General features: G+C 44.5%; 1 protein-coding gene across 1 annotated transcript; it reads right to left on the reverse strand.

Annotated features, from left to right (window-relative positions):
* Positions 1 to 1461: 1461 nt before the first annotated feature.
* Positions 1462 to 202385, reverse strand: LOC148474690 (cytochrome P450 4B1-like). Its single transcript, XM_088458233.1, has 12 exons — positions 202157 to 202385; positions 191613 to 191757; positions 190996 to 191040; positions 190102 to 190229; positions 168888 to 169012; positions 165262 to 165413; positions 118571 to 118677; positions 46873 to 47063; positions 43019 to 43152; positions 40278 to 40342; positions 24584 to 24666; positions 1462 to 1707 (listed from the first exon to the last, which is right to left on the reverse strand). The coding sequence occupies exons 1-12, from the start codon at positions 202376 to 202378 to the stop codon at positions 1530 to 1532; spliced, it is 1575 nt and encodes a 524-aa protein (XP_088314359.1). The 5' UTR covers positions 202379 to 202385; the 3' UTR covers positions 1462 to 1529.
* Positions 202386 to 288358: the final 85973 nt, after the last annotated feature.

The raw sequence follows: 288358 nt of genomic DNA on the forward strand, positions 1-288358 counted from the left end.
TTCCTTCTAGGTCACTAAGCTATATTGCCATTGCATTTAGTGATATACAGGAATTATGATTTACAAGTGAAACTAGTACAAAAACATTACTAAGGATTCTGTGCGGTGGGATACAGGAGAAGGTCCATGGGGGGGTTATGACACCATGAGCTACCACACCAGGTGACACCTCTGAGTATGGAGACAGAATTCATCAAGTTCCGAAAATAAAACATTTACGGAGCTTGAGTGCGGGAGCATTTGCCATCTTCAAATGGCGAGAGTGCTCCCGTTTGGGGCTCTCAACCCGCTCCTTCCCTATGAGTCCCATGTTGAGAAGAGATATCCTTTCGGATCCCTCTGCCCCTGTCTGGCTCCATCCGCCGGATGTTGGGGCTCTTGTGTGCATCCATGACCTGTAGGTCATGCATACGCAATTATTTCACTGTTCCGAAAGCACATCTGTATCCTAAGAGAACATAATTCCGTTACTTTATTACGATATTGTTGTTTTCCATTTTTTTCATATATCTCTGAATAAACCGAGAACACTATCAAGGAGCTTTTTAATATAGAATAGATCAAAGAAAGTGTCGACACAACGTTTCAATTCCAAGTACTTCTCCTGAGGGGTATATACTACCAGATCTCACAGGGAACTTAGCGCCAGTCACATACACTCTCATTCTAAAGTTAATCAGGCCCTGCCAGACCAGCAGTCACATTAATTCCTGCTCTGGGCTCTATTTTGGCATATAATGGCCCAGTGCAAAGCAACATGTATGTTTGAAACCTATATACGTGTTTTTTTTCATTGCTGTTATTATGGGGTAATAGGTATTGAGGAAAGAGACAGCTGTCAGGGACATGACAGGAGGAGGAAATAGGCGGGCGCAACAGCGCTCACACATAATACCGATATTAATAATTACCATGTAGCTCATTGTGTCACAACCTCCCCTTCAGTGCAGGGCGTATCTATAATGGGTGCAGGACGTATCTATAATGGGTGCAGGGCGTGTCTATAATGGGTGCAGGGCGTGTCTATAATGGGTGCAGGGCGTGTCTATAATTGGTGCAGGGTGTATCTATAATGGGTACAGGGGTACCTGGGTCCCCTCTCTATAGTCTCACATTAACGGTAGCAACGCTGTGTAAATCGCCTGGAAAATGGGCATTTTTCTCAGTGTTTTGCACTTGTGCAGGAGGGAAATTGCCAGGAAAATGGCTGCCGTGCCATTTCCCCAATGACCTGTGCATGCACAGTAGACTATGGCGCAGACTAATGCCCAGAGTCTATTGCTGCACCCGGTGTGCAGCTGGTCACGGGGAAGCGAGGAGGGGGCCCGTGTGCAGTCTCCGTCTCTTAATACGCCCTTGCTTTAGTATGAAGAAAAGATGTAATGCGGTATAATATATACATATTACATATGGTGCCACTTTCACCTAGGAAAGACAACAAGCATCAAATAATAGGTCAAACTTATTTATTTAGTGATTTATTATGTTCTCAGGCAATATGTGTACAAATGTACAATAGTCTCCTATGCTCAGGCTTTTCTTTGTATCTTCTTCAGATTTAGGTGAACACCATTCACAGAGCGCAGGACTATCTGGGGAAGTTTCAGGGGCTCATTGTCAGGATCTGGACTCAGCGCAAATCTCAGCAATGTCAGAGCGAGGACGACTTTCATCTCATTCATAGCAAAGTTCTGTCCAATGCAGTTCCTGGGAAGTAGGATATAAAGGTTACACTCTATTCTATGTAATTACTCTATACATTATTTCCCCAGTCACATAGCACTGGTCAGTTACACAGCGTGCAGGCAGCCATTTTGTGTGCTCAGCCTATGGTCATGAGAGTGCAGCCTAGCGTTTCATTAGGAACAGATTTGCTAATGATCTCCTTCCAATCCCATATATGTGCATATCTTCCCAGTGTTCAATTTCCATTACGAGTGCACTCACATTGCTGCATGCCTGAGATCCCTCAAAGAGGAACATTCCCACTTCTATCGGAATAGTAGGGGGGTATGTTGTGTACGATGTCGGGGGATGGGGAATAACAAAATGGCTTCCACCACTTTGTGTGTAGGTGTTTAAATATTGCATTATCCAGAAGACTCCTACACTGATGCACGAAAAGACAAATATGTGAAGATTTATAGTTAAATCACTAGAAAGATGTAAGTAATCAAAATTCTACAGGGTGCAAGTTAAAAGTTAAGTGCCAGTAATAGGGCTCATGATAAAATGTAGGCAAGATTCATAGGTAATGGAATAATTGCCTGTTTAATAACACAAGTTGGAGAGTAGCTGTGTAGAAGGAGTTATACCTGGATCTGTCTGAGAAGGGATGGAAGGTGTAGGCATGTCTCACAGGTAATGGAAAAAGTGCCTATATAATAACACATGCTGTATGTTGGAGAGTAGCTGTGTAGAACTAGTTATACCTGGATCTGGCTGAGAAGGGAAGGAAGGTGTAGGTGTGTCTTACAGGTAATGGAATAACTGCCTATATAATAACACACATGTTGGAGAGTAGCTGTGTAGAAGGTGTTATACCTGGATCCGGCTGAGAAGGGAAGGAAGGTGTAGGCATGTCTCACAGGTACTGGAATAAGTGCCTATATAATAACACATATGTTGGAGAGTAGCTGTGTAGAAGGAGTTATACCTGGATCCGGCTGAGAAGGGAAGGAAGCTTTAGGCATGTCTCACAGGTAAAGGAATAAGTGCCTATATAATAACACATATGTAGGAGAGTAGCTGTGTAGAAGGAGTTATACCTGGATCCGGCTGAGAAGGGAAGGAAGCTGTAGGCATGTCTCACAGGTAATGGGATAAGTGCCTATATATTAACACACATGTTGGAGAGAAGCTGTGTAGAAGGAGTTATACCTGGATCCGGCTGAGAAGGGAAGGAAGCTGTAGGCATGTCTCACAGGTAATTGAATAAGTGCCTATATAATAACACATATGTTGGAGAGTAGCTGTGTAGAAGGAGTTATACCTGGATCTGGCTGAGAAGGGACGGAAGGTGTAGGCATGTGTCACAGGTAATGGAATAAGTGCCTATATAATAACACATATGTTGGAGAGTAGCTGTGTAGAAGGAGTTATACCTGGATCCGGCTGAGAAGGGAAGGAAGGTGTAGGTGTATCTCACAGGTAATGGAATAAGTGTCTATATAATAACATATGTAGGAGAGTAGCTGTGTAGAAGGAGTTATACCTAGATCTGGCTGAGAAGGGAAGGAAGGTGTAGGTGTATCTCACAGGTAATGGAATAAGTGCCTATATAATAACACATATGTTGGAGAGTAGCTGTGTAGAAGGAGTTATACCTGGATCCGGCTGAGAAGGGAAGGAAGGTGTAGGTGTATCTCACAGGTAATGGAATAAGTGCCTATATAATAACATATGTAGGAGAGTAGCTGTGTAGAAGGAGTTATACCTGGATCCGGCTGAGAAGGGAAGGAAGGTGTAGGTGTATCTCACAGGTAATGGAATAAGTGCCTATATAATAACACATATGTTTGAGAGTAGCTGTGTAGAAGGAGTTATACCTGGATCCGGCTGAGAAGGGAAGGAAGCTGTAGGCATGTCTCACAGGTAATAGAATAAGTGCCTATATAATAACACATATGTTGGAGAGTAGCTGTGTAGAACTAGTTATACCTGGATCTGGCTGAGAAGGGAAGAAAGGTGTAGGTGTGTCTCACAGGTAATGGAATAAGTGCCTATATAATAACACATATGTTGGAGAGTAGCTGTGTAGAAGGAGTTATACCTGGATCCGGCTGAGAAGGGAAGGAAGCTGTAGGCATGTCTCACAGGTAATGGGATAAGTGCCTATATAATAACACATATGTTGGAGAGTAGCTGTGTAGAAGGAGTTATACCTGGATCTGGCTGAGAAGGGAAGGAAGGTATAGGAGTGTCTCACAGGTAATGGAATAAGTGCCTATATAATAACACATATGTTGGAGAGTAGCTGTGTAGAAGGAGTTATACCTGGATCTGGCTGAGAAGGGACGGAAGGTGTAGGCATGTCTCACAGGTAATGGAGTAAGTGCCTATATAATAACACATATGTTGGAGAGTAGCTGTGTAGAAGGAGTTACACCTGGATCTGGCTGAGAAGGGAAGGAAGGTGTAGGAATGTCTCACAGGTAATGGAATAAGTGCCTATATAATAACACACATGTTGGAGAGTAGCTGTGTAGAAGGAGTTATACCTGGATCCGGCTGAGAAGGGAAGGAAGCTTAGGCATGTCTCACAGGTAATGGAATAAGTGCCTATATAATAACACATATGTAAGAGAGTAGCTGTGTAGAAGGAGTTATACCTGGATAAGGCTGAGAAGGGAAGGAAGGTGTAGGTGTATCTCACAGGTAATGGAATAAGTGTCTATATAATAACATATGTAGGAGAGTAGCTGTGTAGAAGGAGTTATACCTGGATCCGGCTGAGAAGGGATAGGAAGGTGTAGGTGTGTCTCATAGGTAATGGAATAAGTGCCTATATAATAACACATATGTTGGAGAGTAGCTGTGTAGAAGGAGTTACACCTGGATCTGGCTGAGAAGGGAAGAAAGGTGTAGGTGTGTCTCACAGGTAATGGAATAAGTGCCTATATAATAACACATATGTTGGAGAGTAGCTGTGTAGAAGGAGTTACACCTGGATCTGGCTGAGAAGGGAAGAAAGGTGTAGGTGTGTCTCACAGGTAATGGAATAAGTGCCTATATAATAACACATATGTTGGAGAGTAGCTGTGTAGAAGGAGTTATACCTGGATCCGGCTGAGAAGGGAAGGAAGGTGTAGGCATGTATCATAGGTAATGGAATAAGTGCCTATATAATAACAAATATGTTGGAGAGTAGCTGTGTAGAAGGAGTTATACCTGGATCCAGCGAAGAAGGGAAGGAAGCTTTAGGCATGTCTCACAGGTAATGGAATAAGTGCCTATATAATAACACATATGTAAGAGAGTAGCTGTGTAGAAGGAGTTATACCTGGATCCGGCTGAGAAGGGAAGGAAGGTGTAGGCATGTATCATAGGTAATGGAATAAGTGCCTATATAATAACACATGTAGGAGAGTAGCTGTGTAGAAGGAGTTATACCTGGATCCAGCTGAGAAGGGAAGGATGGTGTAGGTGTGTCTCACAGGTAATGGAATAAGTGCCTATATAATAACACATATGTTGGAGAGTAGCTGTGTAGAAGGAGTTATACCTGGATCCGGCTGAGAAGGGAAGGAAGGTGTAGGCATGTATCACAGGTAATAGAATAAGTGCCTATATAATAACACATATGTTGGAGAGTAGCTGTGTAGAAGGAGATATACCTGGATCCGGCTGAGAAGGGAAGGAAGGTGTAGGCATGTATCATAGGTAATGGAATAAATGCCTATATAATAACACATATGTTGGAGAGTAGCTATGTAGAAGGAGTTATACCTGGATCCGGCTGAGAAGGGAAGGAAGCTGTAGGCGTGTCTCACAGGTAATGGAATAAGTGCCTATATAATAACACATATGTTGGAGAGTAGCTGTGTAGAAGGAGTTATACCTGGATCCGGCTGAGAATCGAAGGAAGGTGTAGGCATGTATCACAGGTAATAGAATAAGTGCCTATATAATAACACATATGTTGGAGAGTAGCTGTGTAGAAGGAGTTACACCTGGATCTGGCTGAGAAGGGAAGGAAGGTGTAGGAATGTCTCACAGGTAATGGAATAAGTGCCTATATAATAACACACATGTTGGAGAGTAGCTGTGTAGAAGGAGTTATACCTGGATCCGGCTGAGAAGGGAAGGAAGCTTTAGGCATGTCTCACAGGTAATGGAATAAGTGCCTATATAATAACACATATGTAAGAGAGTAGCTGTGTTGAAGGAGTTATACCTGGATCCGGCTGAGAAGGGAAGGAAGGTGTAGGCATGTGTCACAGGTAATGGAATAAGTGCCTATATAATAACACATATGTTGGAGAGTAGCTGTGTAGAAGGAGTTATACCTGGATCCGGCTGAGAAGGGAAGGAAGGTGTAGGCATGTCTCACAGGTAATGGAATAAGTGCCTATATAATAACACACATGTTGGAGAGTAGCTGTGTAGAAGGAGTTATACCTGGATCCGGCTGAGAAGGGAAGGAAGCTGTAGGCATGTCTCACAGGTAATGGAATAAGGGCCTATATAATAACACATATGTAGGAGAGTTGCTGTGTAGAAGGAGTTATACCTGGATCCGGCTGAGAAGGGAAGGAAGGTGTAGGTGTGTCTCACAGGTAATGGAATAAGTGCCTATATAATAACATATGTTGGAGAGTAGCTGTGTAGAAGGAGTTATATCTGGATCCGGCTGAGAAGGGAAGGAAGGTGTAGGCATGTCTCACAGGTAATGGAATAAGTGCCTATATAATAACACATATGTTGGAGAGTAGCTGTGTAGAAGGAGATATACCTGGATCCGGCTGAGAAGGGAAGGAAGGTGTAGGCATGTATCATAGGTAATGGAATAAATGCCTATATAATAACACATATGTTGGAGAGTAGCTATGTAGAAGGAGTTATACCTGGATCCGGCTGAGAAGGGAAGGAAGCTGTAGGCGTGTCTCACAGGTAATGGAATAAGTGCCTATATAATAACACATATGTTGGAGAGTAGCTGTGTAGAAGGAGTTATACCTGGATCCGGCTGAGAAGGGAAGGAAGGTGTAGGCGTGTCTCACAGGTAATGGAATAAGTGCCTATATAATAACAAATATGTTGGAGAGTAGCTGTGTAGAAGGAGTTATACCTGGATCCGGCTAAGAAGGGAAGGAAGCTGTAGGCATGTCTCACAGGTAATGGAATAAGTGCCTAAATAATAACACATATGTAGGAGAGTAACTGTGTAGAAGGAGTTATATCTGGATCCGGCTGAGAAGGGAAGGAAGGTGTAGGCATGTATCAGAGGTAATAGAATAAGTGCCTATATAATAACAAATATGTTGGAGAGTAGCTGTGTAGAAGGAGATATACCTGGATCCGGCTGAGAAGGGAAGGAAGGTGTAGGCGTGTCTCACAGGTAATGGAATAAGTACCTATATAATAACACACATGTTGGAGTGTAGCTGTGTGGAAGGAGTTATACCTGGATCCGGCTGAGAAGGGAAGGAAGGTGTAGGCATGTCTCACAGGTAATGGAATAAGTGCCTATATAATAACACATATGTTGGAGAGTAGCTGTGTAGAAGGAGTTATACCTGGATCCGGCTGAGAAGGGATGGAAGCTGTAGGCATGTCTCACAGGTAATGGAATAAGTGCCTATATAATAACACATATGTTGGAGAGTAGCTGTGTAGAAGGAGTTATACCTGGATCCGGCTGAGAATCGAAGGAAGGTGTAGGCATGTATCACAGGTAATAGAATAAGTGCCTATATAATAACACATATGTTGGAGAGTAGCTGTGTAGAAGGAGTTATACCTGGATCCGGCTGAGAAGGGAAGGAAGGTGTAGGTGTATCTCACAGGTAATGGAATAAGTGTCTATATAATAACATATGTAGGAGAGTAGCTGTGTAGAAGGAGTTATACCTGGATCCGGCTGAGAAGGGATAGGAAGGTGTAGGTGTGTCTCACAGGTAATGGAATAAGTGCCTATATAATAACACATATGTTGGAGAGTAGCTGTGTAGAAGGAGTTACACCTGGATCTGGCTGAGAAGGGAAGAAAGGTGTAGGTGTGTCTCACAGGTAATGGAATAAGTGCCTATATAATAACACATATGTTGGAGAGTAGCTGTGTAGAAGGAGTTACACCTGGATCTGGCTGAGAAGGGAAGAAAGGTGTAGGTGTGTCTCACAGGTAATGGAATAAGTGCCTATATAATAACACATATGTTGGAGAGTAGCTGTGTAGAAGGAGTTATACCTGGATCCGGCTGAGAAGGGAAGGAAGGTGTAGGCATGTCTCACAGGTAATGGGATAAGTGCCTATATAATAACACATATGTTGGAGAGTAGCTGTGTAGAAGGAGTTATACCTTGATCCGGCTGAGAAGGGAAGGAAGGTGTAGGCATGTATCATAGGTAATGGAATAAGTGCCTATATAATAACAAATATGTTGGAGAGTAGCTGTGTAGAAGGAGTTATACCTGGATCCGGCGAAGAAAGGATGGAAGCTTTAGGCATGTCTCACATGTAATGGAATAAGTGCCTATATAATAACACATATGTAAGAGAGTAGCTGTGTAGAAGGAGTTATACCTGGATCCGGCTGAGAAGGGAAGGAAGGTGTAGGCATGTATCATAGGTAATGGAATAAGTGCCTATATAATAACACATGTAGGAGAGTAGCTGTGTAGAAGGAGTTATACCTGGATCCAGCTGAGAAGGGAAGGATGGTGTAGGTGTGTCTCACAGGTAATGGAATAAGTGCCTATATAATAACACATATGTTGGAGAGTAGCTGTGTAGAAGGAGTTATACCTGGATCCGGCTGAGAAGGGAAGGAAGGTGTAGGCATGTATCACAGGTAAAAGAATAAGTGCCTATATAATAACACATATGTTGGAGAGTAGCTGTGTAGAAGGAGATATACCTGGATCCGGCTGAGAAGGGAAGGAAGGTGTAGGCATGTATCATAGGTAATGGAATAAATGCCTATATAATAACACATATGTTGGAGAGTAGCTATGTAGAAGGAGTTATACCTGGATCCGGCTGAGAAGGGAAGGAAGCTGTAGGCGTGTCTCACAGGTAATGGAATAAGTGCCTATATAATAACACATATGTTGGAGAGTAGCTGTGTAGAAGGAGTTATACCTGGATCCGGCTGAGAATCGAAGGAAGGTGTAGGCATGTATCACAGGTAATAGAATAAGTGCCTATATAATAACACATATGTTGGAGAGTAGCTGTGTAGAAGGAGTTACACCTGGATCTGGCTGAGAAGGGAAGGAAGGTGTAGGAATGTCTCACAGGTAATGGAATAAGTGCCTATATAATAACACACATGTTGGAGAGTAGCTGTGTAGAAGGAGTTATACCTGGATCCGGCTGAGAAGGGAAGGAAGCTTTAGGCATGTCTCACAGGTAATGGAATAAGTGCCTATATAATAACACATATGTAAGAGAGTAGCTGTGTAGAAGGAGTTATACCTGGATCCGGCTGAGAAGGGAAGGAAGGTGTAGGCATGTGTCACAGGTAATGGAATAAGTGCCTATATAATAACACATATGTTGGAGAGTAGCTGTGTAGAAGGAGTTATACCTGGATCCGGCTGAGAAGGGAAGGAAGGTGTAGGCATGTCTCACAGGTAATGGAATAAGTGCCTATATAATAACACACATGTTGGAGAGTAGCTGTGTAGAAGGAGTTATACCTGGATCCGGCTGAGAAGGGAAGGAAGCTGTAGGCATGTCTCACAGGTAATGGAATAAGGGCCTATATAATAACACATATGTAGGAGAGTTGCTGTGTAGAAGGAGTTATACCTGGATCCGGCTGAGAAGGGAAGGAAGGTGTAGGTGTGTCTCACAGGTAATGGAATAAGTGCCTATATAATAACATATGTTGGAGAGTAGCTGTGTAGAAGGAGTTATACCTGGATCTGGCTGAGAAGGGAAGGAAGCTGTAGGCCTGTCTCACAGGTAATGGAATAAGTGCCTATATAATAACACATATGTTGGAGAGTAGCTGTGTAGAAGGAGTTATACCTGGATCCGGCTGAGAAGGGAAGGAAGGTGTAGGTGCATCTCACAGGTAATGGAATAAGTGTCTATATAATAACATATGTAGGAGAGTAGCTGTGTAGAAGGAGTTATACCTGGATCTGGCTGAGAAGGGAAGGCAGCTGTAGGCATGTCTCACAGGTAATGGAATAAGTGCATATATAATAACACATATGTTGGAGAGTAGCTGTGTTGAAGGAGTTATACCTGGATCCGGCTGAGAAGGGAAGGAAGCTGTAGGCATGTCTCACAGGTAATGGAATAAGTGCCTATATAATAACACATATGTTGGAGAGTAGCTGTGTAGAAGGAGTTATACCTGGATCCGGCTGAGAAGGGAAGGAAGGTGTAGGCATGTATCATAGGTAATGGAATAAGTGCCTATATAATAACAAATATGTTGGAGAGTAGCTGTGTAGAAGGAGTTATACCTGGATCCGGCTGAGAAGGGAAGGAAGCTGTAGGCATGTCTCACAGGTAATGGAATAAGTGCCTATATAATAACACATATGTTGGAGAGTAGCTATGTAGAAGGAGTTATATCTGGATCCGGCTGAGAAGGGAAGGAAGGTGTAGGCATGTCTCACAGGTAATGGAATAAGTGCCTATATAATAACACATATGTTGGAGAGTAGCTGTGTAGAAGGAGATATACCTGGATCCGGCTGAGAAGGGAAGGAAGGTGTAGGCATGTATCATAGGTAATGGAATAAATGCCTATATAATAACACATATGTTGGAGAGTAGCTATGTAGAAGGAGTTATACCTGGATCCGGCTGAGAAGGGAAGGAAGCTGTAGGCGTGTCTCACAGGTAATGGAATAAGTGCCTATATAATAACACACATGTTGGAGAGTAGCTGTGTAGAAGGAGTTATACCTGGATCCGGCTGAGAAGGGAAGGAAGGTGTAGGCGTGTCTCACAGGTAATGGAATAAGTGCCTATATAATAACAAATATGTTGGAGAGTAGCTGTGTAGAAGGAGTTATACCTGGATCCGGCTGAGAAGGGAAGGAAGCTGTAGGCATGTCTCACAGGTAATGGAATAAGTGCCTAAATAATAACACATATGTAGGAGAGTAACTGTGTAGAAGGAGTTATATCTGGATCCGGCTGAGAAGGGAAGGAAGGTGTAGGCATGTATCAGAGGTAATAGAATAAGTGCCTATATAATAACACATATGTTGGAGAGTAGCTGTGTAGAAGGAGATATACCTGGATCCAGCTGAGAAGGGAAGGAAGGTGTAGGCGTGTCTCACAGGTAATGGAATAAGTACCTATATAATAACACACATGTTGGAGTGTAGCTGTGTGGAAGGAGTTATACCTGGATCCGGCTGAGAAGGGAAGGAAGGTGTAGGCATGTCTCACAGGTAATGGAATAAGTGCCTATATAATAACACATATGTTGGAGAGTAGCTGTGTAGAAGGAGTTATACCTGGATCCGGCTGAGAAGGGATGGAAGCTGTAGGCATGTCTCACAGGTAATGGAATAAGTGCCTATATAATAACACATATGTTGGAGAGTAGCTGTGTAGAAGGAGTTATACCTGGATCCGGCTGAGAATCGAAGGAAGGTGTAGGCATGTATCACAGGTAATAGAATAAGTGCCTATATAATAACACATATGTTGGAGAGTAGCTGTGTAGAAGGAGTTACACCTGGATCAGGCTGATAAGGGAAGGAAGGTGTAGGAATGTCTCACAGGTAATGGAATAAGTGCCTATATAATAACACACATGTTGGAGAGTAGCTGTGTAGAAGGAGTTATACCTGGATCTGGCTGAGAAGGGAAGGAAGCTTTAGGCAAGTGTCACAGGTAATGGAATAAGTGCCTTTATAATAACACATATGTAAGAGAGTAGCTGTGTAGAAGGAGTTATACCTGGATCCGGCTGAGAAGGGAAGGAAGGTGTAGGCATGTGTCACAGGTAATGGAATAAGTGCCTATATAATAACACATATGTTGGAGAGTAGCTGTGTAGAAGGAGTTATACCTGGATCCGGCTGAGAAGGGAAGGAAGGTGTAGGCATGTCTCACAGGTAATGGAATAAGTGCCTATATAATAACACACATGTTGGAGAGTAGCTGTGTAGAAGGAGTTATACCTGGATCCGGCTGAGAAGGGAAGGAAGCTGTAGGCATGTCTCACAGGTAATGGAATAAGGGCCTATATAATAACACATATGTAGGAGAGTTGCTGTGTAGAAGGAGTTATACCTGGATCCGGCTGAGAAGGGAAGGAAGGTGTAGGTGTGTCTCACAGGTAATGGAATAAGTGCCCATATAATAACATATGTTGGAGAGTAGCTGTGTAGAAGGAGTTATACCTGGATCTGGCTGAGAAGGGAAAGAAGCTGTAGGCCTGTCTCACAGGTAATGGAATAAGTGCCTATATAATAACACATATGTTGGAGAGTAGCTGTGTAGAAGGAGTTATACCTGGATCCGGCTGAGAAGGGAAGGAAGGTGTAGGTGTATCTCACAGGTAATGGAATAAGTGTCTATATAATAACATATGTAGGAGAGTAGCTGTGTAGAAGGAGTTATACCTGGATCTGGCTGAGAAGGGAAGGCAGCTGTAGGCATGTCTCACAGGTAATGGAATAAGTGCCTATATAATAACACATATGTTGGAGAGTAGCTGTGTTGAAGGAGTTATACCTGGATCCGGCTGAGAAGGGAAGGAAGCTGTAGGCATGTCTCACAGGTAATGGAATAAGTGCCTATATAATAACACATATGTTGGAGAGTAGCTGTGTAGAAGGAGTTATACCTGGATCCGGCTAAGAAGGGAAGGAAGCTGTAGGCATGTCTCACAGGTAATGGAATAAGTGCCTATATAATAACACATATGTTGGAGAGTAGCTGTGTAGAAGGAGTTATATCTGGATCCGGCTGAGAAGGGAAGGACGGTGTAGGCATGTATCACAGGTAATAGAATAAGTGCCTATATAATAACACATATGTTGGAGAGTAGCTGTGTAGAAGGAGATATACCTGGATCCGGCTGAGAAGAGAAGGAAGGTGTAGGCATGTATCATAGGTAATGGAATAAATGCCTATATAATAACACATATGTTGGAGAGTAGCTATGTAGAAGGAGTTATACCTGGATCCGGCTGAGAAGGGAAGGAAGCTGTAGGCGTGTCTCACAGGTAATGGAATAAGTGCCTATATAATAACACATATGTTGGAGAGTAGCTGTGTAGAAGGAGTTATACCTGGATCCGGCTGAGAAGGGAAGGAAGGTGTAGGCGTGTCTCACTGGTAATGGAATAAGTGCCTATATAATAACACATATGTTGGAGAGTAGCTGTGAAGAAGGAGTTATACCTGGATCCGGCTGAGAAGGGAAGGAAGGTGTAGCCATGTATCATAGGTAATGGAATAAGTGCCTATATAATAACACATATGGAGAGTAGCTGTGTAGAAGGAGCTATACCTCGATCCGGCTGAGAACGGAAGGAAGGTGTAGGTGTGTCTCACAGGTAATGGAATAAGTGCCTATATAATAACACATATGTTGGAGAGTAGCTGTGGAGAAGGAGTTATACCTTTATCCAGCTGAGAAGTGAAGGAAGGTGTAGGCATGAATCATAGGCAGTGGAATAAGTGCCTATATATAATAACACAAATGTTGGAGAGTAGCTGTGTAGAAGGAGTTATACCTGGATCCGGCTGAGAAGGGAAGGAAGCTGTAGGCATGTCTCACAGGTAATGGAATAAGTGCCTATATAATAACACATATGTAGGAGAGTAGCTGTGTAGAAGGAGTTATACTTGGATCCGGCTGAGAAGGGAAGGAAGCTGTAGGCATGTCTCACAGGTAATGGAATAAGTGCCTATATAATAACACATATGTTGGAGAGTAGCTGTGTAGAAGGAGTTATACCTGGATCTGGCTGAGAAGGGATGGAAGCTGTAGTCATGTCTCAAAGGTAATGGAATAAGTGCCTATATAATAACACATATGTTGGAGAGTAGCTGTGTAGAAGGAGTTATATCTGGATCCGGCTGAGAAGGGAAGGAAGGTGTAGGCATGTATCATAGGTAATGGAATAAGTGCCTATATAATAACACATATGTTGGAGAGTAGCTGTGTAGAAGGAGTTATATCTGGAACCGGCTGAGAAGGGAAGGAAGGTGTAGGCATGTATCATAGGTAATAAAATAAGGGCCTATATAATAACACATATGTTGGAGAGTAGCTGTGTAGAAAGAGTTATACCTGGATCCAGCTAAGAAGGGAAGGAAGCTGTAGGCATGTCTCACAGGTAATGGAATAAGTGCCTATATAATAACACACATGTTGGAGAGTAGCAGTGTAGAAGGAGTTATACCTGGATCCGGCTGAGAAGGGAAGGAAGGTGTAGGCATGTCTCACAGGTAATGGAATAAGTGCCTGTATAATAACACATATGTTGGAGAGTAGCTGTGTAGAAGGAGCTATTCCTGGATCCGGCTGAGAAGGGAAGGAAGCTGTAGGCGTGTCTCACAGGTAATGGAATAAGTGCCTATATAATAACACATATGTTGGAGAATAGCTGTGTAGAAGGAGTTACACCTGGATCTGGCTGAGAAGGGAAGGAAGGTGTAGGCATGTATCATAGGTAATGGAATAAGTGCCTATATAATAACACATATGTTGGAGAGTAGCTGTGTAGAAGGAGTTATACCTGGATCCGGCTGAGAAGGGAAGGAAGGTGTAGGCATTTATCATAGGTAATGGAATAAGTGCCTATATAATAACACATATGTTGGAAAGTAGTTGTGTTGAAGGAGCTATACCTGGATCTGGCTGAGAAGGGAAGGAAGCTGTAGGCGTGTCTCACAGGTAATGGAATAAGTGCCTATATAATAACACATATGTTGGAGAGTAGCTGTGTAGAAGGAGTTATACCTGGATCCGGCTGAGAAGGGAAGTAAGGTGTAGGCATGTATCATAGGTAGTGGAATAAGTGCCTATATATAATAACACATATATTGGAGAGTAGCTGTGTAGAAGGAGTTATACCTGGATCCGGCTGGGAAGGGAAGAAAGGTGTAGGCGTGTCTTACAGGTAATGGAATAAGTGCCTATATAATAACACATATGTTGGAGAGTAGCTGTGTAGAAGGAGTTATACCTGGATCTGTCTGAGAAGGGAAGGAAGCTGTAGGCATGTCTCACAGGTAATGGAATAAGTGCCTATATAATAACACATATGTTGGAGAGTAGCTGTGTAGAAGGAGCTATACCTGGATCTGGCTGAGAAGAGAAAGAAGGTGTAGGCATGTCACGGGTAATGGAATAAGTGCCTATATAATAACATATATGTTGGAGAGTAGCTGTGTAGAAGGAGTTATACCTGGATCCGGCTGAGAAGGGAAGGAAGGTATAGGCTTGTCTCACAGGTAATGGAATAAGTGCCTATATATTAACATATATGTTGGAGAGTAGCTGTGTAGAAGGAGTTATACCTGGATCCGGCTGAGAAGAGAAGGAAGGTGTAGGCATGTCTCACAGGTAATGGAATAAGTGCCTATATATAATAACACATATATTGGAGAGTAGCTGTGTAGAAGGAGTTATACCTGGATCCGGCTGAGAACGGAATGAAGCTGTAGGCATGTATCATAGGTAATGGAATAAGTGCCTATATAATAACACATATGTTGGAGAGTAGCTGTGTAGAAGGAGTTATTCCTGGATCTGTCTGAGAAGGGAAGGAAGCTGTAGGCATGTCTCACAGGTAATGGAATAAGTGCCTATATAATAACACATATGTTGGAGAGTAGCTGTGTAGAAGGAGCTATACCTGGATCTGGCTGAGAAGAGAAAGAAGGTGTAGGCATGTCACGGGTAATGGAATAAGTGCCTATATAATAACATATATGTTGGAGAGTAGCTGTGTAGAAGCAGTTATACCTGGATCCGGCTGAGAAGGGAAGGAAGGTATAGGCATGTCTCGCAGGTAATGGAATAAGTGCCTCTATATTAACATATATGTTGGAGAGTAGCTGTGTAGAAGGAGTTATACCTGGATCCGGCTGAGAAGAGAAGGAAGGTGTAGGCATGTCTCACAGGTAATGGAATAAGTGCCTATATAATAACACATATGTTGGAGAGTAGCTGTGTAGAAGGAGTTATACCTGGATCCGGCTGAGAAGAGAAGGAAGGTGTAGGCGTATCTCACAGGTAATGGAATAAGTGCCTATATAATAACACATATGTTGGAGAGTAGCTGTGTAGAAGGAGTTATACCTGGATCCGGCTGAGAAGAGAAGGAAGCTGTAGGCATGTCTCACAGGTAATGGAATAAGTGCCTATATATAATAACAGATATATTGGAGAGTAGCTGTGTAGAAGGAGTTATACCTGGATCCGGCTGAGAAGGGAAGGAAGGTGTAGGCGTGTCTCACAGGTAATGGAATAAGTGCCTATATAATAACACATATGTTGGAGAGTAGCTGTGAAGAAGGAGTTATACCTGGATCCGGCTGAGAAGGGAAGGAAGGTGTAGGCATGTATCATAGGTAATGGAATAAGTGCCTATATAATAACACATATGGAGAGTAGCTGTGTAGAAGGAGCTATACCTCGATCCGGCTGAGAACGGAAGGAAGGTGTAGGTGTGTCTCACAGGTAATGGAATAAGTGCCTATATAATAACACATATGTTGGAGAGTAGCTGTGGAGAAGGAGTTATACCTTTATCCAGCTGAGAAGTGAAGGAAGGTGTAGGCATGAATCATAGGCAGTGGAATAAGTGCCTATATATAATAACACAAATGTTGGAGAGTAGCTGTGTAGAAGGAGTTATACCTGGATCCGGCTGAGAAGGGAAGGAAGCTGTAGGCATGTCTCACAGGTAATGGAATAAGTGCCTATATAATAACACATATGTAGGAGAGTAGCTGTGTAGAAGGAGTTATACTTGGATCCGGCTGAGAAGGGAAGGAAGCTGTAGGCATGTCTCACAGGTAATGGAATAAGTGCCTATATAATAACACATATGTTGGAGAGTAGCTGTGTAGAAGGAGTTATACCTGGATCTGGCTGAGAAGGGATGGAAGCTGTAGTCATGTCTCAAAGGTAATGGAATAAGTGCCTATATAATAACACATATGTTGGAGAGTAGCTGTGTAGAAGGAGTTATATCTGGATCCGGCTGAGAAGGGAAGGAAGGTGTAGGCATGTATCATAGGTAATGGAATAAGTGCCTATATAATAACACATATGTTGGAGAGTAGCTGTGTAGAAGGAGTTATATCTGGAACTGGCTGAGAAGGGAAGGAAGGTGTAGGCATGTATCATAGGTAATAAAATAAGGGCCTATATAATAACACATATGTTGGAGAGTAGCTGTGTAGAAAGAGTTATACCTGGATCCAGCTAAGAAGGGAAGGAAGCTGTAGGCATGTCTCACAGGTAATGGAATAAGTGCCTATATAATAACACACATGTTGGAGAGTAGCAGTGTAGAAGGAGTTATACCTGGATCCGGCTGAGAAGGGAAGGAAGGTGTAGGCATGTCTCACAGGTAATGGAATAAGTGCCTGTATAATAACACATATGTTGGAGAGTAGCTGTGTAGAAGGAGCTATTCCTGGATCCGGCTGAGAAGGGAAGGAAGCTGTAGGCGTGTCTCACAGGTAATGGAATAAGTGCCTATATAATAACACATATGTTGGAGAATAGCTGTGTAGAAGGAGTTACACCTGGATCTGGCTGAGAAGGGAAGGAAGGTGTAGGCATGTATCATAGGTAATGGAATAAGTGCCTATATAATAACACATATGTTGGAGAGTAGCTGTGTAGAAGGAGTTATACCTGGATCCGGCTGAGAAGGGAAGGAAGGTGTAGGCATTTATCATAGGTAATGGAATAAGTGCCTATATAATAACACATATGTTGGAAAGTAGTTGTGTTGAAGGAGCTATACCTGGATCTGGCTGAGAAGGGAAGGAAGCTGTAGGCGTGTCTCACAGGTAATGGAATAAGTGCCTATATAATAACACATATGTTGGAGAGTAGCTGTGTAGAAGGAGTTATACCTGGATCCGGCTGAGAAGGGAAGTAAGGTGTAGGCATGTATCATAGGTAGTGGAATAAGTGCCTATATATAATAACACATATATTGGAGAGTAGCTGTGTAGAAGGAGTTATACCTGGATCCGGCTGGGAAGGGAAGAAAGGTGTAGGCGTGTCTTACAGGTAATGGAATAAGTGCCTATATAATAACACATATGTTGGAGAGTAGCTGTGTAGAAGGAGTTATACCTGGATCTGTCTGAGAAGGGAAGGAAGCTGTAGGCATGTCTCACAGGTAATGGAATAAGTGCCTATATAATAACACATATGTTGGAGAGTAGCTGTGTAGAAGGAGCTATACCTGGATCTGGCTGAGAAGAGAAAGAAGGTGTAGGCATGTCACGGGTAATGGAATAAGTGCCTATATAATAACATATATGTTGGAGAGTAGCTGTGTAGAAGGAGTTATACCTGGATCCGGCTGAGAAGGGAAGGAAGGTATAGGCTTGTCTCACAGGTAATGGAATAAGTGCCTATATATTAACATATATGTTGGAGAGTAGCTGTGTAGAAGGAGTTATACCTGGATCCGGCTGAGAAGAGAAGGAAGGTGTAGGCATGTCTCACAGGTAATGGAATAAGTGCCTATATATAATAACACATATATTGGAGAGTAGCTGTGTAGAAGGAGTTATACCTGGATCCGGCTGAGAACGGAATGAAGCTGTAGGCATGTATCATAGGTAATGGAATAAGTGCCTATATAATAACACATATGTTGGAGAGTAGCCGTGTAGAAGGAGTTATTCCTGGATCTGTCTGAGAAGGGAAGGAAGCTGTAGGCATGTCTCACAGGTAATGGAATAAGTGCCTATATAATAACACATATGTTGGAGAGTAGCTGTGTAGAAGGAGCTATACCTGGATCTGGCTGAGAAGAGAAAGAAGGTGTAGGCATGTCACGGGTAATGGAATAAGTGCCTATATAATAACATATATGTTGGAGAGTAGCTGTGTAGAAGCAGTTATACCTGGATCCGGCTGAGAAGGGAAGGAAGGTATAGGCATGTCTCGCAGGTAATGGAATAAGTGCCTCTATATTAACATATATGTTGGAGAGTAGATGTGTAGAAGGAGTTATACCTGGATCCGGCTGAGAAGAGAAGGAAGGTGTAGGCATGTCTCACAGGTAATGGAATAAGTGCCTATATAATAACACATATGTTGGAGAGTAGCTGTGTAGAAGGAGTTATACCTGGATCCGGATGAGAAGAGAAGGAAGGTGTAGGCGTATCTCACAGATAATGGAATAAGTGCCTATATAATAACACATATGTTGGAGAGTAGCTGTGTAGAAGGAGTTAGACCTGGATCCGGCTGAGAAGAGAAGGAAGCTGTAGGCATGTCTCACAGGTAATGGAATAAGTGCCTATATATAATAACAGATATATTGGAGAGTAGCTGTGTAGAAGGAGACATACCTGGATCCGGCTGAGAACGGAATGAAGCTGTAGGCATGTCTCATAGGTAATGGAATAAGTGCCTATATAATAACCCATATGAAGGAGAGTAGCTGTGTAGAAGGAGCTATACCTGGATCTGGCTGAGAAGAGAAAGAAGGTGTAGGCATGTCACGGGTAATGGAATAAGTGCCTATATAATAACATATATGTTGGAGAGTAGCTGTGTAGAAGGAGTTATACCTGGATCCGGCTGAGAAGGGAAGGAAGGTATAGGCATGTCTCACAGGTAATGGAATAAGTGCCTATATAATAACATATATGTTGGAGAGTAGCTGTGTAGAAGGAGTTATACCTGGATCCGGCTGAGAAGAGAAGGAAGGTATAGGCATGTCTCACAGGTAATGGAATAAGTGCCTATATTTTAACATATATGTTGGAGAGTAGCTGTGTAGAAGGAGTTATACCTGGATCCGGCTGAGAAGAGAAGGAATGTGTAGGCATGTCTCACAGGTAATGGAATAAGTGCCTATATAATAACATATATGTTGGAGAGTAGCTGTGTAGAAGGAGTTATACCTGGATCCGGCTAAGAAGGGAAGGAAGCTGTAGGCATGTCTCACAGGTAATGGAATAAGTGCCTAAATAATAACACATATGTAGGAGAGTAACTGTGTAGAAGGAGTTATATCTGGATCCGGCTGAGAAGGGAAGGAAGGTGTAGGCATGTATCAGAGGTAATAGAATAAGTGCCTATATAATAACACATATGTTGGAGAGTAGCTGTGTAGAAGGAGATATACCTGGATCCGGCTGAGAAGGGAAGGAAGGTGTAGGCGTGTCTCACAGGTAATGGAATAAGTACCTATATAATAACACACATGTTGGAGTGTAGCTGTGTGGAAGGAGTTATACCTGGATCCGGCTGAGAAGGGAAGGAAGGTGTAGGCATGTCTCACAGGTAATGGAATAAGTGCCTATATAATAACACATATGTTGGAGAGTAGCTGTGTAGAAGGAGTTATACCTGGATCCGGTTGAGAAGGGATGGAAGCTGTAGGCATGTCTCACAGGTAATGGAATAAGTGCCTATATAATAACACATATGTTGGAGAGTAGCTGTGTAGAAGGAGTTATACCTGGATCTGGCTGAGAAGGGACGGAAGGTGTAGGCATGTGTCACAGGTAATGGAATAAGTACCTATATAATAACACACATGTTGGAGAATATCTGTGTAGAAGGAGTTATACCTGGATCCGGCTGAGAAGGGAAGGAAGCTGTAGGCATGTCTCACAGGTAATGGAATAAGTGCCTATATAATAACACATATGTTGGAGAGTAGCTGTGTAGAAGGAGTTATACCTGGATCTGGCTGAGAAGGGAAGGAAGCTGTAGGGGTGTCTCACAGGTAATGGAATAAGTGCCTATATAATAACACATATGTTGGAGAGTAGCTGTGTAGAAGGAGTTATATCTGGATCCGGCTGAGAAGGGAAGGAAGGTGTAGGCATGTCTCACAGGTAATGGAATAAGTGCCTATATAATAACATATGTAGGAGAGTAGCTGTGTAGAAGGAGTTATACCTGGATCTGGCTGAGAAGGGAAGGCAGCTGTAGGCATGTCTCACAGGTAATAGAATAAGTGCCTATATAATAACACATATGTTGGAGAGTAGCTGTGTAGAACTAGTTATACCTGGATCTGGCTGAGAAGGGAAGAAAGGTGTAGGCATGTCTCACAGGTAATGGAATAAGTGCCTATATAATAACACATATGTTGGAGAGTAGCTGTGTAGAAGGAGTTATACCTGGATCCGGCTGAGAAGGGAAGGAAGCTGTAGGCGTGTCTCACAGGTAATGGAATAAGTGCCTATATAATAACACATATGTTGGAGAGTAGCTGTGTAGAAGGTGTTATACCTGGATCCGGCTGAGAAGGGAAGGAAGGTGTAGGCATGTCTCACAGGTAATGGAATAAGTGCCTATATAATAACACACATGTTGGAGAGTAGCTGTGTAGAAGGAGTTATACCTGGATCCGGCTGAGAAGGGAAGGAAGCTGTAGGCATGTCTCACAGGTAATGGAATAAGTGCCTATATAATAACACATATGTTGGAGAGTAGCTGTGTAGAAGGAGTTATACCTGGATCTGGCTGAGAAGGGACGGAAGGTGTAGGCATGTCTCACAGGTAATGGAATAAGTGCCTATATAATAAAACATATGTTGGAGAGTAGCTGTGTAGAAGGAGATACACCTGGATCTGGCTGAGAAGGGAAGGAAGGTGTAGGAATGTCTCACAGGTAATGGAATAAGTGCCTATATAATAACACATATGTTGGAGAGTAGCTGTGTAGAAGGAGTTATAGCTGGATCTGGCTGAGAAGGGAAGGAAGCTGTAGGCGTGTCTCACAGGTAATGGAATAAGTGCCTATATAATAACACATATGTAAGAGAGTAGCTGTGTAGAAGGAGTTATACCTGGATCCGGCTGAGAAGGGAAGGAAGGTGTAGGTGTATCTCACAGGTAATGGAATAAGTGTCTATATAATAACATATGTAGGAGAGTAGCTGTGTAGAAGGAGTTATACCTGGATCTGGCTGAGAAGGGAAGGCAGCTGTAGGCATGTCTCACAGGTAATGGAATAAGTGTCTATATAATAACACATATGTTGGAGAGTAGCTGTGTAGAAGGAGTTACACCTGGATCTGGCTGAGAAGGGAAGAAAGGTGTAGGTGTGTCTCACAGGTAATGGAATAAGTGCCTATATAATAACACATATGTTGGAGAGTAGCTGTGTAGAAGGAGTTACACCTGGATCTGGCTGAGAAGGGAAGAAAGGTGTAGGTGTGTCTCACAGGTAATGGAATAAGTGCCTATATAATAACACATATGTTGGAGAGTAGCTGTGTAGAAGGAGTTATACCTGGATCAGGCTAAGAAGGGAAGAAAGCTGTAGGCATGTCTCACAGGTAATGGGATAAGTGCCTATATAATAACATATATGTTGGAGAGTAGCTGTGTAGAAGGAGTTATACCTGGATCCGGCTGAGAAGGTAAGGAAGGTGTAGGCATGTATCATAGGTAATGGAATAAGTGCCTATATAATAACAAATATGTTGGAGAGTAGCTGTGTAGAAGGAGTTATACCTGGATCCGGCGAAGAAGGGAAGGAAGCTTTAGGCATGTCTCACAGGTAATGGAATAAGTGCCTATATAATAACACATATGTAAGAGAGTAGCTGTGTAGAAGGAGTTATACCTGGATCCGGCTGAGAAGGGAAGGAAGGTGTAGGCATGTATCATAGGTAATGGAATAAGTGCCTATATAATAACAAATATGTTGGAGAGTAGCTGTGTAGAAGGAGTTATACCTGGATCCGGCGAAGAAGGGAAGGAAGCTGTAGGCATGTCTCACAGGTAATGGAATAAGTGCCTATATAATAACACATATGTTGGAGAGTAGCTGTGTAGAAGGAGTTATACCTGGATCCGGCTGAGAAGGGAAGGAAGGTGTAGGCATGTATCATAGGTAATGGAATAAGTGCCTATATAATAACACACATGTTGGAGAGTAGCTGTGTAGAAGGAGATATACATGGATCCGGCTGAGAAGGGAAGGAAGGTGTAGGCATTTATCATAGGTAATGGAATAAATGCCTATATAATAACACATATGTTGGAGAGTAGCTATGTAGAAGGAGTTATACCTGGATCCGGCTGAGAAGGGAAGGAAGCTGTAGGCGTGTCTCACAGGTAATGGAATAAGTGCCTATATAATAACACATATGTTGGAGAGTAGCTGTGTAGAAGGAGATATACCTGGATCCGGCTGAGAAGGGAAGGAAGGTGTAGGCATGTATCATAGGTAATGGAATAAATGCCTATATAATAACACATATGTTGGAGAGTAGCTATGTAGAAGGAGTTATACCTGGATCCGGCTGAGAAGGGAAGGAAGCTGTAGGCGTGTCTCACAGGTAATGGAATAAGTGCCTATATAATAACACATATGTTGGAGAGTAGCTGTGTAGAAGGAGTTATACCTGGATCCGGCTGAGAATCGAAGGAAGGTGTAGGCATGTATCACAGGTAATAGAATAAGTGCCTATATAATAACACATATGTTGGAGAGTAGCTGTGTAGAAGGAGTTACACCTGGATCAGGCTGATAAGGGAAGGAAGGTGTAGGAATGTCTCACAGGTAATGGAATAAGTGCCTATATAATAACACACATGTTGGAGAGTAGCTTTGTAGAATTAGTTATACCTGGATCCGGCTGAGAAGGGAAGGAAGCTTTAGGCAAGTGTCACAGGTAATGGAATAAGTGCCTTTATAATAACACATATGTAAGAGAGTAGCTGTGTAGAAGGAGTTATACCTGGATCCGGCTGAGAAGGGAAGGAAGGTGTAGGCATGTGTCACAGGTAATGGAATAAGTGCCTATATAATAACACATATGTTGGAGAGTAGCTGTGTAGAAGGAGTTATACTTGGATCCGGCTGAGAAGGGAAGGAAGGTGTAAGCATGTCTCACAGGTAATGGAATAAGTGCCTATATAATAACACACATGTTGGATAGTAGCTGTGTAGAAGGAGTTATACCTGGATCCGGCTGAGAAGGGAAGGAAGCTGTAGGCATGTCTCACAGGTAATGGAATAAGTGCCTATATAATAACACATATGTAGGAGAGTTGCTGTGTAGAAGGAGTTATACCTGGATCCGGCTGAGAAGGGAAGGAAGGTGTAGGTGTGTCTCACAGGTAATGGAATAAGTGCCTATATAATAACACATATGTTGGAGAGTAGCTGTGTAGATGGAGTTATACCTGGATCCGGCTGAGAAGGGATGGAAGCTGTAGGTGTGTCTCACAGTTAATGGAATAAGTGCCTATATAATAACACACATGTTGGAGAGTAGCTGTGTAGAAGGAGTTATACCTGGATCCGGCTGAGAAGGGAAGGAAGGTGTAGGCATGTCTCACAGGTAATGGAATAAGTGCCTATATAATAACACATATGTTGGAGGGTAGCTGTGTAGAAGGAGCTATACCTGGATCCGGCTGAGAAGGGAAGGAAGGTGTAGGCATGTCTAATAGGTAATGGAATAAGTGCCTATATAATAACACATATGTTGGAGAGTAGCTGTGTAGATGGAGTTATACCTGGATCCGGCTGAGAAGGGATGGAAGCTGTAGGTGTGTCTCACAGGTAATGGAATAAGTGCCTATATAATAACACATATGTTGGAGGGTAGCTGTGTAGAAGGAGCTATACCTGGATCCGGCTGAGAAGGGATGGAAGCTGTAGGTGTGTCTCACAGGTAATGGAATAAGTGCCTATATAATAACACATATGTAGGAGAGTAGCTGTGTAGATGGAGTTATACCTGGATCCGGCTGAGAACGGAATGAAGCTGTAGGCGTGTTTCTTGGTTTGGTTCTCAGGTGAAAATCTCATTGGGTCAAACACCTGGAAACATAAGAATCACATGATTTATATCAAATGGAAATCTGTAAATAGTCTCCAACCACATGATCCCTCAGGCTACGGAGCCGCTGACATTTGTGATGCTTCTTACTTGCAGTGTCACCAGCATTTCTACAGGTAATTGTATACGCAGCTTTCCAATGGCTATATACATGATAAATCAATGACATCATTTGGAAAAACACAACTGCAGGTATGGTGGCACTAGGAGAAATGTCAAATACATTTATCTGCATGCTCTATAAGATAACAACACATATAATGCACATATGTCAGATGTTATTACAAACAGAACAATGGGAAATGGAGTGGACACTGGTTCTTTGAATAGATTAGGGGCCCATATATCTCATTTTGGTTCGGGATTGGGGATTCGAGATTTTTCAACATATTGAATATTCCCGATTCCCAGACCCCGGCATCAGCAGAACAGGGAATTGCTGTAAAAGTTGCCAGATGTATGGGTCACTTCAGACTTAGAGCCTGATTCAGAGCTGCTTGCTAAATGTGGCCGCTCACTCCCAGCGTATGCAAATTCAGCGCACGCCCAACAAGGCAGGCGATCGCACAGCAAGGCATTAGCCCGCCCACTATGTTTTGGCGAGCAATCACTGTGTGTATGCAGACGCCTATCCACCGTTCATAAGATGACCACTTGCGCACGTCATCTCCAGGAAGTGCATGAAATCATTGGTGCATCGAGCACCATCGGATGTGCTCGCAGCACTTGACTATACCCGGCCGCAAGAACTGTAAGCACTTAAGTGTGAAATACACCCAGGTGACGTGTACAATGACGCTGCCTGTTAATTATGCACGCCTCTGAAACGGCGTTGGAACACACAAGCACGCCTGCGTTCGCACCTCCACTCCCCTGTTTCCAGTGGCCTGCCCCTGTTACCACCCACAAACGGCCTCTCCTGTCACTCATTCAGCTGCGCTGTCTATGCTGAGCGAGCGAGTGCTTCCTGATCAGTCGCAGTCATTCACGCACATGCAATGTGATGCGTACGCATGCGCAGAATGCAAATATCGGCCAGCAACGAGCGAGCGCATCCAAGCGAGCAGGTCTGAATCAGGTCGTTAGATCACGTGTGCACAACCCTTTAAGATCCTACGGCTGCGTTGGGAGACTTTTGCAGAAATGCCATACTTTAGCCAGGCTATGTGACGCAGTGGGTGTGGTCATGCAACTCTCTCTCCTCTGACTTAATTAGTACCTCAGTCATTTTGGTTTAACTTGCTTTGCCTAAACCTGGATATTCTTAAACCTGGACTGCTAGGGTGTCTTGGGGACTGAGTGTAAGAAGTGCTGCCCCAGATAAGACTAAGGGCCTGATTCAGAGTTGAGAATAGAGATAGAGATCATCTTGGTGACACCGTGCTGCACTGCAGGGGGGGCAGATATAAAATGTGCTGCACTGCAGGTGGGGCAGATAGAAAATGTGCAGAGAGATTTAGATTTGGGAGGGAGGTGTCCAAACTGTGAAGCGATTCGTGCTGAATGGCGTCATCGTGGCCCTGCCTCCTGCTTCACAACGCTGTTCATTTCGGCATTGTGAAGAGGGGGCAGGCCCATGATGACGCGGTCATGGCCTCGGCACTGCCCCCAATACGTCATCATTGCCCGGCCACACACCCTCTGTAAGCAGACATTCAGCTCCCACCCCGGAAGGAAGGTATGTAATAGTGTATGGGGGGTACACACACACTTGGCTCTGGTCACCCGCATAGCACTGGTTACAGCTTCTCCCCTTCTCAGTATAGCCCCTTGAACATATTCAGCCCCAGGCCCATGTGGTCCTTAATCCGGCCCTGAGTACAAAGGCCACCTGGCAGATAATTATACCCGTTTCCACGTAAATTCCTGTCCAGCACAGGATACTGAACACTGGTTTCTAGCTGTGTCACAATGGCTTGATCCTTGTTACACCACAGGCTGGACCTGGGACATTGCTGGGGCTTACTGTACCTCTGCCTGCTGTCGAAGCTGGTTTAGTGGCTGAGACAGAATCAGTGTAAAATTAGCTTGGAGCGATGCCATCTTGCGAATGGAAACCAGACTCCGTCTTAAAAATTAGAATCTGTACGACGCCATTTTAAGTTACAACTCACGAGCTAAGTACAGATGGCAATGTTTTTGGTAATCCCTTTAGAAGCTATGACAGGCGCATTCTGGGGACAACCTTGCATAGAAATATACCAAAACAAACACAGTATCAGTTAGCAACTAGAAAAACAGCTTCCTGAGAAAAGGAATTACAAAAAGACAAAACACCAGGAACTGTGGATGTTTTTGCATGTAAAGGGAGAGACCCACATGTGGACAGGTGTAGCTGTGGTAATTGTAATATGGCCCAGACACTTGAATTTGACTGAATGAACAATGGTAAGAAATCTGCTCTTTTAAACTCACTGTCAGACAGGCCGGCACCAGCATGGTTGGGGGTCTCCACCCTGTTTGAGAGTGGAGCTCACTGCCCATAACACATTTGCATTGCAGTTTAAAAATTTTTTAGTAAGAAGTGATATATGTATGTATGTATATATCATTTCTATCATAAATAGAATCACAAGCATAAACACCGCACATTACGCACAGTTGTGCTGTTAACATGACGCACATTAGCGAATGCACAATATCCTGCATGCGAATGCTGTTTATTAGCTGCATTCGTGTACATCTGCCCCAAATCAGATAAACCTCACTAGCGTCTTTTCCCAAACCCCTAATACTTACACAATGCACACTCACATAAAAGGTTCCATAGCTATAAAGTATAAGATCCATGTTTTATTCATTTATTACAAATGCTGTGAAATAAAGGCTGTTTGGTATCTAAGGTTTAATACATGATAAGAAAGCCGTGTTTGGTGTTATACTGATCTGCACTTTCTCAACAGCTTTCCGGTATCATCGGTGTGAAGATCGCAAAATGCATTCTCAACTTATGGGCCGTAGAGATATAAAGCACCAAAATGTATTTTGTGAAACCAACAGCCTAGATTTGCATGCAGGGGGAATAGAGGAGACAATAGGCTGTCGGAGGCTGTTCTGTGTCCATTTGAATCAACCTGTTAAATGTCCTGTAACAGATGCACACGCACTGGGAACCAATGGGATCAGCAACAAACTCCTCTATTGTGTTGTCTGTTTCTGTAAGGGTATAAATATGTGTGTTGTGACCCCAGTCTGGAGTCTTCTTGCTGATTGCTGAGTGACGGAGGTTTCTTGTTGATGCCGGTATCTGGTTCAGAGCGCGTGCGTATGTATAACTGTATCTTGGGTCTGTATAATTTTTTGCGCTACACTGTACTTAGATCACAGCTTGTATCTGAATGTACTTTACTTGAATAATACTTTGTGCTTTGGAAACACATGTTCAAGGTCTAAAGTCTTTATTTTACTGTATGACTGCATACGCAAATAGCGTCAATTTTAGAGGTTTATAGGCAGGTTTTAGAAGGTATAGGTAGGAGCGTATAGAGGTTCAAATTCAGTATCCTTTGTTGGGGGCTCATAGTGTGAGGTCACTTACCTACTCACATGATAAACATATGGTTATCGATCTCTCAGCAAAGGGTGGAGTGGCCACATGCAGGTTTTACCTACAATCACTTGATGCTGAGAAATCGCTACCCGTTATTGTGTGAGTCAAGGTACGCTGACTAGAATCCAGGGACAAGAAAGGAAAGAGTTTGTTTTCCTTTGTTGATAGTATTTTAAGTTTAAAAGGGTGCCGCAGTATTGTGTACATGGCTGAGTCGCATTTTTGCGCGCGCAGTAAAGAAGCACTTTTGCGTACGCAGCTAAAGGGTAAGTCATACGGTTGTGTAGTAGTCGCATTATTGTCTATGTGACTGGTCGCACAATAGCGTATACATATTTCCGGTTGTGCTGCCACTTGTTTAAACAAAGCCGTTGAGTTTACTTTATCAGTTGTAGCTGATAACTGGGTTAACGTGTATTTTTCTGCGCAGGAAAAGAGTGTGTGATCGTGAGTATTTGTTTAGGGTGTAACACGGGTCCTAAATGTTAAGGGTATGGTGTGATCCTTAAGGGCTAGGTGCAGGAGTTAGCCTAGCTGCTCGGTAGTAGCTACCATTCTATACACATCAGCAGGTGTACATGTTGTCTTTGTTGTAGGGACCGGCTCTCAGTGTGATTACAGTGTTTAGTAATTAGGTTGGGTTACTGGAGCATTGTAGTTGAGCTGCACTGGAAACTTGAGATTGTAAACTGAGAGATAATAGGTGAGTGGGATCATCTAGAAATAACTTCGATAGGTGAGCGGGAGCGTCTAGAAATTTCTTCCATAGGTGAGTGGAGGCATCTAGAAATTTCTTCCATAGGTGAGTGGAGGCATCTAGAAATTTCTTCCATAGGTGAGCGGGAGCATCTAGAAATTTCTTCCATAGGTAAGTGAGAGTATCTAGACTGCCTTTCACCAATTTAAATCTTTATTGAAAAACTTAGGGTTCTCCCAGGATGGTGGCCAAGCAAACGGTAGAGATGTTAAATGATTTGCTGCTGTTGGAAGCGCCACTTGGGTAGGCACGACATATTATGCATATTAAGTATGGTGCCAATGCAACCAGGTATTGTGATTTATGGTTTAATATGATGAGGAAGAGTGTTAGACCGTTTCCTAGAATTGGTAGTTTTGATAAGGAGATATTGAATAATGTCCGAGCTCACATCTGTTTGGTGCATTCTCGAGTGAAAAAGGTAAAATATTACGAATGTTTAAAATTGTGGCAGCGTGAGGGGGATGCGTGGCTTAAAAATGTGCAAGCGACGCAAACTAGCGTTGTGAAAGCATTACCAGAAAGTACACACGTAGCGCTAAATTGCAATTCGGGCGAGCTGCGAAATAGCGTGCACGTGCAACAAGGTAGCGTTGCGGAAGGTATTGCCAACAGTTCACGTGCACCACCACCACCTTATATGGATGGGGGTGCAGGTACAGTTATTGAAAAAACACATAAAAATGTAACAAGCAATTTGTACCCTCTCTTAAGTAACCATAAGGAAAATGTTTATGATGTGGATAATGAGCCTATTGTTATGTCTGCCATTTCCCGTGCTGTACACATGTTAGATGCTGCACTACGGCAATCACAAGGGGTGCCACCATCTCTATCAGTAAGAGCACGGGAAGTGCTAACATCCTCTGCACCCATAGAGGAAGTTGTTAATACTATACGTAGCAGCAACAGACTAAACCTCCAGCCAGGTAATAAGGTCAAAGGTAGCAGTGCAGCTGGTCTGCATCCCATTCAGACAATAACTATTCCGAATGGAAATGCAGATGCAAACAGTGTAGTGCCCACAAGGGAAGTAGTAATGCATTGTCCTTGGACAAGAGTGGAGCTAAATTCCATCATGAATGATTTCCCTGTTCCAAAAAAGGAATTAGCCAAATGCCAGAGATTTTTGAGGAATTTGGGTAGTTCTCATGAGCCAACTAATAAAGATTGGCGTGTGGTGTTAAGGGCCTGTCTGCCACGCAATACCGACGTGACAAAATTTATCACGGATTGTGTATTGGATGGTGACGTTCCCTTAACAGATGAAGTGTCCCGTATTATAACTCAATTGGGTGTATATTTTCCAGTAGTAGTTAACTGGAACAAAATTTTCACCATAAAGCAAAAGGAGAGTGAATCTGCAGAAGATTATTGCGACCGGGATCTGCAGGCTATCACCCAGTACACTGGGTTAGAAGATATTAAAGATAGCACTCACCACAGGGGAATGATTGTCACTATAGTCATGGTCGGTCTTAAAGAGAACCTAAAAACCCGGGTTCAGACCTCACAGCCTGGCTGGAGGGGAGGCACAATAGATACCCTCATAGAATCCACCATAGAACATGACAAAAACATCTCAAAGAAGAGAGAGAGCCAGAGTGAGAAACTACTGGCCATTAGAATTTAAGCTCTAGAAGTAATGCAAATAACACCGCAACGCACTTACCACACACGGTCAAAATACACACCCCACACAACATCTCCAAACTCATATCCTCATGCACAACCTCAATCTTTCCAATCTTTTCAACCTGCCAATGGATCTGTTCTAATGTAAAATGTGGATGATTTATTGTTGTATTTAGGTCATGTTTAAATGATATTAAACTGTTGTGCTTTATCTCTCACACACAGGACACAAGGTTGCTAAGGACAAACGGCAGCCATGCCAGGCTAAGGTCAAATACTCGGAATACTGTCCAACCCAGAGGCCCAAGCAATATCTAGAGCAGTAGCTATTGATAACAGGATTTAATTGCAGGAATTTGTATGCAGATACGATATCCCTAGAGTTATTAAAAGTGAAAGGGGTACTCATTTCACAGGTGACGTCTTCCAGAACATGTGTAAGGTGATGGGTATTAATATCAAGATCATCCCAGACTGTCTTTTTATCTGTCCCCCTTTGAGATACTGTTTAACAGGCAGCCTCATGTGAAAATATGCTAATGAGGTTACTGTGCAGGGTCTCACGAAGATGAGTAAGAATAACAGAAATTTAAAGTATTATTAACTAACATGTCCGAAGCAAACTGTCATGATATTAAATCTGGAGAATTTATTATGATCCAAATTTTTTTACGCTCAGGTTATCTGATAGATTGGTAGGAAGGTCTGTATCAGGTGTTGACGAGTACCACATCCTTGAAGGTGGCTGAGAGAGATACCCAGGTCCATTACACTCACTGTAGAAAGGTCAACCAACTGGTGGAGATACGGGGCGGAGTCGAGGCAGATAACGTGAAACTGTCGATTGCGAGCCTGTTCCGGGAGGGTTTAAAGGTGCAGTGAGATACCTGAGCTAAAGAAATGTGTAGATCAGTGCTTCCAGCAATGGAGTGGTCTGCTGTGGTCATCCTAGTTCTTTCTTCCAGAGTTTCTGTTGTGATGATCTGTTTGGGGATACGCAGTTTCTGTGATGGAGGACCGATAGAGGGGATGGGAGCTGATGGCAGCACTGATGGAGTGGAGTCAGGAGGAGGAGTGCTATGCCAAATGAGGGGAGTGTCTGACCAATCATAGTACCGTAATTGTTGTGTTATTTGGGAAGACTACTTCCAAATATTATGACCCTTACACATCGTAAAATGCTTGGTATTCATAAAAACACACCATCACCATATCTTCACACGCAGTATGAACACAGAGACCAAAGAAATAGGATACCTGGTGACGTGCACAAAGCCACTCAGTTAATTAGTGAGACAACTGGCTTTCAAGTTTTAGTAGCACTGGATCCCACCAGGATCGCTCGGGGTACACTAAATTTTAGATATATCCAAGATCTTGCTAAATTGATAGATAATATCACCGAGATGTATGATGACACATTCAGGTATACAGGTAGAGAATTGCAAGAATACAAGAAAGAACTGGTGCAACACAGGCTAGTGTTAAATTATTTAACAGCTGTCACTAGGGGGTACTACATAACTTTGGCCACCCAATTTGGGGTGAAGTGTTGCACCTATGTCACCAATGACACCAGTGACCCCAAGGAGGTGATAGACCGGAAGATGGATGAAATTCTGCAGCAGAAATGGGAATTTCGAAAGAACCATAATGCTTCAGTGGTTGAAGTAGAGTAGAAGGTAGAGGAATGGGTTTCATGGTTGAACCCAGTGAAATGGTTCTCAGGTCTAGGAGAGTGGGTCCAGGAAATGATTGCAAGCATAGGTAAACTCCTGATCCTTATACTGATTGTCATCATAGTAATTGGCATATGTGTCCAATGTGTTCCTACTGTGTTGAAGTGTGGAAAATGTAAAGATAAGGTAAAATGAAAGAACGAAATTCTGATGGTGGTCAGTAATGACAATATGAATACTGAGGTAAATGTAGAACTGCATTACAACCCTGAACTAGAAATACCATCATATAATATATTACATTTAGAAATGCTTAGAATGTATTATTAAAATGCTATTTTTCTCATTCAAACATCTTAGATGATGTAAGTCTCTATTCCCCTTCAAAACTTCCTTTATAGGACTGGCGCATCCCCATATCTTTCACATGATCTCCCAAGGTCTGCGGTATGAGTATAATGGTAGTTTTATGTCCCCCCCTAGAGACCCATAATAGATGGATTGAAACCACCATGTGCCATCCTGTAAAAATAACGTTAAAATAATACCCCATATGCAAGCCTAAAATTAATATTAAAATCAGAGTATGATAGCATGTTGTTTGCTATCAAAGGGTGGACTGTTGAAGCTGGTTTAGTGGCTGAGACAGAATCAGTGTAAAATTAGCTTGGAGCGACGCCATCTTGCGAATGGAAACCAGACTCCATCTTAAAATTAAGAATCTGCAAGACGCCATTTTAAATAACAACTCACGAGCTAAGTACAGATGGCAATGTTTTTGGTAATCCCTTTAGAAGCCATGACAGGCCCATTCTGGGGACAACTTTGCATAGAAATATACCAAAACAAACACAGTATCAGTTAGCAACTAGAAAAACAGCTTCCTGAGAAAAGGAATTAGAAAAAAACAATACACCAGGAACTGTGGATGTTTTTGCATGTAAAGGGAGAGACCCACATGTGGACAGGGGTAGCTGTGGCAATTGTAATATGGCCCAGAGACTGGAATTTGACTGAATAAACATTGGTAAGAAATCTGCCCTTTTAAACTCACTGTCAGACAGGCCGGCACCAGCACGGTTGGGGGTCTCCACCCTGTTTGAGAGTTGGAGCTCACTGCCCATAACACATTTGCATTGCAGTTTAAAAAAATGTTAGTAAGAAGTGATATATATATATGTATATATATATATATATATATATATAATTTCTATCATAAATAGAATCACATGCATAAACACCGCACATTACACACAGTTGCGCTGTTAATATGACGCACATTAGCGTATGCACAATGTCCTGCATGCGAACGCTGTTATTAGCTGCATGCGTGCACATCTGCCCCAAATCAGATAAATCTAACTAGCGTCTTTTCCCATATCCCTAATACTTACATAATACACACTTACACAAAAGGTTCCATAGCTTTAAAGTAAAAGATCCAAGTTTTGTTCATTTATTACAAATGCTGTGAAATAAAGGTTATTTGGTATCTAAGGTTTAATACATGATAAGTAAGCCGTGTTTGATGTTATACTGATCTGGACTTTCTCAACAGCTTCCCGGTATCATCGGTGTGAAGATCGCAACATGCATTCTCAACTTACGGGCCCGTAGAGATATAAAGCACCAAAATGTATTTTGTGAAACCAGCAGCCTAGATTTGCATGCAGGGGGAATAGAGGAGACAATCGGCTGCCGGAGGCTGACCTGTGTCCATTTGAATGAACCTGTTAAATGTCCTGTAACAAACGCACCGTGATGGGGAACCAATGGGATCAGCAACAAACCTCTCTATTGTGTTGTCTGTTTCTGTAAGGGTATAAAGGTGTGTGTTGTGACCCCAGTCTGGAGTCTTCTTGCTGATTGCTGAGTGACGGAGGTTTCTTGCTGATGCCGGTATCTGGTCCCAGAGCGCGTGCGTATGTATAACTGTACTTGGGTCTGTATAATTCTTTGCGCTAAATTGTACTTAGATCACAGCTTGTAACTGACTGTACTTTACTTGAATAATACTTTGTGCTTTGGAAACACATGTTCAAGGTCTAAAGTCTTTATTTTACTGTATGACTGAGTATGCAAATAGCATCAATTTTAGAGGTTTATAGGCAGGTTTAAGAAGGTATAGGTAGGAGCGTATAGAGGTTCAAATTCAGTATCCTTACTGCGCTGAGAGAAGACTTCAAGTGCCAGGAATGCGGCTCTCCATGTGCAGTGAACAGGACCTGAGTCACATGGGGGTTACCGGTTCACATTGCCCTGTAACTCAGGTCCTTCTCATACCATCCCAGGAAGCTAGCCGGGTTGGATTCCCGGGTCTTTGGAACCATGTTACCAATTTTACACCGAGCTGTAACTTGGGATAACCTGGCAATAACCCAGGTTTTTGTGGTGGTGTAAAAAGGTTATTAGTGTGTGCCCATCACCGAGAGTCCCGCTCCCCATTCCTGACTGTGCCGCTCCCTGATACTGAGTGTGCCGCTCCCTGTTACAGAGTGTGCCGCTCCCTGATACAGAGTGTGCCGCTCCCTGTTACAGAGTGTGCCGCTCCCTGATACAGAGTGTGCCGCTCCCTGATACAGAGTGTGCCGCTCCCTGTTACAGAGTGTGCCGCTCCCCATTACAGAGTGTGCCGCTCCCCATTACAGAGTGTGCCGCTCCCTGTTACTGAGTGTGCCGCTCCCCGTTACTGAGTGTGCCGCTCCCCGTTACAGAGTGTGCCGCTCCCTGATACAGAGTGTGCCGCTCCCTGATACAGAGTGTGCTGCTCCCTGTTACTGAGGGCCTGATTCAGAGCCGCTCGTAAGCGGCCGCTCCTTCTCTCCGAGCGATGTTCGCACAACTGCGCATGCGTACGGGTCGTAATACGCATTCGCGAACCAGTCATTGCGGTCTCAAAATCGTGTGCTCGCAAAATAGCGAATGCCTGCTAATTTGAGTGAGAGAATGAGGCGTTTGTGGGTGGTAACAGGGGAAGGTGCTTGAAAACGGGGAGTGGAGATCCGAACGCAGGCGTGCTTAAAGGTCAAAACGGGCGTTTTGAGGGTGTGCATAATTAACAAAGCAGCGTCATCGACCACATCACTTGGTTGTTTCTTAGCCTGAACTGCTCGCATGATTGCGGTAGGAAAATCCAACCACAAGCACTGCGAGCAGTTCAGACGCCTTTCAATGTACTCGATTAATCAAATAAATAGCGGAGATGACGTAGGATGCGAGCGGCCAGGGGGCGTCTTTACAAAATAGCGAGCGCATATTTTGTTCACTCGCTCAGACATACAGGCGTCAACAGAACGCAAAGAGCGAGCGCTCAATTTAAATAGCCGGCCCCTTATTCTGAACGACCGTTCGCAAATAGCGTCCGGCTCTGAATCAGGCCCTGAGTGTGCAGCTCCCTGTTACTGAGTGTGCCGCTCCCTGTTACTGAATGTGCCGCTCCCTGTTACTGAGTGTACCGCTCCCTGTTACTGAGTGTGCTGCTCCCCGTTACAGAGTGTGCCACTCCCTGTTACTGACTGTGCCGCTCCCTGTTACTGACTGTGCCGCTCCCTGTTACTGAGTGTGCCGCTCCCTGTTACTGAGTGTACTGCTCCCTGCAACTGAGTGTGCCGCTCCCTGTTACTGAGTGTGCCACTCCCTGTTACTGACTGTGCCGCTCCCCGTTACTGACTGTGCTGCTCCCCGTTACTGAGTGTGCCGCTCCCTGTTACTGAGTGTGCCACTCCCTGTTACTGACTGTGCCGCTCCCCGTTACTGAGTGTGCCGCACCCTGTTACTGAGTGTACTGCTCCCTGCTACTGAGTGTGCCACTGCCTGTTACTGAGTGTGCCGCTCCCCGTTACTGACTGTGCCGCTCCCCATTACTGACTGTGCTGCTCCCCGTTACTGACTGTGCCGCTCCCCATTACTGAGTGTGCCGCTCCCTGTTACTGAGTGTACTGCTCCCTGCTACTGAGTGTGCCACTGCCTGTTACTGAGTGTGCCGCTCCCCGTTACTGACTGTGCTGCTCCCCATTACTGACTGTGCTGCTCCTCGTTACTGAGTGTGCCGCTCCCTGTTACTGAGTGTACTGCTCCCTGCTACTGAGTGTGCCGCTGCCTGTTACTGAGTGTGCCGCTCCCCGTTACAGAGTGTGCCGCTCCCCGTTACTAAGTGTGCCGCTGCCTGTTACTGAGTGTGCCGCTCCCTGTTACTGAGTGTGCCGCTGCCTGTTACTGAGTGTGCCGCTCCCTGTTACTGAGTGTGCCGCTCCCTGTTACTGAGTGTGCCCCTCCCTGTTACAGAGTGTGCCGCTTCCCGCTACTGACTGTGCCGCTCCCCGTTACTGAGTGTGCCGCTCCCTGTTACTGAGTGTACTGCTCCCTGCTACTGAGTGTGCCACTGCCTGTTACAGAGTGTGCCGCTCCCCGTTACTGACTGTGCCGCTCCCCGTTACTGAGTGTGCCGCTCCCTGTTACTGAGTGTGCCGCTCCCTGTTACTGAGTGTGCCGCTCCCTGTTACTGAGTGTGCCGCTCCCTGTTACTGAGTGTGCCGCTGCCTGTTACTGAGTGTGCCGCTCCCTGTTACTGAGTGTGCCGCTCCCTGTTACTGAGTGTGCCGCTTCCTGTTACAGAGTGTGCCGCTCCCTGTTACTGAGTGAGCCGCTCCCTGTTACTGAGTGTGCCGCTCCCTGTTACTGAGTGTGCCGCTGCCTGTTACTGAGTGTGCCGCTCCCTGTTACTGAGTGTGCCGCTCCCTGTTACTGAGTGTGCCGCTCCCTGTTACAGAGTGTGCCGCTTCCTGTTACAGAGTGTGCCGCTCCCTGTTACTGAGTGAGCCGCTCCCTGTTACTGAGTGTGCCGCTCCCCGTTACTGAGTGTGCCGCTCCCCGTTACTGAGTGTGCCGCTCCCTGTTACAGAGTGTGCCGCTCCCTGTTACTGAATGTGCCGCTCCCCGTCACTGAATGTGCTGCTCCCACCTTAGAAGAGAGATCAGCCAGCACTTATTTTGTTAATTGGTCTTCCTGGCACCTGGGAGGCTCAGCTAATAGAGGCCGGGACAGCGACATTCACTGAATAGGTGTCACACCTGGGGATTGGTTTGGGTAGGCGCAGGTGTGGGAGGCTGACGGAGAGATCATAGAAGTGTGGATGAACTTGGGTTGCCTTAGCCAGGATCTCCTGATGTAGGGTGTGAGGATATGGAGACACGGCAGTGGGTGATGTGCCTAAAGTAGAGGACAAGAACAAGAATGTCTTTATTAATTTATAAGCTGAGTTGAGGAATAGCTATGAAAAGGCGGATCCAGATAATACGGAGATGATATATGCTACACGGGTATGGTCTGTAGGAAAATTACTGTTTTGGAGATCAAACTATTTCACATTGTTTTATAGGTCCCCTGCAAATGTTGGGGTTCCCATCAAATTTTGCAGGAGTAGGAATGTGCAGACGAGGTGCCACTGAAGAAACTGGAACCGCAGAAATCGGAATGGATGCAGTGGCAGCTCCTGAGCCTCAGAGTGGATTGGATATTATCCAGCTGGCCAGTCAGGTCTTGGAGGAACTGTACCGCCTGACTAGCCAGGTGTTCTAGGCGAGCAACAAGATGAGGTGTAAACTCATCAGCTGGTGTCTGATTCTCAGCTGGATCCATAGGGCCAGTACAACCTGTCACACCTGGGGATTGGTTTAGTAGGAGCAGGCATGGTAGGCTGATGGAGAGATCAGAAAAGTGTGGATGAATGTGGGTGGCCTTAGCCAGGACCTCCTCATATAGTGGTGTGATGATATGGAGACATGGTAGTGGGTGATGTGCCCGAAGTAGAGGATAAGAACTGGAATGTCTTTATTAATTGATAAGCTGAGTTGAGGATTAGATATGAAAACACTGAATGAATGAGCAGAATCAGATTGGAGACTGATGACGTTTATGAATGTGAATCCGTTATTGAAGAATAGTGAAGTTGGTCTGTTGGAACCGATATAAATGAATAAGGAACTTAATTGATAAGAGTCTGATGTTGAAGAATTGCTTAGCTTGATTTGATAAGAGTACGATGTTGAATAATTGATAACTTGACTTGATAAAAGTCCGATGTTGAAGAATTAATTAGCTTGATTTGATAAAAGTACGATGTTGAAAAATTTATAACTTGACTTGATAAGAGTCCGATGTTGAAGAATTGATTAGCTGGATTTGATATAGATACGATGTTGAAGAATAGATAATTTGATCAGTGGGAACCAATGTTGAAGATTTGCACTTGATTGGTAGGAGCCGATGTTGATGACTTTGATGCACTTAATCAGTAAGGACCTGATAGGTAGGAACCGATATTGATGAAAGATAATTCCTAATGGTATTTTCCAGACTGCAGCAAGATGGTATATGAGACTGGTTACCAGGTTAAGGAACAGTAGATAACGGACTGGGACCGTTCACATACAGAGTACCTGGGAGCTGAGCACTGAGCTGTAACTTCAGCAAAGGTGACATTGTACTGGCAACAGAAGCCAGTCAGGAAATGGAATTTATAGGGGAGGATCCCCAGGGATTGGATAATGCGGTCAGCAGGTCTGGAAGCACTGCTCTGAGTGGAGGAAGAGTGCCAGGTGATAGAGCCCAAGATGGCTGCACTCATATTGTTGTTTAGAGGGGGACTCTGGTGTGTGGCCTGTGTATCACCATGCTGGGAAAACTTACTGTTAATAGGAGGCCGTAGAGAACCATCCCCATGCTCAGCAACATGACACCGGCCGGAAGGAGCAGGGGCAGCGGAGACAGACCCAAACACCATCCGGAAGCACCGTGCAGCCATTGCGGACCTCTATGCCATCCTGGATAGGCACTGGAGAGGTAAGAGTCCGGAGCGTGACAATAGGGCAGGGCAGCAGTGCCATCTCATCCTTATGCCCTCTCTTGGTGTCATGGCTGTTGCAGTCACACAGTACAGTACACTGCCAGGTGTTCCTGAGCTTCCTGTGCAGTCATCATGGTTATAGAAAATTGGATAAGGGGAGCACATTGGTGAAGGGCTGTTAGCAAAAATCTTTCAGGCAGAGGGGCATGTGAATAAAGCTGGTGAGGGGTGCATTTGGGAGAAAATCTAGAGGGCAGGAGGTGCCATGTAAATGAAGAGTTGGCAGACAGATGGGCATGTGAAAAACACTGTTAGGTAGATGGGCATATGTGAGCAAAACTGATGGGAAGGGAGGATGTGGGAAAATCTGGTGGAAAGAGGGCAATGTGAGAGAAAAGCTGACAGGCAGTTGGGCATGTGAAGGAAAAACTGGTGGGCAGATGACATATGAGGGAAAATCTGGCGGGCAGAGGACATGTGAGGGAAAAGCTAGCGGGCAGAGGACATGGGAGAGAAAAGCTAGCGGGCAGAGGACAAGTGAGGGAAATTATGCTGAAGCTTTACCTAGAGCACAGAGAAAGCTTGCATCAGCCCTATAATGACCTCATATATCTGTAATGTGAAATTAAATTTTTTTAAATTGTTGTCTAAAAAAAATCAGACCAACTTTATTGTTTTTTTTATGAAGCTCCGAAATCAGAGAACCGCTGGTGGTGACTAATGCCCGGTATGGCGCAGTGTCCATCTCTTTTCATAGTTTCCCTAAACTGTACATGGGAAGCTAGATATCACCAATGTTACGGTACCATCACTATCACCGTCTCATAAAGGAAAAAATGCTTTGCTAATAACATTTTAATTTATTACATTGTTAAATACAGTTTTTAATAAAATCTACAACAGGAAGCTCAGTCCGTGTTTCTACGTAGTGTGTATGCGCCCACTGGCAATGCCGCGTCAAGCACGCACAGAGGCTCCGTGCACAGGCCTTGCATGTGGTTAGCATTATTCAGGGCTTGTAATTAATGTTATATTTCTGTGATAATACATACCGAGCAATATATTATTCTAAATCATACAAACTACAACCCATTAAGATAATGATTGAGACTTGCCCCCAAATTACCTCTGGATCGTCCCACATGCCGGGGTGCCTATTAATACTGTATATATCCAGAAAAACATTTGTACCTATAATGTAAAAAGATAAGATAGTTTCAGAACAAACACTTGAGACAACACTGTTATATCACGGTTACAGGTAATAATGTAAATGATGATAATTGTTCTGTAGAAATGTTATAAGACATCGGCCCCTATTTAACAAAGAACTATATTACCAGCGGCATATTTCATTTAGTATTGCAGTGTTAGTAATGAAGATGTCACTGGTATTTATCAATACTTACCCCTCTGGCGAGGTCCAGCGACGTTACCCTCCTTGGCGGCATCCAGTCTGTACATGTACATGACACTTTCACCCGGCGGGGACCCGGGACCCGGCAGTGCCTGGGAGGTTCTTCTGTAACTGGAAAGTCTCTTGCTGGGTCCCCTGCATCTATTGATGGGGTAAGTGATTCAGTGACAATTGATGATGGTCCCATTATGGGCTGGTTCCCTCTATCCCTGTTTGGGTGATCTAATATCAGTACTAATATAATTAATGCAGAATCAAAATCTTGCTGTATGTAATATTTAGGTGCGATTTTATCACCCCGTTTAAAAATATCTATCACATGACACCATTTTGTTGATTTTTAAAGAATATTTGTTGGAAATGATAAATCCTTCATAAATCACACAGAAAGATACAGTAGGAAGGTTGTGAGCCCTTTAGAATTTGGGGCAAAGCAGTAATGTAGCAGTAACTCTGCACCGGGGCATGTTTACGGTCCCCCCCAGAAGTGTTGATTCTTTTCATGGAGAGATTACATGATACATGCTATTTCATCAGGGATGCATAAACTGTTACATAGGATTGTATAGCTTTACATATATGATGTGACATAATGTACAGAAATCACACAGTATTAACGACAAATAGACTGAAAGGATCAAACACATTATACTTAAAAATATAGGGTGGTCTATAAGTGTGGAAACACTCTAATAAAAAGGAAAGAGAACTATTAATCCAGTGTCTACAAATATGATATGGTAGTGGGGGAAAACTTTTTAGGGTATGACACCTGTATGGCGGCCATCTTGAAGTCAGCCATCTTGAATGCAACTCTAATTTTGTAATTGGTAACGTAGTCATGTAACATATCAAACAGATGCAAAATTGTATAAGAATAACAAAGGTGTTCTTCATTTTACTATATCTTTATTCATTCTTGAGTTTTAACTAAAATTTATTTTGCAGGTAGTGACATTCATTTCAATGACACTAACACAAACAGAATGTGTTGAGATTGTCTTGATATCTGGAAAACGAAGCACACGTGCTATTCCAAATGATTTCAACCATCGTAACCCAAATAGGCCACCCATTACTCATAGTGCAGTTGCCAAACTCCTTGCCAAATTTTAAGAAACCGGATCAGTTGCAGATAAACCAAAAGGTGGATGCAAAAACTGTTACATATGAAGCAACAACAACTACAGTACAGTGATGGCATGATTTTCAAATAGCCCACAACGTAGCACTCATCGTCTGTCTCGTGAATGTGGGGTTAGTCGTACGGCCATTTTGAGCATTTTGTCTACACATAAATGGCACCTATACAAGATTAAGATGTTGCAACACCTGACTGAGGATGACCCAGATCGACGAGTGGAGTTTGCACACTAGGTAACAGCAACTTCAACTGAACCCTCATTTTTCACACTAGGTACTGTTTAGTGATGAGGCACATTTCTTGGTCAATGGTGAGGTAAACAGAACCACAGGTACTGGCCAGAGACAAACCCTCACTGGATGGATGCCTGTAGGGTTGCAGCCTCGGCAAAGCAGTTGGTATGGGGTTTGTGGGGTATCCATATTGTGGGAAAATTCCTCAGTGATGGAATAGTAACAGCAGCAGCAAGAGGGTGCTAGATGAAGAAATGTTACCCTCACTGTTAACAGAGGATGGGTCATATCCTAATTTCTTCCAGCAATATGGTGCCACAGCTCATTGTGGAATCATCGTCAGGGAATATATTGATGTGCAGTTTCCCCCAATGGTGAATTGGCCGTAGAGGTCCAGCCCAGTGGACACCTCAGACCTCCAGATCTAACTTTGTTGTATTTCTGTCGGGATACCAGAAAAAGCGTTTATGCTGTGAAGATACAAGATCGTTATCATCTGCAGCAAGAAATTGTTGATGCCCATTCTCAGATTCAGTCGGACATGTTGGTCAAGGTTCATCAGGAATGGGAAAAGAGAAATGCCTTAACACAGCAACATGGTGGTCAACACTATGAACATATCTTATAAACTTTATGTTAAAACTCGAGAATGAACACAGATACGTTAAAACAAAGAACACTATTGTTTGATATGTCACATGACTTTGTTACCAAGATGGCCGACTTCAAGATGGCTGCCATACTGGTGACATACCCTAAAAAGTGTTTCCCCACTCCCATATAATATGTGTAGACACTAGATTAATATTTCCTTACTCGTTTCCTTCTTGTAATGTGTTTCCACACTTATGGACCACCCTGTATAGTAGGAAAGAGGACCCTTTTCTGAAGAGCTTACAATCTAATGAAGCTGTCAGAGACAAACACCTATAGGCAGGTGAAAAAATGCTAAACATATGAAAGTGTTATATACAACTCATGGCGCAGGGAGAATTATTATGTGCACCAGTGTTGATGATCTAGAATGTAGCCTTATATGTATATGGGAATCTCAAGCAGAAATAGCAACTGACCTTTGGGCAAGCTCCGCCCATCGCAGAATGTGATTGGCTGGATAAGCTCACGAGACACTGCAGGTACAGGGGGATAGAGCCGCATACTCTCCTTAATACACATGGTGGTGTACGGCATCTTACTCAGATCTTCCCTGGTCACACACAAGCATGAATAATGTTACATATATACTGTATATATATATATATATATATATATATAAAATATATATATAATTATATATATATTGCTTAATATTACAATGTGAGATAGAAAAAGTGTACCCATGAGTGATTTCCTACTTATTGCGCAAGGGAGGAAGTGCACATTGGAGAAACCTGTGATTTCCATGTGCCGTATAGTGTCCAATGGCTCATTGACTTATTCTCGACTACAATTCTTTCCTTCCTGCCATTACTCTAACTTATTCCCAACCACACTTCCCTGTTTACTGCCCTTACTCTGGCATATTCCTGACTATACTTCCCTGTTCCTGCCCTTACTCTGGCCTATTCCTGACTACACTTCCCTGTTCCTGCCCTTACTCTGACCTATTCCTGACTACACTTCCCTGCTTCCTGCCCTTACTCTGGCCTATTCCTGACTACACTTCCCTGCTTCCTGCCCTTACTCTGGTCTATTCCTGACTACACTCCCTGCTTACTGCCATTACTCTGGTCCGACATGCGCTATATAAATAACCGGTAATATATAAATAAATATATAATATGCAACCTGCAAGTAAATTTTAGAGAAAATGGTAACAACACAGAATTTAATGGTAATGGGTAAGTGTTTTTATCTTGACTTTGTTTAGACCGCGATAGTCAATGCAGGGCCTGAGACTGCCATCCTCTTTTCCAACACAGAAAAACCCTACAATCACCGGAGATTTGGAGGGTCAGATGTAGCCCTTAATAATGTTTTACCTGGATGTACTCATCCATAGCTTTAGTATCTGGAATGGACAAGGCATACAGCCTACCTTTAGGCAACAGTGTACCTGGCACCAAGAATTTGTGATATTGGGGAGGTAGTCCTTCTGGAACTTGTTGTACACTTATGAGAGGTAGAGACAAACATGCGTTAGCACAATCGTATGCCACTACACAATCTCTCCAGTCTTCCAATTGATCATAAGGTTGCGTACTCTCAGCCAAGAAGGACTGAGAATAAAAGGAACCACAAGCTCAAAGTCTCAGTGTGAAGACCACCAATATAGTAGCTACATTAACTGGGGGTGTCTTCAAAGAAACCTTGCCATCCAAAAGTGGGTTACCATCAAGGCCACAGATGGCAATGGCTGGAGATAAGTCCAGAGTGGGAATACCAATAGTTTGAGCAAAACTAATATCCATAAAGTTTCCTGCAAAAAAGACATAAAGTTTCCATAAAGTTTCTAAAAAGACAGAAATCTCATCCTCCACTGGTTGTAAGAGATCTGGGCAGGAATTAATACAGAGTTTTGGAAGAGACAGAGCATATACCTAACTGAATCCCTTCCATTTCATTTAGGCCTTGTCTTTTTCCGACTTTGTAGGACAATTTTGCACACTATGACATTTGCCACTAGAATAGAGGCAGAATCCTAGAATCCATCTCCTGTTTTTCTCTCCTGCAGAAATCCGGAATGCTCCAATCTGCATAGGTTCCACAGAATCCTCCTGAGTAGTAGATACAGAGGCACAAAATGACCACTGAGGCAAATCTCTTTCCATCTTTCGTTTTCTAATTCACCTGTCAATTTTAATTGCAAACTGCATGAGACTGTCCAGGGACTCAGGAACCGGGTACTGGATTAGGAAGTCCTTAATTTGTTCCAATTGGCCAGCTGGCTGCACAAAGCTGGGTCATTCCACCCACTGTCCGTGGCCAAGTGTCCGAATTCCATGCTGTAAATCTCAGCTGAATTTCAGCCCCACCTGAGGGCCTGAAGATGTGATTCAGCAGATGCGACCTGGTCAGGGTCATCATACAAGTCACCAAGGGCTTTAGAGAATGCTCCCACTGTTACCAGAGCTGTGTGTTTCGGGGTTAATCCAAAAGCCCATGTTTGTCGATCCTCTTTTAATAAAAACAATATGATTCCAACTCTTTGTGCTTCAAAGCCAGAGGTATAACGGAATTAATTGAAAATAAAATTTGCGTTATTTCTGAAATTAAAGAATCTTTTTCGGTCACCAGAGAAGCGATCAGGCAGATTGATTTTGGGTTTGTTTATGGCGCCCTGTGTGATTGGAGCCAACCTATGATTTTCTTCCTGTGAAGTTACCCTTAAGGTTAACTCTTGTACCATCTGGGTTAAATTCTGGATTTAATTTGCCAGGATTTGCTCAGGACTTTGTGGAGTCGGCTCCATAATGCACTGTATTACTACCAGCTATTAGTTGGCTGGTGATAATGTTATGAAACACACCTGTATATGTATAAGATCCCTATAGCCTCCTACTGAGTTCTTCTGCCTATAGCAACAACCTGGTGTTCCCATAGAGTTGAATACACTCACTGGTACTTAGGTATTCGCCAGGCCCTAAGCTCAGGCAGTTGGGGTTTATACAATGCACGGGTGATCTCAGAATATTGGCTGGAATAGATACAGATACATTAAAGGGTCAGGGTAATTGCAGAACCAGAACCAGCATCAACAGGGTCAATTGCAGGACAGTTTGTCTGGATAGCCAACAGGTGAAGTATCAGACAGCAACAATTATCCACAATAGAAAGACTTGCAGGTGTAACAGCAACACAGAATCAAACACAGTATATATATTGAATGGCAGAGTTACTATAGCTCAAAAGTTCCACAAGCACATAGTAAACTGGAAACAGACACAGCCGGGCATATGCAGAGCAGGAGACCAGTACAGCGATATACAGGGAATGGACCAGGCAGCAGCACTGAGGTATAAGCTATCACCGGTGTGGAAGTTCAGCACTGCCTGGGGAATAACAAGAGCATGAACCAATCGCCAGCTGAGGAGAGGAGCAGCCCCTCTAATGATATATCAATAGCAGCTGGGCGAAGGCACATACAGCTAGGCCCTGCCTGTCAAGTTAATTCAGAGCCAGAGTGCCATGTGGCCACCCGGCGTCACAGTACATCAGCAACCAGCAGGACCAGCGACCCATGCGGCAGTGTGACGCGGCGTCGCGGTTGCCCAGCAACAGCCGATACCCACTGAAGTGATGAGCCGCACTGGCAACCCATAACATATAGAAGCCACAAAATCTACGGGTGGAGAATGTGGAGACTTATACAGAGCTTCTCACAACAAGCTGGGAACCGGTCCCGGAATAAGTTATTGTTGCAAAGTTATTGGGAGATGAAATGATTTGTTGAATTTATTAAGATCATATGTTTTTATATATATTGCTAGTAGTATTTTTCAAAAATGAAAATCACATTTTGCTGTATATTTATCTATATACTTGCCTGTGCAAAGCTGTATTTATAATATATTGACGTTAACAAGATTATAAATTAATATATTAATTTAATTAATAGACTAATTAATTAATAGACTAATTTAGATTATATTTAATAGCGTTGGCCAAATTCTATTTCTTTTAGTACATTCTCCTATTGAGGGGTTATTTAATTTCAATTTACTGACTTAGCAACTTTTTATTAACTACAGTATTAGTGCCACTTTATTCTTGGTGATTGTTTGCAGACACATTGAGCCACCAGTATGTGTCGTGGCGTAAACCCAAGTGTTATACTGTACAACCACTACGCAGTGTATTATTTATAACATAAGTCCCAGAGAGACAGTAACTATACGCATTGCCATCATGCTGGGTGCACAAATACCTAAATAATTGCTCTTGTTAAATGAAAACCCAACATGGAGATAAAACAACAAGTTCTCACCACTCCACTATACTCCGCTCTCCCAGGACCTCTCGGATCTCCTCCCGGCATCTCTCCTGGTGCTCGGGGTACTTGGACATACAGTATAATATCCAGGAGACCCCACTGGCTGTAGTATCATGTCCCTCAAACATGAATGTGTCCACCTCCGCCCGCAGGTCCTCATCAGACAGGCCCTGACCGCTCTCATCCTGGGGAGTTACAAAGAAAAAGTCGATGATTCTCTTTTTTGTGAATTGGAAATCTTTGGGACTTATTTTACAGTAAAATAGACTAAAATTGAGTAAAAGTATAATGCAAAGCTGCAAGTTGTGTTCTTCAAACAATTCAAACAGTTTTAATTTGTGAAAAATTGGTCTACAGATGCACAGCACACAGTCCAAGTCATTTTTGTACAAAATGCGTATTATTGTGAATTAAAGAAATAAACAAAGCCAAAAACGAGACTTCACACTGATAAGTTTTCATTGTAAATGGGGTGTCATCTATTTGCAGTGCAGAACATCCAAATAAGAAAAACAAAATTGTGGTGCGAGCAAAAATTAACTTTATTTACCCAAATTGCATTAGTGTTTGAAGTTCCACCTAAAACAAGCTGCAAACTGTACCTCCTCCTTGGAATAAGGGCATCAAGAAGCAAGAACTTTAGGGAACCACTGTCTTACACAGTAACCACAGGATCCCCATCTTGTGGTCGGCGATATTAGTGCAGGGATAAGGGAATGGAGCTGTCAGTAGTCAGTGTGGTGTGAGGTATTAGTGCAGGGATAAGGGAATAGAGCTGTCAGTAGTCAGTGTGATGTGCGGTATTAGTGCAGGGATAAGGGAATGGAGCTGTCAGTAGTCAGTGTGATGTGCGGTATTAGTGCAGGGATAAGGGAATAGAGCTGTCAGTAGTCAGTGTGATGTGCGGTATTAGTGCAGGGATAAGGGAATGGAGCTGTTAGTAGTCAGTGTGCTGTGCGGTATTAGTGCAGGGATAAGGGAATGGAGCTGTCAGTAGTCAGTGTGATGTGCGGTATTAGTGCAGGGATAAGGGAATGGAGCTGTTAGTAGTCAGTGTGCTGTGCGGTATTAGTGCAGGGATAAGGGAATGGAGCTGTCAGTAGTCAGTGTTCTGTGCGGTATTAGTGCAGGGATAAGGGAATGGAGCTGTCAGTAGTCAGTGTGCTGTGCGGTATTAGAGCAGGGATAAGGGAATGGAGCTGTCAATAGTCAGTGTACTGTGCAGTATTGGTGTAGGGATGAGGGAATGGAGCTGTCAGTAGTCAGTGTGCTGTGCGGTATTAGTGCAGGGATAAGGGAATGGAGCTGTCAGTAGTCAGTGTGCTGTGCGGTATTAGTGCAGGGATAAGGGAATGGAGCTGTCAGTAGTCAGTGTGCTGTGCGGTATTAGTGCAGGGATAAGGGAATGGAGCTGTCAGTAGTCAGTGTGCTGTGCGGTATTAGTGCAGGGATAAGGGAATGGAGATGTCAGTAGTCAGTGTGCTGTGCAGTATTAGTGCAGGGCTAAGGGAATGGAGCTGTCAGTAGTCAGTATGCTGTGTGGTATTAGTGCAGGGATAAGGGAATGGAGCTGTCAGTAGTCAGTGTGCTGTGCGGTATTAGTGCAGGGATAAGGGAATGGAACTGTCAGTAGTCAGTGTACTGTGCACTATTAGTGCAGGGGTAAGGGAATGGAGCTGTCAGTAGTCAGTGTGCTGTGCGGTATTAATGCAGGGATAAGGGAATGGAGCTGTCAGTAGTCAGTGTGCTGTGCGGTATTAGTGCAGGGATAAGGGAATGGAGCTGTCAGTAGTCAGTGTGCTGTGCGGTATTAGTGCAGGGATATGGGAATATAGCTGTCAGTGGTCAGTGTACATTGCAGTATTAGTGCAGGGATAAGGGAGGGGAGCTGTCAGTAGTCAGTGTTCTGTGCGGTATTAGTGCAGGGATAAGGGAATGGAGCTGTCAGTAGTCAGTGTGCTGTGCGGTATTAGAGCAGGGATAAGGGAATGGAGCTGTCAGTAGTCAGTGTGCTGTGCGGTATTGGTGTAGGGATGAGGGAATGGAGCTGTCAGTAGTCAGTGTGCTGTGCGGTATTAGTGCAGGGATAAGGGAATGGAGCTGTCAGTAGTCAGTGTGCAGTGTGGTATTAATGCAGGGATAAGGGAATGGAGTTGTCAGTAGACAGTGTGCTGTGCGGTATTAGTGCAGGGATAAGGGAATGGAGCTGTCAGTAGTCAGTGTGCTGTGCGGTATTAGTGCAGGGATAAGGGAATGGAGCTGTCAGTAGTCAGTGTGCTGTGCGGTATTAGTGCAAGGATAAGGGAATGGAGCTGTCAGTAGTCAGTGTGCTGTGCGGTATTAGTGCAGGGATAAGGGAATGGAGCTGTCAGTAGTCAGTGTGCTGTGCGGTATTAGTGCAGGGATAAGGGAATGGAGATGTCAGTAGTCAGTGTGCTGTGCAGTATTTGTGCAAGGCTAAGGGAATGGAGCTGTCAGTAGTCAGTATGCTGTGTGGTATTAGTGCAGGGATAAGGGAATGGAGCTGTCAGTGTGCTGTGCGGTATTAGTGCAGGGATAAGGGAATGGAACTGTCAGTAGTCAGTGTACTGTGCACTATTAGTGCAGGGGTAAGGGAATGGAGCTGTCAGTAGTCAGTGTGCTGTGCAGTATTAATGCAGGGATAAGGGAATGGAGCTGTCAGTAGTCAGTGTGCTGTGCGGTATTAGTGCAGGGATAAGGGAATGGAGCTGTCAGTAGTCAGTGTGCTGTGCGGTATTAGTGCAGGGATATGGGAATATAGCTGTCAGTGGTCAGTGTACTTTGCAGTATTAGTGCAGGGATAAGGGAGGGGAGCTGTCAGTAGTCAGTGTGGTGTGCGGTATTAGTGCAGGGATAAGGGAATGGAGCTGTCAGTAGTCAGTGTTCTGTGCGGTATTAGTGCAGGGATAAGGGAATGGAGCTGTCAGTAGTCAGTGTGCTGTGCGGTATTAGAGCAGGGATAAGGGAATGGAGCTGTCAGTAGTCAGTGTGCTGTGCGGTATTGGTGTAGGGATGAGGGAATGGAGCTGTCAGTAGTCAGTGTGCTGTGCGGTATTAGTGCAGGGATAAGGGAATGGAGCTGTCAGTAGTCAGTGTGCAGTGTGGTATTAATGCAGGGATAAGGGAATGGAGTTGTCAGTAGACAGTGTGCTGTGCGGTATTAGTGCAGGCATAAGGGAATGGAGCTGTCAGTAGTCAGTGTGCTGTGCGGTATTAGTGCAGGGATAAGGGAATGGAGCTGTCAGTAGTCAGTGTGCTGTGCGGTATTAGTGCAGGGATAAGGGAATGGAGCTGTCAGTAGTCAGTGTGCTGTGCGGTATTAGTGCAGGGATAAGGGAATGGAGATGTCAGTAGTCAGTGTGCTGTGCGGTATTAGTGTAGGGATAAGGGAATGGAGATGTCAGTAGTCAGTGTGGTGTGCGGTATTAGTGTAGGGATAAGGGAATGGAGCTGTCAGTAGTCAGTGTGCTGTGCGGTATTAGTGCAGGGATAAGGGAATGGAGATGTCAGTAGTCAGTGTGCTGTGCAGTATTAGTGCAGGGCTAAGGGAATGGAGCTGTCAGTAGTCAGTATGCTGTGTGGTATTAGTGCAGGGATAAGGGAATGGAGCTGTCAGTAGTCATTGTGCTGTGCGGTATTAGTGTAGGGATAAGGGAATGGAACTGTCAGTAGTCAGTGTACTGTGCACTATTAGTGCAGGGGTAAGGGAATGGAGCTGTCAGTAGTCAGTGTGCTGTGCGGTATTAGTGCAGGGATAAGGGAATGGAGCTGAAAGTAGTCAGTGTGCTGTGCGGTATTAGTGCAGGGATATGGGAATATAGCTGTCAGTGGTCAGGGTACTTTGCAGTATTAGTGCAGGGATAAGGGAGTGGAGCTGTCAGTAGTCAGAGTGCTGTGTGGTATTAGTGCAGGGATAAGGGAATGGACCTGTCAGTAGTCAGTGTGCTGTGCGGTAGTGCAGGGATAAGGGAATGGAGCTGTCAGTAGTCAGTGTGGTGTGTGGTATTAGTGCAGGGATAAGGGAATGGAGCTGTCAGTAGTCAGTGTACTGTGCGGTACTAGTGCAGGGATAAGGGAATAGAGCTGTCAGTAGTCAGTGTGCTGTGCGGTATTAGTGCAGGGATAAGGGAATGGTGCTGTCAGTAGTCAGTGTGCTGTGCGGTATTAGTGCAGGGATAAGGGAATGGAGCTGTCAGTAGTCAGTGTGGTGTGCGGCATCAGTGCATGGATAAGGGAATGGAGCTGTCAGTGGTCAGTGTGCTGTGCGGTATTAGTGCAGGGATAAGGGAATGGTGCTGTCAGTAGTCAGTGTGCTGTGCGGTATTAGTGCAGGGATAAGGGAATGGAGCTGTCAGTAGTCAGTGTGCTGTGCGGTATTAGAGCTGGGATAAGGGAATGGTGCTGTCAGTAGTCGGTGTGCTGTGCAGTATTGGTGTAGGGATGAGGGAATGGAGCTGTCAGTAGTCAGTGTGCTGTGCAGTATTGGTGTAGGGATGAGGGAATGGAGCTGTCAGTGGTCATTGTACTTTGCGGTATTAATGCAGAGATACGGGAATGGAGCTGTCAGTAGTCAGTGTGCTGTGCGGTATTAATGCAGGTATAAGGGAATGGAGCTGTCAGTAGTCAGTGTGCTGTGTGGTATTAGTGCAGGGATAAGGGAATGGAGATGTCAGTAGTCAGTGTGCTGTGCGGTATTAGTGCAGGGATAAGGGAATGGAGCTGTCAGTAGTCAGTGTGCTGTGTAGTATTAGTGCAGGGATAAGGGAATGGAGCTGTCAGTAGTCAGTGTGCTGTGCGATATTAGTGCAGGGATAATGGAATGGAGCTGTCAGTAGTCAGTGTGCTATGCGGTATTAATGCAGGGATAAGGGAATGGAGCTGTCAGTAGTCAGAGTGCTGTGCACTATTAATGCAGGGATAAGGGAATGGAGATGTCAGTAGTCAGTGTGCTGTGCGGTATTAGTGCAGGGATAAGGGAATGGAGCTGTCAGTAGTCAGTGTGTTGTGTGGTATTAGTGCAGTGATAAGGGAATGGAGCTGTCAGTAGTCAGTTTGCTGTGCGGTATTAGTGCAGGGATAAGGGAATGGAGCAGTCAGTAGTCAGTGTGCTGTGCGGTATTAGTGCAGATATAAGGGAATGGAGCTGTCAGTAGTCAGTGTGCTGTGCGGTATTAGTGCAGGGATAAGGGAATGGAGCTGTCAGTAGTCAGTGTGCTGTGCGGTATTAGAGCAGGGATTAGGGAATGGAGCTGTCAGTAGTCAGTGTGCTGTGCGGTATTGGTGTAGGGATGAGGGAATGGAGCTGTCAGTAGTCAGTGTGCTGTGCAGTATTGATGTAGGGATGAGGGAATAGAGCGGTCAGTAGTCAGTGTGCTGTGCGGTATTAGTGCAGGGATAAGGGAATAGAGCGGTCAGTAGTCAGTGTCCTGTGCGGTATTAGTGCAGGGATAAGGGAATGGAGCTGTCAGTAGTCAGTGTGCTGTGCGGTATTAGAGCAGGGATAAGGGAATGGAGCTGTCAGTAGTCAGTGTGCTGTGCAGTATTGGTGTAGGGATGAGGGAATGGAGCTGTCAGTAGTCAGTGTGCTGTGCGGTATTAGTGCAGGGATAAGGGAATGGAGCTGTCAGTAGTCAGTGTGCAGTGTGGTATTAGTGCAGGGATAAGGGAATGGAGCTGTCAGTAGTCAGTGTGCAGTGCGATATTAGTGCAGGGATAAGGGAATGGAGCTGTCAGTAGTCAGTGTGCTGTGCGATATTAGTGCAGGGATAAGGGAATGGAGCTGTCAGTAGTCATTGTAATGTGCGGTATTAGTGCAGGGATAAGGGAATGGAGCTGTCAGTAGTCAGTGTGCTGTGCGGTATTAGTGCAGGGATAAGGGAATGGAGATGTCAGTAGTCAGTGTGCTGTGTGGTATTAGTGCAGGGATAAGGGAATGGAGCTGTCAGTAGTCAGTTTGCTGTGTGGTATTAGTGCAGGGATAAGGGAATGGAGCTGTCAGTAGTCAGTGTTCTGTGCGGTGTTAGTGCAGGGATAAGGGAATTGAGAGGTCAGTAGTCAGTGTGCTGTGCGGTATTAGTGCAGGGATAAGGGAATGGAGCTGTCAGTAGTCAGTGTGTTGTGCGGTATTAGAGCAGGGATAAGGGAATGGAGCTGACAGTAGTCAGTTTGCTGTGCGGTATTAGTGCAGGGATAAGGGAATGGAGCAGTCAGTAGTCAGTGTGCTGTGCGGTATTAGTGCAGGGATAAGGGAATGGAGCTGTCAGTAGTCAGTGTGCTGTGCGGTATTAGAGCAGGGATAAGGGAATGGTGCTGTCAGTAGTCAGTGTGCTGTGCGGTATTAGTGCAGGGATAAGGGAATGGAGCTGTCAGTAGTCAGTGTGCTGTGCAGTATTGGTGTAGGGATGAGGGAATGGAGCTGTCAGTGGTCATTGTACTTTGTGGTATTAGTGCAGGGATAAGGGAATGGAGCTGTCAGTAGTCAGTGTGGTGTGCGGTATTAGTGCAGGGATAAGGGAATGGAGCTGTCAGTAGACAGTGTGCTGTGCGGTATTAATGCAGAGATATGGGAATGGAGCTGTCAGTAGTCAGTGTGCTGTGCGGTATTAATGCAGGTATAAGGGAATGGAGCTGTCAGTAGTCAGTGTGCTGTGCGGTATTAGTGCAGGGATAAGGGAATGGAGATGTCAGTAGTCAGTGTGCTGTGCGGAATTAGTGCAGGGATAAGGGAATGGAGCTGTCAGTAGTCAGTGTGCTGTGTGGTATTAGTGCAGGGATAAGGGAATGGAGCTGTCAGTAGTCAGTGTGCTGTGCGATATTAGTGCAGGGATAATGGAATGGAGCTGTCAGTAGTCAGTGTGCTCTGCGGTATTAGTGCAGGGATAAGGGAATGGAGCTGTCAGTAGTCAGTGTGCTATGCGGTATTAGTGCAGGGATAAGGGAATGGAGCTGTCAGTAGACGGTGTGCTGTGCGGTATTAATGCAGGGATAAGGGAATGGAGCTGTCAGTAGTCAGTGTGCTGTGCAGTATTAATGCAGGGATAAGGGAATGGAGATGTCAGTAGTCAGTGTGCTGTGCGGTATTAGAGCAGGGATAAGGGAATGGAGCTGTCAGTAGTCAGTGTGCTGTGCAGTATTGGTGTAGGGATGAGGGAATGGAGCTGTCAGTAGTCATTGTGCTGTGCGGTATTAGTGCAGGGATAAGGGAATGGAGCTGTCAGTAGTCAGTGTGCAGTGTGGTATTAGTGCAGGGATAAGGGAATGGAGCTGTCAGTAGTCAGTGTGCAGTGCGATATTAGTGCAGGGATAAGGGAATGGAGCTGTCAGTAGTCAGTGTGCTGTGCGATATTAGTGCAGGGATAAGGGAATGGAGCTGTCAGTAGTCATTGTACTGTGCGGTATTAGTGCAGGGATAAGGGAATGGTGCTGTCAGTAGTCAGTGTGCTGTGCGGTATTAGTGCAGGGATAAGGGAATGGAGCTGTCAGTAGTCAGTGTGCTGTGTGGTATTAGTGCAGGGATAAGGGAATGGAGCTGTCAGTAGTCAGTTTGCTGTGCGGTATTAGTGCAGGGATAAGGGAATGGAGCTGTCAGTAGTCAGTGTTCTGTGCGGTATTAGTGCAGGGATAAGGGAATAGAGAGTTCAGTAGTCAGTGTGCTGTGCGGTATTAGTGCAGGGATAAGGGAATGGAGCTGTCAGTAGTCAGTGTGCTGTGCGGTATTAGAGCAGGGATAAGGGAATGGAGCTGTCAGTAGTCAGTGTGCTGTGCAGTATTGGTGTAGGGATGAGGGAATGGAGCTGTCAGTATTCAGTGTGCTGTGCGGTATTAGTGCAGGGAAAAGGGAATGGAGCTGTTAGTAGTCAGTGTGCAGATTGGTATTAATGCAGGGATAAGGGAAAGGAGTTGTCAGTAGTCAGTGTGCTGTGCGGTATTAGTGCAGGGATAATGGAATGGAGCTGTCAGTAGTCAGTGTGCTGTGCGGTATTAGTGCAGGGATTAGGGAATGGAGCTGTCAGTAGTCAGTGTGCTGTGCGGTATTAGTGCAGGTATAAGGGAATGGAGCTGTCAGTAGTCAGTGTGCTGTGCGGTATTAGTGCAGGGATAAGGGAATGGAGCTGTCAGTAGTCAGTGTGCTGTGAGGTATTACTGCAGGGATAAGGGAATGGAGATGTCAGTAGTCAGTGTGCTGTGCGGTATTAGTGCAGGGATAAGGGAATGGAGCTGTCAGTAGTCAGTGTGCTGTGCAGTATTAGTGCAGGGATAAGGGAATGGAACTGTCAGTAGTCAGTGTACTGTGCACTATTAGTGCAGGGGTAAGGGAATGGAGCTGTCAGTAGTCAGTGTGCTGTGCGGTATTAGTGCAGGGATAAGGGAATGGAGCTGTCAGTAGTCAGTGTGCTGTGCGGTATTAGTGCAGGGATAAGGGAATGGAGCTGTCAGTAGTCCGCGTGTTGTGCGGTATTAGTGCAGGGATATGGGAATATAGCTGTCAGTGGTCAGTGTACTTTGCAGTATTAGTGCAGGGATAAGGGAGTGGAGCTGTCAGTAGTCAGTGTGCTGTGCGGTATTAGTGCAGGGATAAGGGAATGGAGCTGTCAGTAGTCAGTGTGCTGTGCGGTATTAGAGCAGGGATAAGGGAATGGAGCTGTCAGTAGTCAGTGTGCTGTGCAGTATTGGTGTAGGGATGAGGGAATGGAGCTGTCAGAAGTCAGTGTGCTGTGCGGTATTAGTGCAGGGATAAGGGAATGGAGCTGTCAGTAGTCAGTGTGCTGTGCGGTATTAGTGCAGGGATAATGGAATGGAGCTGTCAGTAGTCAGAGTGTTGTGCGGTATTAGTGCAGGGATATGGGAATATAGCTGTCAGTGGTCAGTGTACTTTGCAGTATTCGTGCAGGGATAAGGGAGTGGAGCTGTCAGTAGTCAGTGTGCTGTGCGGTATTAGTGCAGGGATAAGGGAATGGAGCTGTCAGAAGTCAGTGTGCTGTGCGGTATTAGTGCAGGGATAAGGGAATGGAGCTGTCAGTAGTTAGTGTGCTGTGCGGTATTAGAGCAGGGATAAGGGAATGGAGCTGTCAGTAGTCAGTGTGCTGTGCAGTATTGGTGTAGGGATGAGGGAATGGAGCTGTCAGAAGTCAGTGTGCTGTGCGGTATTAGTGCAGGGATAAGGAAATGGAGCTGTCAGTAGTCAGTGTGCAGTGTGGTATTAATGCAGGGATAAGGGAATGGAGTTGTCAGTAGTCAGTGTGCTGTGCGGTATTAGTGCAGGGATAAGGGAATGGAGCTGTCAGTAGACAGTGTGCTGTGCGGTATTAGTGCAGGGATAAGGGAATGGAGCTGTCAGTAGTCAGTGTGCTGTGCGGTATTAGTGCAGGTATAAGGGAATGGGGCTGTCAGTAGTCAGTGTGCTGTGCGGTATTAGTGCAGGGATAAGGGAATGGAGCTGTCAGCAGTCAGTGTGCTGTGCGGTATTACTGCAGGGATAAGGGAATGGAGATGTCAGTAGTCAGTGTGCTGTGTGGTAATAGTGCAGGGATAAGGGAATGGAACTGTCAGTAGTCAGTGTACTGTGCACTATTAGTGCAGGGATAAGGGAATGGAGCTGTCAGTAGTCAGTGTGCTGTGCAGTAATAGTGCAGGGATAAGGGAATGGAACTGTCAGTAGTCAGTGTACTGTGCACTATTAGTGCAGGGATAAGGGAATGGAGCTGTCAGTAGTCAGTGTGCTGTACGGTATTAGTGCAGGGATAAGGGAATGGAGCTGTCAGTAGTCAGTGTGCTGTGCAGTATTAGTGCAGGGATAAGGGAATGGAGATGTCAGTAGTCAGTGTGCTGTGCGGTATTAGTGCAGGGATAAGGGAATGGAGCTGTCAGCAGTCAGTGTGCTGTGCGGTATTAGTGCAGGGATAAGGGAATGGAGCTGTCAGTAGTCAGTGTGCTGTGCGGTATTAGTGTAGGGATAAGGGAATGGAGCTGTCAGTAGTCAGTGTGCTGTGTGGTATTAGTGCAGGGATAAGGGAATGGAGCTGTCAGTAGTCAGTGTGCTGTGCGGTCTTAGTGCAGGGATAAGGGAATGGAGCTGTCAGTAGTCAGTGTTCTGTGTAGTATTAGTGCAGGGATAAGGGAATGGAGCTGTCAGTAGTCAGTGTGCTGTGCGGTATTAGTGCTGGGATAACGGAATGGAGCTGTCAGTATTCAGTGTGCTGTGTGGTATTACTGCAGGGATGAGGAAATGGAGCTGTCAGTAGTCAGTGTGCTGTGCGGTATTAGTGCAGGGATAAGGGAATGGAGCTGTCAGTATTCAGTGTGCTGTGCGGTATTAGTGCAGGGATAAAGGAATGGAGCTGTCAGTAGTCAGTGTGCTGTGCGGTATTAGTGCAGGGATAAGGGAATGGAGCTGTAAGTAGTCAGTGTGCTGTGCGGTATTAGTGCAGGGATAAGGGAATGGAGCTGTCAGTAGTCAATGTGCTGTGCGGTATTAGTGCAGGGATAAGGGAATGGAGATGTCAGTAGTCAGTGTGATCTGCAGTATTAGTGCAGGGATAAGGGAAAGGAGCTGTCAGTAGTCAGTGTGCTGTGCGGTATTAGTGCAGGGATAAGGGAATGGAGCTGTCAGTAGTCAGTGTGATGTGCGGTATTAGTGCAGGGATAAGGGAATGGTGCTGTCAGTAGTCAGTGTGATGTGCGGTATTAGTGCAGGGATAAATGATTAGAGCTGTCAGTAGTCAGTGTGCTGTGCGGTAGAGCAGGGATAAGGGAATGGAGATGTCAGTAGTCAGTGTGCTGTGCGGTATTAGTGTAGGGATAAGGGAATGGAGCTGTCAGTAGTCAGTGTGCTGTGCGGTATTAGTGCAGGGATAAGGGAATGGAGATGTCAGTAGTCAGTGTGATGTGCGGTATTAGTGCAGGGATAAGGGAAAGGAGCTGTCAGTAGTCAGTGTGCTGTGCGGTATTAGTGCAGGGATAAGGGAATGGAGATGTCAGTAGTCAGTGTGCTATGCGGTATTAGTGCAGGGATAAGGGAATGGAGCTGTCAGTAGTCAGTGTGCTGTGCGGTATTAGTGCAAGGATAAGGGAATGGAGCTGTCAGTAGTCAGTGTGCTGTACGGTATTAGTGCAGGGATAAGGGAATGGAGCTGTCAGTAGTCAGTGTGCTGTGCGGTATTAGTGCAGGGATAAGGGAATGGAGCTGTCAGTAGTCAGTGTGCTGTGCGGTATTAGTGCAGGGATAAGGGAATGGAGCTGTAAGTAGTCAGTGTGCTGTGCGGTATTAGTGCAGGGATAAGGGAATGGAGCTGTCAGTAGTCAGTGTGCTGTGCGGTATTAGTGCAGGGATAAGGGAATGGAGCTGTCAGTAGTCAGTGTGCTGTGCGGTATTAGTGCAGGGATAAGGGAATAGAGCTGTCCGTAGTCAGTGTGGTGTGCGGTATTAGTGCAGGGATAAGGGAATGGTGCTGTCAGTAGTCAGTGTGCTGTGTGGTATTAATGCAGGGATAAGGGAATGGAGCTGTCAGTAGTCAGTGTGATGTGCGGTATTAGTGCAGGGATAAGGGACTGGAGCTGTCAGTAGTCAGTGTGCTGTGCGGTATTAGTGCAGGGATAAGGGAATGGAGCTGTCAGTAGTCAGTGTGCTGTGCGGTATTAGTGCAGGGATAAGGGAATGGAGCTGTCAGTAGTCAGTGTGGTGTGCGGTATTAGTGCAGGGATAAGGGAATGGAGCTGTCAGTAGTCAGTGTGCTGTGCGGTATTAGTGCAGGGATAAGGGAATGGAGCTGTCAGTAGTCAGTGTGCTGTGCGGTATTAGTGCAGGGATAAGGGAATGGAGCTGTCAGTAGTCAGTGTGCTGTGCGGTATTAGTGCAGGGATAAGGGAATGGAGCTGTCAGTACTCAGTGTGCTGTGTGGTATTAGTGCAGGGATAAGGGAATGGAGCTGTCAGTAGTCAGTTTGCTGTGCGGTATTAGTGCAGGGATAAGGGAATGGAGCTGTCAGTAGTCAGTGTTCTGTGAGGTATTAGTGCAGGGATAAGGGAATAGAGCGGTCAGCAGTCAGTGTGCTGTGCGGTATTAGTGCAGGGATAAGGGAATGGAGCTGTTAGTAGTCAGAGTGCTGTGCGGTATTAGAGCAGGGATAAGGGAATGGAGCTGTCAGTAGTCAGTGTGCTGTGCACTATTGGTGTAGGGATGAGGGAATGGAGCTGTCAGTAGTCAGTGTGCTGTGCGGTATTAGTGCAGGGATAAGGGAATGGAGCTGTCAGTAGTCAGTGTGCAGTGTGGTATTAATGCAGGGATAAGGGAATTGAGTTGTCAGTAGTCAGTGTGCTGTGCGGTATTAGTGCAGGGATAAGGGAATGGAGCTGTCAGTAGTCAGTGTGCTGTGCGGTATTAGTGCAGGGATAAGGGAATGGAGCTGTCAGTAGTTAGTGTGCTGTGCGGTATTAGTGGAGGTATAAGGGAATGGAGCTGTCAGTAGTCAGTGTGATCTGCAGTATTAGTGCAGGGATAAGGGAATGGAGCTGTCAGTAGTCAGTGTGCTGTGCGGTATTAGTGCAGGGATAAGGGAATGGAGATGTCAGTAGTCAGTGTGATCTGCAGTATTAGTGCAGTGATAAGGGAATGGAGCTGTCAGTAGTCAGTGTGATGTGCGGTATTAGTGCAGGGATAAGGGAATGGAGCTGTCAGTAGTCAGTGTGATGTGCGGTATTAGTGCAGGGATAAGGGAATGGAGCTGTCAGTAGTCAGTGTGCTGTGCGGTAGTGCAGGGATAAGGGAATGGAGCTGTCAGTAGTCAGTGTGCTGTGCGGTATTTGTGTAGGGATAAGGGAATGGAGCTGTCAGTAGTCAGTGTGCTGTGCGGTATTAGTGGAGGTATAAGGGAATGGAGCTGTCAGTAGTCAGTGTGATCTGCAGTATTAGTGCAGGGATAAGGGAATGGAGCTGTCAGTAGTCAGTGTGCTGTGCGGTATTAGTGCAGGGATAAGGGAATAGAGCTGTCCGTAGTCAGTGTGGTGTGCGGTATTAGTGCAGGGATAAGGGAATGGAGCTGTCAGTAGTCAGTGTTCTGTGAGGTATTAGTGCAGGGATAAGGGAATAGAGCGGTCAGCAGTCAGTGTGCTGTGCGGTATTAGTGCAGGGATAAGGGAATGGAGCTGTCAGTAGTCAGAGTGCTGTGCGGTATTAGAGCAGGGATAAGGGAATGGAGCTGTCAGTAGTCAGTGTGCTGTGTACTATTGGTGTAGGGATGAGGGAATGGAGCTGTCAGTAGTCAGTGTGCTGTGCGGTATTAGTGCAGGGATAAGGGAATGGAGCTGTCAGTAGTCAGTGTGCAGTGTGGTATTAATGCAGGGATAAGGGAATTGAGTTGTCAGTAGTCAGTGTGCTGTGCGGTATTAGTGCAGGGATAAGGGAATGGAGCTGTCAGTAGTCAGTGTGCTGTGCGGTATTAGTGCAGGGATAAGGGAATGGAGCTGTCAGTAGTTAGTGTGCTGTGCGGTATTAGTGCAGGTATAAGGGAATGGAGCTGTCAGTAGTCAGTGTGATCTGCAGTATTAGTGCAGGGATAAGGGAATGGAGCTGTCAGTAGTCAGTGTGCTGTGCGGTATTAGTGCAGGGATAAGGGAATGGAGATGTCAGTAGTCAGTGTGATCTGCAGTATTAGTGCAGTGATAAGGGAATGGAGCTGTCAGTAGTCAGTGTGATGTGCGTTATTAGTGCAGGGATAAGGGAATGGAGCTGTCAGTAGTCAGTGTGATGTGCGGTATTAGTGCAGGGATAAGGGAATGGAGCTGTCAGTAGTCAGTGTGCTGTGCGGTAGTGCAGGGATAAGGGAATGGAGCTGTCAGTAGTCAGTGTGCTGTGCGGTATTAGTGCAGGGATAAGGGAATGGAGCTGTCAGTAGTCAGTGTTCTGTGAGGTATTAGTGCAGGGATAAGGGAATAGAGCGGTCAGCAGTCAGTGTGCTGTGCGGTATTAGTGCAAGGATAAGGGAATGGAGCTGTTAGTAGTCAGAGTGCTGTGCGGTATTAGAGCAGGGATAAGGGAATGGAGCTGTCAGTAGTCAGTGTGCTGTGCACTATTGGTGTAGGGATGAGGGAATGGAGCTGTCAGTAGTCAGTGTGCTGTGCGGTATTAGTGCAGGGATAAGGGAATGGAGCTGTCAGTAGTCAGTGTGCAGTGTGGTATTAATGCAGGGATAAGGGAATTGAGTTGTCAGTAGTCAGTGTGCTGTGCGGTATTAGTGCAGGGATAAGGGAATGGAGCTGTCAGTAGTCAGTGTGCTGTGCGGTATTAGTGCAGGGATAAGGGAATGGAGCTGTCAGTAGTTAGTGTGCTGTGCGGTATTAGTGCAGGTATAAGGGAATGGAGCTGTCAGTAGTCAGTGTGATCTGCAGTATTAGTGCAGGGATAAGGGAATGGAGCTGTCAGTAGTCAGTGTGCTGTGCGGTATTAGTGCAGGGATAAGGGAATGGAGCTGTCAGTAGTCAGTTTGCTGTGCGGTATTAGTGCAGGGATAAGGGAATGGAGCTGTCAGTAGTCAGTGTTCTGTGAGGTATTAGTGCAGGGATAAGGGAATAGAGCGGTCAGCAGTCAGTGTGCTGTGCGGTATTAGTGCAGGGATAAGGGAATGGAGCTGTTAGTAGTCAGAGTGCTGTGCGGTATTAGAGCAGGGATAAGGGAATGGAGCTGTCAGTAGTCAGTGTGCTGTGCACTATTGGTGTAGGGATGAGGGAATGGAGCTGTCAGTAGTCAGTGTGCTGTGCGGTATTAGTGCAGGGATAAGGGAATGGAGCTGTCAGTAGTCAGTGTGCAGTGTGGTATTAATGCAGGGATAAGGGAATTGAGTTGTCAGTAGTCAGTGTGCTGTGCGGTATTAGTGCAGGGATAAGGGAATGGAGCTGTCAGTAGTCAGTGTGCTGTGCGGTATTAGTGCAGGGATAAGGGAATGGAGCTGTCAGTAGTTAGTGTGCTGTGCGGTATTAGTGCAGGTATAAGGGAATGGAGCTGTCAGTAGTCAGTGTGATCTGCAGTATTAGTGCAGGGATAAGGGAATGGAGCTGTCAGTAGTCAGTGTGCTGTGCGGTATTAGTGCAGGGATAAGGGAATGGAGATGTCAGTAGTCAGTGTGATCTGCAGTATTAGTGCAGTGATAAGGGAATGGAGCTGTCAGTAGTCAGTGTGATGTGCGGTATTAGTGCAGGGATAAGGGAATGGAGCTGTCAGTAGTCAGTGTGATGTGCGGTATTAGTGCAGGGATAAGGGAATGGAGCTGTCAGTAGTCAGTGTGCTGTGCGGTAGTGCAGGGATAAGGGAATGGAGCTGTCAGTAGTCAGTGTGCTGTGCGGTATTAGTGTAGGGATAAGGGAATGGAGCTGCAGTAGTCAGTGTGATGTGCGGTATTAGTGCAGGGATAAGGGAATGGAGCTGTCAGTAGTTAGTGTGCTGTGCGGTATTAGTGCAGGGATAAGGGAATGGAGATGTCAGTAGTCAGTGTGCTGTGTGGTATTAGTGCAGGGATAAGGGAATGGAGCTGTCAGTAGTCAGTGTGCTGTGCGGTATTAGTGCAGGGATAAGGGAATGGAGCTGTCAGTAGTCAGTGTGCTGTGCGGTATTAGTGCAGGGATAAGGGAATGGAGCTGTCAGTATTCAGTGTGCTGTGCGGTATTAGTGCAGGGATAAAGGAATGGAGCTGTCAGTAGTCAGTGTGCTGTGCGGTATTAGTGCAGGGATAAGGGAATGGAGCTGTCAGTAGTCAGTGTGCTGTGCGGTATTAGTGCAGGGATAAGGGAATGGAGCTGTCAGTAGTCAGTGTGCTGTGCGGTATTAGTGCAGGGATAAGGGAATGGAGATGTCAGTAGTCAGTGTGATCTGCAGTATTAGTGCAGGGATAAGGGAAAGGAGCTGTCAGTAGTCAGTGTGCTGTGCGGTATTAGTGCAGGGATAAGGGAATGGAGCTGTCAGTAGTCAGTGTGCTGTGCGGTATTAGTGCAGGGATAAGGGAATGGAGCTGTCAGTAGATAGTGTGCTGTGCGGTATTAGTGTAGGGATAAGGGAATGGAGCTGTCAGTAGTCAGTGTGATGTGCGGTATTAGTGCAGGGATAAGGGAATGGAGCTGTCAGTAGTCAGTGTGCTGTGCGGTAATAGAGCAGGGATAAGGGAATGGAGATGTCAGTAGTCAGAGTGCTGTGCGGTATTAGTGCAGGGATAAGGGAATGGAGCTGTCAGTAGTCAGTGTGCTGTGCGGTATTAGTGCATGGATAAGGGAATGGAGCTGTCAGTAGTCAGTGTGCTGAGCGGTATTAGTGCAGGGATAAGGGAATGGAGCTGTCAGTATTCAGTGTGCTGTGCGGTATTAGTGCAGGGATAAAGGAATGGAGCTGTCAGTAGTCAGTGTGCTGTGCGGTATTAGTGCAGGGATAAGGGAATGGAGCTGTCAGTAGTCAGTGTGCTGTGCGGTATTAGTGCAGGGATAAGGGAATGGAGCTGTCAGTAGTCAGTGTGCTGTGCGGTATTAGTGCAGGGATAAGGGAATGGAGATGTCAGTAGTCAGTGTGATCTGCAGTATTAGTGCAGGGATAAGGGAAAGGAGCTGTCAGTAGTCAGTGTGCTGTGCGATATTAGTGCAGGGATAAGGGAATGGAGCTGTCAGTAGTCAGTGTGATGTGCGGTATTAGTGCAGGGATAAGGGAATGGAGCTGTCAGTAGTCAGTGTGATGTGCGGTATTAGTGCAGGGATAAATGATTAGAGCTGTCAGTAGTCAGTGTGCTGTGCGGTAGAGCAGGGATAAGGGAATGGAGTTGTCAGTAGTCAGTGTGCTGTGCGGTATTAGTGTAGGGATAAGGGAATGGAGCTGTCAGTAGTCAGTGTGCTGTGCGGTATTAGTGCAGGGATAAGGGAATGGAGCTGTCAGTAGTCAGTGTGATGTGCGGTATTAGTGCAGTGATAAGGGAATGGAGCTGTCAGTAGTCAGTGTGCTGTGCGGTATTAGTGCAGGGATAAGGGAATGGAGATGTCAGTAGTCAGTGTGCTATGCAGTATTAGTGCAGGGATAAGGGAATGGAGCTGTCAGTAGTCAGTGTGCTGTGCGGTATTAGTGCAGGGATAAGGGAATGGAGCTGTCAGTAGTCAGTGTGCTGTGCGGTATTAGTGCAGGGATAAGGGAATGGAGCTGTCAGTAGTCAGTGTGCTGTGCGGTATTAGTGCAGGGATAAGGGAATGGAGCTGTAAGTAGTCAGTGTGCTGTGCGGTATTAGTGCAGGGATAAGGGAATGGAGCTGTCAGTAGTCAGTGTGCTGTGCGGTATTAGTGCAGGGATAAGGGAATGGAGCTGTCAGTAGTCAGTGTGCTGTGCGGTATTAGTGCAGGGATAAGGGAATAGAGCTGTCCGTAGTCAGTGTGGTGTGCGGTATTAGTGCAGGGATAAGGGAATGGAGCTGTCAGTAGTCAGTGTTCTGTGAGGTATTAGTGCAGGGATAAGGGAATAGAGCGGTCAGCAGTCAGTGTGCTGTGCGGTATTAGTGCAGGGATAAGGGAATGGAGCTGTCAGTAGTCAGAGTGCTGTGCGGTATTAGAGCAGGGATAAGGGAATGGAGCTGTCAGTAGTCAGTGTGCTGTGTACTATTGGTGTAGGGATGAGGGAATGGAGCTGTCAGTAGTCAGTGTGCTGTGCGGTATTAGTGCAGGGATAAGGGAATGGAGCTGTCAGTAGTCAGTGTGCAGTGTGGTATTAATGCAGGGATAAGGGAATTGAGTTGTCAGTAGTCAGTGTGCTGTGCGGTATTAGTGCAGGGATAAGGGAATGGAGCTGTCAGTAGTCAGTGTGCTGTGCGGTATTAGTGCAGGGATAAGGGAATGGAGCTGTCAGTAGTTAGTGTGCTGTGCGGTATTAGTGCAGATATAAGGGAATGGAGCTGTCAGTAGTCAGTGTGATCTGCAGTATTAGTGCAGGGATAAGGGAATGGAGCTGTCAGTAGTCAGTGTGCTGTGCGGTATTAGTGCAGGGATAAGGGAATGGAGATGTCAGTAGTCAGTGTGATCTGCAGTATTAGTGCAGTGATAAGGGAATGGAGCTGTCAGTAGTCAGTGTGATGTGCGGTATTAGTGCAGGTATAAGGGAATGGAGCTGTCAGTAGTCAGTGTGCTGTGCGGTAGTGCAGGGATAAGAGAATGGAGCTGTCAGTAGTCAGTGTGCTGTGCGGTATTAGTGCAGGGATAAGGGAATGGAGCTGTCAGTAGTCAGTGTGCTGTGCGGTATTAGTGCAGGGATAAGGGAATGGAGCTGTCAGTATTCAGTGTGCTGTGCGGTATTAGTGCAGGGATAAAGGAATGGAGCTGTCAGTAGTCAGTGTGCTGTGCGGTATTAGTGCAGGGATAAGGGAATGGAGCTGTCAGTAGTCAGTGTGCTGTGTGGTATTAGTGCAGGGATAAGGGAATGGAGCTGTCAGTAGTCAGTGTGCTGTGCGGTATTAGTGCAGGGATAAGGGAATGGAGATGTCAGTAGTCAGTGTGATCTGCAGTATTAGTGCAGGGATAAGGGAAAGGAGCTGTCAGTAGTCAGTGTGCTGTGCGGTATTAGTGCAGGGATAAGGGAATGGAGCTGTCAGTAGTCAGTGTGATGTGCGGTATTAGTGCAGGGATAAGGGAATGGAGCTGTCAGTAGTCAGTGTGATGTGCGGTATTAGTGCAGGGATAAATGATTAGAGCTGTCAGTAGTCAGTGTGCTGTGCGGTAGAGCAGGGATAAGGGAATGGAGATGTCAGTAGTCAGTGTGCTGTGCGGTATTAGTGTAGGGATAAGGGAATGGAGCTGTCAGTAGTCAGTGTGCTGTGCGGTATTAGTGCAGGGATAAGGGAATGGAGCTGTCAGTAGTCAGAGTGCTGTGCGGTATTAGAGCAGGGATAAGGGAATGGAGCTGTCAGTAGTCAGTGTGCTGTGTACTATTGGTGTAGGGATGAGGGAATGGAGCTGTCAGTAGTCAGTGTGCTGTGCGGTATTAGTGCAGGGATAAGGGAATGGAGCTGTCAGTAGTCAGTGTGCAGTGTGGTATTAATGCAGGGATAAGGGAATTGAGTTGTCAGTAGTCAGTGTGCTGTGCGGTATTAGTGCAGGGATAAGGGAATGGAGCTGTCAGTAGTCAGTGTGCTGTGCGGTATTAGTGCAGGGATAAGGGAATGGAGCTGTCAGTAGTTAGTGTGCTGTGCGGTATTAGTGCAGGTATAAGGGAATGGAGCTGTCAGTAGTCAGTGTGATCTGCAGTATTAGTGCAGGGATAAGGGAATGGAGCTGTCAGTAGTCAGTGTGCTGTGCGGTATTAGTGCAGGGATAAGGGAATGGAGATGTCAGTAGTCAGTGTGATCTGCAGTATTAGTGCAGTGATAAGGGAATGGAGCTGTCAGTAGTCAGTGTGATGTGCGGTATTAGTGCAGGGATAAGGGAATGGAGCTGTCAGTAGTCAGTGTGATGTGCGGTATTAGTGCAGGGATAAGGGAATGGAGCTGTCAGTAGTCAGTGTGCTGTGCGGTAGTGCAGGGATAAGGGAATGGAGCTGTCAGTAGTCAGTGTGCTGTGCGGTATTAGTGCAGGGATAAGGGAATGGAGCTGTCAGTAGTCAGTGTGCTGTGCGGTATTAGTGCAGGGATAAGGGAATGGAGCTGTCAGTATTCAGTGTGCTGTGCGGTATTAGTGCAGGGATAAAGGAATGGAGCTGTCAGTAGTCAGTGTGCTGTGCGGTATTAGTGCAGGGATAAGGGAATGGAGCTGTCAGTAGTCAGTGTGCTGTGTGGTATTAGTGCAGGGATAAGGGAATGGAGCTGTCAGTAGTCAGTGTGCTGTGCGGTATTAGTGCAGGGATAAGGGAATGGAGATGTCAGTAGTCAGTGTGATCTGCAGTATTAGTGCAGGGATAAGGGAAAGGAGCTGTCAGTAGTCAGTGTGCTGTGCGGTATTAGTGCAGGGATAAGGGAATGGAGCTGTCAGTAGTCAGTGTGATGTGCGGTATTAGTGCAGGGATAAGGGAATGGAGCTGTCAGTAGTCAGTGTGATGTGCGGTATTAGTGCAGGGATAAATGATTAGAGCTGTCAGTAGTCAGTGTGCTGTGCGGTAGAGCAGGGATAAGGGAATGGAGATGTCAGTAGTCAGTGTGCTGTGCGGTATTAGTGTAGGGATAAGGGAATGGAGCTGTCAGTAGTCAGTGTGCTGTGCGGTATTAGTGCAGGGATAAGGGAATGGAGCTGTCAGTAGTCAGTGTGATGTGCGGTATTAGTGCAGGGATAAGGGAATGGAGCTGTCAGTAGTCAGTGTGCTGTGCGGTATTACTGCAGGGATAAGGGAATGGAGATGTCAGTAGTCAGTGTGCTATGCGGTATTAGTGCAGGGATAAGGGAATGGAGCTGTTAGTAGTCAGTGTGCTGTGCGGTATTAGTGCAGGGATAAGGGAATGGAGCTGTCAGTAGTCAGTGTGCTGTGCGGTATTAGTGCAGGGATAAGGGAATGGAGATGTCAGTAGTCAGTGTGCTGTGCGGTATTAGTGCAGGGATAAGGGAATGGAGCTGTCAGTAGTCAGTGTGCTGTGCGGTATTAGTGCAGGGATAAGGGAATGGAGCTTTCAGTAGTCAGTGTGCTGTGCGGTATTAGTGCAGGGATAAGGGAATAGAGCTGTCCGTAGTCAGTGTGGTGTGCGGTATTAGTGCAGGGATAAGGGAATGGTGCTGTCAGTAGTCAGTGTGCTGTGTGGTATTAATGCAGGGATAAGGGAATGGAGCTGTCAGTAGTCAGTGTAATGTGCGGTATTAGTGCAGGGATAAGGGACTGGAGCTGTCAGTAGTCAGTGTGCTGTGCGGTATTAGTGCAGGGATAAGGGAATGGAGCTGTCAGTAGTCAGTGTGCTGTGCGGTATTAGTGCAGGGATAAGGGAATGGAGCTGTCAGTAGTTAGTGTGCTGTGCGGTATTAGTGCAGGTATAAGGGAATGGAGCTGTCAGTAGTCAGTGTGATCTGCAGTATTAGTGCAGGGATAAGGGAATGGAGCTGTCAGTAGTCAGTGTGCTGTGCGGTATTAGTGCAGGGATAAGGGAATGGAGATGTCAGTAGTCAGTGTGATCTGCAGTTTTAGTGCAGTGATAAGGGAATGGAGCTGTCAGTAGTCAGTGTGATGTGCGGTATTAGTGCAGGGATAAAGGAATGGAGCTGTCAGTAGTCAGTGTGCTGTGCGGTATTAGTGCAGGGATAAGGGAATGGAGCTGTCAGTAGTCAGTGTGCTGTGTGGTTTTAGTGCAGGGATAAGGGAATGGAGCTGTCAGTAGTCAGTGTGCTGTGCGGTATTAGTGCAGGAATAAGGGAATGGAGATGTCAGTAGTCAGTGTGATCTGCAGTATTAGTGCAGGGATAAGGGAAAGGAGCTGTCAGTAGTCAGTGTGCTGTGCGGTATTAGTGCAGGGATAAGGGAATGGAGCTGTCAGTAGTCAGTGTGATGTGCGGTATTAGTGCAGGGATAAGGGAATGGAGCTGTCAGTAGTCAGTGTGATGTGCGGTATTAGTGCAGGGATAAATGATTAGAGCTGTCAGTAGTCAGTGTGCTGTGCGGTAGAGCAGGGTTAAGGGAATGGAGATGTCAGTAGTCAGTGTGCTGTGCGGTATTAGTGTAGGGATAAGGGAATGGAGCTGTCAGTAGTCAGTGTGCTGTGCGGTATTAGTGCAGGGATAAGGGAATGGAGCTGTCAGTAGTCAGTGTGATGTGCGGTATTAGTGCAGGGATAAGGGAATGGAGCTGTCAGTAGTCAGTGTGCTGTGCGGTATTAGTGCAGGGATAAGGGAATGGAGATGTCAGTAGTCAGTGTGCTATGCGGTATTAGTGCAGGGATAAGGGAATGGAGCTGTTAGTAGTCAGTGTGCTGTGCGGTATTAGTGCAGGGATAAGGGAATGGAGCTGTCAGTAGTCAGTGTGCTGTGCGGTATTAGTGCAGGGATAAGGGAATGGAGCTGTCAGTAGTCAGTGTGCTGTGCGGTATTAGTGCAGGGATAAGGGAATGGAGCTGTCAGTAGTCAGTGTTCTGTGTGGTATTAGTGCAGGGATAAGGGAATAGAGTGGTCAGTAGTCAGTGTGCTGTGCGGTATTAGTGCAGGGATAAGGGAATGGAGCTGTCAGTAGTCAGTGTGCTGTGCGGTATTAGAGCAGGGATAAGGGAATGGAGCTGTCAGTAGTCAGTGTGCTGTGCGGTATTACTGCAGGGATAAGGGAATGGAGATGTCAGTAGTCAGTGTGCTGTGCGGTATTAGTGCAGGGATAAGGGAATGGAGCTGTCAGAAGTCAGTGTGCTGTGCAGTATTAGTGCAGGGATAAGGGAATGGAACTGTCAGTAGTCAGTGTACTGTGCACTATTAGTTCAGTGGTAAGGGAATGGAGCTGTCAGTAGTCAGTGTGCTGTGCGGTATTAGTGCAGGGATAAGGGAATGGAGCTGTCAGAAGTCAGTGTGCTGTGCGGTATTAGTGCAGGGATAAGGGAATGGAGCTGTCAGTAGTCAGTGTGTTGTGCGGTATTAGTGCAGGGATATGGGAATATAGCTGTCAGTGGTCAGTGTACTTTGCAGTATTAGTGCAGGGATAAGGGAGAGGAGCTGTCAGTAGTCAGTGTGCTGTGAGGTATTAGTGCAGGGATAAGGGAATAGAGCGGTCAGCAGTCAGTGTGCTGTGCGGTATTAGTGCAGGGATAAGGGAATGGAGCTGTCAGTAGTCAGAGTGCTGTGCGGTATTAGAGCAGGGATAAGGGAATGGAGCTGTCAGTAGTCAGTGTGCTGTGTACTATTGGTGTAGGGATGAGGGAATGGAGCTGTCAGTAGTCAGTGTGCTGTGCGGTATTAGTGCAGGGATAAGGGAATGGAGCTGTCAGTAGTCAGTGTGCAGTGTGGTATTAATGCAGGGATAAGGGAATTGAGTTGTCAGTAGTCAGTGTGCTGTGCGGTATTAGTGCAGGGATAAGGGAATGGAGCTGTCAGTAGTCAGTGTGCTGTGCGGTATTAGTGCAGGGATAAGGGAATGGAGCTGTCAGTAGTTAGTGTGCTGTGCGGTATTAGTGCAGGTATAAGGGAATGGAGCTGTCAGTAGTCAGTGTGATCTGCAGTATTAGTGCAGGGATAAGGGAATGGAGCTGTCAGTAGTCAGTGTGCTGTGCGGTATTAGTGCAGGGATAAGGGAATGGAGATGTCAGTAGTCAGTGTGATCTGCAGTATTAGTGCAGTGATAAGGGAATGGAGCTGTCAGTAGTCAGTGTGATGTGCGGTATTAGTGCAGGGATAAGGGAATGGAGCTGTCAGTAGTCAGTGTGATGTGCGGTATTAGTGCAGGGATAAGGGAATGGAGCTGTCAGTAGTCAGTGTGCTGTGCGGTAGTGCAGGGATAAGGGAATGGAGCTGTCAGTAGTCAGTGTGCTGTGCGGTATTAGTGCAGGGATAAGGGAATGGAGCTGTCAGTAGTCAGAGTGCTGTGCGGTATTAGTGCAGGGATAAGGGAATGGAGCTGTCAGTATTCAGTGTGCTGTGCGGTATTAGTGCAGGGATAAAGGAATGGAGCTGTCAGTAGTCAGTGTGCTGTGCGGTATTAGTGCAGGGATAAGGGAATGGAGCTGTCAGTAGTCAGTGTGCTGTGCGGTATTAGTGCAGGGATAAGGGAATGGAGCTTTCAGTAGTCAGTGTGCTGTGCGGTATTAGTGCAGGGATAAGGGAATAGAGCTGTCCGTAGTCAGTGTGGTGTGCGGTATTAGTGCAGGGATAAGGGAATGGTGCTGTCAGTAGTCAGTGTGCTGTGTGGTATTAATGCAGGGATAAGGGAATGGAGCTGTCAGTAGTCAGTGTAATGTGCGGTATTAGTGCAGGGATAAGGGACTGGAGCTGTCAGTAGTCAGTGTGCTGTGCGGTATTAGTGCAGGGATAAGGGAATGGAGCTGTCAGTAGTCAGTGTGCTGTGCGGTATTAGTGCAGGGATAAGGGAATGGAGCTGTCAGTAGTTAGTGTGCTGTGCGGTATTAGTGCAGGTATAAGGGAATGGAGCTGTCAGTAGTCAGTGTGATCTGCAGTATTAGTGCAGGGATAAGGGAATGGAGCTGTCAGTAGTCAGTGTGCTGTGCGGTATTAGTGCAGGGATAAGGGAATGGAGATGTCAGTAGTCAGTGTGATCTGCAGTTTTAGTGCAGTGATAAGGGAATGGAGCTGTCAGTAGTCAGTGTGATGTGCGGTATTAGTGCAGGGATAAAGGAATGGAGCTGTCAGTAGTCAGTGTGCTGTGCGGTATTAGTGCAGGGATAAGGGAATGGAGCTGTCAGTAGTCAGTGTGCTGTGTGGTTTTAGTGCAGGGATAAGGGAATGGAGCTGTCAGTAGTCAGTGTGCTGTGCGGTATTAGTGCAGGAATAAGGGAATGGAGATGTCAGTAGTCAGTGTGATCTGCAGTATTAGTGCAGGGATAAGGGAAAGGAGCTGTCAGTAGTCAGTGTGCTGTGCGGTATTAGTGCAGGGATAAGGGAATGGAGCTGTCAGTAGTCAGTGTGATGTGCGGTATTAGTGCAGGGATAAGGGAATGGAGCTGTCAGTAGTCAGTGTGATGTGCGGTATTAGTGCAGGGATAAATGATTAGAGCTGTCAGTAGTCAGTGTGCTGTGCGGTAGAGCAGGGTTAAGGGAATGGAGATGTCAGTAGTCAGTGTGCTGTGCGGTATTAGTGTAGGGATAAGGGAATGGAGCTGTCAGTAGTCAGTGTGCTGTGCGGTATTAGTGCAGGGATAAGGGAATGGAGCTGTCAGTAGTCAGTGTGATGTGCGGTATTAGTGCAGGGATAAGGGAATGGAGCTGTCAGTAGTCAGTGTGCTGTGCGGTATTAGTGCAGGGATAAGGGAATGGAGCTGTCAGTAGTCAGTGTGATGTGCGGTATTAGTGCAGGGATAAGGGAATGGAGCTGTCAGTAGTCAGTGTGATGTGCGGTATTAGTGCAGGGATAAGGGAATGGAGCTGTCAGTAGTCAGTGTGCTGTGCGGTAGTGCAGGGATAAGGGAATGGAGCTGTCAGTAGTCAGTGTGCTGTGCGGTATTAGTGCAGGGATAAGGGAATGGAGCTGTCAGTAGTCAGAGTGCTGTGCGGTATTAGTGCAGGGATAAGGGAATGGAGCTGTCAGTATTCAGTGTGCTGTGCGGTATTAGTGCAGGGATAAAGGAATGGAGCTGTCAGTAGTCAGTGTGCTGTGCGGTATTAGTGCAGGGATAAGGGAATGGAGCTGTCAGTAGTCAGTGTGCTGTGCGGTATTAGTGCAGGGATAAGGGAATGGAGCTTTCAGAAGTCAGTGTGCTGTGCGGTATTAGTGCAGGGATAAGGGAATAGAGCTGTCCGTAGTCAGTGTGGTGTGCGGTATTAGTGCAGGGATAAGGGAATGGTGCTGTCAGTAGTCAGTGTGCTGTGCGGTATTAGTGCAGGGATAAGGGAATGGAGCTGTCAGTAGTCAGTGTGATGTGCGGTATTAGTGCAGGGATAAGGGAATGGAGCTGTCAGTAGTCAGTGTGCTGTGCGGTATTAGTGCAGGGATAAGGGAATGGAGCTGTCAGTACTCAGTGTGCTGTGTGGTATTAGTGCAGGGATAAGGGAATGGAGCTGTCAGTAGTCAGTTTGCTGTGCGGTATTAGTGCAGGGATAAGGGAATGGAGCTGTCAGTAGTCAGTGTTCTGTGAGGTATTAGTGCAGGGATAAGGGAATAGAGCGGTCAGCAGTCAGTGTGCTGTGCGGTATTAGTGCAGGGATAAGGGAATGGAGCTGTCAGTAGTCAGAGTGCTGTGCGGTATTAGAGCAGGGATAAGGGAATGTAGCTGTCAGTAGTCAGTGTGCTGTGCACTATTGGTGTAGGGATGAGGGAATGGAGCTGTCAGTAGTCAGTGTGCTGTGCGGTATTAGTGCAGGGATAAGGGAATGGAGCTGTCAGTAGTCAGTGTGCAGTGTGGTATTAATGCAGGGATAAGGGAATTGAGTTGTCAGTAGTCAGTGTGCTTTGCGGTATTAGTGCAGGGATAAGGGAATGGAGCTGTCAGTAGTCAGTGTGCTGTGCGGTATTAGTGCAGGGATAAGGGAATGGAGCTGTCAGTAGTTAGTGTGCTGTGCGGTATTAGTGCAGGTATAAGGGAATGGAGCTGTCAGTAGTCAGTGTGCTGTGCGGTATTAGTGCAGGGATAAGGGAATGGAGCTGTCAGTAGTCAGTGTGCTGTGCGGTATTAGAGCAGGGATAAGGGAATGGAGCTGTCAGTAGTCAGTGTGCTGTGCAGTATTGGTGTAGGGATGAGGGAATGGAGCTGTCAGTAGTCAGTGTGCTGTGCAGTATTAGTGCAGGTATAAGGGAATGGAGCTGTCAGTAGTCAGTGTGCTGTGTGGTATTAGTGCAGGGATAAGGGAATGGAGCTGTCAGTAGTCAGTTTGCTGTGCGGTATTAGTGCAGGGATAAGGGAATGGAGCTGTCAGTAGTCAGTGTTCTGTGCGGTATTAGTGCAGGGATAAGGGAATAGAGTGGTCAGTAGTCAGTGTGCTGTGCGGTATTAGTGCAGGGATAAGGGAATGGAGCTGTCAGTAGTCAGTGTGCTGTGCGGTATTAGAGCAGGGATAAGGGAATGGAGCTGTCAGTAGTCAGTGTGCTGTGCGGTATTACTGCAGGGATAAGGGAATGGAGCTGTCAGTAGTCAGTGTGCTGTGCGGTATTAGTGCAGGGATAAGGGAATGGAGCTGTCAGAAGTCAGTGTGCTGTGCAGTATTAGTGCAGGGATAAGGGAATGGAACTGTCAGTAGTCAGTGTACTGTGCACTATTAGTTCAGTGGTAAGGGAATGGAGCTGTCAGTAGTCAGTGTGCTGTGCGGTATTAGTGCAGGGATAAGGGAATGGAGCTGTCAGAAGTCAGTGTGCTGTGCGGTATTAGTGCAGGGATAAGGGAATGGAGCTGTCAGTAGTCAGTGTGTTGTGCGGTATTAGTGCAGGGATATGGGAATATAGCTGTCAGTGGTCAGTGTACTTTGCAGTATTAGTGCAGGGATAAGGGAGTGGAGCTGTCAGTAGTCAGTATGCTGTGCGGTATTAGTGCAGGGATATGGGAATGGAGCTGTCAGTAGTCAGTGTGCTGTGCGGTATTAGTGCAGGGATAAGGGAGTGGAGCTGTAAGTAGTCAGTGTGCTGTGCGGTATTAGTGCAGGGATAAGGGAATGGAGCTGTCAGTAGTCAGTGTGCTGTGCGGTATTAGTGCAGGGATAAGGGAATGGAGCTGTCAGTAGTCAGTGTGCTGTGCGGTATTAGTGCAGGGATAAGGGAATAGAGCTGTCCGTAGTCAGTGTGGTGTGCGGTATTAGTGCAGGGATAAGGGAATGGAGCTGTCAGTAGTCAGTGTTCTGTGAGGTATTAGTGCAGGGATAAGGGAATAGAGCGGTCAGCAGTCAGTGTGCTGTGCGGTATTAGTGCAGGGATAAGGGAATGGAGCTGTCAGTAGTCAGAGTGCTGTGCGGTATTAGAGCAGGGATAAGGGAATGGAGCTGTCAGTAGTCAGTGTGCTGTGTACTATTGGTGTAGGGATGAGGGAATGGAGCTGTCAGTAGTCAGTGTGCTGTGCGGTATTAGTGCAGGGATAAGGGAATGGAGCTGTCAGTAATCAGTGTGCAGTGTGGTATTAATGCAGGGATAAGGGAATTGAGTTGTCAGTAGTCAGTGTGCTGTGCGGTATTAGTGCAGGGATAAGGGAATGGAGCTGTCAGTAGTCAGTGTGCTGTGCGGTATTAGTGCAGGGATAAGGGAATGGAGCTGTCAGTAGTTAGTGTGCTGTGCGGTATTAGTGCAGGTATAAGGGAATGGAGCTGTCAGTAGTCAGTGTGATCTGCAGTATTAGTTCAGGGATAAGGGAATGGAGCTGTCAGTAGTCAGTGTGCTGTGCGGTATTAGTGCAGGGATAAGGGAATGGAGATGTCAGTAGTCAGTGTGATCTGCAGTATTAGTGCAGTGATAAGGGAATGGAGCTGTCAGTAGTCAGTGTGATGTGCGGTATTAGTGCAGGGATAAGGGAATGGAGCTGTCAGTAGTCAGTGTGATGTGCGGTATTAGTGCAGGGATAAGGGAATGGAGCTGTCAGTAGTCAGTGTGCTGTGCGGTAGTGCAGGGATAAGGGAATGGAGCTGTCAGTAGTCAGTGTGCTGTGCGGTATTAGTGCAGTGATAAGGGAATGGAGCTGTCAGTAGTCAGAGTGCTGTTCGGTATTAGTGCAGGGATAAGGGAATGGAGCTGTCAGTATTCAGTGTGCTGTGCGATATTAGTGCAGGGATAAAGGAATGGAGCTGTCAGTAGTCAGTGTGCTGTGCGGTATTAGTGCAGGGATAAGGGAATGGAGCTGTCAGTAGTCAGTGTGCTGTGTGGTATTAGTGCAGGGATAAGGGAATGGAGCTGTCAGTAGTCAGTGTGCTGTGCGGTATTAGTGCAGGGATAAGGGAATGGAGATGTCAGTAGTCAGTGTGATCTGCAGTATTAGTGCAGGGATAAGGGAAAGGAGCTGTCAGTAGTCAGTGTGCTGTGCGGTATTAGTGCAGGGATAAGGGAATGGAGCTGTCAGTAGTCAGTGTGATGTGCGGTATTAGTGCAGGGATAAGGGAATGGAGCTGTCAGTAGTCAGTGTGATGTGCGGTATTAGTGCAGGGATAAATGATTAGAGCTGTCAGTAGTCAGTGTGCTGTGCGGTAGAGCAGGGATAAGGGAATGGAGATGTCAGTAGTCAGTGTGCTGTGCGGTATTAGTGTAGGGATAAGGGAATGGAGCTGTCAGTAGTCAGTGTGCTGTGCGGAATTAGTGCAGGGATAAGGGAATGGAGCTGTCAGTAGTCAGTGTGATGTGCGGTATTAGTGCAGGGATAAGGGAATGGAGCTGTCAGTAGTCAGTGTGCTGTGCGGTATTAGTGCAGGGATAAGGGAATGGAGATGTCAGTAGTCAGTGTGCTATGCGGTATTAGTGCAGGGATAAGGGAATGGAGCTGTTAGTAGTCAGTGTGCTGTGCGGTATTAGTGCAGGGATAAGGGAATGGAGCTGTCAGTAGTCAGTGTGCTGTGCGGTATTAGTGCAGGGATAAGGGAATGGAGCTGTCAGTAGTCAGTGTGCTGTGCGGTATTAGTGCAGGGATAAGGGAATGGAGCTGTCAGTAGTCAGTGTGCTGTGCGGTATTAGTGCAGGGTTAAGGGAATGGAGCTGTAAGTAGTCAGTGTGCTGTGCGGTATTAGTGCAGGGATAAGGGAATGGAGCTGTCAGTAGTCAGTGTGCTGTGCGGTATTAGTGCAGGGATAAGGGAATAGAGCTGTCAGTAGTCAGTGTGCTGTGCGGTATTAGTGCAGGGATAAGGGAATAGAGCTGTCCGTAGTCAGTGTGGTGTGCGGTATTAGTGCAGGGATAAGGGAATGGTGCTGTCAGTAGTCAGTGTGCTGTGTGGTATTAATGCAGGGATAAGGGAATGGAGCTGTCAGTAGTCAGTGTGATGTGCGGTATTAGTGCAGGGATAAGGGACTGGAGCTGTCAGTAGTCAGTGTGCTGTGCGGTATTAGTGCAGGGATAAGGGAATGGAGCTGTCAGTAGTCAGTGTGCTGTGCGGTATTAGTGCAGGGATAAGGGAATGGAGCTGTCAGTAGTCAGTGTGGTGTGCGGTATTAGTGCAGGGATAAGGGAATGGAGCTGTCAGTAGTCAGTGTGCTGTGCGGTATTAGTGCAGGCATAAGGGAATGGAGCTGTCAGTAGTCAGTGTGCTGTGCGGTATTAGTGCAGGGATAAGGGAATGGAGCTGTCAGTAGTCAGTGTGCTGTGCGGTATTAGTGCAGGGATAAGGGAATGGAGCTGTCAGTACTCAGTGTGCTGTGTGGTATTAGTGCAGGGATAAGGGAATGGAGCTGTCAGTAGTCAGTGTGCTGTGCGGTATTAGTGCAGGGATAAGGGAATGGAGCTGTCAGTAGTCAGTTTGCTGTGCGGTATTAGTGCAGGGATAAGGGAATGGAGCTGTCAGTAGTCAGTGTTCTGTGAGGTATTAGTGCAGGGATAAGGGAATAGAGCGGTCAGCAGTCAGTGTGCTGTGCGGTATTAGTGCAGGGATAAGGGAATGGAGCTGTCAGTAGTCAGAGTGCTGTGCGGTATTAGAGCAGGGATAAGGGAATGGAGCTGTCAGTAGTCAGTGTGCTGTGCACTATTGGTGTAGGGATGAGGGAATGGAGCTGTCAGTAGTCAGTGTGCTGTGCGGTATTAGTGCAGGGATAAGGGAATGGAGCTGTCAGTAGTCAGTGTGCAGTGTGGTATTAATGCAGGGATAAGGGAATTGAGTTGTCAGTAGTCAGTTTGCTTTGCGGTATTAGTGCAGGGATAAGGGAATGGAGCTGTCAGTAGTCAGTGTGCTGTGCGGTATTAGTGCAGGGATAAGGGAATGGAGCTGTCAGTAGTTAGTGTGCTGTGCGGTATTAGTGCAGGTATAAGGGAATGGAGCTGTCAGTAGTCAGTGTGCTGTGCGGTATTAGCGCAGGGATAAGGGAATGGAGCTGTCAGTAGTCAGTGTGCTGTGCGGTATTAGAGCAGGGATAAGGGAATGGAGCTGTCAGTAGTCAGTGTGCTGTGCAGTATTGGTGTAGGGATGAGGGAATGGAGCTGTCAGTAGTCAGTGTGCTGTGCGGTATTAGTGCAGGTATAAGGGAATGGAGCTGTCAGTATTCAGTGTGCTGTGTGGTATTAGTGCAGGGATAAGGGAATGGAGCTGTCAGTAGTCAGTTTGCTGTGCGGTATTAGTGCAGGGATAAGGGAATGGAGCTGTCAGTAGTCAGTGTTCTGTGCGGTATTAGTGCAGGGATAAGGGAATAGAGTGGTCAGTAGTCAGTGTGCTGTGCGGTATTAGTGCAGGGATAAGGGAATGGAGCTGTCAGTAGTCTAAGGGAATGGAGCTGTCAGAAGTCAGTGTGCTGTGCAGTATTAGTGCAGGGCTAAGGGAATGGAACTGTCAGTAGTCAGTGTACTGTGCACTATTAGTTCAGTGGTAAGGGAATGGAGCTGTCAGTAGTCAGTGTGCTGTGCGGTATTAGTGCAGGGATAAGGGAATGGAGCTGTCAGAAGTCAGTGTGCTGTGCGGTATTAGTGCAGGGATAAGGGAATGGAGCTGTCAGTAGTCAGTGTGTTGTGCGGTATTAGTGCAGGGATATGGGAATATAGCTGTCAGTGGTCAGTGTACTTTGCAGTATTAGTGCAGGGATAAGGGAGTGGAGCTGTCAGTAGTCAGTGTGCTGTGCGGTATTAGTGCAGGGATATGGGAATGGAGCTGTCAGTAGTCAGTGTGCTGTGCGGTATTAGTGCAGGGATAAGGGAGTGGAGCTGTCAGTAGTCAGTGTGCTGTGCGGTATTAGTGCAGGGATATGGGAATGGAGCTGTCAGTAGTCAGTGTGCTGTGCGGTATTAGTGCAGGGATATGGGAATGGAGCTGTCAGTAGTCAGTGTGGTGTGCGGTATTAGTGCAGGGATAAGGGAATGGAGCTTTCAGTAGTCAGTGTGGTGTGCGGTATTAGAGCAGTGATAAGGGAATGGAGCTGTCAGTAGTCAGTGTGCTGTGCAGTATTGGTGTAGGGATGAGGGAATGGAGCTGTCAGTAGTCAGTGTGCAGTGTGGTATTAATGCAGGGATAAGGGAATGGAGCTGTCAGTAGTCAGTGTTCTGTGCGGTATTAGTGCAGGGATAAGGGAATGGAGCTGTCAGTAGTCAGTGTGCTGTGCGGTATTAGTGCAGGGATAAGGGAATGGAACTGTCAGTAGTCAGTGTGCTGTGCGGTATTAGAGCAGGGATAAGGGAATGGAGCTGTCAGTAGTCAGTGTGCTGTGCAGTATTGGTGTAGGGATGAGGGAATGGAGCTGTCAGTAGTCAGTGTGCAGTGTGGTATTAGTGCAGGGATAAGGGAATGGAGCTGTCAGTAGTCAGTGTGCTGTGCGGTATTAGTGCAGGGATAAGGGAATGGAGCTGTCAGTAGTCAGAGTGTTGTGCGGTATTAGTGCAGGGATATGGGAATATAGCTGTCAGTGGTCAGTGTAATTTGCAGTATTAGTGCAGGGATAAGGGAGTGGAGCTGTCAGTAGTCATTGTTCTGTGCGGTATTAGTGCAGGGATAAGGGAATGGAGATGTCAGTAGTCAGTGTACTGTGCGGTAGTGCAGGGATAAGGGAATGGAGCTATCAGTAGTCAGTGTGATGTGCGGTATTAGTGCAGGGATAAGGCAGTGGAGATGTCAGTAGTCAGTGTGCTGTGCGGTATTAGTGCAGGGATAAGTGAATGGAGCTGTCAGTAGTCAGTGTACTGTGCGGTATTATTGCAGGGATAAGGGAATAGAGCTGTCAGTAGTCAGTGTGCTGTGCGGTATTAGTGCAGGGATAAGGGAATGGAGCTGTCTGTAGTCAGTGTGCTGTGCGGTATTAGTGCAGGGATAAGGGAATGGTGCTGTCAGTAGTCAGTGTGCTGTGCGGTATTAGTGCAGGGATAAGGGAATGGAGCTGTTAGTAGTCAGTGTACTGTGCGGTATTAGTGCAGGGATAAGGGAATAGAGCTGTCAGTAGTCAGTGTGCTGTGTGGTATTAGTGCAGGGATAAGGGAATGGAGCTGTCAGTAGTCAGTGTGCTGTACGGTATTAGTGCAGGGATAAGGGAATGGAGCTGTCAGTGGTCATTGTACTTTGCGGTATTATTGCAGATATAAGGGAATGGAGCTGTCAGTAGTCAGTGTGGTGTGCGGTATTAGTGCAGGGATAAGGGATTGGAGCTGTCAGTAGTCAGTGTGGTGTGCGGTGTTAGTGCAGGGATAAGGGAATGGAGCTGTCAGTAGTCAGTGTGCTGTGCGGTATTACTGCAGGGATAAGGGAATGGAGCTGTCAGTAGTCAGTGTGCTGTGCGGTATTACTGCAGGGATAAGGGAATGGAGCTGTCAGTAGTCAGTGTGGTGTGCGGTATTAGTGCAGGGATAAGGGAATGGAGCTGTCTGTAGTCAGTGTGCTGTGTGATATTAGTGCTGGGATAATGGAATGAAGCTGTCAGTAGTCAGTGTGCTCTGCGGTATTAGTGCAGGGATAAGGGAATGGAGCTGTCAGTAGTCACTGTGCTGTGCGGTATTAGTGCAGGGATAAGGGAATGGAGCTTTCAGTAGTCAGTGTGCTGTGCGGTATTAGTGCAGGGATAAGGGAATGGAGATGTCAGTAGTCAGTGTGCTGTGCGGTAGTGCAGGGATAAGGGAATGGAGCTATCAGTAGTCAGTGTGATGTGCGGTATTAGTGCAGGGATAAGGCAATGGAGATGTCAGTAGTCAGTGTGCTGTGCGGTATTAGTGCAGGGATAAGTGAATGGAGCTGTCAGTAGTTAGTGTACTGTGCGGTATTATTGCAGGGATAAGGGAATAGAGCTGTCAGTAGTCAGTGTGCTGTGCGGTATTAGTGCAGGGATAAGGGAATGGAGCTGTCTGTAGTCAGTGTGCTGTGCGGTATTAGTGCAGGGATAAGGGAATGGTGCTGTCAGTAGTCAGTGTGCTGTGCGGTATTAGTGCAGGGATAAGGGAATGGAGCTGTTAGTAGTCAGTGTACTGTGCGGTATTAGTGCAGGGATAAGGGAATAGAGCTGTCAGTAGTCAGTGTGCTGTGTGGTATTAGTGCAGGGATAAGGGAATGGAGCTGTCAGTAGTCAGTGTGCTGTGCGGTATTAGTGCAGGGATAAGGGAATGGAGCTGTCAGTGGTCATTGTACTTTGCGGTATTATTGCAGATATAAGGGAATGGAGCTGTCAGTAGTCAGTGTGGTGTGCGGTATTAGTGCAGGGATAAGGGATTGGAGCTGTCAGTAGTCAGTGTGGTGTGCGGTGTTAGTGCAGGGATAAGGGAATGGAGCTGTCAGTAGTCAGTGTGCTGTGCGGTATTACTGCAGGGATAAGGGAATGGAGCTGTCAGTAGTCAGTGTGCTGTGCGGTATTACTGCAGGGATAAGGGAATGGAGCTGTCAGTAGTCAGTGTGGTGTGCGGTATTAGTGCTGGGATAAGGGAATTGAGCTGTCTGTAGTCAGTGTGCTGTGTGATATTAGTGCTGGGATAATGGAATGGAGCTGTCAGTAGTCAGTGTGCTCTGCGGTACTAGTGCAGGTATAAGGGAATGGAGCTGTCAGTAGTCACTGTGCTGTGCGGTATTAGTGCAGGGATAAGGGAATGGAGCTGTCAGTAGTCAGTGTGCTGTGCGGTATTAATGCAGGGATAAGGGAATGGAGATGTCAGTAGTCAGTGTGCTGTGCGGTATTAGTGCAGGGATAAGGGAACGGAGATGTCAGTAGTCAGTGTGCTGTGCGGTATTAGTGCAGGGATAAGGGAATGGAGCTGTCAGTAGTCAGTGTGCTGTGCGGTATTAGTGCAGGGATAAGGGAATGGAGCTGTCAGTAGTCAGTGTGCTGTGCGGTATTAGTGCAGGGATAAGGGAATGGAGCTGTCAGTAGTCAGTGTGCTGTGCGGTATTAGTGCAGGGATAAGGGAATGGAGCTGTCAGTGGTCATTGCACTTTGCGGTATTAGTGCAGGGATAAGGGAATGGAGCTGTCAGTAGTCAGTGTGCTGTGCGGTATTAGTGCAGGGATAAGGGATTGGAGCTGTCAGTAGTCAGTGTGGTGTGCGGTGTTAGTGCAGGGATAAGGGAATGGAGCTGTCAGTAGTCAGTGTGCTGTGCGGTATTAGTGCAGGGATAAGGGAATGGAGCTGTCAGTAGTCAGTGTGCTGTGCGGTATTAGTGCAGGGATATGGGAATGGAGCTGTCAGTAGTCAGTGTGCTGTGCGGTATTAGTGCAGGGATATGGGAATGGAGCTGTCAGTAGTCAGTGTGGTGTGCGGTATTAGTGCAGGGATAAGGGAATGGAGCTGTCAGTAGTCAGTGTGGTGTGCGGTATTAGAGCAGTGATAAGGGAATGGAGCTGTCAGTAGTCAGTGTGCTGTGCAGTATTGGTGTAGGGATGAGGGAATGGAGCTGTCAGTAGTCAGTGTGCAGTGTGGTATTAATGCAGGGATAAGGGAATGGAGTTGTCAGTAGTCAGTGTGCTGTGCGGTATTAGTGCAGGGATAAGGGAATGGAGCTGTCAGTAGTCAGTGTGCAGTGTGGTATTAATGCAGGGATAAGGGAATGGAGTTGTCAGTAGTCAGTGTGCTGTGCGGTATTAGTGCAGGTAAAAGGGAATGGAGCTGTCAGTAGTCAGTGTGCTGTGCGGTATTAGTGCAGGGATAAGGGAATGGAGCTGTCAGTAGTCAGTGTGTTGTGCGGTATTAGTGCAGGGATATGGGAATATAGCTGTCAGTGGTCAGTGTACTTTGCAGTATTAGTGCAGGGATAAGGGAGAGGAGCTGTCAGTAGTCAGTGTGCTGTGCGTATTAGTGCAGGGATATGGGAATGGAGCTGTCAGTAGTCAGTGTGCTGTGCGGTATTAGAGCAGTGATAAGGGAATGGAGCTGTCAGTAGTCAGTGTGCTGTGCAGTATTGGTGTAGGGATGAGGGAATGGAGCTGTCAGTAGTCAGTGTGCAGTGTGGTATTAATGCAGGGATAAGGGAATGGAGCTGTCAGTAGTCAGTGTTCTGTGCGGTATTAGTGCAGGGATAAGGGAATAGAGCGGTCAGTAGTCAGTGTGCTGTGCGGTATTAGTGCAGGGATAAGGGAATGGAGCTGTCAGTAGTCAGTGTGCTGTGCGGTATTAGAGCAGGGATAAGGGAATGGAGCTGTCAGTAGTCAGTGTGCTGTGCAGTATTGGTGTAGGGATGAGGGAATGGAGCTGTCAGTAGTCAGTGTGCTGTGCGGTATTAGTGCAGGGATAAGGGAATGGAGCTGTCAGTAGTCAGTGTGCAGTGTGGTATTAATGCAGGGATAAGGGAATGGAGTTGTCAGTAGTCAGTGTGCTGTGCGGTATTAGTGCAGGGATAAGGGAATGGAGCTGTCAGTAGTCAGTGTGCAGTGTGGTATTAATGCAGGGATAAGGGAATGGAGTTGTCAGTAGTCAGTGTGCTGTGCGGTATTAGTGCAGGTAAAAGGGAATGGAGCTGTCAGTAGTCAGTGTGCTGTGCGGTATTAGTGCAGGGATAAGGGAATGGAGCTGTCAGTAGTCAGTGTGCTGTGCAGTATTAGTGCAGGGATAAGGGAATGGAACTGTCAGTAGTCAGTGTACTGTGCAGTATTGGTGCAGGGGTAAGGGAATGGAGCTGTCAGTAGTCAGTGTGGTGTGCGGTATTAGTGCAGGGATAAGGGAATGGTGCTGTCAGTAGTCAGTGTGCTGTGTGGTATTAATGCAGGGATAAGGGAATGGAGCTGTCAGTAGTCAGTGTGATGTGCGGTATTAGTGCAGGGATAAGGGACTGGAGCTGTCAGTAGTCAGTGTGCTGTGCGGTATTAGTGCAGGGATAAGGGAATGGAGCTGTCAGTAGTCAGTGTGCTGTGCGGTATTAGTGCAGGGATAAGGGAATGGAGCTGTCAGTAGTCAGTGTGGTGTGCGGTATTAGTGCAGGGATAAGGGAATGGAGCTGTCAGTAGTCAGTGTGCTGTGCGGTATTAGTGCAGGGATAAGGGAATGGAGCTGTCAGTAGTCAGTGTGCTGTGCGGTATTAGTGCAGGGATAAGGGAATGGAGCTGTCAGTAGTCAGTGTGCTGTGCGGTATTAGTGCAGGGATAAGGGAATGGAGCTGTCAGTACTCAGTGTGCTGTGTGGTATTAGTGCAGGGATAAGGGAATGGAGCTGTCAGTAGTCAGTTTGCTGTGCGGTATTAGTGCAGGGATAAGGGAATGGAGCTGTCAGTAGTCAGTGTTCTGTGAGGTATTAGTGCAGGGATAAGGGAATAGAGCGGTCAGCAGTCAGTGTGCTGTGCGGTATTAGTGCAGGGATAAGGGAATGGAGCTGTTAGTAGTCAGAGTGCTGTGCAGTATTAGAGCAGGGATAAGGGAATGGAGCTGTCAGTAGTCAGTGTGCTGTGCACTATTGGTGTAGGGATGAGGGAATGGAGCTGTCAGTAGTCAGTGTGCTGTGCGGTATTAGTGCAGGGATAAGGGAATGGAGCTGTCAGTAGTCAGTGTGCAGTGTGGTATTAATGCAGGGATAAGGGAATTGAGTTGTCAGTAGTCAGTGTGCTGTGCGGTATTAGTGCAGGGATAAGGGAATGGAGCTGTCAGTAGTCAGTGTGCTGTGCGGTATTAGTGCAGGGATAAGGGAATGGAGCTGTCAGTAGTTAGTGTGCTGTGCGGTATTAGTGGAGGTATAAGGGAATGGAGCTGTCAGTAGTCAGTGTGATCTGCAGTATTAGTGCAGGGATAAGGGAATGGAGCTGTCAGTAGTCAGTGTGCTGTGCGGTATTAGTGCAGGGATAAGGGAATGGAGATGTCAGTAGTCAGTGTGATCTGCAGTATTAGTGCAGTGATAAGGGAATGGAGCTGTCAGTAGTCAGTGTGATGTGCGGTATTAGTGCAGGGATAAGGGAATGGAGCTGTCAGTAGTCAGTGTGATGTGCGGTATTAGTGCAGGGATAAGGGAATGGAGCTGTCAGTAGTCAGTGTGCTGTGCGGTAGTGCAGGGATAAGGGAATGGAGCTGTCAGTAGTCAGTGTGCTGTGCGGTATTTGTGTAGGGATAAGGGAATGGAGCTGTCAGTAGTCAGTGTGATGTGCGGTATTAGTGCAGGGATAAGGGAATGGAGCTGTCAGTAGTCAGTGTGCTGTGCGGTATTAGTGCAGGGATAAGGGAATGGAGATGTCAGTAGTCAGTGTGCTGTGCGGTATTAGTGCAGGGATAAGGGAATGGAGCTGTCAGTAGTCAGTGTGCTGTGCGGTATTAGTGCAGGGATAAGGGAATGGAGCTGTCAGTAGTCAGTGTGCTGTGCGGTATTAGTGCAGGGATAAGGGAATGGAGCTGTCAGTAGTCAGTGTGCTGTGCGGTAATACTGCAGGGATAAGGGAATGGAGATGTCAGTAGTCAGTGTGCTGTGCGGTATTGGTGCAGGGATAAGGGAATGGAGCTGTCAGTAGTCAGTGTGCTGTGCAGTATTAGTGCAGGGATAAGGGAATGGAACTGTCAGTAGTCAGTGTACTGTGCAGTATTGGTGCAGGGGTAAGGGAATGGAGCTGTCAGTAGTCAGTGTGGTGTGCGGTATTAGTGCAGGGATAAGGGAATGGTGCTGTCAGTAGTCAGTGTGCTGTGTGGTATTAATGCAGGGATAAGGGAATGGAGCTGTCAGTAGTCAGTGTGATGTGCGGTATTAGTGCAGGGATAAGGGACTGGAGCTGTCAGTAGTCAGTGTGCTGTGCGGTATTAGTGCAGGGATAAGGGAATGGAGCTGTCAGTAGTCAGTGTGCTGTGCGGTATTAGTGCAGGGATAAGGGAATGGAGCTGTCAGTAGTCAGTGTGGTGTGCGGTATTAGTGCAGGGATAAGGGAATGGAGCTGTCAGTAGTCAGTGTGCTGTGCGGTATTAGTGCAGGGATAAGGGAATGGAGCTGTCAGTAGTCAGTGTGCTGTGCGGTATTAGTGCAGGGATAAGGGAATGGAGCTGTCAGTAGTCAGTGTGCTGTGCGGTATTAGTGCAGGGATAAGGGAATGGAGCTGTCAGTACTCAGTGTGCTGTGTGGTATTAGTGCAGGGATAAGGGAATGGAGCTGTCAGTAGTCAGTTTGCTGTGCGGTATTAGTGCAGGGATAAGGGAATGGAGCTGTCAGTAGTCAGTGTTCTGTGAGGTATTAGTGCAGGGATAAGGGAATAGAGCGGTCAGCAGTCAGTGTGCTGTGCGGTATTAGTGCAGGGATAAGGGAATGGAGCTGTTAGTAGTCAGAGTGCTGTGCGGTATTAGAGCAGGGATAAGGGAATGGAGCTGTCAGTAGTCAGTGTGCTGTGCACTATTGGTGTAGGGATGAGGGAATGGAGCTGTCAGTAGTCAGTGTGCTGTGCGGTATTAGTGCAGGGATAAGGGAATGGAGCTGTCAGTAGTCAGTGTGCAGTGTGGTATTAATGCAGGGATAAGGGAATTGAGTTGTCAGTAGTCAGTGTGCTGTGCGGTATTAGTGCAGGGATAAGGGAATGGAGCTGTCAGTAGTCAGTGTGCTGTGCGGTATTAGTGCAGGGATAAGGGAATGGAGCTGTCAGTAGTTAGTGTGCTGTGCGGTATTAGTGGAGGTATAAGGGAATGGAGCTGTCAGTAGTCAGTGTGATCTGCAGTATTAGTGCAGGGATAAGGGAATGGAGCTGTCAGTAGTCAGTGTGCTGTGCGGTATTAGTGCAGGGATAAGGGAATGGAGATGTCAGTAGTCAGTGTGATCTGCAGTATTAGTGCAGTGATAAGGGAATGGAGCTGTCAGTAGTCAGTGTGATGTGCGGTATTAGTGCAGGGATAAGGGAATGGAGCTGTCAGTAGTCAGTGTGATGTGCGGTATTAGTGCAGGGATAAGGGAATGGAGCTGTCAGTAGTCAGTGTGCTGTGCGGTAGTGCAGGGATAAGGGAATGGAGCTGTCAGTAGTCAGTGTGCTGTGCGGTATTTGTGTAGGGATAAGGGAATGGAGCTGTCAGTAGTCAGTGTGATGTGCGGTATTAGTGCAGGGATAAGGGAATGGAGCTGTCAGTAGTCAGTGTGCTGTGCGGTATTAGTGCAGGGATAAGGGAATGGAGATGTCAGTAGTCAGTGTGCTGTGCGGTATTAGTGCAGGGATAAGGGAATGGAGCTGTCAGTAGTCAGTGTGCTGTGCGGTATTAGTGCAGGGATAAGGGAATGGAGCTGTCAGTAGTCAGTGTGCTGTGCGGTAATAGTGCAGGGATAAGGGAATGAAGCTGTCAGTATTCAGTGTGCTGTGCGGTATTAGTGCAGGGATAAAGGAATGGAGCTGTCAGTAGTCAGTGTGCTGTGCGGTATTAGTGCAGGGATAAGGGAATGGAGCTGTCAGTAGTCAGTGTGCTGTGCGGTATTAGTGCAGGGATAAGGGAATGGAGCTGTCAGTAGTCAGTGTGCTGTGCGGTATTAGTGCAGGGATAAGGGAATGGAGATGTCAGTAGTCAGTGTGATCTGCAGTATTAATGCAGGGATAAGGGAAAGGAGCTGTCAGTAGTCAGTGTGCTGTGCGGTATTAGTGCAGGGATAAGGGAATGGAGCTGTCAGTAGTCAGTGTGCTGTGCGGTATTAGTGCAGGGATAAGGGAATGGAGCTGTCTGTAGATAGTGTGCTGTGCGGTATTAGTGTAGGGATAAGGGAATGGAGCTGTCAGTAGTCAGTGTGATGTGCGGTATTAGTGCAGGGATAAGGGAATGGAGCTGTCAGTAGTCAGTGTGCTGTGCGGTAATAGAGCAGGGATAAGGGAATGGAGATGTCAGTAGTCAGTGTGCTGTGCGGTATTAGTGCAGGGATAAGGGAATGGAGCTGTCAGTAGTCAGTGTGCTGTGCGGTATTAGTGCAGGGATAAGGGAATGGAGCTGTCAGTAGTCAGTGTGCTGTGCGGTATTAGTGCAGCGATAAGGGAATGGAGCTGTCAGTATTCAGTGTGCTGTGCGGTATTAGTGCAGGGATAAAGGAATGGAGCTGTCAGTAGTCAGTGTGCTGTGCGGTATTAGTGCAGGGATAAGGGAATGGAGCTGTCAGTAGTCAGTGTGCTGTGCGGTATTAGTGCAGGGATAAGGGAATGGAGCTGTCAGTAGTCAGTATGCTGTGCGGTATTAGTGCAGGGATAAGGGAATGGAGATGTCAGTAGTCAGTGTGATCTGCAGTATTAGTGCAGGGATAAGGGAAAGGAGCTGTCAGTAGTCAGTGTGCTGTGCGGTATTAGTGCAGGGATAAGGGAATGGAGCTGTCAGTAGTCAGTGTGATGTGCGGTATTAGTGCAGGGATAAGGGAATGGAGCTGTCAGTAGTCAGTGTGATGTGCGGTATTAGTGCAGGGATAAATGATTAGAGCTGTCAGTAGTCAGTGTGCTGTGCGGTAGAGCAGGGATAAGGGAATGGAGTTGTCAGTAGTCAGTGTGCTGTGCGGTATTAGTGTAGGGATAAGGGAATGGAGCTGTCAGTAGTCAGTGTGCTGTGCGGTATTAGTGCAGGGATAAGGGAATGGAGCTGTCAGTAGTCAGTGTGATGTGCGGTATTAGTGCAGTGATAAGGGAATGGAGCTGTCAGTAGTCAGTGTGCTGTGCGGTATTAGTGCAGGGATAAGGGAATGGAGATGTCAGTAGTCAGTGTGCTATGCAGTATTAGTGCAGGGATAAGGGAATGGAGCTGTCAGTAGTCAGTGTGCTGTGCGGTATTAGTGCAGGGATAAGGGAATGGAGCTGTCAGTAGTCAGTGTGCTGTGCGGTATTAGTGCAGGGATAAGGGAATGGAGCTGTCAGTAGTCAGTGTGCTGTGCGGTATTAGTGCAGGGATAAGGGAATGGAGCTGTAAGTAGTCAGTGTGCTGTGCGGTATTAGTGCAGGGATAAGGGAATGGAGCTGTCAGTAGTCAGTGTGCTGTGCGGTATTAGTGCAGGGATAAGGGAATGGAGCTGTCAGTAGTCAGTGTGCTGTGCGGTATTAGTGCAGGGATAAGGGAATAGAGCTGTCCGTAGTCAGTGTGGTGTGCGGTATGAGTGCAGGGATAAGGGAATGGAGCTGTCAGTAGTCAGTGTTCTGTGAGGTATTAGTGCAGGGATAAGGGAATAGAGCGGTCAGCAGTCAGTGTGCTGTGCGGTATTAGTGCAGGGATAAGGGAATGGAGCTGTCAGTAGTCAGAGTGCTGTTGTATTAGAGCAGGGATAAGGGAATGGAGCTGTCAGTAGTCAGTGTGCTGTGTACTATTGGTGTAGGGATGAGGGAATGGAGCTGTCAGTAGTCAGTGTGCTGTGCGGTATTAGTGCAGGGATAAGGGAATGGAGCTGTCAGTAGTCAGTGTGCAGTGTGGTATTAATGCAGGGATAAGGGAATTGAGTTGTTAGTAGTCAGTGTGCTGTGCGGTATTAGTGCAGGGATAAGGGAATGGAGCTGTCAGTAGTCAGTGTGCTGTGCGGTATTAGTGCAGGGATAAGGGAATGGAGCTGTCAGTAGTTAGTGTGCTGTGCGGTATTAGTGCAGGTATAAGGGAATGGAGCTGTCAGTAGTCAGTGTGATCTGCAGTATTAGTGCAGGGATAAGGGAATGGAGCTGTCAGTAGTCAGTGTGCTGTGCGGTATTAGTGCAGGGATAAGGGAATGGAGATGTCAGTAGTCAGTGTGATCTGCAGTATTAGTGCAGTGATAAGGGAATGGAGCTGTCAGTAGTCAGTGTGATGTGCGGTATTAGTGCAGGGATAAGGGAATGGAGCTGTCAGTAGTCAGTGTGATGTGCGGTATTAGTGCAGGGATAAGGGAATGGAGCTGTCAGTAGTCAGTGTGCTGTGCGGTAGTGCAGGGATAAGGGAATGGAGCTGTCAGTAGTCAGTGTGCTGTGCGGTATTAGTGCAGGGATAAGGGAATGGAGCTGTCAGTAGTCAGTGTTCTGTGAGGTATTAGTGCAGGGATAAGGGAATAGAGCGGTCAGCAGTCAGTGTGCTGTGCGGTATTAGTGCAGGGATAAGGGAATGGAGCTGTTAGTAGTCAGAGTGCTGTGCGGTATTAGAGCAGGGATAAGGGAATGGAGCTGTCAGTAGTCAGTGTGCTGTGCACTATTGGTGTAGGGATGAGGGAATGGAGCTGTCAGTAGTCAGTGTGCTGTGCGGTATTAGTGCAGGGATAAGGGAATGGAGCTGTCAGTAGTCAGTGTGCAGTGTGGTATTAATGCAGGGATAAGGGAATTGAGTTGTCAGTAGTCAGTGTGCTGTGCGGTATTAGTGCAGGGATAAGGGAATGGAGCTGTCAGTAGTCAGTGTGCTGTGCGGTATTAGTGCAGGGATAAGGGAATGGAGCTGTCAGTAGTTAGTGTGCTGTGCGGTATTAGTGCAGGTATAAGGGAATGGAGCTGTCAGTAGTCAGTGTGATCTGCAGTATTAGTGCAGGGATAAGGGAATGGAGCTGTCAGTAGTCAGTGTGCTGTGCGGTATTAGTGCAGGGATAAGGGAATGGAGCTGTCAGTAGTCAGTTTGCTGTGCGGTATTAGTGCAGGGATAAGGGAATGGAGCTGTCAGTAGTCAGTGTTCTGTGAGGTATTAGTGCAGGGATAAGGGAATAGAGCGGTCAGCAGTCAGTGTGCTGTGCGGTATTAGTGCAGGGATAAGGGAATGGAGCTGTTAGTAGTCAGAGTGCTGTGCGGTATTAGTACAGGGATAAGGGAATGGAGCTGTCAGTAGTCAGTGTGCTGTGCACTATTGGTGTAGGGATGAGGGAATGGAGCTGTCAGTAGTCAGTGTGCTGTGCGGTATTAGTGCAGGGATAAGGGAATGGAGCTGTCAGTAGTCAGTGTGCAGTGTGGTATTAATGCAGGGATAAGGGAATTGAGTTGTCAGTAGTCAGTGTGCTGTGCGGTATTAGTGCAGGGATAAGGGAATGGAGCTGTCAGTAGTCAGTGTGCTGTGCACTATTGGTGTAGGGATGAGGGAATGGAGCTGTCAGTAGTCAGTGTGCTGTGCGGTATTAGTGCAGGGATAAGGGAATGGAGCTGTCAGTAGTCAGTGTGCAGTGTGGTATTAATGCAGGGATAAGGGAATTGAGTTGTCAGTAGTCAGTGTGCTGTGCGGTATTAGTGCAGGGATAAGGGAATGGAGCTGTCAGTAGTCAGTGTGCTGTGCGGTATTAGTGCAGGGATAAGGGAATGGAGCTGTCAGTAGTTAGTGTGCTGTGCGGTATTAGTGCAGGTATAAGGGAATGGAGCTGTCAGTAGTCAGTGTGATCTGCAGTATTAGTGCAGGGATAAGGGAATGGAGCTGTCAGTAGTCAGTGTGCTGTGCGGTATTAGTGCAGGGATAAGGGAATGGAGATGTCAGTAGTCAGTGTGATCTGCAGTATTAGTGCAGTGATAAGGGAATGGAGCTGTCAGTAGTCAGTGTGATGTGCGGTATTAGTGCAGGGATAAGGGAATGGAGCTGTCAGTAGTCAGTGTGATGTGCGGTATTAGTGCAGGGATAAGGGAATGGAGCTGTCAGTAGTCAGTGTGCTGTGCGGTAGTGCAGGGATAAGGGAATGGAGCTGTCAGTAGTCAGTGTGCTGTGCGGTATTAGTGTAGGGATAAGGGAATGGAGCTGTCAGTAGTCAGTGTGATGTGCGGTATTAGTGCAGGGATAAGGGAATGGAGCTGTCAGTAGTTAGTGTGCTGTGCGGTATTAGTGCAGGGATAAGGGAATGGAGATGTCAGTAGTCAGTGTGCTGTGTGGTATTAGTGCAGGGATAAGGGAATGGAGCTGTCAGTAGTCAGTGTGCTGTGCGGTATTAGTGCAGGGATAAGGGAATGGAGCTGTCAGTAGTCAGTGTGCTGTGCGGTATTAGTGCAGGGATAAGGGAATGGAGCTGTCAGTATGCTCAGTAGTCTAGTGTGCTGTGCGGTATTAGTGCAGGGATAAGGAATGGAGCTGTCAGTAGTCAGTGTGCTGTGCGGTATTAGTGCAGGGATAAGGGAATGGAGCTGTCAGTAGTCAGTGTGCTGTGCGGTATTAGTGCAGGATAAGGGAATGGAGCTGTCAGTTAGTCAGTGTGCTGTGCGGTATTAGTGCAGGATAAGGGAATGGAGCTGTCAGTAGTCAGTGTGCTGTGCGTATTAGTGCAGGGATAAGGGAATGAGCTGTCAGTAGTCAGTGTGCTGTGCGGTATTAGTGCAGGGATAAGGAATGGAGCTGTCAGTAGTCAGTGTGCTGTGCGGTATTAGTGCAGGATAAGGGAATGGAGCTGTCAGTAGTCTAGTGTGCTGTGCGGTATTAGTGAAGGGATAAGGGAATGGAGCTGTCAGTAGTCAGTGTGCTGTGCGGTATTAGTGCAGGGATAAGGGAATGGAGCTGTCAGTAGTCAGTGTGCTGTGCGGTAATAGAGCAGGGATAAGGGAATGGAGATGTCAGTAGTCAGTGTGCTGTGCGGTATTAGTGCAGGATAAGGGAATGGAGCTGTCAGTAGTCAGTGTGCTGTGCGGTATTAGTGCATGGATAAGGGAATGGAGCTGTCAGTAGTCAGTGTGCTGTGCGGTATTAGTGCAGGGATAAGGGAATGGAGCTGTCAGTATCAGTGTGCTGTGCGGTATTAGTGCAGGGATAAAGGAATGGAGCTGTCAGTAGTCAGTGTGCTGTGCGGTATTAGTGCAGGGATAAGGAATGGAGCTGTCAGTAGTCAGTGTGCTGTGCGGTATTAGTGCAGGGATAAGGGAATGGAGCTGTCAGTAGTCAGTGTGCTGTGCGGTATTAGTGCAGGGATAAGGAATGGAGATGTCAGTAGTCAGTGTGATCTGCAGTATTAGTGCAGGGATAAGGGAAAGGAGCTGTCAGTAGTCAGTGTGCTGTGCGGTATTAGTGCAGGGATAAGGGAATGGAGCTGTCAGTAGTCAGTGTGATGTGCGGTATTAGTGCAGGGATAAGGAATGGAGCTGTCAGTAGTCAGTGTGATGTGCGGTATTAGTGCAGGGATAAATGATTAGAGCTGTCAGTAGTCAGTGTGCTGTGCGGTAGAGCAGGGATAAGGGAATGGAGTTGTCAGTAGTCAGTGTGCTGTGCGGTATTAGTGTAGGGATAAGGGAATGGAGCTGTCAGTAGTCAGTGTGCTGTGCGGTATTAGTGCAGGGATAAGGGAATGGAGCTGTCAGTAGTCAGTGTGATGTGCGGTATTAGTGCAGTGATAAGGGAATGGAGCTGTCAGTAGTCAGTGTGCTGTGCGGTATTAGTGCAGGGATAAGGGAATGGAGATGTCAGTAGTCAGTGTGCTATGCAGTATTAGTGCAGGGATAAGGGAATGGAGCTGTCAGTAGTCAGTGTGCTGTGCGGTATTAGTGCAGGGATAAGGGAATGGAGCTGTCAGTAGTCAGTGTGCTGTGCGGTATTAGTGCAGGGATAAGGGAATGGAGCTGTCAGTAGTCAGTGTGCTGTGCGGTATTAGTGCAGGGATAAGGGAATGGAGCTGTAAGTAGTCAGTGTGCTGTGCGGTATTAGTGCAGGGATAAGGGAATGGAGCTGTCAGTAGTCAGTGTGCTGTGCGGTATTAGTGCAGGGATAAGGGAATGGAGCTGTCAGTAGTCAGTGTGCTGTGCGGTATTAGTGCAGGGATAAGGGAATAGAGCTGTCCGTAGTCAGTGTGGTGTGCGGTATTAGTGCAGGGATAAGGGAATGGAGCTGTCAGTAGTCAGTGTTCTGTGAGGTATTAGTGCAGGGATAAGGGAATAGAGCGGTCAGCAGTCAGTGTGCTGTGCGGTATTAGTGCAGGGATAAGGGAATGGAGCTGTCAGTAGTCAGTGTGATGTGCGGTATTAGTGCAGGGATAAGGGAATGGAGCTGTCAGTAGTCAGTGTGATGTGCGGTATTAGTGCAGGGATAAATGATTAGAGCTGTCAGTAGTCAGTGTGCTGTGCGGTAGAGCAGGGATAAGGGAATGGAGTTGTCAGTAGTCAGTGTGCTGTGCGGTATTAGTGTAGGGATAAGGGAATGGAGCTGTCAGTAGTCAGTGTGCTGTGCGGTATTAGTGCAGGGATAAGGGAATGGAGCTGTCAGTAGTCAGTGTGATGTGCGGTATTAGTGCAGTGATAAGGGAATGGAGCTGTCAGTAGTCAGTGTGCTGTGCGGTATTAGTGCAGGGATAAGGGAATGGAGATGTCAGTAGTCAGTGTGCTATGCAGTATTAGTGCAGGGATAAGGGAATGGAGCTGTCAGTAGTCAGTGTGCTGTGCGGTATTAGTGCAGGGATAAGGGAATGGAGCTGTCAGTAGTCAGTGTGCTGTGCGGTATTAGTGCAGGGATAAGGGAATGGAGCTGTCAGTAGTCAGTGTGCTGTGCGGTATTAGTGCAGGGATAAGGGAATGGAGCTGTAAGTAGTCAGTGTGCTGTGCGGTATTAGTGCAGGGATAAGGGAATGGAGCTGTCAGTAGTCAGTGTGCTGTGCGGTATTAGTGCAGGGATAAGGGAATGGAGCTGTCAGTAGTCAGTGTGCTGTGCGGTATTAGTGCAGGGATAAGGGAATAGAGCTGTCCGTAGTCAGTGTGGTGTGCGGTATTAGTGCAGGGATAAGGGAATGGAGCTGTCAGTAGTCAGTGTTCTGTGAGGTATTAGTGCAGGGATAAGGGAATAGAGCGGTCAGCAGTCAGTGTGCTGTGCGGTATTAGTGCAGGGATAAGGGAATGGAGCTGTCAGTAGTCAGAGTGCTGTGCGGTATTAGAGCAGGGATAAGGGAATGGAGCTGTCAGTAGTCAGTGTGCTGTGTACTATTGGTGTAGGGATGAGGGAATGGAGCTGTCAGTAGTCAGTGTGCTGTGCGGAATTAGTGCAGGGATAAGGGAATGGAGCTGTCAGTAGTCAGTGTGCAGTGTGGTATTAATGCAGGGATAAGGGAATTGAGTTGTCAGTAGTCAGTGTGCTGTGCGGTATTAGTGCAGGGATAAGGGAATGGAGCTGTCAGTAGTCAGTGTGCTGTGCGGTATTAGTGCAGGGATAAGGGAATGGAGCTGTCAGTAGTTAGTGTGCTGTGCGGTATTAGTGCAGATATAAGGGAATGGAGCTGTCAGTAGTCAGTGTGATCTGCAGTATTAGTGCAGGGATAAGGGAATGGAGCTGTCAGTAGTCAGTGTGCTGTGCGGTATTAGTGCAGGGATAAGGGAATGGAGATGTCAGTAGTCAGTGTGATCTGCAGTATTAGTGCAGTGATAAGGGAATGGAGCTGTCAGTAGTCAGTGTGATGTGCGGTATTAGTGCAGGGATAAGGGAATGGAGCTGTCAGTAGTCAGTGTGCTGTGCGGTAGTGCAGGGATAAGAGAATGGAGCTGTCAGTAGTCAGTGTGCTGTGCGGTATTAGTGCAGGGATAAGGGAATGGAGCTGTCAGTAGTCAGTGTGCTGTGCGGTATTAGTGCAGGGATAAGGGAATGGAGCTGTCAGTATTCAGTGTGCTGTGCGGTATTAGTGCAGGGATAAAGGAATGGAGCTGTCAGTAGTCAGTGTGCTGTGCGGTATAAGTGCAGGGATAAGGGAATGGAGCTGTCAGTAGTCAGTGTGCTGTGTGGTATTAGTGCAGGGATAAGGGAATGGAGCTGTCAGTAGTCAGTGTGCTGTGCGGTATTAGTGCAGGGATAAGGGAATGGAGATGTCAGTAGTCAGTGTGATCTGCAGTATTAGTGCAGGGATAAGGGAAAGGAGCTGTCAGTAGTCAGTGTGCTGTGCGGTATTAGTGCAGGGATAAGGGAATGGAGCTGTCAGTAGTCAGTGTGATGTGCGGTATTAGTGCAGGGATAAGGGAATGGAGCTGTCAGTAGTCAGTGTGATGTGCGGTATTAGTGCAGGGATAAATGATTAGAGCTGTCAGTAGTCAGTGTGCTGTGCGGTAGAGCAGGGATAAGGGAATGGAGATGTCAGTAGTCAGTGTGCTGTGCGGTATTAGTGTAGGGATAAGGGAATGGAGCTGTCAGTAGTCAGTGTGCTGTGCGGTATTAGTGCAGGGATAAGGGAATGGAGCTGTCAGTAGTCAGAGTGCTGTGCGGTATTAGAGCAGGGATAAGGGAATGGAGCTGTCAGTAGTCAGTGTGCTGTGTACTATTGGTGTAGGGATGAGGGAATGGAGCTGTCAGTAGTCAGTGTGCTGTGCGGTATTAGTGCAGGGATAAGGGAATGGAGCTGTCAGTAGTCAGTGTGCAGTGTGGTATTAATGCAGGGATAAGGGAATTGAGTTGTCAGTAGTCAGTGTGCTGTGCGGTATTAGTGCAGGGATAAGGGAATGGAGCTGTCAGTAGTCAGTGTGCTGTGCGGTATTAGTGCAGGGATAAGGGAATGGAGCTGTCAGTAGTTAGTGTGCTGTGCGGTATTAGTGCAGGTATAAGGGAATGGAGCTGTCAGTAGTCAGTGTGATCTGCAGTATTAGTGCAGGGATAAGGGAATGGAGCTGTCAGTAGTCAGTGTGCTGTGCGGTATTAGTGCAGGGATAAGGGAATGGAGATGTCAGTAGTCAGTGTGATCTGCAGTATTAGTGCAGTGATAAGGGAATGGAGCTGTCAGTAGTCAGTGTGATGTGCGGTATTAGTGCAGGGATAAGGGAATGGAGCTGTCAGTAGTCAGTGTGATGTGCGGTATTAGTGCAGGGATAAGGGAATGGAGCTGTCAGTAGTCAGTGTGCTGTGCGGTAGTGCAGGGATAAGGGAATGGAGCTGTCAGTAGTCAGTGTGCTGTGCGGTATTAGTGCAGGGATAAGGGAATGGAGCTGTCAGTAGTCAGTGTGCTGTGCGGTATTAGTGCAGGGATAAGGGAATGGAGCTGTCAGTATTCAGTGTGCTGTGCGGTATTAGTGCAGGGATAAAGGAATGGAGCTGTCAGTAGTCAGTGTGCTGTGCGGTATTAGTGCAGGGATAAGGGAATGGAGCTGTCAGTAGTCAGTGTGCTGTGTGGTATTAGTGCAGGGATAAGGGAATGGAGCTGTCAGTAGTCAGTGTGCTGTGCGGTATTAGTGCAGGGATAAGGGAATGGAGATGTCAGTAGTCAGTGTGATCTGCAGTATTAGTGCAGGGATAAGGGAAAGGAGCTGTCAGTAGTCAGTGTGCTGTGCGGTATTAGTGCAGGGATAAGGGAATGGAGCTGTCAGTAGTCAGTGTGATGTGCGGTATTAGTGCAGGGATAAGGGAATGGAGCTGTCAGTAGTCAGTGTGATGTGCGGTATTAGTGCAGGGATAAATGATTAGAGCTGTCAGTAGTCAGTGTGCTGTGCGGTAGAGCAGGGATAAGGGAATGGAGATGTCAGTAGTCAGTGTGCTGTGCGGTATTAGTGTAGGGATAAGGGAATGGAGCTGTCAGTAGTCAGTGTGCTGTGCGGTATTAGTGCAGGGATAAGGGAATGGAGCTGTCAGTAGTCAGTGTGATGTGCGGTATTAGTGCAGGGATAAGGGAATGGAGCTGTCAGTAGTCAGTGTGCTGTGCGGTATTACTGCAGGGATAAGGGAATGGAGATGTCAGTAGTCAGTGTGCTATGCGGTATTAGTGCAGGGATAAGGGAATGGAGCTGTTAGTAGTCAGTGTGCTGTGCGGTATTAGTGCAGGGATAAGGGAATGGAGCTGTCAGTAGTCAGTGTGCTGTGCGGTATTAGTCCAGGGATAAGGGAATGGAGATGTCAGTAGTCAGTGTGCTGTGCGGTATTAGTGCAGGGATAAGGGAATGGAGCTGTCAGTAGTCAGTGTGCTGTGCGGTATTAGTGCAGGGATAAGGGAATGGAGCTGTCAGTAGTCAGTGTGCTGTGCGGTATTAGTGCAGGGATAAGGGAATAGAGATGTCCGTAGTCAGTGTGGTGTGCGGTATTAGTGCAGGGATAAGGGAATGGTGCTGTCAGTAGTCAGTGTGCTGTGTGGTATTAATGCAGGGATAAGGGAATGGAGCTGTCAGTAGTCAGTGTAATGTGCGGTATTAGTGCAGGGATAAGGGACTGGAGCTGTCAGTAGTCAGTGTGCTGTGCGGTATTAGTGCAGGGATAAGGGAATGGAGCTGTCAGTAGTCAGTGTGCTGTGCGGTATTAGTGCAGGGATAAGGGAATGGAGCTGTCAGTAGTTAGTGTGCTGTGCGGTATTAGTGCAGGTATAAGGGAATGGAGCTGTCAGTAGTCAGTGTGATCTGCAGTATTAGTGCAGGGATAAGGGAATGGAGCTGTCAGTAGTCAGTGTGCTGTGCGGTATTAGTGCAGGGATAAGGGAATGGAGATGTCAGTAGTCAGTGTGATCTGCAGTTTTAGTGCAGTGATAAGGGAATGGAGCTGTCAGTAGTCAGTGTGATGTGCAGTATTAGTGCAGGGATAAAGGAATGGAGCTGTCAGTAGTCAGTGTGCTGTGCGGTATTAGTGCAGGGATAAGGGAATGGAGCTGTCAGTAGTCAGTGTGCTGTGTGGTTTTAGTGCAGGGATAAGGGAATGGAGCTGTCAGTAGTCAGTGTGCTGTGCGGTATTAGTGCAGGAATAAGGGAATGGAGATGTCAGTAGTCAGTGTGATCTGCAGTATTAGTGCAGGGATAAGGGAAAGGAGCTGTCAGTAGTCAGTGTGCTGAGCGGTATTAGTGCAGGGATAAGGGAATGGAGCTGTCAGTAGTCAGTGTGATGTGCGGTATTAGTGCAGGGATAAGGTTATGGAGCTGTCAGTAGTCAGTGTGATGTGCGGTATTAGTGCAGGGATAAATGATTAGAGCTGTCAGTAGTCAGTGTGCTGTGCGGTAGAGCAGGGTTAAGGGAATGGAGATGTCAGTAGTCAGTGTGCTGTGCGGTATTAGTGTAGGGATAAGGGAATGGAGCTGTCAGTAGTCAGTGTGCTGTGCGGTATTAGTGCAGGGATAAGAGAATGGAGCTGTCAGTAGTCAGTGTGATGTGCGGTATTAGTGCAGGGATAAGGGAATGGAGCTGTCAGTAGTCAGTGTGCTGTGCGGTATTAGTGCAGGGATAAGGGAATGGAGATGTCAGTAGTCAGTGTGCTATGCGGTATTAGTGCAGGGATAAGGGAATGGAGCTGTTAGTAGTCAGTGTGCTGTGCGGTATTAGTGCAGGGATAAGGGAATGGAGCTGTCAGTAGTCAGTGTGCTGTGCGGTATTAGTGCAGGGATAAGGGAATGGAGCTGTCAGTAGTCAGTGTGCTGTGCGGTATTAGTGCAGGGATAAGGGAATGGAGCTGTCAGTAGTCAGTGTTCTGTGTGGTATTAGTGCAGGGATAAGGGAATAGAGTGGTCAGTAGTCAGTGTGCTGTGCGGTATTAGTGCAGGGATAAGGGAATGGAGCTGTCAGTAGTCAGTGTGCTGTGCGGTATTAGAGCAGGGATAAGGGAATGGAGCTGTCAGTAGTCAGTGTGCTGTGCGGTATTACTGCAGGGATAAGGGAATGGAGATGTCAGTAGTCAGTGTGCTGTGCGGTATTAGTGCAGGGATAAGGGAATGGAGCTGTCAGAAGTCAGTGTGCTGTGCAGTATTAGTGCAGGGATAAGGGAATGGAACTGTCAGTAGTCAGTGTACTGTGCACTATTAGTTCAGTGGTAAGGGAATGGAGCTGTCAGTAGTCAGTGTGCTGTGCGGTATTAGTGCAGGGATAAGGGAATGGAGCTGTCAGAAGTCAGTGTGCTGTGCGGTATTAGTGCAGGGATAAGGGAATGGAGCTGTCAGTAGTCAGTGTGTTGTGCGGTATTAGTGCAGGGATATGGGAATATAGCTGTCAGTGGTCAGTGTACTTTGCAGTATTAGTGCAGGGATAAGGGAGTGGAGCTGTCAGTAGTCAGTGTGCTGTGAGGTATTAGTGCAGGGATAAGGGAATAGAGCGGTCAGCAGTCAGTGTGCTGTGCGGTATTAGTGCAGGGATAAGGGAATGGAGCTGTCAGTAGTCAGAGTGCTGTGCGGTATTAGAGCAGGGATAAGGGAATGGAGCTGTCAGTAGTCAGTGTGCTGTGTACTATTGGTGTAGGGATGAGGGAATGGAGCTGTCAGTAGTCAGTGTGCTGTGCGGTATTAGTGCAGGGATAAGGGAATGGAGCTGTCAGTAGTCAGTGTGCAGTGTGGTATTAATGCAGGGATAAGGGAATTGAGTTGTCAGTAGTCAGTGTGCTGTGCGGTATTAGTGCAGGGATAAGGGAATGGAGCTGTCAGTAGTCAGTGTGCTGTGCGGTATTAGTGCAGGGATAAGGGAATGGAGCTGTCAGTAGTTAGTGTGCTGTGCGGTATTAGTGCAGGTATAAGGGAATGGAGCTGTCAGTAGTCAGTGTGATCTGCAGTATTAGTGCAGGGATAAGGGAATGGAGCTGTCAGTAGTCAGTGTGCTGTGCGGTATTAGTGCAGGGATAAGGGAATGGAGATGTCAGTAGTCAGTGTGATCTGCAGTATTAGTGCAGTGATAAGGGAATGGAGCTGTCAGTAGTCAGTGTGATGTGCGGTATTAGTGCAGGGATAAGGGAATGGAGCTGTCAGTAGTCAGTGTGATGTGCGGTATTAGTGCAGGGATAAGGGAATGGAGCTGTCAGTAGTCAGTGTGCTGTGCGGTAGTGCAGGGATAAGGGAATGGAGCTGTCAGTAGTCAGTGTGCTGTGCGGTATTAGTGCAGGGATAAGGGAATGGAGCTGTCAGTAGTCAGAGTGCTGTGCGGTATTAGTGCAGGGATAAGGGAATGGAGCTGTCAGTATTCAGTGTGCTGTGCGGTATTAGTGCAGGGATAAAGGAATGGAGCTTTCAGTAGTCAGTGTGCTGTGCGGTATTAGTGCAGGGATAAGGGAATGGAGCTGTCAGTAGTCAGTGTGCTGTGTGGTATTAGTGCAGGGATAAGGGAATGGAGCTGTCAGTAGTCAGTGTGCTGTGCGGTATTAGTGCAGGGATAAGGGAATGGAGATGTCAGTAGTCAGTGTGATCTGCAGTATTAGTGCAGGGATAAGGGAAAGGAGCTGTCAGTGTGCTGTGCGGTATTAGTGCAGGGATAAGGGAATGGAGCTGTCAGTAGTCAGTGTGATGTGCGGTATTAGTGCAGGGATAAGGGAATGGAGCTGTCAGTAGTCAGTGTGCTGTGCGGTATTAGTGCAGGGATAAGGGAATGGAGCTGTCAGTACTCAGTGTGCTGTGTGGTATTAGTGCAGGGATAAGGGAATGGAGCTGTCAGTAGTCAGTTTGCTGTGCGGTATTAGTGCAGGGATAAGGGAATGGAGCTGTCAGTAGTCAGTGTTCTGTGAGGTATTAGTGCAGGGATAAGGGAATAGAGCGGTCAGCAGTCAGTGTGCTGTGCGGTATTAGTGCAGGGATAAGGGAATGGAGCTGTCAGTAGTCAGAGTGCTGTGCGGTATTAGAGCAGGGATAAGGGAATGTAGCTGTCAGTAGTCAGTGTGCTGTGCACTATTGGTGTAGGGATGAGGGAATGGAGCTGTCAGTAGTCAGTGTGCTGTGCGGTATTAGTGCAGGGATAAGGGAATGGAGCTGTCAGTAGTCAGTGTGCAGTGTGGTATTAATGCAGGGATAAGGGAATTGAGTTGTCAGTAGTCAGTGTGCTTTGCGGTATTAGTGCAGGGATAAGGGAATGGAGCTGTCAGTAGTCAGTGTGCTGTGCGGTATTAGTGCAGGGATAAGGGAATGGAGCTGTCAGTAGTTAGTGTGCTGTGCGGTATTAGTGCAGGTATAAGGGAATGGAGCTGTCAGTAGTCAGTGTGCTGTGCGGTATTAGAGCAGGGATAAGGGAATGGAGCTGTCAGTAGTCAGTGTGCTGTGCAGTATTGGTGTAGGGATGAGGGAATGGAGCTGTCAGTAGTCAGTGTGCTGTGCAGTATTAGTGCAGGTATAAGGGAATGGAGCTGTCAGTAGTCAGTGTGCTGTGTGGTATTAGTGCAGGGATAAGGGAATGGAGCTGTCAGTAGTCAGTTTGCTGTGCGGTATTAGTGCAGGGATAAGGGAATGGAGCTGTCAGTAGTCAGTGTTCTGTGCGGTATTAGTGCAGGGATAAGGGAATAGAGTGGTCAGTAGTCAGTGTGCTGTGCGGTATTAGTGCAGGGATAAGGGAATGGAGCTGTCAGTAGTCAGTGTGCTGTGCGGTATTAGAGCAGGGATAAGGGAATGGAGCTGTCAGTAGTCAGTGTGCTGTGCGGTATTACTGCAGGGATAAGGGAATGGAGATGTCAGTAGTCAGTGTGCTGTGCGGTATTAGTGCAGGGATAAGGGAATGGAGCTGTCAGAAGTCAGTGTGCTGTGCAGTATTAGTGCAGGGATAAGGGAATGGAACTGTCAGTAGTCAGTGTGATGTGCGGTATTAGTGCAGGGATAAGGGAATGGAGCTGTCAGTAGTCAGTGTGCTGTGCGGTATTAGTGCAGGGATAAGGGAATGGAGCTGTCAGTACTCAGTGTGCTGTGTGGTATTAGTGCAGGGATAAGGGAATGGAGCTGTCAGTAGTCAGTTTGCTGTGCGGTATTAGTGCAGGGATAAGGGAATGGAGCTGTCAGTAGTCAGTGTTCTGTGAGGTATTAGTGCAGGGATAAGGGAATAGAGCGGTCAGCAGTCAGTGTGCTGTGCGGTATTAGTGCAGGGATAAGGGAATGGAGCTGTCAGTAGTCAGAGTGCTGTGCGGTATTAGAGCAGGGATAAGGGAATGTAGCTGTCAGTAGTCAGTGTGCTGTGCACTATTGGTGTAGGGATGAGGGAATGGAGCTGTCAGTAGTCAGTGTGCTGTGCGGTATTAGTGCAGGGATAAGGGAATGGAGCTGTCAGTAGTCAGTGTGCAGTGTGGTATTAATGCAGGGATAAGGGAATTGAGTTGTCAGTAGTCAGTGTGCTTTGCGGTATTAGTGCAGGGATAAGGGAATGGAGCTGTCAGTAGTCAGTGTGCTGTGCGGTATTAGTGCAGGGATAAGGGAATGGAGCTGTCAGTAGTTAGTGTGCTGTGCGGTATTAGTGCAGGTATAAGGGAATGGAGCTGTCAGTAGTCAGTGTGCTGTGCGGTATTAGTGCAGGGATAAGGGAATGGAGCTGTCAGTAGTCAGTGTGCTGTGCGGTATTAGAGCAGGGATAAGGGAATGGAGCTGTCAGTAGTCAGTGTGCTGTGCAGTATTGGTGTAGGGATGAGGGAATGGAGCTGTCAGTAGTCAGTGTGCTGTGCAGTATTAGTGCAGGTATAAGGGAATGGAGCTGTCAGTAGTCAGTGTGCTGTGTGGTATTAGTGCAGGGATAAGGGAATGGAGCTGTCAGTAGTCAGTTTGCTGTGCGGTATTAGTGCAGGGATAAGGGAATGGAGCTGTCAGTAGTCAGTGTTCTGTGCGGTATTAGTGCAGGGATAAGGGAATAGAGTGGTCAGTAGTCAGTGTGCTGTGCGGTATTAGTGCAGGGATAAGGGAATGGAGCTGTCAGTAGTCAGTGTGCTGTGCGGTATTAGAGCAGGGATAAGGGAATGGAGCTGTCAGTAGTCAGTGTGCTGTGCGGTATTACTGCAGGGATAAGGGAATGGAGATGTCAGTAGTCAGTGTGCTGTGCGGTATTAGTGCAGGGATAAGGGAATGGAGCTGTCAGAAGTCAGTGTGCTGTGCAGTATTAGTGCAGGGATAAGGGAATGGAACTGTCAGTAGTCAGTGTACTGTGCACTATTAGTTCAGTGGTAAGGGAATGGAGCTGTCAGTAGTCAGTGTGCGGTGCGGTATTAGTGCAGGGATAAGGGAATGGAGCTGTCAGAAGTCAGTGTGCTGTGCGGTATTAGTGCAGGGATAAGGGAATGGAGCTGTCAGTAGTCAGTGTGTTGTGCGGTATTAGTGCAGGGATATGGGAATATAGCTGTCAGTGGTCAGTGTACTTTGCAGTATTAGTGCAGGGATAAGGGAGTGGAGCTGTCAGTAGTCAGTGTGCTGTGCAGTATTAGTGCAGGGATATGGGAATGGAGCTGTCAGTAGTCAGTGTGCTGTGCGGTATTAGTGCAGGGATAAGGGAGTGGAGCTGTAAGTAGTCAGTGTGCTGTGCGGTATTAGTGCAGGGATAAGGGAATGGAGCTGACAGTAGTCAGTGTGCTGTGCGGTATTAGTGCAGGGATAAGGGAATGGAGCTGTCAGTAGTCAGTGTGCTGTGCGGTATTAGTGCAGGGATAAGGGAATAGAGCTGTCCGTAGTCAGTGTGGTGTGCGGTATTAGTGCAGGGATAAGGGAATGGAGCTGTCAGTAGTCAGTGTTCTGTGAGGTATTAGTGCAGGGATAAGGGAATAGAGCGGTCAGCAGTCAGTGTGCTGTGCGGTATTAGTGCAGGGATAAGGGAATGGAGCTGTCAGTAGTCAGAGTGCTGTGCGGTATTAGAGCAGGGATAAGGGAATGGAGCTGTCAGTAGTCAGTGTGCTGTGTACTATTGGTGTAGGGATGAGGGAATGGAGCTGTCAGTAGTCAGTGTGCTGTGCGGTATTAGTGCAGGGATAAGGGAATGGAGCTGTCAGTAGTCAGTGTGCAGTGTGGTATTAATGCAGGGATAAGGGAATTGAGTTGTCAGTAGTCAGTGTGCTGTGCGGTATTAGTGCAGGGATAAGGGAATGGAGCTGTCAGTAGTCAGTGTGCTGTGCGGTATTAGTGCAGGGATAAGGGAATGGAGCTGTCAGTAGTTAGTGTGCTGTGCGGTATTAGTGCAGGTATAAGGGAATGGAGCTGTCAGTAGTCAGTGTGATCTGCAGTATTAGTTCAGGGATAAGGGAATGGAGCTGTCAGTAGTCAGTGTGCTGTGCGGTATTAGTGCAGGGATAAGGGAATGGAGATGTCAGTAGTCAGTGTGATCTGCAGTATTAGTGCAGTGATAAGGGAATGGAGCTGTCAGTAGTCAGTGTGATGTGCGGTATTAGTGCAGGGATAAGGGAATGGAGCTGTCAGTAGTCAGTGTGATGTGCGGTATTAGTGCAGGGATAAGGGAATGGAGCTGTCAGTAGTCAGTGTGCTGTGCGGTAGTGCAGGGATAAGGGAATGGAGCTGTCAGTAGTCAGTGTGCTGTGCGGTATTAGTGCAGGGATAAGGGAATGGAGCTGTCAGTAGTCAGAGTGCTGTTCGGTATTAGTGCAGGGATAAGGGAATAGAGCTGTCAGTATTCAGTGTGCTGTGCGATATTAGTGCAGGGATAAAGGAATGGAGCTGTCAGTAGTCAGTGTGCTGTGCGGTATTAGTGCAGGGATAAGGGAATGGAGCTGTCAGTAGTCAGTGTGCTGTGTGGTATTAGTGCAGGGATAAGGGAATGGAGCTGTCAGTAGTCAGTGTGCTGTGCGGTATTAGTGCAGGGATAAGGGAATGGAGATGTCAGTAGTCAGTGTGATCTGCAGTATTAGTGCAGGGATAAGGGAAAGGAGCTGTCAGTAGTCAGTGTGCTGTGCGGTATTAGTGCAGGGATAAGGGAATGGAGCTGTCAGTAGTCAGTGTGATGTGCGGTATTAGTGCAGGGATAAGGGAATGGAGCTGTCAGTAGTCAGTGTGATGTGCGGTATTAGTGCAGGGATAAATGATTAGAGCTGTCAGTAGTCAGTGTGCTGTGCGGTAGAGCAGGGATAAGGGAATGGAGATGTCAGTAGTCAGTGTGCTGTGCGGTATTAGTGTAGGGATAAGGGAATGGAGCTGTCAGTAGTCAGTGTGCTGTGCGGAATTAGTGCAGGGATAAGGGAATGGAGCTGTCAGTAGTCAGTGTGATGTGCGGTATTAGTGCAGGGATAAGGGAATGGAGCTGTCAGTAGTCAGTGTGCTGTGCGGTATTAGTGCAGGGATAAGGGAATGGAGATGTCAGTAGTCAGTGTGCTATGCGGTATTAGTGCAGGGATAAGGGAATGGAGCTGTTAGTAGTCAGTGTGCTGTGCGGTATTAGTGCAGGGATAAGGGAATGGAGCTGTCAGTAGTCAGTGTGCTGTGCGGTATTAGTGCAGGGATAAGGGAATGGAGCTGTCAGTAGTCAGTGTGCTGTGCGGTATTAGTGCAGGGTTAAGGGAATGGAGCTGTAAGTAGTCAGTGTGCTGTGCGGTATTAGTGCAGGGATAAGGGAATGGAGCTGTCAGTAGTCAGTGTGCTGTGCGGTATTAGTGCAGGGATAAGGGAATAGAGCTGTCAGTAGTCAGTGTGCTGTGCGGTATTAGTGCAGGGATAAGGGAATAGAGCTGTCCGTAGTCAGTGTGGTGTGCGGTATTAGTGCAGGGATAAGGGAATGGTGCTGTCAGTAGTCAGTGTGCTGTGTGGTATTAATGCAGGGATAAGGGAATGGAGCTGTCAGTAGTCAGTGTGATGTGCGGTATTAGTGCAGGGATAAGGGACTGGAGCTGTCAGTAGTCAGTGTGCTGTGCGGTATTAGTGCAGGGATAAGGGAATGGAGCTGTCAGTAGTCAGTGTGCTGTGCGGTATTAGTGCAGGGATAAGGGAATGGAGCTGTCAGTAGTCAGTGTGGTGTGCGGTATTAGTGCAGGGATAAGGGAATGGAGCTGTCAGTAGTCAGTGTGCTGTGCGGTATTAGTGCAGGCATAAGGGACTGGAGCTGTCAGTAGTCAGTGTGCTGTGCGGTATTAGTGCAGGGATAAGGGAATGGAGCTGTCAGTAGTCAGTGTGCTGTGCGGTATTAGTGCAGGGATAAGGGAATGGAGCTGTCAGTACTCAGTGTGCTGTGTGGTATTAGTGCAGGGATAAGGGAATGGAGCTGTCAGTAGTCAGTTTGCTGTGCGGTATTAGTGCAGGGATAAGGGAATGGAGCTGTCAGTAGTGAGTGTTCTGTGAGGTATTAGTGCAGGGATAAGGGAATAGAGCGGTCAGCAGACAGTGTGCTGTGCGGTATTAGTGCAGGGATAAGGGAATGGAGCTGTCAGTAGTCAGAGTGCTGTGCGGTATTAGAGCAGGGATAAGGGAATGGAGCTGTCAGTAGTCAGTGTGCTGTGCACTATTGGTGTAGGGATGAGGGAATGGAGCTGTCAGTAGTCAGTGTGCTGTGCGGTATTAGTGCAGGGATAAGGGAATGGAGCTGTCAGTAGTCAGTGTGCAGTGTGGTATTAATGCAGGGATAAGGGAATTGAGTTGTCAGTAGTCAGTGTGCTTTGCGGTATTAGTGCAGGGATAAGGGAATGGAGCTGTCAGTAGTCAGTGTGCTGTGCGGTATTAGTGCAGGGATAAGGGAATGGAGCTGTCAGTAGTTAGTGTGCTGTGCGGTATTAGTGCATGTATAAGGGAATGGAGCTGTCAGTAGTCAGTGTGCTGTGCGGTATTAGTGCAGGGATAAGGGAATGGAGCTGTCAGTAGTCAGTGTGCTGTGCGGTATTAGAGCAGGGATAAGGGAATGGAGCTGTCAGTAGTCAGTGTGCTGTGCAGTATTGGTGTAGGGATGAGGGAATGGAGCTGTCAGTAGTCAGTGTGCTGTGCGGTATTAGTGCAGGTATAAGGGAATGGAGCTGTCAGTAGTCAGTGTGCTGTGTGGTATTAGTGCAGGGATAAGGGAATGGAGCTGTCAGTAGTCAGTTTGCTGTGCGGTATTAGTGCAGGGATAAGGGAATGGAGCTGTCAGTAGTCAGTGTTCTGTGCGGTATTAGTGCAGGGATAAGGGAATAGAGTGGTCAGTAGTCAGTGTGCTGTGCGGTATTAGTGCAGGGATAAGGGAATGGAGCTGTCAGTAGTCAGTGTGCTGTGCGGTATTAGAGCAGGGATAAGGGAATGGAGCTGTCAGTAGTCAGTGTGCTGTGCGGTATTACTGCAGGGATAAGGGAATGGAGATGTCAGTAGTCAGTGTGCTGTGCGGTATTAGTGCAGGGATAAGGGAATGGAGCTGTCAGAAGTCAGTGTGCTGTGCAGTATTAGTGCAGGGCTAAGGGAATGGAACTGTCAGTAGTCAGTGTACTGTGCACTATTAGTTCAGTGGTAAGGGAATGGAGCTGTCAGTAGTCAGTGTGCTGTGCGGTATTAGTGCAGGGATAAGGGAATGGAGCTGTCAGAAGTCAGTGTGCTGTGCGGTATTAGTGCAGGGATAAGGGAATGGAGCTGTCAGTAGTCAGTGTGTTGTGCGGTATTAGTGCAGGGATATGGGAATATAGCTGTCAGTGGTCAGTGTACTTTGCAGTATTAGTGCAGGGATAAGGGAGTGGAGCTGTCAGTAGTCAGTGTGCTGTGCGGTATTAGTGCAGGGATATGGGAATGGAGCTGTCAGTAGTCAGTGTGCTGTGCGGTATTAGTGCAGGGATAAGGGAGTGGAGCTGTCAGTAGTCAGTGTGCTGTGCGGTATTAGTGCAGGGATATGGGAATGGAGCTGTCAGTAGTCAGTGTGCTGTGCGGTATTAGTGCAGGGATATGGGAATGGAGCTGTCAGTAGTCAGTGTGGTGTGCGGTATTAGTGCAGGGATAAGGGAATGGAGCTGTCAGTAGTCAGTGTGGTGTGCGGTATTAGAGCAGTGATAAGGGAATGGAGCTGTCAGTAGTCAGTGTGCTGTGCAGTATTGGTGTAGGGATGAGGGAATGGAGCTGTCAGTAGTCAGTGTGCAGTGTGGTATTAATGCAGGGATAAGGGAATGGAGCTGTCAGTAGTCAGTGTTCTGTGCGGTATTAGTGCAGGGATAAGGGAATAGAGCGGTCAGTGGTCAGTGTGCTGTGCGGTATTAGTGCCGGGATAAGAGAATGGAACTGTCAGTAGTCAGTGTGCTGTGCGGTATTAGAGCAGGGATAAGGGAATGGAGCTGTCAGTAGTCAGTGTGCTGTGCAGTATTGGTGTAGGGATGAGGGAATGGAGCTGTCAGTAGTCAGTGTGCAGTGTGGTATTAGTGCAGGGATAAGGGAATGGAGCTGTCAGTAGTCAGTGTGCTGTGCGGTATTAGTGCAGGGATAAGGGAATGGAGCTGTCAGTAGTCAGAGTGTTGTGCGGTATTAGTGCAGGGATATGGGAATATAGCTGTCAGTGTTCAGTGTAATTTGCAGTATTAGTGCAGGGATAAGGGAGTGGAGCTGTCAGTAGTCATTGTTCTGTGCGGTATTAGTGCAGGGATAAGGGAATGGAGATGTCAGTAGTCAGTGTACTGTGCGGTAGTGCAGGGATAAGGGAATGGAGCTATCAGTAGTCAGTGTGATGTGCGGTATTAGTGCAGGGATAAGGCAGTGGAGATGTCAGTAGTCAGTGTGCTGTGCGGTATTAGTGCAGGGATAAGTGAATGGAGCTGTCAGTAGTCAGTGTACTGTGCGGTATTATTGCAGGGATAAGGGAATAGAGCTGTCAGTAGTCAGTGTGCTGTGCGGTATTAGTGCAGGGATAAGGGAATGGAGCTGTCTGTAGTCAGTGTGCTGTGCGGTATTAGTGCAGGGATAAGGGATTGGTGCTGTCAGTAGTCAGTGTGCTGTGCGGTATTAGTGCAGGGATAAGGGAATGGAGCTGTTAGTAGTCAGTGTACTGTGCGGTATTAGTGCAGGGATAAGGGAATAGAGCTGTCAGTAGTCAGTGTGCTGTGTGGTATTAGTGCAGGGATAAGGGAATGGAGCTGTCAGTAGTCAGTGTGCTGTGCGGTATTAGTGCAGGGATAAGGGAATGGAGCTGTCAGTGGTCATTGTACTTTGCGGTATTATTGCAGATATAAGGGAATGGAGCTGTCAGTAGTCAGTGTGGTGTGCGGTATTAGTGCAGGGATAAGGGATTGGAGCTGTCAGTAGTCAGTGTGGTGTGCAGTGTTAGTGCAGGGATAAGGGAATGGAGCTGTCAGTAGTCAGTGTGCTGTGCGGTATTACTGCAGGGATAAGGGAATGGAGCTGTCAGTAGTCAGTGTGCTGTGCGGTATTACTGCAGGGATAAGGGAATGGAGCTGTCAGTAGTCAGTGTGGTGTGCGGTATTAGTGCAGGGATAAGGGAATGGAGCTGTCTGTAGTCAGTGTGCTGTGTGATATTAGTGCTGGGATAATGGAATGGAGCTGTCAGTAGTCAGTGTGCTCTGCGGTATTAGTGCAGGGATAAGGGAATGGAGCTGTCAGTAGTCACTGTGCTGTGCGGTATTAGTGCAGGGATAAGGGAATGGAGCTGTCAGTAGTCAGTGTGCTGTGCGGTATTAGTGCAGGGATAAGGGAATGGAGATGTCAGTAGTCAGTGTGCTGTGCGGTAGTGCAGGGATAAGGGAATGGAGCTATCAGTAGTCAGTGTGATGTGCGGTATTAGTGCAGGGATAAGGCAATGGAGATGTCAGTAGTCAGTGTGCTGTGCGGTATTAGTGCAGGGATAAGTGAATGGAGCTGTCAGTAGTCAGTGTACTGTGCGGTATTATTGCAGGGATAAGGGAATAGAGCTGTCAGTAGTCAGTGTGCTGTGCGGTATTAGTGCAGGGATAAGGGAATGGAGCTGTCTGTAGTCAGTGTGCTGTGCGGTATTAGTGCAGGGATAAGGGAATGGTGCTGTCAGTAGTCAGTGTGCTGTGCGGTATTAGTGCAGGGATAAGGGAATGGAGCTGTTAGTAGTCAGTGTACTGTGCGGTATTAGTGCAGGGATAAGGGAATAGAGCTGTCAGTAGTCAGTGTGCTGTGTGGTATTAGTGCAGGGATAAGGGAATGGAGCTGTCAGTAGTCAGTGTGCTGTGCGGTATTAGTGCAGGGATAAGGGAATGGAGCTGTCAGTGGTCATTGTACTTTGCGGTATTATTGCAGATATAAGGGAATGGAGCTGTCAGTAGTCAGTGTGGTGTGCGGTATTAGTGCAGGGATAAGGGATTGGAGCTGTCAGTAGTCAGTGTGGTGTGCGGTGTTAGTGCAGGGATAAGGGAATGGAGCTGTCAGTAGTCAGTGTGCTGTGCGGTATTACTGCAGGGATAAGGAAATGGAGCTGTCAGTAGTCAGTGTGCTGTGCGGTATTACTGCAGGGATAAGGGAATGGAGCTGTCAGTAGTCAGTGTGGTGTGCGGTATTAGTGCTGGGATAAGGGAATGGAGCTGTCTGTAGTCAGTGTGCTGTGTGATATTAGTGCTGGGATAATGGAATGGAGCTGTCAGTAGTCAGTGTGCTCTGCGGTACTAGTGCAGGTATAAGGGAATGGAGCTGTCAGTAGTCACTGTGCTGTGCGGTATTAGTGCAGGGATAAGGGAATGGAGCTGTCAGTAGTCAGTGTGCTGTGCGGTATTAATGCAGGGATAAGGGAATGGAGATGTCAGTAGTCAGTGTGCTGTGCGGTATTAGTGCAGGGATAAGGGAACGGAGATGTCAGTAGTCAGTGTGCTGTGCGGTATTAGTGCAGGGATAAGGGAATGGAGCTGTCAGTAGTCAGTGTGCTGTGCGGTATTAGTGCAGGGATAAGGGAATGGAGCTGTCAGTAGTCAGTGTGCTGTGCGGTATTAGTGCAGGGATAAGGGAATGGAGCTGTCAGTAGTCAGTGTGCTGTGCGGTATTAGTGCAGGGATAAGGGAATAGAGCTGTCAGTGGTCATTGCACTTTGCGGTATTAGTGCAGGGATGAGGGAATGGAGCTGTCAGTAGTCAGTGTGCTGTGCGGTATTAGTGCAGGGATAAGGGATTGGAGCTGTCAGTAGTCAGTGTGGTGTGCGGTGTTAGTGCAGGGATAAGGGAATGGAGCTGTCAGTAGTCAGTGTGCTGTGCGGTATTAGTGCAGGGATAAGGGAATGGAGCTGTCAGTAGTCAGTGTGCTGTGCGGTATTAGTGCAGGGATATGGGAATGGAGCTGTCAGTAGTCAGTGTGCTGTGCGGTATTAGTGCAGGGATATGGGAATGGAGCTGTCAGTAGTCAGTGTGGTGTGCGGTATTAGTGCAGGGATAAGGGAATGGAGCTGTCAGTAGTCAGTGTGGTGTGCGGTATTAGAGCAGTGATAAGGGAATGGAGCTGTCAGTAGTCAGTGTGCTGTGCAGTATTGGTGTAGGGATGAGGGTATGGAGCTGTCAGTAGTCAGTGTGCAGTGTGGTATTAATGCAGGGATAAGGGAATGGAGCTGTCAGTAGTCAGTGTTCTGTGCGGTATTAGTGCAGGGATAAGGGAATAGAGCGGTCAGTAGTCAGTGTGCTGTGCGGTATTAGTGCAGGGATAAGGGAATGGAACTGTCAGTAGTCAGTGTGCTGTGCGGTATTAGAGCAGGGATAAGGGAATGGAGCTGTCAGTAGTCAGTGTGCTGTGCAGTATTGGTGTAGGGATGAGGGAATGGAGCTGTCAGTAGTCAGTGTGCTGTGCAGTATTAGTGCAGGGATAAGGAAATGGAGCTGTCAGTAGTCAGTGTGCAGTGTGGTATTAATGCAGGGATAAGGAAATGGAGTTGTCAGTAGTCAGTGTGCTGTGCGGTATTAGTGCAGGGATAAGGGAATGGAGCTGTCAGTAGTCAGTGTGCAGTGTGGTATTAATGCAGGGATAAGGGAATGGAGTTGTCAGTAGTCAGTGTGCTGTGCGGTATTAGTGCAGGTAAAAGGGAATGGAGCTGTCAGTAGTCAGTGTGCTGTGCGGTATTAGTGCAGGGATAAGGGAATGGAGCTGTCAGTAGTCAGTGTGTTGTGCGGTATTAGTGCAGGGATATGGGAATATAGCTGTCAGTGGTCAGTGTACTTTGCAGTATTAGTGCAGGGATAAGGGAGAGGAGCTGTCAGTAGTCAGTGTGCTGTGCGTATTAGTGCAGGGATATGGGAATGGAGCTGTCAGTAGTCAGTGTGCTGTGCGGTATTAGAGCAGTGATAAGGGAATGGAGCTGTCAGTAGTCAGTGTGCTGTGCAGTATTGGTGTAGGGATGAGGGAATGGAGCTGTCAGTAGTCAGTGTGCAGTGTGGTATTAATGCAGGGATAAGGGAATGGAGCTGTCAGTAGTCAGTGTTCTGTGCGGTATTAGTGCAGGGATAAGGGAATAGAGCGGTCAGTAGTCAGTGTGCTGTGCGGTATTAGTGCAGGGATAAGGGAATGGAGCTGTCAGTAGTCAGTGTGCTGTGCGGTATTAGAGCAGGGATAAGGGAATGGAGCTGTCAGTAGTCAGTGTGCTGTGCAGTATTGGTGTAGGGATGAGGGAATGGAGCTGTCAGTAGTCAGTGTGCTGTGCGGTATTAGTGCAGGGATAAGGGAATGGAGCTGTCAGTAGTCAGTGTGCAGTGTGGTATTAATGCAGGGATAAGGGAATGGAGTTGTCAGTAGTCAGTGTGCTGTGCGGTATTAGTGCAGGGATAAGGGAATGGAGCTGTCAGTAGTCAGTGTGCAGTGTGGTATTAATGCAGGGATAAGGGAATGGAGTTGTCAGTAGTCAGTGTGCTGTGCGGTATTAGTGCAGGTAAAAGGGAATGGAGCTGTCAGTAGTCAGTGTGCTGTGCGGTATTAGTGCAGGGATAAGGGAATGGAGCTGTCAGTAGTCAGTGTGCTGTGCGGTAATACTGCAGGGATAAGGGAATGGAGATGTCAGTAGTCAGTGTGCTGTGCGGTATTGGTGCAGGGATAAGGGAATGGAGCTGTCAGTAGTCAGTGTGCTGTGCAGTATTAGTGCAGGGATAAGGGAATGGAACTGTCAGTAGTCAGTGTACTGTGCAGTATTGGTGCAGGGGTAAGGGAATGGAGCTGTCAGTAGTCAGTGTGCTGTGCGGTATTAGTGCAGGGATAAGGTAATGGAGCTGTCAGTAGTCAGTGTGCTGTGCGGTATTAATGCAGGGATAAGGGAATGGAGATGTCAGTAGTCAGTGTGCTGTGCGGTATTAGTGCATGGATAAGGGAATGGAGATGTCAGTAGTCAGTGTGCTGTGCGGTATTAGTGCAGGGATAAGGGAATGGAGCTGTCAGTAGTCAGTGTGCTGTGCGGTATTAGTGCAGGGATAAGGGAATGGAGCTGTCAGTAGTCAGTGTGCTGTGCGGTATTAGTGCAGGGATAAGGGAATGGAGCTGTCAGTGGTCATTGCACTTTGCGGTATTAGTGCAGGGATAAGGGAATGGAGCTGTCAGTAGTCAGTGTGCTGTGCGGTATTAGTGCAGGGATAAGGGATTGGAGCTGTCAGTAGTCAGTGTGGTGTGCGGTGTTAGTGCAGGGATAAGGGAATGGAGCTGTCAGTAGTCAGTGTGCTGTGCGGTATTAGTGCAGGGATAAGGGAATGGAGCTGTCAGTAGTCAGTGTGGTGTGCGGTATTAGTGCAGGGATAAGGGAATGGAGCTGTCAGTAGTCAGTGTGCTGTGTGATATTAGTGCAGGGATAATGGAATGGAGCTGTCAGTAGTCAGTGTGCTGTGCGGTATTAGTGCAGGGATAAGGGAATGGAGCTGTCAGTAGTCAGTGTGGTGTGCGGTATTAGTGCAGGGATAAGGGAATGGAGCTGTCAGTAGTCAGTGTGCTGTGTGATATTAGTGCAGGGATAATGGAATGGAGCTGTCAGTAGTCAGTGTGCTCTGCGGTATTAGTGCAGGGATAAGGGAATGGAGCTGTCAGTAGTCAGTGTGCTGTGCGGTATTACTGCAGGGATAAGGGAATGGAGATGTCAGTAGTCAGTGTGCTGTGCGGTATTAGTGCAGGGATAAGGGAATGGAGCTGTCAGTAGTCAGTGTGCTGTGCAGTATTAGTGCAGGGATAAGGGAATGGAACTGTCAGTAGTCAGTGTGCTATGCGGTATTAGTGCAGGGATAAGGGAATGGAGCTGTCAGTAGTCAGTGTGTTGTGCGGTATTAGTGCAGGGATATGGGAATATAGCTGTCAGTGGTCAGTGTACTTTGCAGTATTAGTGCAGGGATAAGGGAGTGGAGCTGTCAGTAGTCAGTGTGCTGTGCGGTATTAGTGCAGGGATATGGGAATGGAGCTGTCAGTAGTCAGTGTGCTGTGCGGTATTAGAGCAGTGATAAGGGAATGGAGCTGTCAGTAGTCAGTGTGCTGTGCAGTATTTGTGTAGGGATGAGGGAATGGAGCTGTCAGTAGTCAGTGTGCTGTGCGGTATTAGTGCAGTGATAAGGGAATGGAGCTGTCAGTAGTCAGTGTGCAGTGTGGTATTAATGCAGGGATAAGGGAATGGAGTTGTCAGTAGTCAGTGTGCTGTGCGGTATTAGTGCAGGGATAAGGGAATGGAGCTGTCAGTAGTCAGTGTGCTGTGCGGTATTAGTGCAGGGATAAGGGAATGGAGCTTTCAGTAGTCAGTGTGCTGTGCGGTATTAGTGCAGGTAAAAGGGAATGGAGCTGTCAGTAGTCAGTGTGCTGTGCGGTATTAGTGCAGGGATAAGGGAATGGAGCTGTCAGTAGTCAGTGTGCTGTGCGGTATTACTGCAGGGATAAGGGAATGGAGATGTCAGTAGTCAGTGTGCTGTGCGGTATTAGTGCAGGGATAAGGGAATGGAGCTGTCAGTAGTCAGTGTGCTGTGCAGTATTAGTGCAGGGATAAGGGAATGGAACTGTCAGTAGTCAGTGTAAAGTGCACTATTAGTGCAGGGGTAAGGGAATGGAGCTGTCAGTAGTCAGTGTGCTGTGCGGTATTAGAGCAGGGATAAGGGAATGGAGCTGTCAGTAGTCAGTGTGCTTTGCGGTATTAGAGCAGGGATAAGGGAATGGAGCTGTCAGTAGTCAGTGTGCTGTGCAGTATTGGTGTAGGGATGAGGGAATGGAGCTGTCAGTAGTCAGTGTGCAGTGTGGTATTAATGCAGGGATAAGGGAATGGAGCTGTCAGTAGTCAGTGTTCTGTGCGGTATTAGTGCAGGGATAAGGGAATAGAGCGGTCAGTAGTCAGTGTGCTGTGCGGTATTAGTGCAGGGATAAGGGAATGGAGCTGTCAGTAGTCAGTGTGCTGTGCGGTATTAGAGCAGGGATAAGGGAATGGAGCTGTCAGTAGTCAGTGTGCTGTGCAGTATTGGTGTAGGGATGAGGGAATGGAGCTGTCAGTAGTCAGTGTGCTGTGCGGTATTAGTGCAGGGATAAGGGAATGGAGCTGTCAGTAGTCAGTGTGCAGTGTGGTATTAATGCAGGGATAAGGGAATGGAGTTGTCAGTAGTCAGTGTGCTGTGCGGTATTAGTGCAGGGATAAGGGAATGGAGCTGTCAGTAGTCAGTGTGCAGTGTGGTATTAATGCAGGGATAAGGGAATGGAGTTGTCAGTAGTCAGTGTGCTGTGCGGTATTAGTGCAGGTAAAAGGGAATGGAGCTGTCAGTAGTCAGTGTGCTGTGCGGTATTAGTGCAGGGATAAGGGAATGGAGCTGTCAGTAGTCAGTGTGCTGTGCGGTAATACTGCAGGGATAAGGGAATGGAGATGTCAGTAGTCAGTGTGCTGTGCGGTATTGGTGCAGGGATAAGGGAATGGAGCTGTCAGTAGTCAGTGTGCTGTGCAGTATTAGTGCAGGGATAAGGGAATGGAACTGTCAGTAGTCAGTGTACTGTGCAGTATTGGTGCAGGGGTAAGGGAATGGAGCTGTCAGTAGTCAGTGTGCTGTGCGGTATTAGTGCAGGGATAAGGTAATGGAGCTGTCAGTAGTCAGTGTGCTGTGCGGTATTAATGCAGGGATAAGGGAATGGAGATGTCAGTAGTCAGTGTGCTGTGCGGTATTAGTGCATGGATAAGGGAATGGAGATGTCAGTAGTCAGTGTGCTGTGCGGTATTAGTGCAGGGATAAGGGAATGGAGCTGTCAGTAGTCAGTGTGCTGTGCGGTATTAGTGCAGGGATAAGGGAATGGAGCTGTCAGTAGTCAGTGTGCTGTGCGGTATTAGTGCAGGGATAAGGGAATGGAGCTGTCAGTGGTCATTGCACTTTGCGGTATTAGTGCAGGGATAAGGGAATGGAGCTGTCAGTAGTCAGTGTGCTGTGCGGTATTAGTGCAGGGATAAGGGATTGGAGCTGTCAGTAGTCAGTGTGGTGTGCGGTGTTAGTGCAGGGATAAGGGAATGGAGCTGTCAGTAGTCAGTGTGCTGTGCGGTATTAGTGCAGGGATAAGGGAATGGAGCTGTCAGTAGTCAGTGTGGTGTGCGGTATTAGTGCAGGGATAAGGGAATGGAGCTGTCAGTAGTCAGTGTGCTGTGTGATATTAGTGCAGGGATAATGGAATGGAGCTGTCAGTAGTCAGTGTGCTGTGCGGTATTAGTGCAGGGATAAGGGAATGGAGCTGTCAGTAGTCAGTGTGGTGTGCGGTATTAGTGCAGGGATAAGGGAATGGAGCTGTCAGTAGTCAGTGTGCTGTGTGATATTAGTGCAGGGATAATGGAATGGAGCTGTCAGTAGTCAGTGTGCTCTGCGGTATTAGTGCAGGGATAAGGGAATGGAGCTGTCAGTAGTCAGTGTGCTGTGCGGTATTACTGCAGGGATAAGGGAATGGAGATGTCAGTAGTCAGTGTGCTGTGCGGTATTAGTGCAGGGATAAGGGAATGGAGCTGTCAGTAGTCAGTGTGCTGTGCAGTATTAGTGCAGGGATAAGGGAATGGAACTGTCAGTAGTCAGTGTGCTATGCGGTATTAGTGCAGGGATAAGGGAATGGAGCTGTCAGTAGTCAGTGTGTTGTGCGGTATTAGTGCAGGGATATGGGAATATAGCTGTCAGTGGTCAGTGTACTTTGCAGTATTAGTGCAGGGATAAGGGAGTGGAGCTGTCAGTAGTCAGTGTGCTGTGCGGTATTAGTGCAGGGATATGGGAATGGAGCTGTCAGTAGTCAGTGTGCTGTGCGGTATTAGAGCAGTGATAAGGGAATGGAGCTGTCAGTAGTCAGTGTGCTGTGCAGTATTTGTGTAGGGATGAGGGAATGGAGCTGTCAGTAGTCAGTGTGCTGTGCGGTATTAGTGCAGTGATAAGGGAATGGAGCTGTCAGTAGTCAGTGTGCAGTGTGGTATTAATGCAGGGATAAGGGAATGGAGTTGTCAGTAGTCAGTGTGCTGTGCGGTATTAGTGCAGGGATAAGGGAATGGAGCTGTCAGTAGTCAGTGTGCTGTGCGGTATTAGTGCAGGGATAAGGGAATGGAGCTTTCAGTAGTCAGTGTGCTGTGCGGTATTAGTGCAGGTAAAAGGGAATGGAGCTGTCAGTAGTCAGTGTGCTGTGCGGTATTAGTGCAGGGATAAGGGAATGGAGCTGTCAGTAGTCAGTGTGCTGTGCGGTATTACTGCAGGGATAAGGGAATGGAGATGTCAGTAGTCAGTGTGCTGTGCGGTATTAGTGCAGGGATAAGGGAATGGAGCTGTCAGTAGTCAGTGTGCTGTGCAGTATTAGTGCAGGGATAAGGGAATGGAACTGTCAGTAGTCAGTGTAAAGTGCACTATTAGTGCAGGGGTAAGGGAATGGAGCTGTCAGTAGTCAGTGTGCTGTGCGGTATTAGAGCAGGGATAAGGGAATGGAGCTGTCAGTAGTCAGTGTGCTTTGCGGTATTAGAGCAGGGATAAGGGAATGGAACTGTCAGTAGTCAGTGTGCTGTGCGGTATTAGTGCAGGGATAAGGGAATGGAGCTGTCAGTAGTCAGTGTGCTGTGCGGTATTAGTGCAGGGATAAGGGAATGGAGCTGTCCGTAGTCAGTGTGGTGTGCGGTATTAGTGCAGGGATAAGGGAATGGTGCTGTCAGTAGTGAGTGTGCTGTGTGGTATTAATGCAGGGATAAGGGAATGGGGCTGTCAGTAGTGAGTGTGCTGTGTGGTATTAATGCAGGGATAAGGGAATGGGGCTGTCAGTGTGATCTGCAGTATTAGTGCAGTGATAAGGGAATGTTGCTGTCAGTAGTCAGTGTGATGTGCGGTATTAGTGCAGGGATAAGGGAATGGGGCTGTCAGTAGTCAGTGTGCTGTGCGGTATTAGTGCAGGGATAAGGGAATGGTGCTGTCAGTAGTGAGTGTGCTGTGTGGTATTAATGCAGGGATAAGGGAATGGGGCTGTCAGTGTGATCTGCAGTATTAGTGCAGTGATAAGGGAATGTTGCTGTCAGTAGTCAGTGTGATGTGCGGTATTAGTGCAGGGATAAGGGAATGGGGCTGTCAGTAGTCAGTGTGCTGTGCGGTATTAGTGCAGGGATAAGGGAATGGAGCTGTCAGTAGTCAGTGTGGTGTGCGGTATTAGTGCAGGGATAAGGGAATGGAGCTGTCAGTAGTCAGTGTGCTGTGCGGTATTAGTGCAGGGATAAGGGAATGGAGCTGTCAGTAGTCAGTGTGCTGTGCGGTATTAGTGCAGGGATAAGGGAATGGAGCTGTCAGTAGTCAGTGTGGTGTGCGGTATTAGTGCAGGGATAAGGGAATGGAGCTGTTAGTAGTCAGTGTGGTGTGCGGTATTAGTGCAGGGATAAGGGAGTGGAGATGTAAGTACCTTGGCATATAAGAGAATGTCCAAAAAGTCCAGGTGTCTCTTCTGCTTTATCTTCTCAAGCTCCGTCTCCTGTTTGAGAGATTCTTTCCTCTGGTTAATTACTTTATCTATAATGGAAACATTTTATTATTATTATAGCTCAAATATATACAATTATGGTGGGGGGGGGAGGAATCATACTGTAGATTGAAAACATAAAATTATTTGTAAGCAACAATTTCAGTGTCAAGAATCCAGAACAAATCAGAAAGTGAGAGTATCCAGGTTTATTTTAGAGAGTATTAAAATATCTGTGGTGCCATTGTGAAGGGCCCTGTCATGAAGATAGTGGTTACACCTGGACCATAACCAAAAGTGTGCCGTAACAACCACTGTTGAGAATATTACCAGACTGAGAATTAAGGGTGCTTGAGTGATGCCTGTCATGTCTGTATGCTGTTATACATGTTATCCTGTCATGTCTATATGATATTATTTATGTAATCCTGTCATGTCTGTATGCTATTATACATCTTATCCTATCATATCTGAATGCTATTATACATGTTATCCTATCATGTCTGTATGCTGTTATACATGTAATCCTGTCATGTCTGTATGCTGTAATTCATGTAATCCTGTCATGTCTGTTGCTGTAATTCATGTAATCCTGTCATGTCTGTGTGCTGTAATTAATGTTATCCGGTCATATCTGTATGCTTTAATACATGTTTCCTGTCATGTCTGTATCCTTTTATACATGTTATCCTGTCATGTATGTATGCTGTTATTCATGTTATCCTGTCATGTCTGTATGCTATTATTCATGTTATCCTGTCATGTCTATTGGTGTAATTCATGTAATCCTGTCATGTCTGTTGCTGTAATTCATGTTATTCTGTTCCTGTCTGTATGCTGTAATACATGTTATCGTGTCCTGTCTGTATGCTGTAATTCATGTTATCCTCTCCTGCCTGCATGCTGTAATTCATTATTTCCTGTCATGTCTGTATGCTGTTATACATTTTATCCTGTCATGTATGTATGTATGCTGTTATTCAATTTATCCTGTCATGTCTTTATGATGTTATACATGTTATCCTGTAATGTCTGTTTGATATTATACATGTTATCCTGTCATGTCTTTATGCGGTTATACACATTATCCTGTCATGTCTGTATGCTGTTATTCACATTATCCTGTAATGTTTGTTTGCTGTTATTCACGTTATCCTGTCATGTATGTATGCTGTCATACATGTTACCATGTCATGTCTGACAGTTTTATTCATGGTATTCTGTCATGTCTATATGCAGTTATACATGTTTTCCTGTCATGTCTGTATGATTTTATTCATGTTATCCAGTCATGCCTTTATGCTGTTATTCCTGTTATCCTGTCATGTCTGTTTGCTGTTATTTATGTTATTCTCTCATATCTGCATGCTTTTATTCATGTTACAATGTCATGTCTGTATGCTGTTATTCATGTTATCCTGTGATTTCTTTATGCTGTTATACTTGTTATCCTGTCATGTATTTATTCTGTTATACATGTTATCTTGTCATGTCTGTGTGCTATTATTTATGTTATCCTCTCATTTTTTGTATGCTGTTATACATGTTATCCTGTCATGTCTTTATGCTGTTATACATGTTATCCTGTTATGTCTTTATGCGGTTTTACATGTTATCCTGTCATGTCTGTATGCTGTTATTCATGTTATCCTGTCATGGCTGTATGCTATTATTCACCTTATCCTGTCATGTCTGTATGCTGTTATTCATGTTATCCTGTCATGGCTGTTATATATTTGATATATTCTCATGTCTGAATGCTGTTATACATATTATCCTGTCATGTCTTTATGTTGTTATACATGTTATCCTGTCATGTCTTTTTGCAGTTATACATGTTATCCTGTAATGTCTGTATGCTGTTATTCATATTATCCTGTCATGTCTATTTGCTATTATTCAGCTTATCCTGTCATGTCTGTATGCTGTTATTCATGTTATCCTGTCATGTCTGAATGCTGTTATTCATATTATCCTGTCATGTAAGTGTGCTATTATACATGTTATCCTGTCCTGTCTTTATGATGTTATAAATGTTATCCTGTAATGTCTGTATGCTGTTATACATGTTATCCGGTCATGTAAGTGTGCTATTATACATGTTATTTTGTCATGTCTGTGTGCTATTATACATGTTATCCTGTTATGTCTGTATGCTGTTATACATGTTATCCTGTCATGTCTGTATGCTGTTATACATGTTATCCTGTCATGTCTGTATGCTGTTACACATATTATCCTGTCATGACTGTCTGCTGTTATACATGTTATCCTGTCATGTCTTTATTCTGTTGAACATGTTATCCTGTCATGTTTTTATGCTGTTATACACATTATCCTGTCATGTCTGTATGCTGTTATACATGTTATCCTTTCATGTCTGTATGCTGCTATACACGTTATCCTGTCATCTGTGTTTGCTGTTATTTATGTTTTCCTGTCATGTCTTTATTCTGTTGAACATGTTATCCTGTCATGTTTTTATGCTGTTATACACATTATCCTGTCATGTCTGTATGCTGTTATACATGTTATCCTTTCATGTCTGTATGCTGCTATACACGTTATCCTGTCATCTGTGTTTGCTGTTATTTATGTTTTCCTGTCATGTCTGTGTGCTCTTATTCATGTTATCCTGTCATGTCTGTATGCTGTTATACATGTTTTCCAGTCATGTCTGTGTGATGTCATTCATGTTATCTTGTCATGTCTGTGTGCTATTATTTATGTTATCCTCTCATGTCTGTATGCTGTTATACATGTTATCCTGTCATGTCTATATGCTGTTATACATATAATCCTGCCATGTATGTATGATGTTATACATGTTATCCTGTTATGTTTGTGTGCTGTTGTTAATTTTATCCTGTCATGTATGTGGCTGTTATTTATGTTATCCTGTCATGTCTGTATGCTGTTATTCATGTTATCCAGTCATGGCTGTATGCTTTTATTGATGTTTTCCTATCATCTCTGTATGCTGTTATTCATGTTATCCTGTCATGTCTGTATGCTGTTATACATGTTATCCTGTCATGTCTTTATGCTGTTGAACATGTTATCCTGTCATGTCTTTATGCTGTTATACACATTATCCTGTCATGTCTGTATGCTGTTATACATGTTATCCTTTCATTTCTATATGCTGCTATACACGTTATCCTGTCATCTGTGTTTGCTGTTATTTATGTTATCCTGTCATGTCTGTGTGTTGTTATTCATGTTATCCTGTCATGTCTGTATGCTGTTATACTTGTTTTCCTTTCATGTCTCTGTGCTGTCATTCATGTTATCTTGTCATGTCTGTGTGCTATTATTTATGTTATCCTCTCATGTCTGTATGCTGTTATACATGTTATCCAGTCATGTCTATATGCTGTGTTACATATAATCCTGTCATGTCTGTATGATGTTATACATGTTATCCTGTTATGTTTGTGTGCTGTTATTCATGTTATCCTGTCATGTATGTGTGCTGTTATTTATGTTATCCTGTCATGTCTGTATGCTGTTATACATGTTATCCTGTCATGTCTGTATGCTGTTATACATATTATCCTGTAATGTCTTTATGCTGTTATACATGTTTTCCTGTCATGTCTGTATGCTTTTTTTCATGTTATCCTGACATGTCTGTATGCAGTTATACATGTTATCCTGCCATGTCTTTATGCTGTTATACATGTTATCATGTCATGTCTGTATGATATTTTATATGTTATCCTATCATGTCTGTATGCTGTTGTTAATATTATCCTGTCATGTCTGTATGCTGTTATACATGTTATCCTGTCATGTCTTTATGCTGTTATAAATGTTAACCTGTCATGTCTTTATACTGTTATACATGTTATCCTGTCATGTCTTTATGTGGTTTTACATGTTATCCTGTCATGTCTATATGCTATTATTCATATTATACTGTCATGGCTGTATGCTGATATGTATTTGATATATTCTCATGTCTGTATGCTGTTATACATATTACCCTATCATGTCTTTATGCTGTTATACATGTTATCTTGTCATGTCTTTTTGCAGTTATACATGTTATTCTGTCATGTCTGTATGCTGTTATTCATGATATCCTGTCATATCTGTTTGCTGTTATTCATGTTATTCTGTCATGTCTATTTGCTGTTATTCACCTTATCCTGTCATGTCTGTATGCTGTTATTCATGTTATCCTGTCATAGCTGTATGCTGTTATTCATGTTATCCTGTCATGTCTGTTTCCTGTAATTCATGTTATCCTGTCATTTCTCTATGCTGTTATTCATGTTATCCTGTCATTTCTTTATGCTGTTATACACGTTAACCTGTCATGTGTGCATGCTGTTATTCACGTTATCCTGTTATGTTTGCATGCTGTTATTCATGTTATCCTGTCATGTCTGTATGCTGTTATTCACGTTATCCTGTCATGTCTGTATGCTGTTATTCATGTTATCCTGTCATGGCTGAATGCTGTTATGCATGTTATCCTGTCCTGTCTTTATGATATTTTACATGTTATCCTGTAATGTCTGTATGATGTTATACATGTTATCCTGTCATGTCTGTATGCTGTTATTCATGTTATCCTGTCATGGCTGTATGCTTTTATTGATGTTTTCCTATCATCTCTGTATGCTGTTATACATGTTATCCTGTCATGTCTGTATGCTGTTATACATATTATCCTGTAATGTCTTTATGCTGTTATACATGTTTTCCTGTCATGTCTGTATGCTTTATTTCATGTTATCCTGACATCTCTGTATGCAGTTATACATGTTATCCTGCCATGTCTTAATGCTGTTATACATGTTATCATGTCATGTCTGTATGATATTATTCATATTTACCTGTCATGACTGTATGCTGATATGTATTTGATATATTCTCATGTCTGTATGCTGTTATACATATTATCCTGTCATGTCTTTTTGCAGTTATACATGTTATTCTGTCATGTCTGTATGCTGTTATTCATGTTATCCTGTTATGTCTATTTGATGTTATTCACCATATCTTGTCATGTCTGTATGCTGTTGTTAAAATTATCCTGTCATGTCTGTATGCTGTTATACATGTTACCCTGTCATGTCTTTATGCTGTTAAACATTTTAACCTGTCATGTCTGTATGATATTATTCATATTATCCTGTCATGACTGTATGCTGATATGTATTTGATATATTCTCATGTCTGTATGCTGTTATACATATTATCCTGTCATGTCTTTTTGCAGTTATACATGTTATTCTGTCATGCCTGTATGCTGTTATTCATGTTATCCTGTCATGTCTATTTGATGTTATTCACCTTATCCTGTCATGTCTGTATGCTGTTATTCATGTTATCCTGTCATGGCTGTATGCTGTTATACATGTTATCCTGTTATATCTGTATGCTTTTATTCGTGTTATCCTGTCATGCCTATATGCTATTATACAAGTTATCCTCTCATGTCTGTATGCTGTTATTCATGTTATCCTGTCATGGCTGCATGCTGTTATACATGTTATCCTGTCCTGTGTTTATGATGTTATACATGTTATCATGTAATGTCTGTATGATGTTATACATGTTATCCTGTCTTGTCTGTATGCTGTTGTACATGTTATCCTGTCATGTATGTATGCTGTTATACATGTTATCCTGTCATGTCTGTATGCTGTTATACATGTTATCCTGTCATGTCTGTATACTGTTACACTTATTATCCTGTCATGTCTGTATGCTGTTATACATGTTATCCTGTCATGTCTGTATACTGTTACACTTATTATCCTGTAATGTCTTTATGCTGTTTTGAATGTTATAGTGTCATATCTGTATGATGTTATTCATATTAAACTGTCATGTCTGTATGTTTTTTTTATGTTATCCTATCATGGCTGTATGCTGTTGTACATGTTATCCTGTCATGTCTATATGCTATTATACAAGTCATCCTGTCATGTTTTTATGCTGTTATACATGTAATCCTGTTATGTCTGTATGCTTTTATTCATGTTATCCTGTCATGCCTGTGTGCTATTATACAAGTTATCCTGTCATGTCTGTAAGCTGTTATTCATGTTATCCTGTCATGGCTGCATGCTGTTATACATTTTATCCTGTCCTGTCTTTATGATGTTATACATTTTATCATGTAAAGTGTGTATAATGTTATACATGTTATCCTGTCTTGTCTGTATACTGTTATACATGTTATCCTGTCATGTATGTATGCTATTTTACATATTATTCTGTCATGTCTGTATGCTGTTATAAATGTTATCCTGTCATGCCTGTATGCTATTACAGATATTATCCTGTCATGTCTGTATGCTGTTATTCATGTTATCCTGTCATGGCTGTATGCTGTTATTCATGTTATCCTGTCATGTCTGTATGCTGTTATTCACGTTATCCTGTCATGTCTCTATGCTGTTATTCATGTTATCCTGTCATGGCTGTATGCTGTTATACATGTTATCCTGTCCTGTCTTTATGATGTTTTACATGTTATCCTGTAATGTCTTTTTGCTGTTATACATGTTATCCTGTCATGTCTTTATGGTGTTATACACGTTATCCTGTCATGTCTGTATGCTGTTATTCACGTTATCCTGTCATGTGTGTTTGCTGTTATTCACATTATCCTGTCATGTCTGTATGCTGTTATTCATGTTATCCTGTCATGGCTGTATGCTGTTATACATGTTATCCTGTACTGTCTTTATGCTGTTATAAATGTTATCCTGTCATTTCTGTATGATGTTATACATGTTATCCTGTCATCTCTGTATGCAGTTATACATGTTATCCTATCATGTCTGTATGCTCTTGTTCATGTTATCCTGTCATGTCTGTATGCTGTTGTTCATGTTACCCTGTCATGTCTCTATGCTGTTATATATGTTATCCTGTTTTATCTGTGTGCTGTTATACATATTATCCTGTCATGTCTGTATGATGTTATACATGTTAGCCTGTAATGTCTATATGCTGTTATACATATTATCCTGTCATGTATGTATGCTTTCATTCATGTTATCCTGTCATGTCTATATGCTATTATACAAGTCATCCTGTCATGTCTTTATGCTGTTATACATGTAATCCTGTTATGTCTGTATGCTTTTATTCATGTTATACTGTCATGCCTGTATGCTATTATACAAGTTATCCTGTCATGTCTGTATGCTGTTATTCATGTTATCCTGTCATGGCTGTATGCTGTTATACATGTTATCCTGTCCTGTCTTTATGATGTTATACATGTTATCATGTAAAGTGTGTATCATGTTATACATGTTATCCTGTCTTGTCTGTATACTGTTATACATGTTATCCTGTCATGGATGTATGCTATTATACAAATTATTCTTTCATGTCTGTGTGCTGTTATACATGTTATCCTGTTATGTCTGTATGCTGTTATAAATGTTATCCTGTCATGTCTGTGTGCTGTTATACATGTTAGCCTGTTATGTCTGTATGCTGTTAGAAATGTTATCCTGTTAAGTCTGTATACTGTTATACATGTTATCCTGTCATGTCTGTATGCTGTTATAGATATTATCCTGTCATGTCTGTATGCTGTTATTCATGTTATCCTGTCATGTCTGTATGCTGTTATTCATGTTATCCTGTCATGTCTCTATGCTGTTATTCATGTTATCCTATCATGGCAGTATGCTGTTATACATGTTATCCTGTCCTGTCTTTATGATGTTTTACATGTTATCCTGTAATGTCTGTATGATGTTATACGTGTAATCCTGTCATGTCTTTATGCTGTTATACCTGTTATCCTGTCATGTCTTTATGGTGTTATACACGTTATCCTGTCATGTCTGTATGCTGTTATTCACGTTATCCTGTCATGTGGTGTTTGCTGTTTTTCACATTATCCTGTCATGTCTGTATGCTGTTATTCATGTTATCCTGTCATGGCTGTATGCTGTTATACATGTTATCCTGTCCTGTCTGTATGAAGTTATACATGTTATCCTGTCATGTCTGTATGCTGTTGTTCATGTTATCCTATCATGTGTGTTTGCTGTTATTCACATTATGCTGTCCTGTCTGTATGCTGTTATTCATGTTATCCTGTCATGTCTTTATGCTGTTATACATGTTATCCTGTCATGTCTTTATGGTGTTATACACGTTATCCTGTCATGTCTGTATGCTGTTATTCACGTTATCCTGTCATGTGTGTTTGCTGTTATTCACATTATCCTGTCATGTCTGTATGCTGTTATTCATGTTTTCCAGTCATTTCTGTATGATGTTATAAATGTTATCCTGTCATGTCTGTATGAAGTTATACATGTTATCCTATCATGTCTGTATGCTCTTGTTCATGTTATCCTGTCATGTCTGTATGCTGTTGTTCATGTTACCCTGTCATGTCTCTATGCTGTTATATATGTTATCCTGTTTTATCTGTGTGCTGTTATACATATTATCCTGTCATGTCTGTATGATGTTATACATGTTAGCCTGTAATGTCTATATGCTGTTATACATATTATCCTGTCATGTATGTATGCTTTCATTCATTTTATCCTGTCATGTCTATATGCTATTATACAAGTCATCCTGTCATGTCTTTATGCTGTTATACATGTAATCCTGTTATGTCTGTATGCTTTTATTCATGTTATCCTGTCATGCCTGTATGCTATTATACAAGTTATCCTGTCATGTCTGTATGCTGTTATTCATGTTATCCTGTCATGGCTGTATGCTGTTATACATGTTATCCTGTCCTGTCTTTATGATGCTATACATGTTATCATGTAAAGTGTGTATAATGTTATACATGTTATCCTGTCTTGTCTGTATACTGTTATACATGTTATCCTGTCATGGATGTATGCTATTATACAAATTATTCTTTCATGTCTGTGTGCTGTTATACATGTTATCCTGTTATGTCTGTATGCTGTTATAAATGTTATCCTGTCATGTCTGTGTGCTGTTATACATGTTAGCCTGTTATGTCTGTATGCTGTTAGAAATGTTATCCTGTTATGTCTGTATACTGTTATACATGTTATCCTGTCATGTCTGTATGCTGTTATCGATATTATCCTGACATGTCTGTATGCTGTTATTCATGTTATCCAGTCATGGCTGTATGCTGTTATTCATGTTATCCTGTCATGTCTGTATGCTGTTATTCATGTTATCCTGTCATGTCTCTATGCTGTTATTCATGTTATCCTGTCATGGCAGTATGCTGTTATACATGTTATCCTGTCCTGTCTTTATGATGTTTTACATGTTATCCTGTAATCTCTGTATGATGTTATACGTGTTATCCTGTCATGTCTTTATGCTGTTATACCTGTTATCCTGTCATGTCTTTATGGTGTTATACACGTTATCCTGTCATGTCTGTATGCTGTTATTCACGTTATCCTGTCATGTGTGTTTGCTGTTTTTCACATTATCCTGTCATGTCTGTATGCTGTTATTCATGTTATCCTGTCATGGCTGTATGCTGTTATACATGTTATCCTGTCCTGTCTGTTTGAAGTTATACATGTTATCCTGTCATGTCTGTATGCTGTTGTTCATGTTATCCTGTCATGTGTGTTTGCTGTTATTCACATTATGCTGTCCTGTCTGTATGCTGTTATTCATGTTATCCTGTCATGTCTTTATGCTGTTATACATGTTATCCTGTCATGTCTTTATGGTGTTATACACGTTATCCTGTCATGTCTGTATGCTGTTATTCATGTTTTCCGGTCATTTCTGTATGATGTTATAAATGTTATCCAGTCATGTCTGTATGAAGTTATACATGTTATCCTGTCATGTCTGTATGCTGTTGTTCATGTTATCCTGTCATGACTGTATGTTGTTGTTCATGTTATCCTGTCATGTCTCTATGCTGTTATATATGTTATCCTGTTTTATCTGTGTGCTGTTATACATATAATCCTGTCATGTCTGCATGATGTTATACATGTTATGCTGTAATGTCTATATGCTGTTATACATATTATCCTGTCATGTCCGTCTACTTTTATTCATGTTATCCTGTCATGTCTATATTCTATTATACAAGTCATCCTGTCATGTCTTTATGCTGTTATACATGTTATGCTGTTATGTCTGTATGCTTTTATTCGTGTTATCCTGTCATGCCTATAGGCTATTATACAATTTATCCTGTCATGTCTGTATGCTGTTATTCATGTTATCCTGTCATGGCTGTATGCTGTTATACATGTTATCCTGTCCTGTCTTTATGATGTTATACATGTTATCATGTAATGTCTGTATGATGTTATACATGTTATCCTGTCTTGTCTGTATGCTGTTATACATGTTATCCTGTCATGTATGTATGCTGTTATACATGTTATCCTGTCATGTCGGTATGCTGTTACACATGTTATCCTGTCATGTCTGTATACTGTTACACATATTATCCTGTCATGTCTGTATGCTGTTATTCATGTTATCCTTTCATGTCTGTATGCTGTTATACATGTTATCCTGTAATGTCTTTATGCTGTTTTTAATGTTATCGTGTCATATCTGTATGATGTTATTCATGTTATCCTGTCATGTCTGTATGTTTTTTTTATGTTATCCTATCATGGCTGTATGCTGTTGTACATGTTATCCTGTCATGTCTATATGCTATTATATAAGTCATCCTGTCATGTCTTTATGCTGTTATACATGTAATCCTGTTATGTCTGTATGCTTTTATTTGTGTTATCCAGTCATGTCTTTAAGCTGTTATTCATGTTATCCTGTCAGGGCTGTATGCTGTTATTCATTTTATCCTGTCCTGTCTTTATGATGTTATACATGTTATCATGTAAAGTGTGTATAATGTTATACATGTTTTCCTGTCTTGTCTGTATACTGTTATACATGTTATCCTGTCATGTATGTATGCTATTATACATATTATTCTGTCATGTCTGTTTGCTGTTATACATGTTATCCTGTTATGTCTGTATGCTGTTATAAATGTTATCCTGTCATGTCTGTATGCTGTTACAGATATTATCCTGTCATGTTTGTATGCTGTTATTCATGTTATCCTGTCATGTCTGTATGCTGTTATTCATGTTATCCTTTCATGTCTGTATGCTATTATTCATGTTATCCTTTCATGTCTGTATGCTGTTATTCATTTTATCCTGTCCTGTCTTTATGATGTTATACATGTTATCATGTAAAGTGTGTATAATGTTATACATGTTTTCCTGTCTTGTCTGTATACTGTTATACATGTTATCCTGTCATGTATGTATGCTATTATACATATTATTCTGTCATGTCTGTTTGCTGTTATACATGTTATCCTGTTATGTCTGTATGCTGTTATAAATGTTATCCTGTCATGTCTGTATGCTGTTACAGATATTATCCTGTCATGTTTGTATGCTGTTATTCATGTTATCCTGTCATGTCTGTATGCTGTTATTCATGTTATCCTTTCATGTCTGTATGCTATTATTCATGTTATCCTTTCATGTCTGTCTGCTGTTATTCATGTTATCCTGTCATGTCTGTTTGCTGTTTTTATGTTATCCTGTCATGGCTGTATGCTGTTATACATTTTATCCTGTCATTTCTGTATGCTGTTATAGATGTAATCCTGTCCTGTCTGTATGCTTTTATACATATTATCCTGTTATGTATTTATGCTGTTACTCATATTATCCTGTCATGTCTTTATGCTTTTATTCATCTAATCATGTCATGTCTGTATGCTGTTATACTTGTTTTTCTGTCATGTCTGTGTGCTGTCATTCATGTTATCTTGTCATGTCTGTGTGCTATTATTTATGTTATCATCTCATGTCTGTATGCTGTTATACATGTTATCCTCTCATGTCTATATGCTGTTATACATATAATGCTGTCATGTTTGTTTGATGTTATACATGTTATCCTGTTATGTTTGTGTGCTGTTATTCATGTTATCCTGTCATGTATGCGTGCTGTTATTTATGTTATCCTGTCATGCCTGTATGCTGTTATTCAAGTTATCCTTTCATGGCTGTATGCTTTTATTCATGTTTTCCTATCATCTCTGAATGCTGTTATACATGTTATCCTGTCATGTCTGTATGCTGTTATACATATTATCCTGTAATGTCTTTATGATGTTATACATGATTTCCTGTCATGTCTGTATGCTTTTTTTCATGTTATCCTGACATGTCTGTATGCAGTTATACATGTTATCCTGCCATGTCTTTATGCTGTTATACATGTTATCATGTCATGTCTGTGTGATATTTTATATGTTATCCTATCATGTCTGTATGCTGTTGTTAATATTATCCTGTCATGTCTGTATGCTGTTATACATGTTTTCCTGTCATGTCTTATGCTGTTAAAAATGTTAACATGTCATGTCTTATGCTGTTATACATGTTATCCTGTTATGTCTGTATGCTTTTATTCATGTTATCCTGTCATGCCTATATGCTATTATACAATTTATCCTGTCATGTCTGTATGCTGTTATACATGTTATCCTTTCATGTCTGTATGCTGCTATACACGTTATCCTGTCATCTGTGTTTGCTGTTATTTATGTTTTCCTGTCATGTCTGTGTGCTCTTATTCATGTTATCCTGTCATGTCTGTATGCTGTTATACATGTTTTCCAGTCATGTCTGTGTGATGTCATTCATGTTATCTTGTCATGTCTGTGTGCTATTATTTATGTTATCCTCTCATGTCTGTATGCTGTTATACATGTTATCCTGTCATGTCTATATGCTGTTATACATATAATCCTGCCATGTATGTATGATGTTATACATGTTATCCTGTTATGTTTGTGTGCTGTTGTTAATTTTATCCTGTCATGTATGTGGCTGTTATTTATGTTATCCTGTCATGTCTGTATGCTGTTATTCATGTTATCCAGTCATGGCTGTATGCTTTTATTGATGTTTTCCTATCATCTCTGTATGCTGTTATTCATGTTATCCTGTCATGTCTGTATGCTGTTATACATGTTATCCTGTCATGTCTTTATGCTGTTGAACATGTTATCCTGTCATGTCTTTATGCTGTTATACACATTATCCTGTCATGTCTGTATGCTGTTATACATGTTATCCTTTCATTTCTATATGCTGCTATACACGTTATCCTGTCATCTGTGTTTGCTGTTATTTATGTTATCCTGTCATGTCTGTGTGTTGTTATTCATGTTATCCTGTCATGTCTGTATGCTGTTATACTTGTTTTCCTTTCATGTCTCTGTGCTGTCATTCATATTATCTTGTCATGTCTGTGTGCTATTATTTATGTTATCCTCTCATGTCTGTATGCTGTTATACATGTTATCCAGTCATGTCTATATGCTGTGTTACATATAATCCTGTCATGTCTGTATGATGTTATACATGTTATCCTGTTATGTTTGTGTGCTGTTATTCATGTTATCCTGTCATGTATGTGTGCTGTTATTTATGTTATCCTGTCATGTCTGTATGCTGTTATACATGTTATCCTGTCATGTCTGTATGCTGTTATACATATTATCCTGTAATGTCTTTATGCTGTTATACATGTTTTCCTGTCATGTCTGTATGCTTTTTTTCATGTTATCCTGACATGTCTGTATGCAGTTATACATGTTATCCTGCCATGTCTTTATGCTGTTATACATGTTATCATGTCATGTCTGTATGATATTTTATATGTTATCCTATCATGTCTGTATGCTGTTGTTAATATTATCCTGTCATGTCTGTATGCTGTTATACATGTTATCCTGTCATGTCTTTATGCTGTTATAAATGTTAACCTGTCATGTCTTTATACTGTTATACATGTTATCCTGTCATGTCTTTATGTGGTTTTACATGTTATCCTGTCATGTCTATATGCTATTATTCATATTATACTGTCATGGCTGTATGCTGATATGTATTTGATATATTCTCATGTCTGTATGCTGTTATACATATTACCCTATCATGTCTTTATGCTGTTATACATGTTATCTTGTCATGTCTTTTTGCAGTTATACATGTTATTCTGTCATGTCTGTATGCTGTTATTCATGATATCCTGTCATATCTGTTTGCTGTTATTCATGTTATTCTGTCATGTCTATTTGCTGTTATTCACCTTATCCTGTCATGTCTGTATGCTGTTATTCATGTTATCCTGTCATAGCTGTATGCTGTTATTCATGTTATCCTGTCATGTCTGTTTCCTGTAATTCATGTTATCCTGTCATTTCTCTATGCTGTTATTCATGTTATCCTGTCATTTCTTTATGCTGTTATACACGTTAACCTGTCATGTGTGCATGCTGTTATTCACGTTATCCTGTTATGTTTGCATGCTGTTATTCATGTTATCCTGTCATGTCTGTATGCTGTTATTCACGTTATCCTGTCATGTCTGTATGCTGTTATTCATGTTATCCTGTCATGGCTGAATGCTGTTATGCATGTTATCCTGTCCTGTCTTTATGATATTTTACATGTTATCCTGTAATGTCTGTATGATGTTATACATGTTATCCTGTCATGTCTGTATGCTGTTATTCATGTTATCCTGTCATGGCTGTATGCTTTTATTGATGTTTTCCTATCATCTCTGTATGCTGTTATACATGTTATCCTGTCATGTCTGTATGCTGTTATACATATTATCCTGTAATGTCTTTATGCTGTTATACATGTTTTCCTGTCATGTCTGTATGCTTTATTTCATGTTATCCTGACATCTCTGTATGCAGTTATACATGTTATCCTGCCATGTCTTAATGCTGTTATACATGTTATCATGTCATGTCTGTATGATATTATTCATATTTACCTGTCATGACTGTATGCTGATATGTATTTGATATATTCTCATGTCTGTATGCTGTTATACATATTATCCTGTCATGTCTTTTTGCAGTTATACATGTTATTCTGTCATGTCTGTATGCTGTTATTCATGTTATCCTGTTATGTCTATTTGATGTTATTCACCATATCTTGTCATGTCTGTATGCTGTTGTTAAAATTATCCTGTCATGTCTGTATGCTGTTATACATGTTATCCTGTCATGTCTTTATGCTGTTAAACATTTTAACCTGTCATGTCTGTATGATATTATTCATATTATCCTGTCATGACTGTATGCTGATATGTATTTGATATATTCTCATGTCTGTATGCTGTTATACATATTATCCTGTCATGTCTTTTTGCAGTTATACATGTTATTCTGTCATGCCTGTATGCTGTTATTCATGTTATCCTGTCATGTCTATTTGATGTTATTCACCTTATCCTGTCATGTCTGTATGCTGTTATTCATGTTATCCTGTCATGGCTGTATGCTGTTATACATGTTATCCTGTTATATCTGTATGCTTTTATTCGTGTTATCCTGTCATGCCTATATGCTATTATACAAGTTATCCTCTCATGTCTGTATGCTGTTATTCATGTTATCCTGTCATGGCTGCATGCTGTTATACATGTTATCCTGTCCTGTGTTTATGATGTTATACATGTTATCATGTAATGTCTGTATGATGTTATACATGTTATCCTGTCTTGTCTGTATGCTGTTGTACATGTTATCCTGTCATGTATGTATGCTGTTATACATGTTATCCTGTCATGTCTGTATGCTGTTATACATGTTATCCTGTCATGTCTGTATACTGTTACACTTATTATCCTGTCATGTCTGTATGCTGTTATACTTGTTATCCTGTCATGTCTGTATGCTTTATGTATGTTATCCAATCATGAATGTATGCTGTTATACATGTTATCCTGTAATGTCTTTATGCTGTTTTGAATGTTATAGTGTCATATCTGTATGATGTTATTCATATTAACCTGTCATGTCTGTATGTTTTTTTTATGTTATCCTATCATGGCTGTATGCTGTTGTACATGTTATCCTGTCATGTCTATATGCTATTATACAAGTCATCCTGTCATGTTTTTATGCTGTTATACATGTAATCCTGTTATGTCTGTATGCTTTTATTCATGTTATCCTGTCATGCCTGTGTGCTATTATACAAGTTATCCTGTCATGTCTGTAAGCTGTTATTCATGTTATCCTGTCATGGCTGCATGCTGTTATACATTTTATCCTGTCCTGTCTTTATGATGTTATACATTTTATCATGTAAAGTGTGTATAATGTTATACATGTTATCCTGTCTTGTCTGTATACTGTTATACATGTTATCCTGTCATGTATGTATGCTATTTTACATATTATTCTGTCATGTCTGTATGCTGTTATAAATGTTATCCTGTCATGCCTGTATGCTATTACAGATATTATCCTGTCATGTCTGTATGCTGTTATTCATGTTATCCTGTCATGGCTGTATGCTGTTATTCATGTTATCCTGTCATGTCTGTATGCTGTTATTCACGTTATCCTGTCATGTCTCTATGCTGTTATTCATGTTATCCTGTCATGGCTGTATGCTGTTATACATGTTATCCTGTCCTGTCTTTATGATGTTTTACATGTTATCCTGTAATGTCTTTTTGCTGTTATACATGTTATCCTGTCATGTCTTTATGGTGTTATACACGTTATCCTGTCATGTCTGTATGCTGTTATTCACGTTATCCTGTCATGTGTGTTTGCTGTTATTCACATTATCCTGTCATGTCTGTATGCTGTTATTCATGTTATCCTGTCATGGCTGTATGCTGTTATACATGTTATCCTGTACTGTCTTTATGCTGTTATAAATGTTATCCTGTCATTTCTGTATGATGTTATACATGTTATCCTGTCATCTCTGTATGCAGTTATACATGTTATCCTATCATGTCTGTATGCTCTTGTTCATGTTATCCTGTCATGTCTGTATGCTGTTGTTCATGTTACCCTGTCATGTCTCTATGCTGTTATATATGTTATCCTGTTTTATCTGTGTGCTGTTATACATATTATCCTGTCATGTCTGTATGATGTTATACATGTTAGCCTGTAATGTCTATATGCTGTTATACATATTATCCTGTCATGTATGTATGCTTTCATTCATGTTATCCTGTCATGTCTATATGCTATTATACAAGTCATCCTGTCATGTCTTTATGCTGTTATACATGTAATCCTGTTATGTCTGTATGCTTTTATTCATGTTATACTGTCATGCCTGTATGCTATTATACAAGTTATCCTGTCATGTCTGTATGCTGTTATTCATGTTATCCTGTCATGGCTGTATGCTGTTATACATGTTATCCTGTCCTGTCTTTATGATGTTATACATGTTATCATGTAAAGTGTGTATCATGTTATACATGTTATCCTGTCTTGTCTGTATACTGTTATACATGTTATCCTGTCATGGATGTATGCTATTATACAAATTATTCTTTCATGTCTGTGTGCTGTTATACATGTTATCCTGTTATGTCTGTATGCTGTTATAAATGTTATCCTGTCATGTCTGTGTGCTGTTATACATGTTAGCCTGTTATGTCTGTATGCTGTTAGAAATGTTATCCTGTTAAGTCTGTATACTGTTATACATGTTATCCTGTCATGTCTGTATGCTGTTATAGATATTATCCTGTCATGTCTGTATGCTGTTATTCATGTTATCCTGTCATGTCTGTATGCTGTTATTCATGTTATCCTGTCATGTCTCTATGCTGTTATTCATGTTATCCTATCATGGCAGTATGCTGTTATACATGTTATCCTGTCCTGTCTTTATGATGTTTTACATGTTATCCTGTAATGTCTGTATGATGTTATACGTGTAATCCTGTCATGTCTTTATGCTGTTATACCTGTTATCCTGTCATGTCTTTATGGTGTTATACACGTTATCCTGTCATGTCTGTATGCTGTTATTCACGTTATCCTGTCATGTGGTGTTTGCTGTTTTTCACATTATCCTGTCATGTCTGTATGCTGTTATTCATGTTATCCTGTCATGGCTGTATGCTGTTATACATGTTATCCTGTCCTGTCTGTATGAAGTTATACATGTTATCCTGTCATGTCTGTATGCTGTTGTTCATGTTATCCTATCATGTGTGTTTGCTGTTATTCACATTATGCTGTCCTGTCTGTATGCTGTTATTCATGTTATCCTGTCATGTCTTTATGCTGTTATACATGTTATCCTGTCATGTCTTTATGGTGTTATACACGTTATCCTGTCATGTCTGTATGCTGTTATTCATGTTATCCTGTCATGGCTGTATGCTGTTATACATGTTATCCTGTCCTGTCTTTATGATGTTATACATGTTATCATGTAAAGTGTGTATAATGTTATACATGTTATCCTGTCTTGTCTGTATACTGTTATACATGTTATCCTGTCATGGATGTATGCTATTATACAAATTATTCTTTCATGTCTGTGTGCTGTTATACATGTTATCCTGTTATGTCTGTATGCTGTTATAAATGTTATCCTGTCATGTCTGTGTGCTGTTATACATGTTAGCCTGTTATGTCTGTATGCTGTTAGAAATGTTATCCTGTTATGTCTGTATACTGTTATACATGTTATCCTGTCATGTCTGTATGCTGTTATCGATATTATCCTGACATGTCTGTATGCTGTTATTCATGTTATCCAGTCATGGCTGTATGCTGTTATTCATGTTATCCTGTCATGTCTGTATGCTGTTATTCATGTTATCCTGTCATGTCTCTATGCTGTTATTCATGTTATCCTGTCATGGCAGTATGCTGTTATACATGTTATCCTGTCCTGTCTTTATGATGTTTTACATGTTATCCTGTAATGTCTGTATGATGTTATACGTGTTATCCTGTCATATCTTTATGCTGTTATACCTGTTATCCTGTCATGTCTTTATGGTGTTATACACGTTATCCTGTCATGTCTGTATGCTGTTATTCACGTTATCCTGTCATGTGTGTTTGCTGTTTTTCACATTATCCTGTCATGTCTGTATGCTGTTATTCATGTTATCCTGTCATGGCTGTATGCTGTTATACATGTTATCCTGTCCTGTCTGTTTGAAGTTATACATGTTATCCTGTCATGTCTGTATGCTGTTGTTCATGTTATCCTGTCATGTGTGTTTGCTGTTATTCACATTATGCTGTCCTGTCTGTATGCTGTTATTCATGTTATCCTGTCATGTCTTTATGCTGTTATACATGTTATCCTGTCATGTCTTTATGGTGTTATACACGTTATCCTGTCATGTCTGTATGCTGTTATTCATGTTTTCCGGTCATTTCTGTATGATGTTATAAATGTTATCCAGTCATGTCTGTATGAAGTTATACATGTTATCCTGTCATGTCTGTATGCTGTTGTTCATGTTATCCTGTCATGACTGTATGTTGTTGTTCATGTTATCCTGTCATGTCTCTATGCTGTTATATATGTTATCCTGTTTTATCTGTGTGCTGTTATACATATAATCCTGTCATGTCTGCATGATGTTATACATGTTATGCTGTAATGTCTATATGCTGTTATACATATTATCCTGTCATGTCCGTCTACTTTTATTCATGTTATCCTGTCATGTCTATATTCTATTATACAAGTCATCCTGTCATGTCTTTATGCTGTTATACATGTTATGCTGTTATGTCTGTATGCTTTTATTCGTGTTATCCTGTCATGCCTATAGGCTATTATACAATTTATCCTGTCATGTCTGTATGCTGTTATTCATGTTATCCTGTCATGGCTGTATGCTGTTATACATGTTATCCTGTCCTGTCTTTATGATGTTATACATGTTATCATGTAATGTCTGTATGATGTTATACATGTTATCCTGTCTTGTCTGTATGCTGTTATACATGTTATCCTGTCATGTATGTATGCTGTTATACATGTTATCCTGTCATGTCGGTATGCTGTTACACATGTTATCCTGTCATGTCTGTATACTGTTACACATATTATCCTGTCATGTCTGTATGCTGTTATTCATGTTATCCTTTCATGTCTGTATGCTGTTATACATGTTATCCTGTAATGTCTTTATGCTGTTTTTAATGTTATCGTGTCATATCTGTATGATGTTATTCATGTTATCCTGTCATGTCTGTATGTTTTTTTTATGTTATCCTATCATGGCTGTATGCTGTTGTACATGTTATCCTGTCATGTCTATATGCTATTATATAAGTCATCCTGTCATGTCTTTATGCTGTTATACATGTAATCCTGTTATGTCTGTATGCTTTTATTTGTGTTATCCAGTCATGTCTTTAAGCTGTTATTCATGTTATCCTGTCAGGGCTGTATGCTGTTATTCATTTTATCCTGTCCTGTCTTTATGATGTTATACATGTTATCATGTAAAGTGTGTATAATGTTATACATGTTTTCCTGTCTTGTCTGTATACTGTTATACATGTTATCCTGTCATGTATGTATGCTATTATACATATTATTCTGTCATGTCTGTTTGCTGTTATACATGTTATCCTGTTATGTCTGTATGCTGTTATAAATGTTATCCTGTCATGTCTGTATGCTGTTACAGATATTATCCTGTCATGTTTGTATGCTGTTATTCATGTTATCCTGTCATGTCTGTATGCTGTTATTCATGTTATCCTTTCATGTCTGTATGCTATTATTCATGTTATCCTTTCATGTCTGTATGCTGTTATTCATTTTATCCTGTCCTGTCTTTATGATGTTATACATGTTATCATGTAAAGTGTGTATAATGTTATACATGTTTTCCTGTCTTGTCTGTATACTGTTATACATGTTATCCTGTCATGTATGTATGCTATTATACATATTATTCTGTCATGTCTGTTTGCTGTTATACATGTTATCCTGTTATGTCTGTATGCTGTTATAAATGTTATCCTGTCATGTCTGTATGCTGTTACAGATATTATCCTGTCATGTTTGTATGCTGTTATTCATGTTATCCTGTCATGTCTGTATGCTGTTATTCATGTTATCCTTTCATGTCTGTATGCTATTATTCATGTTATCCTTTCATGTCTGTCTGCTGTTATTCATGTTATCCTGTCATGTCTGTTTGCTGTTTTTATGTTATCCTGTCATGGCTGTATGCTGTTATACATTTTATCCTGTCATTTCTGTATGCTGTTATAGATGTAATCCTGTCCTGTCTGTATGCTTTTATACATATTATCCTGTCATGTATTTATGCTGTTACTCATATTATCCTGTCATGTCTTTATGCTTTTATTCATCTAATCATGTCATGTCTGTATGCTGTTATACTTGTTTTTCTGTCATGTCTGTGTGCTGTCATTCATGTTATCTTGTCATGTCTGTGTGCTATTATTTATGTTATCATCTCATGTCTGTATGCTGTTATACATGTTATCCTCTCATGTCTATATGCTGTTATACATATAATGCTGTCATGTTTGTTTGATGTTATACATGTTATCCTGTTATGTTTGTGTGCTGTTATTCATGTTATCCTGTCATGTATGCGTGCTGTTATTTATGTTATCCTGTCATGCCTGTATGCTGTTATTCAAGTTATCCTTTCATGGCTGTATGCTTTTATTCATGTTTTCCTATCATCTCTGTATGCTGTTATACATGTTATCCTGTCATGTCTGTATGCTGTTATACATATTATCCTGTAATGTCTTTATGATGTTATACATGATTTCCTGTCATGTCTGTATGCTTTTTTTCATGTTATCCTGACATGTCTGTATGCAGTTATACATGTTATCCTGCCATGTCTTTATGCTGTTATACATGTTATCATGTCATGTCTGTGTGATATTTTATATGTTATCCTATCATGTCTGTATGCTGTTGTTAATATTATCCTGTCATGTCTGTATGCTGTTATACATGTTTTCCTGTCATGTCTTATGCTGTTAAAAATGTTAACATGTCATGTCTTATGCTGTTATACATGTTATCCTGTTATGTCTGTATGCTTTTATTCATGTTATCCTGTCATGCCTATATGCTATTATACAATTTATCCTGTCATGTCTGTATGCTGTTATTCATGTTATCCTGTCATGGGTGTATGCAGTTATACATGTTATCCTGTCCTATCTTTATGATGTTATACATGTTATCATGTAATGTCTGTATGCTTTATGTATGTTATCCTCCCATGTCTGTATGCTGTTATACATGTTATCCTGTAATGTCTTTATGCTGTTTTTAATGTTATCGTGTCATATCTGTATGATGTTATTCATCTTATCCTGTCTTGTCTGTATTATGTTGTACATGTTATCCTGTCATGTATGTATGCTGTTATACATGTTATCCTGTCATGTCTGTATGCTGTTATACATGTTATCCTGTCATGTCTGTATGCTGTAACACATATTATCCTGTCATGTCTGTATGCTGTTATACTTGTTATCCTGTCATGTCTGTATGCTTTATGTTTGTTATCCTCTCATGTCTGTATTCTGTTATACATGTTTTCCTGTAATGTCTTTATGCTGTTTTTAATGTTATCATGTCATATCTGTATGATGTTATTCATCTTATCCTTTCATTTCTGTATATTTTATTTTATGTTTTCCTATCATGGCTGTATGCTGTTGTACATGTTATCCTGTCATGTCTTTTTGCTGTTATACATGTTATCCTGTCATGTCTGTATGTTGTTATATGTGTTATTCTGTCATGTCTTTATGCTGTTATACATATTATCCTGTCATGTCTGTATGCTGTTATATATGTTATCCTGTCATGTCTGTATGCTGTTATACATCTTATCCTGTCATGTCTGTATGCTGTTAAATATATTATCCTGTCATGTTTGTATGCTTTTACTCATGTTATCCTGTCATGTCTGTATGCAGTAATATATGTGATCCTGTCATGTCTGTATGCTGTTATTCATGTTATCCTTTCATGTCTGTATGCTATTATTCATGTTATCCTTTCATGTCTGTCTGCTGTTATTCATGTTATCCTGTCTTGTCTGTATGCTGATATGTATTTGATATATTCTCATGTCTGTATGCTGTTATACATATTATCCTGTCATGTCTTTTTGCAGTTATACATGTTATTCTGTCATGTCTGTATGCTGTTATTCATGTTATCCTGTCATGTCTATTTGATGTTATTCACCTTATCCTGTCATGTCTGTATGCTGTTGTTAAAATTATCCTGTCATGTCTGTATGCTGTTATACATGTTATCCTGTCATGTCTTTATGCTGTTAAACATTTTAACCTGTCATGTCTGTATGATATTTCTCATATTATCCTGTCATGACTGTATGCTGATATGTATTTGATATATTCTCATGTCTGTATGCTGTGATACATATTATCCTGTCATGTCTTTTTGCAGTTATACATGTTATTCTGTCATGTCTGTATGCTGTTATTCATGTTATCCTGTCATGTCTATTTGATGTTATTCACCTTATCCTGTCATGTCTGTATGCTGTTATTCATGTTATCCTGTCATGGCTGTATGCTGTTATACATGTTATCCTGTTATGTCTGTATGCTTTTATTCGTGTTATCCTGTCATGCCTATATGCTATTATACAAGTTATCCTCTCATGTCTGTATGCTGTTATTCATGTTATCCTGTCATGGCTGTATGCTGTTATACATGTTATCCTGTCCTGTGTTTATGATGTTAGACATGTTATCATGTAATGTCTGTATGATGTTATACATGTTATCCTGTCTTGTCTGTATGCTGTTGTACATGTTATCCTGTCATGTATGTATGCTGTTATACATGTTATCCTGTCATGTCTGTATGCTGTTATACATGTTATCCTGTCATGTCTGTATACTGTTACACTTATTATCCTGTCATGTCTGTATGCTGTTATACTTGTTATCCTGTCATGTCTGTATGCTTTATGTATGTTATCCAATCATGTCTGTATGCTGTTATACATGTTATCCTGTAATGTCTTTATGCTGTTTTGAATGTTATCGTGTCATATCTGTATGATGTTATTCATATTAACCTGTCATGTCTGTATGTTTTTTTTTATGTTATCCTATCATGGCTGTATGCTGTTGTACATGTTATCCTGTCATGTCTATATGCTATTATACAAGTCATCCTGTCATGTTTTTATGCTGTTATACATGTAATCCTGTTATGTCTGTATGCTTTTATTCATGTTATCCTGTCATGCCTGTGTGCTATTATACAAGTTATCCTGTCATGTCTGTAAGCTGTTATTCATGTTATCCTGTCATGGCTGTATGCTGTTATACATTTTATCCTGTCCTGTCTTTATGATGTTATACATGTTATCATGTAAAGTGTGTATAATGTTATACATGTTATCCTGTCTTGTCTGTATACTGTTATACATGTTATCCTGTCATGTATGTATGCTATTTTACATATTATTCTGTCATGTCTGTGTGCTGTTATACATGTTATCCTGTTATGTCTGTATGCTGTTATAAATGTTATCCTGTCATGCCTGTATGCTATTACAGATATTATCCTGTCATGTCTGTATGCTGTTATTCATGTTATCCTGTCATGGCTGTATGCTGTTATTCATGTTATCCTGTCATGTCTGAATGCTGTTATTCACGTTATCCTGTCATGTCTCTATGCTGTTATTCATGTTATCCTGTCATGGCTGTATGCTGTTATACATGTTATCCTGTCCCATCTTTATGATGTTTTACATGTTATCCTGTAATGTCTGTAAGGTGTTATACATGTTATCCTGTCATGTCTTTTTGCTGTTATACATGTTATTCTGTCATGTCTTTGTGGTGTTATACACGTTATCCTGTCATGTCTGTATGCTGTTATTCACGTTATCCTGTCATGTGTGTTTGCTGTTATTCACATTATCCTGTCATGTCTGTATGCTGTTATTCATGTTATCCTGTCATGGCTGTATGCTGTTATACATGTTATCTTGTACTGTCTTTATGCTGTTATAAATGTTATCCTGTCATTTCTGTATGATGTTATACATGTTATCCTGTCATGTCTGTATGCAGTTATACATGTTATCCTATCATGTCTGTATGCTCTTGTTCATGTTATCCTGTCATGTCTGTATGCTGTTGTTCATGTTACCCTGTCATGTCTCTATGCTGTTATATATGTTATCCTGTTTTATCTGTGTGCTGTTATACATATTATCCTGTCATGTCTGTATGATGTTATACATGTTAGCCTGTAATGTCTATATGCTGTTATACATATTATCCTGTCATGTCTATATGCTATTATACAAGTCATCCTGTCATGTCTTTATGCTGTTATACATGTAATCCTGTTATGTCTGTATGCTTTTATTCATGTTATCCTGTCATGCCTGTATGCTATTATACAAGTTATCCTGTCATGTCTGTATGCTGTTATTCATGTTATCCTGTCATGGCTGTATGCTGTTATACATGTTATCCTGTCCTGTCTTTATGATGTTATACATGTTATCATGTAAAGTGTGTATAATGTTATACATGTTATCCTGTCTTGTCTGTATACTGTTATACATGTTATCCTGTCATGGATGTATGCTTTTATACAAATTATTCTTTCATGTCTGTGTGCTGTTATACATGTTATCCTGTTATGTCTGTATGCTGTTATAAATGTTATCCTGTCATGTCTGTATGCTGTTATTTATGTTATCCAGTCATGGCTGTATGCTGTTATTCATGTTATCCTGTCATGTCTGTATGCTGTTATTCATGTTATCCTGTCATGTCTCTATGCTGTTATTCATGTTATCCTGTCATGTCTCTATGCTGTTGATCATGTTATCCTGTCATGGCAGTATGCTGTTATACATGTTATCCGGTCCTGTCTTTATGATGTTTTACATGTTATCCTGTAATGTCTGTATGATGTTATACGTGTTATCCTGTCATGTCTTTATGCTGTTATACCTGTTATCCTGTCATGTCTTTATGGTGTTATACACGTTATCCTGTCATGTCTGTATGCTTTTATTCATGTTATCCTGTCATGTGTGTTTGCTGTTTTTCACATTATCCTGTCATGTCTGTATGCTGTTATTCATGTTATCCTGTCATGGCTGTATGCTGTTGTACATGTTATCCTGTCCTGTCTGTATGAAGTTATACATGTTATCCTGTCATGTCTTTATGCTGTTGTTCATGTTATCCTGTCATGTGTGTTTGCTGTTATTCACATTATGCTGTCCTGTCTGTATGCTGTTATTCATGTTATCCTGTCATGTCTTTATGCTGTTATACATGTTATCCTGTCATGTCTTTATGGTGTTATACACATTATCCTGTCATGTCTGTATGCTGTTATTCACGTTATCCTGTCATGTGTGTTTGCTGTTATTCACATTATCCTGTCACGTCTGTATGCTGTTATTCATGTTTTCCGGTCATTTCTGTATGATGTTATAAATGTTATCCTGTCATGTCTGTATGAAGTTATACATGTTATCCTGTCATGTCTGTATGCTGTTGTTCATGTTATCCTGTCATGACTGTATTTTGTTGTTCATGTTATCCTGTCATGTCTCTATGCTGTTATATATGTTATCCTGTTTTATCTGTGTGCTGTTATACATATAATCCTGTCATGTCTGCATGATGTTATACATGTTATGCTGTAATGTCTATATGCTGTTATACATATTATCCTGTCATGTCCGTCTACTTTTATTCATGTTATCCTGTCATGTCTATATTCTATTATACAAGTCATCCTGTCATGTCTTTATGCTGTTATACATGTTATGCTGTTATGTCTGTATGCTTTTATTCGTGTTATCCTGTCATGCCTATAGGCTATTATACAATTTATCCTGTCATGTCTGTATGCTGTTATTCATGTTATCCTGTCATGGCTGTATGCTGTTATACATGTTATCCTGTCCTGTCTTTATGATGTTATACATGTTATCATGTAATGTCTGTATGATGTTATACATGTTATCCTGTCTTGTCTGTATGCTGTTATACATGTTATCCTGTCATGTATGTATGCTGTTATACATGTTATCCTGTCATGTCTGTATGCTGTTACACATGTTATCCTGTCATGTCTGTATACTGTTACACATATTATCCTGTCATGTCTGTATGCTGTTATACTTGTTATCCTGTCATGTCTGTATGCTTTATGTATGTTATCCTATCATGTCTGTATGCTGTTATACATGTTATCCTGTAATGTCTTTATGCTGTTTTTAATGTTATCGTGTCATATCTGTATGATGTTATTCATGTTATCCTGTCATGTCTGTATGTTTTTTTTATGTTATCCTATCATGGCTGTATGCTGTTGTACATGTTATCCTGTCATGTCTATATGCTATTATATAAGTCATCCTGTCATGTCTTTATGCTGTTATACATGTAATCCTGTTATGTCTGTATGCTTTTATTTGTGTTATCCAGTCATGTCTGTAAGCTGTTATTCATGTTATCCTGTCATGTCTGTATGCTGTTATTCATTTTATCCTGTCCTGTCTTTATGATGTTATACATGTTATCATGTAAAGTGTGTATAATGTTATACATGTTTTCCTGTCTTGTCTGTATACTGTTATACATGTTATCCTGTCATGTATGTATGCTATTATACATATTATTCTGTCATGTCTGTTTGCTGTTATACATGTTATCCTGTTATGTCTGTATGCTGTTATAAATGTTATCCTGTCATGTCTGTATGCTGTTACAGATATTATCCTGTCATGTTTGTATGCTGTTATTCATGTTATCCTGTCATGTCTGTATGCTGTTATTCATGTTATCCTTTCATGTCTGTATGCTATTATTCATGTTATCCTTTCATGTCTGTCTGCTGTTATTCATGTTATCCTGTCATGTCTGTTTGCTGTTTTTATGTTATCCTGTCATGGCTGTATGCTGTTATACATTTTATTATGTCATTTCTGTATGCTGTTATAGATGTAATCCTGTCATGTCTGTATGCTGTTATACATGTTATGCTGTCCTGTCTGTATGCTTTTATACATATTATCCTGTCATGTATTTATGCTGTTACTCATGTTATCCTGTCATGTCTTTATGCTTTTATTCATCTAATCATGTCATGTCTGTATGCTGTTATACTTGTTTTTCTGTCATGTCTGTGTGCTGTCATTCATGTTATCTTGTCATGTCTGTGTGCTATTATTTATGTTATCCTCTCATGTCTGTATGCTGTTATACATGTTATCCTGTCATGTCTATATGCTGTTATACATATAATCCTGTCATGTTTGTTTGATGTTATACATGTTATCCTGTTATGTTTGTGTGCTGTTATTCATGTTATCCTGTCATGTATGCGTGCTGTTATTTATGTTATCCTGTCATGCCTGTATGCTGTTATTCAAGTTATCCTTTCATGGCTGTATGCTTTTATTCATGTTTTCCTATCATCTCGGTATGCTGTTATACATGTTATCCTGTCATGTCTGTATGCTGTTATACATATTATCCTGCAATGTCTTTATGATGTTATACATGATTTCCTGTCATGTCTGTATGCTTTTTTTCATGTTATCCTGACATGTCTGTATGCAGTTATACATGTTATCCTGCCATGTCTTTATGCTGTTATACATGTTATCATGTCATGTCTGTGTGATATTTTATATGTTATCCTATCATGTCTGTATGCTGTTGTTAATATTATCCTGTCATGTCTGTATGCTGTTATACATGTTATCCTGTCATGTCTTATGCTGTTATAAATGTTAACATGTCATGTCTTATGCTGTTATACATGTTATCCTGTTATGTCTGTATGCTTTTATTCGTGTTATCCTGTCATGCCTATATGCTATTATACAATTTATCCTGTCATGTCTGTATGCTGTTATTCATGTTATCCTGTCATGGCTGTATGCAGTTATACATGTTATCCTGTCCTATCTTTATGATGTTATACATGTTATCATGTAATGTTTGTATGCTTTATGTATGTTATCCTCCCATGTCTGTATGCTGTTATACATGTTATCCTGTAATGTCTTTATGCTGTTTTTAATGTTATCGTGTCATATCTGTATGATGTTATTCATCTTATCCTGTCTTGTCTGTATTATTTTGTACATGTTATCCTGTCATGTATGTATGCTGTTATACATGTTATCCTGTCATGTCTGTATGCTGTTATACATGTTATCCTGTCATGTCTGTATGCTGTTACACATATTATCCTGTCATGTCTGTATGCTGTTATACTTGTTATCCTGTCATGTCTGTATGCTTTATGTTTGTTATCCTCTCATGTCTGTATTCTGTTATACATGTTTTCCTGTAATGTCTTTATGCTGTTTTTAATGTTATCATGTCATATCTGTATGATGTTATTCATCTTATCCTGTCATGTCTGTATATTTTATTTTATGTTTTCCTATCATGGCTGTATGCTGTTGTACATGTTATCCTGTCATGTCTTTTTGCTGTTATACATGTTATCCTGTCATGTCTGTATGTTGTTATATGTGTTATTCTGTCATGTCTTTATGCTGTTATACATCTTATCCTGTCATGTCTGTATGCTGTTAAATATATTATCCTGTCATGTTTGTATGCTTTTACTCATGTTATCCTGTCATGTCTGTATGCAGTAATATATGTGATCCTGTCATGTCTGTATGCTGTTATTCATGTTATTCTTTCATGTCTGTATGCTATTATTCATGTTATCCTTTCATGTGTGTCTGCTGTTATTCATGTTATCCTGTCATGTCTGTATGCTGATATGTATTTGATATATTCTCATGTCTGTATGCTGTTATACATATTATCCTGTCATGTCTTTTTGCAGTTATACATGTTATTCTGTCATGTCTGTATGCTGTTATTCATGTTATCCTGTCATGTCTATTTGATGTTATTCACCTTATCCTGTCATGTCTGTATGCTGTTGTTAAAATTATCCTGTCATGTCTGTATGCTGTTATACATGTTATCCTGTCATGTCTTTATGCTGTTAAACATTTTAACCTGTCATGTCTGTATGATATTATTCATATTATCCTGTCATGACTGTATGCTGATATGTATTTGATATATTCTCATGTCTGTATGCTGTTAAACATATTATCCTGTCATGTCTTTTTGCAGTTATACATGTTATTCTGTCATGTCTGTATGCTGTTATTCATGTTATCCTGTCATGTCTATTTGATGTTATTCACCTTATCCTGTCATGTCTGTATGCTGTTATTCATGTTATCCTGTCATGGCTGTATGCTGTTATACATGTTATCCTGTTATGTCTGTATGCTTTTATTCGTGTTATCCTGTCATGCCTATATGCTATTATACAAGTTATCCTCTCATGTCTGTATGCTGTTATTCATGTTATCCTGTCATGGCTGTATGCTGTTATACATGTTATCCTGTTATGTCTGTATGCTTTTATTCGTGTTATCCTGTCATGCCTATATGCTATTATACAAGTTATCCTCTCATGTCTGTATGCTGTTATTCATGTTATCATGTAATGTTTGTATGATGTTATACATGTTATCCTGTCTTGTCTGTATGCTGTTGTACATGTTATCCTGTCATGTATGTATGCTGTTATACATGTTATCCTGTCATGTCTGTATTCTGTTACACTTATTATCCCGTCATGTCTGTATGCTGTTATACTTGTTATCCTGTCATGTCTGTATGCTTTATGTATGTTATCCAATCATGTCTGTATGCTATTATACATGTTATCCTGTAATGTCTTTAAGCTGTTTTGAATGTTATCGTGTCATATCTGTATGATGTTATTCATATTAACCTGTCATGTCTGTATGTTTTTTTTATGTTATCCTATCATGGCTGTATGCTGTTGTACATGTTATCCTGTCATGTCTATATGCTATTACACAAGTCATCCTGTCATGTTTTTATGCTGTTATACATGTAATCCTGTTATGTCTGTATGCTTTTATTCATGTTATCCTGTCATGCCTGTGTGCTATTATACAAGTTATCCTGTCATGTCTGTAAGCTGTTATTCATGTTATCCTGTCATGGCTGTATGCTGTTATACATTTTATCCTGTCCTGTCTTTATGATGTTATACATGTTATCATGTAAAGTGTGTATAATGTTATACATGTTATCCTGTCTTGTCTGTATACTGTTATACATGTTATCCTGTCATGTATGTATGCTATTTTACATATTATTCTGTCATGTCTGTGTGCTGTTATACATGTTATCCTGTTATGTCTGTATGCTGTTATAAATGTTATCCTGTCATGCCTGTATGCTATTACAGATATTATCCTGTCATGTCTGTATGCTGTTATTCATGTTATCCTGTCATGGCTGTATGCTGTTATTCATGTTATCCTGTCATGTCTGTATGCTGTTATTCACGTTATCCTGTCATGTCTCTATGCTGTTATTCATGTTATCCTGTCATGGCTGTATGCTGTTATACATGTTATCCTGTCCTGTCTTTATGATGTTTTACATGTTATCCTGTAATGTCTGTATGGTGTTATACATTTTATCCTGTCATGTCTTTTTGCTGTTATACATGTTATCCTGTCATGTCTTTATGGTGTTATACACGTTATCCTGTCATGTCTGTATGCTGTTATTCACATTATCCTGTCATGTGTGTTTGCTGTTATTCACATTATCCTGTCATGTCTGTATGCTGTTATTCATGTTATCCTGTCATGGCTGTATGCTGTTATACATGTTATCCTGTACTGTCTTTATGCTGTTATAAATGTTATCCTGTCATTTCTGTATGATGTTATACATGTTATCCTGTCATGTCTGTATGCAGTTATACATGTTATCCTATCATGTCTGTATGCTCTTGGTCATGTTATCCTGTCATGTCTGTATGCTGTTGTTCATGTTACCCTGTCATGTCTCTATGCTGTTATATATGTTATCCTGTTTTATCTGTGTGCTGTTATACATATTATCCTGTCATGTCTGTATGATGTTATACATGTTAGCCTGTAATGTCTATATGCTGTTATACATATTATCCTGTCATGTATGTATGCTTTCATTCATGTTATCCTGTCATGTCTATATGCTATTATACAAGTCATCCTGTCATGTCTTTATGCTGTTATACATGTAATCCTGTTATGTCTGTATGCTTTTATTCATGTTATCCTGTCATGCCTGTATGCTATTATACAAGTTATCCTGTCATGTCTGTATGCTGTTATTCATGTTATCCTGTCATGGCTGTATGCTGTTATACATGTTATCCTGTCCTGTCTTTATGATGTTATACATGTTATCATGTAAAGTGTGTATAATGTTATACATGTTATCCTGTCTTGTCTGTATACTGTTATACATGTTATCCTGTCATGGATGTATGCTATTATACAAATTATTCTTTCATGTCTGTGTGCTGTTATACATGTTATCCTGTTATGTCTGTATGCTGTTATAAATGTTATCCTGTCATGTCTGTGTGCTGTTATACATGTTAGCCTGTTATGTCTGTATGCTGTTAGAAATGTTATCCTGTTATGTCTGTATACTGTTATACATGTTATCCTGTCATGTCTGTATGCTGTTATAGATATTATCCTGTCATGTCTGTATGCTGTTATTCATGTTATCCAGTCATGGCTGTATGCTGTTATTCATGTTATCCTGTCATGTCTGTATGCTGTTATTCATGTTATCCTGTCATGTCTCTATGCTGTTATTCATGTTATCCTGTCATGGCAGTATGCTGTTATACATGTTATCCGGTCCTGTCTTTATGATGTTTTACATGTTATCCTGTAATGTCTGTATGATGTTATACGTGTTATCCTGTCATGTCTTTATGCTGTTATACCTGTTATCCTGTCATGTCTTTATGGTGTTATACACGTTATCCTGTCATGTCTGTATGCTGTTATTCACGTTATCCTGTCATGTGTGTTTGCTGTTTTTCACATTATCCTGTCATGTCTGTATGCTGTTATTCATGTTATCCTGTCATGGCTGTATGCTGTTATACATGTTATCCTGTCCTGTCTGTATGAAGTTATACATGTTATCCTGTCATGTCTGTATGCTGTTGTTCATGTTATTCTGTCATGTGTGTTTGCTGTTATTCACATTATGCTGTCCTGTCTGTATGCTGTTATTCATGTTATCCTGTCATGTCTTTATGCTGTTATACATGTTATCCTGTCATGTCTTTATGGTGTTATACACGTTATCCTGTCATGTCTGTATGCTGTTATTCACGTTATCCTGTCATGTGTGTTTGCTGTTATTCACATTATCCTGTCATGTCTGTATGCTGTTATTCATGTTTTCCGGTCATTTCTGTATGATGTTATAAATGTTATCCTGTCATGTCTGTATGAAGTTATACATGTTATCCTGTCATGTCTGTATGCTGTTGTTCATGTTATCCTGTCATGACTGTATGATATTGTTCATGTTATCCTGTCATGTCTCTATGCTGTTATATATGTTATCCTGTTTTATCTGTGTGCTGTTATACATATAATCCTGTCATGTCTGCATGATGTTATAAATGTTATGCTGTAATGTCTATATGCTGTTATACATATTATCCTGTCATGTCCGTCTACTTTTATTCATGTTATCCTGTCATGTCTATATTCTATTATACAAGTCATCCTGTCATGTCTTTATGCTGTTAGACATGTTATGCTGTTATGTCTGTATGCTTTTATTCGTGTTATCCTGTCATGCCTATAGGCTATTATACAATTTATCCTGTCATGTCTGTATGCTGTTATTCATGTTATCCTGTCATGGCTGTATGCTGTTATACATGTTATCCTGTCCTGTCTTTATGATGTTATACATGTTATCATGTAATGTCTGTATGATGTTATACATGTTATCCTGTCTTGTCTGTATGCTGTTATACATGTTATCCTGTCATGTATGTATTCTGTTATACATGTTATCCTGTTATGTCTGTATGCTGTTACACATGTTATCCTGTCATGTCTGTATACTGTTACACATATTATCCTGTCATGTCTGTATGCTGTTATACTTGTTATCCTGTCATGTCTGTATGCTTTATGTATGTTATCCTATCATGTCTGTATGCTGTTATACATGTTATCCTGTAATGTCTTTATGCTGTTTTTAATGTTATCGTGTCATATCTGTATGCTGTTGTACATGTTATCCTGTCATGTCTATATGCTATTATATAAGTCATCCTGTCATGTCTTTATGCTGTTATACATGTAATCCTGTTATGTCTGTATGCTTTTATTTGTGTTATCCAATCATGTCTGTAAGCTGTTATTCATGTTATCCTGTCAGGGCTGTATGCTGTTATTCATTTTATCCTGTCCTGTCTTTATGATGTTATACATGTTATCATGTAAAGTGTGTATAATGTTATACATGTTTTCCTGTCTTGTCTGTATACTGTTATACATGTTATCCTGTCATGTATGTATGCTATTATACATATTATTCTGTCATGTCTGTTTGCTGTTATACATGTTATCCTGTTATTTCTGTATGCTGTTATAAATGTTATCCTGTCATGTCTGTATGCTGTTACAGATATTATCCTGTCATGTTTGTATGCTGTTATTCATGTTATCCTGTCATGTCTGTATGCTGTTATTCATGTTATCCTTTCATGTCTGTATGCTATTATTCATGTTATCCTTTCATGTCTGTCTGCTGTTATTCATGTTATCCTGTCATGTCTGTTTGCTGTTTTTATGTTATCCTGTCATGGCTGTATGCTGTTATACATTTTATCCTGTCATTTCTGTATGCTGTTATAGATGTAATCCTGTCATGTCTGTATGCTGTTATACATGTTATGCTGTCCTGTCTGTATGCTTTTATACATATTATCCTGTCATGTATTTATGCTGTTACTCATGTTATCCTATCATGTCTTTATGCTTTTATTCATCTAATCATGTCATGTCTGTATGCTGTTATACTTGTTTTTCTGTCATGTCTGTGTGCTGTCATTCATGTTATCTTGTCATGTCTGTGTGCTATTATTTATGTTATCCTCTCATGTCTGTATGCTGTTATACATGTTATCCTGTCATGTCTATATGCTGTTATACATATAATCCTGTCATGTTTGTTTGATGTTATACATGTTATCCTGTTATGTTTGTGTGCTGTTATTCATGTTATCCTGTCATGTATGCGTGCTGTTATTTATGTTATACTGTCATGCCTGTATGCTGTTATTCAAGTTATCCTTTCATGGCTGTATGCTTTTATTCATGTTTTCCTATCATCTCTGTATGCTGTTATACATGTTATCCTGTCATGTCTGTATGCTGTCATACATATTATCCTGTAATGTCTTTATGATGTTATACATGATTTCCTGTCATGTCTGTATGCTTTTTTTCATGTTATCCTGACATGTCTGTATGCAGTTATACATGTTATCCTGCCATGTCTTTATGCTGTTATACATGTTATCATGTCATGTCTGTGTGATATTTTATATGTTATCCTATCATGTCTGTATGCTGTTGTTAATATTATCCTGTCATGTCTGTATGCTGTTATACATGTTATCCTGTCATGTCTTATGCTGTTATAAATGTTAACATGTCATGTCTTATGCTGTCATACATGTTATCCTGTTATGTCTGTATGCTTTTATTCGTGTTATCCTGTCATGCCTATATGCTATTATACAATTTATCCTGTCATGTCTGTATGCTGTTATTCATGTTATCCTGTCATGGCTGTATGCAGTTATACATGTTATCCTGTCCTATCTTTATGATGTTATACATGTTATCATGTAATGTCTGTATGCTTTATGTATGTTATCCTCCCATGTCTGTATGCTGTTGTACATGTTATCCTTTAATGTCTTTATGCTTTTTTTAATGTTATCGTGTCATATCTGTATGATGTTATTCATCTTATCCTGTCTTGTCTGTATTATGTTGTACATGTTATCCTGTCATGTATGTATGCTGTTATACATGTTATCCTGTCATGTCTGTATGCTGTTATACATGTTATCCTGTCATGTCTGTATGCTGTTACAGATATTATCCTGTCATGTCTGTATGCTGTTATACTTGTTATCCTGTCATGTCTGTATGCTTTATGTTTGTTATCCTCTCATGTCTGTATTCTGTTATACATGTTTTCCTGTAATGTCTTTATGCTGTTTTTAATGTTATCATGTCATATCTGTATGATGTTATTCATCTTATCCTGTCATGTATGTATATTTTATTTTATGTTTTCCTATCATGGCTGTATGCTGTTGTACATGTTATCCTGTCATGTCTTTTTGCTGTTATACATGTTATCCTGTCATGTCTGTATGTTGTTATATGTGTTATTCTGTCATGTCTTTATGCTGTTATACATATTATCCTGTCATGTATGTATGCTGTTATATATGTTATCCTGTCATGTCTGTATGCTGTTATACATCTTATCCTGTCATGTCTGTATGCTGTTAAATATATTATCCTGTCATGTTTGTATGCTTTTACTCATGTTATCCTGTCATGTCTGTATGCAGTAATATATGTGATCCTGTCATGTCTGTATGCTGTTATTCATGTTATCCTTTCATGTCTGTATGCTATTATTCATGTTATCCTTTCATGTCTGTCTGCTGTTATTCTTGTTATCCTGTCATGTCTGTTTGCTGTTTATATGTTATCCTGTCATGGCTGTATGCTGTTATACATTTTATCCTGTCGTTTCTATATGCTGTTATAGATGTAATCCTGTCATGTCTGTATGCTGTTATACATGTTATTCTGTTATGTCTTTATGCTTTTATACATATTATCCTGTCATGTCTTTATGCTGTTACTCATGTTATCCTGTCATGTCTTTATGCTTTTATTCATCTAATCATGTCATGTCTGTATGCTGTTATACTTGTTTTCCTGTCATGCCTGTGTGCTGTCATTCATGTTATCTTGTCATGTCTGTGTGCTATTATTTATGTTATCCTCTCATGTCTGTATGCTGTTATACATGTTATCCTGTCATGTCTATATGCTGTTATACATATAATCCTGTCATGTCTGTTTGATGTTATACATGTTATCCTGTTATGTTTGTGTGCTGTTATTCATGTTATCCTGTCATGTATGCGTGCTGTTATTTATGTTATCCTGTCATGTCTGTATGCTGTTATTCATATTATCCTTTCATGGCTGTATGCTTTTATTCATGTTTTCCTTTCATCTCTGTATGCTGTTATAGATGTTATCCTGTCATGTCTGTATGCTGTTATACATATTATCCTGTAATGTCTTTATGATGTTATACATGTTTTCCTGTCATGTCTGTATGCTTTTTTTCATGTTATCCTGACATGTCTGTATGCAGTTATGTATGTTATCCTGCCATGTCTTTTTGCTGTTATACATGTTATCATGTCATGTCTGTATGATATTTTATATGTTATCCTATCATGTCTGTATGCTGCTGTTAATATTTTCCTGTCATGTCTGTATGCTGTTATACATGTTATCCTGTCATGTCTTTATGCTGTTATAAATGTTAACCTGTCATGTCTTTATGCTGTTATACATGTTATCCTGTCATGTCTTTATGTGGTTTTACATTTTATCCTATCATGTCTATATGCTATTATTCATATTATCCTGTCATGGCTGTATGCTGATATGTATTTGATATATTTTCATAATCTGTATGCTGTTATACATATTATCCTGTCATGTCTGTATGCTGTTATTCATGTTATCCTGTCATATCTGTTTGCTGTTATTCATGTTATCCTGTCATGTCTCTTTGCTGGTCTTCACCTTATCCTGTCATGCCTGTATGCTGTTATTCATGTTATCCTGTCATGGCTGTATGCTGTTATTCATGTTATCCTGTCCTGTCTTTATGATGTTTTACATGTTATCCTGTAATGTCTGTATGATGTTATACATGTTATACTGTCATGTCTTTATGCTGTTATACATGTTATCCTGTCATTGCTTTATGCTGTTATACACGTTATCCTGTAATGTCTGTATGCTATTATTCACGTTATCCTGTCATGTTTGTTTGCTGTTATTCATGTTATCCTGTCATGTCAGTATGCTGTAATTCACGTTATCTTCTCATGTCTCTATGCTGTTATTCATGTTATCCTGTCATGGCTGTATGCTGTTATACATGTTATCAAGTCCTGTCTTTATGATGTTTTACATGTTATCCTGTAATGTCTGTATGCTGTTATTCATGTTATCCTGTCATGTCTATTTGATGTTATTCACCTTATCCTGTCATGTCTGTTTGCTGTTGTTCACGTTATCCTGTCATGTCTGTATGCTGTTATTCATGTTATCCTGTCATGACTGTTTGCTGTTATACATGTTATCCTGTCCTGTCTTTATGCTGTTATAAATGTTATCCTGACATTTCTGTATGATGTTATACATGTTATCCTGTTATGTCTGTATGCTGTTATTCATGTTATCCAGTCATGGCTGTATGCTTTTATTGATGTTTTCCTATAATCTCTGTATGCTGTTATAAATGTTATCCTGTCATGTCTGTATGCTGTTATACATATTATCCTGTAATGTCTTTATGCTGTTATACATGTTTTCCTGTCATGTCTGTATGCTTTTTTTCATGTTATCCTGACATGTCTGTATGCAGTTATACATGTTACCCTGCCATGTCTTTATGCTGTTATACATGTTATCATGTCATGTCTGTATGATATTTATATGTTATCCTATCATGTCTGTATGCTGTTGTTTATATTATCCTATCAATGTCTGTATGCTGTTATACATGTTATCCTGTCATGTCTTTATGCTGTTATAAATGTTAACCTGTCATGTCTTTATACTGTAATACATGTTATCCTGTCATGTCTTTATGTGGTTTTACATGTTATCCTATCATGTCTATATGCTATTATTCATATTATCCTGTCATGGCTGTATGCTGATATGTATATGATATATTCTCATATCTGTATGCTGTTATACATATTATCCTGTCATGTTTTTGTGCTGTTATACATGTTATCCTGTCATGTCTTTTTGCAGTTATACATGTTAATCTGTCATGTCTGTATGCTGTTATTCATGTTATCCTGTCATATCTGTTAGCTGTTATTCATGTTATCCTGTCATGTCTATTTGCTGGTATTCACCTTATCCTATCATGTCTATATGCTGTTATTCATGTTATCCTGTCATGGCTGTATGCTGTTATTCATGTTATCCTGTCATGTCTGTTTGCTGTAATTCACGATATCCTGTCATGTCTCTATGCTGTTATTCATGTTATCCTGTCATGGCTGTATGCTGTTATACATGTTATCCTGTCCTGTCTTTATGATGTTTTACATGTTATCCTGTAATGTATGTATGATGTTATACATGTTATACTGTCATGTCTTTATGCTGTTATACATGTTATCCTGTCATTGCTTTATGCTGTTATACACGTTATCCTGTAATGTCTGTATGCTATTATTCACGTTATCCTGTCATGTTTGTTTGCTGTTATTCATGTTATCATGTCATGTCTGTATGCTGTTATTCACATTATCCTGTCATGTCTCTATGATGTTATTCATGTTATCCTGTCATGTCTCTATGATGTTATTCATGTTATCCTGTCATGGCTGTATGCTGTTATACATGTTATCCTGTAATGTCTGTATGCTGTTATTCATGTTATCCTGTCATGTCTATTTGATGTTATTCACCTTATCCTGTCATGTCTGTTTGCTGTTATTCACGTTATCCTGTCATGTCTGTATGCTGTTATTCATGTTATCCTGTCATGACTGTTTGCTGTTATACATGTTATCCTGTCATGTCTTTTTGTGCTTTTACATGTTATCCTGTCATGTCTGTATGCTATTATTCATATTATCCTGTCATGGCTGTTTGCTGATATGTATTTGATATATTCTCATGTCTGTATGCTGTTATACACATTATCCTGTCATGTCTTTATGCTATTATACATGTTATCCTGTCATGTTTTTTTGCAGATATACATGTTATTCTGTCATGTCTGTATGCTGTTATTCATGTTATCCTGTCATGGCTGTATGCTGTTTTTCATGTTATCCTGTCATGTCTGTTTGCTGTTCTTCACGTTATCCTGTCATGTCTATATGCTGTTATTCATGTTATCCTGTCATGGCTGTATGCTGTTATACATGTTATCCTGTCCTGTCTTTATGATGTTTTACATGTTATCCTTTAATATCAGTATGATGTTATACATGTTATCCTGTCATGTCTTTATGCTGTTATACATGTTATCCTGTCATTTCTTTATGCTGTTATACACGTTATCCTGTCATGTCTGTATGCTGTTATTCACGTTATCCTGTCATGTTTGTTTGCTGCTTTTCACGTTATCCTGTCATGTCTGTATGCTGTTATTCATGTTATCCTGTCATGGCTGTATGCTGTTATACATGTTTTCCTCTCCTGTCTTTATGCTGTTATAAATGTTATCCTGTCATTTCTGTATGATGTTATACATGTTATTCTGTCATGTCTGTATGCTGTTATACATGTTATCCTGTTATGTCTGTATGCTGTTATATATGTTATCCTGTCATGTCTGTATGCTGTTATACATGTTATCCTGTCATGTCTGTATGCTGTTACAGATATTATCCTGTCATGTCTGTATGCTGTTGTTCATGTTATCCTGTCATGGCTGTATGCTGTTATTCATGTTATCCTGTCATGTCTGTATGCTGTTATTCACGTTATCCTGTCATGTCTCTATACTGTTATTCATGTTATCCTGTCATGTCTTTATGCTGTTATACATGTTATCATGTCATGTCTGCATGATGTTTTATATGTTATCCTATCATGTCTGTATGCTGTTGTTGATATTATTCTGTCATGTCTGTATGCTGTTATACATGTTATCCTGTCATGTCTTTATGCTGTTATACATGTTATCCAGTCATGTCTGATTGCTATTATTTATATTATCCTGTCATGGCTGAATGCTGACATGTATTTGATATATTCTCATGTCTGTATGCTGTTATACATATTATCCTGTCATGTCTTTATGCTGTTATACATGTTATCCTGTCATGTCTTTTTGCAGTTCTACATGTTATTCTGTGATGTTTGTATGCTGTTATTCATGTTATCCTGTCATATCTGTTTGCTGTTATTCATGTTATCCTGTCATGTCTATTTGCTGTTGTTCACCTTATCCTGTCATGTCTGTATGCTGTTATTCATGTTATCCTGTCATGGCTGTATGCTGTTATTCATGTTATCCTGTCATGTCTGTTTGCTGTTATTCACCTTATCCTGTCATGTCTATGCTGTTATTTAAGTTATCCTCTCATGTCTGCATGCTGTTATGCATGATATCCTCTCATGTCTGTATGATGTTATACATGTTATCCTGTCATGTCTGTATGCTATTATTTGTGGTATCCTCTCATATCTGTGTGCAGTTATTTAAGTTATCCTCTCATGTCTGCATGCTGTTATACATGTTATCCTCTCATGTCTGTATGATGTTATACATGTTATCCTGTCATGTCTGTGTGCTGTTATTCATGTTATCCTGTCATATCTTTGTGCTATTATTTACGTTATCCTCTCATGTCTGTATGCTGTAATACAAGTTATCCTGTCACCGCTGTATGCTGTTATTCATGTTATCCTGTCATGTCTGTGTGCTGTTATACATGTTATCCTGTTATGTCTGTATGCTGTTATACATGTTATCCTGTCATGTCTGTATGCTGTTATACATGTTATCCTGTCATGTCTGTATGCTGTTACACATATTGTCCTGTCATGTCTGTATGCTGTACACATTTTCCATTATAACACATTTTAACCCTTCACTGTGTGTTTAATATATATGTACTTCACCTTTTTTTTTATTATTTTCATTCTTTATATGTAGCTGTAGCTGCTCTTAACTATCTCTTTACACTGCACTTTTCTTACTATGCTGGTGCCCTGGGGTGGCTTGGCTGGGGCAGTTTTTGGGGGGTCCTGCGCTCTGGATTTGAACCTTGGTATGTTATGGACCTACCCGAAAGAGGTTACCTGGATATTGGTGGGTAGGCCCATAAGCTTGGCCATGATTATGCTAAAAGCCTCTATTGATTGCAAAATTTTATTGCATTTATATAAATCATTATTAATTTGGAGTTGTGCCCCTGAGATTTGTGTTTCTGTGCCTGTTATACATGTTATCCTGTCATGTCTGTGTACTATTATTTATGCTATCCTCTCATGTCTGTATGCTATTATACATGTTATCCTGTCATGTCTATATGCTGTTATACATATTATTCTGTCATGTCTGTATGATGTTATACATGTTATCCTGTTATGTCTGTGTGCTGTTATTTATATTATCCTGTCATGTTTTTGTGCTGTTATTTATGTTAATCTGTCTTGTCTGTATGCTGTTATACAAGTTATCCTGTCTTGTCTGTATGCTGTTATACATGTTATCGTGTCATGTCTGTATGCTGTTATTCATGTTATCCTGACATGTCTGTATGCTGTTATTCATGTTATCCTGTCATGTCTGTATGCTGTTATTCATGTTATCCTGTCATGTCTGTTTGCTGTTATTCACATTATCCTGTCATGTCTGTATGCTGTTATTCATGTTATCCTATCATGGCTGTATGCTTTAATTCATGTTTTCCTATCATGTCTGTATGCTGTTATACATGTTATCCTGTCATGTCTGTATGCTTTTATTCATGTTATCCTGTCATGTCTGTATGCAGTTATATATGTTTTCCTGCCATGTCTGTATGCTGTTATACATGTTATCCTGTCATGTCTTTATGATGTTTTATATGTTATCCTATCATGTCTGTATGCTGTTGTAAATATTATCCTGTCATGTCTGTATCCTGTTATACATGTTATCCTGTCATGTCTTTATGCTGTTATACATGTTAACCTGTCATGTCTGTATGCTGTTAAACATATCCTGTCATGTCTTTATGCTTTTATTCATGTTATCCTGTCATGTTTGTATGCTGTTATGCATACTATCCTGTCCTGTCTTTATGCTGTTATACATATTATCATGTCATGTCATTATGCTTTTATACATGTTATTCTGTCATGTCTTTATGCTGTTATACATGTTATCCTGTCATGTCTTTATGCTGTTATACATGTTAATCTGTCATGTCTGTATGCTGTTAAACATATTATCCTGTCATGTCTTTATGCTTTTATTCATGTTATCATGTCATGTCTGTTTGCTGTTATTCATGTTATCCAGTCTTGTCTATTTGTTGCTATTCACCTTATCCTGTCATGTCTGTATGCTGTTATTCATGTTATCCTGTCATGTCTGTTTAGTGTTATTTACGCTATCCTGTCATGTCTGTATGCTGTTATTCATCTTATCCTGTCATGTCTGTATGCTGTTATTCATGTTATCCTGACATGTCTGTATGCTGTTATTCATGTTATCCTGTCATGTCTGTATGCTGTTATTCACATTATCCTGTCATGGCTGTATGCTGTTATTCATGTTTTCCTGTAATGTCTGTATGATGTTATACTTGTTATCCTGTCATGTCTGTTTGCTGTTATTCATGTTATCCTGTCTTGTCTATTTGTTGCTATTCACCTTATCCTGTCATGTCTGTATGCTGTTATTCATGTTATCCTGTCATGGCTGTATGCTGTTATTCATGTTTTCCTGTCATGTCTGTTTAGTGTTATTTACATTATCCTGTCATGTCTGTATGCTGTTATTCATGTTTTCCTGTCAGGTCTGTATGCTGTTATTCATGTTATCCTGTCATGTCTGTTTGCTGTTATTCATGTTATCCTGTCACGGCTGTATGCTGTTATACATGTTATCCTGTGCTGTCTTTGTGCTGTTATACATGTTATACTGTAATGTCTGTATGATGTTATACATGTTATCCTGTCATGTCTGTATGCTGTTATACATGTTATCCTGTCATGTCTTTATGCTGTTATTCATGTTATCCTGTCATGTCTACATGCTGTTATTCATGTTATCCTGTCATGTCTGTATGCTGTTATTTATGTTATCCTGTCATGGTTGTTTGCTGTTATTCATGTTATCCTGTCATGTCTTTAAGCTGTTAGACATGTTATCCTGTCATGTCTATATGCTGTTATACATATTATTCTGTCATGTATGTATGCAGTTATAGATATTATCCTGTCATGTCTGAATGCTGTTATTCCTGTTATCCTGTCATGTCTGTATGCTGTTATTCATGTTATCCTGTCATGTCTGTATGCTGTTATTCATGTTATCCTGTCATGGCTGCATGCTGTTATTCATATTATCCTGTCATGTCTGCATGCTGTTATTCATATTATCCTGTCATGTCTGTATGCTGTTATTCATGTTATCCTTTCATGTCTGTATGCTGTTATTTATGTTATCCTGTCATGGCTGTATGCTGTTATTCATGTTATCCTGTCATGTCTGTATGCTGTTATTCATATTATCCTGTCATGTCTGCATGCTGTTATTCATATTATCCTGTCATGTCTGTATACTGTTATTCATATTATCCTGTCATGTCTGCATGCTGTTATTCATATTATCCTGTCATGTCTGTATGCTGTTATTCATGTTATCCTTTCATGTCTGTATGCTGTTATTTATGTTATCCTGTCATGGCTGTATGCTGTTATTCATGTTATTCTGTCATGTCTGTATGCTGTTATTCATGTTATCCTGTCATGTCTGTTTGCTGTTATTCATCTTATCCTGTCATGTCTGTATGCTGTTATTCATGTTATCCTGTCATGTCTGTATGCTGTTATTCAGGTTATCCTGTCATGTCTGTATGCTGTTTTATATTATAAATAAATGATAATAATAATAATATTAATAATCCTGTCATGTCTGTATGCTGTTATTTATGTTATCCTGTCATGTCTGTATGCTGTTATTTATGTTATCCTGTCATGTCTGTATGCTGTTATTCATCTTATCCTGTCATGTCTGTATGCTGTTATTTATGTTATCCTGTCATGTCTGTGTGCTGTTATTTATGTTATCCTGTCATGTCTGTTTGCTGTTATTCATCTTATCCTGTCATGTCTGTATGCTGTTATTTATGTTATCCTGTCATGTCTGTGTGCTGTTATTAATGTTATCCTGTCATGTCTCTATGCTGTTATTTATGTTATCCTGTCATGTCTATGTGCTGTTATTTATGTTATCCTGTCATGTCTGTATGCTGTTTTATATCATAAATAAATGATAATAATAATAATATTAATAATAATAATAATAATCCTGTCATGTCTGTATGCTGTTTTATATTATAAATGAATGATAATAATAATAATAATAATAATAATAATAATCCTGTCATGTCTGTATGCTGTTATTCATGTTATCCTGTCATGGCTGCATGCTGTTATTCATGTTATCCTGTCATGTCTGTATGCTGTTATTCATCTTATCCTGTCATGTCTGTATGCTGTTATTCATGTTATCCTGTCATGTCTGTATGCTGTTATTTATGTTATCCTGTCATGTCTGTGTGCTGTTATTTATGTTATCCTGTCATGTCTGTATGCTGTTATTTATGTTATCCTGTCATGTCTGTATGCTGTTATTTATGTTATCCTGTCATGTCTGTATGCTGTTATTTATGTTATCCTGTCATGTCTGTGTGCTGTTATTTATGTTATCCTGTCATGTCTGTGTGCTGTTATTTATGTTATCCTGTCATGTCTGTATGCTGTTTTATATTATAAATAAATGATAATAATAATAATAATAATAATAATAATAATAATAATCCTGTCATGTCTGTATGCTGTTTTATATTATAAATAAATGATAATAATAATAATAATAATAATAATAATAATAATCCTGTCATGTCTGTATGCTGTTTTATATTATAAATAAATGATAATAATAATAATAATAATCCTGTCATGTCTGTATGCTGTTTTATATTATAAATAAATGATAATAATAATAATAATCCTGTCATGTCTGTATGCTTGCTGTTGACAGTACATAATAGAGGAAAATGTAACGTGCTATCACCTTTGCTATCAGTCTTTGTAGATTTCCACATTTTTTTTAAACAATTTAATTTTGATTTTCATCTTAACACATACAGTACATGCTCATACCTCCTAACTAATAAATCTCTTGTGGGCTCTGTAGGCGTGCGCCCAAAAATAGTTTGTGTGGCCTATTGGCCAGACATGCCCAGCTATACAGAGCAGCGGTGAGAGAGTGTACTCCCCAATTTCCCCCTGTCCACCGGACTGTGCGGCCCATGGGTGGTACAGCGAGACAGTTGGGAGGTATGCATACCATCATTATAACAAGAAAAATGGAGATAAATAAGCCACACCCACTGCTGAGTCTGTGCCCTTCCTCCAATCCCCCCAAATCAGAATATTGGGAGGGCTCCAATGCTCTGTAATCGCTATAAAATGCTTTATCATGCTGATGTTACACACACAATAACAGGGGTCTGGAAATCAGCAAGAAACATTAGATTGTAGGGAAAGCACGCATGATAATATCGCCTCTCCCGCAGAGGGAGCCATCTTTTTTATGCGCCATCTTCTTTCACCTCTAAACATTTGTCATCCTAAACCAGAGCTCTATAGTACACATTATAATAATGTACAAGAGATTATTTTTATAAAACACAGACAAATTTAAGTTTGTATGCTTATTAAAATCTTACACGCAGGCATGGAATTGAAAAGTGACATAAATATTTGCACATTATACTCACACGTGTGCTCATGTGCTATTTTCAGGGATCTCCGAAAGCGGAATCCATTTGGGCTCAGATGGTAGATAAGGGAATTATGATACAGAAAAAAGCGGGACCTGAGATCCACCTGGTAGGAGAGCTCATACACGGCTTTAATGTAATCATTCTCACTGCACAAGGAGGAAAGGAGTAACAGGTAAGTGGTGCAGTACTTTATTTTGGACACCAGGGGGTAAATTTACTAAGAATCGAGGTTGGTCGAGACGGGTGATTTATTCATTTTTTTCCAGGTTGCAAATTTACTAAAGTCAAAAGTCGGGGGAGTTAGAGAGAGATTTCTCTCATCTCACTCATAAAACTCGGGTGAGAGCAATCTCGAATCTTATCACCATCGGGCCAAATCGGAAGTACTTTTCACCTAAAACACACATCTCTCAAATTAACCAAGAATCAGGATGACAAGCTCAGATGAGATAGGAGCAAACTCTCTGTCAAAATCACTTTTCAATCTCTCAACCCCCTGAGTTGCGAGATGGTCAGAAACATACACAAATCATTGTGATTTGTGTATGTTTCTTTCTGTAAATGGTTAAAATATGAGGTCCCCCCCAAAACACTAACCAGCATCGGGCTTCCCAGCTAGTCCTGGTTTTTAACATTACAGGGAAAAATTGTGTAGGGTTCCACTGTAATTTAAGAACCAGCACCAGGCAGCAGGGACAGAGCTTGTTTTAAATATACGGAGAACATTTTTTTCGTGAGGTACCCTGTATAGTTAAAACCAGCCCTGGACCCTTTCTAATGGTGGACTGATGCCACAGCCAGGGGTACCCTTTCACCGGGCCCCCCAGCCGCAGCATCAGCCCTGACCTCTAGTCAGCCCAGATTTCTCACCATTGAAGTCTATGGGGAGACACGCTGACTGCACACAGCCAATCAGCGAGCTGCTCCGACGGAGATACCCGCTGATTGGCTGGCAGCTCCTTCAATGATGGGGCACACATGTGCCCCAGTCATTCATGCAGAGTAAAGCTATGTGGAAACACATAGTTTTGCTCAGTCCGGCTCGGATTCAGGAACACTCGTGTTTTTATTTTAACCCCACGGATGCCTACTTGGAGAAGAGGACGTGAACTACGCATAGGAGAGGTGAGTATGGATTTTTTTTATAGGTACCCCTATGGATTACTTCAGATACTAGGTGAGTATGTGTGATAGTGAGTGTAACTGTGAGTGTGAGTGTGCAAGTGTTATAATAAAATTTTACTTTCACGGTGTATGTTGTGTTTTTTCGTATTGGTTTGGTTGTGGAACTACAAGTGCCAGCGGGCCCATAATGCCCCGCATGCTGGTATTTGTGGCTCTCCAAATACCAGTATGCGGGGAGGCTTGCTGGTACTTGTAGTTCCACAACTAAAGACAATATTTAACAATTTATTGTACACTGCACACTAACACTATCAACCCACCACCCACCGCCCAGGGGATGCGGGGATAGCCCCGGGCTATCAGCCTAAGCCAGGGGTGCCCTGGAGAGGGGGACCCATTTATTGGAGGGGTCCCCAACTCCCCAGGGATCACTGGCCTAGGCTGACTAGTGGTCAGGGCTGATGCTGAGGCTGGGGGGCCTGGTGAAAGGGTACCCCTGGCTGTGGCATCAGTCCCTCGTTAGAAAGGGTCCAGGGCTGGTTTTAAATATACTGGGTACCTCACTCCAATTTTTTTCTCCATATATTTAAAACCAGCTCTGTCCCTGCTGCGTGGTGCTGGTTCTTAAATTACAGTGGAACCCTACACAATTTTGATCAATGTAATTTTAAGAACCAGGACTAGCTGGCAAGTCTATGTCTAGTTTGTCTTTTGGGGGGGACCTCACGTCATTTTAAAAGAAAAAACATTTAACCGTTTTTTACAAGTCTTAACACACAAGCAGCAATCACATATCTCACTGATACTGATACTGATATGTGCAGGCTGCTATCTCGGGTGAGTAATCTCCTGCAAAACGAGAAACTCGGGAGAGATATCTTCTGCTTCACCATCGGCAAACTCGTTTTGCCTCATATCGCCTGTTGGCAAATTTTGAATAAAAAAGGGATTAAATCACCTGAATTTTGGCGAGTTCCAGCGAGAGGAATCACTATGCAAATCGGGACCATCTCGAATCTTAGTAAATTTACCCCCAGGTGTCATGTTTTATAATATTGTCCATCTATGGAGCATTATATGAAAGGAGATAGCTACAGCTACAGTAAAGTGCTCAAATATCATTAAAACTGTATGTAAGATGCAGATTAAAGATCTAATAACAATATATCAAACAGATTGAGGTATAGGGCCTGATTCAGCAAGGATCGCTAATGCGATCGTGGTAGTAATCATGCACGCAGTTCTGCTGCAAAAATATGCTAATGATTGCAATCACAATGCCATCGCCTGCCAATATAAAGACGCCACTTCCCCTCTCTCACATCCGTAATATATTGCAATCCAGCAAAAACATCTGTAACATTGAGTACAATCGGAGCCTCACGCACAATTACACCAGGTCAGACCTTACCCAGGAATCGCTAACCTTCCAGTACGCAGTGAGAGCTCAGGCTGCGAATGGTATCACAGTGGCTAATTTTGCCCCTGCAATGGCGTTCAAACACACTGACACGCCTGCGTTACACCGACCACCCTCCCGTCACACCCCCAAATGGTCACTTCCTGTCACTCACTCTGTGAATGGTCTGTGTGATGTTTGCGATCGCAGTGGAGCCTTCGCCGTGTGCGCAGTACACAACAATCGGCTGTCTGCATGCGCTTTAGCAGATGGGATCCATGCTGAATCGGGCTATATATCTTCTTACCCATTAGTGGTCTCAGTGTTTCTAGAGTTTTATCATCTGCTGAATGCAAACTAAATTTACCATAACATACACAAATAATGTGAGGCTGAGGCCTTGTAAGACTGGGTGGGGGGGAGGGGGCGTATGCAGATGTATGTGGGCCCCCTCCTCCTCCCCGACGATAGCGCTGGTGCATGCACTGTCTTTGGGACTATTATAAGGGCACCAATTGCCGTAATGACGGTGTCTGCCTGGACGAGCCAGTAAGTAAATAAATGCATTGGGTGTAGGGTGTGCGGTGTGGGCCCATCTGTAACGCACACCCTGCACCCATCGTATATACACCACTGATGTGATTGCTCCTTACAAGGTGATTTGTCAAACCTTCTAAATAGGACATTGCCCACAGCAACCAATCAGCTTGTAGTTATCATTTATCTAGTACATTCTACAAAATGATAGGTAGAATCTGATTGGTTGAGATGGGCAACAGCTCCCCTTGTTATTAGAAGTTTGAGAAATCTCCCCCATAATGTACATAGAACAATAAAATAGGGGAGATTTGGGCAAAGTGATTCAAAGCAATTTATACGAGTACACAGTGACCATAACCACAGCTGAGAGCATTAGCGCCATTGGAGGGAAACGTGCAGCCAGAATATAAAGTGCATAAGAAGCTGACTGGCTACATTCCGCTGAGGCCCTGACTGACCGGCCGTTACACCAATCCGCTGTGCCCCACTCCATTGCTCGGGCCTGGTGGAATGTGATGGCACTGTATCAAGGGCAAAGTGCCCTCCAGGTACCAACCTGTCATTCTGGCAGTTGCTCTCGTAGCTGAAGGCGCATTTCATAATGGAGTCCAGCGTCATCAGGCTGGCATAATGGAAGATCTCTATTGGCTTCTTATCTGTGACCAGCCGTTCCCATTTATCCTAAACAAGATGCAGAGTGTTATCGTAACGTTATAGGGATCTGACCCTACATATGACTCAGCACAATTCATCCTATTGTTACATAATATTGGAATGTATAATTGACTAGTAGAAGGTTTACATAGAGTTTATATGTACAGATGTGTCCTCACACACCTATCCCATCGTCTCATGGCATGACTAAGATGCTCCGCCACAAGTAGTGATTCACGGACGGTCGTACTTTTTCCTGCATTGTAGCTGCATACAAACCACTTATAGTGTACAAGACACTAGGATTAGTGTTTGCATTGCAATGGAATTGGTACAACAACAATGCGCAGAGTGGATGGCGCAGCTCACTCGTATCCGACCTGTTGGACATATGTGTGTACAGACTTGTGGATTCAGCAGAGATCTTGTACATGCCAGCGGATACCTCAAAAATGATATACAGCCCAATTTCTTAACCAGTAGTATGGTTTATTGATGTTACACAGGGTGCAGCCGTACTCACTGTTGTGCACACTCTGGTCAGGATGGTACGTAGCTTGTGCAGCCAGTGAGCATATGTTGGATGCGGTAGCAGTGCAGGATACTGAAACAGCGTCTGGATAGCAGGCAATTCCGGGTTTCACTGGAGCTAAGTGGTACACAGCTATATACCCCTGTGTCACTCTTACAGAGTGACAAGATGGCACCGCAGATGCGCAGTACTTAGGTCAGTGGCCATCTTGGTAGAGGGAGTGAAGCCTCCCTGGAGGAGCAGCAGCATGGAGTCTGTGCAGTAGTGCCATCCTGCTTTCAACAGGACCTCCATCTTTTGCCTTTTTACACAGATTGGCATCTGAGTCATACACAGCAGTTGCACACCATGCCAGCGCAGATGGCCAGGGTCCCCGTGCATTGTCATTTTATTGCATTAGCGATGCAACTAAGATGCACATTATGTTAACAAAAAAATCTGTTGATGAGACGCATGGCGCTGCTTAAGCTTGGTACACATTAGACGACTTGCAAACGATGAAATGTCGTCAACGATTCCCCTTGATCTCCATGGAACTTCTGGACAAACGATAAAGTGGATACACACTGTGCAATCTTACCAACAGCTAAACGATATATCGTGATTTGTTAACGATTTCCAAATTGCTGCCCATCTTCCCAGATGATGCACTCAAAACAAACAGCGCAGCCAAAAGATACTTCTCCAGGGCCAGATTTCAGGGGAGCCCAGCCACGGGCCACTTGGGTCCCGCCGGGCCCTAGGTGGCCGCCTAGGATGGGCAGCGGTAAATCCGGCCCTGCCTGCAGCGCATTCATAAAAAGTTACTACTGTCAAGTTCAGAAACTGTGGATAAGACCATAAGCAGTCCAGGGACACCTAAATCCCTTTGTCCTGTTGTATCCAAGCGCCTGCAAACCACACCGTCAACTCCCTCCTCGTCAATTTCCTCCTCAGTAAGAATTAGAAGTAGTCCTGCAGGGCATGTCACTGGCATGACTGACTCTCCTATCCGGGATTCCTCTGGAGGATCCTGCTATGCTTATTGCTGCTGCTGTTGCTGTTGGGAGTTGTTCATCATCCCAGAGAGGAAGTAGGAACACCACTACTTTTACTAAGCAATTGACCCTCCAACAGTCCTTAGCGAGAAGGATGAAGTACGACAGCAGTCATCCTGAAGCAAAAGCAGATAACTGAGGCCTTGACAGCTATGTTGGTGTTAGACGTGCGTCCGGCATCCGCCATTAGTGCAGTGGGATTTAGACAATTGATGGAGGTAGTGTATCACCAGTACCAAATCCCACCTAGATTCCACTTCACTAGGCAGGCGATACCGAGAATGTACAGAGACGTCAGAAAAAGTTTCCTCCGTGTCCTAAAAAATGCGGTTGTACCCAATGTCCACTTAACCTCGGACATGTGGACAAGTGGAAAAGGGCAGACTAAGGACTATGGACCTCATTCAGAGTCGGTCGTTGCGGCCGCATGTTCGTAAGGTAAAAGGGGCCGGATATGCAAATGAAGCGCTCGCAAGTTGTGTCGTTAAGATGGGATCGTTAGCTGGATGAGCGAGAGGAGGATGCGGCCTTAAGACTAAAAATATGCCCCCTTCTCGTTCGCATAACACGTCATCTCCGGGCATATAATCGAGACCATCGGGAACCACCGGAGCTGCTCGTAGAGCTTAAGGTTGACCATACCCTCTCTTAAGCACTACGATCTAGTCAGTGTAAAAACCTCCCATGTCACATGTGCCATGACACTACTTAGTTAATTACGCACTCCCATAAAACGCCATTTGCATAGCCAGGCACGCCTGCGTTCGGATCTCCACTCCCCCATTCACAAGCAGCTTCCCCTGTTACCACCCACAAACGCCTCATCCTGTCACTCAAACTAATGACCTGGCTGTGTTCAAGGAGAGAGCAATTTCTGATCATAATAGCTAGTTTGCGCACGCGCATTGTGAATTTTACGCATGCGCAGTTTAGCAAACATCGGTGGCGTACGACCTAGCGGCCACAATGACCGACTCTGAATAAGGTCCTATATGACTGTGACAGCCCACTGGGTAGATGTATTGCCTTATGCAGCAGCAACAGCAGCGTCACCAGTAGCAGCATCTCAGAAACACCAGCTCGTTCCAAGGCAGGCTACGCTGTGTATCATCGGTTTCAATAAGAGGCACATAGCCAACAACCTCTTAAAGAAACTGAGGAAAATCACTGTGCTCGATCCTAGGTTTAAAGCCTATGTGGTGTCTCTCTTTCCGGCCGACACAAGCCTGCAGAGGTGCAAAGACCTGCTGGTGAAAACAGTCAGCTGAAGCAGAACATGACACGTCAACAGCTTTATCTTAATTTTCTCCAGCAACTGGGGCTGCCAAGAAACAACTTAAGTACCCTAAGCAACCCGCTGGCGGTGATGCAGGGCAGGCAGGACCAAGTTGGACATCTGGTCAAGATTGAAGGACCTGCCAATAATTTCTGACAAGTCTACTGTCACTGCATATGATACTGTCATTGACAGAATGGTAGAGGATTACATCGGTGACAGCATCCAAGTAGGCATGTCAGACAGTCCGTACTTGTACTGGCAGAAAAAGAGGCAATTTGGAGGCCCCTGTACAAACTGGCTCTATTTTACCTGAGTTGCCCCCCCTCCAGTGTGTACTCCGAAAGAGTGTTTAGTGCAGCCGGGAACCTTGTCAGCGAAAGGCGTAGGAGGTTGCTTCCACAAAATGTGGAGAAGATGATGTTCATAAAAATGAATGATCAATTTTTCCAGGGAGACCAGCCTCCAGAACGTACAGAGGGACCTGTGGTGGTGGATTCCAGCGGGGACAAATTAATACTCTGTTAGGATGAGGATGTACACAACACTGAAGAGGGTGAGGAATCGGTGGATGAGGAGGATGAGGATGACATCTTGCCTCCGTAGAGCCAGTTTGTGCAGGAACAGATTAATTGCCAGCTTGTTTTGTGGGGGCCCAAACGAACCAATCATTTTAGCCACATTCGTGTGGCAGACCCTGGCGCTGAAATGATTCGTTTGTTAAAGTGTGCATGTCCTGTTTATACAACATAAGGGTGGGTGGGAGGGCCCAAGGCCAATTCCATCTTGCACCTCTTTTTTTTCTTTGCATTATGTACTGTATGGGGCCTAGTTTTTCAAACTGCCATTCTGTCTGCCACTGCAGTGTCACTCCTAGACGGGCCACGTGTTTGTGCCACCCACTGGTGTCGCTAAGCATAGTCATTCAGCTACCTCGGTGCAACCTTTTGGCCTAAAAACAATATTGTGAGGTGTTCAGAAAAGACTGGAAATGAGTGGAAATTAATGTTATTGAGGTTGTTAATAGCATAGGAACAGTATAACCCACAAATTCTGTATTTTAGCTGTTTTTATGCTTTTTTCCCAAAAAATACAGATCCAAAACACAAAACCCAGAACCCAAAACACGGAAGGGTGCTTTTGACAAAACCAATCCAGATCCAAAACACGAAGAAAGATCCAGATCCAAAAACAAAACACAAAAAGTGGCCAGTGCACACCCCAAATATATATATATATATATATATATATATATATATATATATATATGTATATATATATACCAATGATATAAAATTGACAATAACAAAGCTCTTACTGTAATCTCACTTTTTACTGGGTTACAAAATCATCCCAGATGACACTGAGGTACAGGATCTCTAAATAAAGAGGTAATTTCAGATCCCAATCCAAAATAACCCCACTTACACATTGCACCCTTGGCCTATCCTAGTAAGTAACAAGCCAAAAACAAACTCATCAGGAATATTTTCCATCCCGGTAACTGGAAATCTCATGGAATCGGCACTTTCCCTTTTTTAGGATCAGTAAGTAAGAGGGTTTGGGATGGTTGCTCCATGGAGCATATCCTTGTATACTATGAAGCGGTGCGGCCCCCTCACTTCCTTACAATAACGTGAGTCACACCTGATTAATGGGCACATCGCTGGCTGAGAGACCTCAATGCTTTGTCACAGAGGCTTAGGCTAACAAGCTAATAAAGCAATAGCACAACTGACAGATTACCCACCCCTCCATGGCTACACCACCCTGTCCTTCTCCCCATCTATCCCACCCCGACCTCCCTAATTACCCTGCCTCCCTCTCACCCACCCCTCCATGGCTAACCCACCCTGTCCTTCTCCCCATCTCTCCCACCCCCACCTCCCTAATTATCCTGCTTCCCTCTCACCCACCCCTCCATGGCTAACCCACCCTGTCCTTCTCCCCATCTCTCCCACCCCCACCTCCCTAATTACCCTGCTTCCCTCTCACCCACCCCTCCATGGCTAACCCACCCTGTCCTTCTCCCCAGCTCTCCCACCCCCACCTCCCTAATTACCCTGCTTCCCTCTCACCCACCCCTCCATGGCTAACCCACCCTGTCCTTCTCCCCAGCTCTCCCACCCTAATTACCCTGCTTCCCTCTCACCCACCCCTCCATGGCTAACCCACCCTGTCCTTCTCCCCAGCTCTCCCACCCTTACCTACCGAATTAGCCCTGCATCCCTTTCACCCACCCCTCCATGGCTAACCCACCCTGTCCTTCTCCCCAGCTCTCCCATCCTTACCTACCGAATTAGCCCTGCATCCCTCTCGCCCACCCAGCTTGCTGTATCACATGATTAGGGTGTGACTTCTAAAATGAGACACTTGCCCAGATGAAAGTTTACAACTCTCAAACTGGATTAGGTAACTAATGTTTTATGTCTGGTGTCACGGTCCTGTGGGCCGACCCTCCAGATATGCCAATCTGAGAATAGCCACCCATGACTCTTACAGGTTACGTCAGTACATGTGGTAACTATACCTGGTAACTGCAACCAGCAGAAGAAGAATATAATGCTAAAGCATAAGGTGATTTTCTGCTCTCATCTGCATACACAATTATCAATACTTAGAGAAATAGGTAACATGAGCCATATGAGGCCTTGGGTCATAAAAACACAGATACAGAACTAGAATAAATGTTTCATTCAAGAATGTCTTCAAAGCTTATGTACAAAAAGTTACAAAGAATTTAATAATGTTAAAAAAAATCACAGTTACTCACACTTTCCAGAAAATAAAATAAAATAACACAACTGGAGAAACAAACCACTCAGTTGGATTAAGTGGTTCTGGGATGAGGCCTCCCCAATGATGAACATCTGTATCCTTCAATAGCCTCATGCAGATAAACACTGGACCAGGGTCGAGTCACATTTTTATGCCTGCTTATAGGCACCCCCTCACCTCCCTCCCTGGGGTGATTTTAATCCTTGTCAGCTCAGAGTGGATTGTCTAGCTGGCTGAAGCTTCAGGGTTTCCCGGCCACCTGAGCAGGGGTTCTTTACCTGTCCTATAATTTCCACGGACATATTTCTTTATGCCCTATACATCCAGACAGATTTATGGCTGACCCAGGAAGACATACCTTCCTATAACCTCTCTTGCTCAACTTCAAAACAGCTGGTCATCTTTCCACACACAAATGATGCTACATACAAATTTACAAGGGAAACTTACATGTTTCTTCCAACCCAGTATCAAGTGCGGTTATGTCTATGCTGCTGTGAAATTAGCATTTCCGTTACACCTTCCCCTATAAGATCAGCTTGGGAGCAGTGACACATCATGACGCAGTCTCCCATGCTGTACTCTGACAGCTTTCATTACCCTGTCTGGATGGGCTGATCTAACATTTCATCCATCCTGGGCAATGGGTAGGCATCACACAATGTGGACATACTTAGTCTCCTGTAGCCCACCCAGAACCTGGTTTCTGTGTCTCTCTATCTGTCTCCACAAGACTGAGGCTTACCGCTCCCATATATAGCACCTGAGAACAAACATTGTCCCTGTCTAGTCCCCTGGGACCTACGTCAGGATAGAGAGCACACCCAGACACCATATTTTAAAAAATGTGGTCATCACTCTATTGGGTTGCTGGCTCAGGGGATATGGGTTTCAGACATGTAGGCTGAGATTCTGACACATCCTTCTTCTTTGCAGTGTCAGCTAAGGCATTATCATCTAGCATTACCTTCATGCCCATGTCTAGCAGCTCCAGGGGGCTGGGCAAGTCTCCTCCCTAAGAAACCATCTCAGCACAAGGCAACATTTGACAATTTGCTGTTTCAGATGCTCTAGAAATCTTACATTCCCCATCAGAAACATAAGGGGGATGTCACGACACCTTGCCCCAGCCTACGCTCTGATATGCCAACCTGACACAACTGGGTGGTTGAGACATGAGTTTTACTTAAGCTGCCACCATGAAGAGTATTAATATAGCACTCTTACATTTTCCATACACTTAAATATCACTTAAAGGGCTCTATTTATTAACATTATTTTTACTTAAATAAAGTGAAAAAGGGTGTTTTCACACCCTTTTCACATTATTTTAGTTTCACCTGTATTTATTACAGGGCAATTGGAGTAGAATTAGTAAAATTCTACTCCAACCCCCAGTATCACTTATTTTTAGTAAAGCAGATCGCATTTCCCATAATTGTAATGGGAAATGTGATCTGTGTGCAAGTTACTAAAAATAAATTGTAAAAAAATACCGGGGGAAGCCCTGTGATAATAACGCCACCTGGAGGTGGCATTATCCAGGGTCTCCCCCGGTTACCGGGCTCCCACTCTGCTCTAACGGGGAGAGCAGAGGCGGGAGCCGGTACCAGTAATCAGCTATGTGGTCCAAAGAGACCGCAAGCTGATTGCTGTAAAAAAAAGAAAAAAAAAATTAAACATTTTTTTTTCACTTACCTGAATCCAGGGACCGGTGATCGGGGCTCCGGTGATGGCTCCTCTCCGGTCAGCTGGTCTCCCACAGTGCACTGGGGCCCGGTCATCAGGTGATCGGGCCCCAGTGCAGTATGGGAGATCACCTGATCGGGAAGCCCGGAGAAGACCACCGGAGGCCAGGAGGATGCAGGTAAGTGTAATAAAGGGAGGGGGGGTCACGGGGGTCCGCGATCGCGGGGGGCGGAGCTTAGCGCTGGGGGGCGGGGATTAGCGTCGGTGGGGGGGTAGTAGCGGTGGTCGGTCGGCGCATGCGCATGCTCTTAGTCGCGGTATTTTTTCCGAAAATACCGCGACTAGAGTGTGGATGGGATCCGCAGGGACAGAGCTTTATCGCAAGCTCTGTCCCTGCAAGGGATTTATAGTAAATCCCTGTGATATTACCTGAATTCGCAATGCGAATTCACTCGGTAATATCACACTACAATCCGCATTCAATATGCGGATTGTAGTAAATAGAGCCCAAAGTCACAATTATTACACAAGTGTAACATGGGCCTCTCCAGGCACGTGAATTAATTAGAGCACAGAGATAACACTGATAAAGTTTTAGGATTTATTGAGAAAATATCTCCAGGGTTAAAGTACAAGGAAAAAACAGGTGAATAAACAAGACATACAGTTATAAATGCACAGATTGACTTCAGATAAAAGTAAATGATAGAAAGTCAGAATCCTAAGTTATCTTACTCGGAGATCTTAGGGGATCTGTGTGTGAAAGGAGACCACTGTAGACCGCAGATGGGGTAGCACTCCTAAAATGCAGCTACTCCCTTGAAGAGTGAATGCCGTCCAGCAGGAGTAGCTGGCTCTTATGGTTCCACAGCCCCCTCTCCCTCAGTAGCCCCCACCCTTCCCAGGCTCAAAAGGACTGTCCTTTGCTCTCCCAGGGTCTGTGTAGATGTAAATCAGCACAGCTACAAGACCTAAACCTCATATAACATTCTGGGCTTTGCAGATATTTTATTGTAGGAAACCTGATAATGTAAGGTGCTACAAATGACCCTCATAGCAGCCAGTATGTCTGTGCACTGGGCTCGGACAATGGCCACCTAGGGTGAAAGCAGACATTATTTCCATGAAGCTTTGTCTTCAAAGGCTAGGTGTCACTTGGCCACTTGTTCTGATTAGCTTATGCATTCCAGTTTTGACATACTGTATAAATTCCTAGCAAGCAGCCATTTCTAAAAAATATACTTTAGTGGAATTATAATAATACACAAACTTTGCCCAGGGCACACAAAATACATACGTTCATGACATGTGGCCTTGATGAATCAATGTAACCCATGGCGATGGTTACACCTCCCTCCTAAAAATGGTGCAGGAAGATGTCAATCATCCATCACCTACCTCCCTGTGCCACGACTTCTATCACATCATCTTTTTGGGAGAGTCCATCTGCATTCCCATGCTCTGCCCCTTTTTTGTGTTGGATGGTAAATGTGTACTGCTATAGTGAGACTCCATCTTAGCAATTTGCAGTTACTCCCGGAAACCTTATTCAACCAGCATAGTGGGTTATGATCAGTAATTACAGTGAAGTCTCCCATAGAGGTACAGCTGCAGCTTTTGCAATCCCCACACAATAGCTAAGCATTCTTTTTCAATAGTGGCATATGCCACCTAAAGGGGGAGCAGTTTCCTACTCAGGTAGAGGACTGGGTGCTCATTTCCCTGCGCATCTACTTGACTGAGGACAGCTCCCAGACCGTAGTTAGAGGCATCAGTCTGCAGTAGGCCATGCTGTGATAGCCTCCACTTTGCTCAGTTTTGGGTGCAGAGTACCTCCCCCTACATGGTGTCCCAGGTACTGCAACTCACTCATGCCAAACTGACATTTCTCTGGCTCGATAGTCAGACCTGCTCCAGTGATTTTGCGCAACACACTATCAAAGTGTCCCAGGTGTTCCTCCCAGGTCTGGTTGAATACAGCAATGTCATCCAAATACGCCACTGCATGTCCCTCCTGGCCTGTCAGCAGGTCATTGACCAGGTGCTGGAAGGGCGCAGTGGCATTTTTAATCCCAAAGGGCATGACGAGGAACTCAAACAGCCCTAATATGGTGATAAATGCGGACCTCTCATGGGCTTCAAGAGACAATGGAATCTGCTAGTACCCTCGGCTGAGATCCATGATAGTGATGTAGCGCACCTGGGCCAGCTGATCCAGCAAGTCATCTGTTCTAGGCATTGGGTAGGCATCAAACACTGTTGCATCATTCAACCTCCTGTACATAGAATCGGGTGCCTACACATTTCTTGGGAACCAGTACTACTAGGGCCGCCCACAAACTGTGGAGCCTCTGAATCACCCCTAGCTGCAGCATCTCATCATTCTCCCTTATCATGGATGCTAAAACTTCTGGGGATGTGCAGTTTGGGTGCCAGTGTTAACATGATGCATCACTAGGTGTGTTTTTCCAGGCTTCCCGGTGATATGTGCCTGATACGGGTGTAATCTGTTAGCTAGCTAACCTAGCTGTACTGCAGACAGCATCTCACCTTGGTGAGCATCTTCCTCCCTGGGCAGCAACTGCCAGGTCTAACAGGGGGGCAAGCTACACACAACTGAAACTCATGCTTCCCTGTCATGATACGCCTTCAGCATGTTGATGTGGTAGATTTTCTGTCTTTTCCGGCCTGCCTCCTGCGCCACTACATATTCTTCATCATTGATGCGCTGTATTATGGAGTAGGGGCATTTCCAGGCAGCCTGCAACTTGTTCTGCTGCAGTGGGTTTAGAACCAGAACCTTCTGCCCTACCTCAAGTATGCACTCGCGTGGCGATCATACCACCTCTTCTGTTATGCCTGCAAAGATTTCAGGTTATCCTGCACTATCCCCATCAAGGATTGCAGCTTCTCCCTGAACTGTGCTACATAGTGTTCTACTGACTGCTCAGGAGTGACCAGCTTACCCTCCCACTCTTCCCTGATCAAATCTAAAGGGCCGCACATGCTGTGCCCATATAACAGTTCAAAGGGTGAGAATCCGGTTGATTCCTGCAGCACCTCACGGTATGCAAAGAGGAGGTGCAGCATGAACCTCTCCCAGTCTCTTCCCTGGGACTCCACAAAGTTCTGCAATATCTGTATTAGGGTGCCATTAAGTCTCTCCACAAGCCCATTCATTTGCGGGTGGTATGGGGTCATAATGAGGTGATACACATGCATCTTTTTACAGAGGCTCTGCATAAGGTTCGACATGAACTGGGTACCTTGTGGTATGTTAAAATCTCTTTTGGAAAACCCACCCTGGAAAATATGTCTATAAGGGCATTAGCAACCTTATCTGCCCAGATGGATGACAGAGCCACTGCTTCCGGACACCGGGTGGCGTAATCTACTACCGTCAAAATATATTCCTTCCCAGAGCTACTGGGAATAGCTAGGGGCCCCACAATGTCTACAATGTTTGTTTAAAGTGGATCTGCAGGCATTTCTCACCCATTTAACTTCCACAAGACAACATACAGACATACACCATTTTTATTTTGCAAGCGCTTCTCATACCATACAAACACCCAAATGTCCTGCCAGGGGAATCACGTGAGACACTTTCAACAAACCATTCCTGTAACACTCGAGCACAATCAATTGCTTTTCAATAATTACATCTGAATGCTCACTATTGATGTTGTTCTCTCTATAAAAAAGACAATTTTTTCAAAATATTATATTTGAGTCACCTTCTGCACACATCTGATTAGCACGAGCCCTTACAGACTCCAAAGTTGGGTCTGTGTTGAGACATGCTTTAAACACACTCTGGCCAGTGGGGGGCAGCAGACTGGGAGACTGCCCCCTCCCTCCTCAGCTCTTACAGGAGAGAAGGGGGATTGCCTTCCAGTCAACTGTCCTCCACACCTGCAGGGGTTAAAACATACTCTTTCAGTGCTGCTACCTTCACACCTGCAGGGGTTAATATACACTTTTCCCTTAGTGCAGCACTGCATGTAGTCACTGCGGCAACAGTTGTAAGATCATAAGCTAACTGTACATTACTCTGTGTTATGCTAGAACATGCATGATTACACAATCAGTCTCTGTCCTGTGAAGTTGAAAAGAGTTATTCCCTGCATTATCAACCACATCATCCTCAGTACATATTGACTCTTTAGTACATATACTGTAGGCATTGGTGTTATCTGTGGAGAAAAATAATTGACATGCAGTTTCACATCAGGGACCACATTTTGGTCAGTTACATATATGGCAAACATTTTACCCAGATCTGTCCCCAATAAGACCGTGGTGGGCAGGTCCGCAATTACCCCAACATCATGGATTCCATGACCTGCCCCCTCAATCTAAATAAACCCTGGCTAGGGGTACCGCAGAGTGTAATCTGCCCACCCCCTGCACAGACATTGTTCTCTCATGTAAAATGTTCTCGGAACGCACCAAATTGAGATGTACCAAAGTCACATCAGCCCCAGAGTCACGCATGCCAATGGTTAACTTTTCGCAGACATGTACTTCTTGCATATTGTCCCATGGTCACTTGTGGGGTCTCCCAGCATACAGGACAGTTGGCACAGACTTCCCTGCTGGTCCTCCCACAGGAAGGGATGTTGATTTCTTTTTGGAGGGACAATTGGCACAGACGTGCCACATCATGTTGCAATTAAAACACATGTGGGCATCGCCCAAACCAGGTTTACCCACCTCCCCCCCAAACAGTGCAGCCACAGCTGATTTCATTAAAGGGGCAAACGTGGGAAGCCCTCCAGGTCGTTTCTCCTTTCAGGTCGACTGCCTGGACATCATAAACGATTTCTTCGCTGCCAGAGCCCTGGTCACGATGTACTTGTCAGCCAGGCTGGCAGCTTCTTGCGATGACTTAGGGTCATGGTCCATAACCATTCTTTCACCTCCATGGGGCACAGTGTTAGGAACTGCTCCTGCAGAATGAGATCTTTCAGTTCATCAAAGTCTGTCACTTTCAATCGGTCAATCCACTGATGCATCATGATTGACAATTGTGCTAATAGTCCCGTATATGTGTTAGAGGGACTGCACTTTGAGTCTCTGAATTTCTGCCGATAAGCTTCTGGGGTGAGGTTGAATCGCAGTAGCAGCACCTCCTTAATGGCACGGTAATCGCCATCCAGCTCTGGGGGAGGTCAAAAAATTCCTCCAACGCTTTCCCCCTCAGCTCGGTGTTAAATAGCTGGCCCATTTGCTGGGTTCCAGTGCAAATTGTTTCAAATCCTTTCGAATCCCCTCCGGAATGTATCAAGGTCACAGTCTTTAGCCAAAACAGGGAATTGGGCGTGTCAGGGCTTTTTCCTACCTGGGTCACAGGTGGTGTTCTGGCCGCGGAGTCTGGCCATCTCCAGCTGGAACTCGCATTCGGCCTGGCGCTCTACATCTGCAGCTTCCCTGTCTGCCATCGCTTGGTACTGCTGCACCAACTGCATGGCTGTTGCAGGGTCCACGTCCTTCATATGCCTTATAGCAGTGTGAAGGTAACTCTCCAGTGCAGACTCACTTGACCCAGCAGAGGTGTCCGACCCCCGCTGGGCATCCATTGTAAAGTCAAGTACAGGCAAAGCCTCTGCAGCAGGGTTGTCCATGGTCTGGCTACCTCCAGCAGCAAGATTCTGATCAGCCTCCTTCAGTGCTCGGACCAGTAGATCTTTGCCCTGGCCAGTCCAGGCAATGTTTCTCTATATAGACATGGCCACAAGGTCATCCCTTTTCAGTTGCAGGTAATCAGTGGTCATTCTGGACCTCAAACTTTTGATAAATAAAAAAGATAGAAAAAGAAAAAGAAGAGAGAGGGAAGGAAACGAAAGATCAACTGTGCACAGTATGTCTTTTTTTCAAATGTTAACCCTGAGCGTACTCTCTGGTGAATTAGGGGGCTATCTTTCTAAGAAGCACACACCACTAATTCACTTAAGCTCTTATGATAAACACAAAAATATTAAATCCCACTGCTTGCCACCAGTTTGTCACGACACCTTGCCCCAGCTTACGCTCAGATACGCCAACTTGATGCAGCTGGGTGGTTCTGATGTGGGTTTTACTTAAGCTGCCACCACGAAGAGTATTAAAATGGCACTCTTACATTCGCCAGACACTTAAATCTCACTTAGGGCTCTATTTATTAACATTATTTTTACTAAAATAAAGTACAAAAGGGTGTTTTCACAATCTTTTCACATTATTATAAATTCACCTAAAGTTACTATAGGGCAATTGGAGTAGAATTCATAAAATGCTACTCCAACCCCTAATTATCACTTATTTTGCAGATCGTATTTCCCATAATTGTAAATTATGGGAAAAGTGACCTGGCCAAAGTTACTAAAAATAAATTGTGGAGGTTATCCAGGGTCTCCCTGGTTACTGGACTCCTGCTCCGCTCTAACAGGCAGAGCATAGCCCGGAGTCGGCCCGAGTGATTAGCTGTGTGGTCCACATGCTGAAACACTGTAAACAAAGAAAAAAAAAATAGTGAAAAAAGAACTTACCAGAGGCCAGGGCCAGTGATCGGTGCTCCAGTGATGTCCCCCCTCTGGTCAGCTGGTCTCCCATCCTGCACTGGGGCCCGGTCGTCACCTGACCGGGTCCCAGTGCAGGATGGGATGTCAGCTGACCGGAGCCACGGAGGACATCACGGGAGCACCGATCACTGGAGATAAGTGTAATTAAGGGAGGGGGGTCACGGGGTGTTATGATCGTGGGGGCGGGGCTTAGTGGCGGCCAGTCGGCGCATGCTCTTGCACTTGTCATTTTTTTTGGGGGGAAAATACCATGATAATAAGTGTGCAGACGGGATTCGCAGGGACAGTGCTTTATTGCAAGCTCTGTCCCGCCGAGGGTTTTTTAGTAAATTCCTGTGATATTGCCTGAATTCGCAATATGAATTTAGTTAGTAATATCACACTACAATCTGCATTCAAAATGCAGATTGTAGTAAATAGAGCCCTTAAACTCACAATTATTACACAAGTGTAGCATTGGCCTCTCCAGGCACGTGAATTAATTACAGCACAGAGATAATGCTGATAACGTTTTAGGATTTAATTGAGAAAATATCTCCAGGGTTAAATTAAAAGGAAAAAACAGGTGAATAAACAAGACATACAGTTATAAATGCACAGATTGACTTCAGATAAAAGTAAATGATAGAAAGTCAGAATCCTAAGTTATCTTACTCGGAGATCTTAGGGGATCTGTGTGTGAAGGGAGACCACCATAGACCGCAGATGGGGTAGAACTCCTAGCATGCAGCTACTCCCTTGAAGAGTGAATGCCATCCAGCAGGAGTAGCTGGCTCTTATGGTTCTACAGCCCCCTCTCCCTCAGCATCCCCCACCCTTCCTAGGCTCAAAAGGACTGTCCTTTGTTCTCCCAGGGTCTGTGTAGATGTAAATCAGCACAGCTACAAGACCTAAACCTCATATAACATTCTGGGCTTTGCAGATATTTTATTGTAGGAAACCTGATAATGTAAGGTGATACAAATGACCCTCATAGCAGCCACTATGTCTGTGCACTGGGCTCGGACAATGGCCACCTAGGGTGAAAGCAGACATTACTTCCATGAAGTTTTGTCTTCAAAGGCTAGGTGTCACTTGGCCACTTGTTCTGATTAGCTTATGCATTCCAGTTTTGCCATACTGTACCCATTCTTAGCAAGCAGTGATTTCTGAAATACATACTTTAGGGGACTTATGATAATATGCACACTTTGCCCAGGGCACACAAAATACATACGGTCATGACACCTGGCTTTGATGAATCGCCGTAACCCATAGCGATAGTCATAGGGGACATAACTTGTTCACCATAGGGTTAGACATTATGTCTTGGGGACCAGACCTCTCTGTGCCTATTTTGAGACTAGCAATCTCCATACCCGCAAGAGTAGATTCTAGCACAGGACTGACCATACCAGGCCCCATATTACCCACGATAACCAGTCTAATGAGCTCCGCTCTGGGGGGCATGGACACTACCTGCTATGTGTCAGTAGCCACACATTTTGGTACACCCATGACTGCTAACAAACCCCAGTTCATCGCTTCAGGGATGGCTGCAAACACGGGTGAGAGACAGTTCTGTATTGTCCCATATAGTGGGACATATGGCAACATCCCTTTCCCAATCCTATCTTGTCCCTGTGCTGTGTTGGAAACAAACCTCACCCTGCACAAATAATCTTCCTCCCAGTACAGCTTGTCATGGACGGCTGCACTGAGAGGCTGATCAGTTTGTATGCTCAGGAAGTCCAGGGGAAGGGGTCAGCCCCCTGTTCCATCTGAATAGCTGAGCTTTTCCCAGAGGGCTCAGGAGGTGGGTGGAGATCTTTTGTGTGAGTGAGATGATGGAAAGAGGGGGGGTCATGGGGGAATCTGTAGAATCGCACTGGTCTTCCTCACAGCGGCCACTGACACCTCCCTCAGCATCACATCACCTGAGTCCTGGCTCATACTCTGACTGCCTGGCTCTGATACATTTCCCCAGCACAACCATTGCCACCGATACCACAGACATTCACAGAATTATTTGCTAGATCAGAGGAAAGTTCAGTACCGCATAAAGGTTTCTACAGGTCATTTCTCAACATAGACCCATTATCATCCCCAATAGCATCCTTACCCATGCCTGGATGAGCATCCACAGGTACCGGACGAGATGTAGTGTTAGCAGACATTATGGCAAAAGAACATTCATCTTGGACAGATCTGTCCCCAGAAAAACATTTGTAGGCAAATGCCTCACCTCCCTAATGCCTCACCTCCCTAATGCCTCACCCTCCTTGGAATGCTAAACTCTGTAATGCACTGTGAGTGGGTGGGTGTTGCTCCTGTGTGAGTGAACTGCTCTCACAGGGGGAGTCCGGGGGGAGAGATGTTGCAGCATGTCTCAGCTCTCCCCCAAACTGTGCTTTCTCAGAGCATGTAGTGACAGCACACATGTGTATGGCTTTATCCTCAGCAGAAATATCAGTAACACATACAGCCTTCCCCTGGTCCCTCCCACATGTACAGCCTTCCCCTGGTCCCTCCCACATGTACAGCCCTCCTCCGGTCCCTTCCAGGCGTACAGCCCTCCTCCGGTCCCTTCCACGCGTACAGCCCTCCCCCGGTCCCTCCCACGCGTACAGCCCTCCCCCAGTCACTGCCATGCGTACAGCCTTCCCCCGGTCACTCCCACGCATACAGCCTTCCCCCGATCACTCCCACGTGTACAGCCTTCCCCCGGTCACTCCCACGCGTACAGCCTTCCCCCGGTCACTCCCACGCGTACAGCCTTCCCCCGGTCACTCCCATGCGTACAGCCTTCCCCCGGTCACTCGCACACACACAGCCTTCCCCCGGTCACTCCCACACATACAGCCTTCCCCCGGTCACTACCACACATACAGCCTTCCCCCAGTCACTCCCACACATACAGCCTTCCCCCAGTCACTCCCACACATACAGCCTTCCCCCGGTCACTCCCACACATACAGCCTTCCCCCGGTCACTCCCACACATACAGCCTTCCCCTGGTCACTCCCACACATACAGCCTTCCCCCGGTTACTCCCACACATACAACCTTCCCCCCGGTCACTCCCACACATACAGCCTTCCCCCGGTCATTCCTACACATACAGCCTTCCCCCCAGTCACTACCACACATACAGCCTTCCCCCGGTCACTCCCACACATACAGCCTTCCCCCGGTCACTCCCACACATACAACCTTCCCCCCGGTCACTCCCACACATACAGCCTTCCCCCGGTCATTCCTACACATACAGCCTTCCCCCCAGTCACTACCACACATACAGCCTTCCCCCGGTCACTCCCACACATACAGCCTTCCCCCGGTCACTCCCACACATACAGCCTTCCCCCTGTCACTACCACACATACAGCCTTCCCCCGGTCACTACCACACATACAGCCTTCCCCTGGTCACTCACACACATACAGACTTCCCCTGGTCACTCCCACACATACAGACTTCCCCTGTTCACTCCCACACATACAGACTTCCCCTGGTCACTCCCACACACACAGCCTTCCCCCGGTCACTCCCACACACACAGCCTTCCCCTGGTCACTCCCACACATACAGCCTTCCCCTGGTCACTCCCACACACACAGCCTTCCCTTGGTCACTCCCACACATACACATACATACAGGATGGTAGGAATGATGTTGGACACTGGCTTATAAGCTTGTGTCAAACGTCATTCCCTACCATCCCACAGCTATAGCGAGCGGCCAGAAAGATGGTCGCGATGGTCAAGACCATCGCGACCATCATGCTTGCAACGAGACCCTTGTGGTAGGGTCTCGTTGCAGCAAGCCCTAGAGTGCTTTCGGCTCTAACAGTGCCGAAAGCACTCCCACTGACATCACTTGTGATGTCAGTGGGGCCGGCCCCAGATGGTAGGCGTTCCCATGGGAATGCCTCCATCTGGGCAGCCACGCCGCTGGCCCCCCCACCAAAGGGGGCGTGCTGAAACTCAACATCGACAGCACGTCCCCTTTGGTACGAGACTCTGAGTGACGGTTTGGCCATCGCTATCCGGGTGTCGCACATGTGCACGCAGGAGCCGGCTCCGTTGTGCGCATGCGCACTGGGCCACCATCAACCCGCTTGCGAGTGCATAGCACTCACGAGTGGGTCTGAATCAGGCCCAGTATCAGAGGCACTGTGTGTTAGACCTCTGAGCTTCTGCCTGTAAGATTCTGGGGTAATGTTAAATCGTGCCAACAACACTTTTTTGATTTCGGCATAATTCCCATCCATCTCCCGCGGAAGGTCAGCAAATGCATCCAGCGCTCTCCCTCTTAAGCCAGAGGTTAAATAACTGGCCCACAGACTCGAGTCCAATGATATTGATGGCAAGTCTTTTCAATAGTCCTGAAAAAGGTGTCTAGTTCACTGTCCTTTTCCATCACTGTAAACTGATCTTGATGCGGACGATGGGTATTCGCGTCACCAGCCACAGGCTAACTCCAACTGGAGCCTGTAATAAGCCTCCTTTTCCTCTCGGTCCATAGCAGCTCTGCATTCAGCAACCTCTTTTGCCATAGGAGCCGCTTCCAGGTCTATAGCTGCCCAAAGCTCCGCAGCCTCTCAGGCCTCCTTAGCATTGAACTGCTCCATAAGCTGCAGCACCATAGCCAGGTCAGACTCTTTCACATACTTAAGAACTGACTGCAGGTCCCATAGCAGGGATCCCACTAGATGTGTTAGAGGAGTCCAATCTCTGATGAGTGGGCCCCGTAACTTCCAGTGCCATCTGTTCCTCAACACCAGACCCGGAATCCAAATGATCCCCTCCAGCTCCTTGCTGCTGATCTGTGTCCATTAGGGCTTTGATCATCTGTTGCCTGGTTTGGTCCTCACTGATCAGAACCTTCTGTCTGCACAGAATCGGTATGGAATCCCAGCTGCCGCATGGCCGGCAGTTCGATTCCCGGCAGCGGCAGCCCGACAGGTCAGCAGAGCACGGCAGCGGAAGCCCGACAGATCAGCAGAGCACGGCAGCGGAAGCCCGACAGCACTGGAAATCCTGATCATCCCTAAGGTAAGTATAAGCTAACCTAACCCTAACCCTCCTTAGGAGTGTCTAACCCTAACCTCCCCCAAAGTGCCTAACCCTAATCTCCCCTCTAAGTGCCTAACCCTAACCCCCCCTTCCCTGCTGCCTAGACCTAAGTCCCCCAGGGGGGTACCTAACCCTAAGTCCCCCCGGGGGTGCCTAACCCTCCCCCTAGCCTAACCCTAACCCTCCCGGGGGGTGTCTAACCCTAAGTTCCCCCCCAGTGCCCTAAGCCTAACCCCCCCCCCGCGGCTGTCCGCTCATGGTGCCCGGCATCCCTTCGATCAGGATGCTGGGTGCCTGTCTCTCGGCATCGGGGAAATGACAGGCATCTAGAAATATATGCCCGGCATTTCACCCTCGCTGGGATATGACAGTCGGGAAGCCGGCTGCCGGTATTAAGGCAGCCAGTTTCCCGATTGTATACTGTCTGCACCATGCCTCAAGCTCTTCCTTCCTGAGCTCTTTGTAGTTTACAGCCATCATTTGCCAAAATAAAAATAAGAGAACAGGTGTGGGGAAACAGAAATTGCTTTCACAGTGTGACCTTTTACTAATATAAGCTTTGAGTTCTCGTATCTGGTGAAATTGGTTCCTCTCTCGGAGTACTCCCTCCTTCACTTAAGTTTTTATAAAAAAACACCATTTATTATCCCACCGGTGTGAACCAATTGTCACAGTCCTGCGGGCCGACCCTCCAGATACCGAATAAGAAGAATATAATGCTAAAGCATAAGGAGAGCTGCTGCTTTCACCTGCATACACAATTATCAATACTTAGAGAAATAGGTACATGAGCCATATGAGGCCTTGGGTCATAAAAACATTGATCCAGAACTAGAATGAATGTCTTCAAAGCTTATGTACAAAAAGTTACAAAGAATATAATAATGTTAAAAAAATCACACAGTTACTCACACTTTCCAGAAAATAAAATAACACAACTGGAGAAACAAACCACTCAGTTGGATTAAGTGGTTCTGGGATGAGGCCTCCCCAATGATGAACTTTGGATCCTCTGTATCCTTCGATAGCCTCATGCAGATAAACACTGGACCAGGGTTGAGTCACATTTTTATGCCTGCTTCCAGGCACCCCCTCACCCCCCTCCCTGGGGTGATTTTAACCCTTGTCAGTTCAGAGTGGATTGTCCAGCTGGCTGAAGCTTCAGGGTTTACCGGCCACCTGAGCAGGGGTTCTTTAATTGAACATTCAGCTCTTTCTGAAGTTGGGAAGCAGGCTGCAATTCATACCTGTTAAGACCAGTGCCTTTCTGTGTAAACAACTATATTTTGATCGCTGCCCCCAAACAGGACACAGGGCTCTTAAGGACTGGTTTATCTAGGGTCTGGCTAGCTGTCCTATTATTTCCACGGACATATTTATGTATGCCCTATACATCCAGACAGGTTTATGGCTGACCCAGGAAGACAGACCTCCCTGTAACCTCTCTTGCCCAACTTCAAAAGGGCTGGTCATCTTTCCACACACAAATGATGCTACATACAAATTTACAAGGGAAAATGACATGTTTCTACCAACCCAATATCATGTGTGGTTATGTCTATGCTGCTGTGATAGGAGGTTTTCTGCTAAATCTGGCTCCTATATCATCAGACTCTTATCCATCCTACCCATCACCACCAGCAGCACCAGCACCCAGGGAGAGAAACAAATCCACCCAGCAATACTCTGGCCTCATTATCTGTATGCTGTGTTCTCTATGGGCCCCATTTGACAATTATATATAATCTCTTTAGCAAACGCTTAACGGGTTATGTCATCATTTCAGTGTTCATCAAACAATGGTAATCTAAGATTACTGCTGTTTGTTACTGCACCGCTGTTGCCATCTTTAGAAGACAAGAGCAATACAATCCCGTTTTCCGGCAATGGGGACCCAGCGCTGCCTCTCCGGCTTCAGGTACTGCCAGGTGACACATTCATGCGCATATGCAGACTGACCTGCGCATGACATAGAAGCCCATTGATGGCAGCAATAGGCTCATATATGAAAGTAACTATTCTCCTGATTTATAAAAGCTCATTAGGGATTAAGTGACCAGAATTAAATCTACAGATTATAACATACTCACTTCATACCACAACTATCTACCTATGGGACTGTCAGAATGCCCCTGATGTCTGGCTTTCCACCATTACACCATAGTGTATACATTCTCTCCTTACCAGCATGGTGTTGGCACAGTCTGACATCAGCCTGACATACGGCTTCAGGACATCGTAGTGGAAGGCCGGAGTCAGCAGCTTGCGATGCTGGGACCATTTCTGTCCCGATGTCACCAGCAGCCCTTCCCCTGAGGGACACAGATGTAGTAGTTAGGGCAGCGCAGTACATATTTACATTCACCTGAGCTGGATTTTAATTAGATATAATTATAGTTATTTACTAACAGTGCTCAACTTGCATAGACATATACAAGCTAAATGCTGATTTGTTACAGTGTTTGCACCTGTCAGCACTCACTGGGGCTGGGATTACATAGTACATGCCTGCAGGATGATGGTTACACACATGTGGTCCAAAAGGCTCTGGTCATACCCGCACAGCACTGGCCACACCCACACAGCACTGCTCACAATAGGTCATTAATCATTTGCAGTCCCTGACCCATGTGGCCCAACGATTTCATCCAACCTGTCTGAGCAGCAGATGCTCAACCAGTCCCAGGCCCTGAAGTTCACAGTGGCACAAAACCTAAATCCTTAGGGGCTGTTTAGCCAACTGTATACATTTGATGTACAGACTGTGCGGCCGGTGTGACCAGGCAACAAACAATGCCCCCACAAGAATACACTGCCTGGTGATGCACAAACGCCATAGTAATGACAAGCTGCACCAGGGGCCATCCATTCTGCCCCCTGCTGCCACTGCCACCTATGAGAAGCAGGAGGAGGCAAGGCAGGTGGGAGCAAGCTGCAGCACATTAGGGTAATGGGCCCCAGGAGCCATAGAGATTATAAAGGTTTCCCATCTGACTCTATGCCTTTGGCTGCTATTAGCATTCAGATCACAGTGCTCTGGGGAGTGTAGAGTAAAACACGTCTTCTTGTGTTACCTACCAATCCATGGGATGAGGAAGCGATAAGCAACGTTATCCTTTGGATCTATAAGGAAACAGTTTCATTCATTAACAAATATTCATGGTACATGATGACAAGTACATGATGAGTAACACGTACACGAGGTCCCTTCAACAGACATTATATTATTACTTAAGGATATAATAATGTACAAATATTTAAAGTGATGCTGTAACTTGGGGCTCAATATATTGATGACGTTTCCCATTTGCAGCAGTGAAATTATAAAACAGGGTAAAAATACCACATTGAAGGACAGGAGGGCAGACAAACAAACATTCTTGTGGTTGTCCCTTCCAGATGTAATAAATCCAATCCATGTCAGGAATACTGAGGCTCACAATTGTCCTACAGCCTGTGTGGCCGAGCTTATTACAGGGTGTCTGGGGGCCCCACGTCTCAGTGCTGCTGCTTGTTACTAGTGAATTTATAGGTTGAATCGACAAAACATGATGTATTCTTTACTGATACACATTAGTGATACATTTGTAAATATACCTTTAACACATGATGGAAACCAGGGAAGAGCATGCACTATACAGGGAATATTCTAATACGTATATAAATTACATAATAGAACCAACATCGCTCCTCACCCTGCCGGGTCAGAATGGCCTTTGCATAATCCGGGTGACAGATAAAGAGATAAGCGGAGAAATTTCCAAACCACATTGGGAACGCATATTCATACTGCTTTGCATAATCAGCCAACAAATCCAAATCATTCCCATCTTGTTTAAACTGTTAAAAAAAGAAGAGACGTAAGCACAGAAATGTGCCAGTATAGTGATGCCCATAGCAGGTTATCAGCACAGAACATTCGCATCATCAGTCCTATCACTTTTGCTGCTCAATGTAAATTAGGTATAATCACTGAAAAAAATGGTGCTACCCTAATTAGACAACAAATAAAAATAAGTCTTCAAAACAATTATGTAGGCAACAAAGTTCTACTGATATAACCTAATGATATAACAAGAATATCACTGGAGAATATCACTGGAGAATATTACTGGAGAATATTACTGGAGAATATCAGCTGAGGCTTATGAGAAAACACACAAGGGAATATCAGCAGATGTGAAAGAGAAATACACAAAGGAATATCAGCTGAGGATGAAGAGAAACACACAAGGGAATATCAGCTGAGGCTAAAGAGAAACACACAAAGGAATATCAACTGAGGCTAAAGAGAAACACACAAGGGAATATCAGCAGAGGCTAAAGAGAAACACACAAAGGAATATCAACTGAGGCTAAAGAGAAACACACAAAGGAATATCAGCTGAGGCTAAAGAGAAACACACAAAGGAATATCAACTGAGGCTAAAGAGAAACACACTAGAGAATATCAGCAGAGGCTAAAGAGAAACACACAAAGGAATATCAACTGAGGCTAAAGAGAAACACACAAAGGAATATCAGCTGAGGCTAAAGAGAAACACACAAAGGAATATCAGCTGAGGTTAAAGAGAAACACACAAAGGAATATCAGCTGAGTCTAAAGAGAAACACACAAGGGAATATCAGCAGAGGCTAAAGAGAAACACACAAAGGAATATCAGCTGAGGCTAAAGAGAAACAAACAAGGGAATATCAGCTGAGGCTAAAGAGAAACACACAAGGGAATATCAGCTGAGTCTAAAGAGAAACACACAAGGGAATATCAGCTGAGGCTAAAGAGAAACACACAAGGGAATATCAGCTGAGGCTAAAGAGAAAAACACAAAAGAATATCAGCTGAGGCTAAATAGAAACACACAAAGGAATATCAGCTGAGGCTAAAGAGAAACACACAAAGGAATATCAGCTGAGGCTAAAGAGAAACACACAAGGGAATATCAGCTGAGGCTAAAGAGAAACACACAAAGGAATATCAACTGAGGCTAAAGAGAAACACACAAGGGAATATCAGCTGTGTCTAAAGAGAAACACACAAGGGAATATCAGCTCAGGCTAAAGAGAAACACACAAGGGAATGTCAGCAGAGGCTAAAGAGAAACACACAAAGGAATATCAGCTGAGTCTAAAGAGAAACACACAAGGGAATATCAGCTGAGACTAAAGAGAAACACACAAAGGAATATCAGCTGAGTCAAAAGAGAAACACACAAGGGAATATCAGCTGAGGCTAAAGAGAAACACACAAGGGAATGTCAGCTGAGGCTAAAGAGAATCACACAAAGGAATATCAGCTGAGGCTAAAGAGAAACACACAAGGGAATATCAGCAGAGGCTAAAGAGAAACACACAAAGGAATATCAGCTGAGGCTAAAGAGAAACACTCAAGAGAATATCAGCTGAGGCTAAAGAGAAACACACAAAGGAATATCAGCAGAGGCTAAAGAGAAACACACAAGGGAATATCAGCTGAGTCTAAAGAGAAAAACACAAAGGAATATCAGCAGAGGCTAAAGAGAAACACACAAAGGAATATCAGCTGAGGCTAAAGAGAAACACACAAAGGAATATCAGCTAAGGCTAAAGAGAAACACACAAGGGAATATCAGCTGAGGCTAAAGAGAAACACACAAAGGAATATCAGCAGAGGCTAAAGAGAAACACACAAAGGAATATCAGCTGAGGCTAAAGAGAAACACACAAAGGAATATCAGCTGAGGCTAAAGAGAAACACACAAAGGAATATCAGCTGAGGCTAAAGAGAAACACACAAAGGAATATCAGCTGAGTCTAAAGAGAAAAACACAAAGGAATATCAGCTGAGGCTAAAGAGAAACACACAAGGGAATATCAGCTGAGGCTAAAGAGAAACACACAAAGGAATATCAGCAGAGGCTAAAGAGAAACACACAACGGAATATCAACTGAGGCTAAAGAGAAACACACTAGAGAATATCAGCAGAGGCTAAAGAGAAACACACAAAGGAATATCAGCTGAAGCTAAAGAGAAACACACAAAGGAATATCAACTGAGGCTAAAGAGAAACCCACAAGGGAATATCAGCTGAGGCTAAAGAGAAACACACAAAGGAATATCAGCAGAGGCTAAAGAGAAACACACAAAGGAATATCAGCTGAGGCTAAAGAGAAACACACAAGGGAATATCAGCTGAGGCTAAAGAGAAACACACAAAGGAATATCAGCTGAGGCTAAAGAGAAAAACACAAAGGAATATCAACTGAGGCTAAAGAGAAACACACTAGAGAATATCAGCTGAGGCTAAAGAGAAACACACAAGGGAATATCAGCTGAGGCTAAAGAGAAACACACAAGGGAATATCAGCTGAGGCTAAAGAGAAACACACAAGGGAATATCAGCTGAGTCTAAAGAGAAACACACAAGGGAATATCAGCTGAGGCTAAAGAGAAACACACAAGGGAATATCAGCTGAGGCTAAAGAGAAAAACACAAAAGAATATCAGCTGAGGCTAAATAGAAACACACAAAGGAATATCAGCTGAGGCTAAAGAGAAACACACAAAGGAATATCAGCTGAGGCTAAAGAGAAACACACAAGGGAATATCAACTGAGGCTAAAGAGAAACACACAAAGGAATATCAACTGAGGCTAAAGAGAAACACACAAGGGAATATCAGCTGTGTCTAAAGAGAAACACACAAGGGAATATCAGCTCAGGCTAAAGAGAAACACACAAGGGAATGTCAGCAGAGGCTAAAGAGAAACACACAAAGGAATATCAGCTGAGTCTAAAGAGAAACACACAAGGGAATATCAGCTGAGACTAAAGAGAAACACACAAAGGAATATCAGCTGAGTCAAAAGAGAAACACACAAGGGAATATCAGCTGAGGCTAAAGAGAAACACACAAGGGAATGTCAGCTGAGGCTAAAGAGAATCACACAAAGGAATATCAGCTGAGGCTAAAGAGAAACACACAAGGGAATATCAGCAGAGGCTAAAGAGAAACACACAAAGGAATATCAGCTGAGGCTAAAGAGAAACACTCAAGAGAATATCAGCTGAGGCTAAAGAGAAACACACAAAGGAATATCAGCAGAGGCTAAAGAGAAACACACAAGGGAATATCAGCTGAGTCTAAAGAGAAAAACACAAAGGAATATCAGCAGAGGCTAAAGAGAAACACACAAAGGAATATCAGCTGAGGCTAAAGAGAAACACACAAAGGAATATCAGCTAAGGCTAAAGAGAAACACACAAGGGAATATCAGCTGAGGCTAAAGAGAAACACACAAAGGAATATCAGCAGAGGCTAAAGAGAAACACACAAAGGAATATCAGCTGAGGCTAAAGAGAAACACACAAAGGAATATCAGCTGAGGCTAAAGAGAAACACACAAAGGAATATCAGCTGAGGCTAAAGAGAAACACACAAAGGAATATCAGCTGAGTCTAAAGAGAAAAACACAAAGGAATATCAGCTGAGGCTAAAGAGAAACACACAAGGGAATATCAGCTGAGGCTAAAGAGAAACACACAAAGGAATATCAGCAGAGGCTAAAGAGAAACACACAACGGAATATCAACTGAGGCTAAAGAGAAACACACTAGAGAATATCAGCAGAGGCTAAAGAGAAACACACAAAGGAATATCAGCTGAAGCTAAAGAGAAACACACAAAGGAATATCAACTGAGGCTAAAGAGAAACCCACAAGGGAATATCAGCTGAGGCTAAAGAGAAACACACAAAGGAATATCAGCAGAGGCTAAAGAGAAACACACAAAGGAATATCAGCTGAGGCTAAAGAGAAACACACAAGGGAATATCAGCTGAGGCTAAAGAGAAACACACAAAGGAATATCAGCTGAGGCTAAAGAGAAAAACACAAAGGAATATCAACTGAGGCTAAAGAGAAACACACTAGAGAATATCAGCTGAGGCTAAAGAGAAACACACAAGGGAATATCAGCTGAGGCTAAAGAGAAACACACAAGGGAATATCAGCTGAGGCTAAAGAGAAACACACAAAGGAATATCAGCTGAGGCTAAAGAGAAACACACAAAGGAATATCAGCTGAGGCTAAAGAGAAACACACAAGGGAATATCAGCTGAGGCTAAAGAGAAACACACAAAGGAATATCAGCTGAGTCTAAAGAGAAAAACACAAAGGAATATCAGCTGAGGCTAAAGAGATACACACAAAGGAATATCAGCAAAGGCTAAAGAGAAACACACAAAGGAATATCAGCTGAGGCTAAAGAGAAACACACAAAGGAATATCAGCTGAGGCTAAAGAGAAACACACAAGGGAATATCAGCTGAGTCTAAAGAGAAAAACACAAGGGAATATCAGCAGAGGCTAAAGAGAAACACACAAAGGAATATCAGCAGAGGCTAAAGAGAAACACACAAAGGAATATCAGATGAGGCTAATGAGAAACACACAAGAGAATATCAGCTGAGGCTAAAGAGAAACACACAAAGGAATATCAGCTGAGGCTAAAGAGAAACACACAAAGGAATATCAACTGAGGCTAAAGAGAAACACACAAGGGAATATCAGCTGAGGCTAAAGAGAAACACACAAGGGAATATCAGATGAGGCTAATGAGAAACACACAAGAGAATATCAGCTGAGGCTAAAGAGAAACACACAAAGGAATATCAGCTGAGGCTAAAGAGAAACACACAAAGGAATATCAACTGAGGCTAAAGAGAAACACACAAAGGAATATCAGCTGAGGCTAAAGAGAAACACACAAAGGAATGTCAACTGAGGCTAAAGAGAAACACACAAAGGAATATCAGCTGAGGCTAAAGAGAAACACACAAGGGAATATCAGCTGAGGCTAAAGAGAAACACACAAAGGAATATCAACTGAGGCTAAAGAGAAACACACAAAGGAATATCAGCTGAGGCTAAAGAGAAACACACAAGGGAATATCAGCTGAGGCTAAAGAGAAACACACAAAGGAATATCAGCAGAGGCTAAAGAGAAACACACAAAGGAATATCAGCTGAGGCTAAAGAGAAACACACAAGGGAATATCAGCTGAGGCTAAAGAGAAACACACAAAGGAATATCAGCTGAGGCTAAAGAGAAACACACAAAGGAATATCAACTGAGGCTAAAGAGAAACACACAAAGGAATATCAGCTGAGTCTAAAGAGAAAAACACAAAGGAATATCAGCTGAGGCTAAAGAGAAACACACAAAGGAATATCAGCTGAGTCTAAAGAGAAAAACACAAAGGAATATCAGCTGAGGCTAAAGAGAAACACACAAGGGAATATCAGCTGAGGCTAAAGAGAAACACACAAAGGAATATCAGCTGAGTCTAAAGAGAAAAACACAAAGGAATATCAGCTGAGGCTAAAGAGAAACACACAAAGGAATATCAGCTGAGGCTAAAGAGAAACACACAAAGGAATATCAGCTGAGGCTAAAGAGAAACACACAAAGGAATATCAGCTGAGGCTAAAGAGAAACACACAAAGGAATATCAACTGAGGCAAAAGAGAAACACACAAAGGAATATCAGCAGAGGCTAAAGAGAAACACACAAAGGAATATCAGCTGAGGCTAAAGAGAAACACACAAAGGAATATCAGCTGAGGCTAAAGAGAAACACACAAAGGAATATCAGCTGAGGCTAAAGAGAAACACACAAAGGAATATCAGCTGAGTCTAAAGAGAAAAACACAAAGGAATATCAGCAGAGGCTAAAGAGAAACACACAAGGGAATATCAGCAGAGGCTAAAGCGAAAAACACAAAGGAATATCAGCTGAGGCTAAAGAGAAACACACAAAGGAATATCAGCTGAGGCTAAAGAGAAACACACAAAGGAATATCAGCTGAGGCTAAAGAGAAACACACAAAGGAATATCAGCTGAGGCTAAAGAGAAACACACAAAGGAATATCAACTGAGGCAAAAGAGAAACACACAAAGGAATATCAGCTGAGTCTAAAGAGAAAAACACAAAGGAATATCAGCAGAGGCTAAAGAGAAACACACAAGGGAATATCAGCTGAGGCTAAAGTGAAACACACAAAGGAATATCAACTGAGGCTAAAGAGAAACACACAAAGGAATATCAGCTGAGGCTAAAGAGAAACACACAAAGGAATATCAGCTGAGTCTAAAGAGAAAAACACAAAGGAATATCAGCAGAGGCTAAAGAGAAACACACAAGGGAATATCAGCAGAGGCTAAAGCGAAACACACAAAGGAATATCAGCTGAGGCTAAAGAGAAACACACAAAGGAATATCAGCTGAGGCTAAAGAGAAACACACAAAGGAATATCAGCAGAGGCTAAAGAGAAACACACAAGGGAATATCAGCTGAGGCTAAAGAGAAACACACAAAGGAATATCAACTGAGGCTAAAGAGAAACACACAAAGGAATATCAGCTGAGGCTAAAGAGAAACACACAAAGGAATATCAGCAGAGGCTAAAGAGAAACACACAAAGGAATATCAGCTGAGGCTTAAGAGAAACACACAAGAGAATATCAGCTGAGGCTAAAGAGAAAGACACAAGGGAATATCAGCTGAGGCTGATGAGAAGCAGAGTCCGGAGAAAGACACACTAGAGATTATCAGCTAATGCTGCATATCCACTACATGATATCTCTCCATGAGCGATATCATGTAGTGTGTCCTCGGCAGTGATGTGCTCAATGTCCTTAATGACATTGAGCACATATGCTGAACGATATCATTCACGATATTGTTCAGTGCCGGCACCCTCCCTCATCCCCGAGCCTGCACAACCTGATGATATCGTCAGGTTGGACAGCAAGTTCGGGCAATGAGCGACGTTGTCAACAACCAGAGGGAGAGCGTATCGCTGGTCATTGACGGCATATCCACTGGCCGATATAATGATCATTCAAACGTTCATTATATTGGCTAGTGGCAACTGGAAGTAGAGAAGTTGTTCAGGCCATTTCCTGTTTTCTGGAGTCCTGCTACATACCCTAGGTAGCTGTCCATTGCAGGAGAGATTCAGCTGAGAGCTGACAAGGCTGACATTAGATGAGGATCTTATCAGGTGATACAGACAACATGGCTGCGCCCATGACCACCGACGAGGGAACTCCGATATGGAGACCTAGGCCCGGGGAGAATACTCAGCTTGGCACCCACCGCCACACCTGACGTCTGACGGCGCTGCTAGTCACGGAAAACTGGTGCTGCAGCGAGTAACAGCGAATCCTGACATGCAAATGCCACATTATGAATGTGCAGATCTTGTTCTGCGAGATTGCTTGCAGGGCCTAGGACGCCGCAGACTGTGGCCCTATGGGGGTGGGGCGGGGGTGGTGACAGCGTGACGGTAACTCGGATGACCGATGTTTACGCAGATGATCTGATGCAGCAGTCCAGAGAAGCCATTAGGATGCGTCTATTTACACAAGACACCTCCTGCGGCATTAGGATATTATCATACAAGATGCAGCAGCTGTGCGACAAGCGTACATCTCAGAAACAGGCCCTTGGTTTGCTTTTGTTATCCACTATGAGTCAGACATGTGCAAAGGCTCCCAGGACTAGCTGGTAAAGAGGTCAGAGGCCGGTCAGTATCGCCGGTCAGTATCGCTGGTCAGTATCGCCGGTCAGTATCAACGGTAAGTATAGCCGGTCAGTATCGCCGGTCAGTATCGCCGGTCAGTATCATCGGTCAGTATCGCCGGTCAGTATAGCCGGTCAGTATCATCGGTCAGTATCGCCAGTCAGTATCACCGGTAAGTATTGCCGGTCAGTATAGGCGGTCAGTATCGCCGGTCAGTATCATCGGTCAGTATCGCCGGTCAGTATAGCCGGTCAGTATCACCGGTAAGTATTGGCGGTCAGTATCATCGGTCAGTATCGCCGGGCAGTATCATCGGTCAGTATCGCCGGTCAGTATAGCTGGTCAGTATCATCGGTCAGTATCGCCGGGCAGTATCACCGGTAAGTATTGCCGGTCAGTATAGCTGGTCAGTATCATCGGTCAGTATCGCCGGGCAGTATCGCCGGTCAGTATCATCGGTCAGCATCGCCGGTCAGTATCGCCGGTCAGTATCATCGGTCAGCATCGCCGGTCAGTATCATCGGTCAGTATAGCCGGTCAGTATCGCTGGTCAGTATCACCGGTCAGTATAGCCGGTCAGTATCACCGGTCAGTATCGCCGGGCAGTATCATCGGTCAGCATCGCGGTCAGTATTGCCGGTCAGTATCGTGGGTGAGCTTAGTATCATAAGGTTAATTTGACAAATTTTCCTTAGTAAATTGTGGCAATAACACATTATCTCACAATCAGGGGCGTATCTATAATGCGTGCAAAGTGTGCGGTGCACATGGGCCCCTGGGTCCAGGGGGGCCCACACTGCACACCCTGCACCCATATAGTTTCATACTTACCCATCTATAGTCACCATGGTGCTGTTCAGCTGCGCCAAAACTCAGAGAAAATGGCAGCGGCATGCGCAGTACTACTGTCCCCGGGAAAACGGCGCAGATGCGATTTTCCTGGAGGCCCACGCATGCGCTGTAAATTCTGGCACTTAGCCAGAATCTACAGCGGCCGCCGCGGCACCACCGGAGAGAGTCATTAGGGGCATTGTGCAATGTAATAATAACATTATCTACAATATCACCTCAGCTGTTGGTTAGGAGTTTGTTTTAGATTCTACTTATAACTTTAGGGGCCAGGGGCATATCTATAATGGGTGCAGGGTGTGTGGGGGGCCCCGCACCGCACACCCTGCACCCATAGTATACTTACATCTCCAGTCCCATGCTGGGGGGATGGTGCTGTAAAAACGGCTAAAGAATGGCCAGTGTGGCCATTTTCCCAGTGACTTGTGCATGCGCTATATACTCCGGGCGCACTCTAGTGCCCAGAGTCTATAAGTGCAGCGCTGGCTGCGCGCAGCTCGGTGTGCTGTCGGCCGCTGGAGGGAGAAGAGGGGGCCAATGTTGAAACTGCACACGGGCCCCCTCCTCTGTAGAAATGCATCCCACAAGGTCACGCCCCCATCCCGCAAGGCCACGACCCTTTTCGGTGGCAGAGCGTCCCTCCCCGCACCAGGTGACACCGCGGGGAGGGACGCCACTGCCCCAATTCCCCGATCCGTTCCGCCGATCAGCGCCCATCAATGATTGTCAGTCCATCAGGGAATCATGGAAATGCTGAATATTCCCGATTCCCGACCTCGCCATCAGCAGAATGGGGAATTGCTCCTATCTGTCATAGATGTGTGGGGGCCTTTAGTTAATATAGTATAGTAATAACCCCTAGAACATAGCTCATTACAGTATTAGAAGCTATATGAAGTGCACACTGCTTGGCGTATCTATAATGGGTGCAGGGTATGCAGTGTACACGGGCCTGGGGGCCCACCCCACACACCTTTTACTCATATAATTAGTATATTTACCTCTCCGGAGTCCCACGTCTGCCGGTTCTGCTGACTTTAATCGCAGCGCCCATTTTACCGGTGATTTACGCATACACAGTAGTAAAGTCCCCGAGACTCTGCAATAAAGCCAGAGTCTACTGCGCTGCCAGAGATGAGGGCGCCCGCACGCAGTGGAGTATCTATAATGGGTGCAGTGTGTGTGGGGCACACGGGCCCCCGGGTCCAGGGGGGCCCCGCACCGCACACCCTGCATCCATATTATTTTAGACTTACCTGTCCGTGGTCCCACGTTGGGTGTCTGCGCTGCTCAGAACACCGGAAAATGGCCTCTGCGGCCAATAATCCGGTGTTCTGCGAGTGCGCAGTAGACTCCGGGCACTTGAGTGTGCCCGGACTCTACTGCAGATGCACAGAACACTGAAAAAATGGCCACCACGGCCATTTTCCGGCGTTCTGCACATGCGCAGTAGACTCCGGGCACACTCTAGTGCCCGGAGTCTGCTAAGGCTCCAGTGGCTGGCTAGCCGCATCAGTCGGCTGCCGGCCACCGAGGACAGAGGAGGGGGCCCGGCACGGGGAGTGCACATGGGCCCCCTCCTCTCTTAAGATGCCCCTGCCCGCACGGAGGCTGCACACGGACCCCCTGCTCCCCTAACACACCCCTGGGTACAGCTTAGAGGCTGTGTACAGCAGATACAGGAGGCACAGCCTGGCAGTTACCTCAGGTACAGCTTAGAGGCTGTGTACAGCAGATACAGGAGGCACAGCCGGGCACTTACCTCAGGTACAGCTTAGAGGCTGGGTACAGCACATACAGGAGGCACCACGTGGCACTTACCTCATGAGCATTGCCATAAAACCAGTGAGTCTTAGGTCCTGGGAAAACAGAAAACATCCTGTGCAGCTGCTGCCACCTCAGATAGAGCTTAGATGCTGTGTACACCAGATACAGGGCGCAGATCCAGACAGCCCAGTTACAGAGCTCAGAGACACTGAGAGAGAGGAGCCCGGACAGCACAGAGGAGGAAGCCATGTCTGCTGTACACTGCACTGTACACATGCAGGGATATAAGTAATGTGCCAGGGACAGGTGGAGCCAAAAGACAGAACACTGCATAGAGCAGAGAGAACGGAGCAGGAGGGTGTGTGTTTGTGTGTGGAGAAACACACAGACACACGCACTGAATATGCAGTTCAGTAGGTAAATTAGTCAAAATGATTTTGTATTTGAAATGCACACTATGATTCAATGGTATTATGCCAAGTGAGTATAATTAAGTTTCAGAGCCGTAACTAGAGTTTTTGGTGCCCTGTGCAAGAAAGAGCATTGGTACCCCCCTCATTTTTCAAAGGGACATAATGCACCCAAAAAAGGCCCATGGCCTCATGGGGAAGGGCCAGGGAAGAGATAGGGGAGGCCAGGAGATGCTGGGGATAAATAGGGACATAATATAGTGCACCTGAGAGAGGGCCATGGCCTCATGGGGAAGGGCCAGGGAAGAGATAGAGGAGGCCAGGAGATGCTGGGGATGAATAGGGACATAATATAGCGCACCTGAGAGAGGGCCATGTCCTCATGGGGAAGGGCCAGGGAAGAGATAGGAGAGGCCAGGAGATGCTGGGGATAAATAGGGACATAATATAGTGCACCTGAGAGAGGGCCATGGCCTCATGGGGAAGGGCCAGGGAAGAGATAGGGGAGGCCAGGAGATGCTGGGGATAAATAGGGACATAATAAAGTGCACCTGAGAGAGGGCCATGGCCTCATGGGGAAGGGCCAGGGAAGAGATAGGGGAGGCCAGGAGATGCTGGGGATAAATAGGGACATAATATAGTGCACCTGAGAGAGGGCCATGGTCTCATGGGGATGGGCCAGGGAAGAGATAGGGGAGGCCAGGAGATGCTGGGGATAAATAGGGACATAATATAGTGCACCTGAGAGAGGGCCATGGCCTCATGGGGAAGGTCCAGGGAAGAGATAGGGGAGGCCAGGAGATGATGGGGATAAATAGGGACATAATATAGTGCACCTGAGAGAGGGCCATGGCCTCATGGGGAAGGGCCAGGGAAGAGATAGAGGAGGCCAGGAGATGCTGGGGATGAATAGGGACATAATATAGCGCACCTGAGAGAGGGCCATGGCCTCATGGGGAAGGTCCAGGGAAGAGATAGGGGAGGCCAGGAGATGCTGGGGATGAATAGGGACATAATATAGAGCACCTGAGAGAGGGCCATGGCCTAATGGGGAAGGGCCAGGGAAGAGATAGGGGAGGCCAGGAGATGCTGGGGATAAATAGGGACATAATATAGCGCACCTGAGAGAGGGCCATGGCCGCATGGGGAAGAGCCAGGGAAGAGATAGGGGAGGCCAGGAGATGCTGGGGATAAATAGGGACATAATATAGAGCACCTGGGAGAGGGCCATGGCCTCATGGGGAAGGGCCAGGGAAGAGATAGGGGAGGCCAGGAGATGCTGGGGATAAATAGGGACATAATATAGCGCACCTGAGAGAGGGCCATGGCCTCATGGGGAAGGGCCAGGGAAGAGATAGGAGAGGCCAGGAGATGCTGGGGATAAATAGGGACATAATATAGTGCACCTGAGAGAGGACCATGGCCTCATGGGGAAGGGCCAGGGAAGAGATAGGGGAGGCCAGGAGATGCTGGGGATAAATAGGGACATAATATAGTGCACCTGAGAGAGGGCCATGGCCTGATGGGGAAGGACCAGGGAAGAGATAGGGGAGGCCAGGAGATGCTGGGGATAAATAGGGACATAATGTAGTGCACCTGAGAGAGGGCCACGGCCTCATGGGGAAGGGCCAGGGAAGAGATAGGGGAGACCAGGAGATGCTGGGGATAAATAGGGACATAATATAGTGCACCTGAGAGAGGGCCATGGCCTCATGGGGAAAGGCCAGGGAAGAGATAGGGGAGGCCAGGAGATGCTGGGGATAAATAGGGACATAATGTAGTGCACCTGAGAGAGGGCCACGGCCTCATGGGGAAGGGCCAGGGAAGAGATAGGGGAGACCAGGAGATGCTGGGGATAAATAGGGACATAATATAGTGCACCTGAGAGAGGGCCATGGCCTCATGGGGAAGGGCCAGGGAAGAGATAGGGGAGGCCAGGAGATGCTGGGGATAAATAGGGACATAATATAGTGCACCTGAGAGAGGGCCATGGCCTGATGGGGAAGGACCAGGGAAGAGATAGGGGAGGCCAGGAGATGCTGGGGATAAATAGGGACATAATATAGTGCACCTGAGAGAGGGCCATGGCCTCATGGGGAAGGGCCAGGGAAGAGATAGGGGGGGCCAGGAGATGCTGGGGATAAATAGGGACATAATATAGCGCACCTGAGAGAGGGCCATGGCCTCATGGGGAAGGGCCAGGGAAGAGATAGGGGAGGCCAGGAGATGCTGGGGATAAATAGGGACATAATATAGTGCACCTGAGAGAGGGCCACGGCCTCATGAGGAAGGGTCAGGGAAGAGATAGGAGAGGCCAGGAGATGCTGGGGATAAATAGGGACATAATATAGTGCACCTGAGAGAGGGCCATGGCCTCATGGGGAAGGGCCAGGGAAGAGATAGAGGAGGCCAGGAGATGCTGGGGATGAATAGGGACATAATATAGCGCACCTGAGAGAGGGCCATGGCCTCATGGGGAAGGTCCAGGGAAGAGATAGGGGAGGCCAGGAGATGCTGGGGATGAATAGGGACATAATATAGAGCACCTGAGAGAGGGCCATGGCCTAATGGGGAAGGGCCAGGGAAGAGATAGGGGAGGCCAGGAGATGCTGGGGATAAATAGGGACATAATATAGCGCACCTGAGAGAGGGCCATGGCCGCATGGGGAAGAGCCAGGGAAGAGATAGGGGAGGCCAGGAGATGCTGGGGATAAATAGGGACATAATATAGAGCACCTGGGAGAGGGCCATGGCCTCATGGGGAAGGGCCAGGGAAGAGATAGGGGAGGCCAGGAGATGCTGGGGATAAATAGGGACATAATATAGCGCACCTGAGAGAGGGCCATGGCCTCATGGGGAAGGGCCAGGGAAGAGATAGGAGAGGCCAGGAGATGCTGGGGATAAATAGGGACATAATATAGTGCACCTGAGAGAGGACCATGGCCTCATGGGGAAGGGCCAGGGAAGAGATAGGGGAGGCCAGGAGATGCTGGGGATAAATAGGGACATAATATAGTGCACCTGAGAGAGGGCCATGGCCTGATGGGGAAGGACCAGGGAAGAGATAGGGGAGGCCAGGAGATGCTGGGGATAAATAGGGACATAATGTAGTGCACCTGAGAGAGGGCCATGGCCTCATGGGGAAAGGCCAGGGAAGAGATAGGGGAGGCCAGGAGATGCAGGGGATAAATAGGGACATAATATAGTGCACATGAGAGAGGGCCACGGCCTCATGGGGAAGGGCCAGGGAAGAGATAGGGGAGACCAGGAGATGCTGGGGATAAATAGGGACATAATATAGTGCACCTGAGAGAGGGCCATGGCCTCATGGGGAAAGGCCAGGGAAGAGATAGGGGAGGCCAGGAGATGCTGGGGATAAATAGGGACATAATGTAGTGCACCTGAGAGAGGGCCACGGCCTCATGGGGAAGGGCCAGGGAAGAGATAGGGGAGACCAGGAGATGCTGGGGATAAATAGGGACATAATATAGTGCACCTGAGAGAGGGCCATGGCCTCATGGGGAAGGGCCAGGGAAGAGATAGGGGAGGCCAGGAGATGCTAGGGATAAATAGGGACATAATATAGTGCACCTGAGAGAGGGCCATGGCCTCATGGGGAAGGGCCAGGGAAGAGATAGGGGGGGCCAGGAGATGCTGGGGATAAATAGGGACATAATATAGCGCACCTGAGAGAGGGCCATGGCCTCATGGGGAAGGGCCAGGGAAGAGATAGGGGAGGCCAGGAGATGCTGGGGATAAATAGGGACATAATATAGTGCACCTGAGAGAGGGCCACGGCCTCATGAGGAAGGGCCAGGGAAGAGATAGGAGAAGCCAGGAGATGGTGGGGATCAAATAAGAGGAAGCTACAAGCAAGAATGATAATAAACAGAAATTTGACAGGCCCAAACAGCGCCCCCTGACCTGTGGTGCCCTGTGCGATGGCACCGGCTGCACTACCCTAGCTACGGCCTTGTTAGGTTTATTTAGTTTTTAAATATTTTTTTTTTTTTATCTGAGAGCAGTCCGGACTTTAGTGTTGATATGTGTGGACTATTTGTGATGTTCACAAGTTAGACACCAACGGAATCGGTATATGCGGTAGATCAGACAGTGAGACTTTACCAGGAGTTTAGCTTTATTGCAGTGCACAGACGGTACAGCCATAATTACAGTAACACCAGCATACAGCGGGGATGGAGCGCAACATACAGCCGACCGTCCAGTCATGTATGTGCAGCGACAGTATGGAATAAACAGCAGGGTCTTCCCGAGTACTATATGTCCGATTAGTACTGTAGTGCTCAGATGGCGCTGTGTACGCACAGTAACACTGTCAGCAGCCATCTTGGTAAAGGACTGATGCTTCAGTAAAGAAGCATAATGGAGAATGCTCAGGAGCACTCTCCATATAACAACACTCCCCATGGTCAGAATGCTCAGGAGCACTCTCCATATAACAACACCCTCATGCTCAGAATGCTCAGGAGCACTTTCTATATAACAACACCCCCCATGCTCAGAATGCTCAGGAGCACTTTCTATATAACAACACCCCCCATGCTCAGAATGCTCAGGAGTACTCTCCATATAACAACATCCCCCATGCTCAGAATGCGCAGGAGTACTCTCCATATAACAACACTCCCCATGCTCAGAATGCTCAGGAGCACTCTCCATATAACAACACCCCCCCATGCTCAGAATGCGCAGGAGCACTCTCCATATAACAACACCCCCCCATGCTCAGAATGCTCAGGAGCACTCTCCATATAACAACACCCCCCATGCTCAGAATGCTCAGGAGCACTCTCCATAGAACAACACCCCCCATGCTCAGAATGCTCAGGAGCACTCTCCATATAACAACACCCCCCCATGCTCAGAATGCTCAGGAGCACTCTCCATATAACAACACCCGCCATGGTCAGAATGCTCAGGAGTACTCTCCATATAACAACAGCCCCATCACTGCAAGCTCTCTCCAGGTCCACAAGCATATTACTTGTATGTATTCTTGCAGTAAATACCTGTAACTAGAATTAGGGGTAAGATAAGACATAACAAATCAACATTGTCAAGTATATTCCAGTCCTCATTTCTTTAGAAAAAAGACAAATGACTGTGAGGGTGATTCAGCAAGGATCACAATTGCAAAGCTGCACGCATAGGGGGTGCACACAGAAATTCCGTCCTTGCTATTATGCAAATGCAGCAGGTCTATGACACCCCCTGTATGATGCCCCCTGTTGCATTTGCAATCCCAGCACTGCGAAGGAGGTCGCAGGCTGGGATCACCATCATGACCATTGGTGGTCAATAGTCGCAAAGGTGGATGGCACCGAGCCACCAGCAGAGTAAGTCTCAGCTTACTGAGGCTGGCTTGTGAGGCCAGGACACTGCATCGGTCCATACAGTCCCTGGCCTTGCCACTCCCGGAAAATGGGGCGAAGACGTCCCCATTTCTGGGAACGCAGACCGCCCCCGCCCCTTAAATGCCTCTGCCTGTCAATCAGAATGGGTCCTGGGCTTGTGGTCACTGCTGAATCAGGGACTGTGACATAACTACTTTGTGAGCTTATCAGTAGGATTCTTCTAATTTTCTATATAGATCACAGCTACAGATCCGTTCTCTACAAGCTCCCGGTTGAAGTGGGGTTTAATTCCATGGTGCTTGGTGATATAGGACAGATCAATTGCACCTCTATTGTCACACTCAATATTAATGGTGTCATCCTTGTTCAAAAGACACATGGCCTGATTCACATTTGGGAATAGAGTAATATAGAGCCTGTAACTGTGCATCTTCTTGGTAACACTGTGCTGTACTGCAGGGGGCAGGTGTATAATGTACAGAGATACAGATTTGGAAGGGAAGTGTCTAAACTGACATCTAAATTGCAGTGTAAGAATAAAGCTGTGCAGAATTTTTGGGCTACATGCAAAAGGAGACAGTATTTACTCTGCATGCACACATAATGTATGTATCTGCCCCCCCCCTTGCATTGCAGCATGGTTTATCCAGGTACTTACTCTATCTTACTCTATTCTCAAAGCTTAATCAATTCGCAAAAAGTCTCTTTAAATAAGTAGAGCTTCCGTGGCTGATTCTGTTAGTGCCATGTATTCCACCTCAGTGGTAGATAGGGCCACAGTGGGTTGCTTTCTACTTAACCAGCTTACTGGTGTGCCTGCCAATAGAAACATATATCCTGTATAACAATGATGATCATCCTTATCTGTTCCCCATTCGGCATCACAGAATGATTTCAGTGTAGATTTTCCAAACTTGATGAATTCCCACTTCAGGGAAGATGAAGCTTTTAGGTATCTTAAAGTTTTCTTTACTGCTTTCCAATGCTGTCCCCAGGATTAATAGCAAATTGGATTACTCAGCTTTGTGCATGTGAGAAGTCGGGGTGAATTCCGACAGTTAGATGCCCAATAGCGTAGTGATAAGGGACCGTATTCATGCTCTCTATTTCTTCTTCGCTTGTTGGTGACAGAGCTTTAGTTCCTTTGATGCATTTATGAATGGGCGTGCTGACTGGTGTTCTGTGTTGCTGTGCTGTTGCCTGAGAATGAGTGTTGTGTCTCTGGGGTGTCCTGGGGGTTGCTAAGCAGCCATTGTGCTTTCTGAGCCGCTAACGAGGATTTCACATTGCAGCTGAATTCCCAGCTCCTTTCACTGCTCCTTCCTGATCACATGGTTTCTACACAGCAGCTGATTGGCCAGGACCTACATAAATACACTCAGTGCCGTTATTGCCTTCCTGGTGTTAGGTTTACCTTGGCAAGCTCTGACACATTGTTCCAGAACAGAAAGTTTGGTATCATTTCTACAGCTATAGTTAGTGTGTTTACCTTGGCTCTAATTACTGGACTGTGCTTTTAGATCTCTGCCAGTTATACACTAAATAGCCCGGAGTCTCCCTGACTTTACCTCACTCCCAGCTGTTAACAACTATACCCTAATGGGATCAAGTACAGGTGGCATCCGAGTACCAGTGAGCAGTGTGGTTCTGGGAGAGGCAGCTGTTACAGGTGAAAAACATCCACACCATAGGCTCTGTATAGGGGTTATTAGCCACTGAGAGTGGGGTTCATAAAATAACACCAGCCACAAAGCATACAGACTCTGCACTATTGAATATGGGTAAGAGCGCTATTGGTAGCTATAATATTACATTTATAAAACTTGCACCCTCTGCGGACCAGATAGCATTGAAAATGTTATTAATATAAACACTTGATAAAAAAATATTCGATTCTATTATGCTCTAATAGCACAACATTGGTGATTTCACTGTCCAAAGGTACATTAATAGTGACTAATTGTTGATTTAAGCATGGGAACCTCATTCCCCTATGAGCGGGTGTTTGTTCTGCTCGATCTGCTGATATCAAGGAGTTTAATTAAATCACATGACTGACTTTTAGTTGGCTGATTTGCATTATGCTGTATTAAATATTGTAATCTATGTAACTGATTTTTTTAATCTTTATAGGAACTATATAATGAGTAGAAAATATTACCTCAGTCTTGTTTTAGAGCTATTTAATTTATATTTCTGTGAACCAAAAATGTATTAATCACAGATGTAGATTATTAGTTAATGAATGCACAGGTATATTTATTTCATTATTTATTATACTGTAGCGCAGCATATTCTGTTGCGCTTTACAATTGGAAACATTAATAGAACAAAACTGGGTAATAACAAACAGATATATAGGTAGGAAGGCCCTGCTTACAATCTAGCAGGGAAATAGGCATAGGCATCCTTAATTAACGTTATCGTTCCCGGCCGGCAGCCAATCAGCGGCGGCTACCATTAGCGGCTTCTCATTGGCTGGGAACCACGTGGAGGAGCCGCTCATTGGCTGCTGGCCGGGAGACTGAAATCATTAGCAACACTGTAACAGTATGGGGATACATGCTGTTACAGTGTCTCCGCCCACAGAATTGGGTATCTGCGGAGAACGTCGCGGGACATAAGGGTGAGTGATGGCTTTTTCTTTCAGGTGTGTCGCTCGGATACTTTACGGTGACAAGTGGACGCGAACATCTGGCAGCAGGTAAGTCTGTGTATGTATGTATGTATGTGTGTAATAAAACTTTTATTTCACGGTGTGTGTGTTGTGTTTTTTTACTCATTTCTTTACAGGTGAACTACAGGTCCAAGCAGGCCCTTAATTCCCCGCATGCTAGTCCTTGTGGTTCTCCAAGTACCAGCATGCGGGGAGGCTTGCTGACACTTGTAGTTCGACTGTAAGGACAATGTTTATTTTTCTAATTTTACACCACACCGACAATATCAACCCGCCACCCACCGCCCAGGGGTGGCGGGGATAGCCCCGGGCTATCAGCCTAGGCCAGGGGTGCCCTGGAGAGGGGTACCCCTTGATTGGAGGGGTAATCAACTCCCCAGGGATCCCTGGCCTGAGCTGACTAGCGGTCAGGACTGATGTTGCGGCTGGGGGGCCCGGTGAAAGGGCTCCTCTGGCTGTGGCAACAGCCCCCCACTAGAAAGGGTCCAGGGCTGGTTTGAAATATAGGGGTACCACTACGCAAAATTCTTGCCCCTATATTTCAAACCAGCCCTCTCCCCACCTGCCTGGTGCTGGTACCTAATTTACGGGGGTACCCTATTCATTTTGTACCCCGTAATTTTAGGGACCAGGACAGGCTGCCTAGTCCGGGGCTGGTTAGTGTTTTTTGGGGTGACCTCACGTCATTTTTTAAAAAAGAAACAAAAAAAAAACAAAAAACAAAATTTAAAGAAACCCTGCATCTTTCTGCAAAACCCGCAGGGTCAGGAGGTGAGTGTTTAAAATTTAAATTTTCTGGAGAGTTTGCAGAAATCACACCCGAGATTCTAATTTCGATTCTTGGTAAATTTGCAGACTGTATTTCTGACATGTTAAGAAGTACCGATGTTTGCTGAATGCGAGGTAAGGCGAGATTTGAAACTCGGGTGAGAAAACAGGTGCGAGAACCGAAAACCCACCCGAGTTTCCCTTTAGTAAATTTGCAAGATGAAAAACATGCCTAAAAACAGGCGAGAATGCAATCTCGACCAAACTCGATTCTTAGTAAATTTACCCCTAGGTGTGGATATGGATCACAACGAATGAAAATTAATGAGTCTCACTCTGAGACTAGAAGAGGTGTCAAACACTTGACAACCGTAAAATGAGTAGTGAAAAAACTACTAAGGCAGAAAACAAACTGAGGACCTGATTTACGCAGATTCCCGATGTTTGGGAATCTGCGCAGGCGCCAGACCCGTTCTGCACATGTGCAGAATGGGTCTGCGAGTACGCTTGCAGACTGGCAGCAGACTGTCAGTGATTGACAGTCTGCTCTCATCTGAGGGCGGGGAGGGGACATCAGTAGCCTCTGTTATCTGAACCAGAGGCGTGTCGCCACCATTGGGGGGGAGGGAAGAGGCCAAGCTCTCCATTGGGTGATGGAGATTTCCTGGCCCCTTCCTCTAAACTGCGGTGACCGGCTGTGGGACCCTATGGGTCACAGCAGCCGGCCGATGGTACGCAGATTAACCGATGCTGCGTTGAACACCGCAGCTCGGTTAAGTAATACACAGGGGGTGTGATGCCTCATCCTGTATTACCATATCTGCAAGGATTGCAATTGCAAAGCTGCCTGAGTGCATACATCATATATCTATAGCTTGCGTGTATACATCATATAGCTATAGCCTGTGTTTATACATCATATATCTATAGCCTGCATGTATACATCATATAGCTATAGCCTGCGTGTAAACATCATATATCTATAGGCTGCGTGTATACATCATATATCTATAGCCTGAGTGCATACATCATATATCTATAGCCTGCGTGTAAACATCATATATCTATAGGCTGCGTGTATACATCATATATCTATAGCCTGAGTGCATACATCATATATCTATAGCCTGCGTGTATACATCATATATCTATAGCCTGCTTGTATACATCATATATCTATAGGCTGCGTGTATACATCCCTCTTAGGATATGTATTCTAGGTTGCCACAGACCACTGTTATCCTTTTCTAGATCACTAGAATAGCACAGTTAGTTTGGGTTAGGTCTTATTGGGCACACAAGTTCAGAGTGTATTGTAAGTTCTGTAAGTAACAGAGGTTAGATATTGAGATGTCAGTTTCAACTTATGTGAAAATAGATGTGAGAAATACAATGCATATACATTGATTGAATAAAAAAGTGAAATTTAATATGTATTTTTTTCTAATGACAAATTAATAAAATGCACAAACACTTGGGAAGTATGACTTGATAATATATATAAAATCATGGATAGTAAAAAAAGAGAGAAGAAGGAATCATAAAATAATTTTGATATATAAAATGACAATGATTATAAGATCAGAGTCATAACTCTAAAATCCACATAGTATTATACAATTTATAAGAACTTAATAGAACCCATAAAATGAGAAATAATAGAAATTCTGTAGTAATTTGTTATAGGAGAAAAATGTTTGGCTTTTGTTTTCTCTTTTTAATTCCAGTTACACATCCTATGCTTGTATAACTATATATATATATAGTGTAGTAGAGTAGTTCTTTGTATTTAAGCAAGGTGCAGTCAGATATTAATTCAAGTATGAAAATTCTCTTGCTTTTGTAGAGTATAATGTATCTTTGAAAGTCATGTGTCTGTTTCCCTCGTGCAAAAAACGGTAGCAATAAAAGGAAACAAAGTTTTCTTGTGGTGCGTGCACCTCCTATTTTGTCCCATTTGTAGTTGCTGACAAGTGTTGAGGGCTTGTTCTGGGCTTGTGAGTGTCACAACCTTGTATGACTCCTTCTGAAGTGCTCCCCAGTGCTCCGTGTTTTGTGGTTTATGTCTAGACTGCTTTCCATTAAGATACTGGATCTGGAAGAGATGATAGGTGTCTGGTGTCATCAGAGCCTGAGTGTTTCTTTGATAGGGTTCAAAGACTCCTTAATTCCTTGTTGGAAGCACCAATAGCTAGAGATCCGTGAATTGTCTTCCTTGCTTATTATCCAGGATTACTGAGAACTCTACACAGAAGCTGGTTATCATAAGCAGCTTCTTTGTAGAATTCACAGTAATCCTGGATAATAAGCGAGGAAGACAATTCACAGCTACTGTATCACCTGCTTTTCTAAGAGGCATACCAGTGTCAACCTCTTAGAAAAACTCAGGAATGTCAATGCAAAATGTCTTTCCCTGGTGGGACTCTCCTTGGGATTTGTGATTTCTGTTAATGCCACAAATATTGTGAGTGTATAAAGCTGGCTGACTTTGAAACACCCCATGTCTTACTTACACAATCAATTTGGTGGTGCAGATTTTTTTTTTAAATGACAGGGGCATGCAGGAGATGCTGTCTGTGGCTCGAAAGATTTCTGCACATTTTCGGCATTCAGCAGCTGCATGTAGAAGATTTCAGCACCTGCAAGAACAGTTTTGCCCTGCCACCACCTGAAGCAAGAGGTAGTAACAAGGTGGAATTCCACCTGTTTATATGCTTAAGCGGATCGAGGAACAGCAAAAAGCCATCCAAAACTACACAATGAGCCATGACACGTGGAGAATGTACCTTACTCCAGCGCAGTGGAGAATATTTTCCGTGTTGTGCATAGGTGCTGAAACCCATCAAAGTAGTCACCTGTGAAGTGAGTTCAGACACTGCCTGCTTGAGTCAGGTGATTCCCTTAAGTAGACTTTTGGAACAGCAGTTTGAGAAACTGAAGGAGGAGATGAAATGAAGCAATTCCACTAAGTATGTCTAACTTGTAGATCAAGTCTTTTATTCACTTCACCAGGATTGAAGGGTTGTCAGCATCTTAAAACTGGATCAATACATTTTGGCGACTGTGCTTGATCCTAGGTTTGAGTCATATGTTGTGTTTTTCTTTCCATTGGACACAGGTCTTAAAAGATGAAAGGAGCTCCTGGTGAGTAAGTTGTCAGCTCAAGGGGCACATGACACAACAACATCTCCTCTTTCAGTTTATCCGGCAACTGCGGCTGCAAGAAAAAACTCATCTTTTCCAAGAGATCCACTGGTGATGCAGATAAGTCTAAACAACATTTTCATATCAGGGGCCAAATGTAATAAAGTGAGAGTTTAGAAAATGTTAGAGAAAACTCTTATATGTTTAAACTCAGCCAAAGTAATAAGGTCAAAGAATATGCAAACTTGCATGTTTTTCAGACTCAAAAAACTCTCAAGGTTTAAACTCTCATCCAGGTGTTTCCTGTATTGAAAATAAAACTCGATGATTGTATTAGTGTGATAGTTTTACTGCTAAACTCTCACCCTATTACATTTGGCCCCTGGTCGGGTCTAAAAGAATTGCCTAAAATTAGTGACACCTCTACTGCGACTCCATCTGATGTGGTCACCATCCAAATAATGGTGGAGGATTATTTTAATGACAGCATCCAAATAGGCATGTCAGACAGTCCGTTTGACTACTGGTAGGAAAAGAAGGCAAACTGGCTTTGCTTTACTTAAGCTGCCCACCCTCCAGTGTGTACTTGGAAAGAGTTTTCTGCCGGGAACCTTGGGCCTGATTCGGTAAGGAACGCAGTCAGTTGCTTATACGCATGCAATCAGCCAATTGTTGCGTTCTGTGCACGCAGCTGCATCGCAGTGCGCATACACAAAATAGCTATTGTGATTGGGACTGCGATTGCAGACGATACATAGACCCATGACAGAGTGATTGACAGGAAGTGCCATTTGTGGGTGGTGACGGGGGGTGGTCGGCCGAACGCAGGCATGTCAGTGTGTTTCAACGCCATTGCATGGGCATGCAAAAATTAGCCACTGCAATACCAGAAGCTGCCTGAGGTCTCAAAGCATGCTCAGAAGTAAGCAATTCCTAAGTAAGGTCGGGGCTTCATTTACTGTGCATATGGGTCCGATGTTACCGATTGCTTCGCTATATTGCCCTAGTATATGGATGTGAGTAAGGGGAAGTGGGCGTCCTTATGCCAGCTGGGATCGCAATGTGAATGCAAACATTTAAATATCACCGCTGATATTAGCAACTTCGTTGCATGCGTATAAGCAGAATAGCGATCCATAGTGAATCAGGCCCCTTGTCAGCAATCGGCGTAGGAGATTGCTTCCTCATAATGTGGAAAAGATGATGTTCATCAAAATGAACTACAAATTCCACAAGGAAGACCTTTACTGGCAATTACGTCAAAGTGTGGAGGCACCTGTAATGGTGGATTCCAACGGGGAAGAATAAATATTGTGTAAAGATAATGTATACACTGATGAGGGTGAGGATGATAATAGTGATGACATCTTACCTCTGTAGAATCAGCCTATAGAGATCATTGCCAGCAATGTCAGCTTCCCATTGGCAGCTTGTTTTGTGGGGGCCCCAAAAAGTCGATCACTTTGTGGAGTCCCTGTGGCTGGAGTGATTGGTTTGTTAACTGTGCATGTCCTTTGTAATATATAATATAAGTGTTAGTGGGAGGACCCAAGGACAATTCCATTTTGCACCACCTTTCATTATGGGCTTTGCCACGATTGTTCGTGTTTAACAGGCAGTGTATTGTATATTACTGTACTTTACTGGGGCATTCATGTTCTTTTATACCTTGCAATGCCATCCATCACCAGCTTCTCTTCCAGGCTCATAGGCCCCATTCCTGCAGCTTCTCAGCAGATGTAGATCAAATCCAAAACCTGTGAAATCCCACACTGGGATTATGCCACTTTGCCCTGATTTAAAATCCGAGCCTGGCGGGAAAACCCGAGCCAGGCTCAGATTCCTTCAGATCCCCCTCCTTCCTCATAAATTTGCATCGGAAACAAAAAATCTAATTAAACTTACAAACAATTTAATCCTTCCTTCCTTTTCTTGCCTTCAACTACATACATATTCCACCTCCCTTGGGCCTCTGATCTAGTTCTTGATTAATATGGGGTCATATATTTATTTTATTAACCTGCCATCCTGTCTGCCACTGCAGTGCCACTCTGAATCCTAGATGCGCCATGTTGGAAGTTGAACTACTATGTGCTTGTGCCACCCACTGCGGTCACTTAGCTTAGTCAGCCAGCTAGCTTGATGCAACCTTTTGGCCTAAACTAGATGAAAGCAATATTGTGAGCTGTGAGGTGGTCAAAATTTACTGGAAATGGCTGGAAATTAATGTTATTTGGGTTAATATTACTGTAGGAACAAAACAGACCCAAATTATGTGATTTTAACTGTTTTTATACATTTAAAAAAAAAAAGAGAAAAATACAGATCCAAAACCAAAACATGCGAGGGTGGTTTTACCAAAACCAAAACCTGATGTCAAATTAGAAGCAAAACCAAAACACAGGGGTTAGCTCTAGTTTATATTAATTAAACATATTTTATCTTATGTGCAGAGAGTGCATTTATTATAAATATAACATTTTATCTTCATTTTCTGTGTTTTGCTTATCCCTGATGAATGATATAGAAGGGTCCACACAGCTGCTGGCAGTTTTATTTTTCTTAATATACTGTATTAGGCCTATGAGGATATCTTGTATGTTGTTGTCTTCCACCCGGCACTATAGACCCTGCTCAAGCCTTGATAAATCCTGTTCAATCACTGACCCAATTGGTGAGTGACTGAAACCAGCATGGCTGTGCACAGGAAGAATTAGCGTGGGCCTCTCTGGCCGTCATTGTGCCCGACAGAGAACCCACCATAGGACTGCCAGAGAAATGAACTAGCATGCCTTTATGATAAATGGCCCAGACGCCTCATTTCTACATTTGCAGGGGACAATGTTACTTTTCACCTGCTTTTGTAGAATTTAAATGATGATAAACAGCCCCCTACTGTATGTGACCTGACCGCCCCTCACACACACCCGTCACCTCCCCCCAACCCTTAACATTTTCCCTTCATTTCATTATATTGTTACATCCCATACAGGAGCCTCTGTCATCTTCAAATTGGTTCCTGGAGCAGCGCTGCTCCCTATGGGAGGGAGGTCTGGGCTGGAAAGCGGGATCCATTTGGTTCTCTCCCCCTTGCACAGATCCCTCTGCCTGTGCCTGCTCCGTGTGCCTGTGTGTGCTCCATGTGCATGTGTGTGCTCCGTGTGCATGTGTATGCTCCGTGTGCATGTGTATGCTCCGTGTGCCTGTGCCTGCTCCATGTGTCTGTGCCTGCTCCGTGTGCCTGTGCCTGCTCCGTGTGCCTGTGCCTGCTCCGTTTGCATGTGTGTGCTCCGTGTGCCTGTGCCTGTTCCGTGTGCATGTGTGTGCTCCGTGTGCATGTGTGTGCTCCATGTGCCTGTGCCTGCTCCATGTGCATGTGTGTGCTCCATGTGCCTGTGCCTGCTCTGTGTGCATGTGTGTGTTCCATGTGCATGTGCCTGCTCCGTGTGCATGTGTGTGCTCCATGTGCATGTGTGTGCTCCGTGTGCATGTGTATGCTCCGTGTGCCTGTGTGTGCTCCGTGTGCATGTGCGTGCTCCGTGTGCCTGTGCCTGCTCCGTGTGCCTGTGCCTGCTCCGTGTGCCTGTGCCTGCTCCGTGTGCATGTGCATGCTCCGTGTGCATGTGTGTGCTCCGTGTGCCTGTGCCTGCTCCGTGTGCATGTGCCTGCTCCGTGTGCATGTGTGTACTCCGTGTGCATGTGTGTGCTCCATGTGCCTGTGCCTGCTCCGTGTGCATGTTTGTGCTCCGTGTGCATGTGTGTGCTCCATGTGCATGTGTGTGCTCCATGTGCCTGCTCCGTGTGCATGTGTGTTCTCCATGTCCCTGTGTGTGCTCCATGTGCCTGTGCCTGCTCCGTGTGCCTGCTCCGTGTGCCTCTGCCTGTGTGTGCTCCAAGTGCCTGTGCCTGCTCCGTGTGCCTGTGCCTGCTCTGTGTACATGCATGTGCTCCATGTGCATGTGTGTGCTCCATGTGCCTGTGTTCTCCATGTGCCTGTCCCTGCTCCGTGTGTGTGCTCGGCAGTGTAACATTCCATGGCAGAACCATCTGTGTAGCACTCGCAGGAACATCTGCTTTTGGTAACTTGATATCCAATGACGCGACTTGTTATATTCTGTTTATTTAGAATGAGGGGTCTATTTATCCGTGTTGGCAACTCTGTCATTTCTGTAATAATTTCTTAACAAATAATGTTGTGCCTATTTATCAAAAACCCTTATAGGGATAAACCCTCTGGTAGGAATCCGTCCTGGAAAAAAGTTAAGCAATAATGCTCCTTTGAGTGGCCGTGCCGTTGTGGGTGGTAACAGGGGAGGGTCTTGGAGAATGGGGGAGTGGATGTACGAACGCAGGCTTGTCTGTGCATCAAAGTGGCATTCTTTGGGCATGCATAATTAGCATGGAAGCGTCATAGTACACGTCACCTGGTTGTATTTCAGCCTGCAGTGATCGCAGTGCTTGTGGTGGGGTAGAGTCTACCTTAAGGGCTGTGTGCTGCTCTGATGGCTCTCGATGTTACTGAATAATCATACATTTCCTGGAGATGACGTGCTAAGAAAGGAAAGTGGGCGTCATTACACCGATGAGCGCTCACTCTGCCATCACTCTCTAAGACATAGAGAGCATCCTTTAGCCTGTCTGTGCGATCACGGCATTTGCATATCCGTCCCCTGATGGCTGCTAGAGAGCGCAGCTTAGCATCCGGGTTTGAATCGGCCCCTCTGTGCAGTCCGCATAACACAGTAACAACCATCGCCGCAGGCGCCGGGTAGTACACTCGTATTATCCGGTGCGGTGTGTTTGTTTGAGCAGCCAATGAGTGTCAGACAGACTTTCATTGGCTGCTGCACCTACAGCCGGAGCTGGAGCTCACTCATGAGCAGGGCCGGCCCTAGCCCAAATTTTTTGATAAGCGAGTATATTTTTTGGTGCCCTCCTATGCAGTGCCCCTTTTACAGTGCCCCTGGTAGTGGTCCCCCCTGTGCAGTGCCCCCAGTAGTGCTCCCCCCTATGCAGTGCCCTCAGTAGTGGTACCCCTTATGCAGTGCCCTTTTAAACAGTGGTCCCAGTTGTAGTTCCCCCCCCTATGCAGTACCCCCAATGTTGCCCTTTATATAGTGCCCCCAGTAGTGGTTCTTTGATGCAGTGCCCCCAGTGGTAGTCCCCCCCATGCAGTGCCACACTAGTAGCCACCCCGTTGTTGTGTGCCTCCAGTGGAGGTTCTTCACCCCCTATGCAGTGCCCCAGTAGTACCCACCCCCTTTGTAGTAGTCTCCCCCTTGTTGTGCCCCCAATGTAAGTCCCCCCCCTATGCAGTGCTCCAGTAGTAACCCCCCCCCAGTAGACACACATGTAATAAAAATAAAACCACTTACCTGAATCCCCGCTCCGGCTGCCGCCATCCGCTCCTCAGTCCGGGCTGGGCCGCTCTGCATTATGGGAGAGACATCATGACATCTCTCCCATTACCCACTGTGGGAGCCGGAAAGCTCCAGTCCGGCTCCGGCAGTGGGCGCAGTAGCCAATGAGAGTCTGACAGACTTTGTCAGTGTCAGTGTGTAGTGCTGACCGAACTCCGTCCGGTCAGCGCTACACGCGCGGTGCAGCTGTGTCACAGAGACACAGGGGCTGATTCAGAGCCGCTCGCAAAAAGCGAGCGCTCGCTCTGAATCAGGGCGCCCATTTTTTTTTTTAAACCGGCCTCCTGGCTGCTCGCATAGCTGTGGGTGACCACCCACAGCTTTTGCAGCAGCCATGTGATGGTCCCGGCCCGCATGTTCGCAGCTGAGCTGAGGCGCCATCCACTATGTGGTGCCCTACTCAGCTGCATACCTTGCGTAATGGTAGAACCAGCCCTGCTCATGAGCTCCACCTTCTGACTCCTGCAGCGGGTGATGGGTGAGACATCATGATAATGGAGCAGGTGCTGTATCTGTTAGGAGCATAACATTTATTCTGAATTGTGTTTTCTTTGTTTCTTTCTGTCCCTTTGAATCTCCTTGGCTTCCCCCTTCTCTAGTCTTCTTATCTATCTTTTCTTTTCATTCCCCCCTTTTTCTCTCTCTGACTTTTCTATTTTTCTGCCTTTCAGTTTATCCCTTGCTGTGTTTCTGAAACGGCGTTAAGACGCTCTGGCAGCCTGCGTTCGCACCTCCACTCCCCCGTTTCTAGCGGCCTGCCCCTGTTACCACCCACAAACAGCTTGTCCTGTCACTCATTCAGCCAGGCTGTCTATGTGGGATGCAATCGGGAAGCCGGCTGACATTAAACCGACAGCCGGCTTCCCGACTGTCATATCCCGGCGAGGGTGAAATGCCCGGCGTCTAGATGTAGACACCGTTCATTTCCCCGATGCCAGGAGACCGGCGCCTGGCATTCCGATCAAAGGGATGCCGGGCACCGCGAGCGGACAGCCACGGGGGGGAGGGTTAGGTTTAGCGCACCCGGGGGGGACTTAGGGTTAGGCACCCCTCCGGGAGGGTTAGGGTCAGGCTAGGAGTAGGGAGGGTTAGGGTTAGGCACCCCCGGGGGGGACTTAGGGTTAGGCATCCTCCCGGGGGCCTTAGGTTTAGGCAGCAGGGAAGGGGGGGTTAGGCACTTACAGGGGTGATTAGGGTTAGGCACTTGGGGGGGAGGTTAGGGTTAGGCATCTCTAAGGAGGGTTAGGGTTAGGGGGGTTAGGTTAGGTTAGTCTATACTTACCTTACAATGATTGGGATTTCCAGCACTGTCGGGCTCACGCTGCCGGGATCTGTTCCAGTGTCGGGCTGCCGGGAATCGGCCATGCGGCCGGCGGTATTTCATACCGATTCCGTCTATGTTTGGCGAGTGTATGCTTCCAGATCACTCGCACTGGTTCACGCATACGCAGAATGCAAACATCGGCTGCCTGCGTGCGAACGCTTCCTAGCGAGCAGGTCTGAATCAGGTCCTCAGTTCTGTTGGAGAGGACAAAGTATGAGAGGATAAGCCCATTCTGAACCCGGCCTGCTTTGTAGCGGTAACAACCAAGGTCAAAACTCCCTTGGACTCTGTCACCGATTTTCCATCATACAATCTGGGTGGTATAGGATAGGTTCTATAAGGTGGCTCACTTCGTGCCATTTAAAGGCCTACCCTCAGCTCCAAATTGAGGTTTTCATAAGGGAGATCTTCAGGTTAGGATTCCCCAAGGATATTGTTTCAGACCGTAGGGTGAAATTTACCTCCAAATTCTGGAGGGCATTATGTAAGTGCTTTGGGGTTAACCTGAACTTCTCATCAACCTGCCATCCCCAGAGTAAAGGTTAGACAGAGCAAGGGAACCAGGATTTGGGGAAATTCATCCAAAAGTACATGTCAGCCAGTCAAGATGATTGGGTCTCTTTGTTGCCATGGGACAAATTCGCTCACAACAACCTGTTCCATGAGACATGGTCTGGTTGACCAAGTACAGGGAAAAAATGACGTAGGGTCTCCCTGTACTTAGTACAACCGGCACTGGGCTATGGGAAGCAGAGCTGGTTCTGGATTTACAGGGAAAAATTTGCATAGGGTCTCCCTGTAAGATCCAGAACCAGCCCTGAACCCTTTCTAATGGGGGGCTGATGCTGCGGCTGGGGGGCCCGGTGATAGGGCTCCCCTGGCTGTGACCGTTAGTCAGCCCAGGCCAGGGATCCTTGGGGAGTTGGAGACACCTTCAAAAAAAGAGGTCTACCTCTCCAGGGCACCCCTAGCCTGGGCTGATAGCCCGGGGCTATCCCCGCCAGCCCTGGGCAGTGGGTGGCGGGTTGATTGTGACAGTGTGGTGTAAAAAGGGATATAAATAAACATTGTCTTTCCAGTAGAATTGCAGGTCCCAGCAAGCCTCCCCTGCATGCTGGTACTTGGGAGAACCACAAGTACCAGCTTGCGGGGCATTAAGGGCCCACTGGGACTTGTAGTTCACCTGTAAAGAAATGTCCCAACAAACACACACACATCTTACAAAGTTTAACTTTAATACATACATACATACATACACACACTCACTCACACAATACTCACCTATATTACCTCCAGTGGTCCCCTTCTCCAGTAGACATCCAGGGGTTAAAATAATAAAATGATAAAACTGGTCCCTCGTATTAAGGAGTAATCAGTCTAACCAGACGGATTACTCCTTCCCGTATGAGGTGCACAGACGCGGCTTCATCCTTTGAAGCTCCGTGTCTGTGCGTTCATTGGCTGAGAGAGGTCAGGCCATGCCTCTCAGCCAATGAACGGCTCCCTCCATTGAAGTCAATGGTGGGAGCCGCAGGATAAACTTTAGTTACCCTGCGGCTCCCACCATTGAGTACAATGGAGGAGCCGTTCATTGGCTGAGAGGCGGGGCCTGACCTCTCTCAGCCAATGAACGCACAGACACGGAGCTTCAAAGGATGAAGCCACGTCTGTGCGCTTCATTCGGGAAGGAGTAATCCGTCTGGTTAGACCGATTACTCCTTAATACGAGGGACCGGTTTTATCATTTTATTATTTTAACCCCTGGATGCCTACTGGAGAAGGGGACCACTGGAGGTAAGATAGGTGAGTATTGTGTGAGTGTGTGTATGTATGTATATATTAAAGTTATACTTTGCAAGGTGTGTGTGTGTTTCTTGGGACATTTCTTTACAGGTGAACTACAAGTCCCAGTGGGCCCTTAATGCCCCGCATGCTGGTACTTGTGGTTCTCCAATTACCAGCATGCGGGGGAGGCTTGCTGGGACCTGCAGTTCTACTGGAAAGACAATGTTTTTTCACTTCTAACCCTACACAAATTTTTCACTGTAAATCCAGAACCAGCTCTGCTTCCCATAGCCCTGTGCCGGTTGTACTAAGTACAGGGAGACCCTACGTCATTTTTTCCCTGTACTTAGTCAACCAGAACAGGGTTGGCAAAGTCCGGGGCTGGTTGTGTTTTGGGGGGTGACCTCACATTTTATAATTTTTAATTTAGCTATTTAGACACTTTTTCAAGGCAGATACATGCAGGCATCTCACTGATGTCTGCATGTATCTGTGTGACAACGAACTGCTCATGCTGAAAGTGAAAGCATGAAGCAGTTCGTTGTGTCCGGGATTTGAAGGGTGATTTGCCGTTCAAGTTGGACATGAACATGCCAAATCGAACGGCAAATCACTCTTCAAAACTGACTCAAATCTAATTTGTTTTGCAAATCGCAAAACAAATCGACTAATAGTAAAGGCAGTGAAAAAACGGTTTACACTGCATGCGATTTGAGAAGTGCTAAATCACTCCTGAAATCGACCTGCAAATCGACCAATAGTAAATTTACCCCTCTGTGTCTTGATTACATTGCTTGTATTCTGCTCAACTATTAGGCTAATTAGGCAGCAACCTAGGGTACTGGGCCTTGAGAGGGGGGGCGAGCTCCCTGCACCTATCGGGTCACAGATGTCTTCCTTTGACATTGTGATGCTGCCAGAATGTGCAAAGGAGCAGGGAGGAATTAAAGGGACAGGGACTGATCAGGGAGTAACTGAGCCGGTGGGCAGATGACAGCCTAGAGGTGATGGTGTGACTGCTGCTCCCATCTCATGTATGCTATGTACTGATGTCACACTGAGACTCCCAGCTACAGAGGTGATGAGCAGCGGTCAACAGTGTCCCACAGATAGATCACAGCTCATGTGTTTATGATTCAGGATAATGATGCACTATTTTTGGATGTGTTACTTTAATATTACATACATTTTGCATTGTCATCATGTACTATTGTAATGTGTAAGATCCACTTCAAGAGCATGTGTGACTGTTAGCATCCAATGAGGGGGTTGGGATATTTAACCCATAAACTTCCTATTAGCTGATGTCAGCCTACATTTCTACACCAGATAAATAAAGAAGAAAACTTATCTGTCTGCAATAAAGACACAGAAACTTATTTGCAGGGAAAAGGGTCTGCTTTATTTAGTTATTTATTGAAAGGAGGGAAAAGGTTTGGTGGCGAATAAAGTATGACCCTACACACAGTGGGCCTCATTCAGAGGCGGTCGTAGGATGTAAGCGGTCGCTCAGAAACAGGGCGGCCGCTTGCATCCTGAACGGCCGCCTCCATGTCAGTCATTAGGCTGTGGGTTAACACCCACAGCTCTAACAACCGCTAAGGGAGATGGTCGCGATGGTCAAGACCATCACGACCATCGGGGCTTACAACGAGACCCTAGGGTAGGGTCTCGTCAACCTTAAGCCCCAGAGAGATTCCTGCTGTGTTTCAGCAGGAAGCTCCCCACTGACATCACTGATGATGTCAGTGTGGCCGCCCACAAAACAGTAGGCGTTCGTAAAGGAACACCTCCGTTTTGGAAACCACCCCCCCGGCCCGCCTAATAAACGGGGGCAGCTGTCGATCAACATCGACAACCGCCCCTTTGGTAACGAGCTCCGGAGCGACAGAGTTTCTCTGTCGCTCCGGGGCTTGCGCACATGCAGTGCGGCCGCTGCACATGTGCAGGCCAAACCATTGAGTCGGTTACAAGCGCATCGGCGCTCGCGACCGACTCTGAATGAGGTCCAGTATCTCCAAATAATACAATAGAAGGTGTAGTTAGGGCCAACTTCCAGCCTGTCGCCAACAACTCAAAGCTTAGATGGGAGCCAATGTCCAGCCCATTACCAACAACTCAAGGCTTAGATGGGAGAAAATTGCTAGCCTGTTGCCAACAACTCAAGGCTTAGATGGGGCCCAACTGCCATCCTGTTGCCAACAACTCAAGGTTTAGATGGGAGCCAACTACCAGTCTATGGCCAACAACTCAAAGCTTAGATGGGGCCAACTGCCATCCCATTCACAACAACTTAAGGCCTAGATGGGGGCCAACTGCCAGCCTATTGCCAAGATGGTGCCAATTGCCAGCCCATCACTAACAACTCAAGGCTTAGATGGGAGCCAACTTCCAGTCTATGGCCAACAACTCAAGGCATAGGTGGGGTCAACTTCCAGCCTATTGCCAAAAACTTAAGACTTAGATGGGGGGCAGCTACCAGCCCATCCCCGACAACACAGGACTTAGATGTTGTCCAACTGCTAGACTATCGCCAACTCAAGGCTTAAGCTGGATGCACACCTCAGCAATGTATCAATCCAGTGGTATGGTGATGCAATGTAACAATATATCACATCACCATACACACTGATACATGAATTGGGTGATTTGGGGATACAGACTATACGGTGGTCATTGAGATTCATCTTGGACCGCAAGATGGACCAATATATCTTATAGCGTATACCCAACTTAGGATGTGGGCCAACTGCCATGAACAACAACTCGAAGCATAGATGAGGGCCAGCCCATCGCCAACAACTCAAGGTATTCAAACTACTCTTCCGATGACATGCAAAAAGGCCCACTAAGACTGGTGGTGTCACCTCCTAGTAGGATAGAATCAGCCTAAACCTGTGTATTGGCGGAGAGAGCACCTCAAGATCTATATCTATTTATTTTATTTATTACCAGTTATTTATATATTGCACACATATTCCGCAGCGCTTTACAGAGAATATTTGGCCATTCACATCTGTCCCTGCCCCAGCACAGCTTACACTCTATGGGCCTGATTCATGACGGATTGCAACTGCATTCGTGGCTGTGATTATGGACGCAGTCTCACTGCGAAGGTATGGTAATCTCTACGATCGCAATGCAGTGTTATAAAAAAATAAGGATGCCCACTTCCCTTACTCAGCCCATCACCAACACCTCAAAACTTAGATGGGAGCCAATGTCCAACACATCACCAACACCAACACTCACCCTTACTCAGCCCATCACCAACACCAACACTCCCCATTACTCAGCCCATCACCAACACCCCCCATTACTCAGCCCATCACCAACACCAACACTCCCCATTGCTCAGCCCATCACCAACACCAACACTCCCCATTACTCACATCTGTAACACTTAGCAAGTCTGCAAAAACATCGGTAACATAGAGTAAAATCAGAGCCTTACTCAGAAATTGCTAAGCTGATTGCACGCTGTTATAGCTTGAGCTGTGTATGGCATCGCAGTGGATAATTTATGCATGCCCCTGCAACAGCATTAAAACGCACTGGCACGCCTGCATTTTGCCACCCACCTCCCCATCACCACCCACAAATGGCACATCCTTTCAATCACTCTGTGATAGGTCTGCATAGTCACTGCGATCACAGTCCCAGTCGCCAGTTTGTGAACACGCATGCGCGTAACGCACCAATAAGTCGATTGCGTATGTAATCACAGTTGCAATCGGTAATGAATAAGACCCTATGTTCTCTACCACATGCACACTAGGGTTACATTTACATGTAATACATTTAATACTGGGAGATCGTACAGCACTGTAATACATGTAATACTGGGAGATCGTACAGCGCTGTAATACATGTAATACTGGGAGGTCAAACAGCGCTGTAATACATGCAATACTGGGAGGTCATACAGCGCTGTAATACATGCAATACTGGGAGGTCATACAGCGCTGTAATACATGTAATACTGGGAGATCATACAGCGCTGTAATACATGTAATACTGGGAGGTCATACAGCGCTGTAATACATGTAATACTGGGAGGTCATACAGCGCTGTAATACATGTAATACTGGGAGATCATACAGCGCTGTAATACATGTAATACTGGGAGATCATACAGCGCTGTAATACATGCTGTCAGGCAGTAATGCTAACCACTACACCATCTGTGCTTTCTACAGGAAGATAACCTATCCTAATATAACCTATTGGGTGGGTCCTGGTTGGTCACAATAGGTGTCAAGCGGAATTTGAAAGTGGATGTTAGGCCCCACAGATAAGCAGGTTTGTTGGTAAGAGAAGTATACAGCAGTAATGCAGGAGGTAACAGTCGTAACCGTAAAACAGTAATATGTGTGGTAGCAGTAATACTCAGGGTAACAGCAGTAATACTCAGGGTAACAGCAGTAACACTCAGGGTAACAGCAGTGATCACTCAGGGTGACAGTGGTATATGCAGGGTAACAGCAGTAATACTCAGGGTAACAGCAGTGATCACTCTGGGTGACAGTGGCATATGCAGGGTAACAGCAGTAATACTCAGGGTAATAGCAGTGATCACTCAGGGTGACAGTGGCATATGCAGGGTAACAGCAGTAATACTCAGGGTAACCGCCGTGATCACTCAGGGGGACAGTGGTATATGCAGGGTAACAGCAGTGATCACTCAGGGTGACAGTGGTATATGCAGGGTAACAGCAGTAATACTCAGGGTAACAGCAGTGATCACTCATGGTGACAGTGGCATATGCAGGGTAACAGTAGTAATACTCATGGTAACAGCAGTGATCACTCTGGGTGACAGTGGCATATGCAGGGTAACAGCAGTAATACTCAGGGTAACAGCAGTGATCACTCTGGGTGACAGTGGTATATGCAGGGTAACAGCAGTAATACTCAGGGTAACAGCAGTGATCACTCAGGGTGACAGTGGTATATGCAGGGTAACAGCAGTAATACTCAGGGTACCAGTGGCATATGCAGGGTAACAGCAGTAATACTCAGGGTAACAGTGGCATATGCAGGGTAACAGCAGTAATACTCAGGGTAACAGTGGCATATGCAGGGTAACAGCAGTAATACTCAGGGTAACAGCAGTGATCACTCAGGGTGACAGTGGTATATGCAGGGTAACAGTAGTAATACTCAGGGTAACAGCAGTGATCACTCTGGGTGACAGTGGCATATGCAGGGTAACAGCAGTAATACTCAGGGTAACAGCAGTGATCACTCAGGGTGACAGTGGTATATGCAGGATAACAGCAGTAATACTCAGGGTAAAAGCAGTGATCACTCAGGGTGACAGTGGTATATGCAGGATAACAGCAGTAATACTCAGGGTAACAACAGTAATACTCAGGGTAACAGCAGTGATCACTCAGGGTGACAGTGGTATATGCAGGGTAACAACAGTAATACTCAGGGTAACAGCAGTGATCACTCAGGGTGACAGTGGTATATGCAGGGTAACAACAGTAATACTCAGGGTAACAGCAGTGATCACTCAGGGTGACAGTGGTATATGCAGGGTAACACTCTACACAGAAACGTAATTCAGACTGCTCATGTGCAAGGTCGGAAGTTGCACCTCCCGCAGGCTCTGGGTCCTTGTGCCTTGAGCGTATAACACAGAGGAGACAGTGCCGGGAAGCACTACTCTCTAACAAAATAGGAGACACCCCTTACATTTTTATCCGTTGCTCCAAAATTCATTCTGACACAGAAACTACTAAGTTACATTCTGACAAGGCATATGAAAGGCCTTCAGTCTTCCTTATCTATACTGACAGTAAGTTTGGAGACTTACCACCACCCTCCACCCTGACTGTATAACTAAATAATGGCTGTCACGCTTGCTGTAGATTCACTTTAAGAGCTCAATTTGCTTTGACAGCAGTAATGGTGGGAGATCGGAAGAGGAGCAGGGGGAGATACTATGATATGGGCAGAAGGGGAGGTACTATAACGTTGGTGTGACACACTATGATAGTGAATCTGACACACAGCAGGGGAGACACTATAACATGGGTTGTCTAACACAAAGCATGATGGTGGGTGTGACATACAGCACGTGGGACACTAACATGGGATGTCTCACACAAAGCAGGGCAAGAGACATAATGGTGAGTGTGACACACAGCAGGGGGGACACTTACATGGGATGTCTCACACAAAGCATTGGGATACACATAATGGTGGGTGTGACACACAGCAGGGGAGACACTATAATGTGGTTTGTCTCACACAAAGCAGGGGGAGAGACATGATGGTGAGTGTGACACACAGCAGGGGGACACTATAATGTGGTTTGTCTCACACAAAGCAGGGTGAGATACATAATGGTAAGTGTGACACACAGCAGGGGGGATACTAACATGGGATGTCTCACACAAAGCATTGGGAGACACATAATGGTGGGTGTGACACACAGCAGGGGAGACACTATAATGTGGTTTGTCTCACACAAAGCAGGGCGAGAGACATAATGGTGAGTTTGACACACAGCAGGGGGGACACTTACATGGGATGTCTCACACAAAGCATTGGGAGACACATAATGGTGGGTGTGACACACAGCAGGGGAGACACTATAATGTGGTTTGTCTCACACAAAGCAGGGCGAGAGACATAATGGTGAGTGTGACACATAGCAGGGGAGACACTAACATGGGATGTCTCACACAAAGCATTGGGAGACACATAATGGTGGGTGTGACACACAGCAGGGGGGACACTAACATGGGATGTCTCACACAAAGCATTGGTAGACACATAATGGTGGGTGTGACACACAGCAGGGGGGACACTAACATGGGATGTCTCACACAAAGCATTGGGAGACACATAATGGTGAGTGTGACACACAGCAGGGGAGACACTATAATGTGGTTTGTCTCACACAAAGCAGGGGGAGAGACATAATGGTGAGTGTGACACACAGCAAGGGGGGACACTATAATGTGGTGTGTCTCACACAAAGCAGGGGGAGAGACATAATGGTTAGTGTAACACACAGCAGGGGGGACACTAACATGGGATGTCTCACACAAGGCAGGGGAGGAGACATAATGGTGAGTGTGACACACAGCAGGGGGGACACTAACATGGGGTTTCTCACACAAGGCAGGGGGGCACTGTAATGTGGGTTGTCTCACACAAAGCAGGAGGAGGCACATTGTGGTGGGTGTGACAGAGAACAGTGGGGACACTATAACTTGGAATGTCTCACACAAAGCATTGGGAGACACATAATGGTGGGTGTGACACACAGCAGGGGAGACACTATAATGTGGTTTGTCTCACACAAAGCAGGGGGAGAGGCATAATGGTCGGTGTAACACACAGCAGAGAGGACACTATAACTTGGAATGTCTCACACAAGGTAGGGGGTGACACATAATGGTGGGTGTGAAACACAACAGAGGGTACACTATAATGTGGTTTGTATCACACAAAGCAGGGGGAGACACATAATGGTGGGTGTGATACACAGCAGGGGGAACATTATCATTCGGGATGTGTTGGCGAGTGGGGGGGCAGTAGCCCAGTCTAGTAGCCATGGAATGCATGATACCTTAATCATGCACAGCAGACAGTACATTTTAATTTTTGGATAGGGCCTAGAATAGGAAGCAGAAAAAAACAAAAGGGTGATTTGAATGGGGAATGTAGAAGTGAATGGGGAGTGTGCACGCCTTGTCACACTGGAGAGATTATTCACTGAAGATGCTGCATACTCCCACATATAACTTATAGGCATCCCCAGTTACTTCATTGTGCCAACACAGAACAATCTGAGTCCTGCAAGCTCTAGTGCATTCATAACTAGCGCCCCATTACACTACTCACCACCTCTCCACTGAGGTGCAGGAGGCTAAAGACAGCAAAAGGCCCCTGAGCTGGAAGTCTCATTGGAACACTGCGTTTGGCTTGCCAAATGTGCCACCTGTCCACAGCAACCAGGCAATCACCTGGCCAGCACCACCGGAGGGACCATTACCAGCTCACCACCACATGTATAAAAGGGTACTCTATACTCTATCCCTCTGTCCCAACTTTATACTCACAAATGTTGGGTGGTCTCCGTATGGGTGGGGGCAGTGATCTTGCACACGGAAACACTCATTTGTTAGAACTCCCCTGTGTCCTGTCTTGCTTATCTTCATCTCTTTGCTTACAGTCCTATTTACCAATATCAATGGTGTTTCTCTCATCACAATGTAAGCTAATTGGAAATAGAATAATTTGTTTGTTACAGACTTTTGATTATTATACATTAAACACATTTCTCTCATCGAGTTGAAAGTATTGGCTACTCATTCGCTTTATGGGGTTTCCGTCTTATTGTGTGTTTAACACTAATCAATAACAATGTAATTATTTCCCCTTAGTAATCTATGTCATGTTCTTATTGTCAGGACTCTGCAGCGCTGTAATACATGTAATACTGGGAGGTCATACAGCGCTGTAATACATGTAATACTGAGAGATCGTACAGCGCTGTAATACATGTAATACTGGGAGATCATACAGCGCTGTAATGGATGTAATACTGGGAGATCGTACAGCACTGTAATACATGTAATACTGGGAGATCGTACAGTGCTGTAATACATGTAATACTGGGAGATCGTACAGCGCTGTAATACATGTAATACTGGGAGATCACAGCGCTGTAATACATGTAATACTGGGAGATCATACAGCGCTGTAATACATGTAATACTGGGAGATCGTACAGCGCTATAATACATGTAACACTGGGAGATCGTACAGCGCTGTAATACATGTAACACTGATACGTTGTACAGCGCTGTAATACATGTAACACTGGGAGATCGTACAGCGCTGTAATACATGTAACACTGGGAGATCAAACAGCGCTGTAATACATGTAATACTGGGAGGTCATGCAGCGATGTAATACATGTAATACTGGGAGGTCATACAGCGCTGTAATACATGTAATACTGGGATATCATACAGCGCTGTAGTACATGTAATACTGGGAGATCATAGAGTGCTGTAATACATGTAATACTGGGAGATCATACAGCGCTGTAATACATGTAATACTGGGAGATCATACAGCGCTGTAATACAAGTAATACTGGGAGATCATACAGCGCTGTAATACATGTAATACTGGGAGATCGTACAGCGCTGTAATACATGTAATACTGGGAGATCATAGCGCTGTTATACATGTAATACTGGCAGATCATACAGCGCTGTAATACATGTAATGCTGGCAGATCATACAGCGCTGTAATACATGTAATACTGGGAGGTCGTACAGCGCTGTAATACATGTAATACTGGGAGATAATACAGTGCTGTAATACATGTAATACTGGGAGATAATACAGTGCGTGAATACATGTAATACTGGGAGATCATACAGCGCTGTAATACATGTAATACTGGGAGATCATACAGCGCTGTAATACTTGTAATACTGGGAGATAATACAGCGCTTTAATACATGTAATACTGTGAGATCAGATAGTGCTGTAATACATTTAACAGTGGGAGATGGTAAAGCGCTTTAATACATGTAATACTGGGAGATCATATAGCGCTGTAATACATGTAATACTGGGAGATCGTACAGTGCTGTAATACATGTAATACTGGGAGATCGTACAGCAGTGTAATACATGTAGTACTGGGAGATCGTACAGCGCTGTAATACATGTGATACTGGGAGATCGTACAGCGCTGTAATACAGGTAATACTGAGAGATCTTACAGCGCTGTAATACATGTAATACTGGGAGATTGTACCACGCTGTAATACATGTAATACTGGGAGATCATACAGTGCTGTAATACATGTAATACTGGGATATCATACAGCACTGTAATACATGTAATACTGGGATATCATACAGCACTGTAATACATGTAATACTAGCATATCATACAGCGCTGTAATACATGTAATACTGGGAGATCGTACAGTGCTGTAATACATGTAATACTGAGAGATCTTACAGCGCTGTACTACATGTAATACTGGGAGATACTGGGAGATCGTACAGCTCTGTAATACATGTAGTACTGGGAGATCGTACAGCACTGTAATACATGTAATACTGGGAGGTCATACAGTGTTGTAATACATGTAATACTGGGAGATCGTACAGCGCTGTAATACATGTAATACTGGGAGATAATACAGCGCTGTTATACATGTAATACTGGGAGATCGTACAGCGCTGTAATACATGTAATACTGAGAGATCTTACAGTGCTGTAATACATGTAATACTGGGAGATCGTACAGTGCTGTAATACATGAAATACTGAGAGATCTTACAGCGCTGTACTACATGTAATACTGGGAGATACTGGGAGATCGTACAGCGCTGTAATACATGTAGTACTGGGAGATCGTACAGCACTGTAATACATGTAATACTGGGAGGTCATACAGTGCTGTAATACATGTAATACTGGGAGATCGTACAGCGCTGTAATACATGTAATACTGGGAGATAATACAGCGCTGTTATACATGTAATACTGGGAGATCTTACAGCGCTGTAATACATGTAATACTGGGAGATCAGATAGTGCTGTAATACATGTAATACTGGGAGATCGTACAGCGCTGTAATACATGTAATACTGGGAGATTGTACAGTGCTGTAATACATGTAATACTGGGAGATCATACAGCGCTGTAATACATGTAATACTGGGAGATCATACAGCGCTGTAATACATGTAATACTTGGAGATAATACAGCACTGTAATACATGTAATACTGGGAGGTCATACAGAGCTGTAATACATGTAATACTGGGAGATCATACAGCGCTGTAATACATGTAATACTGGGAGATCATACAGCGCTGTAATACATGTAATACTGGGAGATCGTACAGTGCTGCAATACATGTAATACTGAGAGATCTTACAGCGCTGTAATACATGTAATACTGGGAGATTGTACCGCGCTGTAATACATGTAATACTGGGAGATCATACAGTGCTATAATACATGTAATACTGGGAGATCGTACAGTGCTGTTGTCCATAGGGGCTGGCTGGGCTTTGTTGTGCTGCTGTCATAAGGGCTGACTTGGCTGTGTTGTGCTGCTGTCATAGGGGCTGGCTGGGCTGTGTTGTGCAGTCAGTTGTCCATAGGGCCTGTGTCCACTCCAAAGTCTATAGGGGCTGGCTGGACTGTGTTGTGCAGTGTCCCATAAAGGCTGTAGTCCTAGAGGGGTGCTGTAGTGTTGTCCAGGGGGTGATCTGTGCTTCAGGGGTGCTCCCCCAAAGTGCACTCCAAAAAATAAACATTTTTTTTCGGTGTTTGTGAATTGTGTGCGCAGTAGCCGCACATGCATCATCAAAGTAGCGCCAAGCGTGTGCTACTGTCATAAATCAAGGGGTGGCTGGCTTGTCCATTAAAGGGTGCTGTAACCCCCAAAGTGCACTCCAAATAAAATAAAAATATATATTTTTTGTGTTTGTGAATTGTGTGCACAGTAGCCGCACGTGCATCAACAAAGTAGCGTCAAGCGTGCGCCTGTGTCATAAGTAAAGGGCTGGCTAGCTTGACCATTAAAGGGTGCTGTAACCCCCAAAGTGCACTCCAAACAAAATAAAAAATAATTTTCTGTGTTTGTGAATTGTGTGCACTGTGGCTGCACGTGCATCAACAAATGAGCAGCGCCAAGCGTGCGCCTGTGTCATAAGTAAAGGTCCGGCTGGCTTGTCTGTTAAAGGGTGCTGTAACCCCCAAAGTGTGCTCCAACAAAAATAAAATAATCTTTTTTTCTGTCTTTGTGAATTGTGTGGGCTGTAGCCGCACCTGCATCCTCAGAGCAGCAGTGACAAGCATGCGTCTCTCTGTTAAAGGGTGGTGTAACCCTCAAAGTGCGCTCCACAAAAAATTAAAATATATTTTTTTTCTGTCTTTGTGAATTGTGTGCACTGTAGCTGCATGTGCATCAGCAAAGGAGCAGTGCCAAGCGTTTGCCTGTGTCCCAGAAGTCTGTTAAAGGGTGGTGTAACCCCCAAAGTGCTCCAAAAAATAAAAAACTATTTTTTTTCTGTGTTTGTGACTTGTGTGCGATGTAGCCGCATGTGCATCAACACAGTAGCAGCGCCAAGCGTGCGCCTGTGTCATAAGTCAAGGGCCAGTTTGGACATCTGGTCCGGACTGGAGGACGTGCCAACAATTTCTGATCAGTCTACTGTCACTGCATATGATACTGTCCTCAAAGCAGCAGCGACAAGCTGTCTTTGTGAATTGTGTGGGCTGTAGCTGCACGTGCATCAACAAAGGAGCAGTGCCAAGCGTGTGCCTGTGTCTCATAAGTAAAGAGCCGGCTGGCTCATTTCTTATAGGGTGGTGTAACCCACAAAGTGCACTAGTCTCCAACAATAATAAAAAAATATTTTCTGTGTTTGCGTGCGCCTTAGCCGCACGTATATATCAATATAACATAAATGGAGGACCAAACTTTCTCCGATAAAAATAAAATAGAGAAAGATCAAGAACCACTTCCTCCTAGTGCTGAAGTTGCTGCCACTAGTCATGACATAGACGATAACATGCCATCAACGTCGTCTGCCAAGGCCGATGCCCAATGTCATAGTAGAGGGCATATACAATCCCAAATGACAAAGTTCAGGAAAATTACCTTAAAAAAACATTTAAATCATCTGAGGAGAAACCTAAACTTGCCAATATGCCATTTACGACACGGAGTGGCAAGGAACGGCTAAGGTCTTTCCCTATGTTCATGACTAGTGGTTCAGCTTCACATGACGATGGAAGCCCTCATCCCGCTTAAAAAATCAAACGAGTTAAGCTGGCAAAAGCACAGCAAAGAACTGTGCGTTATAAGAAGATATCACAAATCCCCAAGGAGAGTCCAAGTGTGGTGGCGGTTGCGATGCCTGACCTTCCCAAACATTCCACCTCTTTGGTCTGGCAATATTTCTATCCAAATCCGGACAACAACTGTCTTGCCATATGTACCTTATGTAAAGGTGAAATAAGTAGGGGTAGGAACGTTAACCACCTAGGAACATCCTCCCTTATACATCACCTGCAGCGCGTTCATAAAAAGTTACTTACAAGTTCAGAAACTTTGGCTAAGACCGTAAGCAGTCCAGGGACACCGAAATCCCTTCGTCCTGTTGTATCCAAGCGCCTGCAAACCACACCGTCAACTGCCTCCTCGTCAATTTCCTCCTTAGTCAGGATCGGAAGTAGTCCTGCAGGCCATGTCACTGGCATGACTGACTCTCCTATCCGCGATTCCTCCAGAGGATCCTGCATTGCTACTCCTACTGCTGCTGTTGCTGCTGGGAGTCGTTCATCATCCCAGAGAGGAAGTAGGTACACCACTACTTTTACTAAACAATTGACCCTCCAACAGTCCTTAGCGAGGAGGATGAAGTACGACAGCACTCATCCTGAAGCAAAACGTATAACTGAGGCCTTGACTGCTATGTTGGTGTTAGACGTGCGTCCAGTATAACGAAACTGAATCAGAACCTCTATATACCCCTGCCTATAATCAGGTATTCCCAATGCAGGAGCTCTTGTCAGACTATCCTTAAAATTAAGGAAAGCCTGTTCTGATTCCTCTGTGTGTATGACACGATCGGGCTTTGAGGAAGAGACTAGTTCCTGTAAAGGCAAGGCCAGAATAGAAAAACCTGGGATCCACATTCGGCAATATCCACACATTCCCAAGAAGGTATGAATTTGATGTTTTGTATGGCCTGGATTCTATCTGTTGTAAGGTGTCGTAACCCCTGGGTTAGGCAGTGTCCCAAATATTTTACTCTGGATTGGCACGGTTGTAGCTTGTCCTTAGCCACCTTGTGTCCTGTATGCGAGAGATGAAGTAACAAAAGTTTAGTATCGTTCAAAAATGACATAAATGAGTCAGAACATAGCAATAAATCGTCCACATATTAAATTAGAACAGATCCATTGGCAGGTTGAAAAGATTGTAAACAGTCGTGCAATGCCTGGGAGAAGATACTGGGGCTGTCTATGAAACCTTGGGGTAATCGTGTCCATGTATATTGCACTCCTCTGTATGTGAATGCGAATAGGTACTGACAGTCAGGGTGGAGAGGCAGAGAGAAGAAAGCAGAACAGAGGTCAATGACAGTGAAATGGGTTGCATTTGGTGAGATCTGCATCAGGATGACAGCTGGATTTGACACTACAGGGAATTTGTCCTCTACTACCTTATTAACACCTCTAAGGTCTTGCACCAGCCTATAACCCCTCCCACCACTCTTCTTTACTGGAAAGATGGGACTGTTGGCTACACTAGCTGTACGAACTAAAATTCCCTGTTGCAATAATCGCTCAATTATTGGAAATACCCGTAATTCTACCTCCTGCTTTAGTGGGTACTGGGGAATTTTTGGAGCTTGCCTACCGCTTTTTAAGTTTACCATTACAGGGCTTACATTTGCCATTAATCCAGTGTCCTGTCCATCCTTAGTCCAAAGAGAATTTGAAATTTGGGACAACATTTCATCTACTTGTGATGGATTTTCTTTTAAAACTGTAGAGTGATACATTATCTTTTGAGGAGTGTCTAACATATCCCGCATCTCGTATACCATTCTCTCTGGGATATCTAAATATACACCATCAGGGGTGCAGTATATAACACATCCCATTTTACATAACAAGTCTCTTCCCAGTAGGTTAGTAGGAGTCGCAGCAGCCAGAAGGAAAGAATGTCTGGTATGCAACGGCCCAATAGTAACCTCTGTGGACTTTGTTAAAGGATAATGTTCCACTTTACCTGTTACACCCATTGTTGGTACTGTCTCGTTGGTCACCTGTAAATTAACGGGAGATTTCATCACTGACCTGGTCGCCCCTGTGTTTACAAGAAAAGGATATTCAGTACCAGCTACATCAACCATCATGACCGGTTCTTCCCTAGTACTTCCCGTTAACCTGACTATCTGTAGACTACAGGTATGACCTGACCCCTAGCGTTGGCTACCATTCTCCAATAAAGCATTTACGGCTACAATTGGAGCTGGTGCCTGCTGAACATTAGCTGGCCTCTGTGCATATCCCTTATGGGGATATCTAGGTCTTCCCTGATGTGGGATCCCTACTCCTTTTACAGTACAGTTTCTACTTAAGTGTCCTGTTTGTTTACAGTTAAAACATGTTCGTGTTTCGGGTGAAGGCATGTGGTGTTGTGAGGTTTGCGCAGAGGGTAAAGGTGGTGGATATGGGTAAGGATAGGTATTGGTAAGGGTAAGGGGATAAGTGGTTGGTGGATAGCCTGGGACCTGTGGTTGCATCGGGTTAGTGGGATAGAGTTGTGTTTGTTGTTGAGTGGGGTTAGTGAGAGCACATACTTGTTCAGACATGAGTGTGTGTGCAAGTGCAAGTGTGTCTGTTGGCTGTGATGTTACCGTCATTCCCTCCAAAGCTTGTATACTGGCAGCCATTAGTTTTTCGCTCTGGGCTTCACTCTTTTTGGAGATGTTTTTATCATGTTCAATGGCGGTTTCTATGAGGTTATCTATTGTGAGTCCCCGCCAGCCAGGCTGTGAGGTCTGAACTCGAGTTTTTAAACTCTCTTTCAGACCATCCATAAGTACTGTGACTATCATTCCCCGGTGGTGAGTGCTATCTTTAATATCCTCTATCCCAGTGGTGATAGCCTGCAGAGCCCGATCGCAGTAATCTTCTGCAGTCTCACTCTCTTTCTGCTTAATGGTGAAAATTTTGTTCCAGTTAACTACTACTGGAAAATAGAAAATATATACCCAATTGAGTTACAATGCGGGAAATGTTACCTTGGTTTACTTGGTCTGTTAAGGGAACGTCACCATCCAATACACAATCCGTGATAAATTTTGTCACATCGGTATTGCGTGGCAGACAGGCCCTTAACACCACACGCCAATCTTTATTGGTGGGCTCATGTGAACTACCCAAATTTCTCAAAAATCTTTGACATTTGGCTAATTCCTTTTTGGGATCGGGGAAATTATATATGATGGAATTTAGTTCTGCTCTTGTCCAAGGACAATGCATTACTACTTCCCTCATGGGCACTATACCGTTTGCATCTGCATTTCCATTTGGAACAGTTATTGTCCGAATGGGATGCAGACCGGTAGCGCTGCTACCTTTGACCTGATTACCTGGCTGGGGGTTTAGTCTGCTGCTGCTACGTATGGTATGAACAACTTCCTCTATGGGTGCAGAGGACACTAACACTTCCCTTGCTGTTACCGATGGAGATGGCGGCACCACTCGTGATTGTGGTGATGCAGCATCTATTTTCTGCACAGCATGGGAAATGGCAGACATTACAATAGGCTCATCATCCGCATCATGAACATTTTCTTTATAGTTGCTTAAGAGAGGGTACAAGTTGCTTGTTACATTTTTATGGGTATTTTTGGTAACTGTACTTGCACCTCCATCCACATAAGGTGGGGGAGGTGAGTGTGAACTGCTGGCAATACTCTCCACGATGCTACCTTGCCGCACGTGCGCGCCATTTTGCGGCTCTCCCGTATTGCAACTTAGCGTCGCGGATGTATTTTCTGGCAATGCGCTCACGACGCTGGTTTGCGTCGTTTGCACATTTTTAAGCCACGCATCCCCTTCATGCTGCCACAGTTTTAAACATTCAAAATACTTAATCTTTTTCTCTCGGGATCGCACCATACTGATGTGATCCCGGACATTGTCTAACACATTTTTATCAAAACTACCAATTCTGGGAAACGGTCTAACACTCTTCCTCGTCATATTAAACCATATATCACAATACCTTATTGCATAAGTACCGTACTTGGTATGCATGATACGATGGGATGATCCAATCGGTGCCTCCATTAGCAGCACATCATTGCCTAACATCTCTACTGTTTGCATGGCTCCCATTCTGAGACAACTCCTACGCTTTTCAATAAAACTTTAAACCGGTGAAAGACAATCAAGATACTTTCACTTACCTGTGGACGATTTAAGTCGGCGGCGCCCACACACCTGGATAAGATTTAGTAAGGCAACTTGCACACCTGGATAAGATTTGAAAAAGGCAACTTCCACACCCGGATAAGATTTAGTAAGGCAACTTCCACACCTATGAGAGTTTATATGTTGGCTACTCTCACGCACCTCTCTACAACAAAGACAACATGTACACCTGCTACTGTGTATAGAACGGTAAAGCTGCTTACCGAGCGGCTAGACTAACCCTTGCACTTAGCCCTTAAGGATCATACGATACCCTTAACTTTATTCAACAAATATTCACTGTTGCACACTTTTTTTTTTTTTCCTGCGCAGAAAAATACACGTTAACTCAGATATTGGTAATAGAAAAAAAACTGTAAACCTCAATGGCTTTGTTCAAACACGTGGCAGCACAACCGGAAGTATACGCTATTGTGCGACCAGTCGCATACACAATAATGCGACTACCACACAACCGTATAAAGGCTTTTTAACTGCGTACACAAAAGTGCGTTTTTTTTTCTATCTGCAAACCTGCAATTTACTGCGACACCCCTTTAACGTAAGGTTCTATCAACAGAGGAAAACAAACTTTTTCCTCTCTTGTCCCTGGATTCTAGTCAGCTTCCTTGATTCACATGGAGATGGATAGCGATCTTTCAGCACAAAGCGGTTGCAGGCAAACCCTGCATGTGGCCACTCCACCCTTTGCTGAAATATCGATGGCCGTATGTACCGTGTGAGCAGGCAAGTGACTTCACTACGAGCCCCCAACTAATGAAACTGGATCAGAACCTCTATATACCCCTGCCTATACCTTCTAAAATCCTTCCTATAAACCTCTAAGAATAATGCTAATTTGCGTACGCAGTCAGACCGTAAAAAAAGACTTAGATGTGGAATCTGTGGTTCCAAAGCACAAGTGTTATTCAGGTAAAAGTTCAGACAGTTACACGCAATTGATCCATACACAATTTAGGCATAAAAGCAAATAATACAGACCCAAGTACAGTATACATACGCAGCGCTTCCGGACACGGAGATAGGCATCAGCAAGAGACCCCTAGTCATACAGCATTCAGCACAAAGACTAAAAACTAGCATTCGGGCACACATATTTATACCCCCCCAGGATAAACAGGACAATAGGGAAGTTTGTTGCTGATGTCATTGGTTCCCAGGGGAGCAGCATCTGTTACAGCACATTTAACAGGCTGGTTCAAATAGACTCTCCCTGCCTCTAACAGCTGGGGATCTTTCTCTTCACACCCCCTGTAACATCCTAACAGTTGTTCCTGAAGTATACATTTTGTTGCTTGTAGGCTCTGCAATCCATAACTTGAGTTTGCATGATGCGACCTCCCCACCGATAACACCGGAATACTGTAAAAAGAATACGCATCAGTACAAAACCAAACACGACTTGTTTAGCATGTATAATACCTTAGTTATCAAATATCTTTATTTCTCAGCATTTAAACTAACTGAACCAACTTAAATCATACATTTTAAAGCTTATTGAACCTTATGTGTGAATATGTAATGTGTGGGTATTCAGGGTTTGATATAATGACGCTAGTTAACTTGGGACAGATGCATGTGCATAAAGCTAATAATACAGCAGTTTCATACAAAGTCCTATGCATTTGCTAATATGCGACTAGTTAGCGCAATTGTGAGTATGAATGTGTGTATGAGAAATGATGAAAGATGCAATCGCATGTTGCTAATAGTAATATCGCCACATGTACTAAAGGGTGAGTTTATCTAAAATGGCGCTTAGGCGGCCATTCGCAAAATGGCATCTTGCGATCTCATTTCCAAAATGGAGTCTTGCGGCCATTCGCAAGATGGCGTCACTGCGATTAAATTTTAAACTGAACTTTTCTCAGCCAATTATTCAGCTTCGACAGGTATCTGCCATTAGTGCAGTGGGATTTAGACAATTGATGGAGGTAGTGTGTCCCCGGTTCCAAATCCCGTCTAGATTCCACTTCACTAGGCAGGCGATACCGAGACTGTACAGAAACGTCAGAAAGAGTGTCCTCAGTGTCCTAAAAAATGCGGTTGTACCCAATGTCCACTTAACCACGGACATGTGGACAAGTGGAACAGGGCAGACTAAGGACTATGGGCCTGATTCAGAGGCGGTCGGAGGATGCAAGCGGTCGCTCAGAAACTGGGCGGCCACTTGCATCCTGACCGCCCACCTCTGTTGCGGTCGTTAGGCTGTGGGTTAACACCCACAGCTCTAACGACCGCTCGTGTGATGGTCGCGATGGTCAGAGACCATCGTGACCATCGGGGCTTACGACGAGACCCTAGGGTAGGGTTTCACTTGTCATAAGCCCCGGAGAGCTTCTGGCTCTGTCTGAGCCGGAAGCTCTCCACTGACATCACTAGTGATGTCAGTGGGGCCTCCCCCAAATGGTAGGCGTTCCCATGGGAACGCCTCCATTTGGGCTGCCACCCCCCGGCCCGCCTTCCAAACGGGACGAGCTGTCAATCAACATTGACAGCTCGGCCCCTTTGGATAGAGACCCACTACGACGGTCGTAGTGGGTCTCACGCATACGCATGAGGGAGCCGGCTCCCTCGCACGCATGCGCACTGGCCAAACATCAAGGCAGCCGTGTGGTCATAGACCGTACGGCCACCTCTGAATGAAGGCCTATATTACTGTGGTAGCCCACTGGGTAGATGTGCCACCTTATGCAGCAACAACAGCAGCCTCACCAGTAGCAGCATCTCAGAAATGCCAGCTCGCTCCAAGGCAGGCTACGCTGTGTATCACTGGTTTCAGTAAGAGGCACACCGCCGACAACCTCTTAGAGAAACTGAGGGAAATCATCGCCCAGTGGCTTACCCCACTTAGACTCTCCTGGGGATTTGTGATATCTGACAACGCCACCAATATTGTGCGGGCATTACATCTAGGCAAATTCCAGCACGTCCCATGTTTTGCTCACACAATAAATTTGGTGGTGCAGAATTTTCTGAAAAGCGACAGGGGCGTGCAGGAGACGCTTTGGGTGGCCCGAAAAATTTCTGGCCACTTTCACCATTCAGCGACTGCATGCCAGAGACTGGAGCGCCAGCAAACACTCTTGAACCTGCCCCGCCATCACCTGAAGCAAAAGGTTGTGGCGCGGTGGAACTCAACCCTCTATATGCTTCAGAGGATGGAGGAGCAGCAAAAGGCCATTCAAGCCTATACATCCACCTATGACATAGGCAAAGGAGGGGGTATGCACCTGACTCAAGCACAGCGGAGAATGATTTCCGTGTTGTGGAAAGTTCTCCAGCCCTTCGAACTTGCCACACGTGAAGTCAGTTCAGACACTGCCAGCTTGACTCAGGTCATTCCCCTCATAAGGCTTTTGCAGAAACAGCTGGAGAAAGTGAAGGAGGAGCTAAGACGTAGCGATTCCGCTCGGCATGTGGGACTTGTGGATGAAGCCCTTCATTTGCTTTGCCAGGATTCCAGGGTGGTTAATCTGTTGAAATCAGACCACTACATTTTGGCCACCGTGCTCGATCCTAGGTTTAAAGCCTATGTGGTGTCTCTCTTTCCGGCCGACACAAGCCTGCAGAGGTGCAAAGACCTGCTGGTGAAAACACTGTCAGCTGAAGCAGAACGTGACATGTCAACAGCTCCTTCTTCATTTTCTCCCGCAACTGGGGCTGCCAGGAAAAAACTTAGCTATCCTAAGCAACCTGCTGGCCGTGATGCAGGGCAGGCAGGACCAAGTTTGGACAACTGGTCCGGACTGAAGGACCTGGCAACAATTTCTGACATGTCTACTGTCACTGCATATGATACTGTCACCATTGACAGAATGGAGGAGGATTACATCGGTGACAGCATCCAAGTAGGCATGTCAGACAGTCCGTACCTGTACTGGCAGGAAAAAGAGGCAATTTGGAGCCCCCTGTACAAACTGGCTCTATTTTACCTGTGTTGCCCCCGTCCAGTGTGTACTCCGAAAGAGTGCTTAGTGCTGCTGGGAATCTTGTCAGCGAAAGGCGTAGGAGGTTGCTTCCACAAAATGTGGAGAAGATGATGTTCATAAAAATGAATTATCAACTCTTCCAGGGAGACCAGCCTCCAGAAGGTACAGAGGGACCTGTGGTGGTGGATTCCAGCGGGGATGAATTAATACTCTGTGAGGATGAGGATGTACACAACACTGAAGAGGGTGAGGAATCGGTGGATGAGGAGGATGAGGACGACATCTTGCCTCCGTAGAGCCAGTTTGTGCAGGGACAGATTAATTGCCAGCTTGTTTTGTGGGGGCCCAAATAAACCAATCATTTCAGCCACAGTCGTGTGGCAGACCCTGGCGCTGAAATGATTGGTTTGTTAAAGTGTGCATGTCCTGTTTATACAACATAAGGGTGGGTAGGAGGGCCCAAGGACAATTCCATCTTGCACCTCTTTTTTTTCTTTGCATTATGTACAGTTTGGGGCCTAGTTTTTCAAACTGCCATCCTGTCTGCCACTGCAGTATCACGCCTAGATGGGTCACGTGTTTGTGCCGCCCACTCGTGTCGCTTAGCATAGTCATCCAGCTACCTTGGTGCAACCTTTTGGACATAAAAACACTATTGTAAGGCGTGAGGTGTTCAGAATAGATGGGAAATGAGTGGAAATTAAGGTTATTGAGGTTAATATTAGCAAAGGAGCAGAAAAACCCACAAATTCTGTGATTTTAGCTGTTTTTATGCTTTTTTTAAAAAAAAATACAGATCCAAAACACAAAACCCAGAACCCAAAACACGGAAGGGTGGTTTTGGCAAAACCAATCCAGATCCAAAACACGAAGAAAGATCCAGATCCAAAACCAAAACACGAAAAGTGGCCGATGCACACCCCTAGCTGTAATACATGTAATACTGGGAGATCGTACAGTGTGTAATACATGTATTACTGGGAGGTCATACAGCGCTGTAATACATGTAATACTGGGAGATCAGACATCACTGTAATACATGTAATACTGGGAGATCATACAGCGCTGTAATACATGTAATACTGGGAGATCATACAGCGCTGTAATACATGTAATACTGGGAGATCATACAGCGCTGTAATACTTGTAATACTGGGAGATCATACAGCGCCGTAATACATGTAATATGGGGAGATCATACAGCGCTGTAATACATTTAATACTGGGAGATCATACAGCTCTGTAATACATTTAATACTGGGAGATCATACAGCGCTGTAATACATGTAATACTGGGAGATCATACAGCGCTGTAATACATGTAATACTGGGAGATCATACAGCGCTGTAATACATGAAGTACATGGAGATCATACAGTGCTGTAATACATGTAATACTGGGAGATCGTACAGTGTGTAATACATGTATTACTGGGAGGTCATACAGCGCTGTAATACATGTAATACTGGGAGATCAGACATCACTGTAATACATGTAATACTGGGAGATCATACAGCGCTGTAATACATGTAATACTGGGAGATCATACAGCGCTGTAATACATGTAATACTGGGAGATCATACAGCGCCGTAATACATGTAATATGGGGAGATCATACAGCGCTGTAATACATTTAATACTGGGAGATCATACAGCTCTGTAATACATTTAATACTGGGAGATCATACAGCGCTGTAATACATGTAATACTGGGAGATCATACAGCGCTGTAATACATGTAATACTGGGAGATCATACAGCGCTGTAATACATGAAGTACATGGAGATCATACAGTGCTGTAATACATGTAATACTGGGAGATCATACAGCGCTGTAATACATGTAACACTGGGAGATCATGCAGCGCTGTAATACATGTAATACTGGGAGATCATGCAGCGCTGTAATACATGTAATACTGGGAGATCATACAGCGCTGTAATACATGTAATACTGGAAGATCATACAGCGCTGTAATACTTGTAATACTGGGAGATCATACAGCGCCGTAATACATGTAATATGGGGAGATCATACAGCGCTGTAATACATTTAATACTGGGAGATCATACAGCTCTGTAATACATTTAATACTGGGAGATCATACAGCGCTGTAATACATGTAATACTGGGAGATCATACAGCGCTGTAATACATGTAATACTGGGAGATCATACAGCGCTGTAATACATGAAGTACATGGAGATCATACAGTGCTGTAATACATGTAATACTGGGAGATCATACAGCGCTGTAATACATGTAACACTGGGAGATCATGCAGCGCTGTAATACATGTAATACTGGGAGATCATGCAGCGCTGTAATACATGTAATACTGGGAGATCATACAGCGCTGTAATACATGTAATACTGGAAGATCATACAGCGCTGTAATACATGTAATACTGGGAGATCATACAGCGTTGTAATAAATGTAATACTGGGAGATCATGCAGCGCTGTAATACATGTAACACTGGGAGATCATGCAGCGCTGTAATACATGTAATACTGGGAGATCATGCAGCGCTGTAATACATGTAATACTGGGAGATCATACAGCGCTGTAATACATTTAATACTGGGAGATCATACAGCGCTGTAATACATGTAATACTGGGAGATCATACAGCGCTGTAATACATGTAATACTGGGAGGTCATACAGCACTGTAATACATGTAATACTGGCAGATCATACAGCGCTGTAATACATGTAATACTGGGAGATCATACAGCGCTGTAATACATGTAATACTGGGAGGTCATACAGTGCTGTAATACATGTAATACTGGCAGATCATACAGCGCTGTAATACATGTAGTACTGGGAGATCATACAGCGCTGTAATACATGTATTACTTGGAGATCATAAAGCGCTCTAATACATGTAATACTGGGAAGTCATATAGTGCTGTAATACATGTAATACTGGGAGATCATACAGCACTGTAATACATGTAATACTGGGAGATTATATATTGCTCTAATACATGTAATACTGGGAGATCATACAGCACTGTAATACATGTAATACTGGGAGATCGTACAGCGCTGTAATACATGTAATACTGGGAGATCATACAGCGGGATTGTGATTTTAGTCTGGCAGGTTGTTTCCTTCATTTCAGGTTTTGTACATAACTCCTCTGTTGTGTCTCTCTGTGATGATAGATCATTCGCTGCCTTTTGTGTCTTTATTTCATGTATGTTTGCATTTGCCAAAACCCCAGTACTATATAATGTGACACACCCAGGACGAGGCTTGTCAGGTGCAGCATTGTGCTGCCTGTGGGCACATACAGTATCCTCATTGTGACACAGCATTTTCACTCTGCTGGCTGAGACTTGCCATGCAGACATTATTAATGTTCCCCTACAGGCCTGTAGTACACTACAGCATATTATGTTATCCCATTGCGGAGTCTGCACCTTATCAATTTACTAAGAACCAGGGACATAACTGAGGCCCTTACATGTATCCAGGGGTGTATCTAGGGGTCCGGGTGCCCCTGGGAAATTACACAGGGGCTGTGGCAAGCCACTAAGGGGAGCAGGGCCAACAACAGAAATCTTGCGTCCATGGGCCTCATTCAGCAAAGATCGCAACTGCAAAAGCGTACACAGATGGTCATTTTTTGCGTATTTTGCATGCATATGCATTTCAATGCGCTTGCACTAATGTCTCACTGCGATCGGATCTGTGATCACAGTGACTACGCAGACCCATCGCAGAGTGATTGACAGGAAATACGGTTTGGGGGTGGTGATGCGGGGTGGTTGGAGAAACGCAGGTGTGCCAGTGCATATAAATGCCGTTAGAGGGGCGTGCATACATTAGCCACTGCGATGGCATACGCAGCCTGTGCTCTCACTGCGCGCAGGTAACTTAGCAATTTAGTGGTAGGGTCAGACCTGCTGTAAATGTGTGAGTGGCTCCGATGTACTTCGATGCTACCGATGTTTTGGATGGATTGCAAGGTATTACGGATGTGCGAGAGGGGAAGTGGGCGTCTACATGTTGTCTGTGTGAGTGCTTTACGATTGCAATTATTACCGCAATCGCATCAGCGATCCTTGCTGAATGAGGCCCCATGTACACTTATTTTTTTTGCCCCCACTCCATCAGGAACAGGCCAGTCGGTTTGAGAGTCTTTCTTACCTATATGGTGATTTCTCTGTTATGGGGAACCGCTGGAGAATTTGAGCCTCTCTGGGCAGCGCCTTCAACCGGTACTCACCATTCACGTAGGAGATCGCATTATCTGCAAGATGCCTGTTAGTGTAGGAATGTAACCAGTATCCTCATCATATAGCTGCAGTTCAACCAAATGATACTTTTGGGCTTATTTATCAATAATCACATTTGCAGTGCGATCTGGGCGTGATATTAGCACCCATGTATTGCAGGATGTAATAGCACCAGGATGTATCTAATTGCACTTGCAGTGACAGAGGCTCTGAAAGGTGCCCGTCCCCGCGATGTCCTCGGAATGAAGTGACCGAGTTAACGGTCTCTTTACTCCTGTGCCAGGACTCCTGCACACGTGCGGTCTAATTACCACATAGCAAACAAATTATTAACTCTGTGCCCTTGATTGACAAAAATGAGCACACCCTATACTCTATATATAAGTATAAGACAATAGAAGATTAGAGGAATAACCAGCGCTGTATCAATGTATATAGGGCCTAAATCAGAGCCGCTCGCAAGCGGCTCGATGGTTCCCTACTGCGCAAGCGCCTCGTCAAGCCTGCGCGTACGCGATCCCTGAGGAGCGACTGAGCTTTAGTCGCTGCGGGGCTTGCTACAAAATGGGACGGTTGTCGATGGTGAGTGACAGCTCGCCCCGTTTTGTAGGTGGGTAGGGGGGTGGTTGTGCAAACGCAGGTGTTCCCAAAGGAACGCCTGGCATTTGTGGGTGGCCCTACTGACATCACTAGTGATGTCAGTAGTGGACGTCCTGCTCTATTAGAGCAGGAAGTCCACTCGAGGGTACAGGAGCTGAGACCCTACCACATGGTCTCGTCGCAAGCCCGATGGTCGCGATAATCACGACGGACTCCAGGCCGCTCGCACAAGCTGTGGGTGGTCACCTACAGCTTTGTGAGTGGCCTGGAGAGAAAAAAAAAACACGTCCTGATTCAGGGCGAGCGGCTTTGAATCAGGCCCATAGACCGATGGAATTCTCCTCTAGTCTTCTTTATACAAATCACCAGAATAACACATGAACATTCTGGCAGCAATGTATAAAAAGGTTTCTTTGTATCTTTGCCCGGATAAATGGAATGAAATACACCACTTTGTTTCTGTTAGAAAGACACTTACATTCATTTACTGTCACGAATGCATCTCACGGTATCTTTCACTGTCTTTGTGGAAAAACTCTCATATTCCTGATATGCTGAAGATCTTTATTTTCCATAAACATTTGTCCGTTAATCCTCCAAGAATAATATAGCAAACGTGGTCTACTAAATAGTCACAAATGTATTCATAAAAGAACTCTAGTAAAATTCTCCAAATGGATTAAAAAATATCGTTCATCAGGAAAGGCCGTTATCAGACGGAGATGGAACGTCAGTACCGTGCTGCAGATTGTGGATACTGCCGGTGATGTTGTCACGGCTCGTCCCACCGGGTGCATAACCTTCTTGATGTGTGCGGCACTATACGCGTTTCAGAGAACTCTCCTCTCCTTTTTCACGGATGTTCCATCACCGTCTCCCTCCTGGGAGTCTGGTAACGGCCTTTCCTGATGAACGATATTTTTTTATTAATTTGGAGATTTTATTAGAGTTTTTTTTATGAATACATTTGTGACTATTTAGTAGACCACGTTTGCTATATTATTCTTGGAGGATTAACGGACAAATGTTTATGGAAAATAAAGATCTTCAGCGTATCCGGAATACGAGAGTTTTTCCACAAAGACAGTGAAAGATACCGTGAGATGCATTCGTGACAGTAAATGAATGTAAGTGTCTTTCTATCAGAAACAAAGTGGTGTATTTCATTCCATTTATCCGGGCAAAGATACAAAGAAACCTTTTTATACATTGCTGCCAGAATGTTCATGTGTTATTCTGGTGATTTGTATAAAGAAGAACACTAGAGGAGAATTGCATCTGTGTCTCCTAAGAACCATTCCATCGGTTTATATACATTGACACAGCGCTGGCTATTCCTCTAATCTTTTATTGTCTTATATTTTAATGACCACATAGGCTAGAGCAGCAGCTTGGTAAATCTGACCTATGGGGACTGTGGCTGCTGTCAGAAATCAATGGGCGTAAAACATCTGGGGGATACTAAATATTTGCAGAAATCCCCCAAAAACTGGATGTAGTCAGCATCCCAATGAGCGGAATGCTGGCAGGCGAATCTGGTTCTCGGCACCAGAGTGCCGACTGCCGGCATCCCGAAGGTAAGTATCAGGCATTAGGGGGAGGGTTATGGTGCGAGGTTAGGGTTAGACATTAAGAGGATGGTTAGGGTTAGGCACTAGTGGGGAGGGTTAGGTTTAGGGCGCGGGGAGGGGAAGGTTATGTTTAGGCACCAGGGAGGGTTAAGGGTAAGGGTTAAGGTGCATACATACTAGACGATTCTCTCCATGAGCGATATCGTCCAGTATGTCCCCGGCAGGTGTGTACTCAGTGTCATTAATGACACTGAGCACACTCACTGAGCGATATCATCGTTCATGCATCCCCGAGCATGCAACAACCTGACAATATCATCACGTTGGCCTGCATGTTCGGGTGATGAACGACCAGGGGCGTCTTAAGAGAGGAGGGGGCCCATGTGCACTCCCCATGCGGGGACCCCATCCTCTCTCCCTGGTGGCCGGCAGCCGACTGATGTGGCTGGCCAGCCACCGGAGCCTTAGTAGACTCCGGGCACTAGAGTGTGCCCAGAGTCTACTGCGCATGTGCAGAACACCGGAAAAATGGCCACGGTGGCCATTTTCTGGTGTTCTGAGCAGCACTGACACCCGCCGCGTGACCATGGACAGGTAAGTTTAAAATAATATGGGTGCAGGGTGTGCAGTGCAGGGCCCCCCCTGGACCCGGGAGCCCATGTGCCCCGCACATACTGCACCCATTATAGATACGCCACTGTGAACGACAAAGACCAATGACCTGTGGGAGAGCGCATTGTCAGTAGTTTTTGCGTACACACTGGCCGATATAGTGAACGACTGAACATTAACGATTTCATTATCATTTGGTCAGGCAAAATATCACCCAGTGTGTACGCACCTTTAGACTTACCTTACTTCCTTCTGGGTGTCGTTATTCTGATTGTCAGGATGCCGCTGTCGGTATTCTGACCACCGGCATCCCGACCACCAGGATCTCATACCCAACCCTCCAGAAACAGATTTTTTTATGCAATAAATATATAACAATAAGTAGGCCCCATAGTAACAAAAGTTTTGGTGCAAAGAAAAATGTGAATTTCCCTGATCAGACATTTATTATTTTATTCATTCTTTTTGTTGTTGTTTTGAAATTGAATTGGTGTCCCCAGCCTATTCTTCTAATCCGACCAGTTCAGTTAGCAGTAGGGTTAGGGGTTAGAGTTAGCTGTAGGGTTAGGTGTTAGAGTTAGCAGTAGAGTTAAGGGTTAGAGTTGGCAGAAGGGTTAGGGGTTAGAGTTGGCAGTAGGGTTAGGGGTTAGAGTTGGCAGTAGGGTTAGGGGTTAGAGTTGGCAGTAGGGTTAGGGGTTAGAGTTGGCAGTAGGGTTAGGGGTTAGAGTTGGCAGTAGGGTTAGGGGTTAGAGTTAGCAGTAGGGTTAGGGGTTAGAGTTTGCGGTAGAGTTAGGTGTTAGAGTTAGCAGTAGAGTTAAGGGTTAGAGTTGGCAGAAGGGTTAGGGGTTAGAGTTGGCAGTAGGGTTAGGGGTTAGAGTTGGCAGTAGGGTTAGGGGTTAGAGTTGGCAGTAGGGTTAGGGGTTAGAGTTGGCAGTAGGGTTAGGGGTTAGAGTTGGCAGTAGGGTTAGGGGTTAGAGTTAGCAGTAGGGTTAGGGGTTAGAGTTTGCAGTAGGGTTAGGGGTTAGAGTTAGCAGTACGGTTAGGGGTTAGTAGTAGGGTTAGGGGTTAGAGTTAGCAGTATGGTTAGGGGTTAGAGTTAGTAGTAGGGTTAGGGGTTAGAGTTAGCAGTAGGGTTAGGGGTTAGAGTTAGCAGTATGGTTAGGGGTTAGAGTTAGCAGCAGGGTTAGGGGTTAGAGTTAGCAGTGCAGTTAGGGGTTAGAGTTAGCAGTGCAGTTAGGTGTTAGAGTTAGCTGTAGGGTTAAGGGTTAGAGTTAGCGGTAGGGTTAGGGGTTAGAGTTAGCAGTAGAGTTAGGTGTTAGAGTTAGCAGTAGAGTTAAGGGTTAGAATTGGCAGAAGGGTTAGGGGTTAGAGTTGGCAGTAGGGTTAGGGGTTAGAGTTGGCAGTAGGGTTAGGGGTTAGAGTTGGCAGTAGGGTTAGGGGTTAGAGTTGGCAGTAGGGTTAGGGGTTAGAGTTAGCGGTAGGGTTAGGGGTTAGAGTTAGCAGTAGGGTTAGGGGTTAGAGTTAGCAGTAGGGTTAGGGGTTAGAGTTTGCAGTAGGGTTAGGGGTTAGAGTTAGCAGTATGGTTAGGGGTTAGTAGTAGGGTTAGGGGTTAGAGTTAGCAGTATGGTTAGGGGTTAGAGTTAGTAGTAGGGTTAGGGGTTAGAGTTAGTAGTAGGGTTAGGGGTTAGAGTTAGCAGTAGGGTTAGGGGTTAGAGTTAGCAGTATGGTTAGGGGTTAGAGTTAGCAGTAGGGTTAGGGGTTAGAGTTAGCAGTGCAGTTAGGGGTTAGAGTTAGCAGTGCAGTTAGGGGTTAGAGTTAGCAGTAGGGTTAGGGGTTAGAGTTAGCAGTAGGGTTAGGGGTTTTTCAATCACACATTTCACAGACACGTCTTCCTCATCCGTCGTGTTGAAACGTACGAAGATCTTCCACACGCTTTGATCAAGCAAAGAAGTCTACGGCAGTCCAACCGCAGGTCCAGACACATCGATGTATGAGGTTCACAATAACCAGCATAGCGTTGTGACGTCTACCTATTGGACAGAAAAACAGAGGCAGTCTCATTACTTTTCAATCAGCTCTCGTAAATACTGAATTGGCTGCCGGGCTCATCTATCTGCTTTGGAGTTATATAGTGTAAATCTGTTCTGCACTGGAGGAAACAGGTCACGGGTTTTAGGTTTGTGGACAGAGACATTCAGGTACAGATATGTCCTTGCCAAAATGCGACTCAGCGGCGCCAAGCATCATTTTCACACAAATGTGCATAGAAATGAAACAATTGGAAGCAACAATACTGCTTAGCTATACTGCACTGACCAGTCTGAAGTTCTGCATTTGTATATCTGTGTGCGAATGACTCTGAATCTGTATACAAAGTACTGCGGTGCTGCAGCCGCGTTTTTTTCCCACACCACGGAGCTGATTCAGACCTGCTTGCTAGGATGCGATCGCTCGTAGCTGGCCGATATTTCTATTCTGCGCATGCGTACGCATCACATTGCGCATACGCGAACCACTGCGACAGATTGGGAAGCGCTCACTCGTTCAGCATAGACAGCCCAGCTGAATGAGTGACAGAAGAGGCCATTTGTGGGTGGTAACAGGGGCAGGCCACTAGAAACAGGTGAGTGTAGGTGCGAACGCAGGCGTGCCTGAGTGCATCATCGCCGTTTCATAGGCGTGCATAATTAATAGGCAGCGTCATAGTACACATCATCTGGTTGTATTTCACACTGAAGTGATCACAGTGCTTGCAGCAGGGTATAGTCAACCTCAAGCGCTGTGAGCACATCCGATGGTGCTCAATGTACCAAAGTTTTCATGCACTTTCAGAAGATGATGTGCGCAAGTGGGCGTCTTATGAATGGCTGGTGGGCGTCTGCATACACAAAATGATCGCTCGCCAAGACAGAGGGCTTTCTAATGCCTTGCCATGTGATAGTCTGCCTTGCTGTGCATGTGCTGGATTTGCATACGCTGAGAGCGAGCGACCGCATCTAGCGAGCGGCTCTGAATCAGGTCCCAAGTTCTGTTGTACGTGTTTAAAACTAATTCCAGTGTGGTGAAAGTGGCAGCCTGGCGTCTGTAGTACAGTTTAAGTGGTGTTTCGCTGCATCTCTGGTGCGATTGAGATGCACAATTAGAGTGGAAGTCACTACGCTACAGCGTGTAGTATGGGTCAGACATGTCGGGCATCTCGTGCTGTATGGGGGATTAGGGTGTGAGGATACATCTGCAAGTTAGGTGGTTATTTATCAGTATGTTATAAAATATAAAAATAGGGGGGGAGAAAAGGATGGAGAGATGGAGAGTGAGAGAGAGATGGAGAGAGAGAGATGAAGAGTGAAAGAGAGGGAAAGAAAGAGATGGAGAGGGAAAGAGAGAGATGGAGAGGGAAAGAGAGGGAAAGAGAGAGAGATGGAGAGAGAGAGAGATGGAGAGATAGAGAGATGGAGAGATAGAGATGGAGAGTGAAAGAGAGGGAAAGAGAGAGATGAAGAGGGAAAGAGAGAGATGGAGAGAGATGGAGAGTGATAGAGAGATGGAGAGTGATAGAGAGATGGAGAGTGAAAGAGAGAGATGGAGAGTGAAAGAGAGAGATGGAGAGTGAAAGAGAGAGATGGAGAGTGAAAGAGAGATGGAAAGTGAGAGAGAGAGATGGAGAGTGAGTGAGAGATGGAGAGTGAAAGAGAGAAGGAGAGTGAGAGAGATGGAGAGTGAAAGAGAGAGATGGAGAGTGAAAGAGAGAGATGGAGAGTGAAAGAGAGAGATGGAGAGTGAGGAGAGATGGAGAGGGAAAGAGAGAGATGGAGAGTGAGTGGGAGATGGAGAGTGAAAGAGAGAGATGGAGAGTGAAAGAGAGAGGTGGAGAGTGAAAGAGAGAGATGCAGAGTGAAAGAGAGATGGAAAGTGAAAGAGAGAGATGGAGAGGGAGTGAGAGAGATGGAGAGTGAAAGAGAAAGATGGAGAGTGAAAGAGATGGAGAGTGAAAGAGAGAGATGGAGAGTGAAAGAGAGATGGAGAGTGAAAGAGAGAGATGGAGAGTGAAAGAGAGATGGAAAGTGAGAGAGAGAGATCGAGAGTGAGTGAGAGATGGAGAGTGAAAGAGAGATGGAGAGGGAGAGAGAGAGATGGAGAGTGAAAGAGAGAGATGGAGAGTGAAAGAGAGAGATGGAGAGTGAGGAGAGATGGAGAGTGAAAGAGAGAGATGGAGAGTGAGTGAGAGATGGAGAGTGAAAGAGAGAGATGGAGAGTGAAAGAGAGAGGTGGAGAGTGAAAGAGAGAGATGCAGAGTGAAAGAGAGATGGAAAGTGAAAGAGAGAGATGGAGAGTGAGTGAGAGAGATGGAGAGTGAAAGAGAAAGATGGAGAGTGAAAGAGATGGAGAGTGAAAGAGAGATGGAGAGTGAAAGAGAGAGATGGAGAGTGAAAGAGATGGAGAGTGAAAGAGAGATGGAGAGTGAAAGAGAGATGGAGAGTGAAAGAGAGAGATGGAGAGTGAAAGAGAAAGATGGAGAGTGAAAGAGATGGAGAGTGAAAGAGAGATGGAGAGTGAAAGAGAGAGATGGAGAGTGAAAGAGATGGAGAGTGAAAGAGAGATGGAGAGTGAAAGAGAGATGGAGAGTGAAAGAGAGAGATGGAGAGTGAAAGAGAGAGATGGAGAGTGAGTGGGAGATGGAGAGTGAAAGAGAGAGATGGAGAGTGAAAGAGAGAGATGGATAGTGAAAGAGAGAGGTGGAGAGTGAAAGAGATGGAGAGTGAAAGAGAGATGGAGAGTGAAAAAGAGATGGAGAGTGAAAGAGAGAGATGGAGAGTGAAAAAGATGGAGAGTGAAAGAGAGAGATGGAAAGTGAAAGAGAGAGATGGAGAGTGAAAGAGAGAGATGGAGAGTGAAAAAGAGATGGAGAGTGAAAGAGAGAGATGGAAAGTGAAAGAGAGAGATGGAGAGTGAAAGAGAGATGGAGAGTGAAAGAGAGAGATGGAAAGTGAAAGAGAGAGATGGAGAGTGAAAGAGTGAGATGGAGAGTGAAAGAGTGAGATGGAGAGTGAGAGACGGAGAGTGAAAGAGTGAGATGGAGAGTGTAAGAGAGAGATGGAGAGTGTAAGAGAGAGATGGAGAGTGTAAGAGAGAGATGGAGAGTGAAAGAGAGATGGAGAATGAAAGAGAGATGGAGAGTGAAAGAGAGATGGAGAGTGAAAGAGAGAGATGGAGAGTGAAAGAGAGATGGAGAGTGAAAGAGAGAGATGGAGAGTGAGTGAGAGATGGAGAGAGAGAGAGATGGAGAGTGAAAGAGAGAGATGGAGAGTGAAAGAGAGAGATGGAGAGTGAAAGAGAGATGGAGAGTGAGTGAGAGATGGAGAGAGACAGAGATGGAGAATGAAAGAGAGATGGAGAGTGAAAGAGAGAGATGGAGAGTGAGAGATTGAGAGTGAAAGAGAGAGATGGAGAGTGAAAGAGAGAGATGGAGAGTGAAAGAGAGAGATGGAGAGTGAGAGATGGAGAGGGAAAGAGAGAGATGGAGAGTGATTGATGAAGAGTAAAAGAGAGAGATGGAGAGTGAGAGACGGAGAGTGAAAGAGTGAGATGGAGAGTGAAAGAGAGAGATGGAGAGTGAAAGAGAGAGATGGAGAGTGAAAGAGAGAGATGGAGAGTGAAAGAGAGATGGAGAGTGAGTGAGAGATGGAGAGAGAGAGAGATGGAGAGCGAAAGAGAGATGGAGAGTGAAAGAGAGAGATGGAGAGTGTAAGAGAGAGATGGAGAGTGAAAGAGAGATGGAGAATGAAAGAGAGATGGAGAGTGAAAGAGAGAGATGGAGAGTGAGTGAGAGATGGAGAGAGAGAGAGAGATGGAGAGTGAAAGAGAGATGGAGAGTGAAAGAGAGAGAAGGAGAGTGAAAGAGAGATGGAGAGTGAGTGAGAGATGGAGAGAGACAGAGATGGAGAATGAAAGAGAGATGGAGAGTGAAAGAGAGAGATGGAGAGTGAGAGATGGAGAGTGAAAGAGAGAGATGGAGAGTGAAAGAGAGATGGAGAGTGAAAGAAAGAGATGGAGAGTGAGAGATGGAGAGGGAAAGAGAGAGATGGCGAGTGATTGATGAAGAGTGAAAGAGAGAGATGGAGAGTGAGAGATGGAGAGTGAAAGAGAGATGGAGAGTGAGAGATGGAGAGTGAAAGAGAGAGATGGAGAGTGAAAGAGAGAGATGGAGAGTGAGAGATGGAGAGTGTAAGAGAGAGATGGAGAGTGAAAGAGAGAGATGGAGAGTGTAAGAGAGAGATTGAGAGTGAGAGATGGAGAGTGTAAGAGAGAGATGGAGAGTGAAAGAGAGAGATGGAGAGTGTAAGAGAGAGATGGAGAGTGTAAGAGAGAGATGGAGAGTGTAAGTGAGAGATGGAGAGTGTAAGAGAGAGATGGAGAGTGTAAGAGAGAGACGGAGAGTGAGAGATGGAGAGTGAAAGAGAGAGATGGAGAGTGAGAGATGGAGAGTGAAAGAGAAAGATGGAGAGTGAAAGAGAGAGATGGAGAGTGAAAGAGAGAGATGGAGAGTGAGAGATGGAGTGTGTAAGAGAGAGATGGAGAGTGAAAGAGAGAGATGGAGAGTGTAAGAGAGAGATGGAGAGTGAATGAGAGAGATGGAGAGTGAGAGATGGAGAGTGTAAGAGAGAGATGGAGAGTGAAAGAGAGAGATGGAGAGTGTAAGAGAGAGATGGAGAGTGAAAGAGAGATGGAGAGTGAAAGAGAGAGATGGAGAGTGAAAGAGAGAGATGGAGAGTGAGTGAGAGATGGAGAGTGAAAGAGAGAGATGGTGAGTGAAAGAGACAGTTGGAGAGTGATTGAGAGATGGAGAGTGAAAGAGAGAGAATGAGAGTGAAAGAGAGAGATGGAGAGTGAAAGTGAGAGATGGAGAGAGAGAGAGATGGAGAGTGAAAGCGAGAGATGGAGAGTGAAAGAGAGAGAGAGATGGAGAGTGAAAGAGAGAGATGGAGAGTGAAAGAGAGAAATGGAGAGTGAAAGAGAGAGATGTCGAGTGTAAGAGAGAGATGGAGAGTGAAAGAGAGATGGAGAGTGAAAGAGAGAGATGGATAGGGAAAAAGAGAGAGATAGGGAAAAAGAGAGAGATGGAGAGTGAAAGAGAGAGCTGGAGAGTGTAAGAGAGGGATGGAGAGTGAAAGAGAAATGTAGAGTAAAAGAGAGATGGATAGGGAAAAAGAGAGAGATAGGGAAAAAGAGAGAGATGGATAGTGAAAGAGAGAAATGGATAGTGAAAGAGAGAGATGGAGAGTGAAAGAGAGAGATGGAGAGTGATAGAGAGAGATGGATAGGGAAAAAGGGAGAGATAGGGAAAAAGAGAGAGATAGGGAAAAAGAGAGAGATGGAGAGTGATAGAGAGAGGGAGAGTGATGGAGAGAGGGAAAGAGACAATTTGGTTTTTTTTTTTAAATGAGTTCCTCTATGTAAACAATAAGGCATTCTTTCTCAGATCCTGGGGTAGATGTATTATAGCATCACTTACCGTGCAGCTACATTGCTTCCTGCTTCGCCTCTTTACCAAGGTGAGGCAGGAAGCACTACCAATGAGATGTATAAACATCTCATCAGCCAGAGCGGGGGAGCGATAACTCCCCCCTCCGGCGCTCCCCGGTAGAGACGCCAGCGCATCAAACTAGTGCTCATGCGCTGTGTGTCAGTCCGAGCCGGCTCCATTGAGCATGCGCGGGAACTCACAAGTATCATGAGATCCCCGCATGCAGCCTGGAGCTGGCAGCCGCCGCAGCAGGGACAGCGCTGTCCCTGCTGTGGGGATAGAGCAGAGCCAGGCTGTAGGCAAACTGACCATGCATACATGCCCTGCCGATCGGCGTTGCTATCTTGTAGATAGTAGCACTGATAATGACAGGGGCGCATAGCGCCCTGGTAATTTACCGCCAAACCCCGATCATACATCTCCCCCTCTATGCGATTGTCACTCTCAGATGGTGATACTGTACTTTTATGATGATTTCTGAGAAACGTGTAATGCTACAATCCTTTGTAAATAGGCCTCTGTATACTTTGCGATAAACAGTGGCAGTTAATATTTTCTATCTGTCAATATTGATAAATAAATAGACACCTTGGTCTCCTGTATGAAGTCAGATGTGATATTTATTGAATGAAAAGAAAACTCCCAGGGCTCCATTTACTAACAAGCTAAAGGTGTTTACATTTGTTTGTGAGTGAACACAAATGAGGATGTTATTAATTACAGCAGGTTAGTGTCACTGTAATGAAGCGTTATTTTATTTACATGCAAACTAGTAGGCTGCCTTTATTTATTGCTAACTTACCGTTCGTTTCCTTAATTTGAACTCTCCAGCCGCAGTTACAGTGCTCGCAAGCGCTGTGGTACTGTGGTCCTGTGGGCCAGCTCTGGCATCCGGGTCTATAGCCATAATTCCCCCCATGCACAGCCCAAGCCCCCAATTCAACCCCCCAGCACATAGCAGCCAGTGCCACCCCCTCCATGCACAGCATCCGGTGCCACCCCTAGTGCACTATAGATGCAAGCCCCCCTTTCACCCACCCCCAGCGCATAGCAGTGTGCGGCCCTCCCGATGCAGCCTTCAGCCCATCCTTTCTCCCTCCCACAGCCACTGACGGCCCCCCTTCCACCCTCCCGCAGCAGCCTTCAGCCCCTCCTTCCACCCTCCCGCAGCAGCCAGCGGCCCCCCTTCCCCAGCAGCCGGCGGCCCCCCTTCCACCCTCCCGCAGCAGCCGGCAGCCCCCCTTCCACCCTCCCACAGCAGTCGGCAACCCCTTCTTCCACCCTCCCGCAGCCACCGACGACCCCCTTCCACCCTCCCACAGCAGCCAGCGGCCCCCCTTCCACCCTCTCACAGCAGCCGGTGGCCCCCCTTCCACTCTCCCACTGCAACCGGCAGCCCCTACTTCTACCCTCCCGCAGCAGCCGGCGGCCCCCCTTCCACCCTCCCACAGCAGCCGGCGGCCCCCTTCCACCCTCCCGCAGCAGCTGGCAGCCCCCTTCCATCCTCCCGCAGCAGCCGGCGGTCCCTCCTTCTACCCTCCCGCAGCAGCCGGCGGCCCCCTTCCACCCTCCCGCAGCAGACCTGCAGTTGGCTGGCTCCATCCCTGAAGGCAAAGGCAGTGTACAGTAAGCAGCCTCCCTCCCCAGCCCTGCAAACAACACTGTGTAATGCTGGGCTGGGAAGGGAGAATGCTGCCGCTGCTACACAGAGCCCCTAGCAGTGGCGGATCTAGACTTTACTTTTAGGGGGGGCTGTTTAAGAATTAACATTGGCTCCTCCCCTCTCTACTCCGCACACTCACAGTTCTGCCCCTCCCAAAGTCTCCCCCCAGCCCCACATGTGCATCAGACCCTCTGAACAATAATATTCCCCACAGAGCAGGCTGGCACCCCCCAGCCCCAAATGTCATCTATCTCTGAAGATTAAGAAAATCCTTATTGTAACATATTGTGCCAATAATAATTCTTTATTCACTTAAATGTATTATTATAAATCATCAGGAAGAAGTAAAGTGATCTCATCAGCAATCATTTTAACTCTATCTATAAACCCCCCCTCATGGAGGAAGCTGTAGCCCCCCACAAGATCCCTCCTGGCTGGACGACCAGTTGCAGTCATCTGAAGATGGTGTTGGCCCACGCAGTCAGGATCCACAAACCTTCCCTTTGTGGAGCTTGTTAATTACTTCCCCATATAAAACTATAGGACAGCTGCGGCGGGAGCTGGCAGTACAGAGAACAGATGACTCTGATACAGTATGTTCTGCTTTCTATAGTGCTATATTTTAGGGACACTTAACTCTGCCCATAGAGAGGTGGAAACAGCAGTTACTATACCAGGCAACCTCAGTGACTCACAGGAGTTACTATACCAGGCAACCTCAGAGACTCACAGGAGTTACTATACCAGGCAATCTCAGTGACTCACAGGAGTTACTATACCAGGCAATCTCAGTGACTCACAGGAGTTACTATACCAGGCAATCTCAGTGACTCACAGGAGTTACTATACCAGGCAATCTCAGTGACTCACAGGAGTTACTATACCAGGCAATCTCAGTGACTCACAGGAGTTACTATACCAGGCAATCTCAGTGAGTTACAGGAGTTACTATACCAGGAAATCTCAGTGACTCACAGGAGTTACTATACCAGGCAATCTCAGTGGCTCACAGGAGTTACTATACCAGGCAATCTCAGTGACTCACAGGAGTTACTATACCAGACAATCTCAGTGATTTACAGGAGTTACTATACCAGGCAATCTCAGTGACTCACAGGAGTTACTATACCAGGCAATCTCAGGGACTTACAGGAGTTACTATACCTGGCAATCTCAGTGATTTACAGGAGTTACTATACCAGGCAATCTCAGTGATTTACAGGAGTTACTATACCAGGCAATCTCAGTGAGTTACAGGAGTTACTATAGCAGGCAATCTCAGTGAATTACAGGAGTTACTATAGCAGGCAATCTCAGTGAATTACAGGAGTTACTATACCAGGCAATCTCAGTGACTCACAGGAGTTACTATACCAGGCAATCTCAGTGACTCACAGGAGTTACTATACCAGGCAATCTCAGTGACTCACAGGAGTTACTATACCAGGCAATCTCAGTGACTCACAGGAGTTACTATACCAGGCAATCTCAGTGACTCACAGGAGTTACTATACCAGGCAATCTCAGTGACTCACAGGAGTTACTATACCAGGCAATCTCAGTGATTTACAGGAGTTACTATGCCAGGCAATCTCAGTGATTTACAGGAGTTACTATACCAGGCAATCTCAGTGACTCACAGGAGTTACTATACAAGGCAATCTCAGTGACTCACAGGAGTTACTATACCAGGCAATCTCAGTGATTTACAGGAGTTACTATACCAGGCAATCTCAGTGATTTACAGGAGTTACTATACCAGGCAATCTCAGTGAATTACAGGAGTTACTATACCAGGCAATCTCAGTGATTTACAGGAGTTAGTATACCAGGCAATCTCAGTGATTTACAGGAGTTACTATACCAGGCAATCTCAGTGACTCACAGGAGTTACTATACCAGGCAATCTCAGTGATTTACAGGAGTTACTATACCAGGCAATCTCAGTGATTTACAGGAGTTACTATACCAGGCAATCTCAGTGACTCACAGGAGTTACTATACCAGGCAATCTCAGTGACTCACAGGAGTTACTATACCAGGCAATCTCAGTGACTCACAGGAGTTACTATACCAGGCAATCTCAGTGACTCACAGGAGTTACTATACCAGGCAATCTCAGTGACTCACAGGAGTTACTATACCAGGCAATCTCAGTGATTTACAGGAGTTACTATGCCAGGCAATCTCAGTGATTTACAGGAGTTACTATACCAGGCAATCTCAGTGACTCACAGGAGTTACTATACAAGGCAATCTCAGTGACTCACAGGAGTTACTATACCAGGCAATCTCAGTGATTTACAGGAGTTACTATACCAGGCAATCTCAGTGATTTACAGGAGTTACTATACCAGGCAATCTCAGTGAATTACAGGAGTTACTATACCAGGCAATCTCAGTGATTTACAGGAGTTAGTATACCAGGCAATCTCAGTGATTTACAGGAGTTACTATACCAGGCAATCTCAGTGATTTACAGGAGTTACTATACCAGGCAATCTCAGTGACTCACAGGAGTTACTATACCAGGCAATCTCAGTGATTTACAGGAGTTACTATACCAGGCAATCTCAGTGATTTACAGGAGTTACTATACCAGGCAATCTCAGTGACTCACAGGAGTTACTATACCAGGCAATCTCAGTGACTCACAGGAGTTACTATACCAGGCAATCTCAGTGACTCACAGGAGTTACTATACCAGGCAATCTCAGTGACTCACAGGAGTTACTATACCAGGCAATCTCAGTGACTTACATGACTTACACATACTATTACTAGTGTATGATCTATATTATAATCTGTTATGTTTCCACTTTGTTATGTAACGTGTTGTAGTGTGTAAGGAGAGTAATAGAAAGAGAATCTAAAATTAATTTCTAATTTTAATGATAAGTTTAACAATTCTTAATGTTGTTGATTTTGCTCCTATTTGACAACGATGGATCCAGGATTTATTCTTGCATTGTCCCTCTTAAAGTAAAAGTTTAAATTACGTAGGTACTGGATTAGTGTAAAACATGGTATATGTATAATGTTGTTATAATGTACTGACAAAGTAGACATTTCCATTGTGTGAAATAAATAACATTTTAGTATATCTATTGGTGACACTTTTACCAACTATATTATATATATAACCTGCATAGTTCATACTTACCTGGACACTATTCAAGATCTGTAATTACAAGAAGAGGAAAACTATTACCAATTATTATTTATCACATTGACAATGACCTATTTCACTATAGAATAGAGGTCTGTTTACAGTTAAGTTGGGTTTCCCAAACCTACATAAAATTGTAGAATAAAGCTGGTGTGGAGGCACTCATTGTTCTGTCATAACTGGGGTTACACTATGTAGACAAAAGTGATTGTACGCTGACAGCAAATAGATCAGTGAGATGTTAGTGATGTCAGTACTGTGTAGGTCACCATGTGCAGTGAGATGTTATAGTGATGTCAGTACTGTGTAGGTCACCACGTGCAGTGAGATGTTATAGTGAGGTCAGTACTGTGTAGGTCACCACGTGCAGTGAGATGTTATAGTGAGGTCAGTACTGTGTAGGTCACCACGTGCAGTGAGATGTTTTAGTGATGTCAGTACTGTGTAGGTCACCACGTGCAGTGAGATGTTATAGTGATGTCAGAACTGTGTAGGTCACCACGTGCAGTGAGATGTCATAGTGACGTCAGTACTGTGTAGGTCACCACGTGCAGTGAGAGGTTAGTGAGGTCAGTACTGTGTAGGTCACCACGTGCAGTGAGATGTTATAGTGAGGTCAGTACTGTGTAGGTCACCACGTGCAGTGAGATGTTATAGTGAGGTCAGTACTGTGTAGGTCACCACGTGCAGTGAGATGTTATAGTGAGGTCAGTACTGTGTAGGTCAACACGTGCAGTGAGATGTTATAGTGACGTCAGTACTGTGTAGGTCACCACGTGCAGTGAGATGTTATAGTGACGTCAGTACTGTGTAGGTCACCACGTGCAGTGAGATGTTAGTGATGTCAGTACTGTGTAGGTCACCACGTGCAGTGAGATGTTATAGTGACGTCAGTACTGTGTAGGTCACCACGTGCAGTGAGATGTTATAGTGATGTCAGTACTGTGTAGGTCACCACGTGCAGTGAGATGTTATAGTGAGGTCAGTACTGTGTAGGTCACCACGTGCAGTGAGATGTTATAGTGAGGTCAGTACTGTGTAGGTCACCACGTGCAGTGAGATGTTATAGTGAGGTCAGTACTGTGTAGGTCACCACGTGCAGTGAGATGTTATAGTGATGTCAGTACTGTGTAGGTCACCACGTGCAGTGAGATGTTATAGTGAGGTCAGTACTGTGTAGTTCACCACGTGCAGTGAGATGTTATAGTGAGGTCAGTACTGTGTAGGTCACCACGTGCAGTGAGATGTTATAGTGCCGTCAGTACTGTGTAGGTCACCACGTGCAGTGAGATGTTATAGTGACGTCAGTACTGTGTAGGTCACCATGTGCAGTGAGATGTTATAGTGACGTCAGTACTGTGTAGGTCACCACGTGCAGTGAGATGTTTTAGTGATGTCAGTACTGTGTAGGTCACCACGTGCAGTGAGATGTTATAGTGATGTCAGAACTGTGTAGGTCACCACGTGCAGTGAGATGTCATAGTGACGTCAGTACTGTGTAGGTCACCACGTGCAGTGAGATGTTAGTAACGTCAGTACTGTGTAGGTCACCACGTGCAGTGAGATGTTATAGTAACGTCAGTACTGTGTAGGTCACCACGTGCAGTGATTACTGCAGACACCCTTCTTGGCAAACTGGAAACAAGTTCCGGGACAGCAGCAGGTGCTATGTTCTGCCATTATTCCGCCTTATGTACAGTGACCAACTGTGACACTGAGGAAGGTCGATTCGGCCTAGAATGCTCCCGTCACTAGAATCATCCCAGAGGTTCTCAATGTGGTTAAGATCTGGACTCTGTCTTGGCCAGTCCTTCCGGGTTACAGAATTTAGTGTATACCAGTCCAGTGTTGCCCTGGTAGCATGAGAGGTGACATTGTCGTCCTGATAAAAGCATTTGTTGTTTCCTTAGAACTGCCACAATCTAGGGAGCACAGAGTTATGGAGAACATCTCTATACGTCTCAGAGATAATGTGGCCGCGCATTACAGCACGTGGACCCACGCCAGAGCAGCTTGAGAGGGGGGGTTCAATCACTTTTGTCTACATAGTGTATATAGTATAGGGGTGTGCACCGGCCACTTTTCGTGTTTTGTGTTTTGGTTTTGGATCTGGATCTTTCTTCGTGTTTTGGATCTGGATTGGTTTTGCCAAAACCACCCTTCCGTGTTTTGGGTTCTGGGTTTTGTGTTTTGGATCTGTATTTTTTTTAAAAAAAGCATAAAAACAGCTAAAATCACAGAATTTGTAGGTTTTTCTGCTCCTATGCTATTATTAACCTCAATAACCTTAATTTCCACTCATTTCCAGTCTATTCTGAACACCTCACACCTCACAATAGTGTTTTTATGTCCAAAACGTTGCACCGAGGTAGCTGGATGACTATGCTAAGCGACACGAGTGGGCGGCACAAACACGTGACCCATCTAGGCGTGAAACTGCAGTGGCAGACAGGATGGCAGTTTGAAAAACTAGGCCCCAAACTGTACATAATGCAAAGAAAAAAAAGAGGTGCAAGATGGAATTGTCCTTGGGCCCTCCCACCCACCCTTATGTTGTATAAACAGGACATGCACACTTTAACAAACCAATCATTTCAGCGCCAGGGTCTGCCACACAACTGTGGCTGAAATGATTGGTTCGTTTGGGCCCCCACAAAACAAGCTGGCAATTAATGTGTCCCTGCACAAACTGGCTCTATGGAGGCAAGATGTCATCCTCATCCTCCTCATCCACCGATTCCTCACCCTCTTCAGTGTGTACATCCTCATCCTCACAAAGTATTAACTCGTCCCCACTTGAATCCACCACCACAGGTCCCTCTGTACCTTCTGGAGGCTGGTCTCCCTGGAAGAGCTGATAATTCATTTTGATGAACATCATCTTCTCCACATTCTGTGGAAGCAACCTCCTATGCCTGTCGCTGACAAGGTTCCCGGCTGCACTAAACACTCTTTCGGAGTACACACTGGAGGGGGGGCAACTCAGGTAAAATAGAGCCAGTTTGTACAGGGGCCTCCAAATTGCCTCTTTTTCCTGCCAGTACAGGTATGGACTGTCTGACATGCCTACTTGGATGCTGTCACCGATGTAATCCTCCACCATTCTGTCAATGGTGACAGTATCATATGCAGTGACAGTAGACATGTCAGAAATTGTTGCCAGGTCCTTCAGTCCGGACCAGATGTCCAAACTTGGTCCTGCCTGCCCTGCATCACCGCCAGCGGGTTGCTTAGGATACCTAAGTTTTTTCCTGGCAGCCCCAGTTGCAGGAGAAAATGAAGAAGGAGCCGTTGACGTGTCACGTTCCGCTTCAGCTGACAGTGTGTTCACCAGCAGGTCTTTGCACCTCTGCAGGCTTGTGTCGGCCGGAAAGAGAGACACCACATAGGCTTTAAACCTAGGATCGAGCACGGTGGCCAAAACGTAGTGGTCTGATTTCAACAGATTGACCACCCTGGAATCCTGGCAAAGCGAATGAAGGGCTTCATCCACAAGTCCCACATGCCGAGCGGAATCGCTCCGTCTTAGCTCCTCCTTCACTTTCTCCAGCTGCTTCTGCAAAAGCCTGATGAGGGGAATGACCTGACTCAAGCTGGCAGTGTCTGAACTGACTTCACGTGTGGCAAGTTCGAAGGGCTGGAGAACCTTGCACAACACGGAAATCATTCTCCACTGCGCTTGAGTCAGGTGCATACCCCCTCCTTTGCCTATGTCATAGGTGGATGTATAGGCTTGTATGGCCTTTTGCTGCTCCTCCATCCTCTGAAGCATATAGAGGGTTGAGTTCCACCACGTCACAACCTCTTGCTTCAGGTGATGGCGGGGCAGGTTCAAGAGTGTTTGCTGGCGCTCCAGTCTTCGGCACGCAGTCGCTGAATGGCGAAAGTGGCCAGAAATTTTTCGGGCCACCCAAAGCGTCTCCTGCACGCCCCTGTCGCTTTTCAGAAAATTCTGCACCACCAAGTTTATTGTGTGAGCAAAACATGGGACGTGCTGGAATTTGCCCAGATGTAATGCCCGCACAATATTGGTGGCGTTGTCAGATATCACAAATCCCCAGGAGAGTCTAAGTGGGGTAAGCCACTGGGCGATGATTTCCCTCAGTTTCTCTAAGAGGTTGTCGGCGGTGTGCCTCTTACTGAAACCGGTGATACACAGCGTAGCCTGCCTTGTAACGAGCTGGCATTTCTGAGATGCTGCTACTGGTGACGCTGCTGCTGTTGCTGCGTAAGGTGATACATCTACCCAGTGGGCTGTCACAGTCATATAGTCCTTAGTCTGCCCTGTTCCACTTGTCCACATGTCCGTGGTTAAGTGGACATTGTGTACAACGGCATTTTTCAGGACACTGAGGACACTTTTTCTGACGTTTCTGTACAGTCTCGGTATCGCCTGCCTAGTGAAGTGGAATCTAGACGGGATTTGGAACCGGGGACACACTACCTCCATCAATTGTCTAAATCCCACTGCACTAATGGCGGATACCGGACGCACGTCTAACACCAACATAGCAGTCAAGGCCTCAGTTATACGTTTTGCTTCAGGATGACTGCTGTCGTACTTCATCCTCCTCGCTAAGGACTGTTGGAGGGTCAATTGTTTAGTAAAAGTAGTGGTGTTCCTACTTCCTCTCTGGGATGATGAACGACTCCCAGCAGCAGCAACAGCAGCAGCGGCAGCAGTAGGCGTAGCAATGCAGGATCCTCCGGAGGAATCCCGGATAGGAGAGTCAGTCATGCCAGTGACATGGCCTGCAGGACTACTTCCGATCCTAACTAAGGAGGAAATTGACGAGGAGGGAGTTGACGGTGTGGTTTGCAGGCGCTTGGATACAACAGGACAACGGGATTTAGGTGTCCCTGGACTGCTTACGGTCTTAGCCAAAGTTTCTGAACTTGACAGTAACTTTTTATGAACGCGCTGCAGGTGCCGTATAAGGGAGGATGTTCCTAGGTGGTTGACGTCCCTACCCCTACTTATTTCACCTTTACATATGGTACATATGGCAAGACAGTTGTTGTCCGGATTTGGATAGAAATATTGCCAGACCAAAGAGGTGGAATGTTTGGTCTTCTGCCCAGGCATGACCGTGATGGGCTTTTTCATCCCACGGACAACAACTGTCTCCCCCGGAGCCTGATTTAAACAAACCACATCACCATCAGAATCCTCCTCGCCAACTTCCTCCTCAGTGCCAGCTACACCAGTATCCTCATCCTGTTGTACTTCAACAGTGACATCTTCAATTTGCATATCAGCAAGTGGACTGTGGGTGCTCCTTTCAGCACTTGCAGGGGGCGTGCAAATGGTGGAAAGAGCCACCTCTTCCCGTCCAGTGCTGGGAAGGTCAGGCATCGCAACCACCACCACACTTGGACTCTCCTTGGGGATTTGTGATATCTTCTTAGAAAGCACAGTTCTTCGCTGTGCTTTTGCCAGCTTAACTCTTTTGATTTTTTTAGTGGGAGGAGGGCTTCCATCGTCATGTGAAGCTGAACCACTAGTCATGAACATACTAGGGATCGACCTTAGCCGTTCCTTGCCACTCCGTGTCGTAAATGGCATATTGGCAAGTTTATGTTTCTCTTCAGCTGATTTAAATGTCTTTTTCAAGGTCATTTTCCTGAACTTTGCCATTTGGGATTGTATGTGCCCTCTACTATGACATTGGGCATCGGCCTTGGCAGACGACGTTGATGGCATGTTATCGTCTATGTCATGACTAGTGGCAGCAGCTTCAGCACTAGGAGGAAGTGGTTCTTGATCTTTCTCTATTTTATTTTTATCGGAGAAAGTTTGGTCCTCCATTTATGTTATATCGATTTGATATATACGTGCGGCTAAACACAGAAAATAATTTTTTTTTGGGTTTGGACTGGAGTGTACTTTGTGGGTTACAGCACCCTTTAACGGTCAAGCCAGCCGGCCCTTTACTTATGACACAGGCGCACGCTTGGCACTACTTTGTTGATGCACGTGCGGCTACTGCGCACACAATTCACAAACACAGAAAATATTTTTTTTTTGGTTTGGACTGGAGTGTACTTTCGGGGGTTACAGCACCCTTTAACGGTCAAGCCAGCCGGCCCTTTACTTATGACACAGGCGCACGCTTGGCACTACTTTGTTGATGCACGTGCGGCTACTGCGCACACAATTCACAAACACAGAAAATAATTTTTTTTTTGGTTTGGACTGGAGTGTACTTTGGGGGTTACAGCACCCTTTAACGGTCAAGCCAGCCGGCCCTTTACTTATGACACAGGCGCACGCTTGGCACTACTTTGTTGATGCACGTGCGGCTACTGCGCACACAATTCACAAACACAGAAAATAATTTTTTTTTTGGTTTGGACTGGAGTGTACTTTCGGGGGTTACAGCACCCTTAACGGTCAAGCCAGCCGGCCCTTTACTTATGACACAGGCGCACACTTGGCACTACTTTGTTGATGCACGTGCGGCTACTGCGCACACAATTCACAAACACAGAAAATAATTTTTTTTTGGTTTGGACTGGAGTGTACTTTCGGGGGTTACAGCACCCTTTAACGGTCAAGCCAGCCGGCCCTTTACTTATGACACAGGCGCACGCTTGGCACTACTTTGTTGATGCACGTGCGGCTACTGCGCACACAATTCACAAACACAGAAAATAATTTTTTTTTTGGTTTGGACTGGAGTGTACTTTCGGGGGTTACAGCACCCTTAACGGTCAAGCCAGCCGGCCCTTTACTTATGACACAGGCGCACGCTTGGCACTACTTTGTTGATGCACGTGCGGCTACTGCGCACACAATTCACAAACACAGAAAATAATTTTTTTTTGGTTTGGACTGGAGTGTACTTTCGGGGGTTACAGCACCCTTTAACGGTCAAGCCAGCCGGCCCTTTACTTATGACACAGGCGCACGCTTGGCACTACTTTGTTGATGCACGTGCGGCTACTGCGCACACAATTCACAAACACAGAAAATATTTTTTTTTTTGGTTTGGACTGGAGTGTACTTTGGGGGTTACAGCACCCTTTAATGGTCAAGCCAGCCGGCCCTTTACTTATGACACAGGCGCACGCTTGGCACTACTTTGTTGATGCACGTGCGGCTACTGCGCACACAATTCACAAACACAGAAAATAATTTTTTTTTTGGTTTGGACTGGAGTGTACTTTCGGGGGTTACAGCACCCTTAACGGTCAAGCCAGCCGGCCCTTTACTTATGACACAGGTGCACGCTTGGCACTACTTTGTTGATGCACGTGCGGCTACTGCGCACACAATTCACAAACACAGAAAATAATTTTTTTTTTGGTTTGGACTGGAGTGTACTTTCGGGGGTTACAGCACCCTTAACGGTCAAGCCAGCCGGCCCTTTACTTATGACACAGGCGCACGCTTGGCACTACTTTGTTGATGCACGTGCGGCTACTGCGCACACAATTCACAAACACAGAAAATAATTTTTTTTTGGTTTGGACTGGAGTGTACTTTCGGGGGTTACAGCACCCTTAACGGTCAAGCCAGCCGGCCCTTTACTTATGACACAGGCGCACGCTTGGCACTACTTTGTTGATGCACGTGCGGCTACTGCGCACACAATTCACAAACACAGAAAATTATTTTTTTTTTGGTTTGGACTGGAGTGTACTTTCGGGGGTTACAGCACCCTTAACGGTCAAGCCAGCCGGCCCTTTACTTATGACACAGGTGCACGCTTGGCACTATTTTGTTGATGCACGTGCGGCTACTGCGCACACAATTCACAAACACAGAAAATAATTTTTTTTTTGGTTTGGACTGGAGTGTACTTTCGGGGGTTACAGCACCCTTAACGGTCAAGCCAGTTGGCCCTTTACTTATGACACAGGCGCACGCTTGGCACTACTTTGTTGATGCACGTGCGGCTACTGCGCACACAATTCACAAACACAGAAAATTATTTTTTTTTTGGTTTGGACTGGAGTGTACTTTCGGGGGTTACAGCACCCTTAACGGTCAAGCCAGCCGGCCCTTTACTTATGACACAGGCGCACGCTTGGCACTACTTTGTTGATGCACGTGCGGCTACTGCGCACACAATTCACAAACACAGAAAATAATTTTTTTTTGGTTTGGACTGGAGTGTACTTTCGGGGGTTACAGCACCCTTTAACGGTCAAGCCAGCCGGCCCTTTACTTATGACACAGGCGCACGCTTGGCACTACTTTGTTGATGCACGTGCGGCTACTGCGCACACAATTCACAAACACAGAAAATATATTATTTTTTTAGCACTTGGGGGGAGCACCCCTGATGGACAGAGCACCCCCTGGACAACACTACAGCACTCCTTTAGGACTGGGACACTGCACAGGACTTTGGAGTGGACACAGCCCCTATGGAGAACTGACTGCACTACACAGTCCAGCCAGCCCCTATGGACTTTGAAGTAGTGGACACAGCCCCTATTAACAACAGCAGCACAGCACAACACAGCCAGCCCCTATGGACTTTGAAGTAGTGGACAACAGCAGCACTACACTACACTACACTACACTACACTACACAGCCCTAACTCCCACCCTCCCTCTTCACTGTCCACAGCCGAGTGAGAAAATGGCGCCGACGCGGGTACCTTATATAGGATCCAAAACCCGCGAGACTCGGAAGGCGGGATGATGACGTTTTGCCTCGATTTCAGATCCGAGTCAGGCGGGAAAAGTCGAGCCTGACTCGGATCGGACTCGGATCGGGGGGGCTCGGGGGGGTTCGGATTTCAGAAATCCGAACCCGCTCACCCCTAATATAGTATAAAGGTTCTATCTTTGTGGTAACAATGACATTACCAGGGGAGAGCAGTTACCTTACTGAACTCTACACTTTAGTAAATAATAAACTTATTTCCTGGCACCTATCACCCAGTTACCAGCCCAATGACTCAGACTTGTTTACTATCATTTACTGACTTTGTATTCTCATTTATCATTAGCAGAAAAATGATAACAGACTCAGAGAGCTCAGGGCACAGAGCTTAATGCTGGGTACACACTGGCCGGTTAATTGGTCGGCCAATATATCTGGCACCTGTCGGCCAGTGTGTATCAGCGATATACCTGTTAACGGCGTCATTCATGGACATATAGCATTGGCTGTACTGCACGGCCGATGGACAGATAATGCATATCTGCAGACCGCCCATACACATGCAGCGGCAGCCACGGGGAAAGGGGGGAAACGCCCCCAACCAACACCCCGGCCAGCAGGACCCGCGGCTGCCGAATAGATGAAGGGCAGTCAGTGTGTATGAATGACCATCATCTACAGATATATCTGTTTAGTGTGTACCCAGCATAACAGATCAGCGACACCTCCGGGACTGGGACCAACAGCAAAATTCAATCTCAACTATAGGTGTAAAGGAATAGTAGCAGAAAGGGGAGGTGGTTGAAACACCGGGGTCTGGGGAGCCCGCGCTCAGAATCCTGGCATCCTGACGGTTAGGGGAGAATTAGGTTTAGGTGCTAGGGGGAGAGTTAGGTGCTATGGGGGGGTTAGGGTTAGGCACTAGGAGGAAGGGTTAGGCACTAGGGAGGGAGGTTAGATTTAGGCACTAGGGAGGGAGGTTAGGATTAGGCACTGGGGGTGGGTTAGGTTTAGGCATTAAGGAGGGACCGTTAGGGTTAGGATACTTAGTTGACAGCATCGGGATTCTGACCCTAGGGATTCCAAACACCAGCATCCCATACCCAATCTGCAGGAAGGGCTTGATTGAAAGATGGGTGCTGGTCATATGGCTGCTGTGATGCCATCATATACTATTGCAGCAGGAGGCATCTAAGGGGGAAAAGGCGCATCCTGACAGCAGTGCAGATCCCAGTGCTGCATCAAAATATAGCATCGGCTCTCCACTGCGAACATCGGCTACTCAGAATGGCTGTCTTACCTGCGTACCTGAGGTCAATCAGACCCTGGCCTCAGCAAACCCAGAAAAAGGGTAAGACAGGAACACAGGCCAGTGCCACCTCCTTCTCGCCCCCAAACGCCTGCAGTCTGTCAATCAGGGTGCAGCTCGGAGAAACTACGAGCGAACTCACAAGTGGTGTCCTGCACATGCGCAGTACACATCCTGTGCAGTTCACATGTCCTCCCACCATCCTGCGCAGTACACGTGTCCTCCCACCATCCTGTACAGTTCACATGTCCTCCCACCATCCTGTGCAGTTCACATATCCTCCCACCATCCTGCACAGTACACATGTCCTCCCACCATCCTGTGCAGTTCACATGTCCTCCCACCAAGATGTATGCAAACCATCGGGTTAGCAGACATCTTTGAATGAGCCCTCAAATACAGACTTGGGTTCCATTCCCACCATTGCTGTAACTGTATATAGTTTGTATGTTCTCCCTGTGCTCGCGTGAGTTTCCTCTGGGAGCTCTGGTGTCCTCCCACACTCCAAAAATATAATAGAAGTTTTACTGGCTCCTGACAAAAAAATCACCCTAGTCTGTATGTGTGTGATGATGTGATAGGGAATATAGGCCCTGATTCAGAGCCGGACACTCTGACAGAGCACTCGCTCTGAATCAGGGCCGGTCTTTTTTTTTTCTTTTTAGAACGGCCTCCTGACTGCTGGCATAGCTGTGGGTGACCACCCACAGCTAATGCGAGCGGCCTGGAAGATGGTCGCGATGGTCAAGACCATCGCGACCATCGTGCTTGCGACGAAACCCTTGTGGTAGGGTCTCATTGCCGCAATCCCCAGAGAGGTTTCAGCTGTAACAGAGCCAAAATCTCTCCCACTGACATCACGATGTCAGTGGGGCAGGCCCCAAACATGGGAACGCCTCAGTTTGGGCAGCCACTCCCCTGGCCTGCCCACCAAAGGGGGCGTGCTGTCACTCAACATCGACAGCACACCCCCTTTGGTATGAGACCCGGAGCGACGGATTGCCCGTCACTATCCGGGTCTCGCGCATGCGCACGCAGGAGCCGGGTCCGTCGTGCGCATGCGCTCTGGGCCACCATCGACCTGGTTGCGAGCGCTCAGCGCTTGTGACCGGGTCTGAATCAGGCCCATAGAGTGTAAGCTCCACTGGGGCAGGGATTGATGTGAATGACCATATATTCTCTGTAAATACTGTGGAATATGTGTGCGCTATATATAAATAACTAGGAATTAAATAAATAGGATGGACGACAATGAAGCCGATAAGGGTGGATTACATCCGCTGCATTCTCACCACAGGCAGCCATCCAAAATACTTCTCCATTACTAGAGACATTCATTCAACAAGGAGAAACCTCAATCAGTCTGAAGAGAACAAAAATAAAATAACAGTCAGTGAAGCATAAAGCACAAAACAAATCCAGAAGCTGAGACCAGTTCAGGGTAGAGAAGATTTTCCTGCAATACAAACACACGCGGCTCCGCTGAGGTCACCTCCGGACACAGTTTTCTGGATTCCATGTAACCAGGCCCAAATGACAGGATTTTATCACTTTTCTTAATCTTTTTTATGGAATGCAAAACCGCGCACAGCTCTACTTCAGGGCAAAAGCTGTGTCACAACTTCTCCCCAGGACAATTTCATACCAACATTTCACATATAGGGGTGTATTTACTAAAGCTGGTAAAATTAAAAATCGACATCACATTCATAGTAAAATCTGACAGGAAAGAGGGAGGGGACAGCGTAGAACAAGCCTGGGCCTGGGTAATTAGTACCCGCTGCCAACTTTTATTATTATTATTATCATCCTTTATTTATATGGCGCCACAAGTGTTCCGCAGCGCCTTACATAGTACATAGAACTAATAGGTGAACAAGATACAAGTAACTTACAGTACATTATAGTGCAGGACAAGGACACAACTTATATACATTGCTGCAATAGTGATTAAAGCACTACAATAAGCAGCCGGGAGTTATCCGTCCCGTGTTAGGTGCCCTAATGGGGAGTAAGGAGTAGAAGAAAATGTAAAGAGAAGCACATGAGGGAAGAGGTCCCTGCTCGTGAGAGCTTACATTCTAATGGGGAGGGGCAGACAGACAGGTGTGACACAGAAGGGGAGGGGCAGATAGACAGGCGTGACACAGAAGGGGAGGGGCAGACAGACAGGTGTGACGCAGAAGGGGAGGGGCAGACAGACAGGCGTGACACAGAAGGGGAGGGGCAGATAGACAGGCGTGACACAGAAGGGGAGGGGCAGACAGACAGGCGTGACACAGAAGGGGAGGGGCAGATAGACAGGCGTGACACAGAAGGGGAGGGGCAGACAGACAGGCGTGACACAGAAGGGGGGGGCAGACAGACAGGCGTGACACAGAAGGGGAGGGGCAGACAGACAGGGGTGACACAGAAGGGGAAGATAGTGAGGAAAGAGCATGAGGTGGGTTAGGATGAGTGCTGAAAGGCCTTGATGAAGTAGTGGGTCTTGAGAGCCCGTTTGAAGATTTGTAGAGAGGTGGAGAGTCTGATAGGGAGAGGGAGAGCATTCCAAAGGTAGGGAGCAACACGGGCAAAATCTCGGATGCGGGAGTGGGAGGAAGTAATCAGTTGGCATGCATTAGTTGAGCGAAATGGGCGGACGGGAGTGTGAAGGGAGAGAAGATCATAAATGTATGCGGGAGAGGATTTGGTGAGTGCTTTGTAGGCAAATGTCAGAACCTTGAATTGGCATCTGAAGGGGAGACAGTGTAGGGCTTGAAGGAGAGGGGAAGCAGATGTAGAACGTCTGGAGAGGAAGATGAGCCGAGCAGCAGCATTGAGAACAGATTGTAGTGGAGAGAGGTGAGAGACTGGAAGGCCAGCTAGGAGAAGGTTACAGTAGTCCAATCTGGTGAGTGGATGAGGGTTTTAGTGGCATCCTGGGTGAGGAAGGGTCTAATCCTGGAGATATTTTTTAGGTGAAAACGGCAGGACTGCGAGAGGTGCTGAATGTGCGGTTTAAAGGAGAGGGAGGAGTCTAGGATAACTCCAAGACAGCGCACTTTGGGGCTAGAGGAGATAGTTGTGCCATCAATAGATAATGAAATTGTGGAAAGTGATGTAGTGGAAGAGGGTGGGAAGATGATCAGCTCAGTCTTAGACATGTTAAGTTTAAGAAAGCACTGGGACATCCACAAAGAGACAGCAGAGAGACAGTTGGAGATATGGGTAAGGAGCAAGGGGGAGAGCGGTAAATTTGAGTATCATCTGCATAGAGATGATATTTGAGGTCAAAGGAGTTAATGAGTTCTCCTAAAGAGGGAGAAAAGGAGAGGTCCAAGAACAGAACCTTGGGGAACTCCTACCTTTAGTGGAAGTGGAGGGGAAGAGGAGTCATGAGAGGACATGCAGAAACCAGAAAAGAAGTGAAGATAAACTTCACAACAGGCGCTTAACCTGGGCAATTTTTCCACAGCAGCTGTAGTAAATGAGTTTAGCCACACTCAGTAATATGCAAAGGATAGATAATTACAGCGCTATGAGAACTGATAATTAACCAGATGAAGTGCAATCAAGGTTACAAAACAATGATTTAATAATAATAAAATTGATAATCATGGGATATATGTATATGCCAATAATAAACGCTACCCCTGCACATGCGGTATACAAATGGAAAAGATTTATAAATATAATCTCTGGAACTCCTTAGGATGACAGTGGTAAGATATTCAATGTTCCAAATGGGTAAGTCTCTAACCAAACTCACGATAGTAGGGATCCACAGTGAACTAGAGCGACATCATGCTCTGATGGTGTCCCTTGGAGTGGTGAAAATTAACAATCCAAATGGTGTTTCAAATGTGATGATATACGTCCATCTGTCCCTTGGAGATTGCCCAAACAGGTAAGTATGGTCCACGGAGTCCGTTCCAGGTAGATTTTCAGCAATAAAGAGAAAAGATGTATCCTTTTGGAATGGAGGGGTGCTTGAACAACTAACGCGTTTCGCTGGGAAACCCCCAGCTTTATCAAAGGTGATTTTCTGTTAGGTTAATGGGGATATTTATACAGCATCAAAATGGCCCCTAATTACCCACACATGTTGATGATTGCACTTCATCATTATAGGCATATTAAAAAACAACAAGTGTCCTAATAACATTAATAAAACCTGCTATTTAAGGCAAACCTTCCAATAGGGAAAATGTGAAATGAAGTAGATTATAAGATTAATTACCTCAGGCTCATCCGTCCATGTATTCCCATGTCGATCACGTGACATCGGCAGGAGATCATGTGATACTGGCAAATCACATGACCTCCTGTTGCCACGGATACGGATAATGCAGAGAGCCAGAAGTTCCAACGCATTGTGAGACACGGAAGTAAAATGTGTGCTGGTCAAACGCAAGCACCATTCAACAAGCAGGCTGCACTTAGCAGCGTCACATTATGGCGCCCTCAAGTTCCAGATCCAACATCGCGATCTGTGAGCGCGTCATTTTATGTGATCACTTTGTTTCTTATGACCGTCTTATTAGTATGGTCAGTGCCCTTTACAAAAATGGCGGATTCAATGATATTAGTCATATGTACAGAGTTATATTATATAAAAAAGAGATAGAGAGGTAAATGAATAGGAGATTTACTGATACCCTTTAAGAAACAATGTTTTGTGTATTGAATATCTCCTATATATATCGTATCCAATTATCAGTCCTATAATAACTTTATAATATAGAACCACTCCTCCTGTTATATGATTTGCCCTTATTACAAATGGCGATTAGGTGTAATTATTTACTCTGAAGTTCATATAACGGGACTGTGATTCGTGATTGTAAATTAAATCTCAATTATATTAAAAATTCAATCTTAGGGGTAATTAGATTCTTTCATTTGATCCTTTTGGTCATATGTATCTCTCTCTCTTTTCTGTCCTTTTGGGTACATACCAAAAAGAGCTTATATAAAGGATCAAAACAGTAACACAATCAAAATAAAGTACTGGTTAACTCCAAATCCATCTGTCATATCACAAAGGCATAAACAGATACATCACATAGTTGTTTAATGGTACATAACTCCCAGTGAACATGATAATATATATTTTATTCTAATATATTCCATGTTCCACTTAAATTAAAGACAACGGTACTTTCCACTATTAAAGAGTGGTCTTATTTTCTTAGAGGACAGAGGAAGAAGTTATAAATCACATCTATTCTAACAGGATGGCATGTTGGGCTGAAGTTACATAAAGAGAGTATCTATCAGTCAATCATGTGTCTTATATTTCAAACATAGAAGTATCTTATAGGATGACATTTAACTCCACAGTTTAATTTAGCCCATTTGGATGTAATGTGTCTAATTTAAACATCCAGAAGATTTCTTGAATACAAAGAAGTTTGAATCTGTCACCCCTTCTTTTGGTGACTGGTATATGTTCTAATCCTATCACACTCAAACAACTAGGATCTCCTTTGTGTTTATCAGCATAATGTTTAGATACACTGTGATTGGGGTTTCTATTAAGAATATTTCTGCGGTGTTCCATGAATCTAGTTTTAATTTTTTGAGTGGTTCTCCCCACATATCGTAGATTGCAACCACATGTAAGTAAGTAGATGCAAGATTCAGTATTGCAATTCAAAAAGCTCCTAATATTAGTCACTTCTTCTTTCCCACATGTTGGAATCCTAGTTGTTTTCTTCACATGCTGGCATGTGGTACATCTACTTCCTCCACACTTAAAAAAACCACAAATAGGTTTCAGCCATACCTCACTTTTCTTTCTATTAGATGTTAAGGGTTTCAAATAACTAGGTGCCAAAATATTTTTTAAGGACTTATTTTTCTTAAAAATGAAAGTAGGTTTAGAAGGTATACAGCCTTGTAGGATTTTGTCCTGTCTAAGAATATTGTAATTGTTTAGTATTATTCGTTTTATCTTAGCATGTTGGCTATTATATGTTGTAATAAATGCCAAGTGATTTTCATCAACTTCCTCATTATCTACTTTCTTATTAGTTCTTTTATAAAAAAAGACTCTCTCTAGATGTTTGTCAAGTTTCTTTGAGTGCATTTTGAATAATAGAATCAGGATATCCTCTAGACAAAAAAGATTGTGCCATACTATTTGCTTGAATCTCAAAAGTGGCCATGTCTGAGCAGTTTCTCCGTAATCGGAGAAACTGGCCTTTAGGGATATTTTTCTTCCATGCAGCACTATGTTCACTCTTATAGTGGAGGTACGCATTAGTTCCAACTTCTTTAATATAATTAGATGTATATATAATGCCTTCTTTTATTTCCAGGGTTATATCAAGAAAGTTAATTAAGGTGGGGTGATAATTATAAGTGAACTGTAAATTATAATTGTTAGAATTAAGTGAAGTGACAAAAGTGAGTGCTGAATCTAAATCACCATCCCAAACAAAAAATAAATCATCAATATAATGGCCATAGAGGACCAGGTGCCCGCCGAGCCCACCTCCCCACACATGTTGGTCTTCAAAGTGACCCATGTATAGGTTGGCGTAGCTCGGCACGAACCTGGTCCCCATGGCCGTTCCCATCACCTGTAAATAATGTGTATTCATAAACATAAAGTGATTGTGTTGTAATATAAAGGAAATCGAATCCACTAAAAATTGGATATGTTTCTCCGATAAATCTTTATCTGATTTTAATTTTGCTTTTTCATCATCTTTGTCAAGTACAATTGGTAGGGCTTCTTCTTTATGTTTTAATATGTCTTTGTTAGTGAAATATCTTTTTCTACAGAGAGTTCTAACAAAGCGATTCAGTTCCATAAATAGAGTAAAGATATTTGGCATAGCTGTTGGTGAAAACTTTAAACCTTTAGTAAGTAAAGAGGTCTCTCCTGCAGTCAATTGTCTAGAAGAAAGATTGTAGATATTATTAGTCTGTGGGGGTCTACTCTGTCTTATTCTCTTCGATTTCTCCTTCTTTCCCCCCCTTCTGCCTCAATACTTGACTCTCTGGGTCTTTTTGGAGTAAGATCTGACCAAGTATTGTCGGATATTTGTTCCTTTGGATTCCTTCTTGAGTGGGTCCCTAAAAAAACTTCACAATTTTCTGTATTAGACATTCTATTGAATGTGTTGGAGTCTTTAGGTCTTGCACCTGTCCTCCAATGATTAAAACCTCGTTCACTTTCTATATATGGGGGACCATTGGGCTTATGATCAAGGGGATCCAAGTGGACCCTTGGTCTCCCCCTGTAGGAGTTCTTCCATTCTGTGTCCCTATAGTATTGTCTTGGTCTACTAGAAGTGACTGGTGGATCTCTCCATCTGGCAATAAATTGGGTATTAGTGTTTTTAGTTCTTTCTCTGTTGGCAGTCTTAAAGGTTCTAACTTGACCCTTTTTGTAATCCTCTAAATCTCTTTTAAACTTTTTACATTTGTTATCAATCGTATGTTGTTCAAATTTTAACATTGTATCCATCACTATTTTATCTCTTTCTTTGAATTCCCTTGAATTTTCAAATATTTTTAATTTATTTTTAAGACAATCTATTTCTTTCTCTATCTCCTTAGATTTGTTATTTCTATACATGATCACAATTTCCATTAATTTTAATGAACAATTGTCTAGAGTTTCCTCCCATTTTGTCTGATAATCACTATCCTCAGGGAAAATAGACGGTTTAAAGAGCCTTAAGCCTCTAGGTATCATTTTTCTATCACAATATTAACGTAGGTTATTTCATCTAGCCAGTATTTAGTCTCCATTTTTAATAGATCCTCTAATTTATGGAATTCCTCCTTAAGATTGCACTCTAAATTGTCAGTGCATGAATCAGAGGATGAATCCCATCGTGTAAGGAAGGTTTGCCTTCTAGACATTATGTCCTCAAAGTTAGAAAAAGTGCCCATTTAGCTGCCCGTTAGGACTATGTGTAAATGCAGAAACCAGAAAAGAAGTGAAGATAAACTTCACAACAGGCGCTTAACCTGGGCAATTTTTCCACAGCAGCTGTAGTAAATGAGTTTAGCCACACTCAGTAATATGCAAAGGATAGATAATTACAGCGCTATGAGAACTAATAATTAACCAGATGAAGTGCAATCAAGGTTAAAATACAATGATTTAATAGTAATAAAATTAATAATCATGGGATATATGTATATGCCAATAATAAACGCTACCCCTGCACATGCGGTATACAAATGGAAAAGATTTATAAATATAATCTCTGGAACTCCTTAGGATGACAGTGGTAAGATATTCAATGTTCCAAATGGGTAAGTCTCTAACCAAACTCACGATAGGAGATCCTAGTTGTTTGAGTGTGATAGGATTAGAACATATACCAGTCACCAAAAGAAGGGGTGACAGATTCAAACATCTTTGTATTCAAGAAATTTTCTGGATGTTTAAATTAGACACATTACATCCAAATGGTCTAAATTAAACTGTGGAGTTAAATGTCATCCTATAAGATACTTCTATGTTTGAAATATAAGACACATGATTGACTGATAGATACTCTCTTTATGTAACTTCAGCCCAACATGCCATCCTGTTAGAATAGATATGATTTATAACTTCTTCCTTTGTCCTCTAAGAAAATAAGACCACTCTTTAATAGTGGAAAGTACCGTTGTCTTTAATTTAAGTGGAACATGGAATATATTAGAATAAAATATATATTATCATGTTCACTGGGAGTTATGTACCATTAAACAACTATGTGATGTATCTGTTTATGCCTTTGTGATATGACAGATGGATTTGGAGTTAACCAGTACTTTATTTTGATTGTGTTACTGTTTTGATCCTTTATATAAGCTCTTTTTGGTATGTACCCAAAAGGACAGAAAAGAGAGAGAGATACATATGACCAAAAGGATCAAATGAAAGAATCTAATTACCCCTAAGATTGAATTTTTTATATCTTTGAGATTTAATTTACAATCACGAATCACAGTCCCGTTATATGAACTTCAGAGTAAATAATTACACCTAATCGCCATTTGTAATAAGGACAAATCATATAACAGGAGGAGTGGATCTATATTATAAAGTTATTATAGGACTGATAATTGGATACGATATATATAGGAGATATTCAATACACAAAACATTGTTTCTTAAAGGGTATCAGTAAATCTCCTATTCATTTACCTCTCTATATCTCTTTTTTATATAATATAACTCTGTACATATGACTAATATCATTGAATCCGCCATTTTTGTAAAGGGCACTGACCATACTAATAAGACGGTCATAAGAAACAAAGTGATCACGTAAAATGATGCGCTCACAGATCACGATGTTGGATCTGGAACTTGAGGGCGCCATAATGTGACGGTGCTAAGTGCAGCCTGCTTGTTGAATGGTGCTTGCGTTTGACCAGCACACATTTTACTTCCGTGTCTCACAATGCGTGGGGACTTCCGGCTCTCTGCGTTATCCATATCCGTGGCAACAGGAGGTCATGTGATTTGCCAGTATCACATGATCTCCTGCCAATGTCACGTGATCGACATGGGAATACATGGACGGATGAGCCTGAGGTAATTAATCTTATAATCTACTTCATTTCACATTTTCCCTATTGGAAGGTTTGCCTTAAATAGCAGGTTTTATTAATGTTATTAGGACACTTGTTGTTTTTTAATATGCCTATAATGATGAAGTGCAATCATCAACATGTGTGGGTAATTAGGGGCCATTTTGATGCTGTATAAATATCCCCATTAACCTAACAGAAAATCACCTTTGATAAAGCTGGGGGTTACCCAGTGAAACGCGTTAGTTGTTCAAGCACCCCTCCATTCCAAAAGGATACATCTGGATCTTTTCTCTTTATTGCTGAAAATCTACCTGGAACGGACTCCGTGGACCATACTTATCTGTTTGGGCAATCTCCAAGGGACAGATGGACGTATATCATCACATTTGAAACACCATTTGGATTGTTAAGTTTCACCACTCCAAGAGACACCATCAGAGCATGATGTCGCTCTAGTTCACTGCGGATCCCTACTATCGTGAGTTTGGTTAGAGACTTACCCATTTGGAACATTGAATATCTTACCACTGTCATCCTAAGGAGTTCCAGAGATTATATTTATAAATCTTTTCCATTTGTATACTGCATGTGCAGGGGTACCGTTTATTATTGGCATATACATATATCCCATGATTATCAATTTTATTACTATTAAATCATTGTATTTTAACCTTGATTGCACTTCATCTGGTTAATTATCAGTTCTCATAGCGCTGTAATTATCTATCCTCATGAGAGGACATAGCGAAGGAACGATCAGAGAGGTAGGAGGAAAGTCAGGAGAGGGCAGTGCCACGTAAATCAAGAGAGTAAAGGATTTGCAGGAGGAGAGGGTGGTCTACAGTGTCAAATGCAGCAGAGGTTAAGGAGAATGAGCAGAGAGTAGTGGCCCTTGGATTTGGCAGCAAGGAGGTCGTTGCTGACTTTTGTGAGGGCAGTTTCAGTGGGGTGGAGAGATCGGAAGCCAGATTGAAATGAGTCAAGGAGGGAGTGGGAGGAAAGAAAGGTGGTAAGGCGGTTGTAGACAATATACTCAAGGAATTTGGAAGTAAAAGGGAGAAGAGAGATGAGTCGATAGTTGGAAAGTATGTTAGGATCAAGGGTAGGTTTTTTAAGAATGGGGGACACAAGAGCATGTTTGAATGCAGAAGGGACAGTGCCAGATGATAGGGAGAGATTAAGGAGGTGAGCCAGATGGGAACAGGCAGAAGGAGACAGGTGGGGATAGGGTCAAGAGGGGAGGTGGAAGGAGGGGAGGACCGGATGAGGGCCATGACTTCCTCTCCAGAAGCAGGGGAGAATGATGTCAGAGTTGGTGAGACAGAAGGGGAGGGGTGGTAAGGGCAAGGAGGGGGAGGAGTGCTGAGGGTCTGATGGGATATAATGTCCTCACGTATGGAGTCAATTTTAGATGTAAAGTAGGTGGCAAAGTCGAGGGCAGAGAGCGAGGAGGGAAGGTGAGGAGGGGAAGGGCAGAGTAGGGAGTTGAAAGTGGCAAAGAGATGCCGGGGGTTTGAGGACTGGGAGGAGATGAGGTTCTTGAAATATGTTTGTTTGGAGAGGGACAGGGCAGCACTGTAGGAAGAGAGAATAAATTTGAAATGGAGGAAGTCAGCCTTAGAGCGTAACTTTCTCCACTGATGCTCTGCAATTCTTGAACACTTTTGTAGGTATCTGGTGCATTTGGAATGCCAGGGTACTTCTGCATATTTATTCATTAATTTTGCTCTTAAAATATGCAGAAACTACTGATAATTTGTATCATTTAGCGGCAGAGTGCCTCTGACTAAAATGATACTTAAGGGCCCCATACACAGTGCGATATGCACCTTGCGATGCTAAGGCTGATCCTATGGCCGATATATCGGCCGGTCCCCACACACGGAGCGATCGGGTGGCTGAATGCTTCATATGCCAGCACCCGCCTTCCCCTCCCCTCATAGCAATGCATGGGATCGTACATCGCTCCCCCAGATCAACTAAACATGCAGAAATATCTGGAGGAGCGATGTACAATCCAACGGGAGCACGCACTGGCCGATATCCTACCCACACATGGATTGATATAGCAGCGATATCATTTCAATCCGTCAGATCGGCTGCTATATCGTACCGTGTAAATTATGTTTCTTCAGGCAATCGGTGCCTCTCACGTGCGATGGCTTTGAGCCATTTTTAATGGCGTGGTTTTTTCTTCCTGTATTTGCCATGTACAGCGGCTGTATAAGCTGAGAAAAGCCGGCGTGTGTGAAAGGAAACATTGTAACATATAGGACCTGATTCAGACCCGCTCACTAAGGCGCGATCGCTTGCAGCTGCGGCGAGCGAGAAAATGCAAAGTGAGCGATCGCAACGCACAAAGCAGGCGGGTAAACACCGATCACAATGAAAATACACCTACCGGACCACGTAACAAAACAAGAGATGACTACACTCGTAGTAGTCTGACGGACGCAGCCGTCACCCTACGAGGCCATCGCGATTACTTGACAGAGTCATGTTTTCTCAACTATGCTTCTGATGCAATTGCAATGTGTGAAAATTCGCACCTTTTTTTTATTCTAATTTACAGTTAGCAAATTGGACTTCCCCCAAATTTGTTTGTCTAATCATACATTCTTGCTCTCTCTCTCTATATATATATATATATCCAGACATATACATATACACACACACATACATGTATATACATATATCTAGATGTAGAACTATCTAATAACCGCACATATATTTAGTTATCAAAATATTTATATATATAGCGGTGAAAACCAGCGTGTGTGCAATAGCCTTTACGGTTCCAAATATTATCATGTATTAACTCTTCTCAGTGACAACTGTTGTGAATGACTGCTAACCGCAGATCCTAACAGGAATACAGGTGGTGATTTATCACGCAGGAGATCATTCGGAATTTACTAACTTTACTGTTATTATGTAGAAATTACCAACATTGTATGTGGGGCAAATATGGAAAAAAGTGTAAAATTTTACAAGCACACAAAATGATAGTCCTCTATGTTCTGGCTTTTCTTAGTATTTTCTTCAGATTTAGGGGTAAATTTACTAAGAATCGAGTCTGGGAGAGTTTTTTCAACTCGATTTGCTTCACCAAAACTCAGGTGATTTGAGGCTCCTGAGACTTCCAAATTTACCAAGAAGTGAGTTTAGCTGAGAGTGAGATGTCCGATGGTGAAACAGAACGAGATTTCTCTCCCGAGTAGCAGGTTTTACAGGAGATGTCTCACCCGAGACTGCAGTGTCTTCTCTCTGCAAGACTCTCCCTTTAGTAAATTTACCCCTTAGATGGATGCCGTTCCCAGCGCATAGGACTAACTGAGAAATCTTTATTGGTTCTTTGTCTGGTTCTGGCGCAAATCTCTGTAACGTCAGAGCGAGGGCGACTTTCATCTCATTCATGGCAAAGTTCTGTCCAATGCAGTTCCTGGGAAGTAGGATACAAAGGTTACACCTTATTCTATGTATTTACATTATTTCACCAATCACAAAGCACTGGTCAGTTACACTTCGTGCAGGCAGCCATTTTGTGAGCTGAACCTATATTGGTAATGCTATTCTGATATTGGTTAAGTCAGTGCTGGAAGTGTTGTGGTATACAAGGGTATACATACTGCCACTTTATTCCTCCATTGAATTACGATCAGCAAGCCGGTACAGTGCTAAATTCCGCTGCATGCACAACAAGATCAGGCTGTAGAAGTGGAGGACCCGAGACTGATCCCTAACTTGTACAGAGGCAAGTTACGCCACCCCCAGTGGCTGCCACAGTTCCGTCAGCTGGGTCTAGAGTAACCAGCCAACCCCAATCATCAGTGTGGCATCTGGCTGGTGACTGCTAAATCCCCAATGAGACGGACAGCAGCGCACTTGCTACTACCTCAGCGGGATTGGCCAAGTCCCAGGGAGAAATCCTGACCCTCTCCTGGCAGTGCGATGCTCCCAGCCCCTTCCTGGGGTGCATGGACAGAACACACAATGCGGCAGCCTACTGTAGGTATCTGACCAGCTACTGAATGACCAGAGAGTCCAAGCCCATCATGGCAACACATGGTCCCATCTCCCATTATGACCCTTTCTTTCCCAGCCCACTCCTCACCTGACTCATGCCCTGGAACTCCGGGGATCCGAGAACAAGCGCCATCTGTAAACTCTTTTTAAACTCGACCAATGTAATAGTGAGTGAGAACATGCAAACTCACATGTTTTTAGACTAAGAAAACTCTCACGCAGATGTTTATCCATTTTGAAGATAAAACTCGACCAATGTGAGAGGTTACTGCTAAACTCTCACATTTTATCATCTCTCACCCTATTACATTTGGCCCAAAGAGTGGGAAACTCAGAAAATTGAAGTATAGATCCATGGATGGTCGCACAGTCACAGAGCTTCCATCATCTGAGTCTCAGCTCTGCTCGCTGCCTCCCCCCGGAAATGCACACCCTTCCAGCCCCGAGGTGCACTGCCTGCAGAGACCCTCAACCACAAGGTTCCCCGGCCACTGCCAAGGAAAGACACAGAGGAGCTGGAGTTCAGGGAGATGGATTTTTCCCCTCACAGCCACTTTCTCCAGGTGAGGTGGGAAACTAGGGGGGAGAGCAACAGGACCGGGTCGCAGCTGCCGCCTTGCTGCTGAGGGGACTCCAGTGTCACATTATCTTCTCTCCATCTTTGGCCTGACACCCCCAACTCCCAATCTGTGGGGAGAGTGGCACTGGCCGTGCTGGCTGTGGAGGCACTGTGGCAGGACACATGCCAATGTCGGACCGGCGGATTCTTGGGGCCGACCACAGTAGACCTTTTATTTTTCTTTAATTTTAACATTTTATCCCCTTATCCCCATTTGTCCCCCATATCTGCTAAAACTGTTTGGTTTAGACTTTTTGTATTGCTGGACTCACCTCTATACTCTGTACACATGGTCTAGCTTCGTGCCAGTGTTCTGTCAGCCATTTACAACATATTCCACTACAGTTGTTCTTATTAATCACAAAAGATCATTTCTTGCTGTTGTATTTTGCTTGCTCTGGGCTGATACTGCCACCTACCATTCTCTCCTCACTGCTGCAGCATTGTAACTACCCTCTGCATGTTACTGCTATGGATGGCTCATCCTGCCCACTGTAACTTCCCTCTGCATGTTACTGCTATGGATGGCTCATCCTGCCCACTGTAACTTCCCTCTGCATGTTGCTGCTATGGATGGCTCATCCTGCCCACTGTAACTTCCCTCTGCATGTTACTGCTATGGATGGCTCATCCGGCCCACTTTAACTACCCTCTGCATGTTGCTGCTATGGATGGCTCATCTTGCCCACTGTAACTTCCCTCTGCATGTTGCTGCTATGGATGGCTCATCCTGCCCACTGTAACTTCCCTCTGCATGTTACTGCTATGGATGGCTCATCCGGCCCACTGTAACTTTCCTCTGCATGTTGCTGCTATGGATGGTTCATGCAGCCCACTGTAACTTCCCTCTGCATGTTACTGCTATGGATGGCTCATCCTG

The sequence above is a fragment of the Taudactylus pleione genome, unplaced genomic scaffold, assembly GCF_031769625.1.
Source record: "Taudactylus pleione unplaced genomic scaffold, aTauple2 ptg000819l, whole genome shotgun sequence".
NCBI lineage: Eukaryota > Metazoa > Chordata > Amphibia > Anura > Myobatrachidae > Taudactylus > Taudactylus pleione.

What these genes read in the sequence shown, in the direction of transcription:
- LOC148474690 (XM_088458233.1), bottom strand. Translation starts at nt 202,378, where the DNA reads ATGTGTACAGTGCAGTGTACAGCAGACATGGCTTCCTCCTCTGTGCTG. An exon ending in AGCAACTGCCAGAATGACAG is followed by an intron (nt 165,414 to 168,887) that starts GTTGGTACCTGG and finishes CTCCTTGTGCAG; the next exon opens with TGAGAATGATTACATTAAAG. An exon ending in AATAGCACATGAGCACACGT is followed by an intron (nt 118,678 to 165,261) that starts GTGAGTATAATG and finishes TTTCCATTATAG; the next exon opens with ATAAAGTAATTAACCAGAGG.